We start from the raw sequence: 243,793 nt of genomic DNA, 5'->3' as shown, positions 1-243,793 counted from the left end.
CATATCCGGTTTTGTGTTTTGTTTCATTCACACATGTTTAACACACAATCCTTGCATATTTAGGCCAAGTTCTTCTCTCAAATAGAAAACACTTGTGACCCCCTTGTGATGTCATGTGGTAATACAGGAAGTGCTCCACTGTGTTTTGAAACTCCACACACCTTCACTGGAATCATATGGATCACTTCTGCCCTGGAATTTCTAATCTCTACTAAAGGTAAAAGGTAACTGTTAACTTGAAACGTATCACGTCATGACACATCACAAAGTGGAACAGAGCATTTTGAGCACTAGGGTTGAAGAAAGACTATTAATAAAGGATTACTCAAATATGCGTGACATAAGAACATTATAACACGGCTTAAAGCTCACAAGAATCAATTTGCGTAATATAGGATCTTAAAAAAAGAAAAAAAAGAATGGGTTTTCTTTTGTAAAAAAAAAAAAATCACAATGGACAAAGATGTGACTGTCATAAAAACCCATGACTCTATGGAAAAGTACGCTGACCATCGCTACCTGTCCGTACACTGTATAAAATGTATTTATAAGGAACTACGACGACAGACTGCCTGAATATCTCACTTGCCTGTTGAAACTTTTAATACAAGATCACACCATTGTCTATGTTTGTATTTTTCTGTATTTTAAACAGGGCGCCCATGAAAAGCAGAGTCTGAGTGCTCTCATTGGGCTCTCCCGGTCTAAATAAAAAGAAATAACATAATCAATTCCAAAAAGCATATTAGATGTACATACAAAATAGGGTCCTCGTCAATACACCTACACGGCTTTTATCAGCTTTTTAAGAGAGCTGCACTGAGTCATTACTTTCCATTTTGTATAAAAATAACTATAAGCCATAACAATAAGGGGCTATAATTACATAAAAACAATATTATCTATCTAGCCCAGCGTTTTATAGCTCATTGCACCACACGTATGGAGTTCAAAGGTCAGGGATCTCAAAGTCCAGTGGCACCCGGCCTTGGTAATAGGATGCAGTGTGGATGTGAGGACAGCAGTAGTGTGGAGCCATGGGGAAGACTACAACCACGCTGGAAAAATGTCTCATCTTCCTTTTCGTGGGGATGACCTGCGCTTGCATCGGCCTGGTGGCGGTTTACTTCACTGACAAACCTGAGCCCACCAAGGAAGAAAGTAAGTTTGGGTTTGAAAAAACTCTACATTTAACAGATAAAGTCACATCTACATAGACGACAGTATTTGTAGGGTTATAATGTTGTTTTTGGTAGATACAAAAAAAGAGAACGATTTTATTGCAAAGAGGCAAAACAAAAAAAAAACCCCAACAAATTCTGGTGATTTTAGGAGTCTTGAGTCAGATGTATCCCTGAATTAGAAGATCTTGATTTTTTTGCAATATTTTTTTTGCAATAATTTGGGTCACTGTATGTACTTTTGATAAGATAAAAAAAAAAATCTACTATCAGCAAGAAAATTGTTATCTCAGAACCATAGTACAAATTGCAATACACACTCAATTGATAACTATATATGGCCTATAAATTAGTAACTGTACTCACTTTAATCATTTTCACAGTTCCAGTGAGCGAGTGAAAGTTAAGTAAAAGTAAAAAAATAAAAAATAAATAAATAAATGAATGTATTGACCTACTTTCCAAATTGCATTCAGAAGGTCATTGATTTATTACAAAATATTATAGTGTAATTATGAATGCGTACTTATATAGTTAGTATTGGCCAGATATTCACAAAATTTGTTTAGGTACTTTACGTTTATTACATCAGATTATGTATAAAATATCTAAAAATATTTAAAAATCTGTGAAAAAAAATCATTTATTAAGAGGTACACACTGCACCTGTCACCTCTACAGCAGCCTTTACTCTTTCCTCTGTCTTGAGGGCAATTTCACATTTCATTAGGAAAACCTATTTGTTATATCGCTGCAGAAGTGAAAATGTTTGGTGTGAAATAGGGCTGACTGCTTGTTACCGACTCCCTGCTCCCTCTGCCTTGTTTTGTTTCGCCTAATTGAAGACGGGGAATTGTTTATTTTGCACCAGGCGACTCTTCATGTGGATGTGGCTAAACCAATTTGCTCTGAGCGTTACGAGTCATCCTAATTTATTGCACAGTAAATATGAATAAAGGTGCACGTGACTAATGTGTTTACATCAAGACTCTGTTGAATATTTGGATCAAATTGACATATGAAACAGTATATCTTCATTTTATAAGCGAGGCCGATGCATCTTTGTCACACGTCATAAAAAATGCATCAAATTAATCTCAGGGTTATGAGTTGAAGTGAACCTGCTGTATCCTGTGGGTTTCAGAGTGATGAAATATTAGCACTGTTACCATAGTAATTAAGTATTTGAAATAGGGTTGGGCGATATGCCAGAAAATTAACATTACGATTTTCATAGAGACAGATCACGATGTCGATTTTATCACGATTCATGTTTTGTTTGCATCATTTATATAGTCTTTATACAGGTAACTGAAGCTATCGACGTTTACTCTTCGCTTGGTTGGTTATTTCCACCTTGTCACTCATTCAGAGCATGACTAACGCTGACCAATACAAGCACGTGGTGGAAAATATCTGGTTTTGAGCATAAAAAAACAAAAACAAAACAGGGACTCACGAAACAAAACAGCATATCGTCACATGGATGAGATCACGATTCAATTTCTATCATCCAGCCCTAAATTGAAACTAATAATTGTATGTTTTGACGAGACGTGTCTGTTGCTAGTCCTGCCATCGGGCTGCGGAGGTCCCCAGGAGTTGTCTGCAGAATCTGGCACCTTCACCAGTTGGAACTACCCCAACAGCTATGATAATGGTATTAGCTGCTCCTGGCACATCACTGTGGAGCCTAACAAGGTGACAAACACACACACACACACACACACAGACACACGTACACACAAACCCCAATCCCTGTTTCTCCCATCACAAAATATCATGATCATGAACCAGATTAAAGATGTGGAAAAAGGTCCCCAGGCAGTACACTGTAGTAGATGCCTTTATGCAGCATCTGGCATTCAAGTGCACTGGAGCTGTCAGTGGAAACACATTGGCTTTGTTTATGTGAGGATGAGGTGGACGAGATGGGACTAAATGGGTTTTATTCACGTGATGTGATTTGTTGCATAATTCCATTTTTTGACATTTGATTTATTGCATGATCTAGTTTGTAATTAAAAGTGGCCTGAGAAGGATTGTTGAATAGTTAGTTTGTAGCACTGTTTTCGTTCAGCCCTGTGCCAATGGCCTTGTTCAGCCTGAGTATCCAGTGGGAGGGCTTGTGCCCAGATCATGCAATAAATCATGTCAAAGTTGAATAATGCAGGAAATCATATCAAATAAATGAAAAAAATGCCACCTCATTCCTCTTATCCTGACATTTACACTTGACTTTTGTACTTTCCTCATGATTTTAATATATTCAGAATTCAATAATTGTCCAGAGCGGTAAGAATACTGCTTAAAACAAATTAATTTTGCTTTTGAACAGTTTAATTAATCCAGTTTTACACACTTGTAACTACTACTCTGGGTCGTATTTTTAATGCGTGCTCTTACTTTTACGTTCACATTGATCACAGGCTCCTGAATACGTGTTGTTTACAGGCATTTTGTGTTTTTTTCTTGTTTTCAGACTATCTTAAAACATATTCGGCAGTGTTTGCTAAGGTGTGCATTGTATAACCATGGCAACTGCTGAAAATTCCACTGTAGACATACATGTAGAACACTGCCAATATGATGTCACTACAAAGTATGAATAGGAAAAAAATCTAGATGTCTACAAACATGTCAGATTTGGGGGGGATTCGTAGTTAATGTTTCAGTCTTCTCTCAAATGTTAATGCTCCTGGGGTTAGTTACAATGTGCACTCGACCTTTTAAACACACATTGTAAATAAAATCACAATACCTGTCAGAAAAAAACACCATTAGATTTCTTTTCCCAGCTTTTATTTCCAGTTCTCTTGCTGCTAATGCTACTAATGCTGAATCCAGGCTATAAATACCATCCCAAGACCTTTGAGAAGTGATTGCACTGTGTCTAGTCTCCCAGTCTCTCCTCTGATTGTTGGGTGAAGTGTCTTATGTGAAGCCAGGCAGCGTGAGACAGATGGAGGAGTGCACCCTTGTTCAGGACAGATGGCGGCCTTGTCTCTTTCATTATCCTTCTCTCTCATCGCAGCACCCAAAGGAGACACTCAAATCTTTAGCTTTGCTGGGTCTATGGCAGATGCATCGCTCCCTTTGTTCCTCTGATTGAGTGAATGTTGTTACAGGTGATCCATCTGTGGTTCGAGGAGTTTGCGCTGGAGGAAACCCAGCTCTGTACAGGAGATTTTGTCACTCTGCGAGATTCACTGGGAGTCATTGGTAAGGCCTGCAGACTGGGAATAAAGTTAAAGCAGAACTAAGTACCTTTTTTTTTTTTTACCTCATTAAACGTTTTTGTCCTTGTGATGATTAAATTTGTTCTTCTTTCTCTGTGTGGAAAACCAGCCTTGCAATATGGCAGACACAACCCAAAAAGAGTTTTCCAAGGAATCCCTGGCTCTTTTTTAAATATTTGGCAACATTTTATATGACTATACTGACTTATTTTAATAAAAAAGACAGTGTATTGTCATGAGGGAGCAGCAGGGGGAGCTTTACCGCTGAAAGTTTCTTCGTCCTGCTTTAAACCTGATAAACGTCAATCTTATCTGTTACTTAAGCACATTTATTACACAGTAAAATGGCATCTGTGCACAATTTATGTCATTTGTCAACGTTATTATACTACTATTATTACTGCTACAATATAAGGTAGCACTTCCAGTCTGTTGTGGTCTGAAGTCTATTGCTACATGTTATGAATCAGCTTCCTGCTTAAAACTAAAGTGATTTTTGAAAAACAGTTACATAACTTTTTTTTTAATCCTACATGTGTGAATAATTGCAAATAAGTACAGAGCAGTGGATGGGCATAGGATATAGGGATGTAAAGATATCCAAGTGTTATCACAATACTTATCTCAAGGTACGACACATATTTATTTATCTTGCAAGAACACTACTTTTCCTTTTAAAATCCCTTCAAAAGACTTGGTGAGATTTATTACTGTTATAATCCAGTAAAAGTGTTTATTAACAATTATCTTCATGCTGTTGACACCGAAATAGAGCAAAGGATCCTGGTCTATGTAGTTCCCTCCGTGTTTTTTACCTGCTGCAACAAAGCAACACATTAAAGCAAAGGGACTTGTAATTGGATATTTTGTAACAGTTTATGATATTACTGTAAGACTTTTGACGATACAAGATCACGATGTTTCTGTTATTGTTACGTACACCCCTAACAGGAGATAGATGAAAACAAATTGAAGCACTGAGGCGTCAAATGCAAGAGAACATTACTTAAACATGAACCCATCAAAATTAAACTCTGAGTAATCTTATAGTGAGTAACATGGCTGAAAGCTCATGAAAGCTGATTTAACATAATTTGCCCTCCAAGGAACTTAATAAGTAACAGAAAGCATTCATTCAGAACTAACAAACAGCCAGCAGGCCGTGCGACTCCCAAAATAAACTAGAATCTGATCATCCATCCATGGGACGCTTCAACCAGGACGGTGCTACTGTGCGTACTCCTCCATAGCAACTGCACTGTATTAACAGGGCTGTGCAAAAATATCGAAATATCGTGATAGTAAATTGGATGATATGGTATCGATATAATCAAAAATACCCAAAAAATTGTCTTACCTCTTGTTTAGAGAAAGGAAACTTGTTTATACATTTGACATATTTACTGTCTTGATTAAAATGGTGTATTTGATATTAAGTACATGTAGTGGCTTTAAGTATCGCAGTTTTAGTAGTTGATAGATGAGCGTGTATAAGGTATGGATAAGCAACAGTTGTATGTATTCTTCTAGTTACTAACATACACTAAACAAAACGTAAATAGGGTTGTGTATTAAGTAAGGAGCCGTATAGGAATTGATTTGAAATACATCATAAGATATCGAAACCGCACTGTATCAGATTATGTATCGTCTCAACAACCGCCCAATGATGCCAACCCCTAACCATTACGTCATCATTACTATTCTCACTGCAGCGTCCATCTTTATAATAAAACCTGTATGCATTTGTTATTACTGTACGTCGTATTTGCAGGTAAATACTGCGGCTACTCCAAACCAAAGCCAATCGTATCCCTGACCAATCGCCTGACTGTGTACTTCGACACCAATGAAAGGAAGACAGACCAAGGATTCAAGGCTCATTACAAGGCCGTGGCCCCGGAAACTGCGGCAGGTAAAATGATAATACAAAATTACCTAGATTTTAGCATAATGCACTATTCTGCAGTTTGACCTAGATAGTGGAATGAATTGGGCTGTGCAGACCAGATGGAAGTGGAGAGGGGACTTATGGGGCATATTGGCTCGTGTATCCTTATGACTGAAATACATTTCGTACTTCAATTTGTTCAAAAATGCATACACAATCCATTCTTTTATGTATTAAAAAGTTAGTTTTCAAATCACAGGATAAACTTAACTACTCATTAGACATATACTAAAGTTAGGACAGCCTATGTGAACGCTTTTTTTTAGGATATGGTACAATGATAATATAATGTAAATCAAATTGAATGAAATTACCCAGATTTTAGCATAATGCACTTCGCAGCTCGACCTAGATGGTGAAATAAATTGGGGTGTGAGGAGGGGGCTTATTATGATGGCATATTGGCTGGTGTATCCTTGAGGTGCTCTGTAATGCTGAAGTGCCCTCTCCATCTCGCTGCCAGAAATAGCCGGAGCCGGTGGTTTTCTCCAAGGTGACCTGGGGAATCTGCAGACCCCAGGCTCGCCGGGGCAGAACTACCCACACGATGCGCTCTATCAGGTAGGCTAAAGTCCGCACACATGGACACGTGAATGTAGCCTCACGCTCCGAGGGCCGGTGGCTGCGTGTTGCCATTAACCTATACAATGGGACACAATGCACTTGCTGGAAATAGCCAACACAAGGGCATGATAATGGGTCTCAAAAAAGAAAGTAAAATATATTACGTATATTTTGTGTGGATAAGAGTTTAAAGTTCACACAGAGATACAGCCAAATTAATGAACTATACCACATGTGTCAAACTCAAGGCCCGGGGGCCAAATGCGGCCCACCACGTAATTTTATGTGGCCCGCAAGAAGATAAATTAAAAGGCATGACTGTCATTTTAAAATAAGTCTATACTGCTTTAATGTGTGCACTGACAATAAACTAATGAGGTATTCCCAGCAAGAGTAAATGAGAAATATTTGCAAATAATCATCACAAAATGTTCATGAAGAAGAAAATTGTTGGAAGGAAGAAAGGTGAAGGTGAATACAAGTTTGTGCTTTGAGGAGAAAAACCTGTATGTTTTTTGTGTTATGAGGCGGGGTCGGTAAAGTCTACCTCGACATTCGGTTACATTTAGTGACATTTACACTGCCGCACAGTTACATCTGGCCCTTGATGGTGGCCATTTTGCTGATATGGCCCTCGGTGAAAATGAGATTGACGCCCCTGAACTATACAATTTCAAATTATGCCAGGTAAAAGACAGAATCAGTATAAGAAAAAGAATAAGAATTAAAAAAAGACATCCTAAACAGTGGCAAACATTTCAAAAAATTTGCTCTGAATTATTGTCAAATATCATGTAATAAAAATTTTATATAAATGATTAAAAAGAACTAACTAACTAAAGCCCCAAACCAGAGAAACTCAATGTCCAAGAAACACATCTGTCCATGTTCCATTAAGCAATCCCATACAATTTATCATAGTTATGAAACTAAATTAACCTGAGATTTCCGTTGACTTTAATTAGACAAAAACTAAAACTAAATCTTGATTAAAACAAGGTACTTCTAATCATGAGCCATACTCCATCATACACCATCAGGTATTAAAGATCCTTGGCATTAAAGATATAAATTATAGTACAGAGCTGACAGTGGATTATTTGTTGTGAAAATTTTAAACAATAAGATAAGAGGAAACCCACTTGAGAGAGATAATTAATGTACACAAGCTGAATAATGGTTGCTAAGCAGTCAAGATGGACCGTCAGTGAGGCTGTCAAATTCAATTCATGTTAAACACGTGTGAATGAAACAAAACACCACAATGATTATGTTTTTGATGAAGAAACAACATTATAACAGAGAAAATCAGAAAATAGTATAATATGCGCCCTTTAAATATGAAACTGTAGTATTGTGACAAGACAATAACACAACAATATAAGGTTAAATAGACAGAACTTTTTTTTATATTTGGGATAAAAATATTCTAATTAGATCTATACGGTCGTTACATCAATGCCAGAGAGCCAGTGTAAAGGCCTTGTTATTTGTCCAGTTAGTGTCAGGCTAGGATGGGACTGCTTGTTTTGGATATGGGGTCATATGGTGTTATTTTGCTGTCATCATGATCTCATCTCGCCCCACTCAGCCCGACAGCTCACCGTCTGTCCAAACAAAACACTGTGAGCAGAGAGACAATTATTTATGAATTACACTCAAACAAAATGCACCACTTGTTTGAGCCCAGATGACCGGAGCTAGTGCCTAAGAGGACGCGAGGGCTGTTGTTATAATAATAAAACAGTGTTTTTAATGACGTAGTGCTAATGATTGTTTGGCCTGTTTGACAGTGGAAAATTACAGTGCCGGCGGGTGAACGGGTCCGGCTGACGTTCACGTCCTTTGACCTAATCCCGGAGGTGTGTGGGGACTTTGTGCAGGTCTATGATGGAGATGGTGCCGGCTCTTCAGTACTGGGTATGTTAAAAGTATTAGACAACAACTACAGTGAATCTATGAGAAATTAGGGCTGTAGTCGACAAAAGACATGCCCTGCTGATCGAATGGTCAACTAAAAGGGGGCGTGGCAAAAGCACTCAAAAATATTATGTATCTATATGTACCTGACTCATCCTGCACTTTAACTGTTTATGCAGAGATTCAAAATATGTACAGTTCCCATGAATATGTTATCGCTTTGCCTAAAATGTTCCCCAGTATGGCATTAACATGTACATCACTATGGAGACAAGCAAATGACACCATCAGGCCAAGTTACAGGTCAGATCTGTTCTAGATGTTTTTCATGGTATTTACACCAGTAGTTGAATAAATGCAAGATAAATGGATTTAATGCTGTACTGTGGAACAATAATATCTCCATGAGCAGGTGAAGGACCATTCTCCAGAAAAGTTACATAGTGGAGCTTTAAGTTAGATAGTTTAAGTTAGATTAAGTTGTATAAATGTGTCAAAACTCTTCAGGCCAGTAACATTCAAAGACCCATTCCTGCAGTGTGTTGCCAATGAAGTTGCATTTTAGTCAAATAGTTAATCATATTGTTATAGAAATAAAAGTATAATATGATTAGGGACATCACAGTGTATATTTTTGTGTTACGACTAATGTGAGTAAATCGACTCACGATTATCGACATAACAGAACAAAAGTGAATTCTAATCCATTACCACTCCTCTACTTATTGTGCTATAAACAGACACATAAAAAGCACTACACATTAAGGTTTACTTTCTAGAGTATTGATACTTTGCAGCTGATGTCATCATCATTCCCTGAGGATGTGATGCTAACTAGAGGCATCGCTCTGTCTGAAGTTCTATTACTCAAATTAGGCAAGGCAACGCACAATTCATACCCAAAGTGCTTTACAGAATAAAAAAGACATTAAAATCACAATACAGCAAATTAAAACATAAATAATCATCATAAAATTAAAGGAGAAAAGAGCAGAATAAAAACCTTTCAGTCTTATGCACAGCTAAACAGAACTGTTTTGAGCCTGGATTTAAACAAAAAATTAAAAATTTGACTTTAATGCTTTAATTTGTGCTAAAGCAAATCTCTCACAATTAAAATTAGTCACAAACTATTAACCATTAGCCAACAATTTTTCATTTAGCCACTCTCACTCCTTTTTGTTGAAACACCTAAACTCATATTGATCACAGGCTGTATTTTAAATCCATTTTGTATTTTTTCTTCAGTTTTCAGAAGATCTTACAACTTTTTTGCTAATGTGTGCATTGTGTCACCATTGTACCACTGAACATTCAACCACACAGCTACACGTAGAACACCCCCAGCATGATGCCACTGCAAAGTATCAGTAGATTGAATTGAAAAATAACATAATTTTGCTTTAAAAAAAAAGTCACGATTATTACGTGACATTATTACGATATTATATTTGAATACTCACGATTATCGATTAACCTAATAATCTTGACATCCCCAGATCTTATTAATAAAAACATGTTCAATACTTGTTTTAATAGGTAAATTCTGTGGCGGCACTATGCCCAAGCCAGTGGAGACAGTGATTGGTAACACAATGGTGGTCCGCTTCAAATCTGACAGCACACTGAGCTCCAAAGGATTTGCTGCAACTTTCACTAAGTCCAGCCTGCCTCCTCCTGTGATCCCCACTACTACAGCAAAACCAGTCACAACAAAACCAAGCACTTCTGCACCTGGAAACGTCACTTCTGGTAACTATGTCCCCTAGCTATTTTTTCACATTGACCCTTGTGACCTTTAAGCCATGTTTGTTACCTCCTCAAAAACACACCTGGAGTTGTGTTTTTTATCATTCACATATGTTTGGGTAACACTTTATTATCAGTCTGTCTACATCTTCAAAGCCCAAAATGCTCTGTTCCACCTTGTGATGTCATGAAGTGGTATTTTTCAAGTTAACAGCTTCTTTTACCTTTTGTTCAGTAGCGATTGTCAACTCCAGGGCTGAAATTATCCAAATAATTCCAGCAAAGATGTATGGAGTTTTAAACACTGTGAAGCACTTCCTGTATTACCACATGACATCACAAGGTGGAACAGAGTGTTTTCTGTCTGAGAGAGGAACTCAGCCTGAATATTAAGGGTTTGTGATAAAAAAAAAAAAAATAGTGTAATATGGATCCTTTATTAAACTATAACCTATGTACAACTTGTCCAGTCACAAAAAACTGTTTATAACCAGAAAATATAGGCAATAAACAATAATACTGAAACTAATTTATGCCTCTGACACAACAACCCTAAAGCAGGATTATCTCTAAAAAATATATTCTAAATGTACAATATTGTTAAAATATGAGCTGCAATAAATAAATAAATAGCTAAATGAAACACCTTAGTAATTAGGTTGCATCTATAATGAATGAATGTTATTTTTCAGCCCCCTACAGCTCAAATCTTATCAAAGCAGAAAAATGACAAACTTTCCTCATTAGAGCAGTGAAAACGTGCATACGATAAATATTGACCCCCCCAAAATTATAGTCCCAGCTATAATTTATTAAACAATAAGTCAATATAGTAACATATAATGTTCTATATGGAGGTTTCATGTGTAGTACTAGCTGTAAACACTGTGCTAAAATAGTTAACAAATGGATATAAACAACTTTCTGTTTCCGGGAGCTCCCTCCTGAGATTGCCCTGTTCAGCATTAGATTAAATATATTGGCAGACACAACACTTCTCTCCAGTGACCAATTAAACCGCTACATAATGAACCTGATCATAGAGCAGTTGTGCAAATATCACAGTAACACAACCCCCATCCATTAGCGCATTACATGAGAACTCAAGTAAGTAACCGCTGGGGACTGAAGAGCTCGACCAGTGCAGGGACAGTAATGAATATGACTAATGCTGTTTTCTTTGTGATTTTGCAGGCTGCGGTGGTCCTGCTCTGATCACTGGGAGAAAAGGAGTCATACACTCCCTAGGGTTTCCAAATGCATATCCGGCACATCTGAGGTGTAGCTGGAACATCACAGTGCCCAAAGGTTTCATGGTCAAACTGCAGATTACAGACATGGCCATCGCAGGAGAGATAGGCCAGTGCAAGGAAGACAAGCTGGTCATCTCGGACAAATTCAACACGCTAGGTAGCGAGCATCACTTTAATTTTCTATATTTCTTCTATAATGAAATAATAATATGAAGTAAGTATTACGTATCTCACCCTGAACTGTCTGTGTGTAGCATGTGGTCATAAATCGATTTACCACCTTCCCTCCATTGGTCATTAACAGAGGGGACTTTGGTGCTCAGTGCAGCCTGTGAGGTGACCTCTCACACTCCACTGTATCTTAATCTCTGTCAGCTCCAATAAAATACTTGATTAGGATCTTCTTTGCAACGCGCACAGAAAACTATAAATTAACTCTCCTTGTTATTCAGTTCAGAGACTGCAGTGGAGCTGATACTGCTTTATCTAATGCTGAGCCCAAGGACTTAAGCGCAGAGGTGCAAGTGCATGTTTTTGTATTACACTAGTATCTAATGGTGCCTTTATTCTAACAAAGCAGATTTAGCGAATACTGTAAACTGCACTGTATATAATTTCTAAATTTACTGTCAACAAGAAAGGACATTGTTTTCACAAAGATACTTGTGATTAACAACCGCGCTACCTGACGATTATGACAGCAAGTTGTGATAATTGGATCCCCATCCATCAGCTTTCTGCTGGGTTTTATTAAACAGGGCTTACAGTATTGTCTTTTGTCTCTAATCCGTGTTTTAGGGACTCATTGTGGGCACCTGCTCCCCCCTGTGCTGGTCAGTGCCAGTGAGACAGTCTCTGTCACCTTCCAGTCTGACAGCCGCCTCACAGACCGCGGCTTCTCTGCCAAGTGGGAGGCTGTGTACCCCGAGGATATCACAGGTACAGGCCCACACAGACACACAGACAGAAGCAAATATATGCACAAGAATAGTAGCTCAGAGGGATGCTCACCTGGGGCTGATGCTTGAAGCAGCTCAGCACCTCACAGAGACCCTCCATATAACATCCTCTGTCCTCTCTCCTCTGTCACGTGTGGAGACAACAGCAAAGTCACTGCATGAAGAGCGTAACACTACCAAAGGTCTGCAGCAGTGTACACAGCATAAAGCAACAGATACAAGTCTTATCTTCACGGTGGTTATCAGGAAGTGTAAATGTTAAATGTCCCATTCACAAAGACCACCAAGTTATTTTATAGTGTATTTGTAGAACAAATCATATGAAAATAAGATCATTTGTTTCAGAAAGCGTGTATGAGCAAAGCAAATCTGGGAACCATGTTAGATAATTCAACGTAGCACACTTTAGCTTTATGAACTTGGTCGTTCCTTTTATTATTACCAATAAAAAGATGGTCTAAAAGTTTGATCACTAAAATCAGAAGCGTAAAAATGATTTGCTCTGTAACCCAGTGCAGTAATTCATTGTCTGGAACAATTTTGTGTTTCAGAGATCCAGGGCTGCGGCTTTACCTCCACAGAGCAAACTGGAATCATAAAATCCGCCAACTGGCCCATGAATTACAAAGCCAATTCTGAGTGCATGTGGAATATAGAGCTTCCTTTGGGGAAAAAGATCTTTTTCAATTTCACCCACTTTGACCTCGAAGCAAAAGACATCTTTACATCCAAGTGCTATGACAATGTAATGCTTTACGATGTCAACACAGCAACTAACAAAATACAGAAATTTGGTAAGTAGTAATATTATTGTTTTTTTTATATTCAATATAAGCCTATTTATTATTGATACTATCCACATGATGTCCTCAACATTCCCTGGATGTGTGATGCTAACTTAAAGCACTGCTCTTTCTTAAGCTCTGTTACTCAAGTTAAACTTTGATCTGAGATTTGTTTTAACACAATCTGATCATAAAGAACTGACTTAGTTAGAACAGATGAGCTGATTTGTACAGTTAAAAAAAGCCCCTCTCAAATTGCAGTTCAGTCACAGACCAGCTAGCATTAGCCAACAGTTTTTCAGTTAGTCACTCTCACCTTTTTTGTTGCAAATCAAACACCTAAACAGATCCATGAATGCTCGTATTGATCACAGGCTGCTGAAAATGTGTTTTTTAAATCAATTTTTTTCATGAATTTGGCAGTGTTTTCTAATGCATGCTTTGTGTCACCTTGGTAACTACTGACCATTCCGCCATAGACATACATGCAGAACACTCCCAGCATGATGTCACTGCAAAGTATCAATTATTCACTTTGTTATTCACTAGGTCAATTCTGTGGAACTAAGATGCCTGGAAGTATCCAGACTGAAGGAAACCGCCTGGTCGTCCGCTTCAGTTCGGACTTGTTCACTGAGGCAAAAGGCTTCAGGGCTCATTGGACTACGAATCCCAGCATCCTCCCTCCCACTGATCCACCCGCCCCACCAAACCCCTGGGACGGGATCCCTATAGGTAAAGTTAGTTTCAGTTTTTTCTCAAATATGCAGAGATGGAGAGAGTTGGCAAAATTTGCACTCGAGTAAGAGTAATGCTACTTTAAAATATTATAACTCAAGTAGAAGTAAAAAATAGTGACCCGTACTCAAGTAAAAGTAAAAAAAAACATTTGGAGAAACTAAAACTTAAGTAGTGAGAAACAGTTTGAATGTAAAATGCATTTAAAATAACATCTATGATTAATGAGTTAAAGTGAGACCTAAACTCCACCCAACACTACATTTCAAATAGAGCCAAACTGACAGAAAAGAAGAGAGCGAGGCAGGGGGTGGGGTCTAGGGGGATAAGGAACAGTGCAATTGGTCTAACAGGTATCCACACTTCAAACTCCGCCTCTGCAGCCAGGTGTTTGTAATCAGAAACACCTGGCTGTAATCAGGGCAGTCTTGCGTGATGTCACCAAGCACTTGAAATTGCAGAGACCATTGAAGGCAACACATTTTTGATCAGAAAGCTGCAAATTTACCTATTTAGCACTAAAGTTGCCAAAAAAATGGACTAGGTTCAGTAAATAATGCTAATGAAACGCCATATATACAGTTTAGTAAGGAAAACACAAAAACATAAACGTACACATAAACATATATAGACACAGAAGAAATCATATCTGAGGGTAAAGTATAACAAGACCAAATTGTTAAGCTTGTCAACATAAAGCTTTTTTTACTTAAAGATTTATATTGGGAAGAAAAAACAAAGTACTATTACTTCAAGCAAAATATTATTCAAGTAGGATGAAAGTATGGAATCAAAAACTACTCTGAAAAGTACAATTTCTAAAAAAGTTACTCAAGTAAACTGTAACTGACGGCTACCAACCTTTGCAAATATGAACCACATCTGCTCTTCACAGATAAACACATATAGAGGACGGTCTGGTTTGTTCAAGTGAAGAAATTATGTATCTATTTACAGAGATAAGTAAAAAATTAATTTATTTTTGCAAGTAGATGTTTTTATCATTTTGCTAATTAGAATTAAGTGAAACGTTTTGATTATCTGGAGCGAGCAGCCGGTAAGATAAACCAAATTTACAAAGTGCTGTCAAAGCGTTATAACAAACTTCTCCAATGGGAATGCTTCTGATTAGCAATGCAGTCTGGATGAGATATTTTAGGCACCCAGGACAATGACGCTGTCACCTGTTCAAAGGCTTACGGGGCTAATTGTGACCACAGCAAAGGATACTCAGTTTGGGGATTATGTAGGTTATCTGCAGACGTATCCAGAAATAGTAGGTGTTGAAAGTTGCACCGTCACAATCCTCCAACCATCAAAGGCATTAAAAGTCTCCAGTTATAATTATAGCGATGTTTTCTTTCTATTTTGGCCAAAACATAATTTCTCAACTGTATAAAAAAGTATTGTTGTTGTTATTCTTTTATGTGATGTTTCTGTTTAGTATTTTAATCTTATTCTGAGTATATTTTAATGTCTAGTTAAAGAGGGGGTATTAAGCTAAATGCCCCGTGTTGTTCCCCACGACAATTCTCTAGCACAAAACTGACACAGCAACTTGATAAACCTAATGCGATGTGCAGTAGATCAGCAGTTTGATTGTGTTGTGATAGTGCTCTGAAGGGGGAGTGACTTAACACGGGGAGCAAAGGACTCAAAACATCTAAAACGAAAGGGAAACTTGTTAGTACATTGTTTTCGGTGAATATAGCATTTTCAAAACAATAACAGGTAACATCTAAATCTAAATGTGTTATGTGTTAGCAGTTAATACCCCATAAAAGTAAAACATCCCCTTTTTAAAGATGCACTATTTAACTTTTCTGTTGAGGGCGTGTCACCTGCTTGTTTCAGTAGAGATGTTACTGCTTTATCTGGCATGTTACAGAGTAAGGCATTAAACTTATCTCCGTGGAGGCAGGCAATGAACAACATCAGATGTGACAATTTACAGGCCCTGCTCTCAGTAAGAATACATGATTTTCAAAGCATTTTTCTAAATAAATGAAGTAATGAAATAACTGAATGAATGCTAGATACCAGTAGATACATTTAATGCCATACTGTGTGACATTCCAGGCTAAACAATAAATAATAATCTCAGTGGACACAAGCAAGTCACAAATCACCAATAAGAAACGACTGAGCTTTTTCATTCTTATTTTACTGCTGTTTTTATACTTTCCTGTAGAAGCAACACTGCAATTTCCCCATTATAAGACAAATAAGGGCTCTCTTATCTAACCTGGCAGACAAATGAAAAAAAAAGAACAAATCACACCCAATTTACCAACTTCTAAATTAAAAACAGTTATAAGAAAAACCTTTGTCTCAGTAAGCCTAGACCTACATTGAGTATACTGTGTGTCCTTTACGATCTCTGTCAATATTCACACCTCTGTGCACAACTCCTTGAGCGCTCAGATGTGTCGTAGAACGAGGCTTGATGTGCTGGGGGGATAACATGAAGTGGCATGGCGCTGGCTGCCTGTCACACAGTTTTGATTCCTCACTCGATGGTCCCAGGTGGCAAAGGGCACAGCCAAGACAATCGCATAGACGCACTTTTATACATGGACCCTGCTGCCTAAGGGGATTCTCTCCATCAAGGCCGTGGCTATAGCGGCACTGTGGATCAAGAAAGATTGTTCATAATGGGCTATATCCAAGCTACCCTATGTTCAATATATAGTTCTGGGAGGATGATTCAATTGGATTTGTAAAAGGTAAACCCACACAGATGATGAATAATGTTAATAATTGGGTATGCCTTGGAGGGAAAAGACGTTGCACTGACCAGAAGACACAAAAGAAAGAAACTTCGAAAAACAAAACATAATACAAACTCTACCCTAGTTTATAAACTTGCATAATATAAATCAAAATGAAACAACCTTAAAGGAAATGTATGAAACTGATAACAATTCTAATGCTTGGTTGGAAATGAGCTTCAAATGAGTTGCAGTTATAATGCTGAAATCCAGTTGGTTTTAACCGAAAAAGACTCTCTGATCTGAATCCTCGCTACCTAAACCCCAGCACCTGCAGCCAGTCATTAATCAGTACATGACGCATGGCCTTTCCAAATACCTTTACAAAAACAAAACGTGAATCTGTTTTCTATCTGCAGTTTTAAACACTGGAAACCCCGGTCAAACTGTGATTGTATTAGATTTTGAAAATAGTAAGAGCGTAGGATACATACAGTTCCTTTAAGTATACTAAAAATATAAAATAAATGTGTTGCGCATTGGCTTAGGGATTAGAGATTTAGGTTATGGCACATTAGCTGGGCACTTTGCTGGCCTCAGTGTTGTGAGAACATTTTCCATCTCCGACTGTTTACTGAATGTCTCTCCACTCTTCAGGTTCTGTCTCATATAGCATAAGAGCAATAAATACATAACACATGAAATAATCAATAATACAGCTTAAATATGTATACTTTTCAGCAGTTGTAATTGTTTTGTGTTTTTTTTTCCCAGACTGGTCAAGCACTTGTGGGAAACCAGCTATCCCTCCTTCCATTACGACACGCATTGTAAACGGGGAGCCAGCCAAGCCCCACTCCTGGCCCTGGCAAGTCTCCATGCAGGTGAGAGTTGTAGCAAATATGCAACAACTTACGTCAAATTACATCAGATTTACAAAATGGAATCCAGGTTATTTATGTAACTTTATCTCTTTATAGGTTTTGCCAGATTCTCGACCCACGCATGCGCACATCTGTGGTGGCACACTTATTCACAAGAACTGGGTGCTTACAGCTGCCCACTGCTTTATCAAGTGAGTAGTAGGGTTTTCAAAAAGTATCAATAATAATATATTAATCAATACTAAAACTTGTATTGAAACTAATCATTTGAGCAGGTATCGATACTAAAAAAGTCACATTCACAGGGCAGAAATGAAACTTTCCTGAATAGCTTTAGAATGATCTTGAGCCTTACCAGAAGTATAAGACACATAGACTAGTATACACCCATGGACCACTATGGAACCTAATTGGACGACTGAGGGATTACACAGATATAAGGCCACATGGTAATATAACAGAAAGTACAGTTACTTAATAATGAAAATGACATTCTATTGTCTAAATAGTGTGTTTTATTATCATTGTGCTTTCAGAATGGGTATTGAGTATCAGTCATTCCTTAGTATCGAAATTGACACAGTAGTGAGCAGCTGCATAGACTTCAACGTCAACAGGCCTCTTCTTGAATTATTGAACATTCCCATTAGTCCTGTTGTGGTGATGTGGCTTTAGGGTTGTTATATTGTTCACAAAGGCTTGTTAGAAATGTCTCAACAGTCACCTTAACTGATAGTCTAATAGGGAGCGGTTTAAGCAGACAATCTGGAGACATTTTAGTGTACACGAGGTTAACCACTGCCACAAATTAATTAACACGCATATATATATATATATATATATATATATATATATATATATATATATATATATATATATATATATATATATATATATATATATATATATATATATATATATATATATATATATATATATTTCAGCTTTGGAAAGAACGTATTTGACAAAGCGATGACATTCAATCTTCTTAATTAAACTTGACCTAAAAGCTCAATTTGAAAATATTTTTCACCCCTGAATACCTTCTTATATTCTTATTTAATATTTTTTTCCACATCCATGAATGCAAAATTAGGAACATTGCCATAGTGGTTATGTCTGATGAGGAAAATCAGAAAATAGTGTAATATGGGCCCTTTAAGGTAAAATTAGAACATGCTAAAAGCAAGTACACAGTTTAAAAGTAACAAGACAATAGATAGAAATCACAATCTCTCAACGAGACAGACACATCTGTAAAAGATGATAGTTAAAACACATAGAGGTTATGAATGTGAAAATAGATAAACTATTTAAAATAAAATATTATGAATGGGAAGTCCCCAGAATGTCTGAAGCTGAAACCCATGAATAGAATATATAATAATTCATTGCATTTTTCTGACCTAATCTTGACCTGCATTGCGCGCTGTAACCACAGTGAATACATTACCCTGTCCTGTCATTCATAGTTATGCGGATGAGCTCCATCGCTGGCGCATGTGCCTGGGCAAACACAACCTGACCTTCACCGAAACCACAGAGCACTGCTTCAATGTGAGTGGCATCTACCGGCATGAAGGTTTCAAGTACCCCACCGTGCCCACTGTGGAGTTCGATATTGCCCTGGTTAGACTGGATGGAGAAGTTACCCCAACTAATGAGATCTCCTACGCCTGCTTGCCTTCAGAAGAGGAGGTGCTGCCTGGAGGGAAAAAGTGCTATGCGACCGGTTGGGGCGATGAAACAGGTGCTTTATCATCATTTCCTGCAAAGGGTTTGTGGCAGGACTATTTAGAATGGATTTTTAGAGAGAAGTGTGCCCTCTGGTGGACACTATGGTAGGTAAAAACTGTTAAAGAGGGGGTACTATACTTCTATGGCGTATTAACAATAACATATTGACAAGTTTGTGATACTCCACTCATTCCCGCATGGGAGCATAGGTGAAGTAGGCTTGTGGGCCGAGCACTGGACAGGATTGTTCTGCTAACCATAAGGAGGGTTTAAATAGGGCCCAGGAGAAATAGCTTAATTACTCAAACATGCACAGATGACATCTAAAACCTATTCAGGCATGTTTTTGATGAGGGAACAACATTATAACATGCTAGAATGCTCCAAAAAAGTTGATTTTGCTTAATACCCCATTATACATAGACATTGTTTTTTTCAGGTACCTAGTATTGAACTATAGTACTGACCAATACGATCATTACTTTACATTTTGTTCAAGGCAACCTGAAATATTGAACTAAACTGGCTTAATAATAGAAACCGTTAAATTGGCTTCCTGTTCAAAAATGTAGAACTGATAGGCCACACCTCCTCATACTGGAATTTCATCACAGTAGACTGTGTATTGTTATTTACATGTTTTTACTGTTAGACTTTTTTTTTTTTTTTTTTTTTTTTATTATAATCCCAACTAAGGACAGGAATGCTGGCAGGGACAGGGGATATATGAAAACAGAAATTTGCTGAATGCAGGACAATACAGGATTATTCAAACATGAACAAATTGATAATACAATATTACGAATATTGTTTAAATGCTGTTTAAATGCTTCTTAAAGTTGATTTAGCATAATATGTCTTCTTTAATCTATATTGTCTTGTTTCAGGTGACTCTCTGAATGCTAAGCCCTCCGAGGTACTAAATCAGGTCGCGCTGCCCGTGGTCCCGTATGACACATGTAAAAGGATGGACTATTGGTGGTTTCAAGTCAAGACTTCTATGATTTGTTGCGGCTATACTCTTCCTGATGAGCTCAAGTCTGTTTGTCAGGTAAAGGTCAAGACATAAAATGTACTACATGACATTTCCTAGTTTAGGGGTAAATGCTTAGTCAATACAACTATGTCTTTCAATAAAGACGTACCAAAATAGTACATGTGTACAAAACAACATGGAACTGAAGACTAATCTGGTTTCCAAACAAAATTAATAATTTGTTTTTCTGACCATTAGTGTCGTATCAATAAGATCAAGAAGGTTTTCGTTTGACTCCTGAGCCACCTGGGCCTTTCAAATTTCCAATGGGGCCAATATAGTGCTCTTTAACTTTAACAAAATGGTTACAAGCGCATAAAAAGGTGACTTTACATAATACATACATAATTACGATTTCTTGTTTTCACAGGGAGATTCAGGTGGTCCTCTGGTGTGCCAAGATGCCCCTGGAGGTGCCTGGGAAGTTCATGGCATCACTAGTTTTGGTCCCATTGGATGCATCATGGACAAGAAGCCCTCTGTGTTCACACGCACCTCTGCCTACCTCCCCTGGCTTGAGAATGTCATGCGCAGGGACATCTACAATGAGCAGAGTATGATGGCAGATGATCCATAGTGTCCCAATTAGCCCAAATCTAAATATAGGGCAAAGTCGAAGATTTTTTCTGTGTTTTCTCACCTTCTGTACTCTGTGCAGCATCTGGCTGTGGTGGGCCGAAGGACATGACAGGCACAGCGGGCACACTGTCCTCTATGGGATTTCCTGGCGGTTACAAAAACAAAGCTCGCTGCCAGTGGAACATCAGGGTGCCCGATGGCAAACTGGTCCACCTTCACTTCCAGAACTTCTCCCTGGAGGAGAGCAATGGGTGCATCAACGACAAAGTCAGGATCACAGACCAGCTGGGAAGTTTAGGTAAAGTTTTTGCATTGTCTTATTGCTGTAATTATACTGATAGCAAAATGTAACTGATATATTATAACGTCCAAATACAGGATGCAGTAAATCTAAACCAAAATCACATCAGAGCTGGACCTAATCTAAACCAGGCCTATTACTGTCACTATTAAAATTAGATTTGCTCATGAATTGTCCATGTTAGACAGTTTCTGAAGACATATTTGCAATATACTGAGCAGTTCTAATACCTGTGGCAAGATGGCTAATTACCTATCACTGTTGCCTAACAGTAGAGTGTCCATTGCACAATAGGACAACCAAGCCTAGCTCAAGATCTGTAGATTGGGAAGGCATTGGCTCAAGATTTAGAGCAGCGGTCCCAAAACGAGAAAGTCGGAGAACAGATTTGTGCTAGGACAAATTTCTTTACTCAGTGCACCTAGAGTCAGTGTGGTATGTGCCTGAGTGTTCGTTGTGGTTGAAGGAGCTCATCAATCTGCCCAAGCTGTGACTACAATAGTATCTCATCACCACTGAGTAAAAGCGAATAAATAATGCAATATAAAGGGCTTTGTGTGTTTTGAAAGATGCTATGTAAATCCCATGCATTGTTATTGGGGATCAGTTCCCAGTTGTGGCGCCACTGCTTCTCATAAGTTGTTAGACATTATTGACACTTTTTCCTTCATATTGTTTATGTTTTCCTCAGGCACCCACTGCAGCCATATAACCCCTCAGGACATAGTCAGCTTTGGTAACACACTGCACCTTAGCTTCTCTTCCAATGACAGAATAGTGGACACAGGTTTCCATGCCACCTGGAGAGCTGTGGATGCTTCCCAAGGTAAGGCCTTAATGTAATGCAGTTTGTATACGGGTGTTTGTGGAGCCCAAAATCCCAACAGGTGGAGATGTAGTAATCAAACATGTTTTTTTTTCTATTTGTCAAGCACCATGTGGAGGCAGCTTCAGCTCTGAGCAGGGAGAAATGACGTCTCCGAACTGGCCCAATGACTATGCAGCCCAGTCTGTTTGCACATGGACTGTCAAAAATCCCAGTGCATCAAGTATCCATGTGGTGTTCACCCACTTTGAATTGCAAGCTGTGAACATTCTTGGCAAATGTGTGGACTATGTGGAGATTTTTAATGGAGCAACTATGACATCACTAGGTCTGTTTTGGTACTACAACTGGATCAGAATTAAACTAAGACTAAACCAGAACTAACTCTGATGAAACTGGTCTAAAGTAGAATTAAACAAGGACTAAACCAGGACAAAGCCAGTTAACAATAGAAATTTCATAATATTAGAAAGATAAGCCGTATCAGATCGTTTGAGTGAGCTGGTTGAAAAGCCCTCCTCTGTAGAGGTCAGTGTGGTTGGTTCACTGTTACAGAGGGGATCTGCTTCTCATTATGCAGGTCAGTACTGTGGATTTGCCCCTCCAGAAGCTATTACGGTCCCTGCTAACAGTGTGCTCATTCGGTTCGTCAGTAATGGAGCCAATCAGCAGAGTGGTTTCCGTGGATACTGGACCACCAATCCTGCCATTTTTCCAACTATTGCTCCTCCACCTCCTAACCCTTGGGACAACATCACAATCAGTAAGTGTTATAACACTCGAGAGAGATATGTGCTTTTCAGCATACCAACAGAGCCACTGTTTGTCCATATTTTTTTTTAATCATTTTTTTTATCTTACAGTACATACATAATATATATCTAAAACAATAAAAATAATAATGAAAATACAACCTAAAAGTACATTTTATCTTTCAGCCTGGCCTAAAGATTGTGGACATCCTGCGATAAAACCAAGTAATGCCACTCTGAGGGTGGTCAATGGAGTAGAGGCCGTGCCCCATTCGTGGCCCTGGCAAGTTTCTATGCAGGTGACCAGTATTTTTAATTGTTTTGTTTTTTTTAAAGCATCCAATATTATGTATTATGTATGTTTTCATCAATACTCATGCATGTTTGAACTGTCAAGCATATTTGGGTTCGCTAAAAGCAATTGGCCTCACTGCATGATGTCATTAGGTGGCAATGTTTTCACTGGATCAAACTTCCGGTATTTCCTTAATACTAGCAGCTATTATTTCTAGGATTATTTAAACTTCATTTCTTAAAGTACCAGTGTTTTCTCCATTGTAATAAAGCCTTGAAAGTGCATATTAAAAAACATAATTTAAACTCAACATATTAAAATAGAAATGTATTTTCCAGGCTACCCCTGTGTTGCCCATCCCTTACATGCATGGCTGTGGAGGATCACTAATTCATGAAGAATGGATTCTCACTGCTGCACATTGTTTCATGTTGTAAGTGTATCTACATTTGAACAATAAATATATTGGACTAAACAGCTAAACTCTGCCCACAACCACATCTCAAATAGAGCTGCTAAACAAGGCAATATATGGAGGATTGAAGTGAGTGATTGAGCGGGAAGGAGGGGCGGGGTCTGGAGGTATCAAGAACAGTGTGATTGGTCTAACAGGTATCCTTCAAACTCCGCCCCTGCAGCCAGGTGTTTGTACTCAGAAACATCTGGCTGTAGTCAGGGTGATGTCACCAAATATTGGAAATTGTAGAGGCTATTGAAGGCAGCACACATTTAGATTTAGATTATTGTTACCAGAAAGCTGCAAATTTACTAGTTTGCATTAAAATGGACAAAAAAGGACTAGGAACAGCTATGCTATTAAAACACATATACACAGTTAAGTAGCAAAAAAAGTTGATTTAGTGTTTGGTGCCAGTATTTAAGCATCATTTTTATTCTCCCCTTTCGCCGCCGCAGCCCTCTGAACAAGCCCTCCTTTTGGCGCATGTGTCTGGGGAAGCACCACATGAACTCTTCGGCAGACGTCCCATCAGCGGAGGCCTGTTATAAGGTGGACGGCATCATTCGGCACAAGGGTTTCGTGTACGAGCAGGACAAGACGGACATCACCAACGACATTGCCCTGGTCCACCTGTCTGAAAAAGTCAACATGAGCAGAGAGATTAGCCCCATCTGCCTGCCCAAACCCGGGGCTGTGATGCCTGCTGGGACATCTTGCTTCGTCACAGGCTGGGGGGATGAAAAAGGTACATAAACATTAAAGTTAGGGTTGTCAAAAGTATTGAAAATCAGGTAATAATTTTGAAGTAAAATTATCAAGTAAAAGTATCAATGCTAAAAAAACATATAAACACAAGAAAAATTGACTTTCCTGAGCTGTTTTAAAATGATCTTTATCACTATCAGAATTGGTATAAGACCACGTGGTAGGATACAGAAAGTACTATTATTTGGTGTTGAAAATTACATTTAATTCTCTGAAGAAAGAAGTTTTTTTTTGTTTTTTTTCATTATCATTGCGATATCGAAATCTGTATCAAGTCTATTTCCTAGTATCAAAACAGAGTTTGAAATTTGGGTATTGCGAGAACACTAATAGGAGTTGTGAAAAGGGTGTGGTAATCAATGGTAAATAATTCAAGAAAAAAAAAATAGAACATAAAACTGCAGTTCAAAAAAGGTTTCTTGAATGTTAGACAGAAGAAATAAGAAATTAATAAGTAACAAAAGGGAGTCAAAGACCTCCTGTGCCACCTTTTCTCATTAGAAATCTGTGGGATTAATTATTTTGCAGATATCAATACAAATAGTATATACAAATAGTGTTTATTTTTCATCTGAGACAACTGCTGTACTTATATTATACTTTCATTTACATTATGTGCTTTCAGGAAACCTCTTCCCCAAAGTGGCTGAGCAGCTGAATCAGGCAGCCCTCCCTATTATAGATTATCCCACCTGCAGTAAGCCAGCGTATTGGTGGGACACACTGCATCCTTCTATGATCTGTGCAGGATATGAGTCTCCTGATGAGCTCAAGTCTGCCTGCCAGGTAACACAATGCTCTTTACACAACTGAAGAAATAAGAATAGTTAGACTGAGTTATAAGAGCTGCTGGTCATATTATGTGTGGGTATTTTAATGATGGGGCACAGTGTGGAGTTGTTGTTTGTGATCAGTCAGCCCTGCACATTGCACTCCAGTTTGCTCTGATAATTAGATGGAAAGAAAATTCTCCAAGGACAAAAATGCCTGCAGATACAACGGCATTTTGAAAGCTGTGGATTGCAGCAGTTACAGAATAATTATGTTCCACGATGGACAAAATAAATGGATCAAATGTGTAGTTGTTTATAAAAAAAATAAAGAACTGAAAAAGTTCATTTGAAATACTTGAGGTAGAGGTGGGTGATTTACATTTTCATCTTCAGTATTCAGACAACATTTTAAAGAAGACCTATTGTGCTTGTGTCTGCGATATAGTTATAATCTATGACACCCATAGATCATTATGTTATAATTTGCACATTTTAAATCACAATATTCTAGAAAATGCCGAACATGACCAAATTATATTAAAATAGGTAAGGGTAAACCTTGTTCAGTTTACGTTTTCAACAAGTTTAGAAATTTAATAAATTCATTATTTATTACATAGATACAAGATGCACGGTAATATAAATTAAAGTATTGCTATTTAACAATGAAAATCCCATTCTGTGTTTTTTATTTTCCTCTGTATCTTAATCGGTTTTGAGTATCGAGTCTATTCCTTACTATCAAAATCGAGTTTTAATACCATGGCAACACTAATTGCTCTACCTCTTTGCCCTGGTCCTCAGGGTGACTCTGGTGGTCCTTTTACCTGTGAGTCTGCCACCTCGTCCTGGGAAGTCCATGGCATCGTCAGCTTTGGGCCTCAAGGCTGCATCAAAGACAAGAAGCCCTCTGTGTTCACCCGTGTGTCAGCGTTCAGCGACTGGATAGAGCAAAACATCAAGAAGTTTATATTTGAGAGAACGATAAGGTTTAACTAGATCACTTCTGAGACATTTCATAATTATTCCTAGGTATATAAAGAATTATTAAGAAAGTTGTAATTTAAAGCAACACTGAGACTTTAACATCATGGTTTAACTAAACATAGTGTGCAGTGTATTCTATAAGAATGCTTCAATCTAGATATGCTTTGCTGTGTACTAGGGTTGTCAAAATATCAAAAATGACATAAAAATCGATACTAAAACCAGTATCGAAAAGACCCAATTTAACAAGTATTGATACTGAAAAAAAAAACATAAACACGACAGAATTTGGGTTTTCTTGAACATTTTTTTAAAAGTCTTATCAAAACCAGTGTAGAACCACAGGGTAACTAAAGAAAAAAACTAATGTGATGTGCTGAAAATACATTTTATTGTGTAAGTGTTTTTCATCATTGTGCTATCGAGTATTGAGACTTTTCCTTGTATTGAAATCGAGTTTGAAATTAGTATTGTAAGAACACTACTATTAATATTACGTATTCTACCATTCTGATGAATATAAGCTACCCAAATATCAACAGTGTGAATGTGCAGAATCCTGAAAACTGATGCTCTATTTTACTATACTGTGAACTAGGATAACGTGTTTTTATATCTTATACATTACTGCAAATAACTAGCATAAAAGCTACATCTTGTAAATGCACAGAATATAATGTGTAAATCATTTGGAATAAAAATGATCCAATTTTTGTGAAAGATTGGTTATTTTTTTGTCTTGATTAGTCTACAAATTTCTAATGCATTACGTATAATCTATTAAATTAAATAAAAAAATTTTAAAAGTTGTTTCAAACTGTTACAACACAATATTGTATTTAAAGGTCCATGTGAGATTTAAGCCATGTCAGAATGTTGTTGTCTCATCAAAAACATACCTGGAGTTGTGTTTTGTTTCATTCACATGTTTGAGTAATCCTAGTTTATTAGTCTGTCTACATCTCCAAAGCTCAAAATGCTTTGTTCCACCTTGTGATGTCATGAAGTAGTAGTTTTCAAGTTAACAGGTACCTTTTACCTGAAGTTCAATACACATAGGCAGTTCCAGGTCTGAAAACATCCAAATGATTCTAGTGAAAGTGTATGGTATTTAAAAACACAGTGGAGCACTTCCTATATTACCACATGACATCACAAGGTGTGTTTTCCATTCGAGAGAAGAACCTAAATATGCAGAGTTTGTGTGTTAAACATGTGTGAATGAAACATAATAAAACTCCGGGTATCTTTGTGATAAGGAAACAACATAACATAGATCAGAAAATCGTGTAATATCAGCTCTTTAATATCCAGCCTCACGTAGTATTTCTGGTTTCCTCTCAACCACAGACAGATCCTGCAGGCACACATTTCAAAGTTTAGGGCATGAACCCCCTAATCACATGACATCCCCTTGACCAATCAGAGTGCCTGGCTCAGATTTCAGCTCAGGAGGAGAGAGAGAGAGAGAGGGAAGAAGAAAAAGAGACAAGCACTAAATCTCTTTGCCCATGGGCACACTGCACTAGCCCACCGGGAACTCTGCTGCCCACTGACAACACTCCTCCATTCTCTGGTTCTGTCATGGATTATAGATGGAACGTTTTAAAGGGATTTCAAAGTCTGGGGGAAGATTAGGGAAGAGGAGGAGAGAATAAAGAGGGGGAGGACTTTAACAACATCTCTGCTGCTTTTCTTCACTGAAAGAATGGGGGCAGGAGCTCTGACCATTTGTGTAAGTAGAAGCTCTTTTAAATTGGCGCACAAGAATTCCCATTGAAAGAGTGAATCAGTGCTGGGGAATGCATAATGGGACACGCTCCTTTGGGATGGTCTCGGTTTAAAGATCTCAAGAGATACAAAGTTTTAGGAGGTTTGGTCATGTGACTTCCGGTGCCGTAATGCATTTTTATATGGACATTAGATAAGGTTAGACAAGACAACTCCTGAGATCCAACTTTTGTACTGTGTTAGTATATTGTAGAAAGTACCAACTGCTTTCATAACTACTGATTGTTGATTTTAATTTCCTTAGATACAGATAAGTTACCCTTTCATTCATCTTGGAGTTGTCCGGTGTTTCAGGTAGACATCTGGACTACGTTTTTTATTCAGTAGGTTATTCAAGTGTATCCATTTTGCAGCCTAAATTAACCATTAAACTAAATAGTCAAAGTATAATTCTGTGTTTTTCCTCCTTGGTAAATCTTTGTTATTTTTTCCCTGAAGTGACTCACTGCTTATATGAGGTCACCATCCCTGCAACAAGTACACCATTATACCAATCCAAACTTGTATTTTAGCCTCTGGAAGTGGCCATTTTCTAGGTTGTTTGTTCCCAGTGACACTTTTATGAGAAGTGGCTGCAGAATGCATTGCAGCTGTTGGAACTGTTACTGCCACCAGTTGTTCAAGCGGCCACATGGGGAGATAGACAGAAGTGAGGGAGGGAGGAGAGAGGCAGAGAAGTTAGGCTACATGCTGGGGCTTGCATTTCCTTCAGTAAGAATGTTAAAACTAGGGATGCACTGATCCACTGATACTATGGATTTAAGTACAGTAGTAGTAAAACAGCATCAAAACTGATCCAAATGCATTATGTAGTTGTTATTTATCCCACAAATACATACAGAACAGCTTTGTGTAAATATAAGTTCAAACATTATGAGACTTTTCAGGCCAACTAGGACTAGTAACAGCTTGCTTCTACACTCCAAAAGTAGGACGCAAACGTGTATCATGCTGGAAGTGGCTGTTATCTCAGAGTGCCAGGCATGTTTTTATGTGCGGTCAGTGCTGTGAAGATGTTTAGAAGAATGGGTAAAGGAGAAGGAGGAGGAGGAAGAGACAAGAAGAAGAAGAATACAGGCTAAACACAGCACAGTGTCTCAGCAAACAATAGGTACTAATGTGTTTCCTGCTTTTCAATGCAGCACTAACTCCCAGTCAAATGCAAATAGTGCCTTTCCCTCTTAAATGTAGTGTTGACTAATTGCAAGGTAAAAGTGGAGATTATGTAAAAATCATGTAAAAAGGACAGGTCTATTTTTAATGAAGGTTAAGGAGGCTTTGGCCCTTGGTTTTTAAAATTGTTATATGCACAGTATTACTTTTTTTCCATAGTTGCCATCTCTATTTTGAATTAGATCGCATGGACATCTGTTGAAAAGGCTATCAGACTAAGCTCAGACAGGCTTAAGAACAGCATTATATAGTAGTGGTGTAAATTGATTAAATTTAGTTAAAATAAAAAAAAAAAAATATACAACAAATACAGGTGTTTTTTAAATTCAGTTTCAGACCTTATTATTATTATTATTATTATTATTATTATTATTATTATTATTATTATTAGTAGTAGTAGTAGTAGTAGTAGTAGTAGCAGTAATAGTGGTAGCGGTGGTAGTAGTAGTAGTAGTATTTTTTTTATATTAACAATTTACTACACTTCCAGTTGAAAGTTAATTTGTAATGTAATGTTTTATTTCATCTTAATAATAAATCCAAATTATGTAGTGTTACGTTGTCATTATGCTGTCATGATACTGGTTACTTCCCTGGGACCTAGACTACACACTTCTTCAATACTTTATGAAGGTGCGAGTCACGTTACCGGTAGTTACAGTTTAGTAGGCACCTCATTTGCTTGGAGTGCAGATGACTTGTGAATGAACAAAGCCACGGCATCTGGTATTGTCAGATCTAGCCTCTTAAAAAAAAATCTGTACCATCTGTGAATAGAGTTTAATCAGCTGACCAAAGCCTAGCACACTTCCTATTATGTTCTATTGGTTGGAGACGTGAGACAAAAATGCTCACTGGCCACTGCATTTAAACAGTAAATCAACTGTGTCATGTGGCCCTTTTGTAGTCCGATCATTGAGGGCCCCTCGTCCAATGCATGGGTCAATCCACTTGTTTGAAATAGTGCACTGTAGTAGTCACATGGTGCGCCTGTTGCTATGGTTACGGGGTGGGCATACTTTACAGGAAATGTCAGCCCACGTCCAGAAGGAACCTTGTCATAGAATGTCGAATCTGTAGTATATTTGCTAAATTATAACTCAAGAATTCAGTATGTTTTAGATGTTAGTATAAATCAGATGTTGTTTTGTGGATTATTTGCTTTCAGAAAAGGTGATTTCACAGCATGCTTCAGTGCCGTATATTTATTTATCCAAACAGGAGATGACATGTGGCAGTGTTTACTCAAGATATCGCATCATCCAAAGCTCTCAACACTGTATATGCTGTGTGCCGTGCTTGCATGGTGTGGTAATGAGGGCAGACTCGGGTGTGTTCTGATGCGGAAAGCAAAACATAGTCAAAGATTTTTTTTTGGATTAACCTGAATAGAGTTTCTGTCCAGTCCCAGTTTATGTTAAGTTTGTGCAAAAATATGATACTTTAGTCTCTGGATCTGTGTTTTTTCTGGCATTATATTGTAACAGAATTAAATAAATAGCTAACTTGTACTTATATACTGGTTTGTATGTTTGTTTAGGAGAAAAGAGTTGAATTAGGGCCTACTTACTACTTAAAGATCCTACACATGTTAGAATATTGGGCCCTTAAAAGTTATTCACTTATTATACCACAAAGTACTATACTACAATATTGGTTTGATTATACTTTCTTCTTGCTTTGTTATAGTTTTGGAGCTTAATCTCCCATTATGCATAACATTTACAAACAATTTTAAATAGGGCATAAAATCTGAGAAAAACTAAATCATATCTGAAGATTTGCAAGAAACACAAATGTTTAAATCATTTCATATTGTCAACGTAAAGCTTTTGTCACTTGTAGACTTATTGAGAAGTACTAAAGCAAAAGTACTGTTACTTCAATAAAATATGACTCAAGTAGGAGTAAAAGTATGCTGCAAGAAAAGCACTCTGAAAAGTACAATATCTTTAAAAAGTTTACTTACTTTAAAAAGAGTACTACACACACACACACACACACACACACACACCCCCACACACACACACACACCCACACACACACACATCTGAGTACTATTTATATAATTTACTGCAGAAATATTAATATAACCTTTTTTATAACATTTCGTCATTTTGTGGCTTTTAGTAAAATAAACTTGCCTGCTTGACCACAGAAGTGTTTCATTGCACAGGTTAGCTAAGACTCTCCAGCCGTGCCTTCACCGGGTGTTGCATAGTAACCTGATATTTGTCGTAGCAACAAGTCAGCTCTCCACTTTGCTCCCTTTTAGCTGTTCACACTTACTGTCCTCTGTGTGTACATGTGTGTGGCTGCAAGAGGTGTAAATGATGGACTATTATGTGACATCACAGGCTCCCATCTCACCTTTTGGACCATTGGGCTCAGTGGGACCAGCCTGGCACACCGGATCATACCAGCCCCATGAACATAGAGGTTGATCTGTCTGTATGTTTTCCACAGCACAGCAAGGCAGCGGTGAAGGTGAGGGAAGACATGTTGAAAATGGTTCAGATCCCTGTCCTAAAACCCAGGGGTACAGTGATTGAGCAGCCCGGAGTGTTTGGGAAGTCTCTGACGGAGCTGCAAGAGCAAGGCCTGCTGAAGGATGGGCTGCCTCTGGTGGTGAGGAGGATGGTGGAGCATCTCCGCAGTCATGGTAAGAGAAGAGAAAAGATTAGAAAGACTGCAAATTGGAACGGAGAAGTGATAAAAAGCTGTTGCAAGCCCTCCTGGCAGCAAGTAAAAAGAACATCACAAAAAAATGGCTAAATTCTGCTCCGCCTTCAGTGGATGGCTGGATTGATATAGTAAATGAAATATTTAGGATGGAAAGGCTAACGTACACAATAAACATTCAAAGGAACAAATTTTATTGTATTTGGAACAAGTGGATTAAGTATATCGCTCCAATTAGAACAGACTTTTTGTGACTTCTCCATTTTGGGTGAAGATTTATATTTTTATGGTATAATGCATATATATATGTTTGACTACACTTTATTTTTTCCATGTAAGCCCCCCAGTTCTTGTAAATAGTTTTTGGTGTTTTTTTTTTTTTTTTTACTTTTCCCCTTTCTACTCCTTTAATATATTAAAACAGGATGGGACTAATTGACCATGGTATAGTTTTGACAAGCACTTTTCTTAGGGGCTTTGATCAATAATGTTTCATACAATACTTGTACTGGGAAAAATGTGCCTGTAATATGTGCTCTTCCCGAAATAAAATATTCATAAAAAAAAAAAAAAAGAAAGAAAGACTGCAAATAATAAGTTATGTTGTTTGAACGTAACATTTAAACTAGTTCAAAAGAACAGTTGAGCTGTAATGTTTTATTCTTGATCTAGCATTAGCAAAAACAAAAAGACATTTACACCCTGAGGTTGTTTGTTTTAAAATTTCTCTATCACGGTGTTTTGTTTTGTTTGTTTTTTTGTCATTAAAGTTTGTTTTTTTTATCAATTTTAATTTTAAGAACCAAAATCTAACAAAAAATGTGACAACCTACCACATCAATAAAGCAGTCAATTCAGCAGAACTATTACGCCCCACAAATGACAAAAAGTGAATCCATATCTTGTTGGTTTTGTCCAGGGTGTTGTGCACTTTAGAGATCTGTCATCAGCCTAAACCAGTCCTCAACCTGTGGCCTGAGGGGCTTTTCCAGACCCTCAGAATTTGTCTGGCAGCCATAATAAAACCAGCCACCGCCGATCCGTACATTTCCATTGTGGGGGAAATAGAGACTTATCTCCCAGAAGACACATCAGTGGCGATGCTGGGATAGGCAGGCCAATCCACTTTTCCAGGTTTTTAATAACGCTAGGCTAATCCAAAATGAAGACACCACGGGACATTCCCAGAAAGCATGAAGATATGTACCACTATCGGTTTTACATTTCCAGCAGTTATTGTTCTGCAATAAGGCCATTTTGTGTAGCTTTAATGGAGTAAAATAAAATTGATGAATATCACGATGGATTTTTGAAAGGCAAACCAAGTGTAGTCAATTATTAAACATACACAAAATATAAACAGAGAAATACTTCCCAGGCGACCACAGCTTGGAGCGTGCAGTTCCAAGCAGGTCCACTAGATGTCAGTGCTGCAAATGAAATCCAGGTATATGACGACAATTTTCGCACATTTATGCCACGTGGAAAATTGCTTAATCTAGTTTTTCCCCCCCTCAATTCAGGTGTTTCTGAAGCAGGCAGCAAGGTTAACTTTTAACTTTTAATTTAGGCCTGTTTTGTAACTTAAGGAACAAAACACTAACAAAAGTGTTAACTGGTAAAATTGACAGTTTAAGTGAGAACTAATCACATCCGTAGGCTAATACATCTTTGCTAGCTTTACTAAAGTGAGCTGTGAATATCCATCATGTGTGCAACCTAATGTTAGATTTATTTTGCATGTTATACAAATGAATGGCAGTGGATTTTATGAGCACTACAGAGATGAAATGCCTTGTCAAGCAAACATGGCTAGCACAAACCTACTCATGCTACAATACGCGTATGCTAATAAGACGCTGCACGATTTGACACCTAGCAAACACCATGGGTAACTTGGTGGCCTTTGTAGCATGCCAACACATCTTTTGGCATCTGTATCTTTTTGTAACACAGATTTGACCTTTCTTGCCTCATGCTGTCTAGTTGTAACGGGTGTTTCTTCTCCTTTAGGGCTGAAGCAGGAGGGCTTGTTTCGGTTAAACGGTAATGTCCGCGTGGTGCAGATGCTGAAGCGGCGGTTGGAGAGTGGGGAAGATGTTGACCTCACCTCTGAGTCTGATGTTTCTACTGTGGCCAGTCTCCTCAAACTGTACCTCAGGGAACTACCTCAGGCCCTCATAAACTCCACAGTTCAACAGGCCTTATTACAGCACTACCAGGGTAAGTTATGCACGCTTCTTCAACTGTCCTTTAATAATTTAATTCACTTCCATACAACGTATCTGTGTTATAATGTTGTTTCCTCATCAAAAACACACCCTGAGTTGTGTTTTGTATCATTCACACACTCAGCACATTTAGGCAGAGTTCTTCTCTCAAACAGAAAACATCCTGTTCCACTTTGTGATGTCATTAGGTAAAAAGGTAGTTGATAACTTGAAAACTACCACTACATGACATCTCTTCCCTTTCTACAACGCTCTCCTTTAGCCAGCAGGGGGTGCTTTAGTCTACAGAAAAAACTTGACCCACAGTCTGTATAGACAAAAGATGTCCATACATTGCTTTTGAGGGTTTCAAGCACACATGTTTGTTTTACATCTATTCATTTGTGATATTTCAGGCATTAATAATGACAGTTTGAATCTAGCTTTCTATTTGTTTGTCTTATTTTGTAATTATTAGTTCCAATAACAATATAAAATATTTTATTACTGTTTACTACTATTTTAAGTACATTTCACTTTAAAGGGCCCATATTACACTATTTTCTGATCTATGTTATAATGTTGTTTCCTCATCAAAAACATACCTGGAGTTGAAAGTACTTTAAAAGAATGTATAAGGTAAATGTATTTAAAACGATGAAGAGGGATTATAGTCAAAACTATGAATACTCACATATGGTTTGGTAATAAGTTCTGTAATGGCTAATGTTTTTTATTTATGTATTATTATCATTATTATTATTATTTTTTCTCTTACTGTCTTACTATCATGTTCATTCTGGCTGGGCCAAATCTGTGTGCATCTATGTACACAGACAGACACGTACATATAACACAAGCATGCAAGTGCACATGCACACGTGGTGTGTATGGGTACGTGCATGGATTAAGACTGACACGCACACATAACACATGCATGCGCACGCACACATGATGTGTATGGGCATGTGCATGGATTACGATTGACAAGTACAATTTACACTTTACACATAATACATGCATGCGCACGCACACGCGGTGTATATGGGCATGTGCATGGATTAAGACTACCAACAAGTCATCTGGTGCAACTATTGTTGGTATGAGGAATTTTCATTCTTATTATTATGTCTTTTTTTCATTTATTTTTATGCTTCTGTTGGTTATCAACTGCTGTGTTGCGTAGTTGTGGATAAAGTAGGAGGGTAAGCTAAAATATCTACTACTGCTTACTCCTTTTGAGCTCTGTGCAAATCTTGTATGATGGATGTGATCGTTTGTGACTGCTTACTTTCTTTCTTGTACATGCTCAAATAAACTTATTAATTCATTCATTCGTAAACAGTCACTTCACGACATCACAAGGAGAAACAACATTTTGATCTTTGGAGATGTAGACAGACTAATAAACCAGGTTTACTCAAACATGTGTGAATGAAACAGAACACAACTCTGAGCACATTTTTGATGATTATAACATGGCTTAAACTCACAAGAATCAATTTTCTATCATAGAGGACTTTTGAATTTTATTAAAATTTGCAGATGTATACAAATTAACTTGAGTTACCTACATGCTTTAGTTGCTTAATACAAGGCTTTCATGACCCAGGTGGAATAATAATACAGTACAGTATGTCAGACCTGCTTAGACCATTTCCAAACACTAAATAATAAGGCACACAGTAAGAAAGGAGTGCTTGTTTGTAAGTTTAAAAGGTTACCAAGGTTGTTTTGCTGGTGAGGCATGAAGCTTAAAGAAGACATTTAAAATAGTTAATAATTTTTCACTTTGTTCATTGTAACTGTAATTGTGATCTAAAATGGCTGAGTCATAGTGTTTTTGTTCAAGCAAAATCCAAAACAATGGTGAATTACTCAAACAAACCAACAGACATTAATCAATCAAAATAATATTTGAATACCAAGTAAAAGAATTATGAGGGAACACAGTTATAACATAGTTAAAAGAAAAATAAATAAAAAAAACAATTCTGTGGACGACTGAGATTATACAGACCTTGTTAAAAGTGCATTAAAGTCTATTTTACACAAATGCATTGCCTTTGTGCATGCAGAGGTCCAAATGAAAATGACTCACTCTTGCAGTAGGCCTGTCACGATAATTACAATATCAACATATCGTTCAATTTGTGAAAGCTGGAACAATAATTTTTGGGCTCAGTATTTGTCATTTGTAATATTTCCTTTGCAAATATCATCTACTATGATAAGATTTGAGGGCAGAAGAAATCACTTTTATGGCCAATTATTGACATATTCCTCACTTTTTATTTGTTGCAGCTCAGGGCTTTTAATGATAGTATATACAGTTGAAACAAGAAGTTTACATACACTCTGGGTGGGTGGTGAGTCTCTGCCTCAAGTGGAGGAGTTAAAGTATCTCGGGGTCTTGTTCACGAGTGAGGGACGGATGGAGCGTGAGATTGACAGGCGGAACAGTGCAGTGTCTGCAGTGACGCGGTCGCTGTATTGGTCCGTTGTGGTAAAGAAGGAGCTGAGTCCAAAGGCAAAGCTCTCGATTTACCGGCCAATCCACGTTCCTACCCTCACCTATGGTCATGAGTTCTGGGTAATGACCGAAAGGACAAGGTCGTGGATACAACCGGCTGAAATGGGTTTCCTCCGTAGGGTGGCCGGGCGCACCCTTAGGGATAGGGTGAGGAGCTCGGTCACAAGGGAGGAGCTCGGAGTAGAGCCACTGTTCCTACACGTCGAGAGGAACCAGTTGACGTGTAGTAACCGAGGTGGCTCGGGCATCTGCTTAGGATGCCACCTGGATGCCTCCCTAGGGAGGTGTTCTGGACATGTCTCACCGGGAGGAGGCCACAGGGAAGATCCAGGACACTCTTGGAGGGACTATGTCTCTCGGCTGGCCTGGGAACGCCTTGGGGTCCCACAGGAGGAGCTGGAGGACGTCCGGGGTGAGGGAAGTCTGGGAGTCCCTGCTTAGACTGCTGCCCCCGCGACCCTGCCCCGGATAAGCGGAAGAAAATGGATGGATGGATGGATGAATAAAAAGACACATGTTTTTTTTCCCACTGACATTAAATCAGACTAAACTTTTCCTGTTTTTGGTCAATTCGATTTCTATTTGCTAAATGCTAGAATAAGAGAAAGGGTTTTTTTCACAATTTGTCATTACCTAATTAAAAATCAGAAGTTTATATACAGGTTTATATAGTTTTAAACAATTTGGGAAAACCCAGACAATGATGTCACATCTTGTCTAAAACTTGACGACACTTGACAACATTTGAGTTAATTAGAGACACGCCTGTGGATGTATTTGAAGGCACACCTACAACACAATGCTTCATTGTGTAACATCATGGGAAAGTCAAAATAAATCAACCAAGATATCAGGGAGAGAATTGTGCACTTGCATAAGTCTGGTTCATCCTTAGGTGCAATTTCAAGATGCCTGAAGGTGCAACGTTCATCTGTTCAAACAATTATACACAAGTATAAATACCTTGGGAATGTCCAGCCGTTATACCACTCAGGAAGGAGACAGGTTCTGTGTCCCAGAGATGAACATGCTTTGGTCTGAAATCTGCAGGGATTGTCTTTGGAGACATGTCCTGTGGTCTGGTAAAACTAAAATTGAACTGTTTGGCCATAATGAGCATTCTTTCTTTTGGAGGAAAAGGGTGACGTTTGCAAGCCTGACAACACCATCCCAACTGTGAAATACAGGAGTGGCAGCATCATGTTGTGGGGTTGTTTTGCTGCAGGAGGGACAGGTGCACTTCACAAAATAGATGGCATCATAAGGAAAGAACATTATGTGGAAATACTGAAACAACACCTCAAGACGCCAGCCATGAATTTAAAGCTTGTCTTTTAAACAGACAATGACCCAAAACATACTGCCAAACTGGTTACAAAGTGGCTTAAGGGTAACAAAGTCAGTGTTTTGGAGTGGCCATCACAAAGCCCTGATCTCAGTCCCATTGAAAATTTATGGGCAGACCTGAAAAGGCATGTGCAAGCAAGGTGGCCTACAAACTTGGCTCAGTTACACCAGTTCTGTCTGGAGGAATAGGTCAAAATTCCTGCCAACTATTGTGAGAAGCTTGTGGAAGGAAATCCAAAACAATTGACCCAAGTCATACAGCTTAAAAGGAATGGAACCAAATACTAATAAAATGTATGTAAAAATCTGACTTAAGTAATGAAAAATTGTCTAAAAAAATCCTCTCATTATTTTGGCATTTAATAAATAGAAATGATTGACAGGAAACAGGAAAAGTTTAGTCTCATGTCAGACAGTGAGAAGAAAAAATGTGTCTTTTTATATAGTGTATGTAAAAGTCTGGTTACAACTTTATTTCTACTTTGTGTCAATGCCATAAAGTAGTTTAAATTAAAGATAGACCGATATATCTTTAATTGAAAGACATAATTGAAAGACATATATCGACATATATCGATATATCAGTCTATCTAAAGATGGACTGATATCGATATTGTGTTTTGGTCAATCTACTGCCTAAAAAATGCACGCAAAGCTTTTAATTAAACACTTTAATACAAAGAGATAACTGCACAAAACACACAGTTCTCTCATAGGTTTGTGGTAAAAAAGGGATTGGGGGAGTTTGTTGTAAATTTAAATTCCATAATTTGGGGAAAATAATTACAGTCCCCCTAAAAATATCAGCAAAGCCTATTGGCCATTAGTTGCTCTGTATTCTAAATAATCATCATCGGCCATGAAAAAAAAAAAGCCCATATCAGTTGGTCTCTAGTTTGAATATTATCAATTATCACAATATTACTCTGTAGCAATATATCATGCTTCAAAATGTGTTGTCATGTCAGGCCTACCATTCAGACACTATGGATATAATTAAAAACTCAAAATTACGTATTCATTTTCATAATTTTAATTGTTATATAATTTGTTAACTTGTTCTAATTAAATTAATTAGGGCCTACCTACAACTTGAATTCATTCTCTAAGCACTAAGACACACCAATTCAAACACGCATTTGCGTCAGAGTCAGTCTGGATTCAATCGGATCAAAGTCTGACCCAATTTTGTATTATGAGTAATAGTATCAACATATTTTGCAGGCTTTCTGCTCTAATGCCAGGTATTACAAATGGCCATAGCCAAGATCAGCTATTACGTTGATAAGCCAGCATTACCAATCGGTTGTATCATTTGTCACAATAAGTTTCACTGGCTCCATGTGTGACAGCATCTGTTGATAAAATGATCGGACCAGTGCAACTGTGACTTTTTTTCTTTTTCTTCTTTCTGTTGTAGGGTACTAAGGAAAAGGCTCAATGCTTAATACCAGTTTTGATGGAAAAAAAAATAGACAAATGAATGTACTGTTTTCACCCCCAAAATAATAGTGCTTTCTTTATCAACACCAGTATCAACACCTCATGTTAACTTGAAGACCAGTAAAGAAAACGTCAAATTTTGTCATATTTATGGGATTTTTTTCAGTATTGATACTTGTTAAACTTGATACTTTGTTTTTTATGCTTTTAACAACCCTAATCTATAGTATAAAGTGTCATTGATCTTATTTGTGTTCATAGATTTTGGAGACAATGGCTCTTGTTCAGACATAAGAGACCTGCTTTTGAGGCTTCCAGTCGTTCACCTCAGCCTCCTCCGATACCTCCTCCACTTCCTCACTGAGGTGGACCGCAACCACAAGGAAAACCGCATGACAGCACACAACCTGGCCACTGTGTTTGGACCAAGTGTCTTCCAGTGAGTTCAACATATTTCTCAATACTGGTATAAAAAGGAACTACAATCTGGGGCTGGGCAATATGTTTGAGTAACTTTTTATTGTTAGTCTCTCTACATTTCCAAAGCTCAAAATACTCAAAATAGTTCGATTTTGTGATGTCATGAAGTGGTAGTTTTTTAGTTAACAGCTACCTTTTACCTTTAGTTCAGTAGTCTGTAATCCCTCAGTCGTCCAGGTATGATCCATAGTAAAAGAAATGATCAAATCTGTCAACTGGACAAGAAGTTATAGGAGTGAAGACGTTTCACTGCTCATCCAAGCCATTTCTTCAGTTCTGGTCAGATTGCTGGTGGACGCTGCCTTATGGCTATCTGAAGGGAGGAGCTAACTACACTGAAACTAACACATCTATTGTTTACTGTTTTCTGTTTCTGTTTAGTTCAGTAGAGTCACATCACAAGGTGGAACATGGTGTTCTCAGTTTGAGAGAAGAACTCAGCCTAAATATGCAAGATTTGTGTGTTAAACATGTGTGAATGAAACATGAACTCCAAGAATGTTTAAAAAATTGCATAATATGGGCCCTTTAATGCAACTCTCTGCTTCCTACTGGTCAACTTCCCTAAGGCTCTGAGTTCAGAACAAGCAGAACAAGCAGACTTTATTTACCTCTTAAAGGCATTATAAAGATACTAAGACTACATAAATCATTATAAAATCAAAATTCATCTAACTAAAAAAAACTGAACTCAACTGAACCTGGGCTGCCAGTGCCTGAACCGTCATGTTGAGGACACTAGTTTTACTCATACACCGTATATGAATAGGCCATACTTGAAAGCTTAGAACCTCCAAAATTCATTCAATGTGCTCACCAAAACTACAAAACTAGAAAAGATTAGGCAAGATTTTTTTTTTGTAAAATCTTAAATGTAATGATGTTAACTGTTTTGGAGAAATTAGTGGTCTAGCCTGTCATATGCTCTTTAAATTAACACAAACCCTTTGCCCTGATAATCCTTACCCAATGTTATACAACTGGGTTCATTTGGTTGTAGCCGCCACTCGGACATACTACTACTGCTGATGTTGCACCCACTATTTCCGTGCACTGAATCTGATATTAAACTTTGGCTTCCTGTCAGGACCCCAGACTGTGTATTGATATCATTACTGAAACATGCTGTACAGTATGCACTAAAAATGTAAGTCCAGTTGAACCCAGGGCCCTTTGCCTACGAGTGTTTAGCCCACTAGGTTATGTTAATGTAAAGGCTTAGTTAATAATATTAGGGCTGGGCAATATGGCAAAAGGAGAAATTATGTTTATTTGGTCTCTATTGATAGCAATTTTAAAGTTGGTTAAGTTTTTCTTATCAATGAATAAAAATGTCTTCCAATATCAGTTTCATAAACCTAGACTTTTAACATAAAATTAGGCTTTTTTGTTTCATTAAAAAAAGACCCAAGCTGATCATAGATAATTTGAAATGTTGATCATATCTCAGATCTCATTAGGGATGCACCAGTACCGATACTTGTATCGAATATCGGTGATTATCCATGAAAATTGCTGCGCCAAATTATTGGTTCTGCCGATATCCCGTTTGGGCCTAGAAATTGATGTAACTCTTAACTGGTCGTACTTTACTGGTCCAGAAAGTCTCATAATCTTTATACAAAGTTTTTTTTTATACAAAGTTACTTAAAGCAGCTACATAACATATATATATATATATATATATATATATATATATATATATATATATATATATAACACATGTTGTTTTAGTTTTTAAGGAAAATAAAGTCTATTTTTACTCCCTGCACTAGCTGATACCAGATATCAACCGATCAGCTATCGGTGGATACTTAAAGCCATGGTATTGAAATGGTATCAGAACTGAAAAAGCTGGATCGGTGCATCCCTTTTATAATTTGATTATTGCACAACTAATACACATCCATCTCTCTTTTGTTCACTTCCCTTTCTACAATGCTCTCCTTTAGCCAGCAGGGGGTGCTTTAGTCTACAGAAAAAACCTGACCCACAGTCTGTATAGACAAAAGATGTCCCTACATTGCTTTTGAGGGTTTCACATATTACATAACACAAACTATAAACACACGTGTTTTGTATTCATCCGTTTGTGATATTTTAGACATTAACAATGACAGTTTGAATCTAAGTTTCTATTTGTCTTATTTTGTAATTATTAGTTCCAATAAAAATATAAACTAATTTATTACTATTTACTACTATTTTAAGTACATTTCACTTTAAAGGGTCCATATTACACTATTTTTTTTTTTTTTATCTATGTCATCATCAAAAACATACCTGGAGTTGGGTTTTGTTTCACTCACATATGTTTAACACAAAATATCAGCATATTTAGTTCCTTTACTAGAATTGTTTGGACAATTTCAGCCTCTGGAAATCTCTACTGAACTAAAGGTATAAGGGTTTAATTTGAAAACTATCACTTCATGACATCACAAGGTGGAACAGAAGATTTTGAGCTTTGGAGATCTAGACAGACTAATAAACCAGGATTACTCATACATGTGAGAATCAAAAAAACACAACTGTGGGTATGTTTTTGATGAGGTAACATTAAATAACATTAAACCTCACAATAATCCATTTTGTGCTATATAGACCATTAAACGTACATTTCGGACTTTGAAACCATTTTACATTAAACAAATTCATTTTGAAATTGGTAATTATGTAGAATACCAATAATGCATCGATGGCTTTCTTTTTTCTTTTCTTTTTATTTCTTTTCAAAGTTGCTGTGACAAATCAATCTACAATTATTCTAGACAGACGTCAACAAAACGAACTAAAAGAATGAACAATAATAATATATATTTTTTAAAAACTACAACCAAAGAATAGTAATGCCTTTCTGCAGGTTTTAAAATAAGGACGTCTTGTCTCATTTTGCATTTGCACTTATTTCATCGACACGTCTCTGCACACGTATGCACTGTTTGCACGCTGAGTATTGACCAGACTGACTGTGGGTGGGCATCTCCATAACTAGAGTGTTCTGAACATCTTATAGAAAACATATCAAAATACTCTTGTACTGTCAAAAGGCACTGGCTGATATTTTGTGTGTTTTGATGTACTTGTTAGTAGTGTTGTCACGATACAAAAATTTCGCTACTAAGTAATAAACTCAATACTCAATACTGATTCCAATACCACAATGGAAATGAAAACACTTTTTCTTTAAACAATTGAATGTGACATTCAACATTAAATCATAATATCTTAGTATCGTAGTATCTAGTATCTATATCTGTGTAATCCCTTGTTCAAATATGTTCCATAGTGGTCCATGAGCATACAATAGTCTATGTGTCTTATTCTTGTTCTGTGACACCTTTTAGCTACTCAAGAAAGGTTCATTTCTGTCCTGTGAATGTGACTTTTTTTTTGGTATCGATACCTGCCCTAATGAGTATCTAGTTCTGATACTAGTTTTAGTATTGATTAGTATCTGATTTTCAATACTTTTTCCAACCCTACTTGTTAGTATGAAACACATACTTAATATTGTATCTTTTTTCTCTCTTTGTAGTGTGACTGCTGGTTTCGAGGCGATGAAGGACCAGACCATATGTAACAAAATCATGGTCAAACTCATTCAGAATTACAACAGCATATTTGAGGCACAGCAGGACATTGAACACTGCATGGAGGACTACCCAACCCTCATCATTGTCAAGGTGTCCTATAAAACACTAGAGGATAATGTTTTTACGAACAGCACTGTACAGCAAAGCACAGCTGGTGAGACATCTGTCGTGTTGTGTCCATGCACTTTAAACAGTGGGCGCTCCTGTACTGGCTTCACCCCCTGCCTATCAGCTCAAACATGTTATGGTTTATAAATACACTCTTGCGTAATCCCATACTAAATATTGACATTGCTAGTGAACCCCCCACAGGTGAGTATTCAGACTCCCCATTAGTTTATTCTTGCTGCTTCAGTGGCTGAAGCACCAATACTGTGGATTAAAATTTTACTTTGTTTGATTCACTTTACTCAACTACAAATAAGAATTAACATCCAATTAACGTCTTCCATAAAGTGGCTTTTAGCTAAATGCCCCACTTTGTAGTTGTTGTTGTACAAAAAGGCCAATAAGGCAACAGAGTTCATGCACAGGTTAAGATAAAAGAAAATGGGGGCAATTACAGTAATGTCAACACATGTGCCCACACTGTTAAAGGAGATAATATAGGAGATAAGTACGTTTGAGTTAATATTTTTCACAGTATTATTCAGAACATGATTTATTATTATATTATTATTATTACATGTTGACCTGGTAACTTAATTTCTCCGGTCTGGCTTTCCTGTTTGTGAAGTGGTTAGTTGCTTGTTTTACCAGGTCAGGGTTTTGTGACTTCTCCTAACCTTAAGTTAAAAACTCCAGACCAGATTTGTCCTTGTTGTAAACACATGTTAAAGAAGACTTATATGTTCATGCTATTAATCATAGTAGAGGTTAAGGTTCTACTCCTAGCGGTGGTAGAGAAAATGGGGATTGATCGGCTATATGGCTTCTTGAAAATAAACGATTAAAAATTACTCTAAGTTAAGTTATTTTTGCTTTAAAACTTCCAGTAAGTAACCAGGTAAATGCCAAATTGATATTGATAATTGATACAGTGTTGGCTCTGTAATATGTCTTTTATAGAGAGTTATTTGGAAGGAAAAAAGAGTAAAGTATGTTGTTGTGCTGCATCATCACTGACCTTTGCCCTGTCACTGGAGAGACTGATACTCAGCCCCAGGTTCAACTTTAGGAAAGACATCCCTCACTGTCTGTGCCTGCACTAGGATGCTTTGATTAACAGCCGTGTTGCTTACGAGACACGTGACAGAGTCCATTTGATGCTACCAAAGGGTGATGTAGTAGTGGATAATGTTTAACCTCTCAGCGCTAAGACTACCACTTGGGCTATTTCAGAATCCTCAAAGATCATATTTGGTTCCCATGTGACCCCTTTAACCAAACAGGAATACTCAATTGTCAAAAGATGGAAATGATCATCTGCTATTATTACAAGTTGTATTTATGAGATTAAAAAAGTGCTACTCAAATATTTAAAGGGCCCATATTACACTTTTTCCTGATCTATGTTATAATATTGTTTCCTCATCAAAAACATGACTGGAGTTGTGTTTAGTTTCATTCACACAACACACAAACCCTGAATATTTAGGCTGTCTTCTTTTTTCAAACTGAAAACACTCAGTTTCACCTTGTGATGTGATGTGGAAATAGAGGAAGTGCTCCACTGTGTTTTTAAACTCCATACACCTTGTAATTGCCTGGATAGCAACCGTAGCAGTTTTGACAAGGAACAGAGTAGAGTTGAGACGATTTGTGCATTTATTTCCAACACCGAAGAATATTTACAAGAATAACAGCTAAATTTAAAACCAGCATGGTAGTAACACCCTGTACACATAGCACCTTCTTCGAGCAGACTGAGGTTGGCTCCTTTTATAGAGCCTCTCTCTTAATTGGTTACTCCCACACTGCAGCACAGATTAAGTTCAAGCAAATCCAATAATATTGTTAAAAGTTATCTTTAGCAAAAGAGTGTTAAATGTTATTCAATCAAACCTGTTAAAAATAAATAAAATAGAGCTCTATATTAATTTATTAGTTAACTGTACAAAATGAACTAGATACAAAAAAATATAATATTGGACAGTCCTCCCCCTCAGCACACAGTCTACCCAGTATCCTTCTTAAGGTGCTCCGGCTCCGTGAGACTCATTTGGCCGGAACACCTAAGATGGCAGACAACATAGGTAAATAGAAATTCAAACAATTCAATTGCAATCAATTATCCGATGAACTTACTCATGTCTTTTGTTACAGGACAACTTTAGCTGCACAACCATTTCAGTTAATCAATAAACATTTTAAACTTCTTTGCATATTGTCACTTTTACCTCTTATCTTTAACTTTAGACCTCTAATGGACTAGCTACATTACACACCTTATGGGTGTTAAGGGATAATTTCAGCCCTGGAACTGTCAATCTTAACTAAACTAAAGGTAAAAGGAGCTGCTATCTTGAAAACTACCGCTTCATGACATCACAAGGTGAAACAGATCATTTTGAGCTTGGGAGATGAAGATAGTTTAATGATGCACCATTACTCAACCATGCATGAATAAAACAAAACACAACTCCGGGTATTTTTTAGATTAGGTAAGGACATCCTAACATTGCCTAAAGCTCACAAGAGTGAATTTTGTTTAATCTAGGACCTTTAATTATTTAATGGATTTCATGTAAAACAAGTGGGTATTAAATGACTATGTGGTGCCAGAGCCCTGCTGGCCTTTGGGAAACCCTCCCATGGGGACTAGATTAGCATGCACAAACATACTGTACTCTCAGAAAGACGTGTGCAAGGTGCCCAGTGTGAGTAGGCCTTATGCTAATTTTACTGAGGCCTTTGAATTCACTACAAACACCAGCGCTGCCCTTTACCTTTAGCCATAAAGTCCTCAACTTTACTAGTCAATTAACTGGCTCGTTAATAATTTCAACAACTTTATGATTTTATGCTTTCAGTTGGACCAAAACCTGCTGTATACTTTTTATTTATACTGCATCAATCATCTACAACCATGAAACACAATGATACTGTTCATGAATTCCATATAATGCAATTTCTTCAAGTAAAACCAGCATTTTTATTTAACAGTAATTAGGGTTGGGGCGGCCTTGTAACTTTTTATGCTTTGTATTAAGTCAGTTAGCTCAGTCTATGATTGTAATATTTTTGTAATTAACTGCTGTGTGCCCCATTCATAAGACAAACATTGGCTCACTGTACTTTAGTAAAGAAACTATTGTGTTGTATATGTGTATGTCAAATATTAACTTATAATGCAATATCAAGACCTAGGAGACGTATAAACATGTTTCCAAACTTTTTTCTGATATTTTTTCCACAATATTACATACTTGCCTTTTAATGATACACAGCCATTTATTTTATGTATTGTACATTGTATTGTTATTATGCAAACTATTAACTAAATATTTATTTTTCTATTGTTAGGAGGCACAGTCAACAGATGTGGAAACAGGGCAGTTATGGAGTTCTCCTTTGAAAACGCCACAACCAGCTCCCAGGATAAAGGTTAAATGTTGTTTTTTTTTCGTATTTTCTTTTCTTTTAAGCGGGTGCATGACCTCCACACTTACTTACTGCTTGTACTTTCAAATTGTTGTCCACATCCCCGGTAACACCAACCATGTGACTGTACATGACGTGATTTACCCAGCATTGGCCTGTTTTGGGAAAAAAAGTGTTTTTTAAACTCCTACTTTTGTGTCTGTGTGAGCGAGTGGGATTGTGTGAGCTCAAGAGATCTTATCATTGTCAGCTGACTGAAGATTGTGGCCAAGTTGTGTTTCAGGTCATTCAGTGTAAAATATCATGGCGTTTTTAATGGTATAGAACTCACAAGTGTACGTAACTTTGTTTTTGAGTTTAAGTTTTAGCCACGGTGCTATCTAGTTCTCGACAAATGGGCGTAGTATTTGAAGTTTTGTCCTCTTGAAGTTGAGTACTTTGTACGTTGATAAAATGTACTACATCTACTTGTATTTAATAGTAATAATAGTTGCTAACACAGTAGCTTTATTTGAGAACAGATAGATAGAAGGAACACAGAAGTACATCTTTCATTTCCATACTTTACCATATTTTTTGTGGGCTGTATATATTTTTCAGACTGGAGCGATCACAACAGTTACAAATGCAGAATCACTGGAAAAACCCAGCACAGATACTCCAAAGCCAAGGCCTAGAAAACTCAAGGTACTATTCATCACTGTCACTGGCTGTAGTTACATGCACACTCAAAGTGCGGTTAATATCACATTTTTGGAGTTATAAGATTTCTATGTAATCCCTTAGTCGTCCAGGTATAATCCATAGGAAAAGAAAAATATTAAATCTGTGAACAGTTGTAGGAGTCAGAACAGAGGAGGTGGCTCAGATGAACAGCGACACGTCTTCACTTCTGCAACGTTTTATCCAGTTGACAATTTTTTTAATTTTTATTTTAATACAAGTTATAAGATTATTTAAATGAGATCACAACATCATATTTTGCCGGTTATATGTCATTTAAATAATATTAAAGGTCCAGAAATCCGATTACAATCACATTTTGGTGTGTATGTGAACAAGGCCACTCTTATTTATTTGTTTATTATATGGGCTTGACTTTACACTTCACAGCGATTTCTCACCATTACCAATACATACACCGTCTGTTTTATGTGATCTGCTGGATGCCTTGGTACTGATTAGCCATAGGTCATTGGTGAGGCAGTCTGTGATGGCTCTGGCCTCGCTGGTGTGTCACCTGATTTAATTTGATAACAACAAACTGCAGCAGCAGTGAATAACAGGCCTGTGTGCAAGAAGGACAAACAAGAACACTGGTATTCTTTTTCTAACTAATACAAATAAGAATGTAGGAAATATTGGATTGTAAGGCAGAGTATACAGTATTTTTAAAAGTTGACCTAAATGCTGCTCAACAGTGACTGCCCACCTGGTCCCAGAAGTAAATTTACCATTTGTTTTTTCCTTAGACTTTCCAGGGGGAAAAAAAAAAAACCATTTGAAAGCTCAGGGCTAAACAGATATGTGGTAACTAATACCCATAAGATCTAGAATTTGGCTTAAACTCTGTTTCTGAAACTTTACAAACCACTAAGTTATTAAAACATTTTGGCAAATCTTGCGTTTTAAATGTGCTTTTTGGGCTTAAAACAACCGTGTTATGGATATTAGTTAGCACATAGCTGGTTAGCATGTAGCCGGTTAGTCTGTGTAATGCCTTTGAACTATTAATATTTTAATTTTTCAAAATGTCTATGGGGAAAAATGAATAGAAAATTTACTTTTGGAGCAACAGCTGGACTGTTGAGCTACATTGTTTTAGCTTGAGAAACTGTGCCACTACAATGTGTCACTACAGATTTTATAAATGTTCCAGTGCAGATTTTGAATTAAACTATGGAAATACAGTTTTACATTTTGGCAGAATTTGCATGATCCTATATCACCCATTCAAGATTATTTCACATGTAAAATTTGCATAACAGCCCATAAGAGTAAACTATTCTCAAATGGTTAACTTCACGTCTCTACTGGAGCAGTTTCAGGGGTTGTAAACAAAACGTGACATCGCTGTTACACTTGGCCAGTACAGAGAATATGTATTGCTGACTCACAACAATGTAAAGCTGACCCCATTTTTTACAAGCCTGACCTCTAACTACAAAGCCAGAATAAACAAACAAAATACCTGAAAAGTGTTTTTCAGTTTTAACTGTCAGAAAAACAAGAAGGTATTCCATTTCGAAATTCAAAAACAGCACTGGGTAGATGGTTATTACAAATAATATTTTTTTTTTTGCCACACCTCCAGATAACGTATCATGAATGTTTTCTTCTCAAGGACAAGATAGCATTTGGCACTAATTGAGAGACGGCACTAAAACCAGTTTGGATAAGAAAATATCTTGTTTATTGACCTTTTAATAGTGTTTTGTATTAATGATCAGCTCAGTGAGTGTTATAAAATCATGTCTTTTATTGTCTCTTCTAATGATATTGGGATTTGGCTTGTGATGGTTTGTTTTTTGATTGTGAACTTTAATGGCAAGATAGTTCCATGAATCATAAGGACAAAACAAGTTTATGGCCTTTACTGCAATTTCAGTAATAAAAATGTTATAGTTGACAAAGTGCTAAAAATTCTACATTGTCAAAAGTATTGACAATCAGATACTAATTGATTAAAAATCTAACTAGGTACTCATTTGAGGAGGTATCAGTACCAATTAAGTCACATTCACAGGACAGAAATGAACCTTTCCTGAATAGCTTCAGAATAATCTGTAGACCAGTAGATGCCCAAGGACCACTATAGGACATACCTGAGGGATTACACAGATTTAACAATAATAATATAAAAGAAAGTCCTATTATTTAATGTTGAGAAATGAATTCTGAATTATCAGAATCTGTTTTGAGAATCGAGTCTGCTCCTTAGTATCGAAATGGAGTTTGGAATTTTAGAATCGTGATAACACTAATACAGGATACAGGAGCCTAACAGGATAAAATTAGGCTCTACAAATTTGTTATAAATTGGTTTAAAAGAAAAGACCATTTTCCATGACTTCATCATCACCCACCCTGCACTTCCCCTTTAATTTGACCAGGTTTGAACAAGACAAATCAGATAAGCCCCGTAGGCATTAGCAGGATTTGCTAAAATGGCTAATTACATTCATTCATTAAGCACACTAATGGCCTTAAATGGAGTTTGGATCTATACATTTTAAACCAATTGTATTTAAATGTTCCACAGCTGTTGAACATCAGTTGACTATTTCACCCAAAAGAGGCTCTTCGCAGACCTGGCTTCGGTAGACCATTACTACATTAGCTGGCTGGCCGTGTATCAGTTTATCTCTGGAAAGAAAAAAAAACATCTTGTAAAGCTGCTCAGTTGCTTAAAATGCAGAAGGGGACTTTTCACAACGTAGCAGTAATCAGGTTAAGGTTCTACTCCTATTCCTCTGTCGGTGGGGCAGACAGCATATACCCACTACGGGTGAGCACGGTAAGACGAATAAGTCTAACCTTACACATTTACAAGCCTCACTTTTGTGCTTGCTTTATTACTTTCTGCACCAGCTTTAGACTGATCCCTTGAATGCACCTTTTCCTGTAACCCGACAATACTGTGCCTGAATGAGTTTGATTGTGCACAAATGCTAACGGTCGCGTCTCATATTTCCTGTCACGAGACTCACCTGTCACCTATCACCCTCTGATGTAAAACAGGTGAGGAAAGGTCCGAGGAGTGACACAGCAGGAGCTCGGGTTTTGCCTAAGTCCAGTCTGTCCGCCAGGGAGTCCAATGCAAGGCCTCTGCCCAGACCGGTTGTCCTGACGACCACCAGAAGTCCAGAAACATCAGAGACAGAGTTGAGACTACAGCGAAGTAATGTCCCAAACCCTGTCAGTGTAGATACCGGCTCATCTAACAGCATGGACAGTACAAGGAGGTCAGTATTTGTGTATTGAAGCCCATATTATAGTGATGGGTGTAGGGCTGTGGGCATTTAGTGACTTAATCGGTGGATGGTGTCTTGGGCACAAGAAGATTGATCATATATAGTGTGATTTTGAATGAAAAAACATACATAATTGGTAAATAAGCCTCAATGTGGCATATACATTACATGTGGCTTTTACCTTAAGAAATATTCAAGTCACAATATTGATACTTTGCAGTGTCCTCATGCTGGGAGAGCTGCATATGTCCATGGGGGAATGTTCACCCGTTACCGTGGTGACACAATGCAAATACAACCGAAAGAGTTTTCAGATAGTCTGAATGGTCATGGTCTTTTTAGTTTGTTTTTCAACAAAAAAGGTGAGAGTAGAAAAACTGTTGCCTAATGCTAGCTAACTTGGGACTGTAATACTATTTCAAAGGGACTTGTTTAACAGCACAAATCACCTCACCTGCTGTAGTTCCAACTAAGTCAGATTTTTGTGGTAAGATTGTGTTAAAACAAAGCTTAGATTAAGCTTAGTCTAACCTGAGTAACAGAGCTTCAGACAGAGCAGAGCCTACAGTTAGCATCACACCACCAGAGAATGTTGATGACATCAGCTGCAAACTATCAATTCAACCAGTCAATAAATAATACCGTAAATTTCAGACTATAAGCCGCTACTTTTTTCCCACCCTTTTAACCCTGCGGCTTATACAACGGAGTGGATAATTTATAGATTTTTCCTGGCCAATGGCCACCAGAGGACACTCTAGCAGTCAATGCAAAAGTGAGACAGACGTGGGGAAAGATTATGTGCTGAAGAATACACTAGTTATTATGCCCATCATGCACAAACCCTCATCATGGAAAACACACAAAGAAATGCAAATGATGCAACTTTTAAGTTAAAGGCAATCGATCTGGCCTCAAAGAATGAAATGGAGCCGCTGCACGTAAACTTAGCATTAATGAAGGAAATAGAGTCACTGCACATAAGCTTGTCATTAATGAACCGATGGTGTGACGTTGGAGGCAACAGCGGACTTGTAAAAAGATGTCAGTGCAAAAAGATGACAAAAGCTTTCAGAGGAAATAAATGCAGATGGCCCATGTTGGTGCTGTATTATTTTTTAAACCTGCAAGTATCTTCATACTGTGTCAATGGCGTTTTGGTGCAGAACTGCCAATTTTCAGGCACAGTTTGAAAAAAGAGCGTCTTTAAAACTCAAAAAACCTTCGTTTACCGTCTTTCTGTGTAAATATCTCATGTTTCAACATGAAAACCTGCGGCTTATATTCAAGTGTGGCCTATATATTTACAAAGTTTATTTTCTTGTAAAGTTTAAAAATATATTTTTGCATATTTTTGAGTGTCTTGTCTAGCAAACCATTACAGGGCCACACAGTAAATAGGTTATGCCCACTGTTTACATAGGGTAAGAGCTCAGAGTGAGGTAGAAACACCAACACCAATCAAGGATCTATGGCTGGGACCCTCATGGCAATGCACTTGTGGCATGCAAATAGACCTATTATAAGACACTGTAACCAGAGCCTCCTGGTGTTGGGTGTCCTCGGGCCTGGAATAGCAGCCCCACAGCTGTGCCTGTTGTTGGGGCTCGGAACAACATTAAACTTGGCTCTGATCACACCTGCATGATGGGAACTTAGCTTTATAATTCATTTATATATTTTATTTTTTTGACACTTGCTCATGTAAACAGTACGATTTCAAACATCTCAACCACATGGCAAGTAGCAATGAGTGAGTTACTGTCATCATAATATCCATGAATACAAACTGGAAAAATACGCCCTTAAGAAATGATGGCTGAGGCAATGGCCCAGCAGATTACCCCAATGACCTTTAGCACAACATAAATCAAGATGTTGGTATACGTGTCATCACTGGATACATTAACACGTTACATAAAAGTTTAGTGTGACACTCGGCCTGGCTCTCAGGGGGATCACCATACACACTGCCATAGCTTTGTAACACAGATTTTCTCACACAGCTAAAGGTGAGAATCCATCTTGCATTTATAGAAAGGGAAGATGTCTGTGCTTTTCTCTCAGTTGGATGTAACAAAAGTTAGATTTTTTTGGCTTGTACCGATGTTGTGACACTTTGATCAGTCAGATTCAAATAATGGCCATGACGTTCTGTGTTTTCCAATGGCTTTTAGTGAGAGCCATCCCAGATTGATATGCAGCACTTTCAATTGAGTTCTACGCATTATTAATCTGGCATGAGCCAAGTTAAAGGACCTGACAGGTGATTTTACACATAGATGAAGAAGCTCTGTGCTCTCACATGGTGCTACATTAATTTCTATAACACCCTTTGGTATTGCATTTGGCATACTATAGCTGGTGTTAAAGTTTAAACTTGTTTTTACATCAAAGGGCAAATGCAATGTGACAGAGGTGTCCCCGTGGCATTGCGTTCCCCCCTGTCAGGTTTTCAGTAAATCTTGCACTGCATTTCCCACACAGACAGTTCTCCTTGTCAGCGCGTATTGGGTGACTGGTGTTGAGACGGCATGACTAGAGGACCCCACTCAAGTGCGTCAGCAGTGTGGCTGTGCTGGTATTTACAAATAGACACCACGCAGTGACATGAACCCACCACCTGATAAAAGGGTGATAGTGATTATACCAACCTATATGAAGAATACAGCAGTAGTAAATAGAGAAAAACAAAATATGCAAACAAATGACAACAATATGAATCATTTTATTGTAGTAGCAGTTTTCAGTAAAGTCTGTTAGGAATTTAACATGTTCAGATTAGAAGCAACTGTTTCTTTATTTGATTACAATGAGTATGGCTCAGGATGAATAAAACTAAAATACTAAAATATTGTGTTTAATTAAATCTATATAAAATGGTCTACATAATTTACATAATACAGGCCACAAATATAGTACTGACAATTGCATCTATGTTAAAATAAGAAGTAGAAGTAGTTTAAGTTTTCAGCTGTCAGTATTTGTGACTTGATTTTTTTTCTACAAGTGACAATCAAAGCAGGGAAGTTGTTGGCTTGCTCTAAGTGTCCATAGCTATGTGTTGATGAACCTGTTTCCGAGCAGCACAGCTAGCCAAGGGGCTATTAGCTCTGAGTTGTACTAAGATGGGAAACTTGATAATTAAATTATAAATCTTCACCCAGCTGTCAACACTTGGCAGCTTCATTCAAGGAATCTGTCTGTCTTGGAGTCCATAAACTGGAGCCATTTTTAGCATTCACTCGAAATAATGTGTTACAGCACACCTTTAATGACTGCCCCTACTATAACTATATGCCTGAAAGGCTAGACAAAGGCAAGTATCTGTATCTGCACCTACGTTCCTGTGGCAATCATAATATTGGTCACAGACTTCTACTATATAGACCTGCCACAATAACACATTTTGAAGTGTGATATATTGATGAAAAAAATATAGACAATAAAAGATAATATTGAAAAAAATTTATGCCACTGACACAATATTACTGGAACAGAATTATCCTCCAAAAAACCATGGGCTAGAATAAATAGCAAAATGGAACCATTAAGTAGTTTGTATCAGTAATTAGTTATTCTGTAGTTCCACAAAGGCAAGTATCAACATTTATATGGACTTGTAAAATAAACAGTTTAATGTTTAAATGATATGGCAGCATGTCAAATATTTGACATTAAACCCCTCTATAAGAAAAAAAAAATTCTCAACATAATAATAATAATAAAATATTTTTAAATATATTTACATTTTATTTACTCTTTCGAAACAACTCCCCGCACTTCACCAGAAGTTGGACTGCAGTGTCAGACCAAATGTAACAACTTCATGTGAACTTATTTCTCCCCCAGATATGGCGCTGTCACACTGAGGAGATGTATACAGGCTTTTGTGTGAGGTTGCCATGGTTCAGTACTCCTTGTGATGTAAGCACTGTGTTTCTCCAAAGCCCGGTGCAGACAGGTACGAGTGAGAAACATAGCAGTTTGGTGTGAGGGTGGGTCCCATCCATCACACCTGACCCTCTGTCAGCACAGGCTTTCAGCTGGGACAAGCAGCTTCAACCACTTTGTCTTGAGCTTTTTGGTCCTGTGGCAATTGACCTTTTTCCACCCCACCATCTTTTGCTGTAAATGTGACTAAACAGTGATTCCACTTAAGTGGGAATCCCATTCATTTCAATGGAGAATTTGAGAACATTTTTGCAGTTAAAATCTGATATAAAGTAGGTTAATTTGTGTAAAATGTTACATCTTCATATTCTCAAACAAGTCAACAATGCAACGATCCTCTGGGAGGCTTTAAAATGGCTTGTAGTTCCTATAGAATGTATTTGCTGAATAACAGTTGAACAGTTAAATGATGATGTCACTTCCAGGTTCATCCAGAAACTTCACCTCAAATTTCTAGCTTTGCTTTTGTTCCTTATTCATCAAACAAGAGACAATGTATTCAAGGTGTTTTCCTCACAAACATACCTTGAAAAACGTGCACTCTTATTGTGAGGTATGTAATACAGTAGTTTGAAACTTTATGATAATCTCTCCACGTTTTACTATACACCAGTGAGTGACCATACAACTTTTTTATTACCTTCATTCTTTTTTATGACTCTTGAGTTTAATTTGAGAGGTGGAACAGGATAAATGTAGTGTTACTGTGCTAACTTACGTCTCTGATCAATCTTTGTTTAAATACTCAGGTATAAAGTTAAATGGAAAGAATAAGAAGGCTTAGCTAGGCTTAGCCAACAAATACGTCAGACATGACCACTACAATTTGTCCTCTGAAGTATTTGAAGAATGTCCAAAAGCCTGTATGGAAAACAGGGATACAAGTCTTCTTAACACTATTTCTTGCTAAATGTAAATTTGGCTCATAGGTCTATAGCAAAAAATGTAATACATATGTGTGACAATTACGTAGGTAAATTACATTGTTGCTGGTAGTTTTCCATTCATGGTGCAGACTGGCTCCGAGTATCCCCACAAATCCCCTCAATAAGGTAGTGGGTAAGCAGGATTTCCGCTTTCACAACTCCTAGTGGCAGGGCGACATTGTTATAATACTCTTGCCAGGCTGTGCAACACCAGAAAATAATAGCATGTTTTTAGGTGAGAGTGGAAGGGGACCTGAAGGAAAGTGATAGAGATAAGCTTCATGTTGACAATACATGAAGGAATTTTGTTATTAGAAGGATCCATGGTGGCTCAATGCACTTTAGCCTGCTTTGGTTCTGGTTTGAGGTGGAAACTAAATCCTTTGTTGTTTATATACACCATACTTCTTATTATAAGCCACATCAAAACAGAAAACACAGTATTAGCCTCCTTCTGGAAAGTTTACTCAACAAGGCTGAGATCACTCCTGCATTGCACTGTAAATAGAAATTTATGGTCCATTTGAACTATATAAATTTTATTATATTTAGATATGTTTGCAAGATGTTGCACCTCTGCCTACATTTTAGTCATTTTGCATTTCTGAAATGTACCCAGTCACGTTACCAACTTGCATTTGTCTCAGTTATTGTTGCTGTCATCAGTTTTAAAATTAAGCATACATTTCCATTAAATGTTCACTATGTAACGGTGAAGGGTTTTCCCTCTGCTTGTCTCCAAGGTCCTTGCTGTGGGGGGTTTAATACTTTGCAAAAGGACACAGAAGGTTATTCAGTGATGCCTAGAGTGGGGCGATGCCTAGAGTGGGGCGATGCCTAGAGTGGGGCGATGCCTAGAGTGGGGCGATGCCTAGAGTGGGGCGATGCCTAGAGTGGGGCGATGCCTAGAGTGGGGCGATGCCTAGAGTGAGGCGATGCCTAGAGTGAGGCGATGCCTAGACTGGGGGACTCTCACACTGGACTTTTATGCAGAGAAATGCCAAGGTACATGATGGTGCATCAGCAGTGACAATTTTAACAGTGCATGGAACAACAGAGGATCTGATGTGTCTAATGAAGAATGTGTATTTCATTACAGAAAGCAAGATTGCATGTTTTTCAAGGTATTGTTGAGCCTGTATTTGATTTATTTTGCAGTGGAACATTCTAGACAAAGCATTATTATCCATGTAGGAGCAAGTGGAGGACACCTCACCAGAAAAGTTACACAGTGCATCTTAAAATATACCAAATCTGATATTTAACATACTGTTTTCCAAAGTGAACTACAACACATCCAATTAATTTTTTCATTTATTTTCGAGTTCTCGTGCTGACATACCTACATACCAACATTGTTGAGGTAATTACTTTAAATACCAGCTCTATGTAAACCACTCCCATGCTTTGTTACTGTTACCTACCCATCTCATTTATTATCGACTTCTGCTAACTCAAACACAACTGATTTGGCAGTACACACCACACATCGCTGCTAGGACATGTAAACATTAGGCAATCTGCGCTTTGGATATCAAGTTCCCTTTTATCGTTGCATAATTTGGTGCTCTCTCGTTGGCAGTCCTCCAACGGCAGCCGCCAGCCTGTACCCAATTCTCTTGTCACTTAATAATTATTACCCGAGACAAGTTTCACAAAAGCAATGATGTGTGAACTGCATGCCTATTCTTCTGAACACAAAAGCGAGCCTTATGTCCCTGTTCTAGCTCCCCGTTCACATGTAGCGGAGGGGGCGACTTGTTTTGAACATGCTACTTTAATGCACACTGCTTAGCAAACTATTTTTTATGTTTTTTTTTGTTCTTATTTTTAGCTCCCAACAAGAAGACAGTGACAGTGATGACAAAGACAGACCAATTTCACCATTCTACAGAAGGTAATTGGAGGAGAGTTAGTGTGTTGTTTTGATGTGGATGTAGAGATGAGAGGGAGTGTTTGGGGGAAGGGGGGTGATCTATTATAATGAACAACAAAAGGGGCACAGGGGGAGAGCGGCAGCAGGCTGACCAGCACATGCAACACTTAGCATGCTGTTGTGAAGGCCGTTGAGTCGCCGGAATGTGTGCGCTCATTGTGTTATTGTCAGGTAAACATGTGCCACATATTTGTAATATTTCCTTCTGCAGTATATCTTTCACAATACAGAAGAATGCATTTTCATTTTTCTTTAAACACAACTATGATCTGCTGCTTTTGTTAAGTATTTAAAGCAGAGGTAAGTAGCGGTTTCAATTATTAAACGATGTTGTAAGTCCCTGTGATGGGTAAATATGTATATTTGGGGTGTTTGAAGTGTCTATCGTCTCATTCTGCTGTCTCCATGCAGACAACCAGGCTTGCGATATGGTGGCTATGACCCGAAGAGAGTTCTCTTTGGGAACCTAGAGTCTTTTTCAAAATATTTGGCAATGTTATGTTTTTTATGTGATTCTACTGCCTTATTCTACACATTATTGACTGAGCATTAAGCCATGCTAGAATATTGTTACCGCATCAAAAACATATTCGAAGATGAGTTTTCTTTCATTCACTCATGTTTGAGTAACCTTGTCTGTCTACATCTTCAAATCTCAAAATATTATATTCCACTTTGTGATGTCATAAGTGGTAGTTATAAGATACCTTTTAACTTTTGTTCAGTAGAGACTGGCAATTCCAGGACTGAAATTATCCAAATGATTCTAGTGAGAACGTATGGAGTTTAAAAACACAAGGAGTACTTCCTGTATTACCACATGACATCGCAAGGTGGATCAGACAATTTTCTGTTAGAGAGAAGAACTCTGCTTAAATATGCAGGTGTGTTAAACATGCTGGAATGAAAGAACACACAACTCTGGGTATGTTTGTGATGAGGAAACAACATTAAAATATAGATCAGAAAGTAGAATCATGTTGACCCATTAAATTCCAGAGGTAAATAGAGGTTGATAACAATTTTCCATTCATTACTAGGTTACTTACTTACCAGTTTGTTTATCTCCTCTCCCTATTCATGATCTTGGCTCACATTCATCAATGACTAATTCCATGGCCTACTTGCTCCCTGTCACATACACACACAGACATGCGGTGGTGACCCATCTCTGGGGAAATAGTTCCACATTCTCCTTGTGTGCCAAATTGTAGTCTGCCTAGCCAAACGGGATCACAGATGGAAAAAACGTGCAGGCACCAATCAACCTTTATATCTCACTCTATTGAATAACCTGAATGAGCTGGGCTCATAGTAGTGTTGCCACGATACTAAAATCGACACATGTTAAACATGTGTGAATGGACTCAACACGCAATACCGATTATGATACCACAATGATAATAAAAAACACAATAGAATGTGACTTTTAACATTAGATAATAGTACTTTTTATATTCCCATGTGGCCTTATATCTGTGTATTCATCATTAAGTCGTCCGGGTAGGTTCCATAGTGGCCCATACTAGTCTATGTGGTCTTATACTATATATTCTGATACAGCTCAAGATAATTCTAAAGCTATTCAGGAAAGGATAATTTCTGTCCAGTGAATGTGACTTTTTTACTATCAACACCTGCTCAAATTAATATATAGTTTCATACTAGTTTTAGTTTTGATTAGTATCTGATTTTCAGTTCTTTTGCCAACCTTACACCAGGTTTTGCCTAGTGTGAGTGTTCATTGGGAAACATTGGTATTTGGTACTTCCTGTATTTTTATTCCCCAAAGATCCACTATGTGTCAGGTTTTGCTGATCTAGACTAGTATGCACACAACAGCTAGCAATTTGTTAAGTGACGCATGCTTTTTCTGCACTCTCAGTTCTTCAAACGTTGCTCTGCTGCACAATAAAATGTCGGTACAATAGGTTTGTTACCTCAATGGGAAATATCTAGTAAATAAATGCCAAGGGCAGGTAGTGAAAAATTTAAATTAGAGCAGCCCAAACCACACAGCCTCCCAAATGTGTCCAGTCATATTTTGGTAACATTTTATAATAACTACCAGTGGTGGATGAAGTACCAGATTTTGTTACTTAAAAGTACTTTACTTAAGTTACAGATATAAAAGTTACTCGAGTTAAAGTATCAAATGGAAAAAAATCTACTTTAGTAAAAGTATTAAAGTACTTTTTTAAACGTGTACTTTAAGAGTAAAAAGTAAAAGTATTTAACACAAGTGTTGTTCATTTGTTAAAGTGTTAAGTGTAGTGATATTAATTTTTAAATGGTACATATTTTGGTCAACAGTGACATTATCAATCAGTTTTTAAATTTTTCTTATGAATTATGTGTATTTATTTTTGTTTTTTCAAAGCTGAAGCTTCAATGTGCAAACTTTTGTCAGGATGTTACATGGTCAAAACAGCGGCTCAAATCACATAAAAAGTATTTTTACTTTTCAGTCCAGTTAAAAAATGTAGTGGAGTAGAAAGTACAGATACCTGCTCTCAAATGTAGTAAAGTAAAAGTAAAAAGTATCCACTGTAAAATGTACATAAGTAAAGTACAAATACCTAAGAATTACAGTACAGTACTTTACTACTTTTACTTTGTTACTTTCCACCACTGATAACTGCACTTTTAATAGCCTCAATAAAGCATTATCATAGTTATGATAAAGTGGTAGCCATATTTGCTACTTTGTCCGTCTCTTAGTCTCCCCGGCTGTAGTGAGTGAAAGGTCAGTATGCTTTATACTATAACAAAAAAATACCCTTGGTATTCATTTCGGACATTGCTCTAGTGTCACTGAATGAATACAAAATAGCCCGGACTTGTCAGCTTATATTTTAAGATGATTACACCAGTTGTAATTTCTAGAACATACTTGTCAATTGGAGATCAGGACAGTGAATCCATGAATGATCACAGTATCTATTTTAGAATACTGGTGGCTGCAGTGTTATCCCAAATAAGACACTTGGTCAGCCGTGTATTTGAAATGGATTTATGGTTGGAGGGTTTGTGTGTTAAACGTGTGAATCAAACAAAACAAAAATAGGGATTGGACAATAAACAATAATATCGTTTATCGTGATAAAAAATTCTACATTCAACATTCTATCTCAAGAATGTGAAGAAAAAATGTACTTCTCCATAATGTTCTCTGCTAGATCATAGTTGTTACAATTATTTAAACATTATTATGAATAAGTTCCATATTTAAATATTAAAATTATAATTATTCATTTCCATACATTTTTAAAACTATCAGCAACTTTAATAATTATGATATAATCGTTAATCGCAATTATTTCTGTCATCATAATCGTGACACCAAATTTCAATATCGTCCCATGCCTACTCCAGGTATGTTTTTGATGAGGAAACAACATTATAACATAGATCAGAAAATAACTTAACATAGGCTCTTTAATGCAAAGTTTCTTCATTGTAAGGTTGCCATGACACTTAAATGTTCATACTGACTCGATAGTCGATACTGATTTTGATACCACAATTTATATATTTTTGACAATAGTGTGAAATTTCCAATAAAAATAATACTGCTTATATTAGTTTATAGCATGTTTGTCTTGTTTAAGAAATATTGTTTATCGATTAGTCAAGTCATATTTTAAGATGATTACACCAGGCGTAATTTCTAGAACATACTCATCAATTGGAGATCAAGACAGTGGATCCACAAATGATCACAGTATCTATTTTAGAATACTGGTGGCTGCGATGTTATCCCAAATAAGACACTTGGTCAGCCGTGTATTTGAAATGGGTTTATGGTTGGATCTGATGTACCGGTTGGGCTGCGTCATTCTGTATCTGGATACTGATTCATCCTAGTTGCGTGTACAGTTGTTCATGATTCAGGCTATGCTCACCAGACCTTAAATGTCCTACATTACGCAAAAATTGACTGGTGTGAGCTTTAAGCAATGCTAACATGTTGTTACCTCATCAAAACCATCTGTATCCAGAGTTATTTTTTGTTTTATTCACACAAGTGTTTTCTTTTTGAGAGAAGAACTCGGTCTAAATATGCAGGGTTTGTGTGATTGAAACAAAACACAGCTCTGGGAATGTTTTTGATACTTGTCCTGTTTAAGGCATATTTTTAGTAGCAATACTTGTTCAAATGAGTATCTGGTTCCTCGATACTAGGTTTGGTATTGACCCTAGTTCATTGTCACATGTTCAGGTGGTGGCATGACTGTTGCAGTACTAACCAAAGTACACTGGCATCCAAAGCCCTTAGGGAGTATTTTACCAGCTACTTAATTTGAGAGCTTCATATTGCCCAGCTAACACTGAAGAAGCAGACATAAGCACTTTATTTCATTAGCTGTCTAAATGTGGCACATGCACATTAAACAAATTTCACTGATGCACAATCTTAAATCAGGCATGTGAACAGGATACTGGAATAAAAATGAAACATAATAAGGTTAAGAAATTTTAGGAACTTTTAGATTTGGTACTAAATGTTTCAGAGTTCCTTGGTTTGAATTTATCTATGTATAACGAGGGGAAGTGCTATTGATATCGGGTACCAGCTTTAGTATCAAAATCGGTATCGAAAAGCTGGACTGGTGCATCCCTACTAAAAAGTAACTAAACGTCAACCACTTATCACTAATCATTAGCCTTAATTGCTAGTTAATGCAGACATTTTAAAAATAAAGTGTTCTTACTGAGCACATGACGTGATAAAGGCATACTTTTAGGGTATTTGCTCAACAATGGTATTCTGTTAAAGGACATTACCCCTAACCTTTTAGACTGAATAGGTGTTTCATTACTGAACATAATGTAGAGCTATAAGTGCCTGGAGTTACAGGAGTGCTTTAATCTTTGGTCCATTACTCACTAATATGTGTGGTCTTTGTATAACTGCCCCTTGTTGTAATACTGTTTGAATATAACTGTATTTTTCACCCTGTATTCAAGCTCTTGACCTCTAATATAATGTTCAAAGATCTGCCTCATGATGAGCGCATTAGCATCAGCTGTGTTGTGTTAATAAAAGCCTATGTCGGATCAGTACAGTCACCTTCACTGTGTGCCACCAATCCATAGTAATCTGTCCCATCATCAGCCAAGCACAAAACCTCTGGACAGTCATGCTTTCACTGTCAACACAGTGGGTCACATCACACCTACTGTATATCCATCACACTATTGTCTATTTATATATTTTGTGTATATTTGGTAGTAGCATCGATAATTCCTGGAAATTAGGGCTGTATGAAGTTAGTGAGTAGGTGCGTCATGCTAACAAATTTTGAAGCTCAATAGACTGCTGAAGAAAATATCAGCAATAAACAATAATATTGAAACTAATTTATGCCACTGACGCAATAGCCTTGAAGCAGGATTATCCCCCAAAAAACTATTCTCAATCCTCAAATCTAATTGTAGAACAGAAAGCAAAAGTTCCTCACTAGTACAAAGAAAAATATTGACACACAAAATGATTCCATCTAGCATATATTGAATGATAAGTTGATACATTGATTGTTATGACCTATTAGTGAGTGAGTGAGTTAGCCGAAGATTTGGTATATTTTGCTATTTACATTTAAAATAGCAGATTTTTTTCTGCATAAATGGTACTTTTTGTGTGAACTCTTGTGAATGTAGTTTCAGAGTTCAGATACATAGATACGTAATAGTTTTGAGAGCTATTGCCACCCCTTCTTTTTAGTCGACTAATCAATCAGTAGGACATGTCTTTCGTTGACTGCAGCCCTACTGGAAATCACTGGATGCCAAACCATTGAGAGTTATTTGTGTCTGATTGTTATCCATTATGATTATATATAAGATATACACTCCCATGTTCCAAATGTAAGGCATGTTGTTCCTCATTTCCTCAAAAATTGTGGAACTGGGACAAAATTGTAATCTAGTTCGGTTGTCAAAAGTATTGAACATCAGATTCTAATCGATACTAAAACTAGTATCACAAGTAGATACTAATTTAAGCAATTATCGATACAGACAGAAAAACTGCATAATCGGATCAAATTTGATCTTTCCTCAACAGTTTCATCTTGAGTTTTATCTCAACTAGACCACATGGTATAATAAACAAATACTAGTATTTTGTGTTTAAAATTACAATGTCATCTAAAAAAAAAAAAATCATCATGTTGGTATCAATCAGTATCAGGTATCAAGTCTTTTCTTTAATATTGAAATGATGTTGGATATGTTAGCATCATTCGTCACAATCTAGTGAGAAGATGACAAAATTTTATTAGTAGTCTTACCAAATTAGAAAAAGGATTCTATGTATGATTTTTTTTTTTATATATTCAATTGGTGTGGATGTTGTATAGTAAATACAAAAATTTCAAATGTACTGTATCTTGAATTGTACTGTTAACTTGTATAGTACTCAGCCCTCAGATAGATTGTTGTAATTAACAATATCTTGTGTTCACTTCTCTCTAAAAGGATTACATAATGCTCCAGGAATAACTCTCTGTATGTGCTTCACGATTAAACCGGCCCTGCACGTTGGTCGTCATAGAAGCCAGACTCCCATAGGACTTTGCCATGCTCTGAACACGGCTAAAGTTAACACACGGCCACACAACACACAAGATGCCTCTATCTCCTAGGGCAAGAAACATGGCCCTGGGGGTTTAAGTGTTGCTCAGTGACCTGTTGTGACCACCTGTTTCTGTGGCATATATACTCAGCTTCCTCCTTTTGCTGTTTTTCAGTCACCACCTCTCTCCAAGACACCGCACACCAGATGTGGTAGAGTAAGTACTTTTTTTTTGGGAATTAATTTATTATTACAACTTTAATATATTATATTGATATTTTGGCTTTATGTATCTACCAATATTAGGGCTGAGAATATAATTTATTTCCTTTAAACATAGACAGCAATAATTATCCAAATGTGTTTTGCAGCTGTTATTTATCATGTAAAGTAACTAAAGAAAAGCTCTGAAAAAATACAAGTTCAATATTATTAAGTGTTTTGGGTCAACATTGGCCAGTAAACCAATTAATAGACTAAAATGGAATATCGACTGAACTGGTATCTTGTAATCGATATCCGACCCATCAAATTTGTCAATATCGGCACTGATATCTGATACCAGTATCGTTTTGGTGGAATACCTTGAAAAACATGCAATTGTAGTGTGACTGGGGACGCCTCTCCTCAGATCTGACCTGTAATTAGACAAGACGGTAGCAGGCCCTCCACCAGAAATGTTACACAGTGGCTCTTTAATGAAGGATCACTCTATTCAATGTTAATAATATATTGTAATTTAGAGCAAGTTTGTTGACACTGTCTCTCACTCCAGTTATTTGGAAAGAACAATTCGGTCAACAGTGGAGGAGCACCTCTTTGGTAGTAACCCCTGGAGAGATCAAAGGTCAAGGGATGGTGACTCAAACCAGTGTCCCAAGAGTCCAATAGGAGCTCCAACCGCCCGCGAGAGAAGACGAAGCCAGAGACAGCAGGACGCACAGAGTCCAAGGCACAGAGACAAGAGCAGGTACTACACTACTATATCATATAGCCAGTTTCTGCCAACAGAATGTAGTAGAAGAATTATTGGTACTTTGCAAACGATGTCATCAATATTCCCTGGGGCTGTGATGTGTGAACTGTAGGCACTGCTCTGTCTGAAACTCTGTTACTCTAGTTAGACTTGAATGTGAGTTTTGTTTTTAACACATCTGACCATAAAGGACATAGATGGGACTATAACAACAGACACAAGCTAACTAACATTAGCCATCAGTTTTTCAGTTAGTCACTTTCAACTTTTTTGTTGACAACTAAACACCATGAATGCATGTATTGTTTAAATTTTGTATTTTGCATTTTAATCTTAAGAGTTTTTGGCTGTGTTTGCTAATGTGTGCATTGTGTCACCATGGTAACTCCTGAACATAAAAGTCTCCAGCCTGACGTCACTGCAAAGTATCAAGTGAAAGGCTAATGTTGATGAGTTGTCAGGTTCAGTTAAAATGTACACTCGGGTGTAGTACAAGGATCATTTTTAACTGCCAGTCAGTGCTGCTTGTGTTATAAACATTCACCCACAGCTAAGAACAAAAACACAAACTAGTTGTGCTTAAACAAATGAATAACACTTTGTTGCTTGTTAATGTTTCAAATCCACTTATAGATGGTGTTTAAAGGGCCTATATCTTACACTGTGCACTGTTTTAATGTCGTTTCCTCATCAAAGACATACCTGGAGTTTTGTTTTGTTTCATTCTCACATGTTTAACATACAAATCCTGCATATTTAGGCTGAGTTCTTCTCTGAAACGGAAAACATTCGGTTCCATCTTGTGATGTCACGTGGAAGTGCTCCACTGTGTTTATAAATTCCAAACACCTTCACTAGAATCATTTGGTTGATTTCAGCCCTGGAACTGCCTATCTGTACTGAACAAAAGGTAAAATTTGTTGTTAACTTGAAAACTACCATTCCATGACATCACAAAGTGGAACAGCACTTTGAGCTCTGGAAATGTACACAGACTCAAAAAACAGGAAAATGTGTGAATGAAATAAAACACAACTCAGGATAAGTTTTGGATGAGGTACCAACATTCTAACATGCTCACAAGAATCAATTTTGTGTAATATACGACATTTAAATGAATCAACAGATATCCCAACAATTAAACTAAAGCTAACTTCCCAAGGTTTTTCCATCTCATTTTATTTTCACTAAAACACCATTGTTACCTATAATGGAATAATTTGAAATCTTGTATATTATTTTATAATAACTACACTTAATAAAGCATTAACAACACGTAATTAATAACAAATTGTTTACTAAAGATTAGTAAAAAACTATCTTTTTTTAAAGAAATAAAAAACATGTTTTATACTAATGTATCCTAATGTAAAAACTTTATTAATTCCATTCCATTTTTATGTTGCTAATGGAAGTCGTCTATGATAACCAGTTCAGTCATAACGGCAGGAGTCGTCTCTGCAGGAGGCTAATCCTTGTTGATGGACACCACATCTCATATCAGTGACACACGGATTAGACCAGGGAAGAAGAGTCCACTGTGCACAGTAAATGGCAAATAAACAGAATTAACATTAAGCAGTGTTGTCACAATACAAACATTTCAAGCTTGATGTCACAATTAAGGAATAGACTTGATATTCAATATACCACATATAATACCACAATAATAAAAAACCTTGCTGTTGGGAGAGCAGAATCAATTTCCTCACCATTTCCACGTGGTTGTCAACAGTGCTATATCTGCTCGGGGAGGCACCAATAAAGAGAATATCCAGTCAAGTAGCCGGAACGGTGGTGGTGCTGCTGTGCCGGAGGAGGACCCAGGCCAGAGGAGCCTTGTAGAGCTGACATCCAGGGCGAGGAAGTGGAGACACAGTCCAACGCTAGTGCCGCTAAGTGACAACCAGGACGCCCACGCGGTGAGTCATCTCTCTCAGCAATAATCTTTGTAGTCTGTCTTGTGTAGATTGTTGGAATAAAGACTGTTCCACAGGTCAATACAGCTGAATATATGATAAATATTTCTAACTTATTTCATAGATTCATAGAAATACAGTTTGAAATTTTAGTATCGTGACAACACTAGTAGTGACTAATAATAATACAAACTCGATTTTGATGCTAAGGAATATACTCGATACACAGTATTCATTCTGCTATCACAATGATAAAAAGCACTTTCTTTTAGACAATAGAATTTGATTTCAACATTAAATGGTAGTACTTTCATGTGGCCTTATAGCTCTGTAATCCCTCAGTGGTCCAGGTAGGTTCCATAGTGGTCCATGGGTGTATACTAGTCTATGTGTCTTATACTTGTTCTGATACAGCTCAAGATCATCAAAGGTTCATTTCTGTCCTGTGGATGGGACTTTTTTAAATATGAATACCTTCTCCAACGAGTATCTAGTTTTGATACTAGTATTAGTATTGATTAGTATCTGATTTTTGATACTTTTCACAATCCTAGTCACTCACTATAGAAAATGGATGCCACTTTGAAGTTAACAGGAAACAGTGCAGTGGCCTAATAGCCCCCCTCCTGCCATTCTCATTATATTATGTCCTATAATGCACAGCAAGCTACGCTAATTGTTAAGCACTTTGCAGAAACAGAACAAATGCAAGAGCCACAGACATATAGGCAGTTGGATGGCGATTTTATCCACAGAGCGCCTCATTCTTTCGAGAGAGATCCGGCTGCAGACCTCCACCAGGAGTACCCTTATGTGACTTTTTAGGTCCCTAAAAGTAAACAAATAGCAGCCATGCCAAAAGACCGCTAAAGTCCACTGTTTCCTGGCCACTGTTTTCAATGTAACGTTACAGGAGTTGTGAGTTTTACACTAAAGACAAGCCCAAAACCAGACACAGGGCCGACGGCAACATACACAGACTACATAATATGTTATTTGTATTTATGACATTGTAGGCTACATGTTGACAGTTAGATATGTTTGTTTGGGACAACATGTTTTAAAACACTAATTTCCCTATGCAATAGGAATATGCAATAGTTATGATTTTTCATTTTAACAACAAATATATTATTTACAAGGCCCATTTTGGTTATCCACAAGTCGAGAGTGTTCCTCCTTCACTTTTCCCTCTATCCAAAAATGGCCTTCAATAGATCTAACAGAGCTAAAAATCTGGACAACAGAGAATCTGAACCTAGAAGGAAAGGCGTAACTATTTCTTACACGGCTGGTGTGTCTGAAACGCTTCAGAGAATTTTTAGACAGTTTGAAATTCCGGTCTATTTCAAAACTACAAACACTTTAAGACAGAAACTGGTTCACCCAAAGCACAAGCCATAAACAAAGCAATGTTGTCTACTCCATTTAGTGTAGTGAATACTGCAGTGAGTGTTACATTGGAGAAACAAAACAGCCACTTCATAAGAGAATGTACCAACACCGTCACGAGAGCTCCTCTGGACCCCAGTCCGCCGTACATCTCCATCTCAAAGACACTAACCATTCCTTTGAAGACAGTGAAGTTCAGGTCTTAGCCAGAGAAAAGAAATGGTTTGAGAGGGGAGTTAAAGAAGCTATTTTTGTCAGGAAAGGCCAATCCTTCCTTGAACAGGAATCGGGGCCTTAGGCATCACCTTTCTCCGATATATAACTCCATCCTCAGACCCAAAGGAAATGTGAAAAACACCCATTAAGGGGTGTATAAATATGTTAAGTATATCTCAGGCACAGTGCACACTTAGTGTAGCTCAATAGACATAGTCTACATACAAAAACTGTAAACAAAAGCTGTTTCCAGTTTCAGTGTAGTTAGCTCCTCCCTTCAGATAAGGCACCACCAGCAATCTGACCAGAACTGAAGAAGCAGCTTGGATGAGCAGTGAATTGTCTTCACTCCAACTTTTTGTCCAGTTGACAGATTTTACTTTGGCTTTTACTATGGATCAAACCTGGACGACTGAAGGATTACACAGGCAATTTCTCAGTGGGCTTCCTCCAGACACTCAGTTTTCCTCCATTAACCTAAAAACACATACAGTAGCCAAAATCCTCCAGCTAATGTAGTCCTGTAGTCCAAACCTAGCTCAGGATCTGGAGATGTGTCCCTCAGGTAAAAACAGCCTGGAAAATATTGGTTTTCCTAGTTTCATACTTAATATGACTCAAGCAATATGTAAGTAAGTGTAAGTGTAATCTCTTGTGTGAACCCTCCTGTCTGCAAGTCATTAATCTGTGTGACTCTACACCATCAGAGAACAGCAAGAGGTCTCTAGTGCAAATTGTGCTATGGATTTAATTCATGTTTAGACCAGGACACTTTGTGAAGAATGTTGAAACAGGATTCATTTTTGTTACTCATCTTTCACGACGGCAGCATCAAGGCCATGCTAGTCACCTCAGTGATCTTTTGCAAACGTAGAGTTTAGCTGCATTGGCATCTATGGCTCCAAGACTGATGGAAATAGACTTGTCAAGTGCTACTGTCACACCTCAGGACTCAGGAGGGCTATGTTTCCCATGCTAGCTCCTTATGCAACTGTACGGATAACACATCACCCTGACACACATGGTCTGTGAGCGATACCTGGCACAGCTGAACACTTGCCAAAACTGTCACCAATGTTCCTGTCAGTGTGATCATGAGCAAGGGTATTTAGAGCGGGGTAATATGAGAAAAAACACATTTTCCCTCATATTGATAAAGCTTGACCACATGTGTGGAGCTCTCAGCTGTGGACCTCTCGATTCAAAACCCCCAACCATATTACTGACGATTAGTCACACCCTGAGGATGTCTTAGGGTGGATTTGATTTTTCAATATAACAATACATCGCCTGATACCACCTTTCCTTTCTAAATCAGCAGCCATGCAAGTTCTCATACCAAATCATTCTGCTCCAATCACAGTTTATCTCAAATGCACTAAAAATGTAGCTACCAAGTATAAATACTTTTGATACTAGTGGATTCAACTATACCAACATTCCCTGACGTTGTGATACTAACCTTAAGCACTGCTCTGTCTGAAGCTCTGTTGCTCAAGTTAGATTTTAATCTGAGTTTTATTTTACCACAATATGACCATAAAGAACAGACTTAGCTGGAACTACAACAGGTGAGCTGATTTGTCCTCTTAAACATGACTTGCACATAAAATTACAGTCACAAGCTAGTTAGCATTAGCCAACAGTTTTTAGTTAGTCACTCTCGCCATTTTGTTGAAAATCAAACCTCTAAACAGGACCATGAACACTCATATTGATCACAGGCTCCTGAAAATGTGTTGTTTAAATCCATTTTGTATTTATTCAGTTTTATTCAGTTCAGTTTTTAGACAATCTTAACCTATTTGACAGTGTTTGCTAATGTGTGCATTGTGTCACTATGGTAACTGCTGAACATTTCATCTTGGGAAACACGCAGAACACCCCCAATGTGATTTCACTGCAAAGTATCAATTGACAAAATGTTATTTTTCAATTCAAATATTAATAAAGTACACATTGAAACCCATTCAACCCTGTTCTGCAGCTTAAGGCAGAACAAATAGCTATGATTCATAATATTTGCACAAACATGTTTTTTTTTTATAAATCATTGTAAATGGTGGCATTGGAATTGGTATTGAGAGATGATGTAGACTTGACTCACTTATCTTATCAGTATTTGTTTGTATAGTTAAAAACAAACATGGTTTTATCAGTATTTTTATGAGTTTCAGTTTAGTTCCTCTTTTCATTTATGCGTTTATAGCATGGCATCACTGTAGTGTAGTGGCTTGTGCAACTTCATTTTGTTTTGGTAACACAATGATTGCACATATTTCTTTTAAAGGAGACCTATGAGAGATCTGAGGCAACCTACATGGAGGCATTCAAAAACTGGTGAGAAAAACAACTGACAGTAGCATAGAATCTCCACGTACTTTTTAGCCTTACTGTTGTTTCATTTATAATTGTTGTTATCTATGTTGGCCTAAGGTTACTAGATTGATCATAAGTTTTTTCCTTCCTTGTATTTTCAGGAATGACACTACACTAGAAACACCTTCCTCCTCAGTAGTAAGTACAGCACAACACTGTTATATTGTATTAATGCGAGTGTACCAGTTACTGATCACCACCTGTTTCGCTATAGTTTCAAAAATAGTAACTTTAATCTTCAATCAGGTCCTGCAGCAATAAAATTAATCCTTAAAAGATTGTGACATTGTCAACGAAGGCACAAACAAACATGTGTATTATGTATCAGAACCAGATCGATTGATGTCCACACACCAATATGTTTTATATTTTTTTTATTTTTACTCGGATGGATCCAGATGGTTTTTTTGTCACAGCTCAGGTTGTAGCTCTGTGCCAGCCCTGCACTGAGATGCCATCTGGACCGGCACACACTACCCTATAAGCTGGTTATCAGTGAGTCTGCTTTACTCATCAGTCTTGTTATGTCAGAAAGCCACACAGTTTATTTTAAAAGAAATTTATCAGGCAAGATTACAATATTTGTATATTGGTTAGAATCACCAAATATTAAATAAAAAAATGTAACATACATTTAAAAAAAGTTTACAAACTGCTCAGTGTGCCAGCCAGTCAACCACAAGAGCAGCCAAATACAACCATGGCAGCTACGGAGTGCTCAGTTGTTGAATGCAGCACACACAGGGGACACTGAAACTGTTCTTTGAATAAACATGTCTACATTTTGTGCCAGTTACTGGCCCACATAAAGTTACATTAAGAGGGATACCTACCACCCTGAGAGTACAAATTACTGCAAAATGTTACCAAATTTTATGTATTACGTTTTCACTACTGGTCAGACATTTACGTATAGAGTATGTCCACTAAAAGATTAATTAAGATGATGAACAGGTTTTCTTCCTGCCAACCAGTTTTGTCACAATACTGAAATTTCAAACTCCACTTCGAGGAAAAGGCTAGATACTCTAGTTCGATATCACTATCTTAATAATAGTGTTACATGGTTGCAATGTAGGTTCTATTCATTAGTATATGGGTGCCAGTTCTGCTTGTACGGGGTAATAGATTTAAATGTTAAATGTAGACATTTCTTCAACAGCTTTGACATGATAGCCTGTTTTAAGTACATTTAAAATGTACTTATTTTTCCTGAAATCCTTACATGACATCAGACTGAGTACTGAGTGCTGGAAGGGTCTAAAGTTACAAACACAGAATCCTCCTAATTCTCTGTGACATCCCCACTTCCTGTTTTGACAGTCTTGACCTTCAAGCACTCCTTCCAATATCCTTCCAATATTTATATATAGCTTTGTACGGAAGACGGGGCCACCATGCTTGTGTACCGTGAAATAAAAATACAGGCCACAGATTTCTTGAAACAATAAATATATTCCATGGATCTGTTAAATGTTTACAGTGACTATTTTAAGACATTTAAGTTGCAGTCAAGTCCTGTTTGCACACTCAGCATAATCCGTCCCAAATAGAGCATTAACCATCGTCTAGTGCGTTCCCATTCCCACATACACACGCACAAACACACACAGTTAGACTTCCCCCTCCTGCACCAGCTGGACCTCTGATGGTGATGTAATTGTCCACGCAGAGACTGGACGTCCACTGGTTTGAACCTGAACATCTGTGCTCCCGCTAATCCACGCCCATGCCCCTCACAGCGTCTTGGGTTGCTACTACTACACTGGCCTGAGCCCTCAAAAGCTGCTTTCAAACAGTGGTTCAAACATGGCTCTATTTAGATTGATTTCGAGGATTATCCAGTCATCATCAAATAGAACGAAAACATTACAGATGCATACAAAGGGGATTGTTGGATCAAAGAGTTGTGCCAAAGTTACTTAAAGTGCATATGATAGGTTGGTTAGACTAACTTCACTAAAATGCAGTTAGCATAGATAAGATTTATTAACATTTTTTTTTTCTCATTTGAGGAATTTTTGATTAAGTTTATCATTTTTCTAGCATGGAAATGCAATGTGACAAAAATGGGCTGTAGTTGACTACATAAATTCTTGGTTGACTGAAAATTCATTTAAATAAAATGATTAGTTGACTAATGCACATTTTAGTTGACCTCTTAAAACGCCATCGACTGATTAATCAACTGAACAACTTAAGTTTACAGCTGTAGACATAAGACGCTCATTGTGTTAATATACTGTGCATGAGGGCCAGAGCTAACCCACAAAAATATACATCTGTAAATAAAAGTCTATGTCCTTGAGTTTATGTTCAGTTTGCCTAATAGAGATTTTAAATACCGGTAGCTAAATAAATACTAACCTTAGGATTCATTCAGTTGAAGTGATTAATGTATTTACTAGCAGTGATCCAGCTGTTTATATCCATATTATTCCATGGTTCTTTTGTTTACCTTTTAACATCGTTTCTCCATGAATGTTTTTCAAATGTTGTCAGTAATCAAACATTTTTGACATTTGATCCCAAACACTAGAACACATGACTACTTCCAGGCATTTTCAACTTCATTCACAAACTGTCTCTTCGTTAGTGTAAAACTGGAACATTTATCCCTCCAAACTAGAAAAACTCGAAAACCAAATCAAAGTATTGAGTTTATTCCTTAGTATCAAAATCAAGTTTGAAAGCTTTGTATTGTGACAACTATATACCAAACTAAGTAATATTTATGCATACTTTTATGTACTTTAACATGTGCACATTAGTATTGCGTGATTCATCAGCTGCATATGTTTCACCTCAGACTCATGGTGATGTAACGGGCTCATTTAAGTCGTGCTTTGTGGATGACTCGATTGCCCTCAGCTGGTGTCAGTGGCCACTCATTAAACGCCTTTCCCTGAGTTTCCATCAAAACTATTCAGGCTACTTAGCATATTAACACAACGAGACCCAATCACCACACCTGAAACCATAAGACTTTAATGCCATTGATTTGGGCTAGTATTGATCACCACAGGAGATGGTCATTGTTATTTAGCTTTTGTACATTAATTATCTTCAATCATTTCAACTTTTCACAACAGTTGTACCATAATATGTGAGAATTGTAACGCTAACTGACATGCATTATTTTTGTACAACCACACAGGTAACTCGGCACATAGGATTGCCAAAAGTATTGAAAATCAGATACTAATCGATAAAACTAGTATTGAAAGTAGATTCTCATTTAAGCAAATAATGATACTGCAAAAAATCACATTAACAGGACAAAATTTGAGTATTTTAGTGCGATTTTGAGCTTTATCAGAACAAATATAAGACCTCATGCTAAGATAAAGAAAGTACTATTATTTAGTGTATGAAAATGACATTCTATTACTAAAAAAGAGCATGTTTTATCTTCATTGTGGTATCTTAATCTGCATCAAGTAATCAGTCTATTCCTTAGTATCGAAAAAGTTTGAAATTTTTGTATCGCAAGAACTACTTACGCTTTGAGCATCACCATATCCACGTGAACTACTGTTAGCAGGGACTAGCTTCAACTAAAACAGAAATAACTAATGCCTTGAACATCTGTGAATAGCCAAAATGTTGTCAGATTTAAAAGTGAACTATTTTCAGTTTGTGGGACCATGGTATAAGCGGATTAAACAGCAAGGAGCAGTGCGTTACACAGTTTTAAGGAACCTTTCTCTCCCTAAATAACATGTTTCTGAGTCTGTGTGTTCTGGAAGACTCAGAAACGTGGAAATAATTATTGTGGTGCAAAAACAATAGCTCCACAGTGAAAAAACAATCAATAAAAAGCAAATAAAGCTGCCCATAGTTCTGCCTCTCAGTCAAAATGATGAGGGCCATTTTTCAACTAGAACGATGCCAGTGCATAACCTTTATAGACTGCATCTTTAATGTCATCCTTAATAACTGATGCTTTATGATTATGGTTCATGATTAGAAGTAGCTTGTCAAGATTTAGTTTTACTGTAATTATAATCAATGAAAGTGCCATTCTAATTTAATCAACTAAATCCATAATAATTTGGTCAGCCACAAAATATAGTTGTTATTTTAGCTATGATAAATTATATGGGATTGCTTAATGGGGTATGTACAGACATGTTTCTTGGACATAAAAGTTTATTTGGGGCTTTGGGATTGAAAATTAGAACATGGCTCTTGTCTCCACGTGTGCCTTTCATTTATTTTTAATTTGTATTATTTTAATAGCAATACTTTTAGTCAACAAAAATATATTTTTATATTTTGTCTACAGCAATGTGAGTAATTTCAGTCTTAATTTGAATCACTATGATTACTTTTTATTTAGTCTTAGTTTTTATAGTTTTAATATGTTAGTCGATAAAAGTTACAGCCGGTTATCCATGCTTTAGGTTGATGGGGGAAATCAGAGGTAGGTGTTTGTGCTATGGTTCTCAAGACAATTATCCAATCAGAAAGCAGAGTGAGCCTCACATGACTCTCATTTGGGTTCCCAGTTTCAGTGCCGCTCTCTGATCTGAAGCCTCACTCCCTAAACTCCAGCACCTGCAGCCAGTTATTAATCAGTGTCTCTGCAGAATGCTGTCCAGAAAAACTTGTGTCCTCTGTCTACAGGTTTAGGCAGTGGCAACACAGATTCAGTTGTGATTGTAGTAGTTTTTTTAAACTTTAAGAGCTCAGGCTACATACAGTTCCATTTTGAACATTACTTGATTAAGATCTTTTTTGTTAATATAAATGCAATATTTGATTATTAAAGGCTAAAGGTTCTATATAACACAAAATTGACTCTTGTGAGCTTTAAGCCATGATGGAATGCCTACCCAGAGTTGTGTTTTGTTTCATTCTCAGATTTCTCCCTTTATTAGTCTGTCAAAATGTATAAATCTCAAAATGCTCTGTTCCACCTTCTGATGTCATGTAGTAGTAGTTTTCAAGTTAACAGCTCCTTTTAAAATTCAGTAGCGATTGGCCATTCCAGGGCTGAAATCATTCAAATGATCCTACTGAGGGTGTGTGGAGTTTAAAGACACACCAAGACAAATTTCCCTTTGGGACAATAAAGTTTATCTTATCTTATCTTACTTCCTGTATTATCACATGACATCACAAGGTGAAAAACAAAACTCCAGATATGTTTTGATGAGGAAACAACATTATAACAGAGATCCGAAAATGGCATAATATATAGGCCCTTTAATAATATATTTCCTCTCATAATTACCTGAATACACTTGTGGGTCAGTCTCAGTCCTTTGTTTAGTGAACCCATCCTTCCCACTCTGATATAAAAACAGATTTGGTCTGAGCAGTGCAGCGTGTTCTGTGCTGCGGAGGGGGCTTTGTGCTGTCATATTTCAGAATGGTGTCGGTAACAGCTCCGTGAGGTCACTTTCCTCCAACAGACTTCTTGTAACCGGCATTAATCCCACTTTGTATCCACTACAATCCACTTGAACAAATGATAATACCTATTTTGGCTTGCTGCCTCTGTTCAACCACAAAAACGTACTTTGACTATATTAACTTTATTTTTCTCTACTTATAAATGAAAACTACAACAATTCCTGCTCCATGTGTCCACAATATCCCGGAACATGCACACTGGCATTTATGAGGTGTGGTTGAAGAAGTGTGTTTTATCTAAATTTAGCTTGGTCGCATGCCCAGACAGAAGAAATTGTACCCCCTTTGAATTTGACTGACCCATGTACACGCAGTAGATGCATGACCAGCTAAGTATGTTGTCCTCGTTTATTACTTGTATCATATTAGTCTAGTGGTTTAATAAAGCTATGGTTATACAGTAGTGCTAACTGCTTTGTGTTTCTATACAAAAACAGACTGATAATAGGGGGGGGGAAATAACTCAAGTCAGCCTACGTGTGCTGGCTCACAATCTGTGTGCCCTCCCCTCCCTCTTTCGCTCGCTTATGCTGCACAAACAACAAGTACAAGGCAGCTCCTGGGTGGGGAGGGAAAGGAAAGGAGAGGGGGGAGGGAACGGGAGAGAGGGAGAAAGAGAGACGGAGGGGGGGGGGGAGTGAAAGAAAGCAAGGGCTACTGTTGAGAAAAAAGCAGGAAGAAGGGAGGGTGGAAGAAGTGAGGGATTTACCAAAAAAAAAAAAAAAGTAGGCAGGGTTTGACCACTCCTCCTTTCCGTACACACACACAGACAGAAAATGGGCGTACGCGCTGGCCAAAAGCTACCGTCCAATCAGAAACAAAACCTCTCCCATTATGTGAGGGCTGGGCTTGCGGGACAGGAGGGGGAGAGCATGAGACCCAACTTAAAGAGTGTGTCTTGCTCCCAGCACTGACATTGTGGTGTCTAAGCTTTTGCTATTATAACCACTTCACTTCTTTTACTCTCATGGTTGTGCAGACGCTAAGGATGAAGATTCAGGAGTCTCCCGTCGCCTGTGACACGGGGAGGGTCGGAGTGGGGGGAGGAGGCGTTTCTGACCCGGATTGCGAAAAGTCGGGCTGCGAGGACGTGCCCCGATTGGACCTGACAGCTCTGACCGAGGACAACAATTGGGGAGGTGAGGCTTTAGGCTACCACATGCTTGTTTTTTGTCATGTTTGTGTTTCACTGTTGTGTGTCTCCATTTTGAGATGTGTTAAATAGAAACATTGCATTGTCGCACGCTGGAATACTTGCACATGGTTCTCAGCTGCCTTGTTTTTCTCTCTTCCTGACGCAACTGGCTGTGTGCATCCTGCAGGATTTAATTTCAATAGATCCTCTTAAGTTCTGCACACTCTTTAATGTGGGCGCGTGCTGGTGTAGTGTCTGGCCAATTTGACACAGCTACTTTTCCAGCTTGTTTTTTTGCTTCTGTTAAGTGATACCACATGGGTCCCTCTTGTTTGTTTTTGGCACTGCAGTTCCAAAGTTGTTATTCCAAATCTGGTCACTTGGTTTTCATTTCACTAGCTTAGTTTACATACTAGAACTGACAGCTGTTGTGGTTCTCAGACACAGGATCAATGAATAAATAAATGAATGCATGCATAATAACACCTTTTGTAATGTATTGACTCAGAATTTTAAGCTCTGGAACTTTCCACACTAGCTTGTCTGCAAAAGATTCATGTTTTATGTGCACATGATCCACTATAATGCACTACATACGACGGTGCTCTAGCCCCACGTGGTTTCCTATGTCTTCTCGTGGATAGTGCCAATGTTTGTTCATGCAAAGTGACTAGGGCACATTGCACTGACTATTGCAGTTGTTTTGTTAGGATATTGCATCATGGCGTATCAAGGGAGGAGGATGTTGATGTAACATTTAATTAAATCAACTGACATGCTGGAATGAAAATGAACAGGTTCCTGTGTTTAAATGGTTAAAGTAAATGTTAAAGTTTGTGTCTAGATTTTTTTTTAAAAGTGCTCTATATTTGTATAAGCAGCAGTGAGGTGGAAGTTTCCTGTTGCGTTGGAAATATTCCATGCTGCAAAAGTTCGCAGCCTTATGTTTGGGGCTGGGTGAAAGGAGGTATTTGATTTATAGAGCTCTCTAGTGGCCACAAGCAATAACACGAAAACAGAGAGCATGGGAAGGGTAGGCTTCACTGTTCAAATCACTTTCTACTTCTAGTTCAAGTTGTGACCTAATTATGCAACCTATGTTAATATATGCTTTTTTTAATGGAGAGGTCTACAGCCCACTTTATTTCCATCAAAGCATGTGATTTGGAGTTTAGACTTTGGAGGAAGAAATTTGACTGTTAAATGGCACTGATTAAAATCTGTGTTGTTAATGTTCAGGAAATTAATTCTGAAAACCATTTTAATTTGTTTTTAATAAGACAAAAATCAAAAGTGAGATTGATCGGTATGAGGAAAACAGTTGGATACATTTACGTATTGTCCAGTCCTACTATATGCAACAAATGCAGTTGGTGTGAATGCTGTGAAGTCAAGTTTGTTATATTTTGGGGTAGAAGTGCTACTGTACCTATAGATGTTAACTTTCCTGTATAAAATTGTGCATAAAAAAGCCCTGACACTGACTGGTAGTACCCAAAACTATGCGATCTGTATTTAGACTAAACACACATTGTTATTGTGTGGGCGTCTGCAGTTTACTGTTATAGTTTCTTTTCCTCTGGTGGTTTCCTCGCACTTGTCTCTTCTCCTAACCTCCTTCCTGTTGTACACCATGTCCCCATAACACAGATGACCTCATAGGAACTACTGCACAGATCCACTATGACAGACCCACATTTGCACAGCGCAGCAGCTTTCGCATCGCACACAAGCTGTCAAAATGAATCGAGAATTGTTAGTCTGTAACTAGGCCTGTCACGATAACACATTTTGAAGCACAATATATCGGTACATAGAAATATAATGATAATATTTAAACTACTTTATCCCATCATAACTACTTGATACCATAGTATCCTTACAATTTCTGAGCTGCAATAATAAACTAATAATTATTATAATAAGTTAATTAAAGTCTCTACAGCTCAAATCTTATGGTATTGGTGGTTTTCAGATTCAAATGTGATGATGTCATACTTCCAGATGGGGGGAGGGGGCAAGAGTCAGATATCCCTATTGATTACGTTGTACTTTGCCATGAAATATCTAAAAGGTAAATTCACAAATGTTAAACCTGATAATTTTTATTAGTGATTAGACCCAATACCTCACTGCATTACAACATAAATCAGCATTTTAACAACGTTAACGTAAACTCCCCCTCATCTGTATCAATATTATTGGCCTATAGAATGCTGTGAAACCCAGCAATTACAACTAAAATAACTAAATTCTCATTATTGCAAAGAAAGTATACACACGATAAACCCAAAAATCGTTGTTGTTCCAGTGATCATGTATTGGACGATAAGTCGATATAGTAATTATCTTGACAGGCCTATCTGTATCTGGCAGTGGCACGGCACTTGTGGTTAAATGAAGGGGGGTCAAAAACACAGCCAGTATTTATACTTGTACATACCACATGTACAGTACTTTTGGGTAGTGGTCGTGGTACGTGTTACTGTACTAGGGCCTCTAAAAGACCTTTGTCCCAGTACACATTGTGCCAACACTTTGGGGGGTGATATCTTTGCCTCTGCCCTTGCATGGTTGCCAACTCGCACAGACATTTGGAAGGGAAGCCAAACCATCTCGTGTGTCTATCCATCAAGTGTGCTACTTAAGCCACTCACGTCTTTCTATTAATTCAATCTATCCCCATGGGGTTTCTCTCTCTCTCCTTAGATCCTGCTTTTATAAACTCACCTTCTCTCGATTTCAAACGCATATTTTACTCAAGTTGTTGTGATGGTAAGTTGGTGTGAATGCTGACATGCATCTTTGTCAAGCTATGGAGTTTTTTCCCCCACTCTGCATGGCAACGCTAACAGCAACCTTTAACAAAATGGCAAAGAGGCATGTTTTGTTTTATTGGTCTAATCCCGCGCAACCATCGCCGAGCACTTGATTTAAAGGATTAATTCCCAAATGCCAGGGAGACTTAGCTTTAGCATTTAGCACGTAATGGACCTTCAGTAGATATAATGCAGGATGGAGTGTTTTCACCTGCTCCGACATGCTACATAGTGAGAAACTGCACGTAGCTGAAAGTACAGAAGGAACCCTGGGGACTAACCAGAGGTGGAATTTGAGCTAAGTTGCTTCCCGTACAGACTCACACTTACACTCCCCACCGCTAACAAAAATACACACTGGACACCATTTGACTGGCTGCATATTTTCACAACATCTCAACTGTTTACTTGGAATATCTCCTTCTGGGTTTGTTTTGCATTCCGGTTCACCTTGTAGCGTCTCGCAGTGTGGAGTTACCTGTTCTAATTTTCCATGAAACCAACCAGACAGCTCACACCAAGCCCCCAGAGCCACATGTGCAGTTTCTAGAAGGTTCTCTCCCTGCTTTGTAACCCTGAACTGTTCCATGTCCAGCCTCTCAGTATCCTTGAAAACATGGCCATCTGTGTGAAGGAATGGGAAATACAGCATGGAGGCATTACTGTAACATTTTTGCTAGGGTCGAGGCCTGACATTATCCCACTTTATTAATAGCTGGGGACTGTCATGGGTATTTGCAGAGCTATTTTTACCAAACATAATTATTACCAGACTACCAAGAGAGAAAACTTTTGGAACAAAGTGTTTAAGCACCAAGGCCCAAAGGAAGTACTATTTCACCATTTACATTTATGACTTCCAAGAGTTACTTTGCCAGTTGTTTTTATTTATAAAGAATTAGTTTTTCTTTTTCATTTAGCATGGATATTTAGCATGTAATGAGAGCAAAATTATCCTTTTTCCTTTTTTTATTTTTTTTCTTTATTTATTTTTTTATTACATCTTGTTATTTTTCAACATCTGATTTCAAATACAAATGTACTTTTCCTAGTTCCAGGCCCATACATATGTTGAAGGAAAATGTAGGCCAAATGAATAATGCTAATCAACACGCCCAAGGAGGTATAGGTTGTGCAGTGGTGACCCAGTTGAAAAAGCTGAAGTGGAAACATGTTACTTAATTTGCATTTAATGTGTGGTTTGCATTATATGTGTGTTACTTGTTGCTAATCTATTCACTAGCTTCGTTGAGTGCATGATTTGAGTGAGAAAGCTTTAAAATGGAACAAAATCAACTTTTAGTCAAAAACTGAGTCTCCAGTGGCCACTACAATTTTAAGTACTACGTGACCTCACACAGGACCGTCCTGATTACAGACAGGTGTTTCTGGTTACACCTGGTTGCGCGGGATTACACCTGGCTGCAGGGTAGAGTTTGAAGTGTGGATACCTCTTAGACCAATCACATGGTTAATTATACCTCTAGACCTTACTCCCCCCTCACCCTCTTCTCTAGTCCTCCAGGTATTGCCCAAATTAGCGGCTCTATTTGAAATGTGGTTGTGGGTGGAGGTGTTTAGTCCCACCTTAATCTAGAATGGTGTTGTGTTTTTTCCAGAGCCTGTACCGGCTTACCCACTACTGCAGAGGGAAAGCATGGACAGAGAGGAGGCCAGGCTCTCCCCTCGTGACGGTGGGCGTCTTATTCGACAGCTGCTGGACGAGGACAGTGACCCCATGGTCTCCCCCCGGTTCTACGCCTATGGACATGGCCAGCAGTACTTAGAAGATACAGAGGTGCCCCCCTCTCCGCCCAACGCACACTCATTCGTCAGGTAAACAAAAAAAAATTCAGTATGTTTAAAGAAGAAATACTGTGCTTGTGTTTGCTGTGTAGTTATAATCTATGAGACCTGTGGATCATTGTTATATTTGAACATTATAAATCCCAATTTGGTTCTAAAACGACTAAATAAATAGAAACAAGTCCATTGACTCACGCTGCCGTAAACGTCATCAAAAGAAAGCGCCGTGGATAGCTGCACATCATGCTGATAAGTAGTGAATTTTAAAAAAAATTACCAAAATGGCTACACAACACTGCCGAATCCTACACATATCACTGATTAAGAAAAGAAAATTGGAGAATGACTCTAAGTACAAAGCAGTGGGCGTGCACCAGTGATCAAAGCAATGACATCTTGAATACAGGAGTATATAGATTACTCAAACAGGCATGAATTGTGCTAAATAGAACTTCAAGAGGGTAAATGAGAAGGGGAAGTAGTTATAACATGGTTAAAAGCTCTGAATAGTCAATTTTTGCATAATGGGTCAGCTTTTTGTATACAAGCAAGTTTAACATGTCAAATCTGTCCCTTTTAGTCGCAGACGGAGTTCATCTTTAGGCTCCTGTGACGATGACAAAGAGGAGCTGACTTCAGCACAGCTCACAAAGAGAATTCACGTCCTGAAGAAAAAGATCCACAGATTTGAGGAAAAATTTGAAGAGGAGAGAAAGTACAGGGTAGGTCGGACCAACCGCCATGTTGTCTGAAATGACATTTTGTAACAGCACTTGACCTGCTTGAAGGGCAAAACACACAAATTATTAAGATGTCTGTCTAGTCAGGGTACACTGTTCCATACAAGGAAATAGACTGGTGTTTGTCAGTTCAACTTCAAGGGGCAGAAAGTGGCCCTTGTATAACACACAACACATCAACAGGATTGTGGATTGAAAATGGTTAGGGTTTGTGTGTTGACAGCTCCAGACCTGGATAAATCAAAAGGTTCCATTGCATTGCCAGATTAGTGCAGTTATAAAGTCAAAGCATTTAATTGTGAAACTAACCCTTTCTTTTTTCTGGTTTTCTTCATGCAGCCTTCCCATAGTGATAAAGCTGCCAACCCAGAAGTGCTCAGATGGGTTACAGAATTGTCCAAACTACGCAAAATGCTAAAAGGTAAAAATACTATTGGTTTTCAGATGTGATTATGTCATACTCCATCCATTTTAACAACATGAATTTCAGCTGTCCGCCGTCTGTATTAAACATTATTGGCCTATACAATGTTGTGATGTCATCTGAAACCCAGCAATACTCTAAATTTTATATTTTTCCAGCCATGTAAGAACATAAAGCTTACACTATTCATTTGTAATCAGAACAAAGAATATTGAAGTCAGAGGAGGACCTTCCACCTGTGACCCGTCAGCGCAGCAACACTCTGCCCAAAAGCTTCGGCTCCCAACTGGAGAAGAAACCTCAGCCAGAGAAGGCCCCCAAACCCCCAGTGGACATCACGCTGGAGAGCATTCAGAAGAAACTGCAAGAGAAGAGGGACGAAGTCAACCGGCCCGAAGACATCAAGGTATTGCTACTTTGCAGTGAAATCACGCTGGAGTGGGGGTCTACATATCTATGGCAGAATGTTCAGCGGTTTTCATAGTGACACAATGCACACATTTGCAAGTGCGGCCTGATAAGTTTTTAGAAAGTCTAAACACTCAAGAAAAGAAACTAAATGGCTTTAACAACAAAGGGGAGTGACTAACTGAAATCTTGTCTAGTGCTAGCTAGCTCTTGACAGTCATTTTATATGAGAGGCACTTGTTTAACAGCACAAATCAGCTCACCTGTTGTAGTTTCAACTAACAGTTCTTTATGGTTAGAGTCGGCTAAACCAAAGCTCAGATTACAGTCTTGAGTAACAGAGCTTCAGACAGAGCAGTGCCGCAGGTTGCATCACGCCCCCAGGGAATGTTGATGACATCAGCTGCAGAATAACAATAGTCTTGAGTGTGCGCTGAATTGCTTCCTATTTTTTTAGGACATGACTCGGGAGCAGATCGCAGCTGAAAAAGTAGCTCTGCAAAAAGCTCTCTTCTACTATGAGAACATCCACGGACGACCGGTAAGTTTTGTGACCTTAACTTGATTGAAAATAAGCTGAATGTAGTTGCCAGCCATGTTGGCCTCCCAAAAAAATGTTGTTTACCACTCGGATGCGACCTAGATTGCCAGCCAGGGGTGCATAATGCCTGAAGAGTGAATATGTGTTTGCCTGAATAATTAAAGAAGCAAAGTGCATGTTAAAGCCACAGTACTTAACTTTTTAGTCTAAAAATAAAAGTATGTTTTGGTTTTTTTTCATTGTATTTTCTACTGAAAAACATATGTCCCTACTGGGGCGGGCTTGCATCTCCACAAATCTAACTCTTATTTGGTCTGGGGGAGGGTCTCTTTGGGCTTGTTTTCATGTTCCTTTGGCTATAACCTTCCACAGTATAGCATAAAACTTATCTATTTCCATGGAGAATGTTCCAAAGTATGGTTTAACAAAAATTTCCTACAGAATCAAGCTGCTGATGTGCGACTTTCAGAAAGTTCCTCACTGTGCCTTTAAGCTGAAGTTAGAAATAGATGCACACTGAAAGGGGGTAGATATTTTGGTAGTCCCTGCTGCTGTTGCTGTCACGTCTATTGCTTTGCTTTATTCAGTGACCTTCACGCTCTAAAGGCTAGGACTGAATATTGCAGCAACTTTTCAGGGTTAGCAGTCAGCTTGTGTTAGAGCCAGTGAACATACACGGACAAGCAAAAAAGTAGCCAAAATGAACACTAAGAAATGGTCTGTTATTTTTGTTTTTGTTTTCAGGTGACCAAAAACGAGAGGCAGATCATGAAGCCGTTGTACGACAGATACCGTTTGGTGAAGCAGATCCTGTGCAGAGCCTCAACAATCCCAGTCATTGTAAGTTCATCCATTTTTTTATTTTACTACCCAACTGTTATGGCAAACTACATGGGAACTAGGAGATTACACACTTATATTAATTATATTTAATAGCCCTTTTATTATGTAAGAGACCATTATGGATTGACAACGTATAGATTATATAATTCGCTACTGGAGCTGTAATCCCATGTCACATAAAGTTCTGCTGGTGTGTTCTGTCTGACGCAGTAATGGGCTGTGGTTCAATAACTATAAGCCTATTCCTAATATTTAATGATTTTCTATATGACCTGGATTTTAGTAATAAAAGGCCAAGCAGAAAATTCACAAATTGATACTTTGCAGCTGATTTCATCAACATTCTCTGGGGGTGTGATGCTAACTAGGGGCACTGCTCTGTCTGAAGCTCTGTTACTCAAGTTAGACTTTAATTTAGTTTGAATTACAGCAGGTGATCTGATTTGGACTGTTAAATAACGTTACAGTCACAAATCGCAAGCATTAGCCATCCGTTTACTAGTTAGTCACACTCACCTTTTTATTCAAAATCAAATGTATAACCAGGATCACGAACGCTCGTCTTCATCAGAGGGTCCTGATGTCACTGCAAAGTATCAATATTGAGAATATGTTTGAAATACAGTGAGTTTTCCATTCTGTCAGCGAGGAACATAGAATAGTAAAAATGTGTCTCCTCCTTTTGAATGGTCGCTACAGGGTTCTCCCTCCAGCAAGCGCAGAGGGCCGCTGCTACAGCCTATAATCGAGGGCGAAACCGCACTCTTCTTCGATGACATCAAGGTGAAGAGCCACTGCTGCTAGTGCTCCTCCAGCTTTAGTGAATCTGACCACCAAAACCCCTCCCCTCATTTTTACAGCCCAAAGCCCCTCAGTTGAACCTGATTACTGCTTGCTGACTGAGAAGCAGCCTTGTTTTAACCTGCAGTTGAAAAATGTGGAATCAGTAGATGCCTGGTGTCTCATGTTATGTACGATCTGTGATTTGAATTGGTATGAGCTTGTTTAGTGGCATTTATAACATACTGTGTGTAATGTTACTATATTCATTTAGACTGGCCATAAATCTTTTTTTCCTCTTCCTTGTAAATAACATTTAATGAGTCTGGCCTCTTTAAATTCAATTATTTTGTTTTCAGTTGGGACAAATGGGTTTAAAATTGAAGAGGCAGAACCAATACTCACAGAATAAACTGCCTTAGTGATAAATGTTACCATGTTGACATTTTCATGGTCAGAATTGATTATTTGATACCCTTGGGTTTCAGAAAGATAAAAAAAATGTAGAACCGTTGCTATAGAGATTAGCTAAGTAAATATTATATCTTTGAATGGGAAAAAGTCCTTCAAAATATTTGCACGGGAAGTGTTCCAAATGCAGGCCGGTTTCGCTTTATAAAAATATGATCAAGTCTGGATGGCCAGTCTAATTTTAATTTTTTTTTAATAATTTGTCTACAATTTTAACCTGCTAACACATCTGAAATACTTAACTGTAGATGCTCAATGAATCAATTGAATTTCCTTGAAAAGTGATTAATAACCAACAACTAACCATGCATGTTGGGATCTGCAGAGCATCTGACTCAATGTTGTTACCACATAAATAGTTTATGGCTTACATAGACTGACCCGTGGGTTTGTTTATCTTTTTGCAGGAGGAGGAGGACGGCTCTGAAGATGACTCTGACACAAAGACGCAGGTTACCATGACAGTCAGGCCTGATCTGAGCGTGCTCGGTTTGATGGACCATATGGACGAGGAGGTCGACGGGTTCATTTCGCCTGTGGACGAATTGTCGCCGTCAAAGAACACTGCGGACATGGGGCTGTCCAACCTGCACTCTGCCACTATGTAAGTACAAGTCCATGATTATTGAAAATATATAAGTCTGTAATGTTCTTATTATTTAGACTTAACCCGGAAGTTAAATGTCTTAATTTACTCTTTTTTTTATTCTCTTTTTATTTTTTTTTATGTGTTATAATGTTGTTACCTCATCAAAAACTTCAGCTGGTTCAGAATTCAGCAGCTCGCATCATCACACGCACCCCTTCCATCAACCACATCACACCCATCCTTCAGCAACTATAAAATCCTGCTCTAACTGTCTTTAACTGTCTGTAAATTGTATATTATATTGTATTGTAAGGTGACCGTGAGTGCCCAGAAAGGCGCCCTATAAATAAAATGTATTATTAATATTATTATTAAAAACATAACTGTAGTTGTGTTTTATTTCATTCATACATGCAGTAGTTTTCAAGTTAATAGCTACTTTTTACCTTTTGTTCTGTAGAGATTGGCAATTCCAGGGCTAAAATTATCCAAATGATTCTACTGAAGGTGTCTGGAGTTTAAAAACTCAGTGGAGCACTTCCTGTTTTACGACATGACGACATAAGGTGTAAGAGAGTGTTTTCTGTTTGAGCGAAGACGTCACAGGAAGGTGTAGGGTTAGTGTGATAAACATGTGAGAAACAAACAAAACATAACTCCAGGTCTGTTTGTGATGAGGAAACATTATAACAGATCAGAAAATAACATAATATAGGCCTTTTAAATACGAAGTATAAGCAACTTTGTCACCACAATAACTTGGCGCTGTCCAACACCTGTTTGATTGTGTTCAGTAGCAAAACACTTATTGTCATCTTTTTTTTCTTTTATAGTGAGGAGCTTGTGGAGCAGCTCCAAGAGACCCGTGAAGAGAAAAAACGAATCCGCAAAAACCTCAAAGACTTCGAGGACCAATTTTTCAGGCAAAACGGAAGGTAGGACAAAGATCTAATTCACATTACATAAGATTGCATATATTGTAATTTTTTTCCAATCCAACTTGTGTTATGTCATTTCCTTGGTCTTGCAGGAATGTTCAGAAGGAGGACCGCTCCCCTCTGGCAGTGGAGTACAGCGAATACAAACACGTCAAGGCCAAGCTGAGACTGCTGGAAGTCCTCATCAGCAAAAGAGACTCCACCAAGTTCATATGAGAAATAAAACTAATAGACTGTTGGATAAAGACTGTTACATTTCATAACACTTGGGTGCGGTTGGAGAAAAAAAAAAACAGCAAACTGGCTCCCAACCTTCGTCTTCTTACTGCCACTTCAAGTCCATTTCAGATAACGCAAGACACGCACAAGCAAAAGAATCAAAACTTCTACTGCTAATGGTAATTTATTTCTTTCAATGTTTTTTTTATAGAACAAATGTTGTGTTCTAACGATGTAGTCTTAAAGAGATTGTTTTCAACTGAGATTATGAATGTTGTGTATTTTTGTAAGGGAGCTGTTGCCATTTTCTATGAATCAGTATTTGTAAATTGTCTGTAATAGCATACTTTTAAACTGCTTTAAAATCACGCTTTTGACATGCAACCAAAAGACACAACCAAAATGATCCGATACTCAATATGTGATTGTGTATTTGTGTATTATTTCCCTTACATAAGCTAAAGCCTGTTATAATCACTGGAGTAATGCACGGTGGTGACAAGATGGCCGCTTCCCCTCTCGCTCTCCACTTCATCTGTACCTTTGTAAATACAGATCACTGTGTTTGTTTACATTTCTGTGAGCAAGTACAATTTTATTTTCTCCAAAATGGATGATTTATCAGTGTAAATTTCTCAATGTTAACACTGGCAGACTTAAATCTTTTGAGTGTGTACATTTTAGTACATAAAGTGTATAAATTGTATTTTGTATATAACACAAATGAAATCATATTTTTACTGACATGACTCATGTGTCTGTGTCCATTTTTGGAAGAACTGACGGTGAACTTTTTCTGCCTTGAATGATCCTATGTATAGTGCTGTTACCAAACAAAATTTCAAACTCGATTTCGATACTGAGGAATGACACGATACTCAATACCAATTTCAATACCACATTAATGTTTAAAAAAACAAAACATTTTTTTCTTTAAATAATGGTGCTTTCTTATATATTCCCTTATATCTGTGTAATCCCTCCGTCGTCCAGGCAGGTTCCATAGTGGTCCATGAGCGTATACTAGTCTGTCGTCTTTTCTTGTTTTGATACAGCTCAAGATCATTTAAAGCTATTCAGGAAAGGTTCATTTCTGTCCTGTGAATTACTTTTTTTTAGTATTGATACCTTCTCAAATGAGTATCTCGTTTCAGTGCTAGTTTTTAGAATCTATTATCTGATTTGATACTTTTGACAACTGGCTTTTAATCCACAAAATAACCTGCAGGCAGTGTTCTTGTAAAAAATCTACCACATAAACATGTATACCATTACTCAAAATATAAAATTACATACTTTTAAAAGGAAACTACTTAACTTGTCTTTGAACTAAAAGTGTAACCTGTCTTCACTTCATTAAAATACAGTCAGACTAAGCCACACGTCAGGTCTGAGCTTGCATACTCATTATTTTATTGGAAAGTTGGCTGAACAGAGAATCTTGGAGATCCAATAGATATAACACATTTCTGTAACACAAAAGGTGCAAAAAGGTTTGACAAACCATTGCATAGGACTAAAGTCTGCAGAATAAACCAGTATGAATGAATGGGATTAGTTGAGTACATGCACTGACATAATGAATCCAGTGTTACACCTGTCTAAGAGTAGCCCAGTCATGACGACACAATCACTGAGCTTATTGCTGTAGAAATGAGTACTGTAAATGTGGTACAAAAATATATCAGGTTTATATTTGAGAGATTTTCATATGATCAACACATTTCACATCAATGAACATTACTTTCAGCATTTTGGAATAAATACAGATCGAGGGCTTCAGTACAAACAGCCACATGTCTATCGTAGACGTCCTCAGTCCCATGTGTAAATATAAGCACTTTTTAGTGAGAAAACACTCAGATATCACCTTCATCAGAATTTCAAATAGTACACTAGCCACAGGTATTAATTCTAGGATGGATATTTATCATTTGCTTGCACACATGCACAAAGACAACATCCAATTGAACTCCAGGTTGGGTGTCCATATTATAGAAGGCAACACTGTAGAACTAAGCTCGGGTTCGGCTGAGACTATCCGCTCTCCTTGCAGCAAATGTTCGATCTTTTTTTTAAGTCAGGCAGAGAAGGACATGCTGGTTTAAAGGATCCACATAATGGCAACCAAAGTCCAGGAAAAAAGTCAGGATCAAGTCATGGAACATCACGTGAGTCTACATAAAGGAATGGATTGTTAAAGTAACCTCTCGTTACATAAATTAAAGTTCATTAAGCAGCAAAAGAACAAAATGTATCAAGATAATAACTCTTAAAGATAAAAATATGATTTATATGGACTAGAAAATATGTAAATCTGAAATTAAATGTAAAAGTCCACCTTAACTCTGTTTCCCAACTCAGATTCTAGGATCCATATTATGCCATGCAACACTAACTGACAGCATCTGTGATTATTCTAGTTTAAAACATTTTTCAAACGACATTTCAAATGGTTGGCCTATACATACCCTGGTCTTGGCCTACAATAAGAAAGTGTCCCACAAGCGGTTAAACATCCGTAGACATTTTCATACATAGGGCTGTTAAAAGTGCATCGAAGCAGTGCAGCTGGACCCTCGCGTGTTCAGACCAGACTGAAGCCCTCATACTGCTCCACGGCCTGCGTGAGGCGCTGTTTCAGGGTCTCTTTGGTCTGGTAGCGGGGCATGTCCAGCAGGTTGTAGCAGGTATGGGCCACGGGCAGATAGTGCTCCTCCGCTGTCGTGGACTGAATGACAATTTTTAAGCTCTCCATACCGTGGATGGGGATGCGGTCACTGCCAGTTAGGAACACTGTAAGAAGAGAACATCCAAACATCTCAGAAAACTGCGCACTTTTACACTTTATATGATAGTTTACAATGTTTACAAGTCCTATATTAGGCAAAATTGACTCTCTGTGAGCTTTAAGTCTTGTTAAAACGCTATCTCCTCGAAAAACAGACCTGGAGTGTTTTTTTCATTCACACGTTTGCATAACGCTGCATTATCAGGGTGTTTACATCTCCAAAGCTCAAAATGCTCTGTGTGATGTCATGAAGCTGTAGATTTCACGTTAACAGCTCCTTTTTCAGTAGAGACTGGCATTTCAAGGGCTGAGATTATAATCCAAATGATTCTAGTGAAGGTGTTTGGAGTTTAAAAACACAGAGGACTTCCTGTATTACCACATGGTGACATCACAAGGTGGAACAGAGTGTTTTCTGTTTGAGAGAAGAACTCAGCCTAAATATGCAGGATTTGTGTGTGAACAAAATGCAACTCCAGCCATTTTTTTGATGAGGAAACAACATTATAACAGAGATCAGAAATCCAGGCTCAAAATGGTTGTTTAGCTGTGCATTTGATTGACAGGTTTTTATTCTGTATGTTTCTCTTTTAATGTTAATTTTATGATGATTATTTATGTTTTGATTTGTTATATTGTCATGTCTTTTATTATTCTGTAAAGCACTTTGAATTACTTTGTGTACAAATTGTGCTATACAAATAAACTGGCCTTGTCTTAAAGTTATGTCGTTTAACTCGATTGTTGTTTCTCTTCCAGTATTTTTTAGGAACATTTTGACAAAATATTTGCCTACTTAAATGTCTGTTGAATGAGGTTTTAAGTCCCTCTTCTTGCTTTTATACCACTTTTTGAATGTGAGAATAAATTATTATCACACAAAGTCTAACACGAGCATGCGACTCAACACGGAGCTATGAGTTTTAGAGACATGTTAATTCTGTGCAATTAGCTTCAGTAAAATCTTTAAATTATAATAAACACTGGTGTCCTTTCTGGTTTCTTTAAAATATTATTACAATATTGTCTATGATGGAAGAACCCAATGTGATCACAGGACACAGACTGAGAGCACGGTTCGCTTCACTGCCGTGTCGATGCTGCAGAGACGTTGCTATGGTGATTATTGCCATCGCGACCACAGGCCCGACACAGTCATTTAACTTCAGTGCATGAATACATCTGAACTGAAATGATTAACCTTTTCATTTATATTAAGTCTTAGCAATAGGGTGAGGAAAAACAGCTATTCCATCATTTAAAACATTTTTTTTTTCTAAATGTTACAAATGCTACGTGCTAATGCTATTCAGACGGTCTACTGTGGACCAGACCTTGTCAAATTTGGTCAAATCTCGGAAGCTAAGCAAGGCCAAGCCTGGTTAGTACCTGGATAGGAGACTGCTGGGACATGATACTGAAATTTCACACTCGATTTCGAATGAACTCCATCCTCTGTACCAATTTTGATACTCAAATGATAATTTTAAAATCTCTTTTTTCAATATTGTAAATTTTCACCACAAAATAATAGTATTTGTTTACTATAGCATGTGGTCTTATCTGATTTTAAATACTTTTAAAAACCCTACGACCATAACCTGTTTCTGTTACTGGTAACACTGGAGCTGAATGATGACACAAAGCAGACTACACCCACTATTACATATAATTTCATCTCTATTCTAACATGAGAGGGTATACACTGACAGTTAATTACACACTTTGAACCTGCTCATTACGGCCTATCTAACTCACTGGAGAATGGACGAGAGCTAAATTGCAGTTAAGGCCATGCTGCTGGATCCTTACATAAGAACTGCTTCTTTTTCTCCAGAGGGAATTCATGGAAGACTTCCCAGAACAGCCGGACGGTCGGATGAGTGGCAGAGTATTCCCCTTTGTACTCAGCATTCTGCAAAACAACAACAGCATGTTAGTGTCAGTTGTGTCGGGTTACACTGCCCGTTTGGACATGATTATTTACACTGTAGATTGCCCATTTGTAGTTTTGATGCCTTCAGTGACAATGATGTGGAATATAGCAAATTAAAATGATTCAAAATAACTAATAATAATAAACTTATTTTAGATTAAACATATTTAAAAGTAGCCACCCTTTGCTATGAATCTTGGTTCACACTTCTGCCATTTCTTGACCCTGACATGTCACGGCTGAGAAGTGAAAACCATTTCAGGAGATTCAGTCAAGAAACTCAATGAGAGAAGGACAAAGGTTTACAACACTGTCACCAAAGGTGGCTACTTTAAAGATTTTAATATAAAATATAAAAATATTTAGTTGAGTCATTTTTCTTTTCTGTACTACATAATTCCATATATATTACTTCATATATTTAATGTCTTCCGTATGTCTAAATTGTAAAAAGTAAAGAAAAACACTGAATGATGTGTACAAACATCTGACTGGTAGTGTATATGTAATAGTAAAGTTTTATTGCTCAATTGTTATTGCATGAATCGAAATAAACATAAATAAATTTCTCCCAAAAGCCAGGTTACATTTTTATTCTTTCCCATTAGCCTTACTTTGACACTGGCTTAATCTTTACATTTTTTTGACTAGAATATAAAGGCATTTGCAGTTTAAGTGAAAGTATTGAGCCAAATTGTAATTTTTATATGAACCATTTTCATCCTAGTTATTGAATATACTATTTTTTCCCTCAAATAGTGCAGTTTTAATTTGTAGAGTAAATATTGTATCTTAAATATTCTCTGGTTCCCAAGAAACTACTGCTAAATACAATAAACCACAGCCAATAGTTTTAATGCAGCAAGTAAACATATTCTGTTCATTTTAACTAATTTATCATTTTCCAGTATGTGGATATTCAAGCCATGTCCCAAAGCATCGTTCAGTCACAAAATCAGGTAGTCCTAATGTAACATTATGTGTTTTATAGCTTACCAATTCCCTTTAATATTTAATCAATGTAGTGTACAATAGTTAAAAATAGCAGACCAACAGGTTACGTATTACATCCGAAACAGTGTGAAGCTCGTGGTCTATTTCTATCCTCTGACTACAGGGTGACTGTGAGCTCAGATTTACATTAAAGGTCCTATATTACACAAAATGGATTATTGTGAGCTTTTAAGCCTTGTTACCTCTTTAAAAACACACTCAGAGTTGTATTTTGTTTCCCTCACACATGTTTAAGTAATCCTTTAATATAAGTTTGTCTACATCTCCAAAGCTCAAAATGCTCTGTTCCACCTTGGGATGTCCTGAAGTGGTAGTTTTCAAGTTAACAGCTGCCTCTTCCTTTTTGTTCAGTAGAGATTGGCAATTCTAAGGCTGAAATAATCCAAGTGATTCTAGTGATGGTGTATGGAGTTTTTAAAAACACTGTGGAGCACTTCCTGTATTACTACATGACATCACAAGGTGGAACAGAGTGTCATTTCTGTTTGTGAGAAGAAATGTGTGTTAAACATTTGTGAATGAAAAAAAACACAAATCAGGGTATGTTCTTGATGATGAAGCCACATTATAACAGCGTAATATGGGCTCTATAAAATCTCTTTTGAACCACACGGGTTGGGGGTCGGACCTTCTCCATCTCTTCCCAGTTGTAGTTGCTGTTGCCCACCACCATGGCCATGAGCTCCGAAGGCTGGAATAACCACAGGATCTCGCCGCCGCACACTTTGAGGAAGCCGCTAGAGAAGGCTTCATACTGCTCGCTCACTGAGTCACAGAACACGTAGCACAAGTACGCATCCACAAATTCCTTCCTGAAACGGCAGTACAACGTGTTATTTGTGACTTCTGTAAACACAACAAGGACATGGGAATTTTTTAAACACTGGCATCATTGTAATACAAGTTGTACAGTACATGCTCAGAGTAAGTGAATAAAGGCTTGTATTTCCTGATGTACAAGCTGCTTTGAGGTCACTAATATCCAGAGTGACAGTTTCTCCTGGCTACGTGCCAGTCAGATAGGTGTGTTGTTTACACTACAAGTTGCTTAGCTGGATTAAAGGGGTAAGCGCATTAGGACACTGCACACCCCCAGGGCCGCTGATGTCAACAAATGATCTGGATACTGAACGCTTAAGTAAACTAAATATTTCATTGCTAGGTATAATATGGTTCTAAGATGGCAAGAGTGAAATGTGCATTGCAATACTAAGATCTCATTTTTAAGTTTTATTTATAAATATATATATATCAATTTTCTTAGATATCGTATATTAGTTATCAGAATGTGATCTTCAATACAAAAGATAAGTCAGTTTTATATTATCACGTGGTCTGCTCTTTTGATATTGGTTTTAGTATGTACAATATTTGAGTATTTTGTCACAATTTTATCCGGATAAAATTAATATAACCAAGATGACCAGATTCCCCAATATCAAGATACTATCATTTGAAAGCAAGACATTTGGATAAACTGTTATGTGACACTTTGCAGCTCATGTCATCAACATTCTCTGGGAGTGTGATGCTAACTGTAGGCTCTGCTCTGTCTGAAGCTTTGTTAGACATTCATCTGAACATTGTTTTAACACAATCTGACCAGAAAGAGTTGGTTTAGTTGGAGCTACAACAGATGAGCTGATTTTGTACTGCTAAACAAGTCTCTCACACATAACATTACAGTCACAATGTAGCTAGCATTAGCCAACAGTTTTTCAGTTAGTCACTTTCACCTAAACAGGACCATGATTGCGCATATTGATCACAGGATCATGAAAATGTGTAGTTCAAATGCATTTTGGGTTTTTTTCCTGAGCATTCACACCATCTGAAAAATGCTTTGGTAGTGTCTGCTATTGTGTGTATTGTGTCACCATGGGAACTGCTGAAATTCCACCACAGAGACACATGAAGAACACCCCCAGTGTAATGTCACTGCAAAATATCAGCACTTTTATACAACTGGAGAATGAAACATCTTATGAAACACCCCATAATGAGAAACAACTGACTTCATATTTGCACAGATATTGAGAAACAGTGCAACAGATCACACCCAATCACAAAATAACCCATGATCTACATAAACACTGAAATTGTGATATTTAATCTACCAAACCACGGCCCGGGTGCAGGTAATCACATCATGTCTGACCACTCAATCCTGCTGTTTTTGAGACACCTATGACAGCAGCCTGGGCCATCTGTTACGCACAACCCTCAGTAGACTCCACACAGAACACAATGTGCTCTAGTTCAAATATCAAATGTGTCCAAAACAGGCCAGGACGTAAAAAGGTTAACTTGGGCCCCATAACTTGACATGAACGGTATCGAGTGTCACCTGTTGTTTTTGTCCACGTTGATACTTTCACCCCCTGGCACCAGCTCCTTCACCTCGGTCATCCCATAGTTTTCCCGAGTGATCTGATGGGAACAACAAAATTACCATTATCATAAGCGTAGGCCTGACATGAGAATTACTATACGAACGTATGGATCTATAAGTAAAAGGCGGAACAATAATTTGGAGGGTCAATAACAATTGTGGGTACGGGGAACTTTTTGTTAATCTTCTGTTCTACAATTATATTTGAGCTGAAAGTTTAATAAATAACTTATATGACCAATAGACACAATCTTTCCTTTTATAGGGTTAGTGATATAATTTAGTTTAAATATTATCATTTATTATCTATATTTTCTTCAGCAAGAATGTGCTTTTCAAAGTTTGTCATTGTGACCGGCCCCCATAAAAGCATGCATTACCTCTTTACGTAAGACAGGAATATAAAATATACATTACATTTACTTGTAATTAATTAATTTAATTTTATGATGAGCCGGCTGAATTACTGACAGCACAGTGCAATACCAGCTAATGCAACGTGCGTATGGAGAGAAACTAAATATTGTAAATATTATTACAATAATGCAAGGATCTTTCATCTAACATGGATTTTTTGTAGCGCAGAACATTAGGAGACATCTGTTTTATGTAATTTTTCTGGTGGGGGTCCTCCACATGCTTGTCTCTATAGAGACGTTAGACATATTATTCTTTTGCCAGGAGTGTTTCACAGTATGGCATTAAACTTATCTTGCATTTATTTAACAGTTTTTGTTGCTACAAAATACCTTGAAATGATTGCATTTTTACTGAGACCAGGGTCCCCTCTCCATAGATCTGACAGGTGACAGGCCAGGTCTCTCACCTTGTATTGTCAATGTCAAAATCAATCATATTTACTTCCAAAGTTGCATTTTATTAAATGTCCAAACCAAACATGCTGAGACATGCTGTTAGTGTCTCCAGCAGGTTAGTCAAGAATAACACACTGTTCATAAACACTTAGAATTCATAATCATTTTACCAACCTGTTTTTGAACCCTTATTAAGAGATACTTTACACCACATGTCTTGATGTGTTTTAGTGTTAATATAAACATGTATTTTAGTGCCATTGTTTTGACCAGTCAAATGATTTACACATAAATAATCTAATTATTATTCTCTTGTATAATCTATTGTATACTTAGCTTTTATTGAGCAAAATGTTTATTGTAAAATTATAACCACCAAACTAGTGTGTAGTGATAGTGCCAATATTTTAAGTTTGAACTCAGCTGGATAACCTTTTGTTGTTAACATATCTCACATACCATCCTAATAAGTGACTGTTGTTTTCAGTGAAACAACAAAAGCAGTACAGGGGATATCACCACAGCTGCAGCACACAGAGCCAGACGTTAATGATAGTAAAAAGATTACAAGTGTGCAATTAGCAGCTTCGTTGACATCTGCTGTTGCCTGCTACCGCTGTTAGCGCAGAACATCTCCATGGCTGTATAGTTTTCTTTTTTGCATCAGCACCCTCTTGGAACTGTATGTAAATCAATGTACAAGATAAATATTTTACTACTCACAGAAAAGTTAAGTAAAAATGTCTCCTCTACGTCATTGCCATCATAGTCCAAAAGCTGTTGAAGACTCCTATAAAAGAATAATAGTTGAAGTGGTCAAAAATATATGAAAAAGATTACACAAGTTATGTATAATGATCTATTTTTTATGGACTTGTGTTTTGACCAAGTGTTTTGTAATAACATACAGCCAAAACTTGCAGAGAACAAATGATTAACTGGCAGAAATATAAATCCCAACTCTAATATTTTTTTAATGAACTCTTAATGAGAAATTCAATCCATTTCTGGTACAAGTCGTGTCGAGTGAGTTCACACAGTGCTTTAACCTTGAAAAACAGCCAGGGTGGTTCACAATGACAAAACTAAGTACTATTCAAAAAATGTGCAAGTAAAACTAGTTTTTTGTTTGAAACTAAATTCACTGAAAATGAAAACATGTCCTGCTCTTTTTCAGGGAAACGTGGCCTTGTAGAAAATTGCACAACTGGCCTTTTGTAAAACCGTTGTATGCCGTGATAACTGAGTTACACGGGATGAGGCTGAATGTAGAGTCAAACTAATCAGAGCTGTGAGTAAGAGCAAATTACAGAATGCATGGCATGTCATTTGTACAGTTGGTCACTATTTCACTTTGTTTTTCTACCCAATAGTTTTTATTTTGTTTAATTTGATGGCCTTGCCTTGTAATTGTTTGCCATTGGGAGCGCAGTAAGCATGCTTAAAACAATCCCTACATGACATTGGCTGGCCTACAAAGCGTCAACTGTGAGCACACACAGAGTGGACTAATGGGAATTGCACGTTACATAACAGAGCAGTGACCAATACAGACCAACACCAAATAGACCAAATGCCAAAGGGTTTAGGAGCCGGAGATGGCAAGAGGATTTAGCATCACTAGTGATGACTGGGGTCTTGTTTAGGGATGGATTTTTTTTTTCTTTTACTGATCTCCATTATTTGGCCTACTGTTGTGGCAGATGACCGATATTTGCTGATACCAATATTCAACTTTTAAATCCATAGTGAGGCCCACAAAATTATCTTAATTTGAAGTAAAGTTCACACACTAACTTTGCTTTTGCCAAAATAAAAACTAAATGTATTTATCTGGAACATAACATAATTTCATACATTTTTGTATTCCGATTATGAGTCATTAGTCTGTTCAAAAAGGGCACACAGAGACTGGCGCAGTACAAAATATTGGCAAACAAATCTGTAGCAATGAGACTGAAACTCCCATCCCTAGTCTTGTTACCTGGCCTCAGTAGGAGACAGCTCTCTGAAATCCTCCAGCGTAGGAGAGACTTGGAGTAGCTTCTTGTACAGCGCCAGTGGAAAGTGCAGGTCTACCACAGTAGAGTTGTAGATGGCCAGGCCACAGATAATTCCGATCAGATGGAACCAGTTTGACTCTACAAAGCACTGACAAGAACATGACCGTGATTGCAGCTTCCACAGAGCAGGGAAAATTGTGCTACATTTATGCTTTACTCCAAGTAGTGTTGTCACAATACTAAAATTTCAAACTCAATTTCAATATTCAATACTGATTCTAAAACCACAATAAAAAAAACACGCTTTATTTAGACAACATAATGTCATTTTCAACATTAAATCGTACTACCTTCTTTTATATTACCATGTGGTCCTATATCTGTATAATCCATCTGTCCAGTAGGTTCCATAGTGGTCCATGGGAGTATATTAGTCTGTGTCTTATACTTGTTCTGATACAGCTCAAGATCATGAAAGGTTCATTTCTGTCTTGTCAATGTGACGTTTTTAGCATCGCTACCTGCTCAAATGAGTATCTAGTTTCGATACTAGTTTTAATATCGATTAATATCTGATTTTTGATACTTTTGACAACCCTACTCCAACATGCAGAAAAAAATGTAACATTATCACAAAGACCTACAGCATTATTGTCAGAATATTACTATATATCCTTATAAGTGGAGGTGAAAATCCTCAAAAGCTAATAAGCACATGAACAAATACAGTAAATTAGTTACTGTATTTGAAAAGCTTATGTGGTTAAGTGCAAAACAATGACACAGTTTGAAGCAAAAGGTCATGTGAGCTAGAACAAAACCAATCTCAAGTCTAACAGATGCTTAATCCTTTTCAACAAGTACTTTTTGCCTGACTGATGAGTGCAATGTGATCATGACTGAAATATAAACGGATATCATTTTATTAGAGCTACTGAATTTGACTATGCTTTAAAATGTTGATTTACAGCTGTAATTTCAGGCGATGTCCTCATTTTAAGAACACATTTTGTGTGTTCTGGGAACACGCACATGATGCAGTGACTGTGGAACAACTCACTTTGTCTGAAAACCAGAGCAGATTGGAGTCTTTATAATGCGTGAACATGCCATAGACAGGATCCATCAGCTCCTTCAGCAGCAGCAAGAAGAACTCTTTAGTGACTCCGCCAGCATCTACAGCCTCCTCTCCATCGAAGATCACCTGATGGAAAAACGCCTACAAGTTAATTATATCTGAGGATTATTTGGGCTGTAGGTTTTATTGGATAGGACAGTATAGTGTGAATTGGTGTACAAGCCGGCTGAATTGCAAAAGTTTGCAGCTGGCAAATGGAAGCAAAAACACATCAACCTGCAGTAGAATTCTCATGGAATGCCAGAAAATCCCAGCCCAAAATCAGCAATGATCCATGAGAAGAATGGCAAAAACTCAAGCCAACTGGCATAGGAGCTCAATGATCAGGAGGCTAGAAAGAGGGCGTGTACCCGCGTCATTCATATGCAGTGTAGCGCACACCCACAGGTGTGTTTAATTTCAAAATAGACTTCTTATTAATCTCAGGTAAAAGAAAGTATAGATTTTGTTCTGGATGATACGGGACGTTTCGAGAGGAGATGTCTTCTGCATTTGAGCGACACATCACAAAAATTAGCGGCTGTGGTTGGACAGAGGGTTTGTCACGTGTTATGGTCTGGTGCCAGATCCTTCAGATTATGAATAGAATGTAGAAGAGGCTGTCTGGCCAGGCAAGTGAAAGGGGGAAAAAAACAGCAGAGAGTACATTCAGTCAACCATCTGCTGCTTAGACCAATTGACCAGTGAAACTCATTACCAACAGAGATAATTACATGCACTAGGCTAAAAACATCTGCAAAATTGTCCCAGGGATTACAGGTGGAAATTAGCATGTTCTGCTATACCCCAGTACACTGCATCTTTCCTTGTATTAATAAAAACATACAATACAATACCATGCCAGAGTTAAGTAACATAAACTCTGACATGGACGTATTCTGGTTTATACTTTGGTATACGGTCTTACCTTGAGGGGTTTCTTGAGGTCCACATCCGAGTACATGGAAACTTCTCGCAGTGTGTCACTCACTAAGTGGTCCCTGCGCACATGCAGCACCAAGTACGGGTTCCTCGCCAAGTGGGGTTCCAGTGTGAGCAGCATAAAGACATTGTGTAGGTTTGCACCACTGACGGCCATCTTGAAAAAAACAATGCAATGCAAATTTCACACTTGGATCCGATTAGTTGAAAGCCTATACGAGCAATAAGCTAGTCTTTTAGGAGTTAATTTTGGTGAAAAAATATCACAAGTATAAGGTAATATTTTAACTAAATATTGTCCCTGTGACAATCAATATTAGTACCTGCATTTGCAGCTCAGCATCAGTCTGCAGCATGGTTGTCTTGGCTTGAGCATTCAGTATAAATGGGTAGGCACAAAGGTTCACTGAGGGAAAGTCATTCTGCTAGACAAAACAAGTTATATTAAAATATATAGATTTTAACAATGCTTTTGCAGAAAATGAGTCCCGACACACGCGAAGTATTACAGCCAATTAAATGTGTTCTACCTTGGAAGGAGATGACCCAGTTTTCTAAAAAGAAAAAGAAAATCGACTGATTACAAAAATATATATATATTTTAAATTCAGTGCCAGAACCAAAATGGACTTTCTCCACTCACAATGTCGGCTCGACTTAAAAACCACTTGAGGTAGTCTTCCTGGATGTCCACCAGGTTGGTAATGTCAGGGATATAAAAACTGTTGTAGTCGACATGCTTGGCCTTTAAGTTTACCTGGCAACAAATAAGAGACATACTTCACTAACCGTCCCGGGGGCCAGTACAAAACACAGCTGCTGTAAAATGAAACAAAATGCATTTCCATGTTACTGAAGAAGATATAGTTTACCTTGTGAAGTTTTTCAAGCAGTCTCAGTGTAGCCAGGAAATAGTTTTCATAAAACACAGGCACCACCACAGACTTTCCAAGTGTTAGCATGAACACTACAATCCGCTTGTACATGTCCACCATTCTTCTGAAGACACTGCCCTCCACAAAACACCACCAGTTATCTGTAAAAATATATCAAAATATATGACTTTAAGCAGAATTGTTTTAAAGCCCCATATTACACTATTTTCTGATCTATGTTACAATGTTGTTTCCTCATCAAAAAACATACTCGGAGTTCTGTTTTGATTCATTCACACGTTTAACACACAAACCCTGCATATTTAGGTTCTTCTTTAGTTCTTCTCAAACAGAAAACACCGTTCCACCTTGTGATGCCATGCGGTAATACAGGAAGTACTCCACTGTGGTTTTTAAACTCGATATAGTTTCACTAGAAACATTTGTATAATTTCCAGTCTCTACTAAACAAAAAGGTAAAAGGCAGCTGTTAACTTGAAAACGTCATGAAATCACAATGTGGAACAGAGCATTTTGAGCTTTGAGATGTAGACAGACTAATATCAAAGGGTTACTCAAACATGTGTGAATGAAACAAGGTACAACAACAAGGCAAAACAACGCAACAAGTTATGTTTTTGGTGAGGTAATAATGTTCTAACTTTGCGTAATATAGGATCTTTTTAAATTATATTTCTATTAATGTTTATTTCCTACCTAATACTTTGCTTGGGTTGGTGTCTAGCCGCAGTATAGCAATGGCAAAAGGAATAGTGAGTCGAATGAAGTTCTTGGAGTCGTGCATTAATGGACACTCTGACAAAATGAGGTAGATCCTCATGGCTTCAACATCAGGTGGGGAACTGGGCAGCTGAGGGATTAGCAAGTTTTCAAAGCTTTTGGTGGCCTGTCCAATAAGATGGAATAGAAAACAATACAAAAATTAGCAAGTCAGCATGAGTACCGTCTAAAAGAAGGGAGACGCTTTCAGTGGCAAAATGTAAAGCCACACACTTATAAATTATATTGGTTTGCTCAACATGAATCCCAAGACTAACATTACTGGTTTAATGTTAGAATTATGACTCATTATATGCCACAGATCTGAAGCAGAACAAGATGTACCATCAAAACAGAATGAATATTTATTTTTCCTTATGTCAGAGAGGGTGAGGAATATAGGAATATTGTCAAATTTGCAATTTTGAATTTTTTAAATAAGAAAAAATACCACTAAGAAGTATACACCTTCTACATTAACAATAAGTTGTGGCTCAAAACACATAGTATCAAGCAAGACTTTAGACTGTATTTGGTTAAATTGTGTTTTTTGTCCACATGTAAAAATGCATACCTGCTCCAGCAGTGCAGAGAAAGCGGGCTGACTGAGCGCCTCAAACAGGGCGCGGACAGAGTGGATGTCGATGCCTGGGATCTTAGGGTTGGTTTTAAAATGTGCATCATCACTGCAAAAATCAAACCAACGTGAAAGTGTGAAGTGACATTTAGGTCATCACTACTGGGATTAAACTGGGTCAGTGAATAAATACAATAATGTGAGTAAGCCCTCGTATTAAGAAAATCCAATGTATAATAAATTCCAATGTAGTCCCGCAAGTCCTAGAACAAAGGACAGTGTGAACCAAACAGCGTAAGAAATACTATACAAACCTAACACTATTTACAGCAGTGTCATTTTGAAAAGCAGAGGCTTTATTTAGACATCAGATCAGCCCTGGTGGAAAGTGCCAAACAGAACACAATGGGGTAGAAGGGCCAATCAATGCATGCCAACAGTCAGCCAACAGTCAGCCTAATGCGGGTCAGGATATTCTGGAGCAGGAAAGGGCAATGGGCAAAACCACATGTTTAGTTTCAAAAACTGCAATGTTTACAGTGACATGTTAAAAGTATTAACTGTTTTCTTTGCACAGGTCAAATGTGAACATAATTACAGACTACAGACAAAATATGTGAACTACTGTGTAACAAAGGTCCCAGCTACTACTTACTCATTCCCACAAAGTGATAAACATCTGCTGATGGAGAACCAACATGTCAAGGGTCAGATACAGCCATGACAATATTTTCTGTAGCCCTCATGATCAACATGTTTTGCACAAAACAATGACATAACATGGAGAGAATAGGAACAACAAGTGCACTGATGAAAATAAATAAAATAAATAAAAAAATAAAATCAGACTCCATTGTGTGGGATCTGAAAGGCAAATATCAAATCAAATATCAAAGGAATCCTTTAGGAAAGTTCACCATTATATGTTATGAGGACATAGAGTGTGCCAGAGTGCAGATTGAGGTCACTGGTAACAGTGACCACAGTGATATTTGAGAATCTGTGCTTCTTCACACTTTTCACCTGCTTACACTGAGCACATGGGCTTCACATGAGCTCCACCATCTCTACAACGTTAACAGGCCAAATCATGCTCTTTATAATCTGTTATCTTATCTGGGTGTTTAGAGACACTACTCACATAGCTGGCACTACCAACTAACTGTTCAAGGTCGTTAGATCATATTACAGGCACCATTTTAATGTTACACACTGATCAAGCTCTTTGCTCTACCTTTGGTCCAAGAAGCTTCCGTTCCAGCAAGCCGTGGACGAGAGCTGATTAATAATGTCACTTAAAAAGAAAAAACAAACACATGTACAGCAATCAAATGTATACAATAATACTAACACAAATATTACAAAAAACATAACTGACTTACTCTGAGACACTGGACTCTGTGTTGTACATAAGCCTTAACCTCCATGAGTTACAACGCTCATAGTTGATTGGGGAAAGGCTTTTGCTGATATTATTCATTCTGAAGTCTTCAGGGATGACTGCACTCTGTGGGACATAAAGTATTTCTTTATTCCAGTGTGTGGGGAGTTAATGGGGGAGGAACAAAACATTCAGGAAGTTTTGACTATTCACATATTTTGCCATGAAGGAAGTATTGCGACTTCTAAAGTAAAATACATGCAATTTATAGATATCTGTTCAGTAAACTCCACAAAATTGTTCTGGATTATGTATCAAATGTTAAGCATTACTGCCACCAAGTGGTGGTTGCCATTACTGTAGAAACATTTATGGATATGAAGGAATTTTCTATACTGCTATGAACCATTAGATGAAACATACAAGTTTGTTACATTTTATAATTTGTTTTGTTTTCAAGTTGAATATTCAGCTTTACATTTAAGTTTAAGAAAATAAGTATTTTACATACCTGGTCATATGAAAACAACAAAAAGCTATGGTCGCCTCCACAGATAATTTTTGTTACTGTGCACTGCTTTGATCCTGAAAAACAAATAAAAAATAAAAAGAAATACACCGGATATAATACAAAAAAATAAACATGTAGTATTCCATAAAAACACAAAATGAATTGCAAACCTCCTTTTTGAAAACATCCAACGAAAGGAATCCTGACAGGACATGGACTTTTCGAATTCCCCCACATCCCTGTACCCAGCTGGCCATAATTGTTACAACCAAATGCATACACCCAACCAGAAGAAGGCACAAACGCCAAAGTGTGGTGTCTGAAAAGGTTTAAGAACACTGAGTTGGCTTTGGAGAGACAAATACAAACCTTTACATGACACCAAATGGATTGTTAAATGTGAAACCTCACCTGCCACAGGCTATTTGGGAAACCTCGGTGCCCATGAGCTCGAGCACTCGTCTGGGTAGAAGTTCGTTGTTTGTTGACCCATGACCCAGCTGACCCCAAGATCCATCCCCAAATGTAAACAAGCCACCGTCCTGAAGAGACATACAGTATAGTGTTTAGATTAAGTCACAAAAATTAAGTATGAAATATTAAATCTGTATCCAGGCCTGTCGCAATAACACTACATTGAATTACTGTATCTTATTGAAAGCTGAAAAAAATATTTTGGGGGGCTCAATATATAACACCTGTATATTTTCTTTGTACTAGTGGGGATTTTTTGGTTATATTCTTGTAGTACTATAAGATTGGAACAGTTGAAAGCTGAACAAGTAACTTGACTGGTTATAGATACAAACTAAATAGTATTTCATTCTTCTCAATAATTTTGTACATTTAGAATAGTTTTTGGGGTGATAATCCTGCCTTAGATTTATTTTGTTGGTGGCATAAATTTGTTTCAATATTATCGTTTACTGTCTATATTTTCTTCAGCAATAAATTGCACTTCAGATGTGTTATTGTGACAAGCCGATCTGCATCTTTTTCACTTTTGCCACCATCTGGTCCACTTTGGAGCTTCTTTTTTGGAGCATTAACAGTGTACTGCATAACTTGTGGGGTGTCTGCTGCCAACTTGTTTCCATTGAAATGTTGTTGGTTAAGCAGAAATGTTCCACAGCATAGCATAGATTAAAACTTATCCAAAATTTATATAATTACAGGTGTTTTAATTAGTCAAAAACAACTTGGCCCAGTGGCGCCACCTGGCTGTTTCCATTGACATAGACAGGTTTTGTGCCAAACTGTGGAACATTCTAGAAAAAGCAACAACATCTCCATGGAGACAAGCAAATGAGAGATCTCCACCAGAAAGGTTAACCTTTTACTTCAGCAGCGTTTTACCAAAAATCACTGTGCATATTCAAACCTGACTTAATCTTAAAATGAATTAAAAACGGGGGTTATGCAAAAATCTACTTTTTAATGGTATAACATCGTTCCCTCATCAAAAACATGCCTTAAGAGGTTTTATATGTCACCCATGCACGTTTGAGAGATTTAGTGATCTCTCCCAGACTCTTTTCGAACCCTACTTACAGTTAACTGTATGAGTCTATACAAGTCTCAGCTCACAAAAGTATCATCCAAAACAGTACACCACTCGACTCAATGTGCATAATTAACTAAATGCATGGTGATTGTAATGCAATAGCGCTCTGGAGGGGGGGTGACTTAGAGCTGAGAGCAAAAGGAGAGGGGTCTCAGAGCATCAAAAACAAGGTGAAACTTTGTTAACACGTTTTCAGTGTATATACCATTTTATAGGTAACATGGTGATCTAAGTATGTTATGTGCTAGCAATTAATACCCCATAGAAGTAAAATACCTCCTTTTTAACGACCTATGTTTCCCTGCTAATGTACTCATAGTATACATCCATGTCCGTTTTATAGAGTGAGGGGTTCAAACCTTTGTAAGAGCAGCAGTGTGTTCCTCTCCACAGCTGATGTAAACAACTTTTTGAGATCGCAAGAATTTAATGTGACAAGGGACTGCACGATCTGACGATGAAAAAAAAGAATGATAATATAAGTCTGATACAACTGAATACAAGCGTCACATAAATTACGATACTGTAGAATAAACAAATCCATCAACGTAATATGTTTATTTTGCTGTATCAGTAAAACTGCAATAAATAATATTAAAAAATTGAACGTAAGATTTATTATCTCTATTATAAAAGTGGTAAATATGTCCTTGGGCAAGACACTTAACCCTCCAGTGTCTGTGTACACTAGTGTATGATTCTGTGTGTGAATGAGTGAGTGGTTCCTTGATGTAAAGTGAATGCTTTGAAGGTGGAAAAAGTGCTCTATACAAATTTGACCATTTACCATTATATTAATTATAATTGAAACTTTCCAAATTTCTGTAATAATATGGACATGTAGTTTTTAAAATTAACTTCTAGAGAATTTTCACAATATTCCTTTGCCGTGTGTCAATATGTTAGATAGTTAAGTGTATTTATTAAGGAATTTATACCTTTTTTGCTAAATGATAATTACCTTGTTTATCATTTAGTCCCAGCTGTCCAGCCCTGTTCTTGCCCCAACCAAACACAGCTCCAGACAGAGAAAGTGCAAAGCTGTGGTCACCACCAGCTGTTATTTGTGCCAAAGGAATTCCTGCTAAAGACTTCAACGGCTGAGGGAACAGCTTACTAGGCTCTCCTTTTCCCAAACCCAGTTGACCGTTTGTGTTCTGACCCCATGTGAAGAGTTGACCATCTGAAAACAAGGACAATGTTGTTAGATCATTTATGATATTTCAAACCAACAATAATGTAAAGCTATCATCAACTGATACTTTGCAGCTGATGCTGTCAATATTCCCTGAGGGTGTGATGCTAACATAGGCACTGTTCTGTCTGAAGCGCTGTTACACAAGTTAGACTTTATTTTGAGCTTTATTTTAACACAATCTGACCATAAGGACTTGACTTTGAACTACAACAGGTGAGCTGATTTGTGCTGTCCAACAAGTTGATTTCATATAAAGTTACAGTTACAAGATAGTTATCATTAGCCAACAGTTTTTCAGTTAGTCACACTTGACCTTTTTGTTGAAAATCAAATACCTAGGGCCAAGCTTGTATTGATCAAAGGTTCCTGAAAATGTGTTGTTTAAATCCATTTTGTATTTTCTGTTGAGTTTCAGACTTATATTAAAACTTTTTTTTGGCTGTGTTTGCCAATGTGTGCATTGTGCCCATGGCAAATGCTGAACATTCTGCCATACACATAAAGACTGCAAATTATCAATATGCTGGATGTGGGAAAGCAACAATCTATGGAAATGCATGGTAATAATGTAGCAGGGAAAGAAGAGGACCATTTTTCACACCTCTAGAAAGTGCAATGCAGTGCTGGTTCCCACACATAACTTGTGAGATGCGATGATCACAGAGGCGCTTCACCAGTCTAAAAAAAAAAGATGGAAGAGATAACAGAAAATAGGAATTTGAGAAAGCAGAACAAACTACCGTATTTTCCGAACTATAAGTCGCACTTTTTTTATAGTTTGGCCGGGGATGCAACTTATATGTGAAATTATTGAAATATATCATTTCACATCTTTGTCACACTGACAACTGTGCGAGGGCACTCTAGGCTTGTGTACCAGTACGGCGGCCACGATGAAGCGGCGCTTCATCTACCTCTGGAACTGTTCAGAAGTGACACAGAGGATGAAGAATTCAATGGATTTAGTGATTTGGAGTGAGATCGAGAGTAAACCTGTTAGCTTGTTTTTTATGCTTTAGTTATCTGATCAACTCTTAATATCTTACATTAACATATTTAGTTTGTTGTCTATGCTTCATGTAGCTGAATAAATATAAATGTGTTTGCGCGCTGTACTATTCAGCCTGTATTTTATTGTTGTTATTATTATAATTTGCCTTTAAAGATAAAATATCTGTTCCCGGTCTCAGACTTTGTAAAATAAATTTCCCCCCAAAATGCGACTTATAGTCCAGTGCAATAAATATTTATGCTTACATATATATGTTTTTTTCTTCATTGTTATGCATTTTTTGGCTAGTGCAACTCCAGAACGACTTACAATACGGTATTTATGTTAACAAGTAAAATATCCACATACAAATCTAAAAAAAAAGCAATAATTAAATTATGTTAAAGCGTGTGTAAGAGATTAGACTACACATTTCACTACAACAAGTTAACACTATTATATTTACGATTTTACAAAAATCTTGTCTGGTAATATTAGTTTTAATATTTTGGTGCAGTTTATCATTTTACTTTGTGTTTGGACACGAGCACACAGATATGACATACATAGAGGTTGCTGTTACTTAGCAACCATAATGCAAGCAAGGGCCAAAACTTGTCATAGCTGTACAATACTTGTAATTAGACAAATGGAATTTTCCATGATGAGGACATATTCCTTTATATTTCATCCTTACTGACCACCAAAGCTATTAGGTGGTTGTTATTAACGAGAGTGTATTATGCCAAATTTATTTTTTTGAGCTTTCTATTATGTTATAACATTGTTCCCTTATCAAAACCATGCCTGTAGAGGTTTTTGATGTCATCATCATTTCCTTGCGTGCTCACCTTGGTATTCGTACAGTCGTCTCTGTAGTGCCCAGACCGAGCTGCCCCCCATCTCCAGCCCCCCAAGCGAACACCTGGCCCTGCTCACTGACCGCCAGAGAGTGGGCCCGGCCACAGCAGACCATTGCTATTTTCTGAGTATCCAAAGCCCCGACTAATTCTGCAAAGAGAAAGACATTTAAATAATAGTGAAGTATTAGTGTAATTATAATATGTTGTTATTTAAGGATGCACCAATTAAGTATCTGCCAATACCCGATACCAACCCAACAGAGACTGAAAATAGAATTTATTTCCTTTAAACACATTTGCACTAGAATAGAAAACAGTTAAATTATTTTAAAAAGACTACATTAAAAAACAGAGATAGAGGTTAGGGGATTCTGACTCTTTGTTTTTTAAAGTAGAGTGAAAACCCCTAAAAGAAACCAGCTCACAAATGACAACATGTGTTTCTTGGCTTTTTTAGCCTAATTTTGGTCAATGGAGACGTTTATTTCTGCTCAAATAAACTTAATACGTCAAAATGTAAACTGAAAGTAGTTTGTCCGTTGTTGCTGTGACTGCGCAGAGCTGAGCTAGCTTGTTAGCTAACGATAGGAGGAGATAAAGGATACTCCAGCTTGCTCCACAACAATTAATCTCCTCAACACATGGACTCAGAAACATTATTTAAGGGGAGAAAGGTTCAGTTCAACTTCATCCTAAAGTCTGTATCAGTGATAAAAATTGCTAACTGTTACCTGATTTTCTATTAATGTTTACTTGATTTCCTTGTTTTAGATGTTAGGTACAACATTTACAATATTTAGCAAAATTGTAGACATTATATTTGTTATTAAACTGTAGTAGCCCTTTCACATTTTAGATTTTACAGATGAAAAAAGTTGCCACTATAATGTGAACTTTTGATTAGAAATAAGTAATAATAATAAAAAACACTGACTGTATATTACTGAATAACAAATACTCTAAATGATAAGATTAACTTTTAGAAAACATAGGCTTACCTGGGGAAGTCCCTAGTTTGTCATGGCCTAACTGTCCACAGCTGTTGGAGCCACATGTGTAGACACTCCCATCCTGAAGTAGAAACACTGAGTGCTCTCCTGCACAAGCAATTTCCTTTAGCCCCCTGCCAGAGAACACTGAACAGCTTTTTGGCTCATAAACTGGATTCTTCTCCACACCATTACCCAACTGTCCATCTCTCGCATTGCCCCAACACAGCATAATGGCACAGGGGAAGGTGGGTGCAAGGTAAACTAGATAGAAGAAAAGACGTCTAGGCTTGATAACAGCCTCGCTTCTTTCTTTTTATGTAAATCCCAAACCTGAAAATATAAAAAAGCTACTGAAATTGTACAATAATGAACAGCTGCCATAATACCTACATTCATCTAAAACCTTGATCATGAGTCACTCAAACATGACGTGTGTGATAATGATAACCACAAAGGAGAAGGATGTGCTTTAAAAACCTAACACTGTAATCCCTGCTTACGCGGCTCCAGGTTCTTAATGTGCACTGTTAACATGCACGTGAGAGACTAGAATAGGGAAAGATAAAGTAAACAATGTGATCACTGGCTCAATTATAATCAACTGCAAGCTGCACTCATAAAAATATAGGCCTAGTCATCATGAAGAAATATAACGGCAAGGGGAGCGTTAGAATATAACATTATAATAGTAGGTTAATAAAGTCGACATATGGCTGTATTATGTTACAACACTGGACTGTAGTGGAGAGGTTAAAAAAACACTCATACCGTGCTATAAAATGACCCAGCAATATTTGGAACACACAAAAAATCAAAACGAGAATTTCTGAAAACTTCTGTAACGTTTTATGAAATTAATATCGACGTATTTTAAGTATATTCAGTAAATGCTGGAGAAAAATAAAAGCCCAGCCTTCCCTGTGCAAAATTCATTCAGATCATAGTTAAGGTTAGCTAGCTTCATCATTAGCGAAGCACAGACCGTTAACTTCAATACAATAAGGTTAAAACAGCAATTACATCCGTAAATGACAAACAGAAGGGCAATAATGCTGATGTGTTATTCAATGTGAATCCGTATGTCAAATACCTGGAGAAATGCATGCTGAATTAGGGCGTTATGTTTCGGTTCAGTCCGAGGATCAAACCAGGAAGTGTCCGCAAACCCTACGTCACAGAAAGGAACGCTGTGATTGGCTGAGATGGTGTAAGAATTGCTGTAGCTACTACTAAATTTATTAATTTTTATTGTATTTTGGCATAGAATATAAACAATAATATTATGATAAATAATTATTTGCATAAATTTTATTATTAAGTTAGCTTAACAAGTCATTTCTTTGCTTACCAAAGAAAACAAAGATTACATGTAGTACTCTTTAATGGAGGGGTTACACTTTTAACAGCAGTATCACAAGTGTGTTCAAGCGGGCTGGGGCCAATTCTGGCCCTCTGGCCTTCTCCTAAAATGGCCAATGATCACAGGAATACCTTTTTACTGCAAATGTAATTCTTCCACTATGAGCAATTGTATTGCATCACTGCATTGTTATACAGACCTGTTCTAAATAAAGACTCCAGTCAATGATATGTTAAATGCATTTTTCTGATTGACTCAGTTTTAATCACTGGGCTGTGGCCGTCTCTTGCATATATTTCATTTCAAGTTACAAGTTTGGATGCTTGCATTAGGCTATAATCTCCTCCTTGAGACTTGTATAGAATTTTTAACGCATGTATTCTGACATTTGTCAGGGCAGTGGCCAGTCTGTATGCCCTTTATAAAAAGTAAAATTTAGAAAGACTGATGTTAACATACAAACAGGAAATTGATTTTTTTTTTTTTTTTTTTTTTACAAAACAAGAGCAATGAAGTTGGCAAAAGAGCGCAGGCAGACAGAGGAATCCAAGCTTGCTCCTATCCCAGTCACACTGTTTCTGAGATTACAAAACTCCTGCCAAAAGTTTTGTCAACACACCGAGAAGTTAAACCGCTGATTGTGCACTTGGATGCTGCTGACATCAGAGTGGAACAGACTGAAATCTTGAAAAAGGATTCCATTAAATTATTCTAGGAGCTTCATAAAGTGGAAGTTAAGACGTTCATCAGTGGACCTCTTCCCAGCATAGACAGAAGGATGATGAACAAATTTACGCAGCTGTTTCAGCTGAACACACGGCTGTACAGAGGATTGCACTACATGAAAACTTTGATCTATTCTGGAAACAAGAGGACCTGTTCAAGGGAAATGGCCCACACCTGAGCAGAGGTGGAGTGAGAGTGCTGACGGAGAACCTCCTCCACGCTCTGAGGCACTGGCCTGGACAGGGTCCTGGCCCAGTGAGAGAAAAGAGCAATGAAAGAAGCATCTGCACCAGCCAGAGACTGAACCAATGTGTCAGCACCACCAGCAGCACCACAACTACCACAACCACCTCCACCAGTGAAGTAGTCACCACCAGCAGCACAACCATCTTCCCCAGAGAACAAGCCAGTAGCACCACCACCTTCTCCAGTGAAGGATTAATCACAAAACAACTTTCTTCTGCTAAACTCAAAGTCATTATCTTTGGCCCACAGAAACAGAGCAAGTGTCAGCAGTCACCTCCAGTCTGTCTCTCTAAAACCTTCAAATTAGGCTAGAAATCTAAGGGTAATAATGGACTCAGACTTGAACCTTAACAGCCACATGAAATCAGTAACAATTGCAGCTTTTTACCATTTAAAAACATTGCAAAAATCAAAGGTTTACTGTCAAAACCAGACTTGGAGAGACTTATCCATGAATTTGTGTCCAGTAGGTTAGACTACTGTAACAGCCTGCTCACTGGCCTCTCCAAACGAGCATTAAGACAGCAGTACATCCAGAACAACAACTGCTGCTCAGGTCCTAACTAGAACTAGGAAGTACAAGCACATAAGTCCTGTGCTCAGGTCTCTGCACTGGGTTCCTTCTGTTCCTGTTGACTTTAAAGCTGCTCTGCTTGTGTAAAACTCTCTGCATGGCCTAGCACCAAAGTACATCTCCCACATGTTTAGCTGTGTATTTGACTGAAAGGTTTTTATTCTGCACTCTTCTCTTTTAATATTAATTGTATGATGATTTTTTGTGATTATTTATGTTTTGATTTGTTGTACTGGGACTTTAATATTTTTCTTATTCTGTAAAACACTTTGAATGACTTTGTGTACAAATTGTGCTATACAAATAAACTCGCCTTGCCTTTCTGGTGTAAGCGTCAAAGAAGACCATGAATCTGAAGTGTAAAGTCAAACGGATTTATTGACTCTCACATAGATAAAGCTACAACGACACCTCTGCTCACAACACAGCCTATAACAAATGAAAGAGCATACTCTGGTCATTAAATATGATAGATAGGCTAGCTCATAATACTAGAAAATAATAATTTACAAAAAAATCTTATATGGTCTATTTCTATGAGCTAAACTCACGTGTTTAGCTCCATGCGGCTCATCTGCCACTGGCCAATCACGCGCCGTGAGTCTCGTGGGCGTCAGGGAGGCGTCACTGCGGGAGCGGCGCTGATTGGTCCAGACACGGGCCGTGTTTGATAACACACCGAGCTCTCTGCTGTGATGAGGGCCCTCATTTACATCTAACCTATCATCGGGAACGCCTCTCACACACCTAGACAGAATTACAGGATTTTACTGCATAGTTGAAGGGTAAAGTATGTCTTTCTTACTCTAAATTACAGAGCGATGTCATTTTTCGAAGGTCGGTGGATAAAACGCAGCTTAATCAGTTAAGGCTAACAATAACAAGGCTAGCTAGGCATTTGCTGCGCTAGCGAGATACAGCGAGCTAATCATATACCACGTATAATGTCGTAATAGATGTTTTATTGATACTTTTATATATTGTTCTTGTACACAGTACTTGATCCGTGCAAGTATTCAACAGCTAAACATTGTGTTATCGTGAGCCCTGTACCGGACACGTCCCGCCTTCATGTGCTGCGTTGCATCATACTTTAGGTTAGCTAGTTTTGATGTTTTTTGTCGCATATAGGCTATTATAGCATTAGTAAGCAATGCGTTTTGATTCATATTTAGTTTTGTGGTACACTATGGATGTGCAATATATGTTTACACAAAAGACTGTGAATACATATGTTGACGTGTGTGCACATTCAATAAAGCAACACCATCGCACGCATTATAAGTTTCCCCATGTGGAAAATTGTATTATTGTCTCTAAGTTGAAGTATAAATCCTTATATTATTATTAGCTAGTTCAGTGTGGTCAACAGATATTTACTAAAATAACCTATGTGGCAAGTAACTGGGGGAATTTGTAACCTAATGAAAGCCTTGTGTCTTTCTGTTTGAACAGGAAACACTGCGCAGTCCTCAAGTTTCTCCTTTGTTTGCACCGACAAGGTGATGTCCAGAGTCTGTCTTGCCCGTCTGGCCAGGTGTACCAGGCCTCATGGCCACAGCAGCCTTTTGCAGAAGCCATCAATCCAGCAACTGCTTCAGCAAGACAATCGGATACCAAGGAGACATCTTCACAGCCCTACAGAGAAGCGTCCAAGCAATACACGCTTTGATCCAGACGGTAGTGGCAGGCCCACTACTTGGGACTCTTTTGGCATCTGGGACAATCGCATTGATGAACCAATTCTGCTGCCGCCCAGCATTCGCTATGGCAAGCCCATTCCCAAAGTGAGTTTGTCCAGAGTAGGCTCTGCCTCACTTATTGGTCAACGCAAAGAGAATGAAGATCGTTTCCAGGTCTCCCAAATGACTGACAGCATTATGTACTTTGCTGTGTTTGATGGCCATGGAGGGCCAGAGGCAGCTGACTTCTGTGAGAAATACATGGAAACCTTTATCAAGTAAGAACTGCAGTAATTTTGTCACTTGAACTATATTCTGTTGGAGTATTTTTGTCTATTTAAATCACTGTAGCTCTAGAGTGAAAGTGAATGTTTTTGTTTGACTGTTTCAGGGACCTTGTGTCAGAGGAGGAGAATTTGGAAACGGTTTTAACAAAAGCTTTTCTTGAAATCGACAAAGCTTTTGCAAAGCACCTTCACTTCTTTCCCAATTGTAAGTTCTGTCATGTCATTTGTACATATCATGTTTTATACATCCCACATGCCTTAAAGGTTGCATTACTCTCTATAAATAGGTTTAGGCCTAGGAGTGTGCAGTTGTGTTTTGCAGCTTTGCAGTGCCATATACAACAAGAAGCAAGTGTGAACAAAGAAATATGTGTTGATTATCAAAACATTGTGTTTTGTATCATATGACTTGGGAACTGGAAAGGTGAAATGCCCCAAACTGCATTCATAATAATGGATGCACACTTGGCACATTAATCATTAACAATGTTGGAATGTATACGTTGCTTATAGCAAACATGTTTTTAAAAAAAATGCCACCCACTTCAATACTCAATATTTCAATAACAAATTGGGTAACAAAGCACTATGGGTGAGTGAATTAATGATTGGCTGTTCCAACATTGATGGTGCATAAACTTGAACCATAAACAAACCACAGTCACTGTGTAAAGTCCATGTGTTTAAAAACAAATGCTACTCCAAAATTGTGAAAGTTAGAAGTGTCATTGTGTTTGGCAAAGTATTGGGATGACCAAAGTAGCTGCCTGTGTCCATACATGAAAATGAAACTCTGTGCTACTTGTTGTATTGCTGTTGAAGTCATACTGACTTGGTTTAAGATAATTAACTAAAATGATTTTGAGAACTTTTTGTTATCCTTTCTGTATTGACAGCTAGTGTACCTGTACGTGGCTCTTTATTGGCCATGCTGTATGAATTGTCCCAATATGCCTGTGTGTGTGTGCATGTTATCTATGACAGTTGCTGCACCAGCTCAGAGCTGGAGGCCCTTGGCACCAATGTGGATGACGAGAGGCTAGTTTTGAAGGAGAGTCCAGCGGGTCCTAAATCCTGGACTACTGGAAGGTTCCCTATCTTTCTCTCAGTTCTATCTATCCTCCCTTTTATTTTCTTCTCTCGCCAAGAGTATGCAAGCATCTTCAGAACCAGTGCATCAGTTTGATTATGTGTCATGTGTTAGTCTCACAGTCAGTCCATCCCCTGTCCTATGGAATGGAGGTGTACTATTGTCTTTTACAGTTATGGTCCAGTTTATAGTTTTATAACTTGTAATTTGGTAGTGTTCTTACTCAAGCAACTATCATTCCTGCTTATCATTAAGAACAATGATAAACAATGGGCAGTTAGTCCATACCTGTAGTACGTTTTGGGTAATTGTCACTGCTTCATCTATTCTCATTTTCTTCATAATTATTACTTTTCTGAATTCTCAAAAATGTCTACAGAATGTAAGTAATCTTTTAGCACTTCATATACCATATAAATTGTCAGCTACACAACGTGAATTAACGTAATTATTTAAATGAAAGAATGCATGTTAAACTGGCTGCTGTTGGCTCTTGTGTCCCCTCCTGCCCCTGTATTGTGGATATGTGAGAGTGAGATTTACCATAAGCTCCAAAACATTGAGCAGCAACTCTCTGTTTAAACAAACTCTGTTACATTCTTTAATTGTTTTTAATTGTCTTTTAATGTTTCTGTAGCGCCTGCCACAAATGCAGGCACCACAGCCACTGTGGCGCTGCTCAGAGACGGCATTGAGCTGGTGGTAGGCAGTGTGGGGGACAGCCGGGCCATGCTGTGCCGTCGGGGAAAGGCCCTAAGGCTCACAGATGATCACACTCCAGACAGGAAAGACGAAAAGATAAGGTAAGCACAAGTCTGCCAGGACTTACAAGTTCAGCTCATAATGCCTGCCTATTAACTTATTCTCTTCTCACATGTGTTTGCCACCAGAGTAAAGAAGAGTGGGGGTTTCATCACCTGGAACAGCCTGGGCCAGCCTAATGTCAATGGCAGGTTGGCAATGACCCGTAGTATTGGAGATTTTGACTTGAAGAACATGGGTGTGATTGCTGAACCTGAAACCAAAAAAGTAAATGTACGTTTACCAATTTATTCTTTTTGATTTATTGTATTACTGCACCACACAATGCTAAAAGAAGAGGATGGTGTTTGCCAATTTACCAATAGGAACCCAAAGTAACTATTATATATGTCAGTAAAAGACTTGACTCTAAAGTGTACAGCTTTAATTATGAACATATTCAGTATGTATGGAATTGAGTTGGCTTTAAGCTTGTAAAATATTAAATACTAACATTTCAATTCATTTTATTCAGCTGCACCATGTCCATGACTCATTCTTGGCACTGACAACAGACGGCATCAACTTTATAATGAACAGCCAGGAAATCTGCAATGTCATCAATCAGTGCCATGACCCTAAGGAAGCGGCTCAGAGGATCTCAGAACAGGTCAGAGTCAACCCCAAATAATGTCTACGTTAAGTGTGTATATGAATAACCAGTAGGTGGCAGTGAGGTGTAGCACATGAAAACATAACTAAAGTGGACATGTTGGTTTCCTTTCCAGGCCCTGCAGTACGGCGCTGAGGACAACAGCACAATTATCGTGGTGCCCTTTGGCGCATGGGGAAAGCACAAGAGCTCCGACTCCAACTTTTCATTCAGCCGCAGTTTTGTGTCGAGCGGTCGCTGGGCGTAGTCTTTCAGACACTGAAGAAATGAGGTCCGTGGACCCAACATTTTGTGCAATACAGTCCCTCAATGGTGCTCTTTGTGCGCTATTCTGAAAAGTGGTTAGCCCAAAACAAAAATATCTAAGGCTTCCAGCATTTAGAGTAGTATGATATTTATTAATCTCTGTCTTGTGAAGCAGTGAATTCATGATGTGCACTTAACAAGGCATTCGTACAAAGTTGTATTTATGAGCCAATGACCTTATCAGAAGTTCCCGATAGCAGAAACTCCGGGGAGATTTAACTGTGAGCAACGTATTAAGTAATTACTGCTAACCAAGTGTTTTATTTGATTTATTTGTCTATTATAATTTGAAATGTAAAAAGTCAGTATATCAAAAATCTAAGTCAGTCTAAAACATTCAACATTTTTTGTGTTTGTGGTACTTAGAGAAAAAAGGTAAATCGTAATATGGTAGTACATGGTTTGATTAACTGGCAATACTTACAAAAAGAACTGAAATTGTTTTTGTAATGGCAGTCAGTGGAGACAATAGGTATCATGAGAGTGGGATTGGGATATTTCAGGATTTTAAACTAAATTATTTAAAATGTCTAAGCTTCTTTAGTATCTTCCATTGGAAGTTACAGCAGGCATTCATTGTTTTTACGTCTACGTCTATTCTTGAAGTTTCTTTTTTAATGCTCCTGCTGCTGTTAATAACTTATTTCTCAGAAACATTAGTGAATGCCCAGTTGCACAAGTTTAATGGCCTCGGAAATGCTAACAATTCTGAATGTTTTGTATCTTGAAAAACAGCTTTTGTGAATAGTTGGACAAATCTGTATTTTATTCGTATCATTCACGTAATTAAGGCTGCAACTATTTGTTTTCCAGAGATTATATTTAATAACATTGCAAAGAAAACTGTGCTATAGTACATTTTTCGGTGTACTTGCAGAATTTAATATTGAATGAAATCACTACCAAAAATGTCAGTATTAATAGTTGCTTCATTAATTGTACTATCTTTAAATGTGTACAGCTGTGCTATTGTGACTTACCATGTGGAAGCGGTCAGAACTGTATAAAATAGGTTTTGTATATAATTCTATTTATGTACATTGAAAATCTGTTACATTTATGTACCAATAGAAACTGTGTTTGAATCCTATGTTGTAATATGTCATTTTTATTACAATCTGTGGAACTATAGAAGACAAAGCACACTTAATGCAACACTAAAGATTTGTCTGTGAGCCATGTATGACATTGTGAATGTTTTCTGATGAGGCTGTACAATAGAAAACAGATTTCATTGATTAAATACCACTAAAAAATAATACCTCTTAATGATAATGCTCTAAATTTAGAAATTTACACAAATACAAGTATGGATTATTTGAAATTAGAAATCAGTTAAGCTGATGAAAGATTTTAACAATTTGATATTTTATGCAATATTGTACAGCCCTGCTTGCTTTTCTACCATCCAACTTTGTTTTGGCCATTCAAGCGTCACATGTCAACATACATGTTAGGACTGTGCGATAATCGTAAAAAACTAATGTTTTTTCTATCTTTTGTTTTTGCATTTTGTAACATCTCCTTATAGTTTGTTTAATTCTCTTTTGTTTTCTTTGTGACTTGGTACAATGATTTTGGTTAAAACAATTCTCAATAAACATGAGCATAAAAAGACTGAAAATGGTCGTTTCTAAAAGAAAGTTAAATTAACACAAGGTTTAAGCGCTAACTCGGAGCTAATCTCCCCTGAGAGATACAACTCTTGAGTGTTCTGTTTCACTAAACAGGTTTGGAGCAAAGTTAGCAAACTCAGATGGTAAATCTCGAGATTAGCAGAAAACACCAGACTTTATCAATGGATCCCAAAAAAGAGGATTCCCCATGGCAACGGTAAACCAGAGGAAAGTTCCATCTTAGAGGCAAGAGAAGATGACTGTGGATCAGTCAAGTTTAATACAAAAATAATGTGGAGGAGCACATTGTTTTATCCATTTATCCTACTTTAATATTAAAATTCCAATAATATTAAGGCCTACATAATTTTGCTGCAGCCTACTTAGATAAAAAAAAACAAAAAACAAACTAAAGGTTTAAAGATATATAATTGAATATGGCCATTTTAATATTTGATTTCAGATTTTATATTAAATGAGCTAGTTACCTTAGCTACTTTTTTTTTTTTTTTTTTTTTTACTAATCTAAGATGTTGAGTTTTCATGAATTAAATAAAGAATAATGGCTACTTTTACCTTTGGTTTAGTAGCAATTGGAAATTCCAGGGTCGATATCATCCAGATAATTCCAGTGAAGGTGTTTGAAGTTTAAAAACACATTATCACATGACATCACAAGGTGGAACAGAGTGTTTTCCGTTGGAACTATGCCTAAATATGGAGGGTGTTAAACATGTGTGAATGACACAAAACAAACTCCAGGTATATTTTTCATTATTATAACATAATTCAGAAAAGAACGTAATATAGGCCCTTTAAACTCAGGGTTAGAGGAAAAAAAACCCTGCTCTGGACCAGGTTAGGTTCACAGAGTGAGTTACCATGGTGACTGACTCAGGGTTTAGGTTAACCCTCTCTGTGAATCAGAAAACTCTGAGTTGAACTCTTTTCAGGGTTAACAAAGTCTGAGTTTAGCCTAAACCTGCTTCTTGAAACAGGGCCATTGTCTGTCCTGAATTTGGGTTTTGCTCAAATGAAATGTCATTAAATGTGTGAACTCTGCAGGCTTGATATGTTGCAGGTTTGTCGTGGTGACACAAGGGTTAAACCTTCTGCCTGCCTCCTTGTTAAGTCCAGTGAAGTGGTTGGTTGTGAGGTAGTGCACCTGTCTTCTCTGTCATGAGCTGATGTTGCTCTGGACCAGCAGAAAAGCCCTTAAGACAGCGAGACCACTCAAGACCACCAGTTTGATTTCACCCACGCTCCGGGCCTGGTAAGACATTTTTAAATGCTCTCTGACTGGCTGCTCTTTCTGTTGTATTTTAAAACACTCTATTTTAAGAAACTGCATTTTAAATCTTTTTAATTTTACATGGTGAACTAAAAAAAAAGTATTTCAGTCTTCAGTGAATATTTTTACTTGATGTTAAACATTTTCAATCCACATGGGCTGATGCAAATGTAAAAAAAAAAATGTAGTTACATAGATTCAGTATCACCTTTGGTAATAAAAGCATACAATAACCCACATATCATTTCAATTTAATCACAAAACAGTAATTAATCAGTACATTTGTTTGGATATTTGCTCAATTTTGAGAACTCGTTAAGAGATAAACCAAATAACATGTTTACATTAGAAACATTATTACAGAAATATATGCAATATCAAAATAATATCTTACCTTTAGCTTGACATAAAACAACATGGGCTGATGCTCTTGGTTTAGCTGTAATACTGAGCAGGCCCATATATCTGTTACATTTGATAACAATTCAACACCTTAACCTTGATATGGATCAGGCTTTATGAAGAATGAATCATTTCCCCATGCTTTATTCATTCATACTGAATAGTTTGTTAACAGATTGATTCAGACTTAATATAGGCTTAAGGTTAATATAAGGTTAATATAAGGTTAAGGTTAATATAAGGTTAATATAGGCTTAGGACGGAGGCTATATGTGCAAAATATCGGCCGATAATAGTAATTGTGACATGACACAGATAATTAAAATTTCCATTGATAATTTGATCCGAAAATACAAATATATTGGGCCGCTTTTCCTCTGGGCTGTTCTCCCTCCGTGCCTCCTGCTCCAGCCTGCGGCCGCACACTGGGCCCCGGCACAGTGCTGATCTTGACTGACATGTACGATATGGGGCTGAACTATACTAGGTCTTGTTGTATTTTAGTCAGTCAAATGACTCTAGGTGGAGTGCGAGGAGTTTGCCTGTTTGAGGCTCAGTGTGTAAATGAGAAAACACGTGGGTCACTGAGGGGTAAGGTGTCAAACAAGACGTGCATGCCAAATGAAAAGGTCACACAGACACGTTTCAGCCCAATACAGACTTAGATAGTACAATACTTTATACTGTCTGCCTCTCTCCGCTAACTTTTTATTCAATATATTCACAATACAGAGCTGCTGCTTTGAGACTGTGTCAGTCAAATTCTTGGATGGACCTATATCCATCTCATGTCAGAGGAGCAGGCACCTCTGCTGCTCAAAGCACGAAACCCAAGGAGAATATGTCTTATCTGAAGTATATTTTTAATAATAAGAAAAATAACAAAATAAAACAGCATTCACAATGTGGCAAGAAGAATGAATGTAGGTTTCTCTGAGACATTACCAGGACACAGTCTAGAATGAATTTACATTGAGCTTATAAGCAGGCTACAACTCAGTGTTGTTACTTCATATTAATAAATGCCATAGGCTTTATATGTAGCCTATTATACGACCTGTTTCAGTCATATTTTGGCCTATAAACTAAAACAAATCAATGAAAAGTATTAGGCTACACTTTTAAAATCACGTTCATATTATGGGATTTACTTTATCCATTATCAGTGACAAACATGTTAAAATTTTTGTTATCAGTTGAAAATTCTGTTATCGTGCATCACCAGTTAGGACGTGGGGTAAGGCATTAGGGCTTAAGGCAGGGGTGTCAAACACATATTCAGCGAGGGCCACATCAGCAAAATGGCTGTCCTCAAAGGGCCAGATGTAAAATAGATGGGACTACTAACTTGTTAATTAACTGTTTCTGTATTTATTACTTATTCAAGTTTCAAATATTGCATATTAATTTGCATAGATGTAAAAATATGGCTGTGTAATGACATATCTCTTGATAAAATGACACGTTAAGACCATCATACCTTTTAATTTACCATGTCGAAGGCCACATAAAATGATGTGGAGGGCCACATTTGGCCCCCGGGCCTTGAGTTTGACACATGTGGCTTAAGGTATTAAGTAGTTACTAAGCTGGAATTATTCTTAATAAACTATTTGTTCAGTATGAATTATCTATCTTCATACTTCATGTTCAGGCTAATTATGCATAGGCTTTTTTTTTTTTCTTTTTTTTTTACAGTGGCATAAATGAAAATTAGATAACAGTGGATCCCACAGTGGAACCAGTAAAAAATCCACTTAAACTATTTGTAAACTATGCCAAATAGTTTAATCATGGCCTAAATAAATTGATTCTCAGTACCAATTCCAATACCATGATGATAATAAAAAATAAAAATATATATATATAAATACTCATTATTTATTTAGGCAATAGAATGTAATTTTCAACATAAAATCACTGTACCTTCTTTTATATTCCCATGTGGCCTTATATCTGTGTAATCCCTCAGTCGTCCACGTAGGTTCCATAGTGGTACATGGATGTATACTAGTCTATGTGTCTTATACTTGTTCAGATAGAGCTCAAGACACATGTTATGTATCGCTGCTACAGAGATGGTAATGGGCTCTGTGCACAACAGCTCCCAGCAAACTCACTGTTAGCATCAGTACTTCCTGTCCAGTTGTATCTCTGTGACGTTTTTGCGGATTCGCTCTAAAATGAATAAATATAATAAGATATGATATGAATATAATAATAAGATCAGACAGTGTACAGAGACTTTCGTGTGGATGTCACTGACAACATGTTAAACACTACACAAATAAAATGAATACTTCCCTGGAGCACACTACTGTGGTTAGAAAGAGAGACTTTTTTTATCCAAATGCTAAAACAATACTAAAACGCCACAAACTGAACATTGTGATTAATCATTTGTGTCATTTGTATCATCAACACTTTCATGTTTTCATATTTCATGTTACATTTTTTATTCTAATTTTATTCTATAGAAAAATGGAACGGGTCAGTCACATAAATATCGCAATGGTGGAAGACAGAGGCACCAACGGCACACGCAGCCGGCCCGATGTGCAGACAGCCACAGAGCACGACCTGAAGCCTTGTGGTTCCACCGTGAGCTTCCACAGCCTCCAGTACAAGGTGCAAGTGAAGAGCGCCCCCTTGTGCAAGCGCAAGACAGCCAGCCGGCAAATCCTACATGAACTCAAGTCAGTGGTCACACCAAACCTTTGTTACAATTAGTCATTAGCGAAACTAGATATTTAGTTTAACAAATATCGACACTGAAAGAAACCGCTATTATTTTGTGCTGAAAATGACATTCTGTTGTGGTTTTTCCATTGTTGTGCTATCAAAATCAGAGTATTGAGCCTTTTCCTTGGTATTGAAATCAAGTTTGAAATGTTTGTTACACTAGTTAGAATTTCATTATAAAGTGTATTTACTTCTTCAAATATTATTACACCAAATCACCCAAAATACAGCATATTCAACTGAAATATCGGTTTTACTAATAGAAAAATACTAAATAGCTTACTGATTTTAATTGCGTTTAAATTATATATATTAACACACTTTTTATTTGGTGAAGAATTCATATTTTTACATACATATTCATTTACTATTCGTTGTTATTTAGACTTGTTTTTAGACTTTTTATTCAGACTCATCAAAAAGTGCTTGACTGCTTGTTACATGAAATTAATGGGACAGGAAGTGCTGTCTGTCAGGGAGCGAAAGTTTGAAACTGCTTTTGCATCAGTCTGTTGTAGATCCTATTGTAGGTTTTAACAGAAAATACAGTATATCTTTAGGTACATAAGAGAAATTGTGTTGTATTTGTTTTACAGTGGGGTGATGAAACCAGGTCTGAATGCCATTCTTGGTCCTACTGGTAGTGGCAAGTCTTCGTGAGTATCCTGTGTTTCTCTAAAAATATTTACCCTTATTTAATTAACCATAAATAAAAGACAGCATGCATGTAATATAGAGTAATGTCTCCCTTTTACTTTCATAGATTCTTGGATATTTTAGCAGCAAGGAAAGATCCCGCTGGGCTCTCTGGGGAAGTTCTTATTGATGGAGCACCACAGCCTCCAAATTTTAAGTGTCTCTCTGGATATGTAGTGCAGGTGCTTCAGTTTTCTCAATAACTATCATTTCTTCTTGGCTGATAATTTAACATGCCTTCACATTTTTCGCAGGAGGATGTTGTTATGGGGACCTTAACCGTGAAAGAAAATCTGTGCTTTTCTGCAGCTCTCCGACTGCCCATATCTGTCCCACAAAGTGAGAAAGAGGCTCGGGTTAATCACCTCATCAAAGATCTGGGTCTCACAAAAGTTGCAGATACTATGGTAAAGCTTATAGATATTGTGTTATTGCTAACTCTTTTCACAGAGTTTTTGCAATCCCACAGGAAAAAATGCCACAGTAAAATCAAAATAAAAAGTAGTTTCTTCAAAAGCTGCAGTTTTGTCTTCTACTTCTACTGTACAAGTCAACCAGAATGTCCTCTATCATCTAGCTTTAATTTGTATTTATGATGGAAATTTCTCTCATTGGAAGTCGAAGAGTTAAATTTGAAGTAACTTATTTATCTATGCATTTGTAATATGACAGGTGGGCAGTCCAATGTCCAGGGGGATATCAGGAGGTGAGAGGAAGAGAACAAGCATCGGCATGGAGCTGATCAGTGACCCATCAGTTCTTTTTTTGGATGAACCAACCACTGGACTTGATGCCAGCACAGCCAACTCTGTCCTTCTGATGCTCAAGAGGTAACGCCCAGTTCATGGAAATATACTGAAAGGCCTAGAATGTGATCATAAACACATACAAATAATAATACATAAATATTTAAATGATGAAATGTTATTATGTCATTTTGCAGAATGGCAAGTCATGGAAGAACCATCATTATGTCTATTCATCAGCCGCGCTACTCCATCTACAGGCTGTTTGACACTCTCACTTTGTTGGTTAGCGGCAAAATGGTGTACCACGGACCTGCGCCCAATGCCCTGGACTATTTTGCCAACATTGGTAATGCCTGATATTGAATTAAAGGTTATTATCTAATGTTTGCATGTTGATAAGATAATAATGGAATATTCATGCAGGATACCCATGTGAGCCACACAATAACCCAGCAGACTTCTTCTTGGATGTCATAAATGGAGACTCTACAGCAACAACAATGATAAAACTGCAAGGGCCTGAAGGTACAAGATTTTCTTTAACTTATATTAATTCTCAAACTTAATATTATATGTTATATATATTTATGTATACATTGTGTGTGTGCAGATTTGGACTTTGAAGAATTGAGCGTGTCTAGGCAGAGTATTGAGGAGCGCTTAGTGGAAGAATACAGGAACAGCTGCTACTTCACTGACACACAGTGTGAACTTGAACGCATTGTCCAGGACAAAAACTGCCAGTCGCGACCACTGTCTCACACCATCACCTACAACAGCCCATACCTCCACCAGCTGCACTGGGTGCTAAAGAGGACCTGGCAAAACCTCCTGTTAAACCCTCAGACATCTGTGGCACAGGTAACACACTGAGCTTGGTATGTGCTGTCATTTCCGTTAGTCACGTCCACTGAACTATGGCTTAATTATAGTGTGACACCATGTGCCAATGGAGGTAGTTCAGAGCGCACAGACTGATGTTGTAGATCTGAACAGCACACGCAGACAACAGGTCAGGGGTCAACACTTAATACTCTCATTAGTCTTCTCATGGCGTCAAAATGCCATCAGAAGTATGCTCACTTTAAGAATTATTAACAGCTAATTGGCTCTACATAAATCACAATAATCCTTCAAAAGTGGCTCTAGACGGCATGGGTGTCCTAATCGGCTTTGGTGACTGTTGTGACCCCGCTATTGCCTTTCTGTTGAGGATCTGCACTGATATCATATCTGGACGAGGCCCCTTGGCCTCTCTGTGAATTCATCACATGATGGTGCCATGACCATCAGTGCAGTGGCCTGCTTTCACATGAAAGACCAGGGGGAATGAAGTAAAAAAGGCTCACCCTTATCAGCTTATCCCCCGCACCCTGGGAACCGCTTTGCTCTGTCATAATCTGTCAACTGCTGGGATTAAAACTCATGTTGCCTTTTGTTTTTCTCACTCTTTTCTCCCGTTGCCTCTGACCATGTGTTCATGTTGTTCTATCTGATGAAGGGCTTTGGGGAACAATAAAGATGCACACTTCACCATTGAACCCTCAAATGAAAATTTCCTTTGAGAGTCATGTAATTCTAATGAGGAGCCATGGCAGGTTTTTAACAAAAAATAATCAATGCTAAAAATCACTCAAAACTGTTGTGGAGGGAATGGATGGACCAGACCTAGACCGAACTACATAATTTTTTGGATGTTCATTGATCTAAATCATCAATCTGTGATTTAACTCTCTTTTTTCACAGCTGACTGTCAACATTGTTCTGGCTTTAATCGTGGGAGCCATTTTCTACTCAGTCAAAGATGACCAGAGTGGGATCCAAAACAGGTAAAAAAATATGGTATAAGTGTTTGTTTCACTATAACACAAAGGAATTAATCTTCTTATCCGTTTGAGAAAAGCCTGGTACGGTAAATATAACACCACAGAGACCTCTCTCTATCCTCTGCACGCTTCAGTGAAATATAAGGCCTTAATGTTATTATGGTCAGAGCATAGGCCGTATAGCAGACCCCAGTGTATGCAGCTTAAGTGTCTGCCACCTCCCTATAAAGTCAAGGTCATGTATGTGGCCATGGTACAATCTTCTTACAGCAATAATCTTCTTGAGGCTCAACCAAATGTAATTTAAAGTTAGATTTGGGGAATTTATTTTTGTGACTTAGATTAGTTGTGATAAACATAATTTGTTCCATTTAATTAAAGGTATATAACTTTTTCTGGTCACCATGATGTTATTTTTTTGTCTTGATGTTGCAATATATGGCTTTAAACCTGTCTATCGCCATGGAAACAAGCAGGAAACACCACCAGGGCAGTTTTGTCAAGCCTGCTCACAATAAGAATACATGGGGTTCAAGGTATTTTTGAGCTATAAAAACTGCTGTAATTGAATAAATTCACGATAGATAAGTAAAAAAAAACTTCCAAAAAACGTTGCACCTTTTAAAGGTCATATATTACGCAAAATTGTGAGCTTTAGTCATGTTATAATGCTGTTAACTTATCAAAAACAGACCTGGAGTTGTGTTTTGTTTCATTCACACATATTTGAGTAACACTTTATTATTGTTCTGGCTACGTCTCCAAAGTTCAAAATGTTCTGTTCTATCTTGTGATGTCATGTAGTGGTAGTTTTCAAGTTAACAGCTCCTTTTACCTTTAGTTCAGTAGAGATTGGCAATTTTAGGGATGAAATTATCTAATGAAGGTGATTCTAATGAAAGTGTGTGGGCTTTAAAAACACAGTTGCGCACTTCTAGGTTTTGTGCCTTGAACACATGTGAATGAAACAAAACACAACTCTGGGTATGTTTTTACTCTTTTAGGATGGGTGCCCTTTTCTTCATCACAACCAATGAGTGTTTCAGCACAGTGACTGCAGCAGAGCTCTTCATTACTGAAAGGAAATTATTTGTGTGAGTAAAATCTATTAATTTGGGTATTGTGGAGAATTTTCATTTTAAGCTCAGTTGCTTCTTTATGTTGTAAATGTGCTTTTGTTTTTTTGTTTTTTTGTCTGTTTACAGGCATGAATACATTAGCGGATACTACCAAGTGTCAGTCTACTTCCTGTCTAAGATCTTTGCTGATTTCATTATGCGCACCATCACCTCTGTCATCTTCAGCTGCATTGTGTACTTCATGATTGGTAAAGCTCAAGACAGTATATTCACCTCACATCATATAAAATGATGACTTTATAGTAACTACACTTTTGATAGTGTTAATAATGCATGGACAAGGAATTGATTCAAAATTAACAAATAGTTCAAATTGATTTAGGCTTAGTAACTACTTAATTAATAACTGATCTCTCCATGGGTTTCAGCATGATGTAAAATTTGCACTGTTGCCAGAGCAATTAGCAATTCAACAAAATACTGTCTCTTATTATTATGTTTATTATATTTTCTGATCTCTTATAATGTTTTCTCATCAAAACTATACCTGGAGTTGTGTTTTTTTCATCAACACAAACCCTGCATAGTTCTTCTCTCAAACAGAAAACACTCTGTTCCACCTTGTGATGTCATGTTGTAATACAGGAAGTGCTCTGCTGTGTTTTTAAACTCCATACATCTTCACTAGAATCATTTAGATAATTTCAGTCTTGTCACACGACATCACAAGGTGGAAGAGAGCATTTTGAGCTTTGGAGATGTAAACAGACTAATAATAAAAGGTTACTCAAACATATGTGAATGAAACAAAACACAACTTCAGGTATGTTTTTGAGGAGGTAACAGCTGGATAAAAGTTTTAAAGTGATGGCATTGGGCTGCTTCTTCAGAAGTACTTGATTACAACTCACTCAACAGTCACTCTAAAACGTTTGTCCAGTTGACTGAATTGATTTTTTTTTTATTACTATAAACCTGTCGAAATCCTTACTTTTTACAGTGAAAACCCATTTCCATAGACTAAAAAGGTAAAAAACATATATATTAAAGACAAAGAGCAATTGCCGTGTGCTGTCAGAACAACTAAGTACCATGGTAACATGGTATCAAACACTATATTAATTCTTGTATGTATTGTTTGTTCCAGGGTTCAAATGCACAGTTGAAGCATTCCTCATCTTCACTCTGACAGTCACACTTGTGTCCTACACTGCCACTGCATTGACTCTGGCCATCGCTGCAGATCAAAGCGTGGTGGCTCTGGCAAGCCTCCTCATGACCATAACATTTGTTTTCATGATGGTAACAGAGTTTTAAAAAGGTTTAATAACAAAAAACTACCTATTTTTATGTAAAGTACAATGTTTTTTTGTCTTTAGATTTTCTCAGGGCTCCTGGTAAACCTCCCAAGCATCGTGGACTGGCTGTCATGGCTCAAGTACTTCAGCATTCCTCGCTACGGTCTTGCAGTAAGTGAACATATTTAGTGAAGTGAATTAATGTAATTTTCTATACAATATACCTCTGCGTAGTCTGTTTTTGAGTTTTGTTGATCTTCTCTATTAATTATTTGATATTTCTTCTTTGTTTAGGCCTTAGAGGTCAATGAGTTTTTAGGTTTAAAATTCTGTGAGGAAGATTTAATTGAAACCATGGCAACCATCAGAATAAACAGCACAGTGAGCCTGAATGGCCTGATGTGAGTTACTTGTGTCTGTAATATTCAGGTGTTTAATTTCAAGTAATCTGTAATTTCTGAAAAGGTCAAAGGTTACTATAGGACTTTACCATTGATAATTATGTAAGCATTAACTCTTTAACGTCCTGTTGTAGGTGTACAGGTGAGCAGTATCTGGATTACCTGGGCATTGAATACACTGCCTGGGGACTGTGGAAGAATCATCTGGCTCTGGCTATAATGATGATAATATTTCTCATTATCACCTATTTAAAACTACGCTACATGAAAAAGTTGACTTAAACTTCAAAAATAAATGTTGGCTGGTTGTTTGGCTTTGGTGCTTTTTTAATGCTATGTTTGTAATGATTTAATCTTTTTTTTCCTTTTATATGGAGTATATTTATACAAGGTGTTTTGATGGATGGTAATGTGATAGACTGTGCTGTCAAGCAATAAACCAAAACAAATCAACAAATTCAAATCCTTTTAAAGATTTAAATGATTGTATATTGTCTACTATTTGAATAAACATTTATATTTTGAAACCTTTTAATTATATCATAAACATTTTCTCATTATATACTGTATAATTTAACAACAAACTAAACACATTAAAATAATAGGTATTATTACTTTATTGGTGTAATAGCTAAAAGTGGAATGCGTTATAAAAAATAAGGCACAATTGAAAAATAAATGCATGGGTTTCCCATGAACTCTAGATGCACTCCAAATTGAAGTTTGTTTAACGTTACAATATGTATCACAAATGCATAATAAGCTATAATAGAAGCTTAACTGGTATACAGAAGGTGAGTAAACATGACAGAATGTGCCACACTTGTACCTAATGTAAGTTAAGGATGAAACAATGCATTAACATTCAAACAAATGGCTTTTTGGTATTTGGTGGAATGCTCATAATTATGTGAAAGTACACAGAAAGCAGCTGAGCACACTTACTATGTAGTAACATTTGCTATGGTAAAGACCGCATAGTACCAAATATACAATACCTTCATAATTCAGCATTTACATCCTTCATATTTTCTTTACTTCTCCGGAGAGACTTTTACAAAAACACACCTATAGTGCAATGCAGTCTGAAGAGATTTTACAGAAATGTGTTTCTTTCTGTGAGCACACTTTGTGCAAAAAGCGGTGTATGTGTCCCTCATTATTTTATACAGGAAAATGTCCAGCTCAATTTTTCCATGGCATTCCCACTGCTTGTTTTTTCCTTCACACATGTCCACTGCTGAGGGTGCTCTCAGGCCCATCAGTGGACAGAGAGGACGGAGGGCGTGGCCGTGGGCCCACAGGGGTAGCGGCCTGGGCATGGCTCACCTGTGAGGCCATGTCATCAGATTCCCAACGCTCCAGCTCCTCTCTCACCAGCCGCTCCATCTGCTCCCTGTGCCCCTCTGAGTCTCGTTCCAAACGTTCATCCTGTCACACACACAACATTAAGACAGTATTTACGTTACATATATATTATTTACGTTACATATATATATATATATATATATATATATATATATATATATATATATATATATATACAACCCCCCCCACACACACACACATATATATATATATATATATATATATATATATATATATATATATATATATATATATACATATATATATATATATATATATATATATATATATATATATATATATATACAACACCCCCCCACACACACACACATATACATATACATATACATATATATATATAATATATATATATATATATATATATATATATATGTTTATATATAAAGGACAATAGTAGAAGGACGAAGGACGAATTGTAGAGAATGCTATTCAAACACCTTATACACAGTTTAGGAGCAAAAAAAGTTGATTTAGTATTTAGTTCCACATTGAGCAACAATGGTAGGCACTAGAACATAAAAAATATTACCTCCATAACTCCATCCAGCAATCTGCCGAGCACATCTCTTCTTTTGAGCTTGGCTCTCTCCATGGTCTCCAGCTTCACTATCACAGCATCTATCTTCGACACAATGCTGCCAATTGAGTGCTCCATTCTATCCACACGCCTCACCAGCCTGAGAAGTATAAACATATGTTCCTACAGTTTTAATACATCACATCATCACATTTATGTAGCGTTCACTTATAATTTATTTTGACAAAAATTGTATTTATTTTAACAGCCTTACACTTGAAACTCCTCATAGGACACACCGCCAGAACTGCTGCCACGGCGGCGAGAGCTGTGACCACTGTCCTCATCGTCGTCCTCCTCCGAGTCTTCCTGTGTACGAGGGAAGCTCCGCCCAGTGCTAGGTCTGCTCATCGAGTTACGCTCTAGATCCAAGTCCTCCTAGAGTATGAGGCACAGACACACTGAGGCACTGTGTATGAGGCACAGACACACTAAGGCACAGACACACTGACCACCGTGTATGAGGCACAGACACACTAAGGCACAGACACACTGACCACCGTGTATGAGGCACAGACACACTAAGGCACAGACACACTGAGCACTGTGTATGAGGCACAGACACACTGAGGCACAGACACACTGACCACCGTGTATGAGGCACAGACACACTAAGGCACAGACACACTGACCACCGTGTATGAGGCACAGACAAACTAAGGCACGGACCACTGAGCACCGTGTATGAGGCACAGACACACTAAGGCACAGACACATTGAGGCACAAACACACTGAGCATTGCCACTCCTAAAAGTAAAAAGAGTATGTGTGACTTTTATCTACTCACTCTCTCTTTCTCTAGGTCATCCTTCATTTGTTGGTGTTCATGCTCTGTTAGCTCCTGGTCACCATCTTGGTCATACTTGGCAAAAATTGCCTGAATTTCTGCCTCTGTATGGCCTTTTCTGAAAATTAAACAAAATATATGTATATAATATATTAGTAGTAATTACTAACAACATATTTTTTGTTCAATAAAACAACAAACCCCTTAAGATCTTGACGAAGTTCATCCAGGCTGAGCTTGCCCCCAGCTTGGCGCAGGCTGTCCGAGATATCATCAACCGTTGTCTTCTTGAGCCTCAGCTTCATCAGAGCTTTGTTACAGCCCTAGCAAATAACGTAAACAAGTAAAAACTAGGAATATAGCTTATTGAGATACAGCAATGCTAAATTATGTTTCTGACAAAAAAAACTAGATCCTGGACCTTCAAGGCCCTATAGTGCAGTCTTTTACATTTAGCTACTGTAAAAGTACGCACTGCATGGGGCAACTAGTGCTTTCTGAACTAGAAGAAATAAGGGTAAGAGGTACAAGAGGATTCAAAACAATCAAAGATTTCAAACCACTGATAAGGTGTCTCATACAGAATACAATAATCTCCACATCTTATCATTTGATCTAGTTTTATTCTTGGTTGGTCGTGTTCTGAGTTTACTTAAGTCCAGACAAAGACATGTTTGGGCATATTCTACTCCTTGTTTAGTCCGGGTCTAGTCCAGATGTAGTCCCAATATTGATGTAGTGTGTGTGGAAGTGTACTGAACTTGTTGTGTTTGGGCGTGGAGGAATTTGAGATTTGGGTGTGGAATGAGATTTATACCAGAACAAAAACATGAATACTGTAGTACACATTCAGGAATAACTATGGATAATGCATTGTCTTTTGGACGGTTTAACTACCTTCTTAATTAGATCTGTCATCTCCATCTCAGACCTTTGCTGCGACATGTCTGCCTTCACTTCTGAGTAAGTGTCATTAATAATGGCCAGGAACATATTCTGGAACAAAACAAATGACAAGGAATTTCAAAATATCCCATATATCATGACATAAATGGGCATATGATATTGTAATCCATTCTTACCAGGAGAATAAAGAAAATAAAAAATATAAAGGTGGTGAAATAGAGCGGTCCTAGGACTGGGTTTGCCTCCTCAATTTCTGAAAAGTCAAAGTCTCCCAAGATAATGCGGAACTGAGTAAAACTGAAAATCAAAAAGAAAAAAAAATATTGCTACTTTATCATATACTACCACGCACATAATGAGTATTGATACTTTGCAGGGATGTCACATTGGGTGTGTAATGCATATTGTCTATGTCATGTTCAGCAGTTACCATGGTGACACAATGCAAACATTAGCAAACACTGCCCAATACATTTTCTAAAATCTCAAGAAAAAACAAATACTAAATTAATTTAAAACAAATTTTCAGGAGCCTGTGACCTATATGAGCATTCATGGTCCGGTTTAGGGGTTTGATTTTCAGCCCAAATGGTGAGAGTGACTGTGAAAAACTGTTGCTAGCTAGGTGGTGACTGCAATGCAATTTGAGAGGGATTTGTTTAACAGCACAAATCAGCTCACCTGTTGTAGTTCCAGATATGTCAGTTCTTTTTGATCAGATTGCATTGAAATAAAGCTCAGATTTGAGTAAAAGAGCTTCAGATAGTCAAGTGCCTACAGTTAGCATCACCCCCCCATCCCAGGGAATGTTGATGACATCAGCAGCGAAGTATCAATTGTCACATGAACTACACTTACATGCTATCTTGGAATGTGCTAAAATCGTTGACTTGCGTTCCAAACACCAAGTATGCCAACTGCGCATAAGCCAAGAAGATGATGAAGAACATGATGGCAAACCCCACCAGGTCCTTGGCGCAGCGAGACATAGTGGTGGACAGCTGGCTCATTGTTTTGTTGATGTTGATGAATTTAAAGAGCTGTGAAGTATAGCACAATTTTAGAATGTTGAAACACAAATTTTAAAATGAAAGTCTATTTGTTTATACCTTAACCCACGAGAAGAACACAATGACAGCCGCTACATTGTTGTACTGAACCTGCAAGTTAGCCAAGGTTTCAAAACTGGGATGAGCTGTGTGGTTCTCCAACAGGATCTTGAGAAGGTTTCCCCCCATGGCTGTTCTGGTTATGAACATGATAATTGCAACAACGCTTAACTAAAACACACAAAAACTCAACTCAATAAACTGATTAACAATAGCTATGTTTTAAAGGTGCACTATGGAACTTTTCTGGTGGAGGGTCTGCGATCATCTGATAGTTTTCATGAAGATGTTATTGCTTTGCTTTGAATTTTCTATGACATTACACTTCCGCGCAGGCTAACCACTAGGCCAACTTACAAGTCAGATCTGTGGAGAGTCGACCCTCATCAGAATAAGAATGCATCATTTTCACTGTGTCGTTTTTTTTGCAATACAAACTGTAATTTAATGTAAGGTAGATGAGTTTGCAAAAAAGAAGCAAGTGGAGGACTCTCACCAGAAAAGTTATATAGTGCACCTTTTAATTGAGGATATACAAACCATGACGATGAGAACATCAAGGCAGTTCCACAGACTTTTGAAGTAATGCAGCCGATGAATGCGGATTTCCAGAGCTTCTTCCACCACGTAATAAAGGATGAACAGGCAGAAAGCTATCTCACAGAAGCCCACAAAATAGTCCCAGCTTGACACATAACGGATCAAACGCACTGTCTGAAACTGCCAAGAGGTCACAACGCCGCCTGTAGCAGGGAACTCTGCCAACAACCTGATGAGAAACAAAAGATGGTTTAGCTTTAGCTCAAAGTGCATATGATGCATATGTAATATGCAATAATTACTTGCTTTGGACGGGATAGTACCTGGTGTGGTAAATATTAATCATGGTTTTACATCACTAAAATGTCAGTTTCTACGCTTGAATGATATTTGAGCTCACCATTACTTTCTGTGTGGTTAACAATAGATAGACTGGTTTGGAGGGACAGAAGTTATTACATAGCTCTTGTTGCCAGGGTAACATATTAGATTCTGTTGCTACGAAAAGGCCTAAAATGTTATATTTTTGACTGTTTTAAGTTTTATTTAATGGCGTAAGTAGAGGTAAGACTGACCTTAACATAAACCTGTTCCTAACCAAACCCTAACCATTTCTCTAACCCTAACACGTTTCCTGTCTTAAAAAAATGAACCCTCTTACTACTCTGAATGACCAATCACAGCAGATCGTCCCTCCTGACCTGACTTTCTAGCATTAACCTTCCTGTATTTTTGTCTACAGGAAGTAGCGGTGAGTTCTAAAACAGAGTATCTCTGCCTACTGTATGTCATCAACATGAAAAAATTACATCCAAACTGCAGGGACAATTTACACGCAAGCAAGGCATTTTCTGACATTTAACAAAAATAGAGGTGTTGTCATCTATTTTTATGAGTCTAATCGTAATGACTACGTTATGGTTGCTAGGTAACTGTGATGGAATTACCTCTATATGTGTCATATCTGCTGACCATGTCCAATCAAGAAGTAAAATGATAAACTTCGCCAATATAAATTAAATATAACAATGGTTTAGATTTTCAATTTTTGTTCGAAATGATCAAATCAAATTGAAAAGCGTTTTTTAAAGGACAATACTTCAAGAAATGAAAGAGATATTTGACAAGTGTAAACAAGTCTATGTGGCCTTACACACTTTTCTGATACAGCTCTAGAGCAATCTAAAGCTATTCAGAAAAGCTTCATTTCTGTCTTGTAAATGTGAATTTTTTATTATCAATACCTGCTCAAATTAGTATCTATTTTCAACATTAGTTTCTGTATCGATTATTATCTGATTTTCAATACAAACCCTACAACCTTATGAATCTTACCTGATGATGCAAAAAAGATTGATATTGCCATTGTAGACAGAGAAGTCGAGGAATACTGCTCGGGTGCCTCTGTCGAGCCACGAGTTTTGCTTCAAATATTGCAACTGATGTGACGATTCCCCTTTTGTGCGGGACAGGTCTTGGTAGTATCCTCCACCTCCATATTTTGACACTTGGCCCCAGTGACTGCTGCTATTCATATCACTTTCTGTAGTGTGCACAAATCTAAAAAAAAAAACAATTGGAAGAAATTTACAAAATAATAAAATAGTAGGAATGTAGTTGAGGGGGTGTGGCAAAAGTTCTCAAAACTATTACATATTTTTATGTAATTGACTCAAACTGCACTCACAAAACTACACCTACATGGGAGTTAATGAAAAAACAACTATTCATAGAAAAAAGTACAAACAAGTAGAAACAATATATATGCACATATTGTGCCATAAAAATCCTTATAATCTAAATAAAACGATTACTCGACTAATACAAATCTTGACTGACTAAGACACACTGACCGATTAATCAACTAGAGACCAAAAGCACTGTAAATGGTCACAATATTTTTACATACGCTGTTCCCTTCTTGGGGCCAAATGATGCAGTGTCCTCATTGTTTATGGTGTACATGTCGTAGCAGTCCTGGACTATGTCTCGGAGGTCCTCATGAACAGAGCACGACTCGTTGCGCACTTTGACCTGTCTCAGCCGGGGCACGCCAAGGAGGAGATTTTCATAGTAAATAAGGCTCTGATTTGTTGACAGGCTTTTGTTATTGTACCACACATCCCAGTACATGCCGTTAAGAAAAGGTCCTTCTGTGAACTTTTGGGGGAAAACAAAGTTGCTTTTATAGCAAATAATTAAGTATTTTTACATTCTTAGTTAAAACTGTGCAGCATTAATACCTTCCAGAAATCATCCATGGTGGCAAGATTTCTAAATGTTGCAGGATCTCCAGCAGACAGTGGTGTGTCCAGGAAAAGTTGAGACATGACTTTGGTATAGTAGTACATATTGGCACTCACCATCCCATATGTTACTGTGGAGGATTTAATCATAGTAGAAAAACATCAAATGGGGTAAAGGTAAGTGTGTTTATGCCATTTTCTTTAAGCTTGCAAATAGTAGCCTACTCAACTGTGACTAATTCTGTGAATCACATTCAATAGTTGCGCTCTGTTGCTTGGCATAACATACTTAAATTGGGTAGCCTTTACCAGGAAACCATTCCCTGCTCCACCCCAAACCACAATTAGGCATGATTCTTTGCAGCTTAAAGTAAAACTCTGTAATGCTGGCAGTTCTTGCTCTGATTTTGTTATTATTATTAAGTGTTTATAAACATGCCATAAGACTTGACAATAAAAATATCCTGTTAATGCATTTGGAAGTCCACAGGGTAATGTTTACTTACAGATACAAAGAGTGATGAGGAATGCAATATATGTAAGCATTTCCCTTAAGATGTTCCACAGATATCTTTCTCTGCTACTGTCACTGTCTTCCATCAACTCCGTGCCCCACAAAACTGAAAATGCAAAGAGCTGACATTGAGTAAGTGATTTTTAATGGGCTTGGTAACAGTAAATAACTGGCAGAATTACCTCTGATCTTGTGGAGTATTAGTTTCATGCAGCTGGGGTGTCTGTTCTGCTGCTGGTTGTCCACTGTGGGAGTGGGGTACATGGCTCCTCGGGGCATGTGTCCGTTGCCCCCGCCAGTGAAGCTGCCCAGGCCGCTGCTGCAGCTGCTGCTGGAGGCCGTGGAGGCAGATCTGCACCCGGGACTCGATGGAGGCCAGTCCGCTTTCATAATCTCATCCTCTGGCTCAAACCCTGGGTTGTCCCGGCTCCAGGCTTGCCTGGACGGTGGTGATGGGGTTCCAATGACTCCCCCGAGTCCCAGATCCTGATGATGGATGTTCTCCATCTCTATCCCTCCGGTAGAGTCCTTGTGTGGGGACCTGGCCGCGGGGCTGTGCGGAGGGTGCTGCGGTCTAACTCGGGATGAACTCATAGTTCAAATTATTATTTAGCTTTACCCAAATATGAACACTTAGAGCATTTCCATTTGTTTTAGGCTAGTTGTTGAGTAAAACGTTTATGCACAAACTCGCAAAAAAAAAAAAAAAAAAAAAAAAAAAAAAAAAATTCCAAAAGTGCTGCGCTGCTTGTATCAGCAGCAGCACGTAACCTCAGCCCAAACTCACACTCAAACTCACAAAGCATCCACCGCGTCCAAAGAAAGTGGCTTTTGTCTTTGATTGAATCTTAACTAATGTCAACACCTGCTAGTTTACATTTTGTGCGCTAAAAGTAAAGTTTCCTTTTCCTCGTCGGAGTCAGTGCTCCAGCTGCAGGACAGCCATCTTGTTCTCGAACTGTTCCCCAAAAGTCCGTCTTTCATTTGAAGGGCTCGGGTTTCATTAGACTCATGGCGTCGCGGTGAGACTGGAAACATCTATGGAAACTGTTGAGCTAACCCATAGACCGTCTATGAGCTAACCTCTCTAAAGTATTTCTCCATGGATGAATTAAGAGCACAAACACGCGAGCTTGTCCTAAAATTTGGCAAGAAAATGTTGCCCACTTTTTGTAGGGAAATAATTTGGTCTCGTTTAGATAAATTGAATGTAATCTTGTATTTACGTCTTGAAATTAATGAATGGATTAATTAGATAACGCATTTCTTGCAACTAAATACAGTGGAGAGAAATGTTAGGTTTGGCAGACTGAAAAAAACTCATGTTTTGGTCAGTGGTTGCTATGACAACCAACCAATGATGACGTCAGTGTTGTCAGCAGCATAAAACATGTGCCCCTAGACCAGGCCTGGCCTACATACACTATTCAACATGAATATAAATACACGAGAACATTAAAGAGGAAATATTGTAACATATAGTTGGCTATTGAACAATAAGACTTTTCATGTTGACCTCCTTTTCCTGTGAGCTTTCTCAGATAAATCTGGCCATGTGTCTGTGCCATATACAGTCTATGGTCTGTGCATGTGTGTTGTTCTGTGACCTAGTCCTGCTGAACGATAGCCTGCCCTCCTGCTTTTGAGAGAAGGGAGCACAGTTTTTTTCTGAAATGAACTCTCTTTTGCATTGTCTATAGCAACCTGGGTTTGTATCCCTCCCACATGCAGAAGACAGCTTTCATCAGGGTCTTGCAGACGCATGTGAGGTTAAGTTAGGATTTAGCATATGAAGGAAATAAGGTCTACTCATTTTATGATACATAAAGATGGAAAGGTTGTCCTGGACTGCAACCTCTGAGAGAGGAGGCTTGTGTGTGTGTGTGTGTGTGTGTGTGTGTGTGTGTGTGTGTGTGTGTGTGTGTGTGTGTGTGTGTGTGTGTGTGTGTGCGCACGCGTGTCTGTGTGTGTCAGTAAGCACATCTGAGAATGTTGATCAGCAGGACGAGGCTCATCATAGGTGATTTGTGTGTGACTTTTTGCATGCTAGAGGGAACCAGAGCCAGACTGTTGTAAGTTTATGATGCAGTGGCAACTTGCCAAGAGCACTGCTATGTTACACATTCATTCCTGATACTATTTATTCGTGTCTGCTCAGTGTTAAATGTATAATACATTCCATGTATTATTGATAGATTGATAAATACCAGTAGTCGATTCGTGCATTATTTTAAAACGTGTGACGAGACCACTGCATTTTATATTGCCTATTATTCTCGACAACCAAGTTGTGATAGCAGTCTGTAGAGCGCTGTCATTTACCAGTTTGTGCTAGTCCAACACATGTGTGTGCATGTGTGTGTGGGGGTGTGCGCGCGCACACGTGTGTGTGTGTGTGTGGGGGGGGGGGGGGGGTGAAGGGCTTACACTGTATATTATATTAATATTTCATCATCATCATAATTTTATTTGTGTTTTTCTATGTACCTTATGTCATATTTTATTTTTGTTACTTTAACATTTGTTTTTTTCTGTTGTGTGCTGGGGGCGGGCTGTGCGTGACGCACTACTTTCTCCTGCTCAGTGTACGTCGCGGATTGGTCCCTGGGCCGTGCTGGGGGTTCCCTGCCCGGGACAGCAGGGGTACAACAATAAGCCGGACCGATCACAAAACCTCCAACCTCTGGTTTATAGCACAGTTCACAAGAGTAGTGTGTGGCAAACATCACCTTTCTTACCTGGGTTATATTTTAATTCAGGGCGGATCACATCCCTATAAAAGTTATTTATTATAAACTAATCTGTCTACATAGATAGGTCCTTCACAAGGTAAGTTAGCCTTCCGCTTTACTGGAGCTAACAGCTAAATAAAATGAAACGCTGGTTTAGCTTTATGCTAAAGTTAGCTGCATTGTCTAATCAAAACTACGGCAGTTCAAGTGTCAGTCTGTGATAAGTCACCTTTAGCTGTCATCTTTATATTTATTCTCATTAACAGATTACTCATTTTAAATGGGCCCAATTGATACGCAACATTGATGTTCTTTGTTATGTTTTAGCAACATAAAACTTATTCCTGTGACATATTTGGTTGTAGAGTGAGCTAAATTGTGATGCCCTCCCCCAAAAGCGCATTGTTTTAGTTTATCGGGGGCATTCTCGGTCCAGTTTATTCGACTGAAACGTACTTTGACGGGAGATGCGACAGGACATGCCACTGTGTTTACAACAGACAACAACTGAATCAATGAAATCATTATTTATTTCACCTCATAATCACAGGAGAGCTATTTCGTCTGACGTTTCAAAAAAAATATCGTTCTCCGGTTCCTTCGTGAACACTGAGCAATTTGTTGTAAAGTAAGTGGTATAAATGACAATTGGCTTTACTAAAACTACGACGCCACAAGTCAAGCTAACGCTAACAGTGAGGTTAGCTCCGTGTGAAACGGGCTGTGCTTTCTGTGTGTGGAGGAAGGAGGCCACACCGGCACATTAGCTCTGGAGTACACTCACATCAACAGGACACACATCAGCAGGACTCACATCAGCAGTACCAGGTGGTTTCATTTTATGGACTCGAGCAGCGGTGACAGCATATGTAAATCTAACTTGAAAATGTAATACCATTTATCATGTCAAAGAGCGCTAATGAACACAGTGCTGTTGATGTCCAAATGTTGTTAGCAATAGACAGGCCTCCTAATATACAGTCGGCCTGGCATTACTTTAAACACTCACTGTGCAATACATAATAATGTAGCAATATCTTAGTTATTAATTAGTTGTGTTTCTTGTTGAAGTTCTCGCTCTGGTTTGTATTGTTTTCGCTTTCCCTTTGTCCTGCGGGATGCATGGCAGGCTGTGGCGTAGTTGAATGATAGCTCGTGTTGGCTGGACACCAAACAGGTCTTGTTTTGGCACAAAGAAAGTAGTCCGCGTCTGCTGTAAGTGATAAATAATGTGCAGCGCAATCAGACATTCATATAACAGATGGACAGTATGTAGTCGTATGCTCTGTTAAATGTTTTTGTTTTTACTGTTTGTTGCTATATAAACAATGCTCATGCTCAAGTGGCCACTTTGGTTTATGTTATGTAATTGTGCCTTAAGCTATTTGTCTCAGAACATTTTATCTGTTGTTGTGTTTATTCATTTTCATACCGGTGTGATACATTTACAGCACTTAATATTGTTTACCAAAGAAATGGTGATGGAGAAGCCAAGTCCCCTGCTTGTAGGGCGGGAGTTTGTGAGGCAGTATTACACACTGTTAAACAAGGCGCCGGATTTCCTGCACAGGTAAAATACATACTTGCATGAATACATAATTTTCTTCTGGTCATAACTCACTGTTATCTATTATTTCTATCAATTTTTATGAACTTTATTTTTAGATTTTACGGACGTAATTCTTCCTATGTTCATGGAGGACTGGATCCCAGTGGAAAGCTGGCCGAGGCAGTGTATGGACAAGCTGTAGGTTTCACACAAAGTTATTCTGAAAATATATTGTGATTCCAATAGGAGTGAACAAAATTTTTTGTTTTTCACACTAGGAAATCCACAAGAAGGTGATGTCCTTGCAGTTCAGTGAATGCCACACAAAGATCAGGCATGTGGATGCTCACGCCACACTGAGCGATGGCGTTGTGGTGCAGGTGCTTGGGGAGCTGTCCAACAATGGTCAGCCCATGAGGAAGTTCATGCAGACATTCGTCCTTGCTCCAGAGGTGAGCGAGTCAACATACCATATCCGTCTGTAAATTGACAAGAAAAAGTGGCATTCTTTAAAAAAAAATTTCAATAAATCTATCATTTTTATAATCCAATGAAGGCAAAGGTCAGTTGTATAGCAGCATGTATCTTGACATCCTTAGTTTCTTCCACCCAATAAAGTTTACAGTTGTTTTACAAAATTAGTAACACTATGTTTCATTTAGGGTTCAGTAGCAAACAAGTTCTATGTCCACAATGACATCTTCCGGTATGAGGACGAAGTCTTTGGAGACTCCGAGGCTGAGCTTGATGAAGGTACGTAACTCTGACTTGATTTTTATTGCATGCTGAAAACGATAAGAATTTTGAGTTGGATCATAATCAGCATATTTTTCAAATGGATGCATTAGAATCTGAGGAAGAGGTTGAAGAGGAGCCAGAGGAGAGACAACCTTCTCCTGAGCCCCTTCAGGAGAGCCCAAACAGCAGCACCTATTATGAACCTCACCCTGTCACGTAAGCAGAAATCACTCCTTTTTAGCTTGGTTTCTTTTATATGTATCCCATATTGAACACACAACTATTTGACATCTGTAGTAATGGTGTGGAGGAACCCATGGAAGAGCCAACAACAGAACCGGAGCCGGAGCCTGAACCGGAGCCCAAAGCTGAGGAAACAAAACCTGAAACTGATGAGAAGGTTTTGGATGAGCTGGAGGAGAAGGCGCCTTCACCAGCCCCTGTGGAGTCCCCCCCACACACCCAGGAACCACCCAAAGTAAGTATTCCTCACTGATCTGTAAAATAAACTAAAACTTACAAAAACTGCCTATAACTGTATTGTAGTGTTGTCACAAATATGAGAATAGGTCTAAGGATAGACTCGATAGCGATTTTGATACCCAAATGATCATTTTAAAGGTTTATTATGCCATGTGGCCTTACACTAGTTTTGATAAAACTCAAGAGGTAACTGTTCAATAAAGGTCAAATTTAACTAGTTATGTGATTTTTATTTTTTTGAGTATCAATACTTGCTTAAATGAGTCTAGTTTTTATATAAATAAAACAGTCTGATTTTTGATACTTTTCACAGCCTACTGCGTATTGCACAAAATCCTACATATATCTTTGTATCATAGAACAAGGAGCTAATACAGGCACTGTCAAAGTGTAACTGTGTTTAATTTAAGATGTCTAATACATGACTCCAACTTCTTGTACATTTTCAAGGCTTTCTCCTGGGCTTCAGTTACCAGTAAGAACTTGCCTCCTACCGGACCAGTTGCCACCTCTGGAATACCCCCACATGTTGTCAAAGCTCCAAGCTCACAGGTAACCAACCATTTACATTTCAATTATATGGCGTTGAAAAATGTCTATAAATATTGACTAAATGTTTAATGCAGAATTAAGCTTTATATTAGTAATTTTTACACCACTTAGCCAAGACTTGAGGCCAAACAAGAGAGTCAGTCTGCCCCTCTTCGACCAAGAGACCAGCGGACACGCGACAGACCAACCTTCACTTCTCGTGGTCCCAGGCCAGGTAATGCAGCAAACAATCTCATGTTGTCAGATGCTTGGTCTTGTCTTATTAATACTTTTCCTTTCCAAATCTCAATTTTAGATGGTGTTTCATCATCTGACTCTCAACCAGGAAAACCACATTTGAGCTTTGTAAACAAAGGTAGAACTTTTGACGAATTATTTTCGTGTTTTTTTTTTTTTTTTTGTGTGGCTATTATTGTAAAGGTGTGTTCTGCTGTATAGGTGGGCGAGGAGATGACTCTGGTGATATGGACAGCAGACGAATGGTGCGATACCCCGACAGCCACCAGCTTTTTGTTGGTAATCTCCCACATGACATCGATGAAAGTGAACTGAAGGATTTTTTCATGAGTAAGTTGTCTCCCAAAGCTGAATAAATAGTGATGGGTATTGTTAAGTATTTTAAGCATTTTATTAATTTTTCTTATTGTTACTTAAAATAGACAAAAAAAAAACATATATATATATATATATATATATATATATATATATATATATATATATATATATATATATATATATATATATATACTTTATATACTTTATTTTCTCTACTCAGGAAATTGGAAATAAAATTATGCCTGGATGTTTAAGTAACTAGTACTAACAGATTTATTTTTACAGTTTTATTTTTTTCAAATATTTTATTATTAGATTACTATTTTAGGACATAGAAGTAGCATATTTTATTTCATATTCCTGCATTTTGGGCCATGCATACATGTAAAAACAAAGATGGAAATGGCCAGATGAGGTATCTGGCCATTTCCATCACACACATCATGTTCAAAGTGTATTTCTTTATTGAATTCTAATAAATGTACTTTTCCTCTTGCAGCATTTGGAAATGTTGTGGAACTGCGAATCAACACAAAGGGTGTGGGTGGCAAGTTGCCCAACTTTGGATTTGTGGTTTTTGATGACTCTGAACCGGTGCAAAGAATCTTGGGGGCCAAGGTAGAAGGGGCATGTATTGACATTTCATTATCCATTTCATTCATCTGGTGGTGCCCGTGTGTGTTTCATCTGTCAATTCATCCTTGACCATTAACACTTTATGGTCACAGACCGGTTAATGTTAGATTTTGTTATATTTGTAACCCATTTTATTTTTAAAGAGGCTATAGATCAATAACACCAAGATGGAAAAATATGCATTGAAAGATGCATCTATACCCCAGACCTGCCCAAACTTTCAAGATCTTTTTGTTCAGCATTTCATTCGTCTTTGAACCTTAACTTTACCAGACACATCTGTTTAAAGACGTTTGTAGGTGTAGTCCATCTCATTAAATACAAATCTCTTTAAACAGCCCTGATGGATGTAAAGTTATAAAGCTCTTCACTAACACACTGCTTTGCTTTTTCTTCTCACAAAAGCTTTATTTCCCATTCTACCATCATTTTCTTTGTATTCTATGAGCTAACTTGGCATTGCTCTTGTTGCAGCCCATAATGTTTCGAGGCGAGGTGCGTCTGAATGTGGAGGAGAAGAAGACGAGGGCGGTACGTGAGAGGGAGACCCGTGGAGGGGACGACCGGAGAGACATGCGGCGTGGCGACCGTGGCCCTGGAGCAGCTCGAGGCGTCGCTGGGAGTGGGATGATGCGGGAGCGTGAGGGCAGGGGTCAGGCTCCTCGAGGAGGCCTGGCCCCCAAACCTGGGATGGGCTCCGGCCGAGGCTCCGGGGGGCAGGGTGATGGGCGCTTTGCCACCCAGCGGCGTTAGGAAGAGCACTACCTGCAGTGCGGAAGTAGTACCGTGTTCTTCATCCTCAGTCGTTCTCAATAACGAAAAGAAATCTTCATGTACAAACGTATATTTGTTTCTGTTTTTTGTTTACGTTTTTGTTCCCTCCTTGCTTTGGAATGTGACTGTCCACTATTGTTTGTCAAATAGACGAAACAAAATAAGCAAACATATTTTTTGCTTTAGTTGTGAGCTGAGCATCCTTTTCAGGTATCTCAAGAATTTCACAAACTTTTAATTTGTAAGTTTGTGAACAAGGCAAACCAACCAGGAGTAATCTGCCACATTAGAAGGGACTGATAAAACTTGTCTGGTAATTCAGCCCATCATTTGGATAAGAGATTATATGCCTATATCTAACTGGGGCGCTGCTTCACAAAATCCCACTATTGCACATTTTCTATGGTAGTTTTCTGGCCTCTGTCGGAAAAGAGTGAAATGCAAAAATTGTGCAGATCTGGGAAAAATCTTGCCTTTTACATTTTTCCTTATGAGAGACCACTGCTTGAAAATTGCATAAGGCACTCATCAATATGCACTAATGGGTACTTTTTGTCGTATTACATTGATCTCCATGTTTGGAACGCAGCTGGAGGGACGCATTCGTCTCTAAACACACGACTTATTGGGGCAGGCCTCATTCACAGCCTGTCTGCTGTGACAATGTACTTTTCACACTTTGACCCAAAAGTACTCTTCAATTTCTGCTGGATGGACAAGATCACAAGCAAATTAACATCAGATTTTCTTCCTCATTTATACCTGAATAAAAGCCCAGATTCTGGACTTTCACCAAATGTTTGGGGAATGGACTGTATAAACAGAAGTGTACAATTGCAAGTAGTGGTAAGGACGGTGGCTTTTTTTCTTTTTTCATCCCCAATTTTATTTTCCTCTTTTTCCCTGACCAGCTAGAAAGCAAAACAGACGGTTGGATGGACAACAGCCTCTTCCCTCTCGTCATTCCTCCCACAAGTGCAGAGAAAAAGAATAAATGTACAGTAACAAAATCATAGTTTACGCTTTTGATTTATTTGTAAATTTTACATTTGTCAACTTGATAAAAGCATGATGGTGCCTTCTATTTCACTCTTTTGAGTCTACAGCTCTGCAGCTCCAGGCTCGCTGCCTCCTAATATTGAGCTGCTTATTTTGAACTATTACTTACTGGGAGCAGATGGAAAAATCCTCAGTATTCACAAGATAAAAGTTGTTTCTTTTCAGGTGCATATTTCATGTTTCATACGGTTTTACTACCTAAGAGAATCTGCTGTGATTTTTGTACATTTGTTTTGTATGGTGTGTCTGTTCTGGGTTTTGTAGAGACAAAAGGTGCCTCGCGTTCTGTTTTGTTAAATGGTTACGAGGGTTCAGAATTACTTACAAAAGGTACATTAAAGACAGTGACTTTCAAATGCTTGTTCCTTGGTTTGACACATAACCATGCTAAGTTAATCTGGATAGAAAAATGCTTTATACTGCAGTGTTCTCCATCGTAAGCATGCTTTACTCATTTTATTGCAGTACTTCAAATGATCCCAGGATGTAAAATGTCCATGTTTTAAAACATGGACTTAACCAATGTCCCAGCTACCGATGGCAAATAATTTTGTAATGGTTAATGAATATGTATTTTCATATGCTGTTCATGTGCTATGTTTTGTTTATTTCCACTATTTAGGCAAGTATAATTTGTTTGCCAAAGTATAAGTCCACTGACTTTTACCACTTGGTAGGGAGGGAAGACCTCAGTCTCAGCTGTTGTCTTGCACTGAAATGGATTGTGGATGTAGCATTTTTTTCTGGACACATGAGGTCTTCCTTGACTGGTGGTATTGCACTATTACCAACTGGGACAATCTTGTCTGTTTTCGATACAGCCTTTCCAAAAACTTTCAAGCATTATAATTTGGTCTTGGCATATAAGAATAGTGATTTGCTCCGTCTAGCAGTGTCACAGTTGTACGCAGCTCTTGTTATCAAGAAAAATATTTTTTGAAAAAATTTCGATTTAAAATTTACTACTGTATAATAGGATTGTTGCCTCAAATACTGAAAGCCTTTGCTCCTTGAATCCTCAAAGGAAAATGCCCTTTACCCTATTTGTATTTTAGTGGGCACTTGGAGTCCTACTTTAAACAGTAATTACAGTGAAAAGTGTGGTGAAGAAGAGCCATCATGCTTTAATGCTAATCTGTGCTTTACATTGTACTGGTGGTAAAAAAAATATTTGAGCATATATATAGTTTATTTTTCATATTATAAAATGTGATTAACCAACCATCTTCTTTAAAAGCTCAAAACAATTTATTTTCTCAAGTTGAAAATGCAGTAAGAGAATCCTCATTGTGAATCATTCCAGTCCTTTAGAATAGAACAAAGTACCTTGAAAGCGGGTTCATAAACAGTTGGCAGCCATTTTAATGAACTGTGTTTGTTTACCCTTTACTTGTTGCTCGTGCAAAACATGCAGGTGGAGATTTTTTTTTTTTTCTTTTGAGTTGAGTTTTACTTTGATTTTCTTTTCCATTTTGAATGTGTTGGACTTAACATACAATAAACTACTGATATCATCACCACTTATACCACTTGTCATGTTTAAGTAAGGTAACTAAAATTAGTTTATATTGGATACAACTGATTTTGAGAAAAACAATATGGGTCAAGGTCAGCCCTCATATCAACCCAATACATTTTAAGTGAGTTTGGTGGGTATTTTGTTTCATTTACTTACATCTGAAATTGTGGTGCAAGTTTGTTGTTGCCTTAAAATGAATGCTTGTACAAATCTGACTTGTGGAATTATTGAAATGTTATATATTCAGTGGGACAAGTGCTCACAGTTTTGTTCAGATCAAGTAGTCATGATTGTTGGAATTTGGACCATACATATTTCACTCAAGAACTAAAAAGAGTGCAACAGTCTAGCAACATTCTAGCCATTATCTTCAGATGATATTTCACTTCTAAATGCACATTGTGTAGAACCGCTGCCATAATAATGCTTTTTGTACAGTAGGGTTGTCAAAAGTATCGAAAATCAGATACTAATCGATACTAAAACTGGTATTGAAACTAGATAGCGATTTGAGCAGGTATTGATACTAAAAAAAGTCACATTCACAGGATAGAAATGAACCTGAATAGCTTTGCAGTAATCTTGAGCTGTTTCAGAATTAGTATAAGACACATAGACTAGTGTACACCCATGGACCTTTATGGAATTTACCTGGGGAGGGATTGCACAGATATAAGGCCACATGGGAATATAAAAGAAAGTACCATGACATTTTTAATTGTTCAAATAAAGAGTGTTTTATTATCGTTGTGGTATCCAAATCAGTATTGACAATCAAGTCTATTCCTTAGTAGAAGGCTAGATTGCTGTCCGTGGTTGTCAGTAAAGGGATATTTTTGTGTTGGTAACTTGACTGGAGGTTTAGTAGCTCAGTAGTTGTGTCCATCAGGCCATTTATATACTAAATTTGACATCGACTGTTTTGCTTTAGTGTATTCGCAGGTAGTTACTAAACCATTTGCTTTTAATAAATAAAATACATCTCTTCATAAATTGTATTATTTATTATTGTTTAATCTTATGCACTCTAAAGCTGTAGTTTAAATGATCAAATTGTACTACTACTGTTAAGAGTCAAAACATCTAAATGCCTTTTACTTGAGTCTGACACTTACCGGCACTGGTGATCTGTAAATGAAGAGCTGTAGTTATCAGTGCCATTTCTGAATTCAAATACTTACTATGAACAGATGGACAGCAGTAGACAACGGTCCATCCTTTTCTACATTTCTAAAAGTAATGGCAAGTAATTACAAATCTGACACCAGAACTGCTTTTTGGGTTGGTTGATCTAAAACGTTATTTCTTTTACATTCTTATGGTCTAATTTTCAGATTCAGATTCAGAGGACTTCATTAATCCCAATTATTTTGAGCAGTAAAATGCACAGTGACACCAGACATTCAACACATGGAGCAAATCTGAACAAAGAGGAGCTCTGAGGTCAATGGTGCATCCAACAAAAAGGCATTTTTATTTCTATTTATGTTTTTATGTTATGTAATGCATTTATTTTCACCAGTAAAACAGGCAGAGTACTTGAGTAATCCACATCTTGTTCTTGCCCTTTAATAAGTGGACCACGAGCAGCCACGTATCGCCACGTCTGAGCGCATGCGCAGTGCCGAATCATCCATGAGCTTCCGGGGTTGTACAAGCAGTGTACACATTGTAAAAAAAAAGAGCACTGTGTACCCCTTTTCCCTGCTTGTATACGGTTATATAACAAACGATAATTCTAGGAATACGTGTTTATAGAGGAGAACGGGATCATTGGTGTAAGGGACCCACAGGACATCAGGAAGGATGAACTTCTTCAGAGGAGTGATGGGTGGGCAGGCACCCGGGCCGCAACCGTCGGGAGCCGAGACGGTGAGGAGCAGCTCGGCTAACCTGGGCTGGTGTCTGATGCCTTTGTTTTTCACTAGAGGAATGGAAATCTGACACCGCAGACATACCACAATATGCCAAAATCACCCTACAATTCATATTTCACTATGCTACCGTGAAAACATATATTCAGATCACATACCTTTGCTGTTTAAAGGGCAGCTGTTAGCATTAGCTCCAGAAAACCTTATTAGCTAACCCACAATCTGTCAGTCTGCTGGGACCCGAGCTGTCATCGTTAACAGCACTGTGTGAGCGCCTGATTGCTATTGCAAATTCATTCGTAATACACAGATTAAACACTGCAGACAGCCTGGTATGACACCTCTCACATCTTTACCTCATTTAGGCCATTCATTGCTTTGACAGTTCCTTGTGACTTTGAATTGTAGCCATATATTTTTTACTAGAGCGTGTTATAATAGTTGTATTTGCTTGAATATGTGAGAAATACAAGAAGTAGGTCTAAAAGTAGTATGGTTGTGTTTTAGATTCAAAAACTATGTGACCGGGTGGCCTCCTCCACATTGTTGGATGACCGCAGGGATGCCGTCAGAGCCCTGAAGTCCCTGTCTAAGGTTGGTATTTCATTGTAAGAAGTGTGTAAGTAAGCTTTTCAATACACTGCCTTGATGATTGTTTGGCATTACGTTTTAAGATGGCTTTAGTTTATTGATTTGTTGATTGAATGATTTGTGTTTAGTTTTAGCGTGACATAGATCAATAATGGTGACTAGAGCTTTCCTTTTTCCTATTTTGCATTTTCTTGAAACATTAAAAAGTCAATTTTGTTTTTGTACATTTTTTAGAAATACCGCATGGAAGTTGGAACACAAGCAATGTACCATTTGATCAATATTCTACAAACTGACAGGTCTGTGTGTGTCTCTGTAGTTGGCATAATAAGCTTTTTCATGGTATCAACGGCTAACATACTCACATTTTTTATTGGAACAAAACAGATCTGATTCTGAAATTGTTGGCTACGCTTTGGACACTTTGTACAACCTAATCTGCAACGATGAGGAGGAAGAGCAAGGTAAAAAATAATTGCAGTGGAATTAATCATGTTAATCATGTTAATTGATCTTCCTTTTAACTGTATTGTTCTGATTGCATGTAAATTTAGACATCAGTCACTTTCTGAATGGAAGAGAGTGCTTTAATTCAAAGATTCTCATTTTCTTTCTTCTCTTTCATGTTTAACGCTACAGATGAATCAGAAGGTAATGATCTATGACTGTGCATGAAGCTATTATCACCGGCATTTCTAATGGGTTCTTTAGTTGACACGCAGCACAATATTTGCACTTCCCATTAAAAGCATATACAATAAAATTAGCATTAAATATGAACTGTATTAAGTTTAGCTTGTAGTTTAAGCTGTACACTTCTTTCCATGCATTTGCAGACGCAGTAACCCCTAAGCCTAAGCAAAAGACTGTACCCTTGCCTGGTTAGTATGGGGTGTCATCTGTGTGTCATTTCTAATTCTGCTTCAGGGCTAACTTCACTAATTTGGGGTTTCATATGTAAACAGCAGTTTACAATGTGCTATACATTGTCCAATTGTTTTACCACTTCTAACATTTTAATTATAAAATGTTCTAACACTGTATAACACTGGTGTTTTCTGGTATTTAATAGAACCCGAAATGTATCAAAAAAGTAAGCAGTGCTCAATATTATTATTGTTAGGATTCCCTGTCCTTACTAGATAAAAAAAAAAATACGATTTTTCTTCCCTATAGAACCCTGCCTTTTGGTAGATAACTTTTTTAGTATGTTTGTTACATTTCTTTTTTGTTGAAGTGATGTTCATAAAATCAAGTCATATTACTCTTAAAGGTGCACTGCGTAACTTTCCTGATGTGCCACCTGCTAGTGCCCATGAAGATGATATTGCTTTGCCTAGAATGTTACACATTATAGCAGACATGTCAGACTCAGGCCCATGGGCCAAATTTGGCCCTCTATATAATTATATTTATATCAAATATGTATTAGAGCTGAGCCGGCCACTGCACCAGTATAGCACATGCATCTCTAATACTATGAATCCCAGAATGCTTTGCAAATGTGTTGGCGCCGGCCCCCACCACTTCTGTTGACACTCATTAGCATCTGCTACCTGTCGCCACACTCAAATTTAATCCACCCCTTCCAAAAAAACAGGCAGATGTTGAAATTTTTCAATAAATATTTAGTTTAGCCCTTGACTTAGTCACAGTTTTTCATTTTGGCCCTCTGTGAATTTGAGTTTGACACCCCTGCATTATAGCATTAAAATTCTATATAACATTTACTTCATTACAGGTCTTTTAATTGAAAAAAAATAATCTTGAAAACATGCATTCTTACTGTTACTGGGGTCGCCTCTTCACGGATCCGACTTGGCCTGGTGATGTCTCCATGATGAATGAACATACATATGTTCATTGTACATATGTTCATTGCCATATTGTAGTAGAACATTCCAATCCAAAGCAATATCGTCTCCATAGATACAGATAAGAGGTAGACCCTCTACTATTAAAGTTACGCAGTGCACCTTTAAATCTATATGATAAAAATGACAATGGGAATGAATATAATGTATCATAGACACACTGCGGTGCTGTATATTGAGGTGATTGCTATGAACAGACCTTCTTGTTTCACTCCATTCTTTTCCTACAGATTGTTGTTTTTATATTAACTTTGTTATAATTGTCATTCGCAGATGAAAATGCGCAGAAGCAGGCTGATGACTTGAGTGCTCAGTTCACAGAGAAATTCATTGAGGATCCTGAGCATGTTACCCTGCTTCTCACTTTGTTAGAGGTATGCACCCACAATGTGTTTCATGCTGCTGTTAAAGGGCCTATATTACACTATTTTGTGGTCAATGTTATAATGTTGTTTCCTCATCAAATGGATCTCACATGGAGTGGTGTTTTGTTTCATTCATATGTAACAAAACTCTGCATATTTAGGCTGAGTTCTTCTCTAAAATGGAAAACACTCCACCTTGGGATGTCATGTAGTAATAGAAGAAGTGCTCCACTGTTTTTAAACTCCATTCACCTTCACAAGAATCATTTGGATAATCTCAGCCCTGGAATTTCCAATCTCTTCCGAACTGAAGGTGAAAAGTAGTGGTCAACCTGAAAACTACTATTACATGACATCACAGGGTGGAAGAGAGTATTATGAGCTTTGGAGGTGTAGACAGACTAATAATAAGGGCTTACTCAAATATGAATGAAACAAAACACAACTCCTTGTACGCTTTTGAGGAGGTAACAACTTTATAATATGACTAAAAGCTCACAAGGGTCAATTTTGTGTAATCTAGGACCTATAAATACATTTGTCTGATAATTGTAATGGTTTGATTTGTAGGAGTTTGATTTCCATGTCCGCTGGCCAGGAGTCAAGCTGTTAACGGCTCTACTAAAGAACCAGGGTCCTCAGGTGCAGGGTGTCATTCTCGTTAGTCCCATGGGTGAGATTTGCTTTCTGTATCACACAGTAATACTGCAGTATGTTAGCCTGCTTCATTTATAATGTATGTGTTTCTCTAGGTGTCTCCAGACTGATGGATTTACTGGCTGACTCTAGAGAAATAATAAGAAATGATGTGAGCTTTGTCCTTCTTTATATTGGCATAATGTAATAACTGAATATTCATTTAATATTTATGTGTTTCCAACAGGGTCTTCTGCTTCTTCAACAACTGACTAAGAGCAATGCTGCCATACAGAAAATTGTTGCCTTTGAAAATGCCTTTGAGCGCCTTTTAGACATCATCACTGACGAGGGAAGCAGTGATGGAGGTACTAAACCTGGGCTGTTTTTGTGATTATCTTGTACGCTTATATGCTTAATTACATTGTCTCTCACATTGCCTTTGAAGGAATTGTGGTTGAGGACTGTCTTCTGCTCCTGTTGAACCTGCTCAAAAACAATAGCTCCAACCAGAACTTCTTTAAGGAGGGCTCATACATCCAGAGAATGAAGCCCTGGTTTGAGGTTGGCGATGATAACGCCGGTTGGTCTGCACAGAAAGTAACTAATCTACACCTTATGCTGCAGGTAATCCACATTCACATTCAGTGCATTGTTGTATTGATACTTTGCAGACATTGTGTCAGAGTGTTCTGCATGTATGTCTATGGCGAAATATTCAGCAGTTACCATGGAGACACAATGCTCGCATTAGCTAACACTGCCAAATAGGTTTTAAGATCGTATGAAAACTCAAGAAAGCTACAAAAAGGATTAAAATATCAGATTTTCAGGAGCCTGTGATCAATACTAGCGTTCATGGTCCTGTTTAGATGTTTTGATTTGCCTCAACAGTAGGTGTGGCTAACTGAAAAACTGATGGTCACTCCTAACTGTTAGTCATACAAAATTGGTATCATCAAAAATATTACCAAAAATTACTTTTTTGACAGCTTGTACGAGTTTTGGTGTCTCCAGTGAACTCTCCTGGAGCTACGGCGAGCTGTCAGAAAGCTATGTTCACGTGCGGTTTACTGCAGCAGCTGTGCACCATCCTCATGGCCACTGGGGTACCTGCTGACATCCTCACGGAGGTAAAAAGCTCACACTTACAAGAACAAGCACAGATTAATAAAAAACACATTTGTGACATGTTTCATTATATCTTGTTTCAGACCATTAACACCGTGTCAGAAGTTATAAGAGGCTCACAAGACAACCAGGACTACTTTGCCTCTGTTAACGCACCCTCAAACCCACCAAGGCAAGCCTATTATAGTTACTTTATAATTTCAACTATTACTTAAAAATATGTCAGATCTATTGGAAATTAATTACTCTATTTTTCATATTTGTCCTTAGACCAGCCATTGTGGTATTGCTCATGTCTATGGTCAATGAGCGGCAACCATTTGTGCTTCGCTGTGCTGTCCTCTACTGTTTCCAGTGTTTCTTATACAAAAACCAAAAAGGTCAGGGAGAGATCGTAGCAACCCTCCTTCCATCCACTATTGACGGTAAGTAAAATTCAGTAGGTTTCTATGGACAAAGTTTCAACCCTTTTACATAGGGATTATCTGATATGGATTCTTTTGTCTTGCTGCCGTGGCTGATAACTGATATAAGCTTTTAAAATCCATAGCAAGGCTCACAAATTTATGCTGAATGCTGTATTATGCTATTTTTTGATCTATATTACATCATCAAAAACCTACCTGGAGTTTTGTTTTTGTTTCATTGACACATGTGCATATTTAGGCTGTGTATTTCTCTCAAACTGAAAACGCGCGGTTCCACCTTATGATGTCATATACAGGAAGTGTTTTTAAACTCCACACACCTTCACTAGAATAATTCAGATCATTTCAATCCTGAAACTGCCTGTCTCTACTGAACTAAAGGTAAAAGGTAACTTAACTTTAAAATAAAGGAACAGACTTGATACTCAATATGGGTTTTGATACCCAAATGATAATACTAAAAGCTCTTTTTTTGTGCAATATTGTAAATTTCAACACAAAGTAATAGTATTTGTTTATTATGCTATGTGGTCTTACACTAGTTCTGATGAAACAGGAATGGTAATATTGTATCCATTTATGTGATTTTTTTTTTTTTTTCAGCACTTGCTTAAAGTTTGATGCTAGTTGTAGTATTGATTAGGGCTTAGTCCTTAAGGCACTTAGTCAATTAACCGGACCATAGCATCTTAGTAGACAAATTATTTCATTTAGATCTTAAGGATTTATATGAGACAACAGCAGAAAGGAGAAGTGAATGAGTGAGTTAGCTGAAGATTTGGAATTTTTTGCTATTTATATGTAAAAAGTCAGATTCACATGTGAGTCAGTCTTTATATAAATATACTGTTTGCTAGTACTTTTTTCTGCATAAATAGTGCATAAAAGTTGTTTTTGTAACTCTTGTGAAGGTGTAGTCTTGTGAAAGCTGTTCAGGTCAGATGCATAATAGTTACATAATAGATACGTAATAGTTTTAGGGCTTTTGTCACGCCCCTTTTTAATGGACTATACCGTCAGGACGTTAAGTCTTTAATCGACCAAGAATTTCTTTAGTCGAATACAACCCTAGTATTGATTAGTATCTGAGTTTCAATATTTTTACATCCCTATTTGTAATGTCCATTCATAGCAGCTGTTTTCTGCTCTCAGCTAACTCCATCTCGGCCGGCCAGCTGCTGTGTGGAGGCCTGTTCTCCGCTGACTCTCTGTCTAACTGGTGTGCGGCTGTGGCTCTGGCTCACGCGCTGCAGGAGAACCTCTCACAAAAGGAGCAGCTGCTGAGGGTCCAACTGGCCACGAGCCTGGGCAAGCCCCCTGTGTCCCTGCTGCAACAGTGCACCAACATCCTGTCCCAGGTAAGCACCGGGATAGAGGCGAGACTGAGGCAGGCTGAGGGGCAACCATATGCAGAGATGGGGAGTACTCAGTTACATTTACTTGAGTTTACTTTTTGGAAAGAAATTGTACTTTTTAGAGTACTTTTATAGCAGCATACTTTTACTTCTATTTGAGTAATATTTTTATTGAACAGTACTTTCTTGTGTAAAAGTTCATGTTACTCTTACTTACTTTGTGTTCTTTGCACTGCTCCTTCAGATATGATTTTGTTTTTCTCATTTATATGTCCATTGTTTGAAAATATCAGATTTAGTGCATTATTGAATATTGACAGCTACTCTTTAAGTTACTCTTACTTCAGTAGTCCTTTTCTCAAATATTTTTTTATTCTTACTTGAATAATTTTTTGGACCACTAGTTTGTACTTATATTTGAGTAATATTATTTTGAAGTAACTTGAGTACAATCTTTGGCTACTCTACCCACTCTACCCACCTGTGACCGTACACGTTTGTTCAACAGTGATTAGAGCCCTGTTGGTTGTTGTGGTTTTTCAGGGTGATAAGATCGCCAGACGGGTAAGTAATGTGTGTAATGAGTGTTTTGTATGTTTGGGGTGGCAACGCAAGCTTGGCGTTAGTTGTCATGGTGTCCTTCTGACCCAATTGTTGAAGGTTTCCGCTGATGTTTAACACTTATTTGTCCCTAGTCCTTCATACGACTCTGCTAGGGCTGCACAATAAATCACAAGTTGATTTGACACAATTGTCAAATCACAAATACTGCAATTATTTAGATAATAAAATGCCCTCTCCGAAGAACAAAATGGACACATCTTGCTCTACCTGTAGTTTAAACCTCTACTAATGAAATGGCTCTCTTCTAAAAACTCATGTGATTCTTGTATTAGTTTATCAGTTTCAGTCTTCTTATGTGCACTCTGAACCGAATTCTACATTTTAAATATTAATCATTAATCTAAATTTCCTAAAACCTTTTAGAAAAATCAGTTGAGTCTTTATCCAAAGTGGTGCAGCCCTAGATCTTACCCTCCCTCTTCTCCTGGGGTTATTATTACAGATACACGATGTTGCTATTTTAGGAGTTCCTTTGCTCCTAGTGTCCTCCTAACCTGCCTCTAGAGCTGTTAAGTGTTTGCTGTGAATTTCAACTTTGAGGTTTCCATCAGCTTTTTTTCTGTGTGATACTGAATCTGTTACTAACTATTCAGGTTTAAGATGAAATATTCAAATCACTCAGAAGCAAAAATGTGCTACAAGGCTACATTTACTCCTTAATGTCTGTTATTCCACAAGAGATCCACTAAGTTTATTTTTTTTACTTGATGACAAAAATAAGTCATTTGAAACATGAATTAATTATGAATCTGTACTGAATGTGTTTCTGATTTTTGTTCCACTGTTCAGTCTTTATTAGTGTTCATAATTGGATTTAATTTGCATCCTTTTCTTCTGTCCTTAGAAGTGGTAATAGAAGCATATTTTGTTTAGAATATATTTCCAATGGCTAGTCAGATTAAAACACTTTTATTTCCATATATTGTCCTGATTTGTTTGAAAATTAACTCCACAATATACATAATTAAGAACAATTGCTGAGACTCTAACCTCCAAGCTCCAATCTGCCACATATTCCTTTAGTTTCAAGTTGTTCCTGTTCTTGAGGAAAATCTTGTAACAATTGCATGGCAAACCAGTGAGTCAACGTTCCAACACTTCCAAAACTTATGCTGTTTACAAAGTTGATAGATTATCACAAGCAAAATAAGAGGTCGAGTTAGAACATAAGCAAACACAGTCATATTAATTACAGTGTAATGTGATGTGGATTTTAGTATTATTCATAGTTTTCGCTACATTGATAGTTAGTCATTATTTTCCTCTTGTTTTTGTCACTGTTGCATTCTGTCCAAGACAAAGTCTCAAAAGGTGATTGATCCCCTCAGTCATTGCAGTTGGAATGCAGATGAAATTAGCCACAATACAGGACATATAGAGTATTTTACACGTGTTTGCTGCTGGAGCACTGTGAGGATTGTAAAGCATGTTTGCATTAGATTTGCCTACACCTGCTTCACTGCTGTAGACCTGACACTGCTGCCTTTCCAAACTCCATGAGATTGACTGAGTTTTGAACACAACCACATTGTCATGGAGCCATTTGGATCAAAAAAGCAACTTTATCCTTTGTCATGGAATTGCATGGACGAATATATTTATTTCCGAGTTATTGCTTTGCATGTGCTGTTATTTTAATTGTAGAAATATTATGAATTATTGATACAAATGGTTGAAGAAGAAAACTGTCAAACAGTGCTGTTTTAGCTCTTGCTTTGATGAAATGTAGCTTAGATAAATGCATTGCATGTTCTGCTTATCATTTGATATAACAGTAACTAACAGTTTGAACATTTTATTATATATTCTGTTAACATTAAATACAGCTTGGTTTGTGAAGCTGTATATTACTATACCAATGCTAGTATCTTCGTAAATTAGATGTCACATGCAATATAATGCAATGCTACGCTACATGTCCTAATAAGGCCACACAGTAAAATATGGTCAGAGCTACACTACCAATCAAAAGTTTGGACACACCTTCTCATTGTATGTTTTTTTCATCCTGATGAAGGCCCAGTACGGCCGGTATGCATTATTTTTTAAAGAAATCAGCCATGATTCAATAAAGGCTTTTTAATATTTTCTAAATCCCACAAGTGCCTCTGTCCTGCTATAAGCGTTGCCTGATCCTCAATGAGAAGAGCACTTAAGTAAAACCCTTATTAGTGTATTCCAGTAACCTGGCTTTGAAAAATGAAAAAGTGTGTCCAAACATTTGTACAGTATAATGCAATGCTACATGTCCTAATAAGGCTACAAAAACATGGTCAGAAGTATTTTGACCAGGAGGCTATAAATGGACATGTTGCCACCATAATGGGTCTCTCTTTGGACATGTTTAGTTTTAAAGCATAAGGTGTGTGATTGACATTTGATGCATTGTCTTCTTCAGGGCAGTAAAGTGCAGACCAGAGTGGGGCTCCTCATGCTGCTTTGTACCTGGATCAGCAACTGTCCCATCGCCGTCACACACTTTCTACACAACCAGGAAAACGTTCCATTTGTATCCTTCATTTACTGTTGATTCATAAAGCACACTGTAAACACAGCACTAGATGTTGTTCATATTATCAGAGTGTTGTCACACTAAAATCTCAAACTCGATTTCGATACTAACCAATAGAATTGCTGCTCGGTACTGATTCTGATACCACAATGATAATAAAAACACTCTCCTGTTTAGACAATAGAATGTGATTTTCAACATTAAGTTATAGTACTTTCTTTTTTATCCTAGCATGTGGCTTTATATCTGTGTAATCCCTCAGTTGTACAAGTAGGTTTCATAGTGGTCCATGGGCGTGTACTATAGAGATCGACCATTATGGGGTTTTTTCATGTCCGATACCGGTTGTCTTAGAATCCAGAGCAAACGACGGCCGATAAGATCTGCCGATATTTTGGCCTAATTTCAGCTATTTTCTCCAAATTATGTAATTTAAATTGACTACAAACTCCCCTCAAGCCCCTTTTAACAATAAACCTAGTGTGCAGTCACGTTTTGTCCAGCTATTTCTTCATATTAAAGTGTTAATATAAAGCTTTGTGTGTATTTTTTTAGACAGCAGATCGTCCAAAACAAAATATCGACATGTATTGGAGATTTAAGGTCGATAGCCGATGCACTAAAAAGTACAAATATCGGCCTGATAAATCGGTTAATCTCTAGTTTACTAGTCTATGTGATCTTGAGCTGTATCAGAAAAAGTATAAGATCATTCTAAAGCTATTTAGGAAAGGTTCAATGTCCTGTGTCCTGTGAATGTGACTTTTATAGTATGGGTACCTGCTCAAATCAGTATCTACTTTCGATACTAGTTTTAGTTTTGACTAGTATCTGATTTTCTGGACTTTTAAGAACCTAATATTATCATGACCCCTTTATATATCCTTTACTTGAGAATGAAACAGTTGACAGCACAAATCTCAGAGAACCTGGGAGAGGATGAACGGCTCGTGCAGGGTTTGTGCGCCCTGCTTCTGGGTATCTGCATCTACTACAATGACAACTCACTAGAGAACTACACAAAGTAAGTTCACACCAGTTCACTGAAGGGAAACAATTGTAAATTACAAAATGTTTGTGTATTTCAGGACAACAATGCATGCCTTAACATAGACCTGTCACGATAGCACATTTTTGAAGCACGTTGTATTGCTACTGAGGTATATCATCATAAATGATAAAATTGAAACTACTTCAAGCCACTGGCACGATAACATTAAAGCAGGATTATCAGTTGAACTAAACCAATTTTTAAATGTACAGTATCACTAAAAGACCTGAGCCCCAACAAATAAACAGTAGAATGAACCAATAATTGGCCATGGAATTTCTTTATCTACCCTCTACAGCTCAAATATTATTGTGTGTACATTCTGCTATTTTTCTGTGTAATATAGTAAGTACAGAGCCCCAAAATGTATTCTTTGAGCTTTCATATATCAAAGGATAAGTTGATATAAAGTGATTATCATGACAGGCCTATCTTGTTTATATATGGGGTTAAGGTGTATCTCACCTACCGGTAATCTTACCATAACATATATCATAATCTGTATAATTGTGCTTTGTTTTGTTTTTTTCAGGGAGAAGCTAAAGCAGCTGATAGAGAAGCGAATTGGAAAAGAGAACTTTGTAGAGAAACTGGGTTTTATCACAAAACATGAGCTCTATTCCCGAGCGGGGCAGAAACCCCAGCCCGTGTTCCCCTCTCCAGAGCAAATGCTGTTCGACCATGAGTTCACCAAACTAGTCAAAGATCTGGAGGGTCAGCAGCATCTTTTTGATGTAGTCATTAAAGAGGGGGTATTATGCTAAATCAACTTTTTAGAGCTTTCACCAATGTTATAGGCAAGGAAAGTTCATTTGTATGGCACAATTTGTACACAAAGTAATTCAATGTGCTAATTAACTCTTTAGCAGACCTGACTCACTGAACTCTGACTGAAGCAAGACTAAGCCACAGACTTCTATTAGGCTCATGGTGAGCAGAAAGGAGCAGGAGACTACACAGGACAAGCACAGGATTAGAAACTTTGGATCTGAAAAAGCTTCAAAAGATGAAATCACATTCCAGTCATATATTTCAATGTAGATATTAGATAATAAAATAGGCTAATACTGAGTCTTTTGATATTCTGTGGATGTTATTCTTAAATAACTTGTTCCCAGATACATTGAAAAACATATCCACGTCAAAACAGCAATACTGGGTGAAAGCTACAGTATATTTAGGACTAAAGGGTAAAATAAAGAGCTATTTAGGATCCAAAAAAACCTAAGTGTATAGTTTTTTTTACCTTTGTGTGCAACATACAATTGAAGCATGTGATTAGTTGCAATTTAAAAGTGTTAATTGCCCTACTAAATATACAAAAGCATGATACAAAACAACTGGCAAACCTGATGCGATGTGCAGTAGTGTCATTAGTGGGATGCACGACAGTTGTAATGTGATAGTGCTGTGAAGGAGTGACTTTATCAGTGTCAAAAACAAAACTGAACCTTATAAAACATGTTAATACATCGACAATTATATCATTTTCAAAACAGTAAAAGGCAGCATGGTAATTCAAATATCTTATGTGTTATCAATGAATACCCCATGTAAGTGTAATAGCCCCTCTTTAAAGGTACAATATGTAACATTTCTGGTGGGGAGTCTGCCACCAGCTTGTCTCCATGGAGACGGACTTGCTTTGCATGGAATGTTCCAAAATATGGCATTATTTTTACGTTTATCATTTATTTCATTATGTGTGTTTTATTGTTCAGAAATACCCTAGAAAACATGCATTAGTTTGAGGAGGGTCACCTTTCCAAATATATGACTTGTAAATTTTGTGACCATGTACTATGGAACATTTCAAGCAAAAGAAAAACATCTCCATGGAGAAAAGCAGATGGCAGACCTTCCCCCATAGTGCCCCTTTAAGTGCAGTTCAGAATGTTTAACCTGTTATTGTTCACAGGGATGATAACTAAGGCCGTTCACAAATCCAGTGAAGAAGAGAAGAAGGAAGAGGAAGTTAAGAAAACGTTAGAACAACATGACAACATTGTAACCCAATACAAAGAACTCATCAGGGAGCAGGTGAGCACCAGGCCTTGGTCAATAACATATAACTCTGAAATGGAAAGTATTTGAGTTGGATTGTGCCTATTTATTTATTTATTTATTATGATTTTCAGGATGCAGAGATCCAGAAACTGAAAGAACAAGTAGCCTCGGTGTCGACACAGAACGAACAGCTACAGACTATGATCACACAACAGCTCTCCCAGATCCAGCAGCATAAGGACCAGTATAACATCCTTAAACTCAAATTAGGTTTGTCCCCCACAGTGACTATTACAACTACAACTACTAATATGACTAAGACTCCTACTCTCACTCATACCAGCATTCACAGATCCAAGACCATCACCGTTGAGTTTGTTTTATGTATTTGCTCTTCTGGTAACAAGCATACTGTATTGAGAAAATAGTCCTAGTCCTTATCAACTGCTTTGCTGATTTTGTATATTCAGGTTATCTTTAATCTCCCTTTTGAGGTTATTTATCATGCTGTGATTGCCATTCAGGTTGATTCAAAGTTAAGGGGGGTAGTATTATTCCCAATTTACATTACATTTATTTTAATATTAACTTTAATTTATACCAGCGAGGTTATAGGAGCACCCAGCAGGTGTAAGTACGTGCTTTAGCTTTCTACAATGATATTTTTGGGCTGATTACCTAGGGCAGATTTTGATTGTTTTCCTCAAATTATGTAATTTAAATGTACTACACACTGACCCACAGCCTTTTTTGTTTTTTTTACCACAATCTTATAAGAGAGCTGTGTATCACATTTAGTTCAGTTGTCTCTTCAAAGTGTTAATATAAAGCTTTGTATGTATTTTTAAGGCAGCAGATCGACCAATACAAATATTGGCCTGTGCTGGAGATTTAAGGCCGTTAACAGATATGCTAAAAAGTCCAAATATCGGCCAGATATTTCGGCCAACCAATATATTGGTTTATCTCTAGTTGTTCCCTCATTAAAAACATGCCTGAAAGTTATCTTGCGATCTCTCCCAGGCCTTATTCAAATTCTCCCTGCAGCTAGTACGATACTGTCCAATGCTCAGCTCACAAGCCTCTGCCATCCATGCTCCTGTACAGCAATTTCCCATAAATATACAAAAGCATGATTCAAAACGATACACTAAAACTTCACAAACCTGATGTGATTTCATTAAGGGAATGCACATCGAATGTAATGTGATCGCTCTGAAGGGGGAGAGCAAGGGGATTAAGAGTGTCAAAAACATGAAACTGAAACTTATTAAACATGTTAAGTTGTTTTCAGCAAATAAAGCCTTTTCGAAACAATAAAATGTAGCATGGTCCTTTAAATGTGTTGGCAGTTAATACCCCCTCTTTGAAGTATGTATCTCATATTTGTAGGTAAGGACAATCAAAGCCAGTCCAACAGCCAGGGGGACATATCGCAGGTGAACGGGGTGCAGACAGAGGAGCTGACACAGCTACGAGACGAGGTGGAGGAGCTTCGCAAACAGAACACACTCCTACAGACGCAACTCGGTGACAAGGATTCACTCATCAACACACTGGTTAGTGATATAAACGTGAATGTGGAAATATTAGTAGGGCTGTTTGGTTTAAAGGGCCTACATTACGCTATTTACCTCATCAAAAATGTACCTGCAGTTGTGTTTTGTGTTATTCAGTTTAACACAAACTGCACATTTAGGCTGGGTTTTATCTCTCAAACAGAAAACACTCTGTTCCATCTTGTGATGTCATGTGATAATACAGGAAGTGCTCCGCTGTGTTATTAAACTCTGTACATCTTCACTAGAATTAATTACATGATTTCAGCCCTGGAATAAGAAAAAGTGACATTATTTTCATTGCACATGTATTAATCAGTTTTTTTTCCACTGTGTCTCACATAGAGATCAGAAGCAACGCTATCAACAGAGTCACCAGATGCTCCATCTGACAACACAGAGCTACTTAAGGTTTGTGTCAATGATTCAAACTTGTCTCTACTTTGATAAGATTGTAAGGCTATAGTTGACTAAAGAAATTCTTGGTTGACTAAAAAGGGGGATCTAAAGCTCTCAAAACTCTATGTATCTGACCCAACCTGCACTCACAAGGCTACATATACATGGGAATTCATACTACAACTACTGTTTATGCAGAAAAATGTGCTACGAAACAATGTCTTTATATAAAGACAGACTGAACATGAATCATGAGTTTAATCTGCCTATATATAAATACCAAAAAATCCCAAATTTTCAGCCAACTCACTCACTTCTCCTTTCTGCTGTTGTCCCATATAAATCCTTATAGTCTAAATTAAATACTTAGTCAACCAAAATGTGCATTACTAATTATGACTAAGACACAATCACCCAATTAATCGACTACAGCCCTATGAGATTGTTCTGTCAAACAGTGAAATGCATTATTCACATTTGTTCATATTTTAGGAGCTCGAGGCTTTGAGGAGTCAGGTTCAAGCTCAGTCAACAGAAATCAGCCAACTACAGACAGAGAGACAAGAACTGCTGAGAAGAGCTGAAGCCACAACGGTAAATGACACTTGAAATTCAAAAACTTTATTAAACAAGGAAACAATGATATTAATTTAGTCTCTTTTCAGGCATCAGACACAGTTCAAAGCAGTGATGGCTCAGATGACAGTGCCAAAGTGACAGAGCTGGAGAACAGACTTGCTGCACAGACGTCAGAGACGGAGAGACTAAAGGTAAAGTAAATTACAAAAATACTGCAAATACTACAATAACATATTTTAAACATGTTGTGAAATGGTGTCATCAGAACGGAGGCCACTGGAAGTAAAGTAGACTTTCAATTATTACTAACATCAGATGTAACTGCTAATAATCTTTTTTTTTTATACATCTTTTTGTTTACAATGGAAGTTATTGAAGTTTTGTTAGCAGAATGAGTTAAAGGTCCTGTATTACACAAAGTGGATTCTTGTGAGCTTTAAGACATGTTGTAATGTTACCTCCTCAAAAACATACTCGGAGTTGTGTTTTGTTTTATTGTCACATGTTTCAGTAATCTTGGTTTATTAGTCTTTGTTAGAGCACTTATTATTACCACATGACATCACAAGATAGAGTGTCTTCTGATTGAGAGAAGAACACAGCCTAAATCTACAGGGTTTGCGTGTTAAACAAGTGTGAATGAAACAAAGCACAACTCCAGGTAATTTTTTCATGAGGAAACAACATTATAACAGAGCAAAAAATAGCGTATTATAGGCCCTTTCAGTCAGGTTTCTCAAACTTTTAGAGGCCGGTAAAGTTCATGCTTATCATATCACCTAATCTGGATGAAAGATTTCTCCCTGTTTTATTGGCATGATTGTTGCCATCAAAATATCAAATATTGTGTGTTTTGTACATAATAATAAATTGTAGTATTTAAGTCATGATCAAAATTATAAAGTAGGTTGATTTGTGTAAAATGCTCAATGTTTATGTGACCAACAAGTCAACGCTACACCGATTCTCTGGGAGGTTTTAAAACAGCTTTGTAGAACTTCTTTTATGTCAAGATCGGCAGCCCCATGCAAAATAATACAACTCAAATGACGATGGTGGCGCCCACAGCAACTTCCAGAATAAGGTCAATATTGTATAATCAGCTTCTATGAACTTCAGTTTGTTTATCTGTTCTACGACAGGGGGAGCTCAAGAGCTTGTCGGAGAGCCGGGCAAACTTGGAGCTGGAGCTCGCCTCAGCCACCAGCTCTGTGGCCATCCTGCAGACGGAGAACTCCAAACTCCAGACGGACGTGCAGGAGTCCAAGAAGGAGCAGGACGACCTCCTCATGCTGCTGGCCGACCAAGACCAGAAGATACACAACCTCCGACAGAGACTCAAAGAGCTGGGAGAAACGGTATTGATATAGTTCTAAATTTTTGTATCGTGACAACACTAAAACTAACTTTTCCCTGCGTATTTTGAGAATCATGACATGTTTTTGTGTAGTAATTTAAATTGTTGTTCAGCTTAAAGATGAGACTTATACTTTTACTTTTTTATTCAGCTTCCTGCAGTATCTATTTATAAACGTGATTATTTATGAATGAGCTCTAAAGTGCATGAAGATGTAGAGAACAGATCTTAGTTTTTACTGGCTTTTGGTCAATAAAAGATAGCTTTAAACTATTTATCAGTTTATCCTATATTACATAAAATCATATCTGTTCATAACTGATCAAATTTCACTCTTTCCACAAAGGAACAACCTATTAAAGCAGACCTCTTATGCAAAATTGACTTTTTAGAGCTTTTAAACTTGTTACAGTCGCTTCTCCTTCTCGTTTACAGCTGCACAGCGACGTCAGCTCCTATTGGGCACCACAATTTTCTAAATCAGCTTCTTTTATTAAGTATGAAAATGTCCAGATTATAACATAATGATCCCGGTGTCATAGATTATAACTATAACTATACAGTGGACACAAGCACAATAAATCTTCTTTAAAAACTTGTGTAGCTTAAACGGAGCATTTACTCTAGTTAAACTGTGATGTTGTGCTTACAGGTTGAGGATGAAGATGACCTGGATGCTCGGGACCAAACAGATGACGATGAGGAAGAAGATGATGATGATGAAGAAGACTAGAGCAGCACTGACGAGATGACACTACAGTCTGATTCTACAATTCGTGTTTGACTGAAAAGACACATCTATTGAAAAACTGGAAAACAGGACTCTCCTCTGCTGATCTTTTATTTTGGTTCACATGTTCACTATGGCTGTTCAGTTGATTCCTCTCATTATATTTTAGATCGTTATAGGATTGTTAAGGGTGATGTCACTTCCGGGTCCAGGGACCGTTGAGTGACTGATAATACTGGAAAAGTTTATAATTCAGTCGCTTCTTTTTGATGATGACACATTGCACGTTAAAACTAACAAAGTGTGACAAAATGTACGAGGTTGAGGTAGGAAGTGAAGTTAGTTAGAGATGCACACTGTAATCTAATGTAATATGTATTTGTGAGATTTTTTACATATCTGATACAGTTTGTGGTTGATTAATGAGTGAGAAACATAGCACTGTAACATAGTGTAAAAAAAAATAAAGCAACAAATCGGATGTGAAGTTGTCAATTGGACCCGGAAGTAACAACCCTTTACATTTTCATATAATGTTCATTGTCATTTTGTTGATTTACAAAAAGAAAGCCAGCAGCAAGGCATGACGCCACCTGGATAATATGTAGTGTTATAAAATGTAGCAAAAACTAATTCAAAATTTAATATATATTACATTTGGCAATCCCAGAAATCTATTTTGCCATGCCATGCTGCTTCTACTCAAACGTTCTCAACATCGCACCTTTTATGTACTTATCTTCTCTTAGTCTTTGCGTGCACCTCCACCTCATTTATGTTGGCATGTTAGTACTCCATACTTCCATTTCTGAACAGCTCTAAAATGCTGCAAAATAGTCAAAAGATGTAAAGATATTTTTGCAACTTTTGTCCAGTTCTAGCATCCTGCTTCTGTATATTGTGTAACTTATCAATTTATGAGCCACTCAAAAAGGTAAATGATTCTGTACACCTGTATGGAAGTATAATTGTAGATATTAAATTTTACTAAATCTGCTTTGTTTCTGTGTACTTTTCGTCATGCTTTCTCAAATTGATGCTTTCTTACAGAGCCTGTACAGCATTTAAATCATCAAATATTGTAATGTTAATTGAATTACAGGGGATTACCATAAGGGGGCGACAAAGTGAATCATCTGTTTGTAGGGACCATATTGTGACCTCGAAAATAGAGGCAGTGCACAGATTTGAGCAATATTTACATATGAAGATACAGTTTTGTCACCTGGTGTTTATCTCCATCCAACTCTAGGTGTATTGTAAGCTATTTTCTGATCTGTATTATAATATTTCCTTATGAAAAACAGACCTGGAGTTGTGTTTTGTTTCATTCACACATGTTTAACAAACAAAAACTCCATATTTAGGCTGAGTTCTTCTCATACAGAAAACACTCGGCTCCACCTTGTGACGTCATGTGGTGATACAGGATGTGCTCCACTGTGTTTTTAAAACTCCATACACCTTCACTGATATCATTTGGATAATTTCAGCCTTGGAATTTCCAATCTCTTCTAAACTAAAGGCAAAAGGAGTTGTTAACTGGAAAACTACCTCTTTATGACATCACAAGGTGGAACAGAGAATTTTAAGAGATGTAGACAGACAGACTAATAAATCAGAGTTACTCAAACATATGTGAATGAAACAAAACACAACTTCAGGTTTGTTTTTGAGAAGGAAACAACATTCTAACATGTCTTAAATCTCCCAAGAGCCAATTTTGCGTAATATAAGATCTTTAGAAATAAAAGATCTTATTATTTTGTCATTTTCCTCGAGGATAACCCACGCATTCTGACCTGACTGGGCCATGTAGGACAGGCTGGCCCCGCCCTCGCCTCTTCGTCGCATCCTGCTCCATCTCTCTTCATCATCCCCCCGCCCGCGCGCACGCCCTTCTTCCCGGGCTGGTGGTGTTTTCCTCCGCGGGTCCTCCCTCCCTTCTTCTTCTTCTTCTTCCCTGTGGTGGTGGCGGCGGCGGCGGCTGGTACTTTGTTTTCTTCCTGTTGGACTCTCAAGGTGAAGCGGGGCGCCGTCAGCACTTTGTACCATGCGTCTGGGGCTGTCCTAACTTGAGCCGTGCGCGCCGCTCCGCCAGACCTCCATCAACTCAACTCCTCCTGGTGAAACTGAAGACGCACCTGCACAAACTCGCCCCGTATGACCGTGTCAAAGGTGGGATTACTCACACTCCTGTCGTGTTTGCGCTGTACACGTGTTTGTTGTTGATGCTTTGAGGGTTTAAAGGCTCCTCTGGACGCTGTGGTGTTGGAGCGTTTCAGCGGCGTGGCTTGGACCATGTGGCCGTCCTGCTGCACACGGCGGCCGGGGACAGGGCGTGAGGACACCGCCCTGCTGCTGGATCACTCCACTGGTCTGGTCTGGTCCTACCTTCAACTTTTCTTTGAGTTTGAGGGGGATCATGTTGGCAACAAGTGTGTGGACTGGTGTAGACGTGTTAAAGGTCCTATATTACACAAAATGCATTCTTTAAGACATGTTATAATGTTTCCTCATCAAAAACAACCCTGGAGTTGTGTTTTGTTTCATTCACGCACTTTATTATTAGTCTGTCCACATCTCCAAAGCTTACAATGCTCCTTTCCACTTTATGTCATGAAACGGTTTAGTAGAGATGACAAATCCAGGTTTGAAATGATCCAGATGATTCTAGTGAAGGTGTATGGAGTTTAAAAACACAATGGAGCACTTCCTGTATCACCACATGGTGACATCACAAGGTGGAGCAGAGTGTTTTCTGTTTAAGAGATGAACTCAGCCTAAATATGCAGGGTTTGAGTGTTAAAACATGTGTGAATGACACAAAACGCAACAAGTATATTTTGTTTTTGATGAGGAAGCCACATTAAAACATAGAAAATAAAGTAATATTGGCCTTTTTAAACTCTCTACTTTGCTGCACTGGTGGTGTTGTCTCTACGACGGCCTAGAGTCCGCCTAATGTCTTGCTGATGTGTCTCTTTAGTTTGTTTTATTTGTGCACTGCGTAAACTCTCATGTAGGGTCCACCATCTGCTTGTCTCCATGGAGATATTATTGCTTTGCCTGGAATGTTCCACAGAATGGCATTAAACATACATATGTATTGCTGGGATTCAGATGACATCTCAACATTCTATTGGCTGATAATATTTAATACAGATGAGGGAGATTTTTGGTGTTATATAATGAGTTTTAGTGTCAAGTTACTAATGGAAATGAGAGTACCAATGACATTTATTTCATTAAAAACTGGTTTAAATATCATGCATTCTCGTTGTGAGCGAGGTTGACTCTCCACAGATCTGACTTGTCTTTAACTTGACCTTGTGGCATCTAGAGTCAAATGCTGCCATACTGCGGACCATTCTAGGCAAAGCTCTAACCTCTACACAGGGACAAGCAGGTGGCAGACACTGTACCAGACGGGTTACACAGTGTGCTTTTAAATGAGATTTTTGGATAAATTGTTGCTGGTTGACATAACATTCATAACCATAGGAAAATAGGACTATGAAACCTCTGTATTTGGGTTAAGATGAGCCTACTGCTGCTTTTGAAACTCCACATTATGATAATCTTTAGTATCCTTTAGTGCCCCCAGGCCTGAAGTGACATAAGCTAAAATCAGGTCAGTGGCTGTAGACTTATACAATATTAAAACTATAAATAACTCGATTGTATTTATTTCTATATTAGTGTTGTCAGAATACAAAAATTTCAAACTCAATTTTAATAGTAAGGAATAGACTCTGTATCTACTCAATACACATTCTGATACTATTTATTTAGACCATAGAATGTCATTTTCAACATTAAATAATAGTACTTTATTTTATATTCCCATGTGGTCTCTCAGTCCTCTGGGTGTATATGGTCAAGATCATTCTAAAGCTATTCAGGAAATGTTAAATTCTGTCCTGTAAATGTGACTTCTTTAACATCGATACCTGCTCAAATTAGTATCTAGTTTTCATATTGATTAGTATCTGACTTTCTGACTCTATTCAGTTTAAATGTGGACCATCTGTAGAGTGGAGCTATCCAACCTGCCCAGTTTATATGTTTGCACTGTGCACCAGCTCACCAGATGGTTTGGCTCTATTGTTTGTCCCCTACTTTTGTCTCGACATAAACACACTTCAGACAATAGAAAAAGCCGTTCAGGTTTAATGACCCGAGGCTAATGCTAACCACATGTGAAGCTTTAGGAGAAAATGGAGAGCGTGTGCCCATTGCATTCATTTATCGACTACAATGATGCCTCCACGTGGATACAGGCCACCAGTGCCATCATTATGTTCGGGCTGTCAATGAAGAACCTCTTGGTTGACTTAAGACATTCCCTGCTGATCGATTAGTTGACCAAAAAGGGGGCGTGGTAAAAGCTCTCGAAACTATTACGTATCTCTGTGTATCTGACCCAAACTGCACTCACAAGACGACACCTGCACGGGAGTTAACAGTGTATTGTATTTATATCAGGATGGATTAAACTCTTTAATCTGTCAAATCTTCAGCTCACTCACTCTCTCACTAACTTCTTTCTGCTGCTGTCCCATGTAAGTCTTTATAAGTTAAATATAATGATTAGTCTAAGACATTATAGATCGATTTTTTCGACTAAAGGCGTACAACCCTACATTATATTGGCGTTGGGCAGTTTGGTGCTCCGTTATGTCAGCTCAATATGAAAAAGCATAAATGTATTTTGAATAATACAATGACACAACACTTAAGTTCATATTTATAACCAAAATTAGGGCTGGACGATTATGGATAAAAAAATACTACTGTGATTTATTTTTTTAATATTGTATTGTGATTTTGTGATTTATATTTACAATGTGCACTGAATCCCAGTTTATAAAGAGTCGTTGGAGCCAGAAACACGCCCATGTTCACTTCCTGTTTGGAACGTGGTGGCTAGCAGGTTAGCTATGTCCATTTATATATAAAGTCTATGGAGAAGACTGAAATATGAACTGATGAACAAATCTAAGCATCCCAAGCATTTCAGAACATGTTTGCTGAGGTCTAAAATACATAAAAAGACAAAATATTTGGTTCTTTGCAGAGAACATTGCATTATGTAAATAATCGCAGCCTTAGTGATTTGAAAACTGCAAAAACTCAAATTTGTATTGTGATATATCTTGTGCAACCCTAACCAAAATATTCAATTGTCTTTATTTATGATTTATGATTGGACCAAACCAAATACGAGCTTAAGAAGACTAAAGTCATATTGTTTTTTCTATAAAAAATAATAGAGTACAGTAACATTGCTCTATATTTGTCAACACATGACAATAGTGACATACACATTTATAGACTATATTATACTTTACTAATGTTCTTAAAGAGGGGAAATTGGCTAAAAAAAATGTACCATGGTATAATGTTCCGTCATCAAAAACATGCCTTATGTGGCTTTATATGTCATCCATGCATGTTTGAGTAATTTGGTGATCTCTCCCAGGCCCTATTTGAACCCTCCTTGTGGTTAGCTGTAAGATTCTGTCCAAAGCTCCGCCCACAAGCCGACGTCACCCATGCTCCCACACGACAATTCTCTATAAATATACAAAAACATGATGCAAAACATGTTCATACGTTGTTTTCACTGAATATCGAATTTTCAAAACAATAAGAGGTAAAATGGTGATGGTAAATATGTTATGTGTTACAGTTAATACCACATAGGAGTAAAACACCCCTCTTTAAGTTTAAGTTGTAGTATTGACATTGATGTCTCCAGAGCTAGTGCTAAGACTTTTGCAGGACCGTACCAGCATGGCTCCTCTTGACCTGCTTTCATTTACAATATTTGAAGATGCGAGTGTGAGTTTATTCACCAAAGTGTGACAGAGAGAGTGATTTTTGAGCCATTGGAGAGTGGAGGTGTCCAGCCAGCTCCACAACAAGGTTTGACAGCCCTTGCCAAATACAGCATTAGACTAATGAGAGGGCAGCCCCGATCCAAAGTGAGGGGAATCTTTCAGATATAAACAGACTTGTTGCCAGGGGTCAGAGAAAAAGGCTTTTATTATAGTTGAGATGAGGAAGGATTGCACTTTAATATATGAAAGCTGGAACAGTATATTTAAGTGCACAGTGTCATGTCCACATTTTCTTTATAAGACTGGTGAGGTTTGTTTGACTTTTGTTGTAATATGATAAGATTTGAAGTATAGAGGGTTGAATAAGTCAGTTCAATGTTATCGTTTATCGCAGTATTTCTGTGTTATCGTGACACTTGTTTAAAGAGCAGGTGTTTTACTTCTATGGGGTATTAACTGCCATCACAACACACTCAGCATTCAGCATACATCCCACTAATGAAACTACTGCACATCGTATCAGATTTGTCAAGTTGCTGTGTGCAGTTTTGTATAATGTTTTTGTATATTTATGAAGAATTGTCGTGTTGGAGCATGGGTGACGTCGACTCGTGGGCTGAGCATTACACAGAATCTTACGGTTCACATAGGGTCTGAGCGAGATCACTAAAATCCTCAAGCATGCATGGATGACATCTAAAACTTCTTCAGACATGTTTTTGATGAGGGAACAACATTATAACATGGTAGAAATCTTTAAAAAAAAGTGATTTTGCATAATACCTATTGTTTAATTTGAGATATTCCGTACAGGTTTACAGGCTGTGTGGTTTGGCTTCTTGCTGAGAAGTCCTGAGCGTAGCCGTAGTAACTGATTGAAATCCACTTTAATTACGCAACCAGTGGTGACCGTGCATGTGTGTACACTTTAATGATATTGATCCAGTATTGATTCACTCCCCACAGATCAGACTTTCATTTACATGTCTATCAATACTTGTCACTAATGATGCAATGAATTCCCAACGCCAAAGGTCAGACTGTTTGTGTTCTCAAATACTAGTATCGAAACTAGAAACTCATTTGAGCAGGTATCGATACTTCGGAAAAAAAACAACACTATTTATACAAAAGAGTGTCATTTTTATCACTAAATCGTAGTATCAGAATCAGTGCTGAGTATCGAAATTAAGTGTGAAATATGAGTATCATGACAACACTAAATGATTCAATGATCCCCAACACCAGGGGCCGATTGTTCCCATCCTCCTCTGCTTCTCGCTGATAAGACTTTGGTTCCCAGCAGAGAGGAAGCTGATGTTGCTGTTAAATAGAGAAGCTTCATACAGCCCCAGAACAAAACCCCGGGGAGCAGTAATCCAGCTTCACTGGCATCACCACCTCCCCTGTGGTTCTTTCTCGGCTGCAGCTAACGAAGCTCTGCCTTGAACCCAGCTGGATCACACCACGTACTTAGTCACGGCTTAGATACTGTTAAAGGAGTTGCTGTAGGATTTTTGTTTTTCATATTCACTTTATTCTGGAGGTCGCTGTGGGAACAAATGGGATTTCTGCTTAACTGGAAGTGCCACCATAAAAAAAGTGCTGTTTAGTTGCATTTACGGCAGAAGTGAGCAGGATGATCAATAAAAAAAAAAATACAGTTTGTCTTGCCCCATTGCAGATTATAAAGTATTTTAATGGTGCGCTCATTTGCATTATCCTGATGTAAAAACTCTGCTCTGACCTCTGATTAGAATGTTTTAGGAAAGTGAGGAATAAGTCTGAACCACTGCAAACATTTTAAAATAAACTAGTTCTGTTTTTCACAATTTTAAGATGTTAAAAAAATCATGTACCTTGCCTATTAAATTGGATTATTATGCAGAATGGATTTTTTTTTTTTTAGCTCAATACCATGTTGTAATGTTGTTCCCTCGTCAAAAACATGCCTGAAGAGGTTTTAGATGTCATCCATGCATGTTTGAGTAATCTAGCGATCTCTCCGGGCACTAATTGAACCCTCATTACAGTTAGCAGTACAAAGCTGTACAAAGCTCCGTCCACAAGCCTACACCATCCATGCTCCCACATGGCCATTTTTCATTAATATATAAAACCATGACACAACACTGTTCATTACAACTGGACAAACCTGATGCGATGTGCAGTAGTTTCAATAGCAGGATGCAGGCTGATTGTGTTTTGATAGCGCTCTGAAGAGAGAGTGACTTAGCATGGAGAGCAAAGGGAGTATCACATACAAAACTGAAACTTATAAAACATGTTAATCCATTGTTTTTGGTGAATATAGCATTTTTAAAACAATAAATGGTAACATGTTCGCAGTTAATACACCATAGAAGTACAATACACCTCTTTAAGTAAATTGAAATACGTCATTGTAGAAGCCCCATTGAAGTTCATGGGGTTACTAAAGTTGGATTAGGTGAAGTTATTTCAAAGGTGTGAATGAGATCAGCTCCAAGTAATGAGAAAAACTCATATAAAATGTGGCTGTTGTAAACCTCATCCAGATGCTTGGCCTAAAAAGGATAGGTGAATATTTTTATTAGTGAAGTGTTGTGCACATTTTTACAATAATGTTTTTTATTAGTGAATAAATCACATTGATCCTTGTGTATTTGACCATGCAGGTGCAGGCTCATTGAAGTAGTGGTCTCTAGGTTTTATTTGCAGTTTTTATAACCATGGATAAATCTATTGTATTAACACTATTAATGAAAAACTAGTATCGGGGAGTTTTTGTGTTTTACTGTTTTCCTCACTTTAATTCAGAGAGAGATCAGATATTAATCCATACTAAAACTTGTTCTGAAACAGCTTAAGTTCATTCTAAAGCTATTCAGGAAAGTTTCAATACAAGTATAAAACCACATAGACTAATATACTAATACATTTTAGTATCGTGACAGTTTTGGTGTGAATTGTATTTAGAAATTGCATTTTAACTGAAATGTAATAACCATATAATATTCCAAACAGTGCTTCATATCAGGGACCTGGAGAAACAAATCTGTTGAAGTATGTAACAGATTATCACTGTACTTGTCCTGACAATGGAAATCCTAAATGCTCTTATGTAACCGGAGAGGCAGCACGTGACCGCAGGAAGCTCACTTATTGTCAAGCACAGATGCATAAAGACGGTTGGCGTTAGTGTAGTAGCTCTAGGGCTGTAGTTCTCTAAAGTAATTTGATTAGTTGACTAAAAAGGAGCATGGCAAAAACTCTCAAAACTCAAACTGCACTCACAAGACTACACCTGCGCCAGAGTTCATACAAAAACAGCTATTCATGCAGAAGAAGGACTAAGTATGTATTTATATAAAAACAGATTAACCTCGTGAATCATGACTTGACGTGACATAATCTGCCTTGTTATATATAAATGCAAAAAAACCCCATCTAACTCACTCACTTTTCCTTTTTTCAACTGTTGTCCCATATAACTCCTAAACAAAAATGAGTCATCGAATACAAATTTTAGCCGACCAACGCACAGGTCTGTCACAATAACACATTTTGAACTTTGAATTTTAAACGACAATATTAAATGCCATTATGCCACTGATGCGATCACCCTGAAGCAGGATTTTCCCCAAAAAGTATACATATAAAGTATAAATACAGTATCGTTAAACACTTAATGAGTCATAGAAGTTATTTATTCGACCCTATATAGCTCAAATCTTCAGAAAATTACAACAAAATACAAAAAGTTCTCCACTAGTACAAAAAAACGGCACCCACGATAAAATCTAACCCCCCCATAAACTAATTCTGCCATTTATTATGCATTATGACAGGCCTACTAAAACACCATCGGCTGATTAATCGCCCAAACGCCTACAGCCCTGCTTAAGCCTCTTGTGTTTGTTTCTAGCCACACCAAACCATTATTGACACGGGACAGGAGACAGATCTTGACTTGAATATGTTGTGTTTGCCGCCTCCGCTGTTACATCACTGAGAGTAGATCGTCCCTCACGTTTGTGACAGGACATCTGCGTTTGTGGATTATCTGCTCCCACGTGGCACGCACTCATGGGATTAACTGAAAAACAAACCGTCCATATTCAATCAGCATCTGCACGGTGTATGGCTTAGGGGTGTGGAAAATGTTGAAAATCGGATGGTAATTGATGCCAAAACTTGTATAGAACCTCAATACTCTTTTGAGCAGTTATCAATACAGAAGTCATATTCATAGGATAGAAATAAACCGAATCGAAATAACAATTTGCATTTATGTAATAGAATGTCCTCTTCAAAAATGTTCTCATATTCTTATATTCATGGGATTCTTGAATTTTTTTATCAGCTCATATTTCAGTCTTAAATGTTAATGCTGGAACAGAATCTCACTTTATAAACATATATCACAAATCTAATCATTATTGCAAGCGTGAAAAATGCGAGAAAAATGTGTTGTTTTCCCCCCAAAATTTTGCCTCTCTATTATAGATGTCAGCAACATAAATAATTGATGTTTTGGGGTTTTTTTTAATCAAATTTTTATATATTTATTATTTAATTTTGGGGCAGATTTTTGTCATTTGATTTGGTGACATAACAACAAGAATGGGCAGTTTTTTCAGTTTAAATCAGATTATTATTCTTTCAATATAATATAGGGAAAATGACTCAAACATAATTGGAACATGGTCGACCTTATGCTGAATAAACATATATTCTTGTAAAGCAGATGTTCTATAGATGTGTTCTTGTGATCATTTGTGTTGTACCTTCTGAGATGTCCCAGGGCACTCACTGTACTTATTGATTAGGAAAAGTACAGAGTCTTTTGAAGCATCTCTGTTAATTTTATTGATCCCACAGCATTGGCTTCGACGTTTCACCTAATTAAAAATCTGTGCCGTAGCAAATGCACTGATCACCTTAAGCAGCCTGTCTATTGCGAAGGCTAACTCAATGTTTGCTTTGAATCACTGCCCGGCATGGATTTATCGGTCGGCAAAGCACACTGACGTTGTGTGTAAAAGATAATGTGATTTGTACTACATCAGTATACAGGATTACACTGCTAATTATGGCTAATGTTGATACTGCTTTGCACAATGTTAATGATGTTTTTAGGCATCGAATTTTGAGCAAACTAAGCTTTGGCCTGAACAAAGATTTATTTATTTTTTATTTTTTTTAATTTTACCTGCTGTCAAGATGTGTTGTAGTACCCGCATGATCAGATCAGAGTATCGATTGTAAATGCATTAATACTTCAATTTAGATAAAAGTAGATTGCGTCTTATTTTTATGTTGCTCAATCTCAGTTTTCAATGTAATTTTATTTTGTTTTAAAAAGTAATTGTGTTAAACCTAAACCAGCAGTGTCCAAACTTTTCTCATTAAGGGCCACATATAAAAACATAGACAAAGCTGAGGGCCGATTGAGGGCCATAGACTGGTCGCCAATACAGTGAATACTTCAAATCTGTGTTATTATTACAAGTTAGACTGAACCACTAGACCTTTATTCATGCTTACATCCTCAATGGGACACAGTAAATATTTGATATGGGCTTGTTAAAGTAGATTTTCAGAAATGTACAGTAAAAAGTACTGTTTAAGGTAATAAGGCCCAATTCACCTGGAATCTTGAGGGCCGAGAAAAATTGGTCTGAGGGCCAGATTTGGCACCCGGGCCACAGTTTAGGCATGCCTGATTTAAACAGTACAGACTTAATCATGGCAATTTATCATAAAAGTTGTCAAATATTTTCCTTTAAAGTCTGAACTCTATGAAGTACATGCTTTTACTGACAGAGGATTGGCCCTTGACTTTTCGATCAAAAGACCCAATCTTTGACAGTCTGAGGTGTAAGGTATTCATCAATTCTTCTAAATAGGAAAAAGTACATAGTTGTTTAAAGCAGACCTATTCTGCAAAATTGACTTCTTTTTAGAGCTTTTAACCATATTATAGTTGTATTTGGAGTGATTTGTGCATGTTTGAGCAACGTTAATTCCTTATTTTCAAGATGCCATACTGCAGATCATACCACCATATGCCCACTGTGTACTTACTGTACTTTGTTCTCCAATGTAATTCTCTTAATCTGTGATACGCATTCATTTTGGTACACTTTTTTATTTTATTTTTTTAATTAACAGCTTGCTAGTGTGATGTGCAGCTATCACATCGGAGGTGCTGACAGCTACATGTCTCTTTTTTTGTGATTATCTTTACAGCAACGTCAGCTCCCATTGGGCACCTCAGTTTTCTAACCCAGCGGACTTGTTTCTTTTATTACATCATATTAGATGAATATTGCAATTTAAAATTTGCTAATTATAACATAATGATCCAGGGGTGTCATAAATTATACCTATATAGCACAAACAAGCACCATATTTCTTCTTTTAGATATATTACAGCTTTGTTTAGTACTTGACTCAAACTCTTAATTCATAAAGCCTTACAAAATTAGAAAAGAAAAAATACTGACACTATACTTCCTGTGAACCTGCTGCACTGCTTCTGTCTGTATGTTGTTTATGAGGAGAAGCTGCATGGGGCTATTTTAAGCTAATCCTCTTGCAACTCTGAAAGTGAAACTCACCTTGACAACAGTTACTACACTTAATGAATGAATGGACGGGCCGTTCACACCCTGACTTAAGACGACGTGCTGACCTGTTTCATTCAACACCGCCTTTTATAATCCTAATTTAGAAATGCACTTTTTTAAATCTTGCCCCTATTTTGCATCTCTTTTCTGTAATTTGTTTCTATTTTTACATCCTCAGACTCATCTTTCTCCTTTTTAAAGTCCAAATGACAGGTTTTCATGTCTTTTATAATTACTTGGTTTGCTTGGATAGTAGTGGTAATTATTTGTCATAGTTTTACATAATTAAGTGTCAGTTTGTGGAAAAAAGTTGAAGAAAAGTACCAAATACGGAAAATAAAATTAGATAGTGCCTTATTTGGGTGACAGTGACTCAGAATACCTCTAAACATGAACATTATACACGCACGGAAGGTATTTGCAGTTTAAATTTTCATGTAATAAAATGGTGTTATGTATTTGATCAGTCTAATCTTAACTATTAAGATTGAGTAATTTAGATATGTTTTGGCCCATGTTAACATAGTTTCAAGGTAATGGGTGTCTATCTCACCTTTTTATTGTGATAATTACTAAAAAACTTGCCTTGTTTTTCTAGTTTCATAAAATCCTTAAATATAATCCTGTTGACTATGTTTTAGTGTGAAGTGAGCAGTCAGACCGGTTACTTGCACGTTAAATGTCCTGCTCAATATCGTTGTCTCATCTGAAGCTTGTGCTACATAGACCTGCCTTTTTCGTTGCTTAATTAATAACGACAGCCTCTGGAGGCGTTGACCTGCCTCAGAGCTGCAGCACTGCCACGGTTGTCCTATTTATAGCGTTAAAGCTGGTTTATGACGATTTTTTTTTTTAATGCTTTGTCTTGATCGTCTTGCATAATGCCATTTGTGAAATGTCGACAGATTGCTTACAGTTCTTGGAAGAGCTGAGCGTTTTTTTTAAAAATATCTGATTGCAATTTTTCTCACAAGTCACGATTAAATTTATGTTTTGATAAAAGGGTTGTTAAAATTTTAAACAAGCCTAGAAGAACTGACAAATACAATAATCACATTTAGACAGTGGTGGAAGAAGTACTCCATTTTAAAAGTTAAGTAAAAGTACAGATACTGGAGCAAAAAAAGTAAAAGTATCTATCCATTTCTGTTCTGTTGCATGAAGAACAGGCACAGCAAGTAAAAATATTGAAGTACATATTTTAAAATGTACTTAAAGAGTAAAAAGTAAAAGTACTTTTCTCAGGCTTTGAGAGCTAATACATCTTCAAATATAGTGATTTTAATAAAGATTTGTGCTGAATTTTGTCAACAGAAAATTTTTTATCAATCCTAGCTGTTTTTGTTTGCTCAAATTATGAACTTGTTAAAAATAAATCCTCAGACTTTTCAGCAGGTCTCAACCAATAATGAAAAATACTTTAACTTTTCAGTCCTGTTCAAAAATGTAGTGGAGTAGAAGGTACAGATACCTGCTCTCAAATGTAGTAAAGTAAAAGTAAAAAGCATCCAGATTAAAATAGACTTAAGTAAACTGCATATATCTAAAATGTATACTTCAGTACAGCACTTTACTACTTTTACTTTGTTACGTTCACTGCATTTAGCACATGTTTGTACAGATCAAAACTACAGTGTTGCCTATTTGTATGCAGAATAAGAATATTTTGTTTGCGAATAATTATGGTTCTTCAAAAATGGCAGCCTCTGTGATTGGCTCATTGCATCAATTGAATTTGCGATTTTGGTTAATCTCGCAGCCCTAGTTGTTGTTGGCACTACTGCGTTATCTATTTATGGAAACTGTTTAAAATTCTGTCTGTAGAATAGAGATTGAGAAATCTAGGGCAGCTAACTACTGCAATAAGACGACGTGTAAGGTTTGAAAAATATGAAGCTCTAGGTTTCGTTGCAGGTTATAAACAGGGCCGGCCCTGGTTTTCAGGGGGCTCTAAGCTGAATTTGTCACTGGGGCCCCTGACAGCAGATGTATCCTGGCTCAGCTATTAGTGATTCACATTTGACACATTATGACTCTGCTCTCATCACCTTGACGAATTATATTTGTATTTATATGACCAACATCAGACTGACTACCACAGTCACAAGAACAGAACACAAACATAAGAGTCAAGATTTTTTTTAATAATAGACATTTTTCCTTTGTTTCTGGTGGATTTTAATGTGTTCCAGTTGGTGACAGTGGGCTTAAATTTACATTATAAAGTGTCCTTTATAATGTAAATTATAAAGGATAGTGTAAACACATAGCTGCCCTCACCTCTGCCCGGCTCATAAACAAATGTAGCAGCAGTAGATATTTTTCCTCTATAGATAGAACAAATATAGAACAAATGTAATTGTTTTAGAGGGATATTTAGGCTGCTGTAAACATAAATGTATGCATTATACATAGTATAAATGTATGGGCTCTTTGGGGCCCTCTGCTGGCCCCGGGGCCCTAAGCAGCTGCTTAGTCTGCTTATAGGCTGGGCTGGCCCTGGTTGTAAGTATGGGCTTGAGTGCTATGCAGTGCCAAGTGAAATGTGAACACAGAGGCCATATCAGTTTTCACATTTCCTGGCACTATCATAATTGCATTTTTATTTTATTATGTCAATGGAATACTAAGGAAAGCATTGTAGTGTTCTGGTGTGAGGAAACACGCTGAAGTTCTTCTTGTTTATTTTCTGAACACAAGGGCTACTGTTGGCTGTAACCCACGCCAAAACAAGAGCCAAACAACAGCAGTCTCACTTCAACAGAGCCACTCTCCAAACTGACCAGTAACTCACAATACAACTTTCACATCAGACTGTCAGCATAGCAACCTAATGTCACACACACAAACATAGACTGTATGTATAAATGGACATGGCTAACCTGCTAGCTGCCACGTTCCACGTAGGAAGTGATCATGGATGTACTTACGCCGACTCTGGCTCCAATTCACTTTACATCGAAAAACTGTCACCCCTCTGTCTGTAACTGCTGCATGAGCCTCATCATTTTGGTCTTAAAATGTTCATATTAACCCGCTGTACATGATCCTGGTGTTTTTTATTTTGTCAGTGAATCAATTCTTTGCTCGATGTTGCTCCCTCTAGTGTTAGCAACAGGTTTGATTGACAACGTTGCTAATTGTTCGCTCCCTGCTAAACCAGCGAAGCGGGCGGGAAGGAGTATTACCTTCAACAGTTTGGCTCCGGATTGGCTCCTTGGTTGCTTTGATACTTGCGCTCGAAATTTAAAATGTGGACCTCTGCTCCAAATTCTGCCTCCATGAGCTTCATTTGACTGGAGCCAAATGCTATGGGTGACTTTGGCCACTTTTGTATACAGTCTAAGAGTCCAGGTCAGATACAAAGAGATATGAGATAGTTTTGAGAGCTTTTGCTATGCCCCCTTTTTAATTGACCAATCAATCTGCCGGACATGTTTTTTAGTCGACCAAGAATTTCTGTGGTCGTCTGCAGCCCTCACAATTACTACATTCCTAGGTATTTCTTCTGTAGTGGATTGTAACCATGTGCGTGAACCCTTGTCTTTTATGTGAGTCGTACATAAAAGTGGAGGTTAATTTACATATTATTCAAAGTGTGTTCTCTTGTTTGAGGTGATTCCAGGGACTGTACTATTGGCAGCTCAGACTGTCTCCAGTGCTGAGCGTGATGTCAGCAGGTACAGCTATGTTTTCACTCAGAAGTAGTTGTTTCAAACAGATGTGGTGGGCCGTATAGAGGAGTGAGTCACACATGAGGACATGGGAGATGTCAGGGGAGATGGACAGGTCACAACCTGACGGGAACATTAAGTGACCTGTAGAACATCCAGAGGTGGAGTAGACAAAAATTGTACTCGAGTTAGAGTAACATTACTTCAAAATAATAATCCTCAAGTAAAAGTACAAAGTAGTGGAGTAAAAAAAGTATTTGGGGAAGTTACTACTCAAGAGAACTGTCTGGATGTAACATCTGATTTATGATAAAGTGAATGTCATTTGAAGGACAAAACCTATTTGTTTTTTTTTTGGGGGGGGGGGGGGGGGGGGGGTTTCAAAGCATAGACACAAAAATTATAGAAACTAAATCATATCTGAAGGAGCAATACAAGAAACACAAATGTTTGAATAATTTCATACTGTCAACATAAAGCTCAAATACTTTAGACTTACTCACAGCGAGAAGAGAAACCAAACCTTTTACTCAAGTAAGAGTACTGTTACTTCAATAAAAATATGACTCATGTAGGAGCTAAAGTATACTGCTAGAAAAGTTCTCTGAAAAGTACAATTTCTTAAAAAAAGTTAAAGTAACTGAGTCCTCCACTTCTGAGTACATTCTTCATGATCTGTTTGTTTAACCTGATTCATTGGACACATATCAAACTGTACTTGTGGTTTTATAATTACTAATGGTGATGGTAATAACGTGTGATTTGGCAATTGCAGAAGGTGTGGGGGCACAAATCACACCTTTATGACTTTTCTTATGATGTAATTGTACCTCCCCAGGGCAACAGTTTGGCTATGCTCATTTTGTGAGGCATACACCAGATTAAATCTCACTGAGCCATGCCTCTCTTATGAATGTGCGCATAAATAAGCACCATAACCACCTTGCCCACTCCAGTTTGACGCACGGTTTGGAATGGAAATCTGCCAAATCTCCATGCTTGTTCACTGTAATGACGTTTGATGAAAAAGGGAGGATTCATATTAATGCATAATATAAGTTTCTTTGATTTGAAGACTATATTCAGTTGTTACTGTGTTTAGTCCTGTTGTGGAAATAAGACTCCTTTTGCAGGTTCTGATGAATGTTGAAGCATAGACAAGAGTTTATTTCTTGCGAGAAATAGGTCCGACAGCATCTCCCCCTTATGTCAGACCCCGAATGATGGAAATCACCAGGTTTATATAGTTTGAGATGACCAGGGAATATACTTTTCAAAGCAAGGATGTGAGGTGAGGTGTGGCCAGACAAGCTCCTGGAGGCTTCATGAGCTTGATCACCTCAGGATGTACCATGTGGAGTGAAAACAATACAAGGTGTGATACATTTCAAAGGAGGGGGATCTGAAAGCCAACTGTATGGTCTGATTGCATCTATCTTCACTTACATTATAAACACATCTTAATCAGATTAGCAACCAAAAGGGAACAAAAGGGTTTAGATGACCAAATGAGTTTTAGTTACAAGACCACGTGATTTCTCAAAGGTAAACTAATCACACAATATTTTAATTTCCTTTACAGTCCTTTTATATTAAAACTACAACTTAAAGCTAAAATAAAAGACAGAAAAAACAAAAACTACAAATCAATCACATGCTTCTAGTGTTTTCATAATAGTAACATTTTAAACTCAATTCTGATACTAAGGGAAAGGCTTTACACCGTGATGACCCACCACTTCCAGTTCTGATTAGAAAAATAGGACCACTTTAAAAGTATTAATGAACAATATGGGTGTTGTCACGATACCAAACCACAATATTTCAAAATTGATTTCGATGCTAAGGAATAGACTCAATACTCAATACATCTTCCTATACCAAAATGATAATAAAAACACTCTTTGTTTCGACAATAGATTGTGATTTTCGACTATAATAATCATACTTTTTTCTATTCCCATGTGGTGTTATATCTGTGTAATCCCTCAGTCGTCTCTTTAGGCCCCATAGTGACGTATACTAGTCTATGTTGTCTTATATTTGTTCTGATACAGCTCAAGATCTTTCTAAAGCTGTCCTGTGAATGCGACTTTAGTATCGATACCTATCTATAGTTTCAATGCCAGCTTAACCATCAAGTGTCAAGTATTTGGGTATCCTCTGACACGCTCCTGTATAAAATCCCTCTCCCACATCCTGTCATCACCTGTGACCTGACCGTGCACGCCGCGTCTTAGCTCCCGCTGCAGTCTTCACCACATTCCTGTCGCGTTAGTATTAGCACATGTATGTTTAATAAGCAGCTGTCACGGCCGATAGCAGTTTCAATGTGTGGCTCAGCTCCAGCAGCCAAACATATTGTGTCAGTGCTCTTAGTCACTCCTTCGACCTGTTCAGACATCGCTGTGACTTCATCCAGCGGCTTGTGATGTCCTGTTGAGAATACAAAGTGTACTTGAGTTGTACGCTATTTGATATTTTGGGCTTTTTGCCAATGTACTTACCAAACTTTTTTCATGTAATAAAGTTAACTGTACAGATATACGTAAAAGCAGCTCATAGAGTGACAATATAACCGCTCTGTGCTGTCTGCATTTAATTATATTGTTTTTTTTTATTGTGTGTGAAACAGGAAGAGCGCTGTTGGCATGGTAGTTGTTATTACTTTTACAGTGAAGGCAAAATTCCCTTTAACCCTTTTCACAGCATTGGCTTTGACACACAAATACCTACTTTTATGAACACAGAAGCTTCCTCCAGTTAAGTCCTTACATCGTTATAAAGGTCTTATTTTATTTTATTCTACTTTTATTTTAGCGCGACTTGGCTAATTTCCAATGGGCGGAGCGGGAAGTGCGGATCCAAACTTTCCGAGAGAACCGGAACCTGTGTGAATGGGGCCTATTAGGATGCTAGGAATGTGTTAGGAAAGTGAGGAATAACTCTGGAAACAAATGAACATTGTTGTGTTTTTTTCTTGTTTTAAAGATGGTAAAAATCATGCTCATGTTCATGCTTTTTATAACTTTTGTTTACTTAAAAAAAAAAAGTTTGGTGCCATGTTTGGAAGCCAGACTACTCTACCAAAATCCACCACACGCATCATGCAAATCCGTGTTACTATACAGCCTGATAGCATCTGCTCTTTCATGCCCTGTGCTAGTCATGAATGGACACTTTGAGACACATTTTGGATAAACTAAGTAAGAACATGCGTATGCTTGTTTACTGAATAATTATTAGAGCTGTTATGTGTTGAATAGCGCATAAACAGGGCAGGTTAGGTAAGGAAGCTAATTTTCGTTATGCAAAAACTCAAAAAAATCAAAATATAGCTCCACCATTTTATACATTTTTTTAAAACTTGAATTTCTACACATTACACTACACACCTTCCACTGACTTTTATTGTTTTAGATTAGACTCCTCTTGACAGGTGGACTTCTTCTAAAGGCAGACAGCGATGTACTTGGCACCGGACCAGATGTTTTCTTGTATAAAGTCAGTCAGACGGCTAATGAGTGGAGACGCTGTGAGGAGGTCAGTGTGACTGCAGTCAAAGGCTTCGGTCCATTTTCTCTCCACACACACAGTTATTAGAGCACCATTGTGTGAGGTGTGATTACAGAGCAGCACCTGAACTAGCTCTTTGCACCCGAGCCTTGTCCTTACGCATAATTACTACACAGAGCAGTTCAGGCGGTCAGCAGTGGTTTAAAAAAAAGACGAGAGACAGTTTGATTAGCTTAAGTAGCACTGAAAATTTGGATCATACCTGGAGGACTGAAGCATCAAACAGATCAAGTTACACTATATTAAACTTGGCTTTCTCCATTTAGACAAGCCGGTCTGTCATATAAATTACTATATCGACCGATCATTCAGAACACGATACATAGAACAACATTTTTTCAGACTCTATAATTAATGCATGTTGCCTTTCTTTGCATTTTTCTTATTTTCTTGTGGTATTAAGACTGAAGGATGAGATTTAATCTGCAGTGGGTCAAATAATTAAAGTGCTTTTGACAGATTCATATATTTTTTGTAATTGTGACTTGGTTTGGTGGGTAGTAAGCTAAATAATCATAATTTTGCATCAGTTAAGTGGTATTTTGTGAGGAAAAGTAGAAAACAAAAAGTTAAAATACAGGGAGTAACAGCTGAGTAGCGAGATTCTGTTTTAGAAAGATCTCATCAACTACACCCAAAACACAAAGACAATTTACACACAAAGAAGGCATTTTTCTGACTGTTTAAACATTGATTTAACAAAATAAAGGTGGTGTTATTTCTTTTTATTTGTCAAATCTTAACCATTCTGTAATTTAGATGAAGTTTGGGCCCTTCACAACATTATGGTTGCTAGGTAACATATCTCTACGTATGTCCCATGTGCAGCCCTTGTCCCGCTAGGAAGAAGGAAGAATAATTTTAAACTTCACCAAAATTACAAAATGAGAAAAAATAGGCACCATTTTTAGTAGAATCTTAAATCTAATGATGTTGACACTGTTTTAGAGAAAAGAGTATTCTAACCTGTGGCACTTTAACTAACTTTCTATGGCACTATAAATACTAGAACTAATTACTCGCGTTTAATAGTAAAGCATTAAAGAAATAGCACTGTCACATTTTACGGTACGGTACAGAACGTTCCACTAGGAAAAAGGTTGACTGGTGATTTTATGAGCTATTGGATCAGTGATATAAACTACTTTCAATATTATCGTGTATCGTGATATCGTGTTGCAGTATAACATGTCGAACTTCGAAATACAAGTTACTGTGACAGGTCTAGAGGCAAACAAATTCAAACCTAAATAATCATCATAACATTTCAAAAGAAGAATGCTGAATAAAAACATTTCAGTCACATGCACAGCTAAACAGTGTAGACCAAGTTACAGGTCAGATCTGTGAAGAGGCAAGAGGTAAATGATATTAATTTAATACCAAACAGTGGGACATTCCAGGAAAAGTAATAACTTCCGCATAGAGATACACAGGTTTTATGGTTGCTTATGCTAATGTTCAATGAAAGCTGTCTGTAATCTCTGCTACAGCCTCAGAAATGAACCCAGTGTTTCCCTTTTTAATACAGGAGACTATGGTGCCTCCTTTCCCATAGTCTGAAAACAACGTGAACTATATATTGGCATCAGAAAATTAGACTTTATTAGTCATTATATTATCGTAAACTTATAAAAGAGGCAAAAACTGGTTCCTCTCTTCAAACCATGTCTCAAAACGTGTTCAGACAATTCTATACCACATAACCAATTACACCGTTATCCCGTTTTGTATTGTACTGTTTGTGTTTTCTTTCGCCTGTTTTTAACTTATTCTGTACAGTGTCCTGGGGTGTTTTGAAAGGTGCTTATAAATCAAATTAGTATTATTAAAAATGACTGCTTAAAAATTAAATATAAGCACTAAGCGACATTTAGGCTCCACAAATTGAACGAGATTAAATTATTCGCATAAAAGTCATTTGTGCCAGAATAGTCTTAACAAAGTCCATGTGAAACACTGGTATCATTAAGATGGTGAAGATTAAATCAATGACCCTAAACCCAGTTGATGATATTGTGTAGTCTTGACTGTTGCCATAGAAATGAGTCGGGCTGATGACTCTTATCTTAGACCCTTGGACCGTGTAGCGGGGCATGTGTGTCGGTCTTTATCAGTTATGTACACAGAGCAGTGGTGTGTCTCTAGAAATATCCCTGTAGGAGCTGTGCTGTTATAAGCGGAATTACGCAAGCCCCAGGTGTGAAGTCAGCTCCTGCAAGAATTACCCCTCTCAAACTTGCCCACACTTGTGTATGTAGCAAGACACTAGAATTAATGTGAGCGGTTAAATGAAACATATTGGCTTCATATACATCTTCAGGCTGTTCAGTCTTTAAGATCATAAATGATTACAACTAGACTGGCTATTGATACAACAGTCGATACCCAAGTGATGCCTTGTTTCCATATCTTAAATCATAAAACGTGTGTTGATTAGGTGGATTCCAAGCCATTCAAAATTAATGATTAAACTAATTAAATACTTCTACAGTTTTTGTTTCATTTTCATGAACTTTTAATGACATTTAAAAGTCTAAATTACTTTGTCATCAATTAGTTTTTAGCCATAAAAATTAAATGTTCACAAATTGAATACAACATTATGAGGAGCAACAAGTAGTTGTTTGCCATTAATGAATTATATTCTACAAACAAAGTGGCTTTAATTTCAAACAAGAGTTAAAGAAGCCTGCTTTTACTACTTACCACAACAAGCCTTTATATACACGCTTGTTCCGTAATGCGTGTTTGAGTGCATGTGTCCATAGATCGATGGCAGAGCCCTGGGCAGAGCTCCTGTTTGCCTGAGTGAAGGCCAGAGCGTAGAGCCTGTCCTCACATCGACCTATCAGCCTCCACTGACCAAATGGACCATTACATAATGTTTTATTTAGCAGAGCTCTCCAGCACAAGTGTTTGGACCGGACTAAAGGAATGTTCAGCCCCCGTCTTTTAACTTTTAAGAATTTGCTGATACGAGTTTATTCAGTATAGAAGGTTTGTCTTATTAGTTAAACATTTAAGAACATATTTTTATCTCAATGAGTTTGAAAACATTTTGTCCTCGATTTAGCATTTTAAAGAAATGCATTTTCTAAGTTGGTTAGTAAACAATATAACTTACAAGAAAACACATAGATGGATTACTTTATATGAATGCTATGGGTACACAGAGCATTTAACCCTAATCTTTATTGTGATTTGACCTAGATACTTTGTTTGACTATTGCAAAACAGGAGTATCTGTAGATTCAGTTCATGGCACTGAGACACTTTCCTTCCCTGATAACATTCCAGCTGTCAAACTCATTACGGCAAAAAAGAGTTAGTCTCTGATAAATGTAACATGTGCTAATTGGCCGGGGTGAAAAGCCCCATCTTAAGCCTGGTGTCCACTGCACACTTTTTTTTTTTTTTTTTGCAGGGAACAACGCCGCATGAACAATCTGATGCAAAGTCTTTCATTTGTGTTGCATACTTTTATTTTGGACAGTTAATGCTAATGCTACATGCTAGTGGTGTTTTTGCATTTGTAAAAGTGAGTAAATGAAAGAGAAATGGGGAGAGATGCCCCCATTCACAGTAGAGTTCTTCTAAGGAGCACTAGTGTTTACGTGGGCTTCAAACATTGACACAGAAGAGGGCTCTGTGACCAAGACTCCGAAATATCAGACAGGCTTGATATCAGTGGCAGCTCGTCTTTGGTCATACAAAAGTTCTAAATTTTATCTTTATCCCGGTCTCACTCTGCGAACTACCACGCACGATTTTTAGCTAGGACTCAAGATACTCCCCATGATCATAAATCTTTCATCGTGGACAGCCAAAATTGTGCAATGGATGCTCTGCTTAACTCCAGGCTGGAGTTGTACCACACGGGGGCTGAGGAGGCCTGATTGAGCCAACATGGCAGAGGAGCGGATGATTGGAGCACAGAGGAGTGCTGTGTACCTGCAAGGCTTGTCAAAAGCATCGAAAATCTCATACTACGATACTAAAACTAATAACCAAATTAGATTCACATTTGAGAAGTTATCAATACTAAAAAAGTCATACTCACAGGACAGAAATGAACCTTTCCTGAAGATCTTTAGAATGATCTTGAGCTGTATCAGAACAAGTATAAGACACATAGACTAGTATACACCCATGGACCACTATGAACCTACTGAACACTGAGGGATTACACCGATATAAGGCCACATGGGAATATAAAAGAAAGTACTATGATTTAATGTTGAAAATCACATTCTCACATTAAAAAGTTTCTTATTTTCATCAAGGTATCATTTTTATTGAGTAGCCTGTCAGGTCTATTCCTTTAGTATTGTAATAGTTTGAAATCTTTAGTATAGTTACAACACTCTATACCTGCCTGTAGTCACTCCCTCTGAAGGGGAGTGTGCTGCGCTCTGCCCTCCCTCTCTCCACTCTGCCTGTTCACACACGCACACTCTCCTCTGTCAGCTGCACTCTGCTTTAGAAGTCTGTCTCAGGACTACACCATTTGACTATCGCTGATCTGCAGACGTTTTGGAGATCGCCGGAGAAGCTCAAAAGGCAATAGGAGTGGTTGTAGGAGCAAGTTTTCATTCATAGATCTAGACATTTTCGAACTCTCACGACTCTCGTGGCAGGGTGAGTGACTGTCCAACTTTCTAACTTGGATTTTTCATGCTCACAAAATTTCTATATAGATTTGTTGCTGAAAAATAATATTTTGCATATGTGAAACATGGTGGGAAAGAAGTTTAAATCAACTCGTGCTAAATAGACTTGCTGTTGGAATGTTGTATGTTCAGCCTATAAAACGCCTGAACCGTGCAGTTAAAGCAGTAGTGAAGTACTGTTTAATGCAGCTACATTTTAAAATACTAAATGAAATCAATCAAATTACTTTTGTTTAGCCGTGAAATAATCTACAACCCTGATGATTAGAATTTTTAGTAATACAAGTTCATGTTATTCAGTCATTCCCTAAAACGCAAATATGAAGTTTGAATTATTGCCATTCATTTGACTTAGGAGCAACTAAAACAATTTAAGTTTATGCCAAAAAAAACTGTGTGGATGTGGAAAAAGACGGGCTGCAACAAGACTAAATAAATCTTTCAACTACTGTTCACTTTCTATAAACTGCGCTCACTGTATTTCTTGACATCACTGAACCAGTAGCTGCTCATTTCTTTGCCACAGCCGTGCAAGTTTTTTCTGTTCTCGCCAACTGTCCAAATGTCTAGCAGTTCCACTACATTACAAGTGACATCATCCGCGGGACAGTCAAGGCTATTTCCAGTGGCATACACCCTACCAAATACTACCGTAGACTATGTGTGGTTAGGATCCCAGTCTGGACGCGGTCTTTTCATTAAAGAGCTCGTATTATGCTGTTTTCTGGTCTGTTATAATGTTGTTTCCTCATCACAAACAGACCTGGAGTTGTGTTTTGTTTCATTCACACATAATTAACACACAAACCCTGCAAAGTTAATAAGGTTGCGTTCTTTTCTCAAACTGAAAACACTCTCTTCCACCTTGTGATGTCGTATGATAATACAGGAAGTGCTCTACAGTGTTTTTAAACTCCATACACTTTCTCAAGAATCATTTGGACAATTTCATGCCTGGAACTGGTTATCTCTACTGAACAGAAAGTAAAAAGAGCTATTAACTTTAAAACTACCGCTTCATGATATCACAAGGTGGTACGGGGCATTTTGGGCTTTGGAGATGTAGACAGACTAATATTAAAGCATTACCTAAACATGTGAATGTGTGTGAATGAAACCAAACACAACTCTGAGTATGTTTGTTGAGGAGGTAACACTATTCTAGCATGGGTTAAAGCTCACAAGAATCAATTTTGTGTAATGTAGGACCTTTCAAACCAGCAGTCAGTTTCTTATGTTTGGCTTCATGGAAGATTGAGGCTCAGTGCCAAAAACGTGACCCATATAAGCCAAAGCTTGTTGTGACAAATCATGATTACTACTACTGCCTTGGCCCTGGACCATTTGCATGTTTTGACTCTGTCTGCTTCAGCTGTGTCATGCTTTTAGTGTAAGTGCTATCTTGGTTTTTATCTGTGTGACCTGTGTAACTGAGTTCCTGTTTTAGATTGAATAAATGATACAATCCCTTTTTGTGACGCAACTTGAAAACTGCAGGGTGAATTTATGAGGTTTTAATTTTCTGTTTAATTCGGAGACTGTTTTAATTGGCAGGAAACCACATGTTAACAAAGCCATGGCAAAGTTGATGGACCTTTGGTTTCATTTTCTGAAATTTGTGTGCCAAGTTTATAACAAATCTGTCATGTATCCAGATTTAGCACAACCATCAGCTTTTGTATTGCTGATTTTATTAAATTTTTTTTATGTTTGAAATGCAGTTGCTATTCAGGCTCTGACATTACACATGTTTCCATTTACAATTTTTAGTCTTAATTTTAAGACTCCTACTACAACCATATTAAAGCCTATGTTATACAGAATATGGTGAAAGTAAAATTTGATGTTTAATTTGATGTTGATGTGGGGAAAAATGGAAAATAAACTGCTGTTTAAACTGGCAGAAAATCAAATTTAAACAGATCAGTTTAACGTATGGATCTATAGCTAATGTGTTTTATCCAGGCACTGCCATTATACACATTTGTTTCCATTTATATGACTTAATATCCACAATTCACTATTCATTTTATGACTAGATATATTGAAAGCCTGTTATGTTATTCAAATTATGTTGACTGAACTTGGGAGATCAGATGGACCGGATACTATAATGACTGTATTAACTTATCCATCAATATATGAAGGTGGAACAATGTTTTGGGGGTTAATATTTATCATTTTTTGCACTACTGGGAAATTTTTGGTTATGTTTTGGATATACGATAAGATTTAAGCTGCAAAAATTTAAATTACTAACTTCAGCACTTCAGCACTTAGTTTGTACAGTAATGAGTGATAGAAGTGTTTCGTTCTGCTGTTTATTCACTTAAGCTTTTTTTTTTAACAACATTGCGCATTTAGAATAGTTTTTGTGGTATAAATCTGCTCTTGGGTTTTTGTGTCAGTGTCATAAATGTGTTTCATTATTATTTTATATCACACTTTTCAGAATGGTTTAATCTGCAGTCGTTTACAAATGCTACCAGCCTCACATGTAAAATCTTACCTCCTGTTCCTCTAATCCACTCACAGGCAGATGATTCACAATGATAGTCTTGGTTCTAATAATGAATGTGTCTTTGTCTTGACCTGTGCAGTGTTGTTTGCATGTTTGCATTGATGGAGTGTCCAGTGTGAGCTTACAGTAAAGCCTTCTGTCTGCATGTAGTCCATTTTATCTTCTGCTCTTGCACGTTGTATTGTCTTGTCGGGTTTCTGCTAATGGACATCTGCTCTTTTCAATGGGGCCTTAATGGACACGTCCTTGGGCTAATGGGATACCTGCTCTTTATGAAGCCTTTAAAATAAATGTGACTACTGATTTTGTGGATGTACAGTGTTGAACGAAAGTATCAACTAATATGTTTTTTATGGCAGATGCCGATACCGATAGTTCAGAATACAGAGCAACCCATGGCCCATAAGCTTTATATCCATCTAAAATACGAGATGGACCACTGACAAGGCACTGGCTGGAACATGCAATTGTTTTAAATGTAGTGCCAGAAATCAAGTGGTGTCGAACTTAAATAGCTGCTGCTAATTCGAGGCTAAATTCTTTTTATACATGAACCTATTGTGGAAATGATTGCCCACAAAAACTGTTAATTTTTATGCTGAAACTTCAACAAATTAGACAAACCTCTGACAAGGCACTTGTCCGATAATGTTGCAAAGAGGGTTATTATGCTAAATTGACCTTTTAGAGCTTCCTGCCATGTTATAATGTTGTTCCCTCATTAAAAACACGCCTGAAGAGGTTTTAGATGTCCATGCATGTTTGAGTATTTTAGCGCTCTCTCCTGCTTCCTGTTTGAACCCTCCTTGTGGTTTGCTGTATGATCCTACCCTAAGCTCAGCCCACGAGCCACTTAGACAAGGCAATTTTCCATAAATATACAAAAGCATGATACAAAACAGTGCACTACAAACCTGATACGATGTGCAGTAGTTTCATTAACAGGATGCATGCTGCTTATGTTGTAATAGTGCTCTGAAGGGGGGTGACTTAGTGTGGAGAGCAAAGGGAGGAGGGACTCTGTCAAAACATGCTAGTATGTTTTTTCTGTAAATATAGCATTTCCAAAAACATAAAATGTAACATTTCTGATCTAAATATCTAAATATATTATGCTATTATGTCTTAGCAGTTAATACCCCATAGATATGTAATACCCCCTCTTTAATGCTTTGTGTTGGCCTGATTTGATGTTTTTGGGAGGTTACTTTACTTTTTAGACCTAAATGAGTTGCCATACATTTGCCATAACTTGCCACATGCCTTTTTCTGTGATCTGCCCATTGCCTGTTTCAGATCAATAACGAGAAAGCTACTACTTTGAATTAGCACATGTTTACATTAATCTCGTAGCTAGCTTTTTTTTTGCATTGAATTTTTATGTCGTTATGCTCAATATGCGACACTGTGGTTGACTACTAAGCCAGCAACAACCTGCTTAACGCCCAGAAGACAGTGGAGATGATTGTGGACTTCAGGAAAGTCACAGCCCCCCTGCCTCCCCTCACCCTGATGGACTCCCCCATCACCACTGTGGACTCTTTCCGCTTCCTGGGCACCTGCATCACCCAGGATCTCAAGTGGGAGCCAACCATCAGCTCCCTCATCAAGAAAGCCCATCACAGGATGTTCCACCTGCGACAGTTGAGGAAACGCAAGCTGCCGGTCCAGATGATGGTGCAGTTTTACACGGCCATCACTGAGTCCATCCTCACCTCCTCCATCACTGTGTGGTTCGCTGGGGCCACTGCCAGGGACAGACAGAGACTGCAGCGCATTGTGCGCTCTGCTGAGAAGGTGATTGGCTGCAGCCTTCCATCTCTACAGGACCTGTACGTCTCCAGGACTCGGGGGCGAGCAGGCCGTATAGCAGCTGACACTTCTCACACTGGACATGGACTATTCGAGCCACTTCCCTCTGGCAGGAGGCTACGGTCCATTGGGACCAGAACCTCTCGTCATAAGAACAGTTTCTTCCCCTCTGCCGTTTGTCTCATGAACACTTTATAATATCTGCACTAAACTGGACACTTTATAACACCGTTATACACACTGTTGTTCTGATTCTGCTGTTGTATATATTTTCTACCTTTTTATTTTATTGTTTTTTAAGCATATCTTTTTTAACTTTGTGCATGCCCTTATTTGTATTTATTCAGTGTGTTTTATGTTTTATGTTGCACTTTATCACCAAAGTAAGTTCCTAGTTTGTGAACTGTGTTCACAAACGATGGCAATAAAAGGATTCTGATTCTGATTCTGATTAAAGCCACTAGACAAAACATTATCTTGTAAGTAATCTTTGACTGTCATCCTAGGCTCAGACTGTAACAAAAGCTCTGCTCTATTCACCTTCAGGCGTCTTTGTACAAATGGCAGCTCAATCTGTCCCATTATAATGACTCAATGTATCCATATTTTTCATTAGACGGGAAGTAACACATCATCAGACACTGTGAGCGATTTATGACTTTAATTGCCAAATGTGACACAGTGACCGTTGAATGTCGACGTGTTTTAGGAAACCTGAATCTATCATTACACGTCCCAAGCACCACTTTTTAGACTGAAAAGAATGGATTCATTTCAGATGTGTAGTGTTTGACTGGCCAATCCAAAGAGATATCTCTTTATTTTTTATATAGATGGATATCAGTCTGTCCCCAAAAGTAATCGTCCAGTCAGATTTGTTTATTTCAGTGACTCATGTGAAACAAAGGAGCTCATTGGTCACCTGTGATTTACAAATAAAATCTAATTTCTCTCACCTCAGATTAACAGAGTTTAGTGCTTTGAAAACGGGGGGATTCACCAGTGACCAGACTCAGATTACACTTTCCTGGGATTCAGAATACACTTTTTATCAATACGAAGATGTAAGTGTAGATAGGACTCATGTGTTTGTTAATGATTCATTCTCTTTGTCTGCTTGTGAGTTCAAATAGCTGTAAAATAGACTTGACAAATAAAGAACTATTGTGAGCTTTGTGAGTTGAAATTCTGAACAGGCTTCCATAGAGTTATGACACTGTATCAGGGATCACTGTGTGTTAGGCCTGTGTTTGAAAAGGGTTCAGTGGAAGCATGTGCAAACACACCTTTGTCTTATCTTTTTAAGCTACTGCTCATAAACTTGTCACTCCTCTTGACAGTACCTTAAATATTTTTGGAAATATGTCTTTCATAATAATACCTTACTACTTTTCTTCTCAACTTTGAAATCAACTTGGAAAAGTGTACTGGAGGACAAGCCCTGGCTACGTTCACACCGAAACTGAAAATCACAGTGTTATCTGAAATAAATGTATCCAAATGAATTAATGATGGATGAAGTGCTTTCTCTGAAGTAGAGTTTGGCTGAAAACTGAAATTTAAATGGCCCAGTCTTTTCTGATCTACTGTATGTTATATTTCCTCATCACAAACAGACCTGGAGTTGTGTTTTGTTTCATTCACACATTTTAACACACTAACCCTGCATATTTAGACTGAATTCTTCTCTCAAATAGAAAATACGCTGTTCATCCTTGTGATGTCATGTGGTAATACAGGAAGTGCTCCACTGTGTTTTTAAACTCCACACACCTTCACTAGAATCATTTCTATAATTTCCAGCTTCTACTAAACAAATGGTAAGACTTGATGAGGATGAGGTCAATTTTTCATAATATAGCAACTTAAAATGCTAAAAAAGACAAACGGGTGCAAGAAAAACTCATAGGTTTATTCTATCAAATGGTCCCCAGGAGGCCTATTATTTGCCTAATCTGTGTCTTATTTTGAAATAAATTTTAGGGATATAATTGAATGTAAAATGCCGTTTAATCTAGTTGTAACATAATGTTGCAGTACACGTCTGACATATTGTAAAAGTCGCATATGCATCAACCTGAACAGTGTTTTCCTTTTTGCGCTATATGCCCCTGTGGAACATAAGTTTAGCTTTGGAGTCGTTAGTGAGGCATTGTTCCTCTGTAGTCAGGTCAAAGGTCACGGAGATAACTGAAAGAGTGATCAGTGAGAGATGAGGATTAGCACTTATTTTAGGCTGGTACTTTAGCCGCTTGTCGCTTCAGGACTCGGGTAACTAATATCTGGCTGCAATAAGTAAACTTTGAACTCCCCCTCCTCCAGCGCAGAAACCAGGTTGTGAGTTGTGAGGAGTGGCCGATGGTGTTCGTGTTTATGAGTTATGAGGCCCTTTCAACACCACACTGTGTGAAGGTTAGCAGTGACTCTATGCAGCTCTTCATTATAGGGACAAAAGAACACAAAGGCAGATGAATGGACTCACTGTAGGTTTTACTCTGACATCTAAGAACTAATGGAGCTTTACTACAAACGATTTGTTATTCATTTGCTGGTGGTACAATAATGTAATATTTGTTTTGAACATAAATGGTCTCATCTAATTAGGTTTTAATAATAAAGGCAAAGCACAAAGGAATTCAAAATGCTTTACAGAATAAGAAGGACATTAAAATCACAATACAAACAACTCAAAACGTAAATAATCACAAATAATTAGAAACTGAACAATGAATAGTGCAGAATAAAACCATTTCAGTCATACGCACGGCTAAACAGAACCGTTTTCAGCCTGGATTTAAACATTGTCCAAGTAGAGGCCTGTCTCGCATCTTCAGGAAAAATACATTCCTACATCTGCATGAAGAAGTCTTTTTGAACTGATGATGCTTTTTTCCTACAGTATGGTATGTGTATCTTCAATTTAGACAGGTCTATATTATGCTTTTTTCCTGATCTATGTTATAATGTTTACTCATCAAAAAACATACCAGAGTTGTGCTTTCTTTCATTCACACAAACTCTGCATATTTAGGCTGATTTCTTCTCTTCTCCATGTTTTTGATGAGGTAACAACATTCCAACATGGCTGAAAGCTCATAAATCCATGGACCTTAAAATTTTTCACAAAAAATCAGCAATAAATAGTTAAACATGTATTCTCTCTGAGTGGGCTTGCCTCTCCACACATCTGACCTATAACTTGGCCTGGTGGTATATCATTGCTGGCATTGAACATTTCAAGCCAGCAACAACATCTCCATGGAGACAATCAGGTGATGCCTTATGCACCTTAAACATCGCCTAGATTTATACAACATTTAGTATTTTTAACGTGTCGCTGAGCAAATTCTTCTTCTTTCCTTGTTCTATGTGAGTGCTTTTGATCTGTTTATAGCCGTCTGTATCGTCTGATCAGAAGGTGCAGTGTATAAATAGCCCACTAATGTTGGCCTCACCAGTTCTGTGATGCTGGGAGACGGGCTGTCCATCATGCTGTGCTCTGTTCTGTACTTGCTGCTGGCCTCAGCCTGCTTAAGAAGTGACAACACGGCTCTGCTTTCTGCCCTGAAAGCATCCACCCCTGCACCCCTGCCTAAGCAAATCATGCAAACACCAACACGATTACACCAACAAATGTGGTGACGTGAGATATCTGAAGGAAACACAATCCGATTTGGTGTCAGAACTGGAAACTATAATCATAATGGATGTTTTATGATGTAAATGTGGGCCTGTAGATATTTAGTCGATGGAGTCTTAGTCAGCCAAACATTTGTTAATCAGCTAATCATTTTATTTAGATGATAAGAAATGATACAGGACAACAGCAAAAAGGAGAAGTTACTTGAATTGTTTTGGGTTTTTTGTAAAAAGTCAGGTTAAAGGCATGACTCACAGGTTTAATCTTTAAATAAATACATTGTTTCCTAGCACTTTTTGCTGCATAAATGGCTTTTTTTTTCATGAACTCCCATGCACGTGTAGTCTTGTGACAAGAGTTTGGGTCAGATACATAGAGATATGACTGATTAATTCATCGATAGGACATGTTTTTGGTCGACCAAGAATGTCTTTAGTTGATTACAGCCCTACTATGATGTAAGTGTTGTGTTTTCTGCAAAGTGGTTCCATCATGCACCTAAGATTGATAAGATTGAAACTGTCTTGCTCTTGTTTCCTAGCTAACATCATTATGGGTTGTCATGCCCCTATTGTGTATTAGCCGTCTCATCCTCAGCAATCTTAAGTACCTGATTTAGCTTTTGATTGGCTTGCTGTCTCCTTATTCCAAGGCTTGAGGACACTTCTGCTAGATTAAACCTGAGTCCAATATTTCTGCTCATAGAGGGATTCTCTTTCTTCACACCTCTTGCAAACCAATTTTTCTCTTAGTGGTTTGTGGTTTTAAGATGAATGTGGACAGCGTACCACATGAGTTTGATCGTCTTGTGTGTTGATATAACCTCTTGTGTAGTGGTTGCTTGGTTTTCCCAATTTCCAACCAAAAGGTCAAATGATGGATTTCGGCTCTGACCAAGTTTTGTCTTTGTATCTTTAGGCAGGATACTTCACCTGCCTAATATGAAAGTGGTGTCACATTATTACTCTTGTATTTTCTCATCATTATTAACTAACAAAAAACTCCCTTTGCTACTTTCTCTGCTGTGCAATTATGCATCTGAAAATTGAAAGTGTCACTTGCGGCTCAATAAAGGGAAGACTCAGAGCTTGTAAGTCATTGGAGTTTCCTTTGACACACATATAATGATACAGCACTGCCCTGATTCCACTCATACTTGTGTGGGTGTCTTTCTTTGTACCTATGAGGACAGCAGACCTAAATAATTTCTCTGTAGATCTGATAGTAACCTTTTTTAACGTGGTAGTAGTGATTTAAGTCTGACTTGGTCTGACTTGAGTCTCGCCTCTAGCTTAATGTCACTGCAAGGTATAAATTTGTGGTTTAGTGGAGCATTTAGCCCTCAACTAGATAATTGTCGGCGTATAGTGATAAGACCAGTGTTGGATTACATACATTTACTTATTGATGTGAACTTCTGCAAGGTCATCCCACACAGACCGTTCCCTGGAGTGTAGAGTTGGTAGTTAGGGCACTCTAGGTGTGAGTAATCATGTCCTCAAGCCGGCTGGCTCTCAAACACCTGTGCAGGTAACAGAAGCCCTGCTCAAGTTAGGAAACATTCCAGGCTGTCAGCGCTGAACTGCCTCCGACCTGAGGGCAGAAGACGAGAACGAGAGCGGGGAAGTTAGTCACAAGAGCCATCTGTCTGCTGCTTTAAGACCCCAGCAACACCACATTTTAGCTAGCCTATGTCACTGAAGACATCTAAAGACATGCCCTGCTGATCAAATAGTCGGCCAAAATAGTGCAAAGGCTCTCAGAACTGTTACGTAGGGGTGGGAGACAAGAGTTTTCACGAGACACGAGATGACGTCCATGAGAATAAGACGAGATAAGATTTAGAAATAATTTACAATGATCCGATTAATTCACAATTTTGGTCACATTATTTTTCTTATGTTTATTTTTTATACAATGTGTTGTCGATGTATTTTTATGTGTTGATATAGTTATAAAAATGACCAAACTTCATAATTTTCATCGTATGCTTTTAATATCTCAAATGTATTTAGCAACCTTTTAGATGGTGTTATTGACTAAAGTCTGTTTTAAGCATAAACACTAACACCAATTCTGCAGCACAGGGACACAGACGGAGGAGGAGGAGTGCTTCTCTCTCCTAATGAACTTATGGAAGTCTCTGTATGGAGCTACAGCTGCTCAAAGATATGCAGCTTTCCAGAGCTTGAGTGAGGTGTGACCCTTAAAAGTTAGCTTTGTCAGAGTTAGCCTTGCCCTGGTCTGAGCCTGCACTTGCTGCGCTCTAGAAGCCATCACTCTGATTGGTCAGAACTGATCACATAGTGCATGTTTCTGATGTTTTTGGGAAGATTTTGGGGTTTTGCGACAATGAGCACAGGTCATTGAAAACAACGCAATGCCATCTTTGGTTCATCTCCCAGATGTTTTTATACTTTCATGATCTCTATGTGTCTGACCCAGACTACAAACTACACTCACAAGACTAGAACTGCACAAGATTTCATGCAAAAACTGCAATTTTGCATAAATGCTGAGCATGAAATAGACCATGATGCTTTGCTGTTTTAATGCAACCAAATTGTAGAAATTAACTGTTATTAGGACTGTTTCCATAGCAATTAGCAATCAAAAAAGTAATCTTTTATCTTTTGTTTAGTAAAAAGTCCTCAAAATAGCATCCATAATAGGTAAAAAGTGATCTGACAGGAAAGAGAGTTTGTGTGTGTTAAATATTTTAATCTCTTGTATATTACCATGTGGCCTTATCTGTAATTCTTTCGACCAGGTATATAGTGCTCCATACTAGTCTGTGTCTTTATACTTGTTCTAACACAGCTCAAGATCATTCTAAAACTATTCGGGAAAAGTTCACTCTGCACTGCTCTGTTTCCAAATTCTATACTATAATTTCATATTATATCATTCAGAACAAATCAATAAACTGGTACAAATATAAATATGAGGCCAATCCTGCTCGCATAAAATACACAGGAGCCGAGAATAGCGTATTGTTTGCTATAGTTAATAACCTCTGGTCTAATTAATCTGGTTTCTTTGTAGTCAATAAAACCTTTCAATCATTTACTAGTGCAGTTCTAGGTTTGTAGTTCAGCCTGACTGCCACACCTGCCTCTGCCCGCTCCTGCTGTTTACACTCTCAATAAACCCTGAGTGCGTTTACATGCGCTCGAGTATCACAGTCATGGGCCTTATCCAGGTTCTGACTGTAATCTGGATATAATGTTTACATGTGCTCAGATCATCAGGATACTCATATCCCTGTATCCTGGATATTTAGAGAGGTAACTATGGTAACCATGGCACATTCGTCCAGGTATGTTCCATAGTAAAAGAAAAATTCAAATCTGTCAACTGGACAAAAAGTTGTAGGAGTAAAGACTTTTGGCTGCTCATCCATTCTTCAGTTCTGGTCAGATTGCTGGTGGACACATATATCTGTCTGAAGGGAGAAGCTAACTACACTGAAACTAACACACTTGTTGTTTACAGTTTGCTTGTCAGGTAGGTCTAATGAGCTGCACTAAGTGTGATCTGTGGGTCATATTTAGTGTAATCATTCAGGCCCCTGGTGTGAGAAACTCCCATTAAAGGTGGAAGAAGTGGAGTGAATGTTTCATCCAAGCAACAACTTTTTGTCCGGTTGACAGATTTGAATTTTTCTTTTGCCAAAGAAAGAAGATACACATTCACATAACATAAGTTTGTGGGGCGCTGTCACAGCTTCAGTAAAAGGCGTGGGTAACAGTTGAAAAATACAACAGTCTCACAGCAGCAGTTTAGCCTAAGAACAACACACAACCACAGGCGTTAGCCCAGTGTTAAAATATGGTTGTATTAAACCGTAGACTGCTTTATTTTGTTTATAGGTATAAAATAATAATACTTAAAAGGTCCTTATAGAAGTTTAAGCTGTTTTGGGAACATTGATCGTCCTGCCTTATTTTCTTTGCTCACAGAACAGCATCAGTGGTGAGAAATTGGTATCCTGTATACTGTAGCATGTAGATGCAGTATCCTATCAAAATATCCCAGTACTTGTCCAGGATACTGCATACTGAAATCAGGATACTGCATCTATGTGCCTGGAAATATCCCAGTGCAAGCATCCAAAATGGAGATACTTGAGTGCATGAAACTTGTTGATGTCATTATTTTAAGGTGGTATGAATTTCAAACTGCTTGTGTCCTGGTGTCTTGTTTTCCTGCACAACTTGCAGCACATTTGTCCATTACAACATATTGCGAAAGTATCAATGTTGTGATATTGACTGATGCAAAAATCGATATCACAACAATGTTATATACATACAATGTATCACAGTAACACCAATGTTCTCCATCTGACAAAATTTTTGCTATTTATTTTGTTTGTTTTTTTATGAATATGTCAAATAAAACTGATGTTATTAATGATTTTTCTTATTAAGTCCAAAGCCTTGGACCTTAGACTTGATTTAGTCCTGGTTCTGTTTCTGTAAATTTTTTTTTTTTTTTTTTTACAGAGTTTCACTAGTTAATTAAAGCATGTACTTTATTATTATAACTGAAGTTCTGGAGTAAAAAAAGTATATTAAAATATCTCAATCATGTAGATATGTCAGTTCTTAACAATCTTATCTCAAAACGTTCCAGTATCGTGCAGCCCTAGCGTCCAGCACATGCACATCCTCCGCCCTTAATTCATTAGTGATGAGCAGCAGCAGCAGGGCCTGTCAGAGCTGCAGACTCACAGGCTACTCCGGCCACATCCCAGCGGACCACAGACACTTAGCTCTCAGTATAACAACAACAACATCGACTAGGAAAACGTGGCTAAAAACAGAGATGATGCTACAAATTTAACTCAAAACATAAGCGCTCATTTTGGAGTATTTACAGACCGAGGAAATGGTTAGGATACCGCACATTTTAGTAGACCTGTCATGATAACAATTTTTAATAACTGAAACATGATTCTGTAAACCTTTTTCGAAGTGAACCACATGGTAAAAAATGTTGCCATCAATAAATAATGAGCACAATTAAGCACTTAAGTAATTAGTTCTGGTATTTGTAAAGTACCACAGATGTTAATTATTTGACCAACTACAGCTACAACTACTATTATCAAAAAGGCTTTTCACTCCTAAAAAATGAGGGAAAAAAACTCCCTGTTAGTGCAAATAAAATCCTGAAAAAGGCCATCCATTATATATTGAATAAGTTGATATAGTAATTACTGTGAAAGGCCTAGTAGTCATTCCATGTATGTAAAAGTGTGCCTCTATTGACATAAATCTGGAAACAAATGGACTCAGATTAGGAATATCCGTAAACATTGACATTATGATCTCATATCTCTGCACTCTTTTGCCATGTATCGCCACATTGCCATGATTTGTTATAAAACTAATGCATCCAAGGTATAACAACACCCTAGTATTTTAATAGGGTTGTTATTATTATTATCAGTTACCATGGTGACACAATCCATACATTAGCAAACATTGCCAAAAAAAAATGTGTGTGATCAATATGAACGTTCATGGTCCCGTTTAGGTGTTTGATTTTTAGCAAAAGGTGAAAGTGACTAAGTGAAAAACTGTTAAATAATGCTAACTATCTTGTGACTGTAATGTTATTTGAAAAGGACTTGTGTAACATCAGAAATCACCTCACTTGTTTAGTTTCAGCTAAATCAGCTTCTTCAGGTCAGATTGTGTTAAAACAAAGCTCAGATTAAAGTCTAATTTGAGTAATAGGGCTTCAGACAGAGCAGTGCCTACAGTTAGCATCACACCCTCAGGGAATCCTGGTGACATCAGCTGCAAAGTGCCAATAGAAACAGCTGTGATGCCTGTCCTTCCCTGACCTCGGCCTCTCTCTCTTTCTTAGATGACATGGCGTCCTCAGTACCGCAGCTCCAAGTTCCGTCACGTGTTCGGTAAAGCGGCCGCAAAAGAGGGCTGCTTCGATGGCGTGCCGATCACCCGCAGCGTCCAGGACAACAACTTCTGCGCAGTTAACCCACACTTCCTGGCTGTCATCACAGAATGTGCGGGGGGCGGGGCCTTCCTGATCCTCTCTGTTCACCATGTAAGTGTCAAACTGTGTTTTTTACACTTAAAGGGCCAGTATTACGCTGTTTTCTGATCTATGTCATTGTTATCTTGTTGTACCTGGAGTTGTGTTTTGTTTCATCCTCACACGTTTAACACACAAATCCTGCATAATTAGTTCTTATCTCATACAGAAAACACTTGTGATGTCATGTGTTAATGCAGAAAGTGCTCTAATGTGTTTTTAAACTCCACACATCTTCACTAGAGTCATTTGGATGATTTCAGCCCTGGATTTGCCAAACTCTACTGAACAAAAGGTAAAAGGAGCCGTTAACTTATGATGTCATGAAGTGGTAGTTTTCAAGGTGGAACATCGTTCTGAGCTTTGGATATACAGACTAATAGATGAAACAAAACACAACTCCAGATGTTTTTGATGAGGTAACAGTATTATAACATGACTTAAAGTCAATTTTACGTAAAGTAGAAACTTTAACAGTTCTGTCTGAGCTTTTCCCGTTGACGCCACAGTGAACTTAAACAGTAAACAATCATCATATTTGATCTGCATAATGTTTCTAGTGCTTTTCAGTTGTAATTAAAAGTGTACTAAGCAACCGCCACCTACTACTTGTCTCCACGGAGATATTACTGGTCAGGAATGTTCCACAGTGTGGCATTAAACTGGACAAGAAGTTACAAGTCAGATCAGCAGAGAGGCAAATTCACTCAAAAGATGTTTTTTTTATCAATAAAAGCGGACATTGAATGTGCTAGTCAGGTGAGCGTAATGCGACACTGTGGACATTTTCTGGCAAATCAAAAATATCCATAGAGAAACACAGGTGGCTGAAAAGTGACATAGTGCATCTTTAAAAGGTAAATGGGCTTAGACTTTACACTTACACAACAGGGTATTGCATTTTCAATCAGTGCCTTATATACAGCTCTGTGTTCTGCAAGTATTGATCAGTTGAGGAACAAATGTCCACAGTCTTCTCACAGAGACATCAGCTCCTTTAAAGTGCATTGTTTCCTGTTGAATGTTTGCCAGGAGGAAGGACTTTGATCAGAGCTGCACATTAGTGGTTCAAGCATGTTTCTCTTTTGCCAGTCATAACAACTCTGCTGACATTAAGTTGTGATTTTGAGTTACATTTTATTATTGGCTAAAATGTTTCCGTCATGTAACATATAAGTCTATTATTTTATTATAGCCACAGTAAAGAAAATGTATTAAAGTGTCTATAACAGGTTAGGCTACTCACTTCTCCAAAACAATGGTAACATGATTAGAATTTCAACTTTGTAACACGATTATAGTTAGGATTTTGCTAAAGATGTTGCCAAATCTTTTCTAGTTTTGTAATTTTGGTGAAGGCTATAAATTTATTTCCTGGTTGGAGAGGGGCAGCAGATATGACAACAAGCTTGAGCAAAACTTGTCTAAATTACACAATAGTTCTGATCTGACTAAGAAAAAATAAATGCAACCCCTTTATTTTGTTAAATCAATGTTTAAACTGTGAGAAAAATGTAATGTAATTATAAAAATCAGTGAATCTGTGAAATGCACTGAAACGTTGTTGTTGATGTTACGTTGACACACACCTTTGCTCCTTGAACACACCGCACACCTGAGAGTGACATTCATTATCTCTGAGGGTATAAATAGCTGTAAGTCCTGGAGTTCAAAAGATGTGGGCTCAGATCCAGCAGACCCTAAACACTGCAGACGTTTTAAGTTCAGTTTGGTAGATGCGCCTGTAGAATAGAGTTTATGCAGACGACGTCACCACGTTCTGTATTTTTAGAATGAGTGGCAACATTTTGAGTGTCAATAGTGAGTAATGACGTTTTCTTCTGTAAAATCTCACACCAATCTAAAATGTCAAAGCTACAGTTTAATAACAAATAATAAAAGTCTAACTGCACTAAATATTTATTTTCCCCTCTGACATAAGCAAGAAAACCAAGTAAACAGTTGTGGAAAACCAGTTAACAGGAACAGTGCAGGCTATGCCCATTTCTCACTGATACAGACTTTGAGATCAGAGGCTGTTGAACTGAACCTTTCTTTCCTTAAATAAGATATTTCAAAGTCCATGTGTTAAGGAAATAATTGTGGGGGTGAAAGCTAAAGCTCCATTGACAGAAATTATGCCAAAAAAGGCAAATAAACACATTTTGTCTGTTAAACTGCCCATAGTTCTGCTTCAGTGCCACCCAGCTGGAAGGTTGCGGGGCATTTTTCAAATAAAATGATGTCAGTGCATAACCTCTATTTGCAGGTAATTTATCAAACATTGCGCATCCTTTCCTGTCTATGTTTCCTTGGCTTTTGTGTTGTCTTAGTGAGTTATTGTCTGATTCTTGGCCTGGATGTGCATTACCTATGACTCCAGGAATGACATAACTTACATTTTCCCTCCTCGCTTCAAAGTTGGGTGAAATTCCTTTGTTCTGCGCAGAACACACGATCTATAGTCAGGTTGGGAAAGACATTAAAATGCTTGAAAACGCACGCTTGTATTTTTCCTGTGTCATTTTAAAGGCAGTTACATCATAGTTTTCCACGCACACCTTGTAGTGCACATTACTCTGTTAGTGTGTCAGCTCAGTGATGTGTAATTAGGAGTCTTGTCGAGGCAGAAAATCTTTAGTGACTTTTCCCTTGTAAGTGGGCGAGGGAATACCAAACGTCTCACCTGAGCTTTTAGAAAGTTTCAGCACAGTGTTGAGAACAGGATTTCTGGTGTGGACAGTGAGAGGCCTGTTTGAACCTGCAGCGCCGTAGGTCAGGGCAGAGCACGTTCATTTAAAACATTCAGTGTCATAATGACCTTATGTTTTACATGTCTGGACAGTTACCATAATTTTTTCATGGTAAAATGTTTGAAAACTAATTATCATAATAAAATGCTGCAAAAAAAAAAAAAAAAGATGTAACTATGCAGTATGCAGTAACAATGCAGCTTTCACATTTGGTTTGGCTAACCTCACAGTTTGGAAAAATTTAGTTTTATTTCTCAGTGAATCACTGACTGTTTTATATGAATCAATTACTTTGTTAAATAAAGTTAATTATGCTGTTCAAATAAATGCCAGAAGCAGCAATATGTCTGTGGTTAACACCACAGTTTGCAGGAACATGTACAGGAAATATTTTATGTAGAATCTAGATTTACTGAAAGTGAGTTACACAACTACAACTATAAATGTACAGGATTTTGATTATGAGTTTCGGCAACTGTCCTGACTGTAGACTTGTATGTACAGTCTATGGTCCTGACATGTGAACCTCATGTGAAATGTTGTCCTTACCATATCCTGAAAATGTAACACTAATGTTATATATAAAATACCCTGTTTATTTAATGTCTACAGTAATGAAATCAAACCAAATATAGTTTGTATGATAAATAATTATTACTCTACAAATAGTCTTGACTTTTGGATTTTATGTTTTATGGATTTATGTGGGTTTTTTTCCAGACAGGAAAAGTGGACCCTCACCACCCGAGAGTGTCCGGTCATAAAGGAAATGTGTTGGACGTGAAGTGGAACCCGTTCAATGACTTCTGCATTGCCTCCTGCTCAGAAGATACTACGGTTTGTCCACTGCATCCACAGACACACACACACTTACACTGCACATATGCACTATACGCACTCACACACACTGCACATGCACTACACACACACTGCACATGCACTACACACACACACACTGCACATGCACTACACACACACTGCACATGCACTACACACACACTGCACATGCACTACACACACACACACACTGCACATGCACTACACACACACTGCACATGCACTACACACAAACACACACACTTCACATGCACTATACACACGCACACACACATGCACTACACACACACTGCACATGCACTATATACACACACTTACACTGCACACACATACACACCTACACTGCACACATGCACTACACGCACACACACTGCACACACACACTTACACTGCACACATGCACTGCACACGCACTGTACACACATATACTGCACACACACATACACTGCACACACACATGCTCTGCACACACATGCACATAAACTGCACACACACACATACACTGCACAGCCACACACACACTGTTATGGGTGTGGTGATATTTCAGTGGAACATGGAGTAGTAGCTACTTGACTGCATTTGTGGCTTCAAGATATGTAATTCCTACATTCCTTCAGCTCTGACCTGGGTTTTAGCTTATCAATGTTTACTCTATTTCCTCTCCCTCTCACTCCTCTAAAGTTATTATCTTCACTGGCTTTATGTTTGATAATGCATTTTTTCTGTAGGTAAAAGTATGGGAAATCCCTCCTCATGGTATGTTCAAGAACATTACAACACCATGGAAAGAGCTGCAGGGCCACAGTCGGAGAGTGGGTCTCATCGAGTGGCATCCCACAGCCAACAACATACTCTTTAGTACAGCGTATGACTACCAGGTAATGCAACGACATGATTATACTGTCTGCTTTAGCAAAACCATGTCTTTCAAAGAAGATGTATTCAGAATTCACTTAGATATTACTTAATTATACCTAGGGTTGTTGCAGCTAATGATTATTTAGCTTATCAATTCATCTGGCGATCACATTTGCTAATATGTCCATTGTATCACCATGGAAACGGCTGAACATCCTGACATTTGGTATCGGTTGTCATCTGACATTTATGTTATCTGTGTGACTAGATCATGATCTGGAACCTGGATTGTCCAGAGCAGGTGATCAAAAACCCCATGAGGACGATCTCACACCACCCTGACGTGGTCCTGTCCATGTCATTCAACGCAGACGGCACGCTCCTCGCCACCGCGTGTAAAGACAGGAAGGTCCGGCTGATGGAGGCACGCTCAGGGACTCTGCTGCAGGTACAAGTCTGAGCTAAAACTGTACTAAGAACCACTTCAAAGAGCCCGTATTACGCTATTTTCTTATCTCTGTTATAATGTCGTTTCCTCATCACAAACAGACCTGGAGTTGAGTTTTGTTTCATTCACACACGTTTAAGACACAAACCCTGCAGATTTAGGCTGAGTTCTTCTCTTAAACAGAAAATACTCTGTTTCACCTTGTCATCAAACAGAACAGTGCATTTTGAGCTTTGGGGATGTAGACAGACTAAAAATAAAGTGTTACTCAAACATGTGTGAATGAAACAAAGCGGAACTCAAAGTATGTTTTTGATGAGGTAACAACATTATGGCCTAAAGTTTACAAGTCAATTTTACGTTATATTTTACCTTTAAACGCTCCAGTCAGAGCGTGGCGTGGGAAAGGGGTACATAGTGATCCTCCTCAAAATGTAATTGGATCATGCTGAGTCATTTTTATAAAGTATTTTTATGTATTTAAATGTGCAATGGCTCTGCATCTATGCAATGAATTTATTTATATTTTTTTAAGAGTGACTTTTTTTTACTACCAACAAATTTGAAATCCCTATGTGTTTGGTGTGACATTTTATGACATCACAAAAATGTTTTAAAGTTTATTTTTATATGTTTATTTGAATGGGGACAATGAGCATTAATAAACGTTTCTGTAAATGCATCAGTATTAGCTCTACAGCTGGAAACTAGGTGTACATTTTACACCTTGCCTGGGAACTCTAGTCCCCAGGCAAGAGACAGTATTTACATTATCTTCAAAGATATATGTATTAACACTTACATGAAAAAATTAAAATATACATAAATGTACACACTAAGTAACTAATAAATAACTGGTATGAAGGCCATTTCAGCCAGGTTTTGCCAGGATAGGAGTACATTTTGCCTCTTATCTAAGCATACTAAGCAAATATTTTACATCTTTAGCAAAAGTTTGACATTTTATTAGAATTCTTGAGCATGTCAGCACATATTGCATAAGTGGGAGCTGCTGCTGCTGCTGTCTCCCTTCCAGACCGAGGCAGTGATCCAGCACCACACAGCCAAAACTGACACCTCTGCTCTGCTTTGGCCTTGAGCATAGCTCTTCAGACCTACAGGTCATCCTCCCAGTGACTAACCTCTTAATGCTTTTCACTGCTGTCAAACAAGCTGCAACTGAACCACATTATGTTACAAGACGCTTATAAAGGAGAGTTCAGATTGTTATATTTTGAACCAAATGTTATATCTTTTCTTTGTTTTGTTTTTTGTTGTTTTCGGTGAATATAGTATTTTCAAAACAATAAAGGGTTATCAGTTAATACCCCATAGAAGTGAAATACCTCCTTTTTAAAGATACTTTGTATGTTATAGGAGGGGAACACTAAAGCGAATAAAGCCAGCAAAGCTCTGATTCTGGGGAACATGAAGATGCTGTTGACGACAGGGACCTCGAGATGGAATGACCGGCAGATCGCTTTATGGGACCTGGTAAGACTGACTCCGACAACTGCACGTACAGCACACAATCCCTGAGCTTTTCAAGAATTACCCTACAGGTACTTACATATATTTAGACTTGTATCTATAATGAGTCATAGAAGTTATTTTTTCAACCCTCTCCGGCTCAAATCTAATCACAAAACTCCCGATTGGTACAAAGAAAAAGCACCTACAATAAATACTGAAAATGATTGTTCCATCTAACACATATTGAACGATAATTTAATATAGGAATTATCATAACACGCCTGCGTAATCTGTGAAATATACAGCCATGTGACATCTCTAAGGAGTTGTCACTTCCCCTTTATTAATTACAGTGGAGCGGCACTTTGAAGTTAGAATATTCAGCTCATTAAAGCCCATTACATGCAGTTGAAGATTGACCTAGATTTGGAGTGCAGTATATTTGCCCCAGGTACATACACATCAAGTGTAGCACTAGTCATTTGCACGTACTCTGACTGTAATAGTACTTTGTTTTCTGATTTAAATTGGACAAAGCAATCATATCGGATGTGTTGCAGCACATGTTCTGGACTAAACAAATCCCCCTATGGACAGATGCTGAAAATTACAAGTGATAATCAAACAACCAAAAATGTTTCTTTAGATTTTAATAAATAGAAAAAATCTGAAATGAATGAATCATCTGCTGTTACCTGCCTGGACACTGACCTTACACAGGAATATAAATAACAAATGAAACAAATGAGCTCTTTGCAAATGTCTTGTGTATTCTAAATAAACATGTCCTCAGATCAATACATTTTTATCTAATCTCATGTAATGGATGTGTTCTTGATCTGTGTCCAGGTTTCATGTAAAACTGTGTAAATTTGAATATACAAATCAGCAAACAAATGAGTTGAGTCCACCAGAATGCATCATTTTACCATCACTTGTCATCCACATTGAATGCATTATTTTCAGTGTGTTTAAAACTATATTATAATTACAATATGTCATGGTACAATTTAAGCATGCAACTGAAAACTGATGCTAAATGATGTTATTCATTTCTTATTTACTGAATATCTAAACTGGCACGTTTAGCTTCTAGGCCCGTTACAACAGCAAATGCTGTTTTGTTCATGCAGCTGTGCCATCTAGTGGACAAACTTCTAATTGCCAACTGTTGTTTGTTTTTCTTTTTCTTCCTTGGCAAATGCTTTTTAGCATTAAGCAGTGAAATATAATTGAATTTCCAGTGCCACTTCTGCAAAGTTGCATTTTTAAAAATCATAATTTATACTAACTTGCAGGGAAGAATAAATGGTGGTTTTAAATTAATCTGTTGTGAAATGACGAGCTGAGTGAACTAGGCTAAAGGTTTAAAGTAGAGGCTGAAGTCTGCATGTTTATTATATCTCTATAATCTAGTACAGAAAGAAAGATTTCTTTTCTGCAATTCAATGGGATATTAGATTTGTTTCTATAATAAAATGATCATTTAGTCGTTAAACTGTTGCATAATTCCAAGATATGTATTTTAAAGGATAAGCCAAAACCCAAGATATTTATAAGGGGTGAGTCTTTCAATCAATGTACGTTTAGTGTATAAAGATTTGTAGCTTGCACATCACTTGAATGTTGTTTTTAGGAAAAAAATCTTATACTTAGTTTTATTTTCATTTAGTGAATTTTGGATTTTATTAAAATCTTGCTGCAATTTTAAAATCACCTGATCAGCAGAGGGAGCACTTGCATATAACAACAGCATCATTTGCAGATAAAATGTGAGGCTTTCTATTTTATAAAAAAAAAAAATGCAACCAATGAAAACAATAGAGTAAAAAAAAAATAGCAGGCCCAAAATTGAGCCTTGGGGCACTCCTTTGGTTAAAATAAAAAATAAAAAAATTAAATTGGCCAATGGCTACTACTTCCTGGATTCCGTTTGAGAGATAATTTTGGAACCAATCACATGTGGCAGCGTCAAATCCAATCTGCTTCAGGCGCTTCAAGAGGATTTTATGATCCACTGAATCAAAAGCTTTAGTTAAATCAATAAACAGAGCTACACAATCTTGTTTATCATCAAGAACTGTGAAAATTTCTTTTAAAACTTTTGTAGTTGCAGTGACAGTACTATGACCTTTTCTGAAACCCCATTGACAAGACTTAAAAATGGAGCATTTATTTAAACTGTAACTTGATTTACCACTAACTTTTCTCAAACTTTTGTAAGACACATCATGTAGATATTGGGTGGAAACAATTTTAGCTGTCCCACCTTTATGTAAAGGCAAAACATGAGCCGTTTTTTATAACTCTGGTATAAATGCCATTTGAATTGATAAAAAAATCTGTAATAGAGGTTGAATTAAATATGGGGCAGCTAGTCAGAAGTTTTGGATCAAGTCCATTAGCTCCTGTGGACTTCTTTGTGTCTATGGAGCAGAGTGCATTTAAGACCCCCATGTAAATGAAAAGTCTTAAAGGGAAAATGTGCCAGAGGTTTAAATTCAACATAATTAAGATCAAAAGTATGGCCATTATTATCCAACACATCACATGCAGAGATAAAATGCCTTTTAAAACCATCACATATTTCCTCTAAAACTGACAATAGTGGAAACCAATAAAATATCATTTGGTAATGTATGAATACTTGGTTCTGAGAGGGATCTTACTGTCCTCCAGAACTTTGCCGGATTCCCGTGACTCTCTATCAGTGCAGACATGAAATAAGACGTTTGTGCCTTTTATTAACTATTGATAAACATCTATTTTTTACGAAAAAATTCCAATTTCATATCTGATCTAGTTTTCTAGGCAGTATTTCTGACTAATTATCATAGTAGCTGTATTTTTGTTATGCTGTGTAAGGTTGTCAACATCGAAACTAAATACTCATTTGAGCAGTTATCACAAAACGTCACATTATAGGACAAAATGTGAGCTTTCCTCAACAGTTTTAGTATGCATTATTAACAGGTCCTCATGCTAAGATAAAGAAAGTAGTAGTACAATTACATTGTATTATTGAAAAATGAGCATGTTTTATCTTCATATTGAGTGAATTCCTTAGTATCAAAATTGAGTTTGAAATGTTAGTATTGTGACAAGACTAATGCTGTGAAGTGTTATTCGCTGAGCATTGGTTTAGTGTGGTGCAGATGGCCCTGCAGCTGTGTGTGTATCGTGTGCAGAGGAGAGGATTAGGATCATGCGTTACATTAGAGCTTGTTTTAAATTTGCACAGATGAGCCTGACTGTTTATATTCATGTTTTGATTTTGCATTTCATTTAATTGTGTTACAGGATGACTTGTCTGTGCCTTTACTACAAGAAAACCTGGACAATTCGTCAGGAGTTCTGTTTCCTTTCTATGATCCAGACACACACATGCTTTACTTGGCTGGGAAGGTGGGTATAACTCACAATCACAAATGTATAAAAAGCTTTTATTTGAATTTATTGGCTTTAATGTTTTACGACACACTACAAGCAAAACATTTGTTTGGTTTTTTAGCATACAAGTTTGCACTGAAAGATGTTTTAGTATCCAAGTTATTCAATTTCAAGTTATTCAAATTTTTCTTCCAATGGGACATAAAGATCAGCCCTTAAAGCATCACCAAACTATCCAGTCCATTGATTTGACAAAATATTTTTTTCATATCCAATTCAAAGCCTGATTTATTAAGGTTTTCACTCCAAAAACACAATTTGAATTTTTAGGCAATATTTGAGTGAGATTTAGTTTACTCAAATACTAAATAAGATATCAAAAAACATGTACAGTTTTTCTTATATTTGAGTAAACTACAGAAGAAGTTTCTAAGTAATTTTGTCCCACTCACCTGCAAAATTGATATCATCTGTAGTTGTTTAATACCTTTTTTGGTTTTAATTATGTCTTTATATGTGCACCACTTTGGAAACAGTTTTATTAAATAAAATGTGCTATAAATAAAGTGGATTTGGATTTGAATATTGTTTTATTTAAATTATTGTTTGTTTTTTTTCCTTCGTTTAGGGTGATGGCAATATCCGGTACTATGAGATCAGCTCTGAAAAGCCATATCTTCATTACCTCACAGAGCATCGCTCTACTGTACCTCAGAAAGGAATGGGTAAGACACAACAACAACCGAACAAACTGCAATAAATGTGCTGTACAAGCCCTTTGCAGAATATTGCCATGAATTATGCCTTTCTATAGTGACTGAACCCAAGCAACACGAGGGCAACCTCTTCAAATGGACCACAAGTATTTGAATAACCAAATGAGAGCATTAAGTTGTAGATCATGGAAAGAGACATGGGCGTTTCACCATACAAAATAGTGTCTATATAGTGTATATTGTTAGAATGACCACTATGCAAACAATGTAAAGGTGCATTATATAACTTTTCTGGTTAAAGGTCTACCACCTGTATTATTGCTTTAACTATATAATGTATTACAGTCTGATATTTTTCCCACCGGGTCAAATTACAGGACAGATCTGTGCAGAGGTGACCCCATGCACAGTAAGAATGAGTGTTATTGCACACACTGGGTAAATGCTTGACGGGGATCCAGAATACACACTTTTTAACTTTATGAACATATGAGTCACCAATAAATCTCCCCGTTTTCAGATTAACGGGTGGATTAGCCAATCAGGGACATGCATGGGCAGTCTGTATCAAAACAAATATGAAAAACGAGAAAAAAAAAAGAAAAAATATCACAAGAGACTTAAAAACATGGTGGGTTTCTGCAGAATCAATGAGCGAAGCACTAAACTCGAAACTCGATTTTGTTTGTAAATGATAGGTGACCAATGAGCTCCTTCGTTTCACATGCGTCATTGAAAAAAAATAATCTGCAGAATCACGTCTGGTCGGGCTTGAGATGTAACAGAGTGCTTAGGGACCAGACTGATATCAGTCTGTATAAAAAATAAAGAGATATTTGTCAGATGTAAGACGATGAGTTAAAGGCCAATTTCATCTCCAAGGAGACAAGTAGGTGATGGACCCTTCACTATAAAAGCTATATAGTGAAAGTTAAGCTGAATTATTATTAATGTTATGATGATCCACACTATATGTATATTGTCTAAATGGCATTCTTAATCTGTGAGCCAATAATTTTGCCACACAGTTTAATGACCTTATGGACATTTTTAAATCCAAAAAAGCAAAAGAAGTCCTGGCAGAGTCCACACATCCCCTGCCCCTCCCCTCAGGCAGATACACTCAGTGCTCAGGTGTAGGACAAATGGATTAAAACATGCTTTTGTTCCTATTGCCTTTTTAAATAAAATATAACCAAAATGCTGTTGTTTTTTGTTAGGCTGCTGCACTATATTGTCTCACTTATTTAACTTAAATTATCTTTTTTTTTAACCATGTTTTTCTTATGTCCTTGTTCATTGTCTTGGCGGTGAGGCTGTGTGAATTGTTTATAATAATTATATAATTGCTCCTCGAGGTCCTAATACAGTGTTTAAGTTCAAGTTGATATGATTTGTTTTGTGTTGTCAGGTGTGATGCCAAAGAGGGGGCTGGACGTGAGCTCCTGTGAGGTCTTCAGGTTCTACAGATTAGTGACAATCAAAAGTCTCATTGAGCCACTGTCTATGATCGTACCTCGGAGGGTAAGAACTAAAGCCACATCCTCACAAAGGCAGCACATTCAATCGAAATCTAATCGAAATCTAATCGAAATCGCAATTTAAATGGAGCAATTAGCAAAGGCTGCAATTTTACCCAAATTACCTCCACAAACAACAAAATTTTCTCACTCTACATGACCCTGTAGTTTAGATCTGTACAAGCATGTTCTGAAATATGACTCTTGTATTAGTTTTTCAGTTCATATTTCAGTCTTTTGTTGAATTTTCGAAAACCAGTTTAAAATGTGTGTAAACTATGAACTTTGCAATCGCAGTGTTCATGAGAAAAAATCTATTTAATACAATTCAATTCAATTTTATTTATATAGCACATTTAAAAACACTCTCAGCTGCCCAATGTGATTTCAAAAAATCGCAATTAGATATTTTTCCTAAATCATGCAGCCCTAATTCTCACATTATCTTGAGGAAATGTACTTGTTTGATAAATGTAATGTGTCCTTCCAGTCGGAGTCCTACCAAGAAGATATTTATCCAATGACTGCAAGTAACAAGCCTGCAGTTACAGCAGAAGAGTGGCTCAGCGGAATAGATAAAGGTCAGAAAATACATTTATTTTTTGTTAAGGTTTTCACGTTATTTTGTAAGATTTTAAAATTACCATTTGCTTTTCATACAGAATTTTCAACTTTTTTACTACTGTTTATCTCATATTACTCATATTTCTTTTAATATTAGGATATTTTAGAGAGTTTTAGTAACATTGCAAGTTTAACATCTCCTCTTTGGCGCACAAAAGGGGGACTTCGAGTAGTTCATATTATTATAAGATATATGGCATATGGGGCAGAACTGAATTGGCACTTGGCATTAGATGACTTGCACAAAGCCAAAAAAAAATGTGTTTCTTCTCTTTTATGATCCCTATTGTTTACAGTAGAGCATTTTTGGACCAGTTTGCAAACCTCTTTTACTGAATTGTCAAGCTATTAATACTGTAAAGTTGTGTTGCTACTAAGCTGACAATGATACTAACCTGAACTCGGGGGAGAAATACGGCACCAATTTCTTCAAACACACAGTAGCAGTACCAAATTACAAGGGCTCTAACCACTTGGCTATGAGGCCCATATTCATTACACCTGCTTTTACATCCATCTTGTACATGAAGACTTTTGTGCATGAATTAAATATTGTGCAAACAGCGCAGCTCATGTTTCCCCTTGTTTCTTGTTGATTGGCAGACCCGGTGTTGATGTCTCTGAAACCTGGGAGTCAAGTGGAGGAATCCTTCACCGATCTGAGCAAAGCTTTGGGAAATTCACTGGATTCTGCTCGGACTTCCAATCGGCCGGGAATGCTGCAACTCTCCTATAACATTCAGGACCAGTTGGCAACCAAAGAACGCAATGGGGACAGCGCACTATCAGAGGGGGACAGTGGTCGGTTGCCACTTAGTAACGGGGAAGACCTGGCATTTTGCTCTCCGCCAAAGACTGAGAATGAGGTAATTGGTGAAACTGTGATGGCGTCAGGTTCTTTTCTATACAGCCAGTTTAGTTTGATGTAGAGTTGTCCAAAAAAATGGTGCCCTGATACCGATTAATACTGAAACTAGCATTGAAGATTCTCAATTACACTGTTATAAATACAAAAAACATCACATAAATGGTGCAGTAGCCTCTGTATGTTGACTCTGTACAGCACTCATAGTTGCTTATATTTAAACAGACACGCAAAAACAAATGTAAGAAGGCACGACAGTAGCTCAGTTGGTAGCATGTTCATTCACTGATCTGAAGGTTGCTGGTTCGAATTCTGCTCTGACTGATCAATGCTGTTGTTGTCAGGCAGGACATTTAACCCTCATCCCCCAGTGTCTGTGTACACTTTAACTGCCTTGAAGGTGGAAAAGCGTTATATAAAATAGCACCATTTACCATAAAATATAACTAATGTTGTAATGTCTTATGCCTAAAGACTTCATGTAAAACTATATTCAAAAACACTGACGTTTTCTTTGCCTTGTTCTGTCAACAGCTGCGGTTGAAGTTCCACAAACAGCAGGAGGAGATTCGCAGACTCCGGGAGCTTCTGAACCAGAGAGACGTGCGCATCAAGCAGTTGGAACTGGAAATCAAGAACGCCAAAAACACACAGCCTGCCTGTTCACTATAAGACTGTTCTCACACCACCATCCTCAGTGGACTCTAGAGTACTAAGCTACATACTCCAAATACATTCCCAATACACAGGGAGGATTTCAAGCCAGTAGAAACTTGTACTTTCACCTCTGACCCCGGATGCACATTTACGTTGTACATACACTTTAGTTTTATCCAAAACGTTTTTAACTCTGCACCTCTTTTTATTGTGTACTGCTTCACAGCTATGCAAGTTTAAATTTTTTTTTTTTTTTTTTTTTTACCTTTTATGCTCTTTGTAGCAAGAAAAAAGATGTCTGTGCCACTTTGACTGACTTGTTACTCTTGTTTAAAAGGTGTTGCATGGTTAAAAACAGACATCTCATGTGAATGTAAACCAAGGTTGATATTTTTCTTATACAATTGATTTTTTTTCCCTTTATTTAAACTACTGTTAATGGATGTGGGTGAAATGTACTGTTCGGGATCATGTATGCGTACTTGAGTGAAAGAGATGCATGAATGATGAGATCTTGTTCCTAGGTTCCACTGAGCAAATCTGAATGTGTGATTTTAAAAATTGTGAAAAGTCTTTTTGTTTTTAGAACTGTGCAGGCCTTGTTTATATTGAGCAGAATTTTATATCATTTAATTTTTTGTCTTCTAATCCTTTAATTTATTTTTACACAGACAATAATACAAGTCATTTGAACTAGACGAAAGTACTTGAAATCAAATTGAGATTGTAAATGTGGTAAATATACAAGTCAACTTGTATGAGTCTTCATGCTTCTAACTGTGTGAAGATTAAAGCCATCATATAACAGAGACTGCATCTTCTTTTACGAACAATCAAGCCCAACGTGGTTGTGTCATAATAACCCAGAAAGCAGACCACTGAATGCCTTGTGTAAATTAAGTGGTTACATGAGAGAAAGGCAGGGAAATTTCAAATCTGGGCAGGTAGCCTTTTTTGACATTTTTACATGTCAGTGTTGAATGTAACAGTATAATCTGCACTTACAGATATCAGAAAGTCCTTTGTAATTGTTTTATGAAGTAACAAGGAAATACTGACTATATCTGGGCTACTGGGCTGTTGACCTATTGCACTTGTGTCTTCTCTATAGTTATAAATTGGACAGTTTAAATCTCAATATTCATCTTAAATGACTTAAAAGAAACAAGTCCACTTCATCGTTGGAAAACCTGACATCGCTTTAAACGTCCTCATAACAAAGTGTGCCATGCTGCCAGCCTCTCCTATGGATAGATGCACATCACACCAATAAGCTGCAGATTTTTTTTCCCATTTGTACCAAAATGACTATGCAACGCTGACAAATCCTATGAGTATCACCGATTAAGGAAACAAAATTAGAAAATGAAGTAAGTACAGAGCGGTGGTTATGTACTGTGGCAGTGAAAACGCAAGTTGATCTGCAATATGGTGTCTTGAAAATAAGCAATTAAAGATTGTTCAAAAATGCACGAATCACTCCAAAGACAACTTCGAGAGGGTAAATGAGAACAAGAAACTATGACATGGTTAAAAGCTCTGAAAAGTCGATTTTGCAGAATAGGTCTGCTTTAAGGTACTGATCCACAATGCTATTGTGAAAAGTGACCCCTGTGACCTATGACTGTGCAATCCCACCATAGGAAAGTCCTGGAGTGACTTTTGTCCCTGGGCAGTGGACGGCCGTCACTGTTGCAGTAAAACAAGCCTCTACACATGCCACAACAGAATATAAATAACCAACTGCATGTATTCTTAGACATAAGTGATTGTCACAAATGTGAATTGCACTTACAGAATATGACACAGGCTTGAGTTAATTGAAAGCCAATTATATCTAGTTTTTCATTGCTGTATTATTGAGGCGAACAAAACCCCAAGATTTCAATCAAAAGTACGTTTTAAATGAGACCTCAGCTCAGGATTACTTATGTTGATTCCATGTGGTAATTTGTAGTTAGTCTTGACTCAACTGTCCTGAATAGCAGGATTTATCTTGGCAAAAAATTACAAGTATCTGCTTCACAGCCAAAACGCAAAGTCTCTGTGAAGCATAGACAAAACTTTTAGCTCCAGGCTTTTGCTTTACTCATCATAAACCTTATTCAGATCGTTTCATTTGATTAAAAATGGCACATAAAAGGTGCTTAATATTTTTTTGTAAAACTTACATTCCCATTCTCTCAGATAATGCAAATAAATACTTACAGAATACAAGGATAAAAAAGTCACAATAGAAAGAAAAAGCACAAAATGTTAACATTTTATTTACAAAGTTTTTTTCATACAGAAAGTAAAAATGTAGCTACAACCTTGATTTGTGCAACAGGTGGCCACGCCAAAAATGCTGGCTCACTGGTTGCACAGCTGCTATAGCAATAATTTTATTGTAGGGAAGGGAAAAAAGGAACAGAAAAAGACAAAAAATGATAAACCCAACAACAAAAAAACAATTCATTCAACAAAATATTAAAAGGCACAGACCCAAAAACTTGATACCAGTCCCAAAGTCCTCACACGGGAGTACATAAAGAGGATGGACAGTGAAACGTGGAATGCAGAGTGGTGGCTGCCTGAGTCAGGTGAAGCGGAGTCCAAATTGAGAGGGGGAGGGGGGCAGCTCCACTCAGCCCACCCGTCCGGTTACAGTCTTGCCCCATGTCGGAGCTCTGGGGTTAAGTGTGGATTACAAAGGTGGCGAGTTGTTGGAAGGGGATGGGGGCATGTGGGTATGTTTGGGATAGGAAAGGTAACTCTGTAAGCTCTCGTTTTTCGGTTTAGCTTTTAATCATCGTCCTCATCATCGTCATCGTCCTCTTCATCCTCTGCCTCTCGCTTCCTCTTCTCTCCTCTACCAGATTCTACAAGAGAAAAGGACAAATTAAAATATAAAGACTGCATTTAAAAAGGTCCAATATTGTGCAAAATTGACTTTTGTTGAGTTTTAAGCCATGTTATAATGCCATTACCTCCTACACACCTGGAGTTGAGTTTTGTTTCATTCACACAAGTAATCCATTTATTATTAGTCTGTCTACAACTCCAAAGCTCAAAATGCTCTGTTCCACCTTATGTCACGGAGCGGTAGTTTTCAAGTTAACAGCTACCTTGTTCTGTAGAGATTGGCAATTACAGGGTTGAAATCATCCAAATGATTCTAGTGAATGTGTATGGAGTTTAAAAACACAGTGGAGCACTTCCTGTATTGCTATATTTTCTTTTTGTTTTTGTAATTTTTTTTAACTTTATTCAAAGATTAATGCTATAAGGAATTACCCATTTCAAGTTACATAACATTATCTTCCTGAATGATGGAAATACATGAATACAAACCATCCTCATCGTCGTCTTCATCTTCATCCTCCTCATCTCCCTCACCATCTTGACCAAAATCTTCCTCCTAAAAAAATAAAATGTGTTTAAGTCCAAGTTCAGGCCAAACACACAATAGATACAATTGTTTTATTTAACTACCTCATCTTCTCCGCTGACCTCATCATCATCCTCTTCTCCTTCTACCTCCTCTTCATCCTCATCATCATCCTCCTCATCGAAGTCCTCTCCATCCTCATCTTCCTCCTCCTCACCATCTGAAAAAATAAAGTTACGTTAAATGCTGCATAGTATGCATTTTTTAATTATTATTTTTCATTTATTTATTTATATTAACAGTTATATTAAAAGCTTGCTCAGGGATAACCACCCATGTGGTAACTAATGACCACAATATCTATAATTTTATTTAAAATCTCTCTCTGCAACTTTATGAGCTACTAAGCTATTAAAGCATTTTGTCGAATCTTGCATTTTAAATGTGCTTTGTGGTCTTAAAACAACCACGGTATGGATATTAGTTACCACATAGCTGGTTAGCCTCCGCATTGCCTTTAACTCTTAATATTTGAACTTCTTAAAAATGAATGGGAAAAATGAATAGAAATTTTACTCCATAAAATATAGGGATAAAGTCTTACCTTCATCATCTTCATCATCAACGCCATCTCCATCCCCTTCAACCTCTCCATCTGAGGACGCTTCCCGATCTTCCTCGTCAAAACCATCAAGGTAGGTGAGCTGAGTCAACAGCTTGAAGACACTTTCTTTGTAGTCATTCAGGTTCGTAACTTCGCAGTTAAAAAGATCCAAACTTTTGAGGTTGCTCAACTTTTTCTGTTGGTTGAAAAAAACAAAACCCATACGAATTAAAAAACAGCACTGAGTTATGTTTTTAAGTACGTCAGAACATTCAGGGCTACATACCAATGGTTCCAACGTGCTGATATCTTTCAATTTGTTGCCGCTCAGGTTTAGATGTGTGAGGTTGGGAAGTTTCTCTGCTAAAACATCAAGTCCGCCACTGATTCTGTTATCACTCAACTCCAGCTGAAACAAACACTGCGTTAATTCAGAAAAAAAAATCATTCTTCTTGGGAATAAGACTCAGAAGAATCTTACCTTTTTGAGTTTTGTTAATTTTGGTAGGTTGGAAATTGAAATGAGGCCAACATTTATCAAACTGAGGAACTCCAGGTTAACAAACTCAGACGTGAGACCTTCTATTTTTCCATCTGGCGACCGGCAATTATCAAGAACAAGTTCTCTAACCTATAAAAAAGAAAAAAGAAAAAAAAAGAAAAAAGATAAACATTTATATATGCATTCATTTTTTGGAAACAATTGATTTGTTTAAAAAAAACAAAAAACTTTTGCGCAATTTTATTGTATGTATTTATAAAACTTTTGTGCCCAAAAACAGCAGTGAGGGTAAAGCATGTGCTTTTGGGGCAGGTTACATTTGTTTAATGTGTACATTCAGTAAAATATAGAAAAACAACTCTTAAGGCGGAGTTACTTTGTGTCGCTTAAGCAGCGTTGGTTTCGCAATTCCATGTTACACAAAACAGCACAAAAGTTGTTATCAAACGTCAAAGACGGTGATTTCTGGAGTTAAACACCTGGCTTCAGGATTCTGATAAAATACTTTATACCAGTCGTAAATTGTCTATCCAGTGTTGTGTGTACACTGATTAGTTTAAGCCGGGCTTGTTCGCAGGGCTCGTTCACTAATGACAAATGCACTGGTTTCAGAGCTAGCTCGTTGCTAGCCGTTGCCCTTTTAAACGGAGCCGTTGGATAGAGCAGCAGCAGCTGCGTGTGTCCGCCATAACCCAACAGCCGCGGACAGGACCAACAATACACCCTAGTACAGATGACACTCTCTAAAACCCGCTTTCATTTGGGAAATGGAATATTTCTCGACGACGAACGAAACCGCCTGTTTGGTGCAGGGCACGAGATCGTTTTTGAGGTCGAAATGGCGAAGAAAACATGTGAGAACGGAAATTTAGTGAAAACAAAGATGGAGACAGTTCCTTTCTCCAGAGCTTCAAAGACGACAGAGTGACAACATGGCGATTCCTCAGACACAGTATGCAGCTCTCTGAACACTTCATTACCCAGACTATTGTTTACGATGAGAAAGTATCTGTTTATAAATGATAGGTATATTATTATTGGCTATATTTAGTTTTAGCCGATGCATGAGTCGATGAGAAACATCGGGCGTCGAGTTTGTGCTGCCCGCGCACAGAGCGCGGCGCTCGGCTCAGCTTAGAGTCCTGCACGCAGCTGCTCCGGGCTCAGGCTGCTCCGGGCTCAGGCCGCACGGAAAACACTTATTTGTACAGCTTCTTTACATTTTATCATGTGGACGTATAATAGAGGCAGATGCGCTGTTATTAAGAGTTTACCAATTCACATTAAGATGTTTTTCGCGTACATTGAGCTGTGTGGCGGACGGGGGAATATGGCGGGAACAAAATGCACACTTACGTGGCTCCGGTTTTATAATCTAACACGAACCAACAAATAACACCGTCGTACTTTATTAAGTATATATTAAACAAAGAACACAATTAATAGATTAAACAAGAAAAGATTAAATAAATGTACCATTGTCCTTAAAACCTGCAGATCTAATACTACATAACCTAAATAATGTAGTCAGATGTGTATTTAGTGAGACAACCCGACATAAAGTCAGTATTACAGAGGTTTATGGGTAATAGAAAGGCATGGATGACTCGTGAACCAAGTGACTGTTTTTCGGTGTCACTGCTGCTTCGATGTGAATGTTCCTGTGGTAATATTTGGTCAATACTTGAGGTGTGTGAGGTTACTGCTTTATAAAACACATGTACGTTTGAGGACGCCTGCAGTCTGTAAACGTATGCGATTAAAAAGCGCTATAGAGTAGCTGTTAGCAGCAAACATGGCCACCAAGGTCTGTATAAAATGTACCACGACTGCCAAACGCCACACGGAAAGCCAAATTTCCTCATGTGTGCGTAAAACAAGTTTTTGGCTTGTGCTTCAGCGGTGAAATAGAAGTGATCCGCGTGTCCGCCAATGTGCAAGACTGTGAAATGGTCAGAGCTCTGCAATAATGCCAGCAAGCCGCTTCAAAGTAACCATTCAATATAGGTTTTCTCCCTCTCGCCACATACGCCCATGGCTGAGGTGAATAAAGCAGTAAGTTTGAGGGAGCGCTTGCCGCCTGAATATTAAAGCCAAACACAACCTAAAGCCCATGTGGTCACCATTATCCTCACAGGTCACTCGCAAAAAGTAGCGAGGCTAGCTAGCAGGGCTAGCCACAAAACTATGGGTTGGTATTAAAAAGCACGACTCACATCAGACGGCGACTTGTTTCGTAGCTCCAAGTGGATCCTCTTTTTCATGTCCATCGTGCCCCGTGAAAGTACTTTTCTGTCCTGGGTTTGGTGGGCTCTTCAGTCCTAAAGCAGAGATGCCCTAATGGAGGGAGAATATAGGGCTGTATAATGAACAGAGCCAAACGCTAAGTTAGTCGGAGAGAGGAGAAACCATGGAGGGAAACGGGACTCAAACAAAATATATGCACAACAGCGCCATCTCCGGCCAGCGACGCCCATCTCCCGTAAAAAGGCAATGCAGTGAGAACATGACGCTACCCGAGAGAGCCCCCACTGCATTTTACGTATGCACGCCATTAAAACGCATTTACCCGCGTATTAAAGTTAGTTATTACTCAACACACTTAAGGCCAAGTCCTCCAAAGTCTAATGACTTAGGCCCGAAGCTACAAGCCCACCAAAACACACAAAACTAGGCCACAGTGTGAACTTTGTTTATCTTCTCTACTTGACTGTTTCGTAAGTTGAACCGTGGCTGCGGCTAAGAAGTATATTCATGTTTACTGCATGTCATGTATTTACTCTTGTGTCGTGTTTAAGTAAGTACACGTATCCAGCTCTCCGGCGTCGACGCGTAGTCTTCAAATGCTCTGCTCTCACAGATACACCCAAGTTTAGAGCACGCTGTTCCACCGACTACTGTTGTGTTTATGGTGCATTTAATTCAATAAAGTGTATGTTTTGTAAGTGTGTCGTCCCTTTTTATACTCATTCAAAGCACTAAATCCTATTCGAACACATTCCTAAAAAGGAGGGGTATATTTGGTTTGCAGTAAAGGGAGCATTGTAGGCTACATGTGAGGGGTAACCCCCACCCTTTCTACTACTTCCTGAGACCACAACTCTTCTATAGGCGTACTTACTATTTCGTTTACCAAAACAGGTTTAAGAGACTTTAACCAAAATGATATGTTCATTAATCTTCAGCCATCAGCCTTTGTGTAGTCTATGTCAAAATTAAATGAGTTTATGATCAGAACACTTTGTCCTATTCTCTAGGCTACACTATATGGTACGTAAACAGTCAAATTAAGGTAAGCTATTATCATAGTAGTAGCTAAATTAAAGAAAATAAAAATCTGCACATTTGAGAAGAACATTAAAAGTAAACATAATGTGTAGTTTGGCCTGTACGCCAAAGGGTGGCAGTGTATACATTATATTTGAGCACAGAAGATTGAGCCATTAGTGCAACAGCCCACTGGGAGAATTAACCCATCATCACGTTTAAATGGAAAAGAAAACAAACCTGCCATTTACTATTGACTACACTACAATAACAGCTCAATTATTAACAGAGAACTAAGTTTATAAATTAATTACAACAACTTGATAATTGTAATAATCGTCGGCTTATCGATTAATAGCAGCTGATCGAAAAGTTGTTATCTGGACTCAAAGCAGGTCACGTGAGAGAAAAGGTTTCATAGGCTCAGAACAAGCTCAACGACACAAGAATAAGTGATTTTAGAAACCTTTTTTTATTTAGTTAAAAATAATTAACCGCAATCTAAAAACTAATCGTGCCTAATAGAGGAAAATGAAGGCCAGATAAATTGATTAGCATAATAGTTCAATTTGAACCCTTATACAAAAGCACATGTGACATAACAGTTAAAGCAGTGAACATAGCCTCATGCAGTAACTTTCTAAAAACTTGGAACTTCATTCTCCATGGAGATGGGATTTTTATGCCATAGTGTGGAATATTATAGTCAAAGGAACAACATAAATAACAAGCAGGAGGAGGCTCTCCTTCAGTTCAAATAAGGGTCAGGTTTGTGGAGATGCAAGCCCGTTCACAGTAAGGACACAAGTGCAATAAACAAAACCAGAATGAAAAAAAAAGACATTCTTGTATTTTAGTCTATTTTTTATTTATCTAATTTTTACTAAAAGTTAAGTTAGGCTACTGTGGCTTTAAAGGTGCATTATGTAATTTTTCTGGTGGAGAGCCCACCATCTGTTTGCCTCCATGGAGCTGTCACTGCTTTGACTGGAATGTTCCGCAGCATCTCCATGGAAACGGCAGGTAATACCCACCATGGAAGTTTACAGGTTGGATCTGAATGCTCATTTCTCCTTGTATTTTTGAGCAATGAAAACATGTGAAATGAAAAATATTTTTTATTTAAATGTGATACTACGGAACATTCCAGGCAAAGCAATTTTATCTCAATGGAGACAAACAGGTGGCATACCCAGAAATGTTGCATAGTGCCCCTTTAAGTTTATTTACACCTTTTGCTCTTAAAGCTCACACAGACTCAATGTGGTGTGAGAAGATTGAGAAAACACACCCCAACTGAGCCACAGTCCCACTCAGAGATAAGATGGGTCTGTCCAAACTAGAAGCACACAGAGAGATTCCTTAGTTCTAGCACTTCAGCTGTGTAATGTACAGAATTGAAATGTATTTTGGGTTAGTAATGTCATAAAAAATAGACATTACTCATATTTAACTAAAATAATACTAGTTTCTACACATCAAATATAAAGTGTAGAATCAATAGTGTTTAGTAATCTATTATTCCAAATAGTATGCCCTGCATTGGCGCTCAGTTCTATGGTTTAGTCTGCAAGCCCTGTGCCAACTCCTGCAGCTTTACAAACATGATAAGAGCAAAAGCGCCAAGAACTCTCCCAGTGCTACGGTAATGGTTAACCAGATAATTCATTTAGGGGTGGGAATAACACCAGAGTAACCGCAAGTTATTCTGTCCAGTTTGGTGCTAGCCCGCCTTCAATGATTTGAATTCATTCATCGCGGGACTCAGGATGGAGGTGCAGCAAGAACTACTGGAAGAACAACAACCAGAACCACAGAAAGAACCATTTCAAGAGGATCAGCAAGAACTGGAATATAAAAAACAAAATGACCAAGGTAAAGACAACATGGGCCTGTGATGCAAAACACATCATTATAAAATACAAAATGACAACTGTATTTCCAGGTCTAAAATCATTTTAATTTAAAGGTGACTTCAGGCGCCGGTTGCGGGACAGGGACCTTCTCAAGAAGAGAAAAGCTGAAGCAGAGGAGAAGGAGACTGATGAATGGGATTTTGGGTAAGTTACTATACTGTTGCAGTGTGTTGCTGTGACTTATTTACCAATGATTCAAGCTTGTTTAAATAAATTAAATGAATAAGATAAAACACACACACGTACTTACATATTATATATCTATATATATAGATATATAATATGTAAGTACGTGTGTGTGTTTTATTCATTTAATTTATATGTCAGAATATATACAAACACATACAGAGCAAATGTATTACTTGCATTTCCAAATGCAATATATTTCTGTGTATGAAAGTAAATACAGTGTAATACATGTTGCTTGTTTAGAGCAGTACATTGTCTGGTAAGGACATTATCAGACCTCTGCTTATCTGCACTCTAGTTTATATTGAACATGAGGCAAGAGCAAACCAAAGGTCACTGTGGTGTCTGTGTTGATGCCTCAGTACTAGGTCAAAGACTTTGCACTAATGCCAAGTATCAGACCAAAGCTAAATCTAAATAAGTGTGTTTGCAACTGTGTAGGACGGAGAGTCCACAGAAAAGAGGGAGGAGTGGGGCCAAAAGAGGTAGGAGAAGAGGAAGACCGCGGAAAACAGAACCAAACGTGATCGGTGATTCAAAGAATGAAAGTATTCTGGATCAGGATGCCCCGGCATTAGTGACAGAGGCTGTCCTGATCCAAACACCAGTCTCTCTGGAAGCACAAGTTTCTGATGCTACTGGGGCTGTCTTTGAAGAACTTAAACCAACACCCCAAGCTCCTGTCACTGCCTTAGGTCCCGCTGTGGACATACCTCCCATTTCGGTCCAAGATGATGCCCCGACTGCAGCCTCTGCTTCTGTTCCATTGCTCCCAGTCATCCAAGGACCCATGTACACAGAGCCACAAAGTAAGCCTGCACTAGACCAGGTTCTGATTGAAGACTTGGGTCCTGACGAGGAGGAAGACCTTTGTCCATCACAGGACCAACAAGCTGATGAAGGTACTGAGAGAAAATATAATTATTATATAAACATGTACATATTCCCTTTGTCCACAATCATGACTCCATACATTTCTCATTATGTTTTCCAGGTTGCAGTGGGGAACCAGTAGAACCTACATTTCTCTCACACCCCACATTGTCATCCCCACCTGCACCTCAACAGGAATATGTGCCAGGAAATTCATTTTAATTCACTTTTCTTTTTAAAGTTACTTTTGTAAAGAATGTCTGATAATATCCATGTGAACACCACTTTGATATTTACGTTGATGCTGACTACTGCTTTGCTTATTTAAATATGGATTTTATACAAACCTTTTGATTTATTTATTCTAGGTTTGTCTTGACTTTTTGTTTCATATATTAAAAAGGCTCTTTTATTTTGGTTGCTTTTGTTTAATAGCTCATGATTAATTATGAAAACATAGTTGTTAAAAAGTTATCTTTGATTAACTAAATAAAGTGCCCTGCATGCTTATATTTATAATCATATTTGTATTGTATTGTTTGTGTCTAGCATTAATTTATATAATGATGACATAATTAATTCATTATAATTATGACTATTAGAACTATATTAGAACAGACACTTTTAAAGCTAACCTTAGTAGTCCTAGTTAAAAGCTTTTAGCGCCATCTGCTGCTGTAAACATGTCAGCAGCCTGTGGCTCTGTCACATATTTATTACTTGCACACCTCATAGTTGTGCAAGTTTGTTTTTGTAGGTTTAGTCAGACTCTTCCACACAGACTGTCCAGGCTCAAACAGTGGAGGCAGTGGAGCCTTGTCCTGTTGTCCCACGTGCTGCTTCTGATTGGCTAAAACAGCACGGACTTCCGCATCTGCACAGTTTACCTTTAACTCGTGTTTGGCCGTGAGCAGCGCAGAAGAGACACATACTTACACAGTTCATCCTCTCTCATATAAAACATGAGCCACCAGAGCGACACGTGTCAGGAAAAGCTCCAGAAACTCAACCAACAGGTTTCTGTGATGAGAAAAGAAATCAAGAACCTAAGGTACGGCCGCATTAGCCTAATGCTAAGAGCTAAGACAGGACATGTAAGACATTGTGCTCTGAGCAGACGGGACATGTGAGACACTGTGCTCTGAGCAGACGGGACAGCTGAGACACTGCTATGAGCAGACGGGACATGTAAGACATTGCTATGAGCAGACGGGACATGTGAGACACTGCTCTGAGCAGACGGGACATGTAGACACTGCTATGAGCAGACGGGACATGTAAGACACTGCTATGAGCAGACGGGACATGTGAGACACTGTGCTCTGAGCAGACGGGACATGTGAGACACTGCTCTGAGCAGACGGGACATGTGAGACACTGTGCTCTGAGCAGACGGGACATGTGAGACACTGTGCTCTGAGCAGACGGGACATGTGAGACACTGCTCTGAGCAGACGGGACATGTGAGACACTGTGCTCTGAGCAGACGGGACATGCTGGACACTGTGCTCTGAGCAGACGGGACATGCTGGACAGTTATTTATGTCCATCATTAGTTCGTATAGTGAGAAGTTGGGATGCCATTAAAGCAACAATTTATATTTTGCATGACAAGACATTGGGGTTTTGTTTCATAATTCAATTAAATCGTTCACCCTTAATTTGTTATTTATTTATCCAAGGGAGACGCTGGACAGTGCAACAAGAGCCCATCGCAAACATATAGTATCTTTACAGTCCACTGTGTCAAACATTGATCTAAAGGAGCTTTGTAAAGCTCACACCCAAACAAACATCTCAGCATCCCCAGTGAGTGCACTGGAACAAGGTAATTACAAAGTTATAAAAGTGTCTTTAGCACTTAATAATTAGCACATAATAACATTTCTATATAATCTCTTCATTCATGTTTCCTAACGCTCAAGGTGTCATCCAGACTGTTCCCATCGGTTACCTCAGCTCCTGTTTCTCTGCAAAGAATGGGACGCCCAGGCAGCCCACCATCTGCGGTCCATCCAGGGCTGAGCTGCGCATTGAGCACAGAGTCTTCAACAACCCCGAACATGCTTTGGTGGGACTAGAGCAATACTCTCATGTCTGGTACTAATGCTACTTTTCTGTTTGTCTTTATGCATTGGATTGAACTTGTCATTTGGACTTTTAGCATACATTTTAAAATGTATTACATGCAGGTCCAGGTATACGAGCACAACTAGGCCTGTCTCGATAACACATTTTGAAGTGAAATATTACTGAAGTAAATATAGACAATAAACCAAAGCAGAATTATCCCCAAAAAGTATTCTAAATGTACAATATTGTTAAAAAATATGAGCTTTTATAAAAAAAAAAAAATAACTGAACACTTAAGTAATTAGTTTGTGTCTATAATGAGTCATAGAAATTAATAATTCAACCTTCTACATCTCAAATATTGTGATGTAGAAAAATCACCAAAATATGCCGAAATATACCATCTAGTACACATGATAAGAACAAATATTGACACCCAAAAATGTCATGTATTGAGCTATAAGTCGGTATAGTTCTAACTGTGATGGGCCTAAGCTCTACTTTGTAGGTATGAAATTGTTATCATTTGTTCAATTACCAGTAATTATCTTTTTGTCTCTAGGATCATTTTTGTCTTCCATAAAAACGGTCACCTATCTGCTAAAGCCAAAGTAAAGCCTCCAAGACTCAATGGTAAAAAGGTTGGAGTGTACTCAACGCGCAGTCCGCATCGACCCAATGCTTTAGGCTTAACGTTAGCTAAGCTGGATAAAGTGCAAGGTCAGTATTCAAGTGTTCAGGTTCATAAAGCACTTTGACACTTACCTTAAAGAGCCCATATTGTGCTATTTTCTGATCTGTTTTAATGTTTCCTCATCAAAAACATGCGTGTTTTGTTTCATTCACACATGTTTAACACACAAATCCTACATATCTTCTCTCAAACTGAAAACACTTTTTTCCACTTAGTAATGTCATGTGGTAATAGAGTGCTCCACTGCATTTTTAAACTCCATACACTTTCACTAGAATCATTTGGATCATTTCAACCTTGGAACTGCCAATTTCAACTGAACAAAAGGTAAAAGGAGCCGTTAACTGGAAAACCACCGCTTCATGATATCAGAAGCTCACAAGCATTTTGAGATTTGGAGATGTAGACAGACTAAAAATAAACAATACTCAACCATGTGTGGATCAAACAAAACACAAGCCCGGGTATGTTTTTGGTGAGGAAACACCATTCCAACATGGCTTAGAGCTAAAAAATGTAATGTAATGTCGGACCTAAAATTGTATCTGTAGGACCTAAATTTGACCACCTGTGTGTTCTCCTTCTTCAGGTGATACGGTTTATCTGTCAGACATTGACATGATTGATGGGACCCCTGTACTGGACATCAAACCTTACATTCCCGATTACGACTCCATTCACTCCAGAGCAGAAACTGGAGGGCAGAATGAAGACTGTCCACATACAGAACTGACAGATGTGGAGTTGGAAAATGAAGATATTACAACCGATACAAAGCGACAGAAATTAGAATGTGATCATCTTGTTGATGGAGCAAATAACAATGATCCCTTTACTCATTTACAAAGTGCACTGGAGGATGTCAAGGCCTATGTGAGTCAAAGTGACATTAGTTTACAAGAGAAGAATAAGGTTCCCAACTCTGAAAAAAATCCATCTGAGTCTTCATTAGAGAGGCCTTGTTATGGAGAAGAAGCTTACAGCACCATAGCCAGTTGGATCAGGGATCCCCCTGTTTCGAGTCTGGAGGTGCGCTTCACTACTCATGCTGAAAAAGAGCTTGCACAATTTCTTCCAGCAGGTAAAAAAATACTACTAGCCTCAATGTCTAAATAATATCACTTTTTACCTAAATCTGAAACTCATAGTCCATTTTAAATAGTTTAGTTTGGTTTAGTTTATTCTTTATTTGTCAGGGACCTTGTACACATTCATTAAATCTTCCAAAAGAAAAGATTTAACTGTACCAGATTGAGCTACTGTTACTTTCCATCTGCAGTCCCTGGGCAGGCAAACACTCATTAAAAATACACATTACATTACAATTACATAACAAGACTAACTTAGCTCATTATTAACATTAGCGGTAAAATATAAAATGTCATAATTACCAATAGATTATGTGCCCTACAGTCCAGACAAATATAAAACATATATAATGTGTAAGTTTTTACAAATGAACTGATGTTGACACTAATCATTTTCTAACTCTATTTTAATTCAGGATGTAATGAAAGGGAGGGACCCAAGTTCAAGTTTCTCCGTAGTACAGAGGAGGCCATAGCTGCCATCCGGGGTGTGCTGTCTGCTGACCCGCGCTCTGTGTACAGGAGGGGGCGCTGCACAGACAAACTGTTCTACTTCACACTGGACACGGCTGATGTCACTTGCTGGTTTGGACAGAATTTTGCAGAGGTTTTACAAATTCGACCAGTTCAGCAGCTCACTGAAGTAGCAAAAGACTGACTAGAAGCAACTAAAATGCCTCGTAAGAGCTCAGAGTGAAAATGAGCAAAAAATGTGCTTGTGCCATAAAAAAATTCTAATTAAAAATGTTAATTATGTTGAAAAAAGTTATCTGATGAAACTGGATGGTTTATTGCATTTTGCCTCCAATAAAGATATATTTTTATGTATTTACTTGTTCAGGGAAATGTTTGTCATTTAAAGCAATTGCATTACATTTATAGTTTAGCACTTGAATGTAAAAATATGTAGAGGCACAGGCATACATCCATCGGGTGTTTCTCTGGGATGGGTTTTGATAATCACAAAAAGTTATATTACTATTCTTTATTATTATTCTTAGTAAGGGGAATTTACAAACTAGGAACTTGCTTCAGTGATATGGTTCGACATACAACAAATTGATTAATTAACCTATTAGAGTGAGTTGAAGTTTTCTAGATTAATGCAAATAAAAACTTTACCTTGTGTTTTGGTTAATTTAGACATAGAACTCTAATACAATACTCTAGTCACAGTCTACTCATAATAAAAATTGAAGTGCGATTTATTATTGAATTAAATATAAAAGATAAACGATAGTACTGAAACAAACCATAAAGCAGAATTATCACACAAATCATTCCATCTGTATAACATTATTTAAAATATGAGCAGTAATAAATAAATAACAGAATACAACACTTAAGTAGTTAATTAGGATCTATACGAGTCACAAAAGTTTACAATTCAATACAGCACAAATCTCATTGTAGTACTCAAAAATAACCAAAATGTTCCCATAAGTGCAAAGAAAATGTATCCACGATAAATACTGACCCCCCCAAAATATGATTGTTTTGTCTATCATGTACTGAAGTCGATATAGTAATTAATGTGATAAAATATATAACATGAAACACTGAAGCGGACTCCAGAAGGGGGCAGTAGAGCGAGCATTGTGCCGTAATGATACGATGAGGTTTGTAGAAGAAGTGAGGTGGACCAATCAGAGCGAAGAGATTTGTGTTTTGAATCAAAGCAACGCGGTTAGCATCCACAGTATGCTAGTGTCACTGTTTATACTGCGTCTAAAAGCATCTCATGGTTTCTGGCAGTTTCCTCATTAACGATAAGGTAAACTGACTTTATATTAACATCGTTTAGCAATAACGTGACAGCTAATATGACCTTAGTCTAGAAACTAACGTTACTTTTATAACTTAATAACACTGTATTATTTATGCTTCCATCAAACGTCTATGTTGACACAGGGCTCATTAGGGTATCAATAATTATTGGAGGTAATCAGATTTTTACAGTGTTTCTCATATATTTGGTTTAGATTATGGTGATACAAGTCATTTTTATTTGAATAATTTAATCTCATCCAATTTGTAGAGTGTAAATGTCACTTACTGCCTACATATATAAACTTTAAACATGTAGGCAGTAAGTGACCATTGTAGTCTCTTTTATAAGTTTATTATAATAAAATCCATAACAAAGTTGAATTTTGTTATGCCAATATAGTCCAGATTATTTTTAGACTATGGGTGGTCACCATAGTTTATATTTCACTGTGTTTATTCTGCTTTTAGTATCCCATGTGGTTTCTGACAGTTTTCTGATTAACAAAAAGGTAAATGGTCTTTATATCGGCTAACTACTCTTAATGATGTAGTATGAGTTGGCCTTGGTCTAAAGTCACTTTCAATGGTTGTATTATTTATGATTGCCATCAAACTCCTATGTTGACAATGAATAATTATGAATCTAAATTTTATACTGTTTCTGAAAGTATCCCATATGGTTTCTGCCAGTTTCCTGATTAACAAATGAGTAAACAGTTTTAAATTAACGTTTACTAATGAGTAATCATCATTCTGGTAGCTAGGTTTCATGGTTGTATTATTTATGCTGGCATTAAACACCTCTGTTGACTAACTAGACTTATTTCAGTAGTATTTTCACTAAAGGGTATGAATTAGATTGAAATTGCTTAACATTAACTTGAGACATATTTGTAAGCTCAGGTCACAGGCTTCTCTAAATCTTCACAAATTTACCAATTGGAACAGTTTTTTTATCAGAAAGACAGACACTGTATGTATGGATCATTATATTTGTTTTATTTTATTCTTTAGGCTGGTGAATAGAAAACAAGAATGTCATTCCGACTGTCTAGTTCTGGTGGAGATGCCTTGGTAAGTATTTTTACTGGTCCAGTTTCAAACGCAGTAGTTTTTCACATAGGTTTATACTGATACAATGGTACTATGGCAGCACAGGCAATCCTAATTTGCATAATTCAATATCATGTGAGTTATTGCCTCTACTAATCAAAAAGGCATGTTATGTATAATCTTTCCTAGCATGCACCTCCAAACCCCATACTGGCTGAGAATGCCCATACAAACTAACGGTGTCGACTGCAATTAACAAACTATCAGAGTTTCAGAGATTGTGGATTATTGTTACGCACCAGGATGTTCACATTGTCAAGTGTAGAGGAAAGCCTGAGCCTTTTACGAGTTTTGCAAAGCTCCAGATTGATGGTTCATTCATATGATTTAATTTTAAAACAATAAAACTCCGAAACCACTTGGTGCCATTCATTACTGCTAATTTGCCACTGCCAATATGGCGTCCTTGTCAAATTCAGTCACGTGGGTGCAGGAGCTCTATGGGAAACCATCACTCTTCACAATAAATGGGAAACACTAAAAAGTGCTTTAAGCAGAGTCTCTCATAATGAAAAGATTACTCAGTGTAGAGGACTGAGGTTTCACAACATTTTATGTCTGATCTGTGTCATAGCAGTCTTTCACCAGAAGTGGAGGACGTACTCCTTTGAGAAGTCTACAAAATGAAATTCTTCATCCCTCAACAGAATCCTCTAATGTCCCCCCAAAACCCATTGTCAGTTCAGAACCAGTAAAACATGCCAAGGTGGGGTAATTATATTTTCATTTTTATTTTTTATTAGGGCTGCACAATATCGCAGCAATATCTATATTGTAAAATTGAACAAAAGGGAGATTTTATTAATGATTTTCCTCATTAAGTCCTACATTAGACTCTGTTTGGTCTTGGTTTAGTCTCTCAAGTTTTTGTTTTGAGACAGTTAATTAGTAAACAAAATAATTAAAAAAACATTTCTTTATCTATGCTTGCAAGAATATCATTATTGCAATACAATGTTTTTATTTTTTGTTATGTTTACCAGGTAATTGTTGCACTTGATGACGCACTGAAGAATGCCCCTGTTAATAGTACTGACGGTATGACAGCCCAGTCCAGCAAGGAGCATTTTGAGCATACCTCTTACAGCACTGAAGAGCTGGACATTGAACATACTTTTAATTCTAGTGATGTAATATTAAAGTCTTATGAGTGCGATGGTGGGAATGTGGAAATTTCAGATGAGCTTGTTGAAAAATCTGATGACAGTATTGCTTTGCCTGAAAACGGGCTTAGTGAATATCCACAACATGGACAGACTCTTGATTCAAGTAATATCTTCGATGTCACTAATGACTGTAACACCGAAGAAGAAAAAACAGACCACCTTTACTGCAAGAGGGAAACTAGTATGGCATCTGTAATCAGCACAGATGAAGTTCTACGATACAACCCAATTGACGCAGTTGCTGACATAACCTTGAAATCCCTAAACTGTACGGGAGGGGAGATCGAAATCACAGACTCTATTCATCTTGATGACCAAACCATTCCTTTACCAGCTGGCCAGAGCAGGGGTGATGCAGAGTCTTACAATGAGAGAACACATTCAAACCTTTTCACAGAGGAAGTTGATCATATAGAGCACCCCTACTGTGATACAGGAGCAGTGGATTTTCATGTCTTAAATGAGCCAAGTGCTCATGAAGTTTTGAATGAGAAAGACCAGACGGAGAAAGACGCCGATTACAAAGATGTTTCTCTGATTAACTCTAAGCTGGATAATGAAAGTTATAACGCAAGCATCAAGGCAGCTTCTTTTGTATCTGAGGGGCAATCTTGCCAAGAGCAACTGGATACCAATGGCATATTAAAACAAACTGATAATCACATTGAAGAAAACGACACATTACAGGTAAGCCTAATAAAAGACGAAATCGTGGATGCCTCATTGCCAGAAGATGCGTCTCCATTATTAAACACTAGTCAATCTGAAAATGGCCAACAGCCTACGCAAGAAAAATCACACCTTGATCTTAGTTCCATAGCTTTGTCACAACCCTCATCCCATGACAGCCACCACAAGACCATATCAGCTACATCTAATGCTTATCTGGATAATGAAGCGATGAATATTTCAAAAAAATTGCCAGAAGATGCATCTCCATTATTAAACACTAGTCAATCTGAAAATGGCCAAGAGCCTACACAAGAAAAATCACACCTTGATCTCACTTCTATAGCTTTGTCACAACCCTCATCCCTTGAAAGCCACCACGAGACCATATCGGCTACATCTAGCCCTAATCCTGAGGTTGAAGAGATGAATAGTTCAAAAAGTGAATCCCAAGTCCACTCCAGTGTTCCTCCAAGTCAGGGCTGCGATACAACCGACAGTGCTCTTGGTTTGTCTGCCAATGTTCCTCCTGTATCTACCAAACAACCACAAGCTGAAACCCTTCCCGATGTTTTCAAGGCCATCTCCGAGTGCACCCCCCTCCAGTTGAAATTCCTCACTCCAATAGTCCGTAGAGCCTCCCTAGCTTGTAAGCAGGCTCAAAAGGAACTGGGTATAGATCAGATTGTCACGGATGATTGCGCACCGTCACAGCATAAATCTGTTGCGCGTCCCATTGATGTTGACCATGCTGATTTATGGCAAGAGCACCTTGACAGTCCAATGCCACGTCCTCTGTTCAATTCAACTGAGCTGGTTCACAGATCTCAGCCGTGCGTAGCGATGGAAATGAATGAAGATGTTTCTCCTGCACAGCCTAGAGTTGATAAGCCAGTTCTGGATGTCCCTGTGATACCGGAAGGTCCACTGCAGCAGCAGCTTCGACAAATGGCAGAATTTCTCATGTTGGCTTCAGGAAAGATGGGTCCTGTTCATGTACCAGCTCCCGCCTCCCCTCCGCCCCAAGCCGAACACTGCGATGTCTGTGTGGGCACAAGTCCAATGAAAATGGTCACTCATAGCATCAATACATCCGGACAGTTTGAGAGAAAAAGAAGCATCTCTGTTGAAGATCAGGGTACTTTGACGGACCCGCTCCTCTGGAAGTAAGTAACAGCCACAGTTAAAAATAGGGCTGTATAATATGTTGGAAAATTATTGTCACAATATCCATATAGCAAGTAACTAGTAAATACAGTAGTGATACTTTGCAGCTGATCTCATTAACATTCCCTGGGGGTGTGATGATAACTAGAGGCACTGCTCTGTTAGAGACTGTTTTAATTCAATCTGACCTGAGGAGCTAACAAAGCTCAGATTAAAGCCTTACTTTATCTCTACAACAAGAGATTATTTGTGCTGCTAAACAAGTCTCTCACACATAAAAAAATAAATAAAAAATTACAGTCACAAGCTAGCTAGCATCAGCTAGCTAGTTTTTCAGGTAGTCACACCCAAATTTTTGTTAAAAATCAAAACGTAAAAATGATCAACCACCATGAACACTCGTATTGATCAGACTCCTGAAAATGTGTTAGTTTAGTTTTTACACTCTTAACTTTTTTGATAGTGTTTGCTAATCTATGCATGGTGTCTCCATGGTAATGGCTGAGCATTCCACGATAGAGATGCATGTAGAACGCCCCCAGCATGATGTCACCGCAAAGTATCAATACAGCAATTATGTTGAGGTCATTTATCAATTAATTCAGATCCAGAATTTAAAATTAAAGATGCACTGTGTGACGTTTCTGGTGGAGGGTCTGCTACTTGCTTGTCTGGAGATGTTCTTGCTTTGCCTGGAATGTTTCACAGTAAGAATGGATATTTTTCAAGGTATTTTTGAACAATAAAAACCCCTATATTTCAATAAATGTGAGACAAAAGTGAATGCCATACTGTGGAACATTCCAGGCAAAGCAATAAGACCATCATGGAAACAAGCAGGTGGTGAACCACAGATAACTTACATAGTACACCTTTAATGTGTTGAGACTTAAAAGTGTTCATCTAATTCAAATTCTAATTTGGTTCTGGTTAAGTTTTGAACAGTTTGATTAACAAATGCACAATTATTGTTATAATTTTAGGTCAATATTTCATTTTTACAATTAACAACAATTTTAACACATTTGAGTATCACATTGTCCCTTTAATATTATGATTTAAACTTGAATCATGTTGTAATCTTTAAATTTTATCATTTTTAGTGTACCTATGGGCAGTCTGGAGGACGTCCACAGGCCTGAGTTGGAGCAAAGGTTACTGTCCACCATGATCATTGTGGAGGCTTTGGTGCAGCAGCTGGCGGCAGCTCGAGCGCACACACTGCCCCCTGCTGGAGCTGCCCCGTCAGAGCTCCGGGAGAGAGCAGTACAGACAGAGCATACAGAACTCAGTCAGGTAACACCTCTACAGCGAGCTTGGGACTGTATCAAAAACATACACCTCCACAAGAATCATTTGGTTCATTTCAGTCAGTCTCTACTGAACAAATGGTAAAATGAGCTGTTAACTTGTAAACTAGTGCTTCATGACATCACAAGGTGGAACAGAGCATTTTGAGCTTTGGAGATGTAGACAGACTAATAATGAAGAGTTACTCAAATGAAATGAAATGAAACAATTTAACAAAACACAACTCCGGGTATGTTTTTGAACAACATTCTAACATAGATTAGAAAATGGCATAATATTGGCATTCTAACATGGCTTAACGCTCATCAGTGTATATTTTCTTAACAATGTGGTGTGACATGTTTGTAGACTTCAATGAACAGACACCTGTATTTGGAAGCTCTGAACAGAATTACAGAGTTAGAGATGGATGCCAGTTCACTACAAAATCTCATTCAGTACATGCAGAATGTGAAGACAAATATGGTAAGAAAAAAACAACAAATCAAACTAAACCAAACTTTTAAACTAAATTTTGAATAAACTTATTTCTGTGTTTTTTTTTAAAAACAGAATGTGCTA

General features: G+C 37.7%; 13 protein-coding genes across 29 annotated transcripts in view; 10 read left to right on the top strand and 3 right to left on the bottom strand.

The window, feature by feature from the left end:
• Positions 1–1,004: 1,004 nt before the first annotated feature.
• zgc:154142 (uncharacterized protein LOC555481 homolog) lies at positions 1,005–26,720 on the top strand. Its single transcript, XM_033975906.2, has 25 exons — positions 1,005–1,161; positions 2,752–2,882; positions 4,310–4,403; positions 6,195–6,335; positions 6,835–6,932; positions 8,729–8,855; positions 10,395–10,607; positions 11,799–12,014; positions 12,656–12,796; positions 13,368–13,610; positions 14,151–14,336; positions 17,825–17,934; positions 18,031–18,125; positions 19,407–19,684; positions 20,559–20,722; positions 21,078–21,261; positions 21,366–21,584; positions 22,279–22,413; positions 22,520–22,741; positions 22,994–23,176; positions 23,352–23,464; positions 23,799–23,893; positions 24,376–24,665; positions 25,311–25,471; positions 26,263–26,720. Exons 1-25 carry the CDS (start codon positions 1,038–1,040, stop codon positions 26,455–26,457), a joined length of 4,158 nt encoding a protein of 1,385 aa, XP_033831797.1. The 5' UTR covers positions 1,005–1,037; the 3' UTR covers positions 26,458–26,720.
• Positions 26,721–27,937: 1,217 nt separating this feature from the next.
• Positions 27,938–89,378, top strand: fam13a (family with sequence similarity 13 member A). Of its 5 annotated transcripts, none has more exons than XM_055226779.1 (26): positions 27,938–28,180; positions 31,876–32,071; positions 34,105–34,314; positions 39,886–40,063; positions 43,643–43,790; positions 47,175–47,246; positions 47,844–47,930; positions 50,985–51,208; positions 57,932–57,994; positions 64,789–64,830; positions 65,389–65,583; positions 67,325–67,511; positions 71,407–71,456; positions 71,597–71,633; positions 77,896–78,055; positions 80,761–80,826; positions 82,490–82,706; positions 83,257–83,398; positions 83,756–83,837; positions 84,041–84,246; positions 84,706–84,789; positions 85,534–85,629; positions 86,332–86,415; positions 87,291–87,487; positions 88,306–88,407; positions 88,503–89,378. In XM_055226779.1, exons 1-26 carry the CDS (start codon positions 28,154–28,156, stop codon positions 88,624–88,626), a joined length of 3,276 nt encoding a protein of 1,091 aa, XP_055082754.1. In that variant the 5' UTR covers positions 27,938–28,153; the 3' UTR covers positions 88,627–89,378. The 5 variants fall into 5 exon arrangements, with proteins under 5 accessions (XP_055082754.1, XP_055082722.1, XP_055082828.1 ...); XM_055226747.1 differs by having other exon boundaries at positions 47,166–47,246; XM_055226853.1 differs by lacking the exon at positions 86,332–86,415 and having other exon boundaries at positions 27,939–28,180; positions 47,166–47,246.
• A 647-nt stretch (positions 89,379–90,025) lies between these two features.
• Positions 90,026–112,554, bottom strand: herc3 (HECT and RLD domain containing E3 ubiquitin protein ligase 3). 2 transcript variants are annotated; one of them, XM_055226948.1, is made up of 25 exons: positions 112,462–112,554; positions 111,378–111,701; positions 110,368–110,527; positions 109,127–109,203; positions 108,289–108,510; positions 107,687–107,778; positions 106,175–106,305; positions 105,934–106,082; positions 105,764–105,837; positions 105,254–105,378; positions 105,106–105,165; positions 103,869–103,980; positions 103,232–103,421; positions 102,512–102,675; positions 102,283–102,396; positions 102,170–102,193; positions 101,963–102,064; positions 101,626–101,796; positions 100,641–100,784; positions 99,562–99,728; positions 98,301–98,367; positions 96,718–96,800; positions 94,999–95,182; positions 93,233–93,335; positions 90,026–91,425 (listed from the first exon to the last, which is right to left on the bottom strand). In XM_055226948.1, the coding sequence occupies exons 2-25, from the start codon at positions 111,598–111,600 to the stop codon at positions 91,217–91,219; spliced, it is 3,147 nt and encodes a 1,048-aa protein (XP_055082923.1). In that variant the 5' UTR covers positions 111,601–111,701; positions 112,462–112,554; the 3' UTR covers positions 90,026–91,216. The 2 variants fall into 2 exon arrangements, with proteins under 2 accessions (XP_055082923.1, XP_033827810.1); XM_033971919.2 differs by having other exon boundaries at positions 101,963–102,061.
• A 2,366-nt stretch (positions 112,555–114,920) lies between these two features.
• Positions 114,921–120,667, top strand: ppm1kb (protein phosphatase, Mg2+/Mn2+ dependent 1Kb). Its single transcript, XM_033971949.2, has 7 exons — positions 114,921–115,062; positions 115,733–116,237; positions 116,351–116,451; positions 117,974–118,139; positions 118,227–118,371; positions 118,613–118,747; positions 118,866–120,667. The coding sequence occupies exons 2-7, from the start codon at positions 115,783–115,785 to the stop codon at positions 118,995–118,997; spliced, it is 1,134 nt and encodes a 377-aa protein (XP_033827840.1). The 5' UTR covers positions 114,921–115,062; positions 115,733–115,782; the 3' UTR covers positions 118,998–120,667.
• Positions 120,668–121,896: 1,229 nt separating this feature from the next.
• Positions 121,897–131,444, top strand: abcg2d (ATP-binding cassette, sub-family G (WHITE), member 2d). Its single transcript, XM_033971880.2, has 16 exons — positions 121,897–121,945; positions 124,843–125,061; positions 125,704–125,763; positions 125,871–125,985; positions 126,058–126,210; positions 126,476–126,633; positions 126,747–126,898; positions 126,976–127,077; positions 127,163–127,413; positions 128,299–128,381; positions 129,383–129,472; positions 129,584–129,705; positions 130,605–130,759; positions 130,837–130,926; positions 131,050–131,156; positions 131,291–131,444. The coding sequence occupies exons 2-16, from the start codon at positions 124,847–124,849 to the stop codon at positions 131,436–131,438; spliced, it is 2,001 nt and encodes a 666-aa protein (XP_033827771.1). The 5' UTR covers positions 121,897–121,945; positions 124,843–124,846; the 3' UTR covers positions 131,439–131,444.
• A 311-nt stretch (positions 131,445–131,755) lies between these two features.
• Positions 131,756–139,886, bottom strand: pkd2 (polycystic kidney disease 2). The gene is made up of 15 exons (XM_033971869.2): positions 139,408–139,886; positions 139,218–139,331; positions 138,709–138,842; positions 138,375–138,625; positions 137,801–138,025; positions 136,466–136,694; positions 135,926–136,096; positions 135,675–135,856; positions 134,993–135,113; positions 134,808–134,906; positions 134,112–134,233; positions 133,911–134,028; positions 133,337–133,500; positions 133,075–133,222; positions 131,756–132,587 (listed from the first exon to the last, which is right to left on the bottom strand). The coding sequence occupies exons 1-15, from the start codon at positions 139,817–139,819 to the stop codon at positions 132,381–132,383; spliced, it is 2,697 nt and encodes an 898-aa protein (XP_033827760.1). The 5' UTR covers positions 139,820–139,886; the 3' UTR covers positions 131,756–132,380.
• Positions 139,887–141,848: 1,962 nt separating this feature from the next.
• Positions 141,849–148,659, top strand: g3bp2a (G3BP stress granule assembly factor 2a). 2 transcript variants are annotated; one of them, XM_033971900.2, is made up of 13 exons: positions 141,849–142,054; positions 143,409–143,527; positions 143,623–143,704; positions 143,785–143,958; positions 144,169–144,259; positions 144,355–144,460; positions 144,542–144,722; positions 145,178–145,279; positions 145,391–145,493; positions 145,575–145,634; positions 145,718–145,846; positions 146,334–146,452; positions 146,945–148,659. In XM_033971900.2, the coding sequence occupies exons 2-13, from the start codon at positions 143,433–143,435 to the stop codon at positions 147,221–147,223; spliced, it is 1,521 nt and encodes a 506-aa protein (XP_033827791.1). In that variant the 5' UTR covers positions 141,849–142,054; positions 143,409–143,432; the 3' UTR covers positions 147,224–148,659. The 2 variants fall into 2 exon arrangements, with proteins under 2 accessions (XP_033827791.1, XP_033827784.1); XM_033971893.2 differs by having other exon boundaries at positions 141,858–142,054; positions 146,334–146,461.
• Positions 148,660–151,445: 2,786 nt separating this feature from the next.
• Positions 151,446–169,890, top strand: uso1 (USO1 vesicle transport factor). 7 transcript variants are annotated; one of them, XM_055225509.1, is made up of 27 exons: positions 151,464–151,694; positions 152,204–152,290; positions 152,522–152,586; positions 152,675–152,751; positions 152,927–152,938; positions 153,124–153,168; positions 154,435–154,535; positions 155,097–155,199; positions 155,279–155,334; positions 155,410–155,530; positions 155,611–155,789; positions 156,155–156,295; positions 156,377–156,465; positions 156,564–156,718; positions 157,874–158,079; positions 158,620–158,640; positions 161,099–161,209; positions 162,118–162,236; positions 162,796–162,977; positions 164,182–164,303; positions 164,402–164,540; positions 165,663–165,829; positions 166,175–166,240; positions 166,721–166,822; positions 166,894–166,998; positions 167,950–168,165; positions 168,817–169,890. In XM_055225509.1, exons 1-27 carry the CDS (start codon positions 151,629–151,631, stop codon positions 168,895–168,897), a joined length of 2,934 nt encoding a protein of 977 aa, XP_055081484.1. In that variant the 5' UTR covers positions 151,464–151,628; the 3' UTR covers positions 168,898–169,890. The 7 variants fall into 7 exon arrangements, with proteins under 7 accessions (XP_055081495.1, XP_055081513.1, XP_055081484.1 ...); XM_055225512.1 differs by lacking the exon at positions 152,927–152,938; XM_055225530.1 differs by lacking the exon at positions 153,124–153,168.
• A 911-nt stretch (positions 169,891–170,801) lies between these two features.
• Positions 170,802–222,269, top strand: coro2aa (coronin 2Aa). Of its 2 annotated transcripts, none has more exons than XM_055225544.1 (12): positions 170,802–171,072; positions 207,131–207,331; positions 210,793–210,909; positions 211,638–211,787; positions 212,036–212,215; positions 213,593–213,709; positions 216,989–217,093; positions 217,707–217,803; positions 219,206–219,318; positions 219,805–219,895; positions 220,542–220,804; positions 221,338–222,269. In XM_055225544.1, the coding sequence occupies exons 1-12, from the start codon at positions 171,058–171,060 to the stop codon at positions 221,473–221,475; spliced, it is 1,587 nt and encodes a 528-aa protein (XP_055081519.1). In that variant the 5' UTR covers positions 170,802–171,057; the 3' UTR covers positions 221,476–222,269. The 2 variants fall into 2 exon arrangements, with proteins under 2 accessions (XP_055081519.1, XP_033829342.1); XM_033973451.2 differs by lacking the exon at positions 170,802–171,072 and adding an exon at positions 193,067–193,245.
• Positions 222,270–223,711: 1,442 nt separating this feature from the next.
• Positions 223,712–228,484, bottom strand: anp32b (acidic (leucine-rich) nuclear phosphoprotein 32 family, member B). 2 transcript variants are annotated; one of them, XM_033973458.2, is made up of 7 exons: positions 228,153–228,484; positions 225,916–226,065; positions 225,721–225,843; positions 225,435–225,630; positions 224,953–225,050; positions 224,794–224,860; positions 223,712–224,321 (listed from the first exon to the last, which is right to left on the bottom strand). In XM_033973458.2, exons 1-7 carry the CDS (start codon positions 228,204–228,206, stop codon positions 224,245–224,247), a joined length of 765 nt encoding a protein of 254 aa, XP_033829349.1. In that variant the 5' UTR covers positions 228,207–228,484; the 3' UTR covers positions 223,712–224,244. The 2 variants fall into 2 exon arrangements, with proteins under 2 accessions (XP_033829349.1, XP_033829344.1); XM_033973453.2 differs by having other exon boundaries at positions 224,935–225,050; positions 228,153–228,483.
• A 2,375-nt stretch (positions 228,485–230,859) lies between these two features.
• On the top strand, positions 230,860–232,702 carry hemgn (hemogen). The gene is made up of 4 exons (XM_033973470.2): positions 230,860–231,078; positions 231,173–231,263; positions 231,750–232,210; positions 232,303–232,702. The coding sequence occupies exons 1-4, from the start codon at positions 230,973–230,975 to the stop codon at positions 232,401–232,403; spliced, it is 759 nt and encodes a 252-aa protein (XP_033829361.1). The 5' UTR covers positions 230,860–230,972; the 3' UTR covers positions 232,404–232,702.
• Positions 232,703–233,051: 349 nt separating this feature from the next.
• trmo (tRNA methyltransferase O) lies at positions 233,052–236,862 on the top strand. The gene is made up of 6 exons (XM_033973482.2): positions 233,052–233,232; positions 233,864–234,009; positions 234,107–234,281; positions 234,817–234,974; positions 235,538–236,029; positions 236,453–236,862. Exons 1-6 carry the CDS (start codon positions 233,144–233,146, stop codon positions 236,692–236,694), a joined length of 1,302 nt encoding a protein of 433 aa, XP_033829373.1. The 5' UTR covers positions 233,052–233,143; the 3' UTR covers positions 236,695–236,862.
• An 889-nt stretch (positions 236,863–237,751) lies between these two features.
• The window catches only part of spag5 (sperm associated antigen 5), a 19,178-nt gene continuing 13,136 nt past the window's right edge, over positions 237,752–243,793 (top strand). Inside the window, exons 1-7 of one of the 3 annotated variants that reach the window (XM_055225494.1) lie at positions 237,752–237,810; positions 238,821–238,880; positions 239,494–239,625; positions 239,903–241,920; positions 243,025–243,217; positions 243,581–243,697; positions 243,785–243,793. The exon at positions 243,785–243,793 is cut by the window's right edge and continues 84 nt beyond it. In XM_055225494.1, the coding sequence (XP_055081469.1) occupies positions 238,842–238,880; positions 239,494–239,625; positions 239,903–241,920; positions 243,025–243,217; positions 243,581–243,697; positions 243,785–243,793 (2,508 nt within the window). In that variant the 5' untranslated portion in view covers positions 237,752–237,810; positions 238,821–238,841. Of the gene's footprint in view, positions 237,811–238,493; positions 238,516–238,820; positions 238,881–239,493; positions 239,626–239,902; positions 241,921–243,024; positions 243,218–243,580; positions 243,698–243,784 lie in introns of those variants that run through there. The other 2 variants (XM_033973529.2, XM_055225503.1) reach the window with 2 other exon arrangements.

Source organism: Periophthalmus magnuspinnatus, chromosome 1 (assembly GCF_009829125.3).
Source record: "Periophthalmus magnuspinnatus isolate fPerMag1 chromosome 1, fPerMag1.2.pri, whole genome shotgun sequence".
Classification (NCBI taxonomy): Eukaryota; Metazoa; Chordata; class Actinopteri; order Gobiiformes; family Gobiidae; genus Periophthalmus; species Periophthalmus magnuspinnatus.
This window is presented reverse-complemented; position numbering and strand designations above follow the sequence as displayed.

What these genes read in the sequence shown, in the direction of transcription:
- anp32b (XM_033973453.2), bottom strand. Translation starts at nt 228,206, where the DNA reads ATGGACATGAAAAAGAGGATCCACTTGGAGCTACGAAACAAGTCGCCG. An exon ending in TCAGCACGTTGGAACCATTG is followed by an intron (nt 225,631 to 225,720) that starts GTATGTAGCCCT and finishes TTCAACCAACAG; the next exon opens with AAAAAGTTGAGCAACCTCAA. An exon ending in TGATGATGAAGATGATGAAG is followed by an intron (nt 225,051 to 225,434) that starts GTAAGACTTTAT and finishes TTATTTTTTCAG; the next exon opens with ATGGTGAGGAGGAGGAAGAT.
- ppm1kb (XM_033971949.2), top strand. Translation starts at nt 115,783, where the DNA reads ATGTCCAGAGTCTGTCTTGCCCGTCTGGCCAGGTGTACCAGGCCTCAT. An exon ending in CCTTCACTTCTTTCCCAATT is followed by an intron (nt 116,452 to 117,973) that starts GTAAGTTCTGTC and finishes ATGTTTCTGTAG; the next exon opens with CGCCTGCCACAAATGCAGGC. An exon ending in AGGAAAGACGAAAAGATAAG is followed by an intron (nt 118,140 to 118,226) that starts GTAAGCACAAGT and finishes GTTTGCCACCAG; the next exon opens with AGTAAAGAAGAGTGGGGGTT.
- g3bp2a (XM_033971893.2), top strand. Translation starts at nt 143,433, where the DNA reads ATGGTGATGGAGAAGCCAAGTCCCCTGCTTGTAGGGCGGGAGTTTGTG. An exon ending in AGGCAGTGTATGGACAAGCT is followed by an intron (nt 143,705 to 143,784) that starts GTAGGTTTCACA and finishes TTTTCACACTAG; the next exon opens with GAAATCCACAAGAAGGTGAT. An exon ending in TTTGAGCTTTGTAAACAAAG is followed by an intron (nt 145,635 to 145,717) that starts GTAGAACTTTTG and finishes TCTGCTGTATAG; the next exon opens with GTGGGCGAGGAGATGACTCT.
- herc3 (XM_055226948.1), bottom strand. Translation starts at nt 111,600, where the DNA reads ATGCTGTGTTGGGGCAATGCGAGAGATGGACAGTTGGGTAATGGTGTG. An exon ending in CAAACTAGGGACTTCCCCAG is followed by an intron (nt 110,528 to 111,377) that starts GTAAGCCTATGT and finishes TTCTCTTTGCAG; the next exon opens with AATTAGTCGGGGCTTTGGAT. An exon ending in ACACTGCTGCTCTTACAAAG is followed by an intron (nt 106,306 to 107,686) that starts GTTTGAACCCCT and finishes ATGTCTCTTCAG; the next exon opens with GACGGTGGCTTGTTTACATT.
- hemgn (XM_033973470.2), top strand. Translation starts at nt 230,973, where the DNA reads ATGGAGGTGCAGCAAGAACTACTGGAAGAACAACAACCAGAACCACAG. An exon ending in ACTGATGAATGGGATTTTGG is followed by an intron (nt 231,264 to 231,749) that starts GTAAGTTACTAT and finishes GCAACTGTGTAG; the next exon opens with GACGGAGAGTCCACAGAAAA. An exon ending in GGACCAACAAGCTGATGAAG is followed by an intron (nt 232,211 to 232,302) that starts GTACTGAGAGAA and finishes TATGTTTTCCAG; the next exon opens with GTTGCAGTGGGGAACCAGTA.
- abcg2d (XM_033971880.2), top strand. Translation starts at nt 124,847, where the DNA reads ATGGAACGGGTCAGTCACATAAATATCGCAATGGTGGAAGACAGAGGC. An exon ending in CTCAGACATCTGTGGCACAG is followed by an intron (nt 127,414 to 128,298) that starts GTAACACACTGA and finishes CTTTTTTCACAG; the next exon opens with CTGACTGTCAACATTGTTCT. An exon ending in CAGAGTGGGATCCAAAACAG is followed by an intron (nt 128,382 to 129,382) that starts GTAAAAAAATAT and finishes TTACTCTTTTAG; the next exon opens with GATGGGTGCCCTTTTCTTCA.
- fam13a (XM_055226747.1), top strand. Translation starts at nt 28,154, where the DNA reads ATGGGGGCAGGAGCTCTGACCATTTGT. An exon ending in CAACCCTCATCATTGTCAAG is followed by an intron (nt 43,791 to 47,165) that starts GTGTCCTATAAA and finishes TTCTATTGTTAG; the next exon opens with GAGGCACAGTCAACAGATGT. An exon ending in ATTTCACCATTCTACAGAAG is followed by an intron (nt 57,995 to 64,788) that starts GTAATTGGAGGA and finishes GCTGTTTTTCAG; the next exon opens with TCACCACCTCTCTCCAAGAC.
- zgc:154142 (XM_033975906.2), top strand. Translation starts at nt 1,038, where the DNA reads ATGGGGAAGACTACAACCACGCTGGAAAAATGTCTCATCTTCCTTTTC. An exon ending in TCACTGTGGAGCCTAACAAG is followed by an intron (nt 2,883 to 4,309) that starts GTGACAAACACA and finishes ATGTTGTTACAG; the next exon opens with GTGATCCATCTGTGGTTCGA. An exon ending in TTGGGACAACATCACAATCA is followed by an intron (nt 23,177 to 23,351) that starts GTAAGTGTTATA and finishes TTTATCTTTCAG; the next exon opens with CCTGGCCTAAAGATTGTGGA.
- trmo (XM_033973482.2), top strand. Translation starts at nt 233,144, where the DNA reads ATGAGCCACCAGAGCGACACGTGTCAGGAAAAGCTCCAGAAACTCAAC. An exon ending in AAAGAAATCAAGAACCTAAG is followed by an intron (nt 233,233 to 233,863) that starts GTACGGCCGCAT and finishes TATTTATCCAAG; the next exon opens with GGAGACGCTGGACAGTGCAA. An exon ending in TGCACAATTTCTTCCAGCAG is followed by an intron (nt 236,030 to 236,452) that starts GTAAAAAAATAC and finishes ATTTTAATTCAG; the next exon opens with GATGTAATGAAAGGGAGGGA.
- coro2aa (XM_055225544.1), top strand. An exon ending in GTACAGCGTATGACTACCAG is followed by an intron (nt 211,788 to 212,035) that starts GTAATGCAACGA and finishes CTGTGTGACTAG; the next exon opens with ATCATGATCTGGAACCTGGA. An exon ending in GCTCAGCGGAATAGATAAAG is followed by an intron (nt 219,896 to 220,541) that starts GTCAGAAAATAC and finishes GTTGATTGGCAG; the next exon opens with ACCCGGTGTTGATGTCTCTG.
- pkd2 (XM_033971869.2), bottom strand. Translation starts at nt 139,819, where the DNA reads ATGAGTTCATCCCGAGTTAGACCGCAGCACCCTCCGCACAGCCCCGCG. An exon ending in AATCTTTTTTGCATCATCAG is followed by an intron (nt 136,695 to 137,800) that starts GTAAGATTCATA and finishes GTTTCTCATCAG; the next exon opens with GTTGTTGGCAGAGTTCCCTG. An exon ending in AGCACATTCCAAGATAGCAT is followed by an intron (nt 135,114 to 135,674) that starts GTAAGTGTAGTT and finishes TTTGATTTTCAG; the next exon opens with TTTTACTCAGTTCCGCATTA.
- uso1 (XM_055225509.1), top strand. Translation starts at nt 151,629, where the DNA reads ATGAACTTCTTCAGAGGAGTGATGGGTGGGCAGGCACCCGGGCCGCAA. An exon ending in AAGAACTCATCAGGGAGCAG is followed by an intron (nt 164,304 to 164,401) that starts GTGAGCACCAGG and finishes TATGATTTTCAG; the next exon opens with GATGCAGAGATCCAGAAACT. An exon ending in TCAAAGAGCTGGGAGAAACG is followed by an intron (nt 168,166 to 168,816) that starts GTATTGATATAG and finishes TTGTGCTTACAG; the next exon opens with GTTGAGGATGAAGATGACCT.